The 277,023-nt window shown below is 53.4% G+C and overlaps 5 protein-coding genes, 17 non-coding genes and 1 pseudogene across 38 annotated transcripts; 11 read left to right on the top strand and 12 right to left on the bottom strand.

The window, feature by feature from the left end:
* The first annotated feature begins 3,564 nt into the window (after positions 1–3,564).
* On the top strand, positions 3,565–3,636 carry TRNAC-GCA. The gene has a single exon. It is a non-coding gene; the product is annotated as a tRNA-Cys (tRNA).
* Positions 3,637–4,438: 802 nt separating this feature from the next.
* TRNAC-GCA lies at positions 4,439–4,510 on the bottom strand. Its single transcript has one exon. It is a non-coding gene; the product is annotated as a tRNA-Cys (tRNA).
* A 4,849-nt stretch (positions 4,511–9,359) lies between these two features.
* On the top strand, positions 9,360–9,537 carry LOC116569779 (annotated as a pseudogene).
* A 4,183-nt stretch (positions 9,538–13,720) lies between these two features.
* On the bottom strand, positions 13,721–13,792 carry TRNAC-GCA. The gene has a single exon. It is a non-coding gene; the product is annotated as a tRNA-Cys (tRNA).
* A 1,595-nt stretch (positions 13,793–15,387) lies between these two features.
* On the bottom strand, positions 15,388–15,459 carry TRNAC-GCA. Its single transcript has one exon. It is a non-coding gene; the product is annotated as a tRNA-Cys (tRNA).
* Positions 15,460–26,641: 11,182 nt separating this feature from the next.
* Positions 26,642–26,713, bottom strand: TRNAC-GCA. Its single transcript has one exon. It is a non-coding gene; the product is annotated as a tRNA-Cys (tRNA).
* Positions 26,714–39,603: 12,890 nt separating this feature from the next.
* On the bottom strand, positions 39,604–68,636 carry ZNF777 (zinc finger protein 777). Of its 4 annotated transcripts, XM_032305067.1 has the most exons (7): positions 68,001–68,181; positions 67,541–67,642; positions 62,786–63,637; positions 61,693–61,819; positions 59,476–59,589; positions 44,514–44,765; positions 39,604–41,165 (listed from the first exon to the last, which is right to left on the bottom strand). In XM_032305067.1, exons 1-7 carry the CDS (start codon positions 68,160–68,162, stop codon positions 40,009–40,011), a joined length of 2,766 nt encoding a protein of 921 aa, XP_032160958.1. In that variant the 5' UTR covers positions 68,163–68,181; the 3' UTR covers positions 39,604–40,008. The 4 variants fall into 4 exon arrangements, with proteins under 4 accessions (XP_032160958.1, XP_032160960.1, XP_032160959.1 ...); XM_032305069.1 differs by lacking the exons at positions 67,541–67,642; positions 68,001–68,181 and adding an exon at positions 68,326–68,636; XM_032305068.1 differs by lacking the exon at positions 68,001–68,181 and having other exon boundaries at positions 67,541–67,711.
* Positions 68,637–78,812: 10,176 nt separating this feature from the next.
* On the bottom strand, positions 78,813–100,191 carry ZNF746 (zinc finger protein 746). 4 transcript variants are annotated; one of them, XM_032304996.1, is made up of 8 exons: positions 99,852–100,191; positions 96,601–96,900; positions 96,387–96,513; positions 95,244–95,357; positions 83,276–83,467; positions 82,655–82,780; positions 80,483–81,583; positions 78,813–80,435 (listed from the first exon to the last, which is right to left on the bottom strand). In XM_032304996.1, exons 1-7 carry the CDS (start codon positions 99,873–99,875, stop codon positions 80,508–80,510), a joined length of 1,959 nt encoding a protein of 652 aa, XP_032160887.1. In that variant the 5' UTR covers positions 99,876–100,191; the 3' UTR covers positions 78,813–80,435; positions 80,483–80,507. The 4 variants fall into 4 exon arrangements, with proteins under 4 accessions (XP_032160887.1, XP_032160888.1, XP_032160889.1 ...); XM_032304997.1 differs by having other exon boundaries at positions 80,483–81,580; XM_032304998.1 differs by having other exon boundaries at positions 96,387–96,468.
* A 17,202-nt stretch (positions 100,192–117,393) lies between these two features.
* Positions 117,394–117,465, top strand: TRNAC-GCA. Its single transcript has one exon. It is a non-coding gene; the product is annotated as a tRNA-Cys (tRNA).
* Positions 117,466–121,583: 4,118 nt separating this feature from the next.
* On the top strand, positions 121,584–121,655 carry TRNAC-GCA. Its single transcript has one exon. It is a non-coding gene; the product is annotated as a tRNA-Cys (tRNA).
* Positions 121,656–122,569: 914 nt separating this feature from the next.
* Positions 122,570–122,641, top strand: TRNAC-GCA. The gene has a single exon. It is a non-coding gene; the product is annotated as a tRNA-Cys (tRNA).
* A 1,310-nt stretch (positions 122,642–123,951) lies between these two features.
* Positions 123,952–124,023, top strand: TRNAC-GCA. The gene has a single exon. It is a non-coding gene; the product is annotated as a tRNA-Cys (tRNA).
* Positions 124,024–130,859: 6,836 nt separating this feature from the next.
* Positions 130,860–130,931, top strand: TRNAC-GCA. Its single transcript has one exon. It is a non-coding gene; the product is annotated as a tRNA-Cys (tRNA).
* A 2,873-nt stretch (positions 130,932–133,804) lies between these two features.
* TRNAC-GCA lies at positions 133,805–133,876 on the bottom strand. Its single transcript has one exon. It is a non-coding gene; the product is annotated as a tRNA-Cys (tRNA).
* Positions 133,877–136,527: 2,651 nt separating this feature from the next.
* TRNAC-GCA lies at positions 136,528–136,599 on the top strand. The gene has a single exon. It is a non-coding gene; the product is annotated as a tRNA-Cys (tRNA).
* Positions 136,600–139,443: 2,844 nt separating this feature from the next.
* On the bottom strand, positions 139,444–139,515 carry TRNAC-GCA. The gene has a single exon. It is a non-coding gene; the product is annotated as a tRNA-Cys (tRNA).
* Positions 139,516–143,292: 3,777 nt separating this feature from the next.
* On the bottom strand, positions 143,293–143,364 carry TRNAY-GUA. The gene has a single exon. It is a non-coding gene; the product is annotated as a tRNA-Tyr (tRNA).
* Positions 143,365–146,813: 3,449 nt separating this feature from the next.
* TRNAC-GCA lies at positions 146,814–146,885 on the bottom strand. The gene has a single exon. It is a non-coding gene; the product is annotated as a tRNA-Cys (tRNA).
* Positions 146,886–150,613: 3,728 nt separating this feature from the next.
* On the bottom strand, positions 150,614–150,685 carry TRNAC-GCA. The gene has a single exon. It is a non-coding gene; the product is annotated as a tRNA-Cys (tRNA).
* Positions 150,686–151,494: 809 nt separating this feature from the next.
* On the top strand, positions 151,495–151,566 carry TRNAC-GCA. The gene has a single exon. It is a non-coding gene; the product is annotated as a tRNA-Cys (tRNA).
* Positions 151,567–156,825: 5,259 nt separating this feature from the next.
* KRBA1 (KRAB-A domain containing 1) lies at positions 156,826–180,370 on the top strand. Of its 5 annotated transcripts, none has more exons than XM_032305244.1 (17): positions 156,826–157,104; positions 162,823–162,949; positions 163,350–163,469; positions 164,151–164,297; positions 164,931–165,089; positions 165,971–166,021; positions 166,319–166,501; positions 167,478–167,633; positions 168,162–168,380; positions 168,851–169,024; positions 169,402–169,575; positions 171,398–171,550; positions 172,207–172,389; positions 173,095–173,271; positions 174,628–174,729; positions 175,223–175,384; positions 176,910–180,370. In XM_032305244.1, the coding sequence occupies exons 1-17, from the start codon at positions 157,093–157,095 to the stop codon at positions 177,833–177,835; spliced, it is 3,225 nt and encodes a 1,074-aa protein (XP_032161135.1). In that variant the 5' UTR covers positions 156,826–157,092; the 3' UTR covers positions 177,836–180,370. The 5 variants fall into 5 exon arrangements, with proteins under 5 accessions (XP_032161135.1, XP_032161133.1, XP_032161134.1 ...); XM_032305242.1 differs by having other exon boundaries at positions 162,841–162,949; positions 165,971–166,102; positions 176,910–180,369; XM_032305243.1 differs by having other exon boundaries at positions 163,350–163,429; positions 164,150–164,297; positions 165,971–166,102; positions 176,910–180,369.
* Positions 180,371–199,296: 18,926 nt separating this feature from the next.
* Positions 199,297–207,055, bottom strand: ZNF467 (zinc finger protein 467). Of its 6 annotated transcripts, none has more exons than XM_032304622.1 (5): positions 206,954–207,055; positions 204,786–204,861; positions 204,146–204,262; positions 203,226–203,339; positions 199,297–201,181 (listed from the first exon to the last, which is right to left on the bottom strand). In XM_032304622.1, exons 2-5 carry the CDS (start codon positions 204,817–204,819, stop codon positions 199,683–199,685), a joined length of 1,764 nt encoding a protein of 587 aa, XP_032160513.1. In that variant the 5' UTR covers positions 204,820–204,861; positions 206,954–207,055; the 3' UTR covers positions 199,297–199,682. The 6 variants fall into 6 exon arrangements, with proteins under 6 accessions (XP_032160513.1, XP_032160509.1, XP_032160510.1 ...); XM_032304618.1 differs by lacking the exon at positions 206,954–207,055 and adding an exon at positions 206,867–206,953; XM_032304619.1 differs by lacking the exon at positions 206,954–207,055 and adding an exon at positions 206,359–206,581.
* Positions 207,056–207,238: 183 nt separating this feature from the next.
* LOC116568875 (SCO-spondin-like) lies at positions 207,239–261,585 on the top strand. Of its 2 annotated transcripts, XM_032304617.1 has the most exons (103): positions 207,239–207,313; positions 210,261–210,347; positions 210,569–210,727; positions 211,346–211,428; positions 211,541–211,720; positions 211,979–212,223; positions 212,313–212,412; positions 213,557–213,715; positions 213,806–213,885; positions 214,373–214,510; positions 214,717–214,888; positions 215,118–215,358; positions 215,666–215,810; positions 216,488–216,602; positions 216,687–216,862; positions 216,946–217,173; positions 217,380–217,545; positions 217,736–217,970; positions 218,728–218,917; positions 219,061–219,155; positions 219,327–219,583; positions 219,922–220,056; positions 220,606–220,802; positions 220,922–221,049; positions 221,137–221,246; positions 221,569–221,718; positions 222,070–222,163; positions 222,257–222,426; positions 222,624–222,857; positions 223,070–223,291; positions 223,676–223,912; positions 224,651–224,742; positions 224,832–225,063; positions 225,174–225,326; positions 225,425–225,565; positions 225,655–225,837; positions 225,945–226,095; positions 226,690–226,843; positions 226,970–227,024; positions 228,112–228,216; positions 228,529–228,714; positions 228,809–228,906; positions 229,504–229,657; positions 229,732–229,879; positions 230,362–230,449; positions 231,203–231,260; positions 232,271–232,387; positions 233,577–233,759; positions 233,841–234,005; positions 234,734–234,913; positions 235,033–235,155; positions 235,296–235,425; positions 235,508–235,633; positions 235,779–235,870; positions 236,841–237,014; positions 237,349–237,513; positions 238,294–238,546; positions 239,549–239,595; positions 239,746–239,916; positions 240,210–240,341; positions 240,584–240,729; positions 241,966–242,060; positions 242,660–242,712; positions 242,881–243,087; positions 243,213–243,383; positions 243,486–243,565; positions 244,534–244,703; positions 245,233–245,279; positions 245,393–245,584; positions 245,675–245,845; positions 246,105–246,305; positions 246,646–246,742; positions 246,852–247,051; positions 247,408–247,574; positions 248,861–249,021; positions 249,205–249,428; positions 249,554–249,595; positions 249,765–249,920; positions 250,405–250,614; positions 250,779–250,946; positions 251,968–252,099; positions 252,186–252,432; positions 252,703–252,855; positions 252,937–252,983; positions 253,172–253,516; positions 253,874–254,047; positions 254,639–254,769; positions 254,998–255,122; positions 255,323–255,369; positions 255,639–255,917; positions 256,058–256,216; positions 256,393–256,509; positions 256,988–257,126; positions 257,269–257,471; positions 257,607–257,734; positions 257,836–257,978; positions 258,090–258,136; positions 258,910–259,127; positions 259,425–259,520; positions 259,651–259,711; positions 260,005–260,135; positions 260,686–260,836; positions 261,422–261,585. In XM_032304617.1, the coding sequence occupies exons 1-103, from the start codon at positions 207,288–207,290 to the stop codon at positions 261,442–261,444; spliced, it is 15,264 nt and encodes a 5,087-aa protein (XP_032160508.1). In that variant the 5' UTR covers positions 207,239–207,287; the 3' UTR covers positions 261,445–261,585. The 2 variants fall into 2 exon arrangements, 1 of the variants encoding a protein (XP_032160508.1); XR_004276772.1 differs by lacking the exons at positions 257,269–257,471; positions 257,607–257,734; positions 257,836–257,978; ... (5 more) ...; positions 260,686–260,836; positions 261,422–261,585 and having other exon boundaries at positions 243,465–243,565; positions 256,386–256,509; positions 256,988–257,076.
* The last annotated feature ends 15,438 nt before the right edge of the window (positions 261,586–277,023 follow it).

Raw genomic sequence — 277,023 nt, 5'->3', positions numbered from 1 at the left:
CGTCTGACCCTGAGCTTGTCCCAGCTGCGTCCCCTCCTCGGGCTCCGCTCCTGCTTCTGGTCTCCTGCGGTTTCTACCCCAAGTGCAGGGACTTCCTCTGTGAACGTCCTGAACTTTCAATTTGTATAAAAACAGAATCTGGGAAGCACAATAAAACAAAGTGCAATAAAATGAGATGTGCCTATACAGAAAATAAAAATTATGATGAATATAGGCTTTCGCAGAGTCTGGAGCTTCTAGCGGTCTTGGTCCCCACTGCCCTCGCCCTCTGGGACCCCGTGAGAACAGCCAAGGAAGCCAAGCACGGCGGCAGAGCATGGCGTCTGTGTCGGGCAGGACGGCGAGAGGAGGCAGGAAAGAGCCGAACAGTCGAACAGTCGGGGGCAAGGGAATGAAAAGGATGTGGTGGTGGGGAGGGGTAGAGATTACCAGGAGGATGGGGAACTTCAGAGTTCAAACTTCTGGAGTGGGGCAGTTGCTAGTGACAACCAGGTCCCAGCCGTGTCCTCTGGCCAAAGAGGAGCCAAGTCAAAGCGCTGAGGGACCAGGGTTGGGAGAGGCTGATGGATGCAGAGATCACTAGGCACAACCAGAGCGTGGAGGAAGCATCCTGGAGGCCGCTGCTGCAGCCCGAGGCTAGGAGGCAGGTTCACAAGAGCAGAGCTCCCTGTTTAGAGAGGAGGAGCGGTGAACAGACAGCGGGATGGCAGGAAGGGAAACCCCAGGTGGGGCTCATGTCCTGTGCAGATTGACAAGGAGCTTGACAGGCCGCTTGGAGCACTCCCAAGAGGCTCCGGGAGATGGGGGGCTGGGGGCCCGGTCACAGAACCACCTCTGACTCCATGTGCTTGGAGGAATCCGTGATGCATTCTTCAGTTTCGCCGATGGATGAGAGGACGAGTGGTCCAGGAGCAGCGAACATCCCTGCTAGATGTGAAAGCAAATGACGTCTGCTGGTGCTGCTGGGAGAGAGCGGGGGTGGGGGTGGGGCCGCCCATGGGGGGCTGGGGGGCTGCAGAGCTTTGAGAAGGGAGCGGCTGGTGGGACAGGGATGAAACACACTGTGTCCGAGCCGGAATCACCCACCCCTCGGCCTCTAGTCTTTTAAAATCCTGCCAGAGCTCCAGGCAACCTCGGGCCTGCTTTGTGTGTTCACAGACCAGGTTTCATTTTGTAGAATTTTCTGTAAGTGGAATCAGAGCATATGGACTGCACCCCTCCTTTCTTTGCTTGTTCGGTTTGGGTCTGGCTTCTTTGACTAGAGATAATTATTTGAGATCTATCCCTGCGTTTCCATGTATTAACAGTCCCTTCGTTTTTATCCATGAGAATTATCCTGCCGTGGGCCTTCTCACCTGTTGGTAAAAGTTTGAGTTGTTATCAGCTTTTGGCTTTTTTTTTTTTAAAGATTATTTATTTATTTGACAGACAGAAATCACAAGTAGGCAGAGAGGCAGGCAGAGAGGCAGGCAGAGAGAGGAGGAAGCAGGTTCCCTGCTGAGCAGAGAGCCTGATGCGGGACTCGATACCATGACCCTGAGATCATGACCTGAGCCGAAGGCAGAGGCTTATCCCACTGAGCCACCCAGGCACTCCTAGCTTTTGGATTTTGAAATAAAGTTGCTGCAGACACTTGTGCACCCATGCCTGTGTGCTCAGGGAAATCCTTGGGAGTGTAGTATCTGGGTCCTACGCAAGGGGTGCGCCTCACCCTTTAAGGACCTGCTGAACCGTTCTCCGGGTGGCCACACCGTTTCACGCCGGCCTCGCAGTGAATGCATGTTCCAGCTGCCCCCCATCCTCGCCAACACTGGTCCCGGGCAGTCTTTCTGATTTGCATTCTAGCACAAGGTGATCTCTCATCGTGGTTTTAATGTTTATTTCCCTCATCACTACTGATGTGGAGGTTATTTTTATGGGCTTATTGACATCATATGTTTTCTTTTCTTTATTTTTTTATTAAAGATTTTATTTATTTATTTGACAGACAGAGATCACAAGTAGGCAGAGAGGCAGGCAGAGAGAGAGAGAGGAGGAAGCAGGCTCCCCGCGGAGCAGAGAGCCCGATGCGGGGCTCGATCCCAGGACCCCGAGATCATGACCTGAGCCGAAGGCAGCGGCTTAACCCACTGAGCCACCCAGGCGCCCCATGATTGAGTTTTGAAGGCTCTTTCTGTCTGTGGGTGCCAGTCCTGTATCAGATACGCGGCTTGCAAATACTTCCTCTCCGTCACTTGCCTTTTCATTGTCTTAACCGTGTCTTTCAAAGAGCACAAGTTTTTAATTTAATTAAAATTAACTCAAAGGGCACAGGTTCTTAATTAAAGTCCGGTTTATCAAGTGAGCTTTTGGTGTCACATTTAAGAAATGTTTGCCTCCCCCAAGTCCCGCCACCGGCTCGCCGTCTCAGAAAGGAACCGATTTTCTTTGATGGCTGACAGTATGACGTGTCAGTAAAAACTTGATGAAATTTTCTATGTAAAAGCCCCAATATTTCTGGTTTTCAGTACGACAGTGTCGAAGTTGCCCGCTCTTACCCCACCACGACGCAGCAGGAGCAGTGCCTTTGGACATCGTGTGTAACAAGCGGGTCAGAGAGCCTCGCATCCTGTCCTCTGTGCCTGCTGCTGCTATGACCCAGAACTCACTTCATCACGGTGACAACAGCACAGCCCTGTGCTGCCTACAGCCCATATTTCTTGCTTTCCTGAGAAATTTAACGTTTTGGCTATTTTCACTTATGGTTTCCTTCTTAGTGACCGCAGGTCGCGAGAACGGTGTCGGAGAACTGTCCCTTCCCGGCGCCAGGGCCCAGCAGCTCTGCCTGTCCTACAGTCTTGCCTCTGGATCTCCCCTTCGTGGCCATCTCCCAAGGGGCCAAGCCCAAGGAGATGCTTCTCTCCCCTGCCGACCCCAGGGCACACACCCTTGGTGGCTTCAGCTCCTCGGGCCTGTTTGCTCAAACAAGTCTCACCAGAGCTGCCTGCCTCTGCGTGGCATCCTGGAAGCCACCGTTCTCCGTGTCCCGGGACCGCAAGCAAGCTGTCCCAGGGTCCCGCCCCTCCTCAATCGGACTTCTCCTGGAGCAGGAATCTGGAACTGGCCCACCTGATTCCCGCCCAGTACTTAGCAGTTTCAGTGGCCGAGCCTAGGGTGGGCAGGGACAAAGGGGGTCCTCTGTGCCTCGGGGTGTGGTGTCAGGACCGGGTTCTCGTCCCAGAGCTGCTCCTGCATCCGTGCGGAGCAGTGCAGGGAGTGAGGAGAGGACCAAGGGTCTGCCCGGATGGGCCAGCCCGTGACTGCCCAGCACAGCCAACACGGGGGGCGGGGGGGCCGAGGTAAGTGAGCCAGAGAGGGAGGAAGAGGAAATGGGAGGAGAAGGAAGGACGAGCCTGGCACGGAGAAGCTGGTTAGTAGGCGTTTTATGTGGACGGATGCGTGAGTGATGGCAGGGAGAGCCGGGCTGTCACAGGGCGGGCGCCTGCCTCCAGGAACTTCGTAGCAGCCCAGGAACAAGGCAACTGCACAGTTCAAGAGGTGCAATTAAGGTTCAAAGGCAGGCCTGGGGGTATAGCTCAGGGGTAGAGCATTTGACTGCAGATCAAGAGGTCCCTGGTTCAAATCCGGGTGCCCCCTTGCCAAAGTCCCTTTTGGCTGTGAAGTGGTCACACGAGATCATCTCTAGGATTGGACAGCAGGGAGGGTGGTTGTGAGGGTTCCTTGAGGTCACAGCTAGTCACGCCGTGTCACAGGCTTTCCCAGGAGCAATGTCTGGGAGCACCCTCATTGCATTAGCAGGAACCCAGACTTCTGAGATGTTTCCCGGCGTGACGAGCACTCCTTCCCTTCTGATATTAGTCTCACTGATCTCGAGACACACTTTAAAAAAAAAAGATCTTATTTATTTATTTGACAGAGATCACAAGTAGGCAGAGGCAGGCAGAGAGAGAAAGGAAGGGAAGCAGGCTCCCCACTGAGCAGAGCCCCGATTTGGGGCTCATTCCCAGGACCCTCAGATCATGACCTGAGACCAAGGCAGAGGCTTAACCCACTGAGCCACCCAGGTGCCCCAGGTATGCTCTCTAACTCTTACAGTCACTTCTGGGAAGTAGGAAGGTACATATCCACACTTCACAACCACACTTCACAAGTGGCTTTCACTGAGACACCGAGAGAAAGGCAGTCTCCGCACACACCGTGAAAGGCCAGAGTCTCCAGGTAGGTAGGAGCGGACCGAGCCAACTTCATCAGCCCCTTCACTGAAATGTGACCCCAGAGGCTATTGTCTGGATGCTGCTCAAGGAAAGATTCTTGGAGCCGATCCTGGTGCAGAGCCTAAATTTTTATCCCAAGACAAAGAGCATTAATTTGATGGTTATACCTTGGGGGCAAGAGGCAGAAATGCCAGCACCTGCTTCAATCATTTAGAAAGTAAGAAAGGGGGCACCTGGATTTGAACCAGGGACCTCTTGATCTGCAGTCAAATGCTCTACCCCTGAGCTATACCCCCACCTGTTGATGGCATCTCAGTATCACCTTCTCACCCATGCACCGCACTCAGGATCTCTGTGTCCATATTTGGCTGGTTTTTTCTGCATGTCCCAGGAGGTGGCAAGTCTGCTCCACTGTTGTCCACTTTCCTCTCTTCCCCTCTCAGCCTTAACTCGTTCTCCTCCCTCCTGCTCTCTTCCTCAGGCTGTAGCAATGCCATCAACCTTTACTCTTACACTGAAGATCATTCAAGCCTATAGTAGTCTTTCTCCCTAGGCTGGCACATAGTTATCGGAAAAATATAAATCGGAAAAAATAAAATAAAACAAATCGCTTTCTGGGTCCTAAGGGAACCTCACGCTCAGTGCAGGGACAGCCTCCTCCATTCTCCAAGCCTCGGGAGGGAGTTTCATTCCCTCATTCACTCAGCAAACACTCTTGGAGCCCGACTGGTGCCAGGCTCCGTCATCCATGTTGAAGACACAGACTACTAAAGCATTATCCCTTTTCCTCAAAGAGTCTTAGTCCAAGCAGGAGACAAACCCACGAACCGAAGTATTTCCACAGAGTGCCGAAAGTCCAAGCAGAGAGCTGTGAGGGCAGGGAGTGAGAGGCTCGGCAGCTTGGAAGTCGGGGGTGGGGGGCCTTTCTGGAGGAGACGGACAAGGACGACCCTGCTAAATTGAAGGAGCTGGGAAGGCCAAGGAGGACTAAGACCATGGGAGGAATAAAAACAAACAAACAAAAAAATGTTTTTAAAAAGTGCATCTTGAGGGGTGCCTGGGTGGCTCAGTGGGTTAAAGCTTCTGCCTTCAGCTCAGGTCATGATCCCAGGGTCCTGGGATCGAGCCCCGAATCGGGCTCTCTGCTTGGTGGGAGCCTGCTTCCTCCTCTCTCTCTGCCTGCCTCTCTGCCTACTTGTGATCTCTCTCTGTCAAATAAATAAATAAAACCTTAAAAAAAAAAAAAAAAGAGTTAGCATATCAAAAACAGAGCCCCTGTCTTCTCCCTGGGAATCTGTCAGAGGGCAGACTTAGACCGCTTGATTTTCTGTTCTCCTTCTTTTCTCTCTTACCACTCTTTCGTCCTTCCTTTCTTTCTTTTTTAAAAAATATTTTATTTATTTATTTGACAGAGAGAGAGAGAGAGAGAGATCGCAAGTAGTCAGAGAGTCAGGCAGAGAGAGAGGGGGAAGCAGGCTCCCTGCTGATCAGAGAGCCCAATGCGGGGCTTGATCCCAGGACCCTGAGCTCATGATCTGAGCCGAAGGCAGTGGCTTAATCCACTGAGCCACCCAGGTGCCCCCCACTCTTTTTTTTTTTAAACCTGCATCCATATTTCCTTGGTGAGAATGCCAAGGAGTAGGCCCTAATTTATATAATAATTATTAAAAATGTAGTCAAAATATTTAAAACACATATAATGGTATCAAGAATCCTGCAGAGGAATTTCCATGTTCCTTGATGAAGAGGCAATTTGAACTAATCTTTCCTAGGACGACAAATAAAAAAGCTGGGAAGGTATTACAAACAACTCAACAAAATCCTCAAAGAGCTGACTAGCTAAATATGAAGTACAAGACGGAGATCAGAACAAATGGGAAACAGAAGGATAAAGCTCCGCAGGAGAGGCTGCTTTCACCCTGGTCCTGGTTTTCTGTCCAAGAGAGGCTAAGTGAATTTATAGAAGTCTCTCAGGGCCAGGAGGATAGAAGTCAGAGTTCTGGGCCCACCAAGAATAGGGACACGGGTAAACCATCTCTGGCTTTGGGCTGGGACCCTAAGGAGGAAAGGCAAACTGAACCAAAACAGTCCTTGCAAGAATTTGTCGCTGGTCTTTGTGACATCGGGATGACCCAGAAACTCAAGCCTTGAAATTATATTAAGGTATCCTGACTACTAGAGCCCCACAGATCTCTGGAAAAAACAAATGAAGGATACTATCATCTCCACCTGGCTTCAAATTAGTCCTACAAATACATTTTCGAATACAGTGTTCAGTATGTAGTCAAGAATAGCTACGTACACAAGGAGGCAAAAATCATCAATGAAAATCAATAGAAACAACAGACCACAGAACTAAACACAAGGAAGGGACTTTTTAATATTAGAACAGCCAGAAACACCCTGTAAAAAAAAAAAAAGTGCTTGCTCCTTTCAAGAAGATAAGAGACAAGCTTGAAAATTTCAGTAGGAAGCTGGAAAACATAAGAAGTAACTAAGAAGATATGAGACCAACATAAAAAATGTGTATCTAAAAATCAATAACTAAAATTAAAAGTTCAATGAGCTGTCCATGTTACAGTCAGTGAATGGTTTCAGCCAAAGAGAAAACTGGTGAATTAGAACATTGGGATGAAACATATCCATTATAAAGCATGCAAGGAAAAATATGGCAAACACAGAATAGAGAGTAACAAATTTAGAGGCTACAACGAGGAGGTCTAATGTACATTTAAATGGACTCCTGGAAGAGAAAATGAGAGAATGAAGTAGAGACAATATTTGAGGACACAAAGGCTAAGCCTATTTTGCAACTTAGGAAAGACATCAATGCTGACATTCAAGAACCCCAGTGAATCTCAAACATAGGAAACAAAATTAAATCCATACCCAGAGTTACTGTAACAAAATTGCAGGAAATCAGACAAGAAACTCAAAAGCATAGTAAAAAGGAAACACATTATTTTCAATGAGTTCCAATGAGATTGACAACTGAGTACTCTAGAGTGACAATGAAAACCAGAAGGCAGTGGAATTACATCTACTGAAATACTGTTAACATAAAATTCTGTACTCAGGTAAAAAATCCTTCAGGAGTGAAGGTAAAATAAAGACAATTTCGGACTAATAAAAACTGAAATAACTCATCCATCACATGCAGGCACGGAAAGAAATTCTAAAAGGTATATTCTAAGCAGCAGGGAAATGATTTGTATGGAAGGACAGATGTGGTAAGGAAGACAGAGGCAAAGAAATAGTAAATATATGAATAAATCTAAGTGAACATTGACTGTAAAAAAGTAACAATAATGAGGTTAACACAACTTATGGGATAATGTAGAAGATAAAAAGTGCATATAAGTTGGGAGGAAAGTAAGTTCAGTTAAAAGTATTCTAAGATACTGGGGCGCCTGGGTGGCTCAGTCAGTTAAGCGGCTGCCTTCAGCTCAGGTCATGATCGCAAGGTCCTGAGACCCAGCCCCATGTCGGGCTCCTTGCCCAGTGGGGAATCTGTGTCTCCCTCTGCCTGCCCCACTCCCCCTGCTTGTGCTTGCTCTCCACCCCTCACCCACCACTGTGTCAAATAAAATCTTTTAAAAAAATTGTAAACAACAACAACAACAAATTTTTTAAGTTTTCTAAAATGCTCGTATTACCTGTGCAGAGGGTAAAGCCATTGGTTAGACACAGACTCTGAGAAGTAACTATGCACATGGAATTTCTAGCATAATCACTAAAAAAAGAAGAAATAGCATTGATATTTTTCAAACCAGGAGGGGAAAATAATAACGTTAGAAAAATCTCAAACAAAAAAAGTGAAGAAAGAGAGAAAAACATAAAGTATAAGCACTATAAGCAGCACAAGCACTGTAAATTGAAAGCATAAAATGAGGTGGACTTGAACGCAAATACATCAGCAGTTACATCAGAAGTCCATAAAGCAAGTGTCCCAGGTTGAAAGACAGAGAGTATCATACTGGGGTTAAAACAACCCGCCAACTGTATTCTATTTACAAAAGACATCTAAAATTTGGGATACAGAAAGATTGAAAAGTAAAAGGATGAAAAAATATCTGACTGACAGAACACTAACAAAAAGAAAGCAGGTATATCTTACTATCAGACAAAATAGTCTTTTTTTTTTTAATTAATTAATTAATTAAATTGACAGGGAGAGACACAGCAGAGGGAACACCGGCAGAGGGAGTGAGAGAGGGAGAAGCAGGCTTCCTGCCGAGCAGAGAGCCCGATGTGGGAATCGATCCCAGGACCCTGGGATCATGCCCTGAGCTGAAGGCAGGCACTTTAACGACTGAGCCACCTAGGTGCCCCCAGACAAAATATTCTTTAAATAATAAAATATTACTAGAGATAAAAGATAAATTATTATTATTATTTTTTTAAAGATTTTATTTATTTGTCAGAGACAGAGGGAGAGAGAGCGAGCGAGCACAGGCAGACAGAGAGGCAGGCAGAGGCAGAGGGAGAAGCAGGCTCTCTGCCAAGCAAGGAGCCTGATGTGGGACTCGATCCCAGGACCCAGGGATCATGACCTGAGCCGAAGGCAGCTGCTTAACCAACTGAGCCACCCAGGCATCCCAAAAGATAAATTATTAATAACCAAAGGTTGAATTTAACAGGAAGATGTAAGAATTTCTGATTTTTATGCTTCTAGTAATAAAGCTTCAAAATATGTAAGGCAAAAACTTGACAGAATAACCAAGAGAGGGTGCCTGGGTAGCTTAGTGGGTTAAGCCTCTGTCTTCGACTCAGGTCATGCTCTCAGGGTCCTGAGATCGAGCCCCACATCTGGCTTCTACTCAGCTGGGAGCCTGCTTCCCCTCCTCTCTCTGCCTACTTGTGATCTCTCTGTCAAATAAATAAATAAATAAAATCTTAAAAAAAAGAAAAGAATAGCCAAGAGAAATAAACATGTCTAGAATTAGAGTGGAAAAATTTTACATACCTTTCTCATTAATTAACAGAAAAGTGTCATGAATAATTTACAATATTTAGTTTCTTTCCCCCCTTGCTTTATTGAGGTGTCATTGACAAATAGAATTGTCATATAAACTGTACAGTGTAATGATATGATTTAATATACATTGTGAAATGATTACCAAAATCAAGTCAATTAACACACCCACACTTAGCAGGCAGGGGACAGACCATGATCATGAAGGTGCTTTTTCCGGGGTGAGGCTCATTCACTGCGCTCTGAATGTGCTGGCCCCATAATTTCCCCAAATGTGGGAGAAACTCAGCTGCATAATTTATGGTAGTGAGGGACTGAAAAAAAAAAAAGTTATTGAACACACCCATCACCCCACATAATTACCTGTGTGAATGCGTGTGTGTGTGTGAAAGTTTAAGATCTCCCCTCTTAGCAACTTCCAAGTTTACAATACAGTATTATTAACTGTAATGTAATGCCCGTTCTGTACATGAGCTCTCTAGAACTTATTCACCTTATAACTGAGTTTCTACCCTTTGATCACCCCCCCCCCCATTTCTTCTATCCCTCACGCCTGGGCAATCACCAATCTACTCTCTGTTTCTGGGTTTGACTTTTTAAAAAATTCCACATATAAGTGATACCATACAGTATTTACATTTTTTGCGGGGTTCTGGCTTATTTTGCTTAACACCATGCCCTCCGGTTTTATCCATGTAGTTACTGATGGCAGGATTTCTTTCTTTCTAATGGCTGGATAATATTCCACTGTGTGTGTGTGTGTGTGTGTGTGTGTGTGTGTGTGTTTATGTGTAACATCTTCTTTATCCATTCATCCGTTGATGGACACTGAATCAGCATTTAGAGAAATACTTGTGGCTTTGAGCACTATGCTGGAAAAGAATAGAAATAAACTAAGAATCCATCTCAAGAAGTTAGAAAAACTGCATAAAAGAACATATGAGAGAAGAAAGGAAAGGAAAGAGCAGAAATTAATGAAATAGAAAACAAACACAAGTGCGCCTGGGCGGCTCAGCTGGTTAAGCGACTGCGTTTTGCTCAGGTCATGATCCCAGAGTCCCGGGATCGAGTCCCACATCAGGCTCCCAGCTCCACGGGGAGTCTGCTTCTCCCTCTGACCTTCTCAGCTCTCACTCTGTCTCTCATGCTCTCTTTCAAATGAATCAATAAAACCTTAAGAAAGTAATTAGAAAGAAGACAAATAATGACAAAAAAAAAGAGCACAAAATAGACAGGATTAACAAAGCCAAAAGTTGGTTTTTGAAAAGAAAAGATAGATTAACCTCTGGTGAAATTGCTAAGAAAAATAAGCAGAAACAAATAAACCTGTATCAGAAATTAAAAAGAAAAACTGCAAATTCTTTAGACTTTAATGAATACTTGACATTATGAAAATATACAAAAAATATACAAAAATATACAAAAAATTTTAAAATCTAACATGAAGAAGGAACTTACTATGTGGCAGGCATGATTTTATGTACTTTAAACATATTAGTTTATTCAATTTTCATAACATCTCCACAAATGAGGACTAACACTGTGCTCATTTCTATCATCATGCCCATTTTATTTATGGCAAAACTGAGGCTAAGGGAGTTAATAAATTTCACCAAGTCCGCTCAGAACCTAGAATTTGAACCCATGTATTATGTCTTAGGAGTCCAAAGCCTTTGCTACTATGCTATGCTGAAATTGAGCAAGAACTTAAAAAAATACAACTTAAAGCTGACACAAGAAAAAAATAGAAAAGCTGAATCGTCCTCTAAGTTTTAAGTAGTTGTTTTAGTCAAATTGTCATTTGAAACTTTTTCACAAAAGAATTCAGACAAGACGGTTTTACTGGTGAGTTTTGTCTCATACTTAAATAAGCAATAACTATTTTTACATAAAAATCTAAGAATAGAAAAGATATGTACATTCTATAACTCCTTTTGTGAGACTAGCACAATCTTTTTTTTTAGATTTTATTTATTTATTTGACGGAGAGAGATCACAAGTAGGCAGAGAGAGGCGGGGAAGCAGGCTCCCAGCTGAGTAGAAGCCAGATGTGGGGCTCGATCTCAGGACCCTGAGAGCATGACCTGAGTCGAAGACAGAGGCTTAACCCACTGAGCCACCCAGGCGCCCCAAGACTAGCACAATCTTGATACCAAAACCCAACATGGACAGAATAAGGAATGCATAGGCTAATCTCACTCATAAACATAGGTACAGAAATTAAATTATTATCTAACAGAATTCACAAATATATATATATATATATATATATAGAGAGAGAGAGAGAGTAGGACTTCATGACTAAATTGGATTTATATCTGAAATGCAAAGTATGTTTGATTTTACAAAAACCAATGAGTGTGGGGTGCCTGGGTGGCTCAGTCATTGAGCATCTGCTTTCAGCTTGGGTCATGATCCCGCAGTCCTGGGATCGAGCCCCACATTGGGTCCCTGATTGACAGGAGGCCTGCCTTTAGCACCACTATTTGCTAAAATGCTCCCTCTTCCTCTCCCCTGGCATGTGTTCCCTTTCTTGTGGTCTCTCTCTCTCTCTCTCTGTGTCAAATAAATAAAAAATTTTTTTTTAAAAAAGCAATGAGTGCAATTCACCATGTAAATAGACTAATAGAGGGAAATCATATGATTATCCTTTTTAAATTTTTTATAAAGTAAATACTTTTTTAAAGATTTTATTTATTTATTTGACAGAGAGAGATAATTGCCCCAATTATCCTTTTTTAAAAAAAGATTTTATTTATTTGACAGACAGAGATCACAAGTGGGCTGAGAAGCAGGCAGAGGGAGAGGGAGAAGCAGGCTCCCCACTGAGCAGAGAACCTGATGTGGGGCTCGATCCCAGTACACTGGGATCATGACCTGAGCTGAAGGCAGGGACTTAACCCACTGAGCCACCCAGGCACCCCTCATATGATTATCTTAACAGATGCAAAAGGGGGTTTTGATAAAATCTCTCATCAATCCATGGCAATTATTTTTGCAAACTAGAAATTGAAGAAAAATTCTTTAATTTGATAAAGACTGCTTAGAAAAAGTATAGTTCATGAGATGTACTTAACGGCAAAATGTTGAGAGCTTTCATTTGAAATCAGAATGAGTCAAGATATCTACTGTCAATGCCCTTATTGAACATTACACTGGAGGTTCTAGTCAGTACAACAAGGTAAGGAAAAAGTCTGTAAGGACTGGAACATCGGAAACAAAACTTGCAAACTACTTAGCTGATATGAGCATATACATTGAAAATCAAAACGAATCAGCAAAGAAATTATTAGAGTTAATGAGTGTTTAGCAAGACTGTCAGCATATACCCTGCCTTCTTTTATCCCATTTTGTCTGGCAAAATCACAACTTTTGAAATGATACACTAGAAATTTCTGCTTTCAAATCTTAAAATTCTAATGGTAATCAATATTTTTATCTTCCTCACAAATTACATGAGGATTTTAACTCTTATCACTCTGCTCCTTAGATGTTATTGTTAACCAGCATTTTTATTTTAGTTATATCTTTTTTAAAAACTTTATAAATTAGACATTAATATTGTGTTACATGGTAAATGATTATTTAGATTTATTTATATATCTTATAATTTCTTTGTTCAACATTCCTTTTTGTGTCTCAAACCTCCCATTCTGGGATCACTTTTCTTTTCTCTAAAGTATATATTTAGGGTTAAGCCTCTGCCTTCGGCTCAGGTCATGATCTCAGGGTCCTGGGATCGAGCCCTGCATTGGACTCTCTGCTCAGCAGAGAGCCTGCTCCTCCTGCCCCAGCTCGCCTTTCTGCCTACTTGTGATCTCTGTCTGTCAAATAAATAAATAAAATTTTTAAAAATAAATAAATAAATAAATAAAGTATATATTTAAAATTTGCTTTAGTGAGAGTCTGTTAGCAGGAAACCCATTCAGCTTTTGTCTGTTCTTGAAGAATAGTTTGGCTGGGAATAGAATTCAGAGCCGACTGTGATTTCCTCGCAACATATAGAATGTGTTATAGCACTACTTTCTGGCTTCCTTTGCAAAGGCTGATAAGACATACAGCAGTTGAAATACTGTCCTTTTTTTTGGTAAAGAATTTATTTACTTATTTGAGAGAGAGAGCACGAAAAGGGGAGGGTCAGAGTGAAAAGCAGATTCCACGCTGAGCAGAGAGCCTGATGCAGGACTCGATCCCAGGACTCCAGGATCATAAACCGAGCCAAAGGCAGTCACCAACCAACTGAGCCACCCAGGTGCCTGAAACACAGTCCTTTTATAGATGATCTTGGATTTCCTTCTGGCTACCTTCAAGGACAGAGTCCTCACCCTCAGCCAGGGGACCAAGTACACGCTGGCGTGTGCAGGACCAAGTGAGGGGAGGTCAGTGAGGGGACAAACACGTCACCAGAGCAGAGCTGCCTGCTTGGGTGTGATCTCTGCTTCTTCACTCTTTGCAGGAAAGCTCAGAAACCAGATTCAGCAAGAGGAGAGGAAACTGCAACTTCTTTAGCACCACTATTTGCTAAAATACTAGGGGGCACCCAGATTTGAACTGGGGACCTCTTGATCTGCAGTCAAATGCTCTACCCCTGAGCTATACCCCCTGCTCTACCAGGAGATCCAGTTAATATCCTTTCCCTGTACAGCCACGCCCAGAACTCCAGCCCTAGATGCCCCTGCAGCTCGGTCGGCTGAGTTGCAGGACCTGCTTTACTGCCAACTCCTGTCCCTGCTTAGAAGCAGCAGCAGCAGGTTGCTTTCTCCCCCAGCTCTGCAGCTTCTCCATCTGCAGATCCTCGGCGAGCAGCAACTTGGGAAGCCTTCCCCGACGGCTGGAAGGATCTACCGTAACATCTGTTTTGTGGTTCCTGTGCTGCGCACCTGAAAACAGAGACTCAGAATGCCCAGTGGTTGGCTAAGCCTGCACCACTTAAAAGGTAGAAGACACACGGGCTGGCGCTGGGTCAGAGCTCCCCGCACGATGCTACTCCTTCGGATGCAGGCAGAGCCCTGTCTCATGGCCTCAGATCTCCATGTGGTCAGCCCTTACGCTGCTGGCTGAGACAAGCCACCTGAGGAAATGACTGTCCCTAGGCTCCAAGTCCCCCTTTCTGTGCTCGGCCCTGCCGTGCTGGGACTCTGTAAACCACCCTTATCCTTTGCCGGGTGGCTTCCTGGGTGGTCCCCAGCAGGGCTTTCGGAGGGACGCAGGTGGGTCGGAGCCAGCCGGAGCCCCTGTTGTGCCTGCTGTGGCTCCTGCCGGCGTCACCTAGCAGCGACAGTCCGTCCCAGGAGCAACGTGACTGCCGCCTGCAGTCTGGTGCCCACAGGACCCACCTCGCCAAAACTCTTGGGGGACACTAGTGCCTCCTTAGGGATCTGAGGCCGGGATCCACAGAGAAACTCCCCAAGCCCGTGAGATTTCCCAAGTTCTCCTCCTCTGTTTCCTGGGCCCCAGAGCAGGAGACGTTCCTTCCAGGCACTAACTCCGTGACACTCAGTCTGTCCTTGTCATCCTTCGTTCTCTAGTGCCGGTTGTTAGGGGTTGGATCTCCAAAGAGATCTCCTGATATCTTTCCCTCGGTACCACAGGATGCGACCTTACTTGGACGGGGTCATGGGAGAGACAGTTGGCTCTGACGAGGTCACGGTGGAGAGGGGCTGGGCACAGTAGGACCGGGTCCTCGTAGGAAGAGGAGAGACACAGAGGGTGACAGCCACCAGGGGCAGATGGAATGGCCACCGGACACGAGAAGCTGGAGAGATGCAGGGAGGACCCTCTGCCCGCACCCTGACTTCCCACCCTGGGCCCCCGAGCAGCGGGCCGGGAAATTTCTGTTGTTTTAAGCAGCCAGTTTTGTTACAGCGTCTTTAGGAAACTGATACACTCGTTAACAATTATTTATATTAAATTCTCCGTCAAAATGACAAAGGTAACTTTTGCCTCCAGACTAGACCCTGGATGATACTGAAATTGGGACCACGGCGGCTCTGGGGAAGCAGACTCTTGACGAGGACATTCAGGATGGATTTGGTCTTGACCTTAGTCTTCAGTGTGGTGCTGAGTCTCTGGAATGACCTTAGGGGTGCTGGGCCACAGACTCAACCCAGCCTCATCCTGTTTGGGGAACTAGGGGATGGTGTCATTACCACTCAATTTTGTCATTTCAGGTGAAGGAGGAAAAAATCAGGCTCTCAAAGGGGGCACCTGGACTTGAACCAGGGACCTCTTGATCTGCAGTCAAATGCTCTACCACTGAGCTATACCCCCTTCTGTCAGAAGTGGTGTGTAATTAATAAACTCAGACTTCCACACACAAGCTGCTCATTCAGGCTCCATACAGAACTGCTGGGTCTGGGCAACTCTACCCACACCCTGTCGTGCCATAACTACACTCCTTTTCCAAGATCCCTGAACTTTCCATCTGAGACCACGAAGTCTGTACCTGGCTTGCTTTCCAAAGACAGAAAGTGAACCTCAGGGGTAAGGCGCCGCTCACTGAACAATGTCTAGAATGTTCATTGCCAGCTTTTCAATGTTTTCCTATGCACATTTACATTTTGATAGAAGAGAATTGATTGGGGGGCTGCGTCAGCCTGGTGTCAGGATGGTGCCTTGAGTGTTGGGGATAGATGTGGAGCGTGTGCTGGTTTCGGGTGGAAACAAACTGGCCCCGGGTGATGGGGGTGGGGTGGGGGGTGGGGGTGTCTCCTCAGCACGCAGGGTCTGCAGCTTGGCTCTGGCTGTTGTTCTAGAAGGCCAGTCTGGAGACGCCTTCCCCCCTCCTCTTCCCTGGTGAGACAGATATTTGCAATACATGTCTGAGGCTCCATCTGGCTTCCGTTGCTGGACCCGAGGGCCCTAACGGCCACAGTGGGCTACACCCTGACGGGCCTTATGCTCCACGCTGCTGACAGACGCATCTCCGAGCGGGCATGAAGTCCAGCAAAGCTTTTCCAACTTTCTGCAGTGAAGGACCAGCTTTATCTTTATTTTCCTGAAACCTCTCATGGCTCCATAGCGGCACATCAGACCTGCGGACTTTGAGACCCCCACCCTCCAGCACCTGAGCTGGCTGGTATCAGATTGTAGAATTTCTAAGCATTGCCAGAAAGCTCCTGGATGACACTTCGAATGGCCCCAGACTCCTGCTCGCTTCGGCAAAGCAGGTGCTGAAGGGCCCCGGGCTCGAGGACATGCTGACCATGAACTCCACTTGAGCGAGGGATGACTTTACTACTCTGTTAAGAGAGCCATGCAAGCCCTCTGTAGAACCCCCTTTTCCAGCCAGCAGGCAGACCATGCCCTACCGGGGTTCTACCCATAAAGACCTGTCGTATGGGTGCCTGCTCTGTTTCGGAGCTCATGGACTGTTTCACTCTGTTGATAAATGGGCATGTTTCTACTCCTGTTTGGTTACCAGGAAGCTCAGAGATGGGATTTATATTCAGGAAAAGTAGCTTCTCCTCACCTGGGCTCTCGGGCATAATTACTCACCTCCTCTCCTAAACATTCAGTCCTTGCCTTTTCTACCCCCTGCAATTTTAAAAATAGTCGTAAAAGACACATGACATAAAATGCGCTGCCTTCACCATGTTTAGCGTACCGTTCAGGGGCATTAAGTACACTCACGTGGTCGTGCAAACCATCCCCACCGTCCGCCTCCTGACCTTTTCATCTTCCCGAACTGGAACCCTGTCCCCGTCCATCAGTAACTGCCCATCCCCCAGCCCCCAGCCCCTGACACCCCCCCTTCTGCTTCCTGTCGCCATGATTTTGACGACCTCGTATAAGTCAGTCCTGTGTATACTTGTTAGATCGGTTGGACTTTTATGTATCTTTTATTGCAGTTATGTATCTTTTATTGCAAGCTGCCTCAGATTCCATTTTTTTTTTTTTTGAAGCAAGCTTGGTATAAACAAATAAAATCAGGACGGTAATAATTAGGCACAAGGGAAACATTGAGCAAGCCTAGGGCAGATTTTCTCTACCCCTTCAGGAAATGAGCGTGACTGAGGAGATAAACATGACACACTTGAGTCTTTACTACTTGTCGGAAAGATAGATGCAGGGGGCCTAGGGGTGGCAAGGAGCTGTGCTTCCGCTGCAGTGAAAGGCCCACCACCTCGAAATAGCCAGATTTGAACCGGGGACCTACTGGTCTGCAGTCAAATGCTCTACTCCTGGGCTACACCTCCAGCTCACTCTGTCCTTCTACTAAGAAACATCCCTAATTCCAGTCTTTCCCAGCTGTGCTCCCACGGTGGGTCTCCCGGGGAGCTGCAGGAGCGCCTTCTCTGGGCACCCGCCTCCCCACCTGTCAGAAGCTGCTCTCTCTCTCTCCCGTCTGCGCACCTGTGTCCGTGTGAACGCCCCTCTTCCCAGGTGATGACGCCGGTAGTGATGACCGGGTACCAACGGGATCCCTCTACCTCTAAGATGCTTTATTTCTTTTTCTGCATGCGCCACTGTTTTGCTTTCCTTTCCCAGGGACTAAGACCTGGGACTAATCAGAGGCTCTCAGGGCTGGGCGTACCCCCAGGGGAGGCACCGGGGTGGCCGGGGAGAAAGCTGTAGCCCCAGATTCTGCAGGGATGAGAGTGAGCGAAGACCAGCCCAGGTGTCGGCTGGCGGGGAGGACCTGGCGGCTGGGCACCGGGTACTGGATCTCAAAGAGCCCCTGCTTCATGGTGATCCATTTCCAATATTGAGCCTATGTTGTGTGTCTGTCTGCCTCTTTCTTGGTTCTGCTGTCCTGCACTACCGGACAGAATTTTCTGCTCTTGTACTGAGAGGACCCTGAAGTGAGGCCTTCCCCTGTAGAGGAGCTTGGTTCCTTGCTCGAGGGTCTCCTAGCAGCTGCTCCCTGTGCTAGAACCTTCCAACAAACTCTCGGGCCCGGCTGTGGGACGATGGAGGCTAGTCAAGGCTAGTCGTACTTCCCTACTCTGGGCATATGCAAATGAGGAGCTGTACGCGGCAGTCTGCCTTTCTTAAAAAAAAAAAAAAAGGGTCGAGAGTGTTGCAAAGTGGATGATTTTTTCCAGGACTATGAGCAGCACTTTGTTGAACACAAGCACACGTGTGGCCCGTTTCTCATGATTTCCCAGGATCGAGTCCTCCCCAGCAGCTGCTCCCCCCGTCACGTCCCTCCCCTGCGCCCCTCCCCCCCCCAGTCCCCCCCACCCCCTGCCAGGTCTGCACACTGACCGTGGCCCTCAGCATGGTGCAGCAATCGGCTTTGGAGCAGCTCTGCTAATCCTGAATCAGTACAACCTCGGCGTGGTCGTCCAGGTATGAAGCTGGGCTCCCAGACCCCCCAGCAGACCCCCAACTTCGCAGGCGCCACCTGATCAGACCCGACTCTCAACACCTCCCTAGTCGGCCTCACAGTACAGAGCCATAGGAAGCCAAGACGCCCTCCAGGTTCCCCGGGAAACCAAGTTAGCTGTCAGAAGGCTGCTCAGAGAGGCTGCCATCAGAGCAAATGGAATGGAATGTTCCTGAAGGTTTTCTCCTCAGGCCACAGAACATTTTAGTGAATTATTCCCATCCCAAAGTACTGTCCCTTCTCTAGAGGCCGGAATACTCACACCCACCAAAGTGGGCATCTCAGTGTGTCCTCGGCCGCCCCTACTATGTGGCGAGGTCCTGTCACCCCATCTCTTGTACGCACATACCCCTTCCCCGTCTCGTGTCTCCACTCTCTGACCTGCTAAGTGTGTATTAATCTTGGTCCCCAGAGGGAGGGCTAGAGGATATGTCACCTCATTTCTCTACAAAAAAGCTTGATTCCTCCTTTGTGTCCCAAACCTGCTGAAGGACAGAAATCGAATGACTCGACTCTGGGGTCCCGCACAACTTCCCCGGTGCTGTGCCTAAGTTCTGAGGGGGTTTTCAGAGTACCCCCACCTTTGGGGCAGGTGGGCGTCTGGTCTGACACCTGGTCTTGACCCCATTGTGAGCACCGGCACTTTCTGACCCCACGCTGGTCTCGTCTGCGTCTTCTGCTTGGCCCCCTGGTACTGGCCACCTTGCCCACGCGGCCCTTCCACGCTGGGACGGAGTTGGTTGCAGGCGCCCGTCTGTTGGCTCTGAACCCCCAGCGCCCGGATGGCAGGAATGGGAAAGCTGAGCACGAGCAGTTTGCATCTCCAGGCCTATCCCTTCCCTCTGGTATGAAGGACACAAGCTCTCCCTGCCTAGCTGGGGCGCAGGTGCACGGGGTAGGGGGTGGAGTAGGAGGAGCCAGAGGGGCGGGAGATGTTGGAGACCATCTCCATCGTGACCGGCCGCACCTGAGCTGTAGGAAGATTCAGCCGCTGTCTCCCCTAATGAGCCCGGGACCCTCCGTCCTTACGACACAGCTCCTGCAGGGGCCTTCCTGTGACTCAGCGTTGAATATTTTCTGTGAATTGTCACTTTGTGTCTTCACATCCACCCTGAGCTGGGCACATTATTACCCCCAAGTTGCAGATGAAGAAACTAAGGCTTAGAGAAATTCAGGAGTTCAACCAGTCTAACTCTGGGACTAAAGCTTGGGGACCACGTTGCAGGATGTTTTTCAACGCACGAGTGATTCAGGTCCCTGTCTGCAGAGACGAAACCTCGGCCAGTTCCTTACTGGGTGATTTTTTTTTCTGAAATATTAGGGAGATAACGGCGTATCACCTGTTACTGTAGGCTGCTTAGGCTGTGATGCAGTTAATGAGGTCAGAGCTGTCACTTCTGCTGATGGCCAGTCACATCCGTTGCGTGCTGATTCTGGTTTCACATTCACAGGGAATTATCTCCACGTTTTAGGGGTATCACCAGCTCACGTATAAACCAAAGTGGGTAGGTCCTAGGAGCTGGAGGGAAGCACTCCGTACCCCTCCACCCCCGCCCCCCCAATCTCTGGGCAAGGTGAGTCATTTCACCGATGCCTGCGGCCGGAGCCCGGTTGGCTGGAGGAGCACCGAGCAGCCAGCACTCAGCACCTCTCCCATCCAGTGTGACCTTGCCCTGCGTTGCTAATGATACCCCTGATGCCGCTAATGAGCCCGAAACCATAGTGACTGGTTCTGTGAGCCTGCTTCTTTGTTTCTCCTTGCTTTTCAGAGTCGTTCCCTTTGAGAAGTCAACCTATCTCCATGGTGCTAAGAGGAATAAAGAAAGTGGTTCTCCTCACACACCAATGCGCGGCGGCTGGATTCATGTAAGATACAAACCCTCATCAGAACCCGAAAACGAAAATCACCTTTTTTTTTTTTTTAATCGGGGAGCGTAATTTCCTTCTGTTATATTTAAACAGACTTATCGATGGGAAAGGGATTTTTAATTTTTTATTATGGAAAATCTCAAATATACACAAGAGTAGTGGTGTCCATCACGTGGTATACGGATCTGGGTTCTCCACAGACCCAGGGACGCAGAAGCAGTGGGGGAGGGGGAGTGGAGGGAGAGAGAGAGAGGGGTTTATGGTAAGAAGTTGGCTCCGGTGACTGTGGAGGCTGAGATGTCCCATGTTCGCACATCTGCCTACAGACCCAGGAAGGCTGGTGATGTGTTTCTAGCCCGAGCCTGCTGGTCTGAGGACCCGCGAGTCGCTGATCTAAGTTGTAGCCTAGGGCAGGAGAAGCCACTGTCCCAGCTCAAACAGGGAGACAACTACCTGCCCAGTCTCTGCCCTTTTCTTCCATTCAGGCCCTCAGCAGCTTGGATGATGCCTGGTGGCCCCGGGGAGGGCAACTGCCTTCACTTAGGTTTTACTGATCCAAATGCTAATCTCATCTGGAAATGCCCCACAGGCAAACCCCAAAATAATGTTTATCCAAATATCTGTGTACCCCGTGACCCAGTCAGGTTGACATGTAAAAGTAACCATCATACTCAGCTTTAACAATTTTCCACACGGTCAAGCTGGTTACAGAAGGAGCCTTGATCAGAGTTCAGCCTTCTGGTGAGATGACGTCTCTGGGAGAACGGTGTCGGGACGCTCATGTCTGCGGCTCTTCCTGTTGGTGGGCTGGGATTAAATGGTGTGTGGACGTGTCATTAACCTGGTCAATTTCCCCAACAAACCTTTATCTCATGGCTTTCGTGGCCTTGGTGATACTTGCTTACATCTCTATGTCGTTAGGAGCTGCAAATGATTTTATTACAGTCCTCTCCCTCATTAGCTCAAATTCTTTTATAAGGAAAGATATCCTTTACCAGCAGCTTGGTTCTGCTGGTATAGAACAAATGCTTGATTCTTTCCTTTTATTTGTGAACTTCCAGAATAATGAATCGATGCCTTAGCAACCTCCAGATTTGACCAGTGAGAGCTTTAAGTGTGTATATATATACACACGCTAATGAATTAATGGATTTTTAAATGCATGTTTTGTGTATTTCTTTTTATTTAAGATTTTATTTATTTATTTGACAGACAGATCACAAGCAGGCAGAGAGAGAGAGGGAGAAGCAGGCTTCCTGATGAGCAGAGGAGCCTGATGCAGGACTCAATCCCAGGACCCTGAGATCATGACCTGAGCCGAAGGCAGAGGCTTTAACCCACTGAGCCATCCAGGCGCCCCTCTTTTATGTGTTTCAATCACTCACACTAATTTTTCTTTTTGATTTTCACATAATCCCACCTTTGGCCACTGGGCACTTGTTTAATTTGGCTCCTATGTCCATTTAACATGCTTCTTCCTACTAGTCTTTGAGAATTTCTGTGTGGGTGAGTGTGAGGGTGTGTGTTTTCACAAGCGAAAAGAGACTGCCAGGCTGGGTGGGCTGCCTGGAACGGGGCATGAGCCCCATCACTCAGACGGGCTTGTCGTCCGCAAGGTGGAGGAAGGTGGCCTCACGGAGGGTGTCGACTGCAGCCCCTGGGGCAAGGTGGGAAGGACATCCGGTTACGGAGGAGACTGACTCCCAAGAGAACACAGAGTCTTGGGAGAGAACTCCAGCAGAATTGGGGAGCGCCGGGCCTCAGGCCTTGTCCAGTGGGGGGGCACCCTCACAGAAGCTGCTTGCCCGAAAGGAAGAGGCCAGAGCAGACCTGGCTGAGGAGTGGGCCTCGGTGCAGATCATCCACACTGTTTTTTTTTTTTTTTTTAACTTATTTATCTGATGAGAGATCAAAAATAGGCAGAGAGGCAGAGAGAGGGGGGCGCAGGGAAGCAAGCTCCCTGCCGATCAGAGAGCCCGATGCAGAGCTCGATCCCAGGACCCTGAGATCATGACCTGAGCCCTAGGCAGAGGCTTTAACCCACTGAGCCACCCAGATGCCCCCTACACACTGGGCATTCTTGCAAAACTCAGTGGAAAGGGTGAGGACGTTCAAACAGACCCGGGCTGGATTCCCCACCAGTTTTGGTGGGTGAGACCTTAAATAATTTATTTTAAAATCATATATTTTATTTTGAAAAGATAAATACTAGACCCATAGAATGCATATGATATAATGCTCAAAAGGCTCCAAATGCTGTTGAAAGCAACTGTCAGGAGGTGAAGAGAGAAATAAACCGTGGCGGGTCCGGACAAGGGCACAGTGTTCCGCGCGGAAGGAAAGGAGCTCACGAGCGGGTGGCCGTGGAGGTTGCTTCAGGGCCCGGTACTGAAGGTCGCAGCCAATCTGGAAAGGCTGCGCCCTGTGTGGCTTCCCGAGAAAGGCAAAACTGTGGAGACGGTCAAAAGTCCTGTGGTCGCCAGGGGTTTTGGGGGTGAGGAGACATTAACAGGCTGAGCACCGAGAGTTTGGGGAGGAGGATGGGGTGGAACGCAGGGGCTTGTGGGAAATTCCTAGACCTTCCTCTCAATTTTGAAGTGAACCTAAAGGTTAAAAAATATATATATATAAAAAATATAAAATATAGAAATATTATATATAATATATAAAAGACATATAATTATATATTTATATATACAATATATTTAAAAATATATATTTTAACAGATTTTATTTATTTGTTAGAGAGAGAGTGAGCACTATTGGAGTGAGGAGCAGAGGGGGAAGCAGGCCCTCTGCGGAGCCAGGAGCTGGATGCTTGGCTGGATCCCAGGACCCTGCGATCATGACCCGAGCTGAAGGCAGACACTTAACCAAGTGAGCCACCCAGGTGCCCCTAAAAAAATAAAATGTTAAGAATAAATACATAGATTTAAAGAATAAAATGTGAAAAGGTTACGCAGTCAAAATTCTCCCAAGCCTCCCTCTTCTTTTTTTTTAATAGTCAAAAGAACTTTTTTTATTTCCCAGTGCATGTAAAAGTTATGTTACGCTGTAATGCAGCCTACTAAATGTGCAATAGTATTGTCTAAAAAAATATATACATACCTGAATTTAAAAACACCTATTGCTAACCATCACCCGAGTTTTCAGTGAGTTGTAATCTTTCTGCTGGTGGAGGTTCTTGCCTCAGTGTCAGTGGCTGCTGACCAAACAGAATGGTGGCTGCTAAAAGGGCGACTGTGGCAGTTTCTTAAAAGAAGACAACAGTGAAGTTTGCTGCATCAACTGAGTCTTCATTTCACAAACAATTTTGCTGTAGCAGGGGATGCTGTTTGATTGCATTTTACACACTGGAGAACTTCCTTCACAATTAGAATCAATCCTCTCAAACCTAACCCCCGAGTCATCAGCTGTGTTTACTCGCTCTGTTGTCATCTCAACAGGCTTCACAGTATCTTCACCAGGAGTAGATCCCATCTCAAGAAACCTTTCTTTGCTCATCCGTGAGAAATAACGCCTCATCCACTGAAAGTTTTATCATGAGTTTGTAGCAACTCAAATCCCGTCTTTTTTTAAATTTTATTTTATTTTTTCAGCATTCCAAGATTCATTGTTTATGCACCACACCCAGTGCTCCATGCAATCCGTGCCCTCCACAATACTCACCACCAGGCTCACCTTACCCCCCTCCGAGCCCCCTCCTCTCCAAAACCCTCAGTTTGTTTCTCAGAGTCCGCAGTCTCTCATGGTTCATCTCCCCCTCCAATTTCCCCCAACTCCCTTCTCCTCTCCATCTCCCCATGTCCTCCGTGTTATTCCTTATGCTCCCCAAGTAACTGAAACCATACGATAATTGACTGTCTCTGCTTGACTTATTTCACTCAGCACAATCTCCTCCAGTCCCGTCCATGTTGCTACAAAAGTTGGGTATTCATCCTTTCTGATGGAGGCATAATATTCCATTGCATATACGGACCACATCTTCTTTACCTATTTGTCTGTTGAAGGGCATCTTGGCTCTTTCCACAGTATAAGCCTCCGTCTTCTTGTGCTTGGAGGAAAGCCAGATTAACAGCTTCTTTTACGACCTTCCACAGTCCGTGCATGGGAGAAATTTCCACTAAGCTCTCTCGGACTTTATTAATAAACACAAATGTTAGCAGAGAGTACACACTGTACTGCACTTGCTTTTTCACATAATTTAATATAAATAATGACATTATTTGCCTGCAAACCTTTCTCTCAATAAGAGGAGAACTCAGCCCTAGTTCTTTGAGAAAGGCAACCCCAGCATCAGAGGCTCAGAGTCCTTGCACGCCAGGCTGTGAGCAAGACAGCAGCAGACTGGGAGAGCTTTGCAGTAATCACAAGGGACTTCTGGACTCGAACCAGGGACTTTACAATCTGCAGATCAGTGTTCTGCCCCTGAGCTATGCTCCCTGCTTGAGCAGACAGACCTGCTTGGGACTTCTCACTTTGGTAGCTACACCCAAGACACCTGGGAGAACTAGACTTCATGTTTACTGAACACTTCTAATGGGCTAGAGAAACTGATCTTAGAGAGGCATCTATATATATGTGTGTGTGTATTTCTATATGACTTAAAAAGCATTTCGGTGGTACCACCACTATCACCATCTTTATTGAGCATGACAGCGATACCCGGGATTAAAGCAGCTCGTCCCAGTTTATAGCGTAAGTGACAGAATGAGACTTAGCCACCACTTTCCTCACATGTCATACTCATCTGAAGAGCTTTGTCTTACAGGACTTTTTGGGGATATATTTGTCTTATAAATATTGCGTGGAAGAAATGTCCTTTGAGTGAAAGCAAAAAGACAATGCCTATGAAAATCTTGTGGCCAAAATACTTATTATATATTGCAGTACCAAAAAAGTCAGCATTAAGAGTTCTCTTTAAGTAGTAAATTTGGCTCAGAACTAGCAGTCACCTCAGCACCTGTATCAGAGCATTTTCATGAAATATCCTATGTTCTACGGAGCAAATCGAAGGTGGCTCTCTAGGGACCTGGAAATCCATGGGTTTCCTACATCTTCCCAAGAGCCACCTTCCTCCCACGGTCTCTTTTCTGTAACTGGGGGAGCAGCCCAGCACACTGCGGGGAGCAAGGGGAGCCCCCCCGACCAGCACAGCCACACCCACCTTTCCCCTGCAAACTGCCAGAAGCCTAAGAGGCTCCCCCCGCTCAGGAGTGCGCACCATCTACAGGTGGCTGGTCCAGAGGGACAGGGGCTTTAGGAGGAACGTGCATATCGGATTTCAGAGTCCAAACATCCCACAAAACATAAGCTATCTCATTTATAAATGTTAATATTGATTAGATGTTGAAATGATAATGTCTCAGATCTATTTCATCAAAATACAGAAATCCGTTTCACCCATTTCTTTTTTACTTTATATTTTTAAGAGTGTCCCACCTTTGGGGCACCAGGGTGACTCTGTCGGGTGAGCGGCTGCCTTCAGCTCAGGTCATGATCCCATGGACTCAGGTCAAGTCCCATTTCGGGCTCCTTGGTCAGCGGGAGCCTGCTTCTGCCTCTCCCTCTGCCCCTGCTCATGTGTGTGTGCTGTCTCTCTCCCCTCTGTCAAATAAATAAATAAAATCTTAAAAAAAAAAAAGTCCCACCTTTGCTGATATATAATTGACACTTAACATTGTATTAGTTTAATGTAATGATCTAATACCTCAGTATCTGTGTATACTGTGAAATGAGCACCACAAGAAGTCTAGTGAACATCCGTCACCTCATAGAGTTAGACGTTTGTCCCCTGGTGACGAGAACTTTTAAGAGGCTCTGGTAGAGGCCGCCGGGGTGCTGAGCTGGTGGCGCACTGGGCCGTGTCTTGGGTGGTGAAGCTCCAGGGCCGAGTCCGCTGGGGATTCCCTCTCTCCCTCTACCTCTTCCCCTGCTTTCTCTCTAAATAAATAAAATCTTTATAAAAACTCTACTTTCTTAGCAACTTCCAAACACACAACCCAGTATTGTTAGAGGTCGCCAGCACGCTGTACCTTACCTCCCAGGACTTAACTGTAATTAACTGAGAATTTGTACCTTTTGATACTCTTCACCCACCCCTTTTTTTTTTTATTTTTTTAAACTTTATTTAAAGCGCCTACTGGCAAATATAAACTTAGGTAAGTAGCTTGCGCACTACGTCTGGGCTAGCAAGGCTGACCTCACCTGTGACTCCTGAGCTGCCAGAAAGGGGGATAAAACAGTACACACAGGGGGCACCTGGATTTGAACCAGGGACCTCTTGATCTGCAGTCAAATGCTCTACCCCTGAGCTATACCCCCAGGTACACATGCTCTGTCTCATACACACTCTTCTACCCCACCCAGCTGCAACAGGTCTTGCCAGCATCTGTGACTTCTGTGGCCTCCCCGGCCTCCAGTTTCCTCCCGAACTGGCCTTTCTGCTCTGAACGCCAGCTCGCTCTCTTCCCCAGGTTGGGTGGATGAATGGGTCAGGCACCCACAGCCGGAGGCAGCAGAAAATCGGGGACCTTCTCCTTATCTAGACTCAGAGTCCCAGGCCTCCAGAGACCCTCTCCATGCGCAGCACGGGGGCTGAGAGCAGGGGCCACCTGGTTTTTTCCTGTCCAACATCTTCTCGCGTCTGCCCCCGGCAGCCCTTTCTCTCCTTGGCCCTCCTTCTGTGTGTCTCCCCCCGTTCCCTGGTGTCACCAGGGCCCTTTGCTCCGCTCTGCTCCCCTCTCCAAGCCGCCGAGACCTCATGGGCGCATTCCTAAATCAAGTATCGTCTTCCCCAAACTAACTCCAGGCCTGCGCTGTGAATGGGAGACCAGGCCCAGTAAATAAAACAGAATAGGTGAGCCAAGTTGCCAGAACTGAAAAGAACACGAGCAAAACTGGAGGGCTTGTCTTGGCAAATAAGAGGCCGTCTACTAGAGCAGGCGACTGGAAACAGCCTAAGGCCAGACGGCACACCTGAGTCCCAGACCTGGGAATGGTCATGGCAGAATCACAGCGTAATAAAATAATCACAAAGGTTGATCTTGCCATCATTATGTTCGCAACAATCCCGGACCACAGGGGCTGTGATTATTACCTCCATTTCACAGATGAGGAAACTGAGGTCCCCGGATCTTACATAAGTAATCCGACGTGCAATAATTAGCAAGTGGGGTTGCAAATCCAAGCCGTCTCGATCATCTACACGCCTCACCCCCGGGCTGTAGACAGAGCCACCGTGGTCCGAAATGCACACGGAAAGGAAAGGCTGTTTATGTAAATGACGTTGGGAGAATTCAGTTGGTCATTTGGGAAAAATTATTAAAGTAGCCACTAGGGGTGCCTGGGTGGCTCAGTTGTTAAGCGTCTGCCTTCAGCTCAGGTCACCATCCCAGGATCTTGGGATCCAGCCCTGCATCTGGCTGCCTGCTCAGGGGGGAGCCTGCTTCTCTCTTTCCCCCTGCTTGTGTTCTCTCTCTGGTCAAATAAATAAATAAAGTCTTTAAAAAAAAAATAAAGTAGCACCTAAGCTTCTCTTTGTGTACCCAAATGAAGTCCAAGTGAATTAAAGCATGATGTATAAATAAAAGTAAAAATGAGTCTCTAACTGATTTAGGAACAGCAAAGAAAGCATTCCAGTAGAAGAAATCCCAACAGAAAATAGCAATAGATTTGGCTAATAAGCATTACAAGTCTAGTTAGGTAGACAAAACCAAAAGGTTAATAGCAACTTGGAAAATACCCTCATCATTTATGATAGGCAAAATATTACGGACTAATACCTTTCATTACTGAAGAGCCCACCTATGATGACAAAGGCCATGGAGGATGTGTTCAATCTCAGTAAATCAGAATCAATCTTAGTAAAACCAATGAAATCCAAATTAGGAGACTGATACGCTACCTACTGCACTGAGGCACCTAAGAAATCCAAATTAAAACATTATAATATTTTATGTTTATCAAATAAGAAAAAAAAATTTCTACAATAAAATGTATTATTTTCAGAATCAGAAAAACCAATAAATATTACAAATTTAGGAATATTCCCTTCTAGGGGCACCCAGTCGCTCAATGGGTTAAGTGTCCAACTCCTGGTTTTGGCTCAGGTCATGATCTCAGGGTCCTGGGATGGAGCCCCATGTTGGGCTCTGTGCTGGGCGAGGAGTTGGCTTAGGGTTCTCTCTTTCCCTCAGGGCCCCAACCCTGCCCCGTCTCCACTCACACATGCTCTCTCTCTCAAAACAAAACACTATTCCCTTCTACTAATTGCAAGAAATACCATTTCCTATTGACATAATAAGTAATTGCTTTAAGATCAAAAGAATCAATGGAATACTAATTTGGGAAATATACATTATAATTTACATATAACTCATTTAAGCTTTTGTAGGAATAGTTTCTTCCACCCTGAAGATGAGGACACAGGCTCCGAAAGTCTCCAAGAGACTCAGTTTCAAGACCTCCCAGGTCCAGGTGTGTGGCTGCTTCCACGATATCACCTCCATCTGCTGGCCGTGGGGGTGGGTCCCGGGAGGAGCAGGAGGGTGGAATCCCCGGGGGAAGTCCTACCACCCCCAGCCGCCATCTTGGTCCCCCCCAGGTGAGGACGTGTGTCAACCTAAGACATTGATGGTGGCTCGGATATGTTGAGTGTTCAGCACGTTGGAGGCCCTAGTCGTGCCTCTTCCCATTTAATCCTCCCAAGGACCCTTGGAGGCGGTACAATGATTATCTCTTGGGAAGTAGCTAAGAGGACGCCCATTTTGTAGATGAAGAAACAGAAACCAGAGGGTTTTAAATAATTTTCAGTCATGTGACAAAACCCACTCTGTCCCAGGTTCCGGCCTAGCACTGAGCAAGGGCCCAGCAGTGAACACTGCCCTCGAGGAACTTGTGTTCTGAGGGGTGTGGGGCGACAAGACAGGAACACCAAGGAAGCAGATCATTGCAGAGAAGGAAAGCACCATAGGAACACGGAGCAGGGTGATGGGACGGTGGGTGACGGGGGCGAAATGGGGTACTCAGGGAAGTGACAATTCGAGCGCAAGTCTGGATGATGAGCCAGTGGGTCAGATGCGGATGCAGAGCCTTCCCGGCTGGGGGCTCCGCTCTGCAGGGGCTCCGACAGGGACAAGCCTGGCAGGACGGAGGAGTGTGACCTGCACCAGTGTGGCCACAGCAAAGGGACGGAGCAGGACAGGGGTCCACGTGGAGGGCAGCGAGGTGGGGCAGGGTCAGCCAGTGGGTTTTATCTCCTGTGCCACGGAGGGAAGTGCGGAGCCCAGGCTGCATGGAGATTGTCTCGCCTGTGTCCCCGGGTCACCACTTCTGAGACCCTCCTCATGGGCTCTCTGCAGTGGACTCAACCCAGGGCCTGACGTGTCAGTCTGTAAATCCCTTTGGCCATGAATTTAGGTTTGTTATTGTTCATTCGGTCGACCTGGCGCCCGTCCACATGGAGGTGAACTTTCTAGTGGAGGAGGCACACCTGTCCCTCAGGAGACACACTGTCACTCAGGTCCTCCTTTAGCGGGGACTGTGATAATTGCCATGACCCCGGACATGGGGCAGGGTGACCCTAGACTGTGGGGCTCCGGAGGGCTTCTCTGAGGCGGTGTCATCTCCATCACACCTTGCAGGAGAAAGGGAAGTTGGGTGGAGACGAGTGGTCCAGGAGGGCCAGGCAGCTCCGGTGGAAGCCTGAGCTGAAGAGCAGAGAGAAGGGCAGGATGCCCGAGTCAAGGAGGCAGCCCCTTGGGGGTTGAATGGGGTCCCCCCCAAATTCATGTGCTTCCAGGAACCTCAGAATGTGGCATTATTTGGAAATGGGGTCATTGAAGATATAGTTAGTTAAATTAACATGGGGTCATACTGGATTAGGGTGGGTCCTTAATCTAATCCGGCTGTTATCCTTATAAAAGGAGAGACACCCAGATAGGGACACATACATGCAAGGAAGATGCCATGTGATCACAGAGGCAGGCGCTGTACTTCAGCCTTCCTAAGGCAAGGGACACCAGGATTGCTGGCAACAGCCAGGAGCTAGAAGCGAGGGACAGATTTCCCCTCAACTTCTGTGGCGGAAAGCCACCCAGTCTGTGGTCCTTTGTTATGGTAACTCTGGGAAAGTGATCCACAGCCCACGATAGGGCTGCAGACCTAGGTAGGGCCTGGTGGGCCCCGTTGGGATTCTGGATTTTGCCCTCAGAGCAATGGGGAGCCCCGCTGAGGGTGACAAGCTAAAGAAGATCACGGTCAAATCCGCATTTTCACAGGATCCGTCCACGTGCTCCGTGTCTCCAAGCATTCAGATCCACGGAGAGCCGAGGGTCGGGCCCCACAAGGACCCAGCCCAGGCTCCAAAGCCTCGCCGGGCCACACGGAACCCCACACGCTGTTCCTCAAACGCCCGGCGACTGTGCACCCCGCTGCCCTCCCCCGCAGACGCCGCCTTGCCCGGCTCCCAGCCCGCGGGGACCCGACCTGCGGCCGCAGACAAGCAGCAGCTGGCGGGCGCTCTGGGCAAAGGCCTGGCGGTGTGCATCAGAAGCCTGGGGTGGGGGGCAGTCCATACCCTTTGACAGGGCAATGCCACCTCTCGGCGACAGCGAGACCAGTACTGCACTTGGGTGCAGGCGCGAGCAAGCCCAGCCCGTCGTCCGGGCGCTCGTCCCGGTCCACCTCCGCGGGGCACCGAGACGTCCGCCTCCTGCTCCGGCCAGCCGAGCCCGCGGGCAGCGGGCCGAAGGAAGTGCGGCCCGCGGCGCCCCGCGACCCCCTTCCCGCTCTCCCCCTCCGGCGGCTGCGGGAGTCCGGGGCGGTCTCTGCGCCCCCCACCCCCACCGCCTTTGTGTTCGCGCCCGGATCTGCACAAAGAACGGGCCCCGCGAAGCTCGGGGGACGGGGCCGGGCCGGCGGGGCGCGCGAGGAGCCACGGACGCCGGAAACGGTGGCCCCAGGCGGCGCAGGCGGCGGCCCCGGGGCGCCCCGGAGGGAGAGACCCCCGGCTTCTTGGGACGGCCCCCTGGTGGGCGCGAGGCCGCCGCCCGCGCCACCACCGAGAGGCCCGCGTTCCTAGAGCGGCCGCGGGCGGCCAGGTGCGCGCGGCGGCCTCCGGGCTCCGGGCTCCGGCCGGCAGGGGGCAGCACGGCCGCGGCCGCCCCACGTGGCGGGGGCGCGGGCAGCGAGGCCGAGGGCCCGGGGCCACCTCCTGCGGCGGGGCGGGAGGCCGCTCGCACCGAGGAATTTAAAATATTCAAGCCATTAAAGATTAAATGTGCAAAACGCATATATACGTGTATTTAAAATAGACCTATAGAAATAGCGTTCTAAAATTAAAAACTGTGGCTCTCCTGCCCCCCCCCCCCCCCCCGTGATCTCGCAGCACGGCTGGCCGCGCGGGTCCGCGTTACCCGGGGGCGCGCTCGGGGCCCGGCGGGCGGGGCGTGGAGGGCTCGGGCGGGAAGGGCCGGCGCGGCGGCCTGGGCGCGGGGACTGGGAGCGCGCGGGCGCGGCGCGGCGGGGCCCGGGGTAGGGGTGGGGGCCGCGCGGCGGGAGGTCGCGGGCCGGGCCGCCCGGGCAGTGCGGGGGCTGAGCGTGCGACGGCCGGGAGCGGGACGGCCTCGGCGGCGCCGCGGGCCGGTGCGAACAGACGGACGAGGGCGACGGCTCGCAGCTCGGGGAGGCCGCGGAGGGGAGGGAGGGCTCCCCGGCGGCCAGGGAGATGCCACCGGCTCCTTCTGCCCGCGGCCCGGCTCTGCTGCCTGCGGGCCCTTGCGTCACCCTCCTCCCGAGCCGGGGCAGCCCGGAGGCGTCCTGTCGTCGCCCTGGGCAGCCCGCGACTGCCGTAGGAGGATCTGGCAGTGACCCGGGGGCTCTACCTGATACTGGGGCTGAAATATCGGAGGGAATGATGAAGCACGTATCTCGGAAAGGCTTTGGCTTGGCTTGAATGATGAAAATGGTCCGCATCCCCACGGGGCAGAGACGCGCCGTTACCTGGGTTCCGTCCCGCGCACTCACCCGCGGCTCCTTCACCCCCTCGCTTAACGTGCACGGAGCCCCTCGCTTGGGTCAGCCTGGGGCGCTCGGGGGAGCCCAGGGGAGCCCGCAGGAGCCGGGTGACCCTCCAGGCTGCCCTCAGGCATGCTGTGTGGCCAAGGGTCCCGCAGGCGCCGCTTGGACCTGAATCTCCTCTCGCCTTCCCCGTGTAGGCGACTGCTGTAAAAATAACGTTGGGGATCCTTGCAGCTTCTGACAGGGCTTTTCTGGCCATCTGTGCTATTTCCCCCGCCTTCCAGGGATTCTTGGAGAGTGTCACCTCGCTGGATTTCACGGCGACTCGCCACTGTCTGATGAGAACATCTGCCCAGTGATGGAGAGGTTGCCCAGAGTAGAAATGCACATACCCCCCCAAAGAAGAAAGAAACTTAAGAACCCCCCCCAGTCCTATCAGGGAACGAAGTAAGCCTGCGATGTGGCTGGCGCTGGGTGCAAGCAACACACAGGATTGTGTGGATTGAACTGGGAGAAGCTGGAGTAAGGGACGGGGGTGGTCAGAGACCCCCCAGGGCAGCCCCGGGGTCGGAGAGGGCGGAGCAGGTGAGCGTAGTCCCTCCCCCGAGGTGGCGGTGCTCCAAGGTGGCACCGACCCCGTCACTTCACTTGTTCACGTTGCGAAGACGGGGGTGTTTAAACGGGATTCTAGGGCTAAAAACAAAAGCCTGAAAACACGGCCAGATGAAGCGCGGAGCCTTTGGCTGATGACTGTAAATTTAATGAAAATGTCGTGTCCTTAAGCTGAGATTCTAAAATATTGTAGATTTCGTTCCTACCGATTTCATTTCTTCCAAGGAATCGGCTTCATTTCACAGGTGTGGAGGTGGTTAAACGTCCTCATACTGGTGGTAAATAAAATTATTTCTTCTGTTACATTTTCGGAGGAGAATTGATACCTTCTCTTGAAGAAATAAAGGGCTCATTCAATAAAAAGATAAACTTTTATTGTTTGGGACTCAGAAATTCCTCTCATAGAAAGCAAATAACAATGCTATTTTCTTTTGGGAGAGAAGGGTTTTTAAATTAAATTCTGAAATTCTATTATGCGATTATTACATACTAATGTGAGTTCGTCTTTTTGGTAAATGAACACCCCAGCACGTTTGTACGCAGTTTCTGCTCATTCCAAGACTTGAAGGAGCTGGCATAGATTTGGGCAAGAAAAATGTGTCTTTCTTCTCAGTATGTCTACTGTTTAAATTAAATATACTGGAGATTGGTGTAATTTGGTCTGGATATTGACTTGGTTTTTTGGCATGTTCTGAAATGTTTGAAGTTTTCATTTTTTTTTCCCCCAAACCTATTTCAAAATGTATTACAAACCTTCGGCTAGTAAATCATCAATGAAGTCAAGAGAAGTGAAGGAATACACTGCATTAAATGGGAAGGGATAATCGTTATTTTGGTTGGATATATGTTATTAAATTGTTCAAAGCGGTAACTATACAAACCAATGTACTGCTTTTACTTTTGGACAAAATTAATGTGACTTTTAGGGATGACCATTAATCTAAGCAGGATAATATACACAAAATCATTTCCTCCTAGATTTTAGAATTTGTATAAGTAATTTGCCTGCAGAAAATCTGACTGTGGAACCATGTGGCTCTTGGGTCATATCTTCAGGGGGAGAATGATAAAAGTCATGTTTCATAACCTGCTTAATTTTCTGCTGAATTTACCTTAAATCCAATCAATTTCAATTTTTTGAGGGCACAGCCTTGGTATTTGTGTACCCTGTAAACAAAGAACTGATTGAATATAGTTCTTTTTTTAATCACATTTCAAAAAAGGATTTTTATTTATTCATTTGTCAGAGAGAGAAAACAAGCACAGGTAGGGGGAGCGGCAGGCAGAGGGAGCAGGCTCCCCACTAAGCAAGGAGCCTGATGTAGGACTTGATCCCAGGATCCTGGGGTCATGACCTGAGCTGAATGCAGACACTTAATCTACTGAGCCACCCAGGCACCCCTGATTAAATATAGTTCTTAAAAATGTTGTACACTTAGACGATACTGAATCTCAAAGGAAATGGCTATCCTGATATTCATTATTTAAATAAAAATTACTAATGAGCATAGACATTTTCATTGGTATATTTTGCCATTAAAATTCAACTTTCCATGACTCTAGCTGATAGTCAGGAGTGGTGCTCCTGTCTTAAACTCGAGTTATTTTGAGAACCTGGGTATTATTTTACAAAGAGAAAGGGAGTTTCGTTCGAAGGGATGGTGAGAACCAAGAGGTGGTGTAGGCCTGGAAGGCAAGAGTGTGATTTTATTAGCAGGTGCGTTTTCTTTGTAATAATCGTCACCCAGCTCCTTCTCTGTTAAGCAAATGGCTTGTTAGGTCCCCACTTCTGAAACAAACAGAAGGGGAGCCCTGACTCTAACACGTAGCTCTCTTCCCAAATGCCTGAAGCAGGAGGGAGGCTCGTGTTTAAAAACAGGGGCCGGGGCATCAGGGTGGCTCAGTCGGTTATGCAGCAAACTCCTGATTTTGGCTCAGGTCACAACTCAGGGTCACAGGATCAGGCCCCGCATCAGTCTCTGAGGATCTCTCTCTCTTCCCCTTTCCCTCTGCCCCTCCCCTGGCTCTCCTTCTCTCAAGTTAATAAACAAATCTGTAAAAGATAAAAACAGGGACTAGCTGGGCGGCGCCCCCATGGGAGCCCCGAGCAACCTCTCTGCATGACCCCGACCAGCCCGCAGGTGAGCCGGGCCTGCCCAGGGTGGCTGCCTGCCGAACTTCCCAAGTGTCCACGGGACAGTCGGAGCTGCGAATCAGAGAGAAATAGTACTCTTTGCCATTTTCATTGAGGATCCACGTGGATGAAAATGGGGGACAGTATATAACAGCCCCTAATAACATCACCCACTTTGGTCCCACACACTGAGGTTTCAATTCTGGCCATGTGATCTTGGGCTCGTGGCTGAACCTCTCTGAACGTCATCTGGAAAAGTGGGACCGAATACCGATTTCACAGGTCGTCACAGGATGAGATGAAATGAAAGCATTGACTTGGCATAGTGCCTGGAACATGGCAAGACCCCGTGAATCGTGGTTATTGTTACTGTCCCTAATGAACTCCAGGCTGGGGCTCATTGCTGACCGGAAGTTCTCGTGTAAGGCCACCGTTAGTGCTAGATTTAATGTTTCTCTTTCTTTCCTTTTCCTTTTCCTTCCTTCTCTCCCTTTCTTAAAAAAAGAAAAAAAGAAAATCCTTTTTGCCTGGAGTGACCTCTTGCAGGAAGTAAAATTAAAAGCATCAGATTCTATTATATTTGAACTAACAGTACTCACGTCAAGGAACCCAGCTAGAAGTGGTAAAGGCAGAATGGATTTTTTAAAAAAATTGAAACCTAGACGTTCCCACCATGCCTGGGAAGCAGCAAGAGGCTTCAGTAGCCACACGGCTTTCCAGAGCTGGAGGAGAGGCCTTGGCCTGACTCACCGTTGCCCTGGCAACTGTAGGGCCTGGAGGCCTCCGTCCCTGATCCCTTAATCCGAGGAGCCTCCATGACTGTGCCTCGGGAAAGGTCTCCCACAGACACCTGGCTGGTGTCTAAAGCTACCCTGACAGACAGGAGGGACAGAGCAGAGATGGAGGTGGGGTTCTTGCTGGTTAAACAGCTGCCTCAATGTGCCTGTGATGGTCCGAGCTTTCCAGACCCCCACAGGCTTGGTGGAGAGGACTAGGCCGCAGTCTTCAGCGCTGTCAAGGGGGTAGATGGCTTCCTCTTCCCTCCCTGTTTGGCCTTGGAGCCCAGGACTCCGCTTTGCCCTTACTGGTGTCTCCTCAGCACTGGGAGCTGTAGGACAACGAGCATTCCCCGGGGCCCTGGACGCAGCCCGAGCTCCCTCCGCTGCCCCTCTGGCCCCCTCCACCCAACACACACCTGAGGGAGGAGGCAGCGCAGACGGTAATTTCTCCAGCTGCAATGCCACAGACTTGACCCCGAGGCCTTTTTTGCCTCTAAAATTCTTTTTTAGTCTCTTGCTCTGATTGTAATGTTGGCAAATATATGGCTCAGAGCCTGTCCGGCTCAGTAGATCTACCGTTTCCTCAAAGTTTTTGTCCTGAGGATAGAATGAAACAATCTGAAAGAAGGGCTGGCTGTCCTTTTCCAACGACTGTTCAGATCCCAGGGAAAGAACATGGCGGTCAGGCTCATGGGTTTTGGGGGTGGAAAGGCTGGAGTTCGAATCCTGACTGTACCGTTTGGTTGCTGTGCAACTTTGGGTCTACTTAACCTCTTGGAGCCTCAAGCTCTTCACCTATAAAATGCGTGTGATGTAAAGTCTTCAAAAGAAGCACTTGTTTCATGGCAATTACTGTTTCTGGTGCACAACTCCGTGGGGCCAATGGCGACTGACAAGACAGGAGTTTGAAAGTCTGACTTTCTAGTTCAATGAAGGGCCCCCTAAGAAAACCCTGGGAAAGGGTGCCCGATCGCCAGAAAGGTGGGGTGCTGCCCACTGCAGGCTCTGGCTTGTGGCTGAGAGATGAGTTTAACTCCCTGTCTGCTCTGGCTTCGACACCAAGATGGAGTTGTCCGTGTGCTTTGAACGTCCTCGCTTAGAAATACCTTTCTGCTTCTGCCTGTGGGGGACATTTCCTTTTCAGAGACTCATTCTTTCAGGTTCCAGCACTAGCCCACTACCTACCTGAACTTCTGTGTTTACTAAACCAAGCTGTCTTTAACCATGAGCTAATAATGAAATTAGCAAACTTTAATCGAGAACTTACTATACACCAAGGTCTTTGTTATTTATCTATTCTGCACGTTACTGACGCCTCAGAACAATGGAAGGATTATTATCCCCACTGAAATGACGAGGTGGACGTTCTGTTAATTAACTGGTTCAAGGCCATACAATGGTCAAGTGTAAACACACATCTGTCGGAGTCCGGAGTTGCTCTACGCTCTAGTGACTGTCCTCTGATAGCTGTTGGCCTCTGGCGCCGCAGAGATTATGGTGGATGGGAAGTGAGAATCACGGTTGGGCCAGGGAGTTGGGACAGAGGACACCTTGGAGTTCAGGGCCCCTCGGGGGCAGAGGCATGAAGAGGGGGTTAGAGCCAAGGGAGAGAAGGTGGAATCACAGAGAACCCCGTGCAGCCACAGTTCTGCACAAGACAGTACCAGTCTCTGACTGTATTTAACCCTTTACAACCAGATTTCCTAGGAAAAGAAAGGCTCACCATTCCTACGTGAGCCACGATGGCCCGAGGATGTCCTGGTAAACATGTATAACAAAGTCACTGTGACCTCCCCGGACCGCTGTGGTCTCCTTCTCGTCTAAACATCTCCAGTACCCTCTGGTCCTCAAATTCCTGGACTAGCAGAGGTTTGGGCAGCAGTGGCCATCCACCAAGTATCTCCAAATACCTCTGCTGACATCTCTTCCGGGCTTTCACGCGCCGGTGTGGCCAAGGACCATTTCCTCCGTCATCCCTGCCACCTCCCGCCACCGGTTCCACGGTCTGTGGCCTGCCCATTGCACCGGCTCACCCAGACGGCAGACCACAGCCGGTTTCCGGCCCGTCGGCCTCAGTCTCCTGGCCCCAACTGCCTCACGGCTCTTCCCTACTCCACGGTGGTTTCCCGCACACGCTCAAACCAAACTCTATAGTCGCGGGAGATCCCAGATCCAAGACCCTCTGTGCACGCCGAGTCGGCCTCAAGCCAACCTCCTTGACCTTGGTTTTCTACATAAACCCTTTCTCCAGTTCTGCGGGTGTCATTAGGTACTGCTTCTTCACACAGGAGCCCACGGAGCCCACTTTCCACACGCCCCCCCTTTAAGAATCCCTGCACGGACAAGGCCTGGCCCATCTTCCCCATCTTTGGAATCCTCCCCAGCCCACAGGATCCACTCTGACACCCCACTCCCCCGAGAAGGGGTTCTGACGTCTCCAGGCTCTTCCTCTGGTGGTGGGCAGAGCACCCGTCCCGCTCTTGGCACCTCTGGTTTATTGCACACGGTGCCACCCTGGCCCTGGGCCAGGTTCTGCAGCCCGGGACCCAGACCAGCCTTGCCAGCGCTTCGTCCCGGCCCTGGCCCGCCCCTCCTCCCGCTGCTTGCTCTGCCTACCAGCCTTGCAGACAATTTTCAGGGAACAGCGAAGTCCCATCCTTTCAAATGTGACACCTTGAGCATCACGTCACCTCTCTGTGAGTCTCTATGAAGGAGGTGGTTGGTGACCTCTTGGTCTCTTCCGAGTCAAAAATATGGCACCTTCGCTCGTGAATTCTTTTCTGAACTCCGTAATTACGCTGTCCACTCCTCTCCGCCCTCTGACTCCTGACTTAATCTTCCTCCCTCCGGTGTCCCTGTCTCTCCAGCTCTTCTCCCTGTTTTCGGCCCAAGTCTGGCCTCCCCAGGCCCTCCGTGGGCCTCCAGGATTTGTCCCTCCCGATGGCCCGAATTCTCTCTAGGTCACAGCGGAGCCCAGAAGCAGGGTGAGGGTGAGTCCCTCTGCGGCCAGTGTCACGTGCCCTCGGTTTCTCTTTCTAGGCCTCACTGGAGGGCCACTGGACACGAACCAGTCCCTAGACCCAGGGTGCATCTGCGCATTTGACAACTCCAAAGAGGGTAGCTTTGGTACAACATACACATAAAAAAAGGTCCCACTGGAGCCTTTTGTGGTTTTCCCAACGACTGGCACCAGGGCCGCCGCACCCCTCCCCCACCCCTGCTTGTGCCCCCCTGCACAACGGGCCATGCCACTGCGCCCTGAGCTGCATTCGGAGCCGTCAGGGGAGTTGGCCTGGCCCCGGGGGAGGCACGTGGCTTTTGCAGTTGAACCGTGTAACTGTCTCCCCAGCGCATTCCAAACCTCCCCGACCATCGACCATCATCAACTGCGCACCCTGCTCCCCCTTAACCCCCGCCCCCCCAGTCCCTGCGGGAGCCAGCAGGGACAGTCCTTCCGTACACCCATTCACTACCTCAAGCTCGGCAGCCCCGTCTCCTTCTTGACTTTATAATCTGTGGGATCTGCGCCCGCACCGCCGCCCAACACGGGGAAGAGCAAAGAGGGGCTCAAGGGAGCCTGGCAAGCGACACTAGGCAAAGGTCCCTCGGCCACCTTCTTAAGCCCTCCCCTTCAAAACCAAACAAAAACGGCAAACAAGAAACGCTCGTCTTTTAAAAATTACTCTATTATTATCAAATAGAACCACAGTATCCAAAAGGTAATTATAAAGTTCTAGTCCCCAACTAAGTGGCCCTGCACCGCCCCTCCGAGTGGCCGGCGGCCAAATCACTCCCCCCGTGCTGATTGGTTTCATCCATTTTATTGTCAAGGAAATTAACAGCCCGAAGGGGTTCCCCAGGTCCGCGCACTCCCCCCACCCGGGTAAACACGGCAGCAAGCGACCTGGTCTCACTACCCCGGTGTCCTTGGGAGGAGGGACGGAAGGAGGGGAGGGGGGCTCACAGCAAAGGGGCTGGGGGCGCCCCGGCCCCGCCCGCCCGGCTGGGGCCTCGCGGCGGCCGGCAGGTGTCCAGGGCGGGCCGGACGGCGGCGGCGGGGGCGGCGGGCGCGCTCACTCGCCCGTGTGGGTCCGCAGGTGGTACTTGAGCGACTGCTTGTAGCGGAAGCACTTGGCGCAGTGCGTGCAGGGGTAGGGCCGCTCGCCCGTGTGCGCGCGCTGGTGCTCCAGCAGGTGGTGCTTCTGCGTGAAGCGCTTGCCGCACTCTGCGCAGTGGTAGGGCCGCTCGCCCGTGTGGATGCGCCGGTGCTCGAGCAGGTGGTGCTTGCGGATGAAGCTCTTGCCGCACTCGGGGCAGGCGTGCGGGCGCTCGCGCGAGTGCACGCGGCAGTGGTTGGTGAGCTTGGACTTCTCGCTGAAGCTCTTCTCGCACTCGGGGCACTTGAAGGGCCGCTCGCCCGTGTGAGTCCGCTGGTGGCGCAGCAGGTGCGACGGGCGGCTGAAGCTCTTGCCGCACAGGCTGCAGATGAAGGAGACCTCGTGCTTGCCCGCGTGCACGCGCTGGTGGATCACCAGGCTGATGTGCAGGCGGAAGCTCTTCTTGCACTCGGGGCACGTGTAGGGCCGCTCGCCCGTGTGCGTGATCTGGTGCTTGGTCAGGCTCGACTTGTGGCTGAAGCTGCTGTCGCACTCGGGGCACTTGTAGGGCTTGGGGCCGCCGCCGCCGCTGCCCGAGCTGGGCGACTTGGGGCGCGGCTTGAGCGCGTGCTTGGGGGCGAAGCCGGGCGCGCGCTCGGGGGACGCGTAGCCGCCGCGGACACGGTGGATGCGCTGGTGCAGCGTGAGCTGCTGCTTGTGGCGGAAGCTGATCTCGCACTCGGCGCACTCGTACGGCCCCTCCTTGATGTGGTTGCGCTGGTGGATGATGAGGTTGATCTTGAGGCGGAAGCTCTTGCCGCACTCCATGCACGTGAAGGGCCGCTCGCCGCGCCGGTTCCGCTGCTGCTGGCTCGACGGGCCGCGGCTGTCGCCCAGGTGCCTCTCCCCGTGCGCCGGCGGCGCTAGCCTCTTCCCCGCCGGCTTGCCCAGCTGCAGCGGCGGGGGGCTCTCCTCGCCCTCGGGGGACAGCTCCCCGGGCAGGGGCGTCTGGTACATGGCGGCCTCGTAGCGCCCGGACAGCGGCCCCAGGGCCTGCAGGTGCTGCGGCAGCTCGTCCTCCTCCTCCTCTTCCTCCTCCTCCTCCTGCTCCTCGGTTTTGATCACGATCCCCTCTGCTCCAGGGACAGGGAGAGAGAAGGACACACGTCAGTGGCGGCCCGGGGGCCTGCACCCGGGACCGAGGCAGTTGCGGTGGCCTCGCCTTGGCACCCTCGCACATTCCCGGCCCCTTGTGGGAAAACCCTCCCCTCCGCTCCCCGCTGCCTGCGGTCCCCACTTCCCCGGTGCTGGACGTGTTACCGCGCGGGCCTCGGGCTCGGTTCAGGAAGGAACCCTCTTGGGGAACCCTGTGCAGCTCAGAAGGGGCAGGCGGCCCTGCCTGTCCTCACGTTCCGGAGCGGGTGGCGGGTGAGCAGCTGCCCACAGGGCCCCCCCCCCAGGGGGGGCACTCGGGCCCAGGGTGCCTACCAGTTACCACCTGACACGGACCCTCCCTTTTCCACTGGAGCTACTGGAGGGCTGACTCCTCAGGCTCTAAGGCCTCCTCTACCCCAAATCCGGCAGCCTCACGGGTCTGTGGCTTTCCAGAAGGCCCCTGCGGGTTTCTCCCCAGGTGTCTGTACTCCCCTCCTCCAGCGGTCTCCCCCTCCTCTCCCTGCCTCCAAATCACACAGGCCACATACCACCCAGCTCCAGTTCCGGCTCTGCCCTTAAATCTCCCGTGACCGTCCCAAAGTGCAGCCCTCAGCCACTCCCGGGCCATCAGCACTCACTGGGGTGTGTGCCCAGGGCTTAGGGCCTTGGCCTCACCTGCAGCACGACACCCACACAGGTGGTCACCTGCTGTGACCCTACCAAGTCTGAGGCTAGGGCCAAGGTTTCTCCTGCCTTTCCCCAGCCTCCGGTGTGTGGTCCCTCCCAACCAGGAAGGGTTCCCTTAACACAACCGTAGGATGTCCTCTCCTCCCCGGCTCTCCGTCCTCTGGGCTGGCCCTTCAGGGCCCAAGATGTTAGCTGTTCTACATGGTGTTCTAGAGTGTTCCCCGAGAACGTTAGCCCTAGAGAAAAGAAGTGCCCTCTGACTTCTGTTTGCATTTTCTTAAATGCCTTGTACTTCTGCACTCCCTAAACAGGGCTACTTCAAGAGCTCTGTTTTTAGCTACTGTGTGACAGGAGAAAGGCACTCCCTTCTCGGAGCCCCTGTCAGATGGAAGCTGCTGTTACAGTCTGCTTTTGCAGAATTCTTAACAGCAAAGGAACGAGAACTTTTCCAGGTCTCGCCTGAGAGCTTGTTGTTTTATTCACAATCTCTTATGGGATAAGCCAAGCAAGGATTAGCCCCATTTCACAGACATGGAGCCTCCAAGCCCAGAGATACCTAGTGATCGTTCCAAATGAAGTAAGTAAAGCCAGACCTCTGCAGAGCTTCTAATTTAGGGACCATCTAGTCTGTCCCCTCAATTGCCAGGGAAACAAACTGGTGGTGTGTGTGAGCTGGCCCAGGTCTTACAAAGTAGCCGGTAGTGACCACTGGGCCTTGGGACTTCCTCTTGCTCCTCGGAACCCAAGAAACAGTAGGGTCACAGTTAGGACATAGATGTGCCAGTCCCAGCTCAGGCCTCTCGTCACGGCCAGCATTGCCTGGGCCCTGTTAGGATTCTCAGCAACGGACGCAATCCAGGATGCAAAATCCCACCAAGTACCGTGCGAACTTTCCTGAGGTCCCAACGGAATGAAGGCCCAGAGGGCAGGCTGACATTTCTACTTGAGGCCCCGCCGCAGCTCAGCCTCACGATGAGCCCTGCACTTTCCCGTTTTACAGAGACAGCCTGTGGATTAAAATGCTTTTGGGGGTATCATGAGGTTATTCAGAAGCAAGGGGTTAGATCCACATCTTTGACCAAGCAAGACGTCTGCGATATCTTATGAAGTGCAGAAAGGCCACTGCAAAGGGATTCTCTACAGGCAAAATGAAAAAATGTAAAAAGTCATCAGCACTGGGGCACCTGGATGGCTCAGTCGCTTAAGCGTCTGCCTTTGGCTCAGGTCATGATCCCAGGATCCTGGGATTGAGCCCTGCATCAGGCTCCCTGCTCAGCAGGAGGACTGCTTCTCCCTCTCCCATTTCCCCCTGCTTGTGTTCCTCTGTGTTAAATAAAGTCTCAAAAACAAACAAACAAAAAAACCCCAACAACCAATAATCAGCACCATACTTTTAGAAACCTATTAAATACAATGGGTGTGGATACATTTCTATGATCAATAGTATAGTATCAAAACTGCTATGATAATTAATGGCTCTTTGGCACGTAAAGAAAACATCTAAAAAAAAGCTCCAAAACCTAAGTGAAGTATGTTCCTTAAAAATTTGGTAGAATTCACTTAATTCCTATCTTACACATTATTTTCAGAATATAGAAAAAAAGAAAAAAAGCTTCCCAGTTCACCTTCATATAAGTTGAGTATAATCTTATTTCCAAAACTAGATGGGGGTGAGTCAAGAAAGTGTCAGGCTGATTTCATGTATGACTATACCTGAAAGCCCCTGAATGAACGGCAGCTCACTGAATTTCATGCTGTATATGAAAAGTACGCTGTGATGACCAGATCGGGCTTTTCTCAGGACGGAAAGGACTGTTCAGCGTCAATCAGCCACAAAAGATGTCCTGAGGTTAGGCCGCTGAGGGCCTACTTCCTCACTGTTCTTGAACACACACGGGGCCGAAAGTGTGCAGGAGGGTGACCCAGAGATTTTATAATTAAACACGAGTGATGGCCAGATCGTACCAGGAAGAGACCATACAGTCTGTTATTTTAAAACACATTCCTGACTAGGGCTGAGCTCTCTGGGTTACTGGGACTTCTAATGTGACCTAAGAACTATCAAGAACATAGCAGAGGGGCGCCTGGGTGGATCAGTGGGTTAAGCCTCTGCCTTCAGCTCAGGTCATGATCTCAGGGTCCTAGGATCAAGCCCCGAATCAGGCTCTCTGCTCAGCGGGGAGCCTGCTTCCCCCTGCCCCACCCCCGTGCCTGCCTCTCTGCCTACTTGTGATCTCTCTCTCTCAAATAAATAAATAAAAATCTTAAAAAAAAAAAAATGAACATAGCAAAAATGGAAGTTCTAGCCTCACCATGACGGCATGACCTTGGGCAATTTGTCTGATCTTCTCTGCCTATAGAAGGGGGGAGCTGGAGAGGTGATCTCGGAGACCCCTTTGGGTCTGCATCTGACTTCGTCTTCGGCTGTAATACCTTCTTCCAAGCCCAGAGACAGACTCTTATAAATCTGGAGGCAGGAAACCCACCCCCAAGGCCGTGCCCGGGGCTGTCATACCTGTCTATCCGTCAAGGTCAAATGACCCTGTCTGAAGGGAAGCCCAGCTTTCCCACAAGGCAGGGCCTGTCTGCAGGCCTCATGGTAGCAGCTCCCCCCACAGCCTGCACCCCCGCCAACTGACCTGCGCAGTTTCTCTGCTGCACCAGCATCTGTTTGAGCTCGCTGAACTCACTGGAGCCTTCCGTGGACTCCTCCAGCGCGTTCTCCTGTTCCTGCGTGTCCAGGTCCGGCTGCTCTCCGCACGGGTCACCCAGCTCCGAGTCCTGGAAGCCGTGCTCTTCCACCTGCCCCATCAGGGGCTCCGGCGTCTCCAGACTCTCGGAGCCCTCGTCGTTGGTCTGCACCTCGATCTTGATCACGATCCCGTCGTGTGCTGCAGAGGCAGGGGGGTGGGGGAGGGGAGAGGACAGAAAAACCCAGAACACGTTCATTGCACGAGGTTTCTGCAGCCTAGGATTTACATCTCAAAAATTCTCATTTTAGAGACCAGGAGGAACTGTAATGCGGGGTCAAGAGCAGACACAGGTTTCTTGAACATCAGTACAAACTGGAGTAAAGTGAAAATAGATGTGGAGTTTGTATTCCATGACCCCTACAACTTTAACAACAGTATTATCAGGGTTTTTTTTTTTTGTTTTTTTGAACAAACGGGATCTTAATTCCGTTTCCTGGGTCAGGCCAGTCAAAGTCAGCAGTTTTCCCCCCTCACGGTCAAGGTGAATAATGAAAAGGCTAGTCACCTCCTCACCCCGCCCACCTTCCTAGCCCAGGCCCCTGGGGTCCCATTCAGACGGGCCGGACACCCCCGAGCCCCTTCCCGGCTCACAGTTACAAGCACGCACACACACACGCACTTGGAGCTCTCAGCTTTGTTTTAAAACAGCCTCTGATTACACACGTTGCCCTGACTTTTTTTTTTTTTTTTAAATTGCCCAGAGGTCTGCAGGTAACTTCTCATGTCAACACACACGGGGAACATTTGACATAAATGGGACTTCGCATGTAATCTTTGAGCGCGGCATGTTTTCTCTTTTGCTTGGCCCTCCTCTTCCCCTCCCTTCCCGTTTCACAGCTGCGACCTGCCCAGGCCAGCCCTGCCAGCAACCTAGCATTTTCCTCTGCACTTTTCTAGGGATTTATGGCAAACATTTATGTCTATCTGTTTTTCTCTTCTGGCCATTATTAGTTTAAAAAAAATGGGCATCTACACAGTTCTCTCCCTCCACTTCCTCACTTAGCTGTCTTGTAGAAATCGCTGCAAAGCAATTCTGGAGCCCACCGCCTTCCTCCCCAGTGCTGTCCGCAGCCCGCGGTGAGGCCGGCAGCGTGTCCCGCCGTCCGCTCCGGAGGAACCGGCGCTGTTTTGTTCCGGCCCTTCGCATGCTGAACTATCCCGCGATCACAGGTGGATTTACATGTCTCACTATGAAACAGGGGTTTAGATTTCCATGCGAGTCCCGGGAGTGGGGCCGTAGAGTCAAAGGTGTGGTTATTTTTAATCTGACAGATGTCACGAACCGCTCTCGAACAAGGCTGCGACAATACATGTTTCCACCAGCCCCGCGGGAGCCCAGCCTCCTCCCCGCCTCCCCGCGGGAGACAGACGCCACTGCTCTTTCATATTTTCCTCATTCAGACGGGTGTACGTTGGTAATTTTCTGATACTTTAATCCCACTTTCCTGACGAGGGTCATCGAATATTGTTTCTTTTCCTTGTTGGCCTTTTCAAGACGATTCCGTATCAACTGTGTTCTGTTCTCGTCAACTGGTGAGAGTTCTTTGGTTCCTGTGCTAAAGATAACCCGTTTTCTCTTATCAGCATTTCAAACAGTCCCCAAATCTAGCATCTGTCTGTTGACTCTGAGCCATCTCTTATCAGACTACTTTCTTCAAGTCTTCCCGTGGTCACACATGTCTGTCTGTCTTTTATGGCTTCTGGGTTTTCTTCGTTAAGAGGGTCTCCTCTGCTCCTGGAAGGTTCACAGGGTCTCCTGGAGTGTGTCTCAAGCTTTTTATTGCTTTATTATATACATTAAGGCTTTTGCTCCATCTGAAATTTATTTTTATTTTGTGTGGAGTGTGAGGTAGGGGTTAAGCTTTACTTTCTTCCCCGTGGAGAGAGCTGTGCCAGCAGAAACTCCCTCACAGCTTGAAAATCACTTTTTTGTTTTGTTTTGTTTTTAAAGATTTTATTTATTTATTTGACAGAGAGAGATCACAAGTAGGCAGAGAGGCAGGCAGAGAGAGAGGAGGAAGCAGGCTCCCTGCTGAGCAGAGAGCCTGATGTGAGGCTCGATCCCAGGACCCTGAGATCACGACCCGAGACCAAGGCAGAGGCCCAACCCACTGAGCCACCCAGGTGCCCTGAAAAATCACTTTGTTAATGAAGGAAATTATAAACGTGTAGCCCATCAGCAGACGCATTTATTCCTTCACTGAATTCACTGAAGCACCGGTTACTTACTGAGCACCAACTATGTGCGACGGGGTATTTGAATGACGTGGAAGACACCGGTGAACATAAGAGAGCTCCCCACCCTCATACACCTTACCCAAGGCAATAAACCGAATTAACACGTTGTATGGGGGTGTCCGAAGGTGGTAAGTGCTGTGGAAAGAGGAAAGACACCAGGAACCTCGGAAACTAACCCAACCGTCCGTGCCCACGGAAAGCCTGCCCGCTCTCAACCACGCGCACTCGTGATCCCCAAGCTAGAAGCCGGGAAACCAGACCCACCCAGCAGGCGGGCAGCTGATGCCACAGCACCCGAACTGGGCCTCCTTGGTGCCCAGCAATCCTTTCACTCTCCTCGGACCTGCCACCCAATCTCCTGCCGGCCACGGGGAGCAGAATATAAAGCAGCTGGACGGTCCCGTCGCCTCGGCCACAGCCTTAAACCCGGACCCTGCCTGCCTTCCCCTACAACCAAGTTTCCAAAACCTCTTCCTCCTATTCTCGGTCTCACAAAAAGATGAGGTCACCCTCCCTCACATCCTTGTTCACTCCTGCTCCAGCTCCGAGTCACCCTGCTGACTCCCCTTTTCTCTCCCACCTGGGGAGGCACCATGGTGACAGTGACGGGGACGGGGACGCCTCTGCTCACTGCCTTAGCCCGCCCCGTTCCTGGGGCCATGGCGCTCCCCCTGCAGTGCCCGCTTCTCGCTCTGCAATCCCTACAGCCCTACAGCCACCAGCACAACCGGGACCCCAGCATCATAAAAATGCCTTCCCTGGCTTCACGAACTCCTGAAGACATTTTGCTTGCCTCCCCCCTCTAAAGCGGTTTTCAAACACGAAGCACCCCTTCGCACTTTTTTGAATAAACATATAAAACGCTTCAGTAACTGCAAAAGATGTCATTTCTGGTGTACTGTAAATATTGAGGGTTTGAAATAAACTCTTCCATCACTCTTGAATGTCACCAGTGGGATCTGAGAACAGCGGCAATTTTCGACCCTCTATTATTCACTTAAAACCGACACGAACAAGTTCTTCTTTGATAGTTGAAATTTTTCTATCATTCCTTTTCACCTTGAACTTCTATTTCCATTCCCACTTTGCCCACAGAATTTTATCCCAATAGAACATCTTTTTATGCTGAGAAGCCTTTTACTGGTCTCCTGGTCTACCACTCTGCTGCAAAAATGTGTATGTAAATTGAAAGATTAATTTTGCTTTCATTTCTAATAGCCATGGGGCTCTAAGTATTGACTGTTTTCCTGTCTTAAGTTATCCTTCGTTATTAGTAGTATATAATGATACACAGATACTCAAGATAGAAAACTAAAAACTTGTTGGAAACAGCTCTTATGAGGATGGAGAGGAATTTTTTGTCCCCTAATTAGTTTGCTTATCTGAGAATGAATATTCTTATCACATGATTGAGACAAGAGTTCAGAATCCAATCTGTTCCTATTTTTCATTTTCATGAACACAAGCATTGGCAAAGCTCATTTACATAGACATATAGATGGGCTGGCAGGGGCTCTGTTGTGGAATCGTCACTTGATTCTCTGAATTTGCTCTGAATTATAATGCTATGAAAGCACATGGTTAACACAGCATCAAAAATTGTTTCTAATGACCTATTAGCTGACAACTTAATTAGGTTCTCTTTCAATTTTGTTAAAAGCGAAGTATTGCAAGGGATCTAACTTGCAAAAGAATTCGCCATCCAGAGGCGCCGGGGTGGCTCAGTGGGTTAAACATCTGCCTTCGGCTCAGGTCATGATTTCAGGGTCTTGGGATCAAGCCCCACATCGGGCTCTCTGCTCAGCGGGGAGCCTGCTTCCCACCGCCCCCTTGCTGCCTACTTGTGATCTCTCTCTGTCAAATAAATAAAATCTTGAAAAAAAAGAACTTGCCATCCAGGCCCCAGGGCGCTACGTTTGTGGTCACGTGCCCCTACGGTCTGGACTGTCTCCGTAACCCAGAGGGCTTTTTATACATCGGAGAACTACTCCCTCGTAAGATGGGGACCGGGGAGGGGTGCGGCTGATGAGGACGGGCTGCATGTGTTGTGTGCCCTCACTGATGAGTTTTATGAATGAGAACAGATCAACTAAGGACTTACTGAACCCTCAAAGCCATCTATGTCATGTCTCTCTTGGGAAGTCTCCGTGCGCCTCTAGGGGCATTGGTACTGCAGCTCCAGCCCGCTGCCTTCCAGGACCTGCCCCGACTTCAAGACCTTATCTGGCCAAACCTCTTACGATGCTCTCAGCTGCACGAACGGTGCCCCTCTCCATGGTGTTTACTTTTCCCTGCCCTTGCAAGGTACTGCATTTACTCATCTGCAAGCCTCTCCTCCATTTGTTAGACAGCAGGGAAGCCAGTGGTCTCCCACCAAAAAGGTTTCCCCACCCCACACAACTTTTGAAAGAGTACTGACACCCTGACTGCACTTCTAAGCAGCGATGTGTTCTCCCATTAAGAAAAAAATTAAAGGGCGCCTGGGTGGCTCAGTGGGTTAAGCCGCTGCCTTCGGCTCAGGTCATGATCTCAGGGTCCTGGGATCGAGTCCTGCATCGGGCTCTCTGCTCAGCAGGGAGCCTGCTTCCTCCTCTCTCTCTCTCTGCCTGCCTCTCTGCCTACTTGTGATCTCTGTCAAATAAATAAATAAAATCTTAAAAAAAAAAAATTAAAGACACATATATTGCAGGACTACAGTTTATGATCAAAGGTAGAACTTCAAGCCACTGGGGAAAAGTTTTCAATAAATGGGGTGGGAATGAACGGAGGGAGGGGCGACAACTGGCGTCACGTCAAAGTAAATTACTGATGAAACAAAAATTTAGACGCAAATAATAAACTCATCCTAGTGTCAGGAAAAAACCAGTTTCTCTCCTCTTTCTTTATGACCATGAACTGAGGAACGGGCTATTCCCAGCCCCCGGGACTCCAGATCCTCCTTCTGGAAGCTGTCTGCTTGGTCACAGCAGACGTCACATGTGCCCAACACATACCAACTCTCATTTTCAGGTGTACATTTTTTGGGGAAGAATTTCTGTAGCTTTGCCTTGACGTTGTCTGGTGATAAGGAACTGATCTAATTTGTGCTTGGTTTGTGATCTCTGTAACTACATTTATTCCTGAGAACTCTTGCAAGATGGGAAATAAAGAAAAAAATCAACCCTACGAATTATTTCCAAATGTATCATGTGTTTGTGAGCACTACATTTAATAGTTAATGAAGCTGATATAATGTTATATTTCCAGACACTTAGTGAAAATACTTGACTATTTGCCTTTTGGAATTTTCTTTTTGTTTTCTGGAGCAAGAAATATTTTATTTCAGATTTCAAATATTTTTAGACTTTTTAAAAAGCTCATAGGCCCAAGACCTGTAATCATGTTTACTGAATAAAAAGGGCTAAGTTAAGTATTTCTATACTTAATATGAAACCCAGACGCCATAAAGTTAGTTATGGGTAAATATGAATACATAGAAACTTAAAACTGATAAAATATGAACATACAAAAATTCAAAATATCCATTCCACACACACACACACACACACAAATACTAAATACAAAGGTAAACCATATATTCAAAACACAGGGGCACCTGAGTGGCTCAGTTGGTTAAGCGTCTGCCTTTTGCTCGGGTCATGATCCCAGGGTCCGAGGATCGAGCCAGCATCAGAGCAGGGAGCCTGCTTCTCCCTCTCCACCCTGTTCACGCGGTCTCTTTCTCAGATAAGCTAATAAATAACTGTATCTGCATGCATAGGATAACTTAACTTAAAAAAATTTTTTTAAGACATTTTATTTCTGCAAGAGAGCAAGCAAGTGCACACCCACTCGTGTCCCAGGACCTGAGATGAAGCCAGACGCTTAAGCAACTGAGCCACGCAGGTGCCCAATATCCTTAACTTTTAAAAAGCATTTACAGATCGATGATAAAATGATGAATAATCCAAAAGGACCATGAGCAGAAGATCATTCCTAAGAGAAGACATCCTTCTTATCAATAAAGGTATGAAAATAGGCGCAACATCATTACAGAAGTTGAGTGAAAGCATCAAAATACTATCTTTTCTACCCATCACCATGGCAAATAATAACAAGATAAATAAAACCCACTAGGGGCCCGGGTATGGGGAGAGAGGCAGTCTCACGTCTGTGTACAAACCAGAGGTGTAGTAATTAGCACAACTGCTTTGAGGGACATTTTTTTTTTTAAATATCTTTTTTTAAAGATTTTATTTATTTATTTGTCAGAGAGAGAGAGAGAGCACAAGCAGGCGAAGTGGTAGGGAGAGGCAGAGGGAGAAGCAGGCTCCCCGATGAGTAAGGAGCCCAATGTGGGACTCGATCCCAGGACACTGGGATCATGACCTAAGCATGAAGGCAGCGGCTTAACTCACTGAGCCACCCAGGCGCCCATGTTTTGAGGGACATTTTAAAATACATATCAAATTTTTAAATGGGTCTGTCCTTGGACCCAGAAAGTCTATTTGCTTTTTGTTTTGTTTTGTTTTGTTTTGTTTTGAAGATCTGATTTATTATTTGAGAAACAGAGAGAGCAGGGGGAGAGACAGATGGAGAGTCTCAAGCAAACTCCGCAGTGAGCAGGAGCCTGACTAGGGGCTCAAGTCCCAGGACTCTGGGATCATGACCTGAGCCAAAAGCAGATGCTTAACCAACAAGCCATGCAGGCGTCCCCACATACCTTTTTAAAAAACATTTAAAAAATCGGGGCACCGGGCTGGCTCAGTCCAAAGAGCGTGTGACTCTTGATCTCTGGGTCCTGAGTTCAAGCCCCAGGTTGGGTGCAGAGATTACTTAAATAAATGAACTTTAAAAAATAAAGAAAAAAAATTTTTTAAATGCATTAAGAAAGACTTTAAGGATATGCCAAAAACTTTAAAAATCTAACAAAGTGCAGCCATAAAGATGCTGGAAAGCCAATGTCAACCATCATTTCTCTGTTTTGAGCTGGTGAAGAAGGTTAATATGGCAACATGGTTTTTACTTTCCAGTAAGTCTCTGAAGTTTCATTAGCATAATTCAGAAGGAATCAATGCCGAGAGGGAAAGCGCCGCATTATTCTCTTCACTGAGTTCCTTCCAATTATGGGCTTGAGACTTTTGCTCTGTCCCTCCCCCTGCTCGTGATCTCTCTCTCTCTCTCTGAAATAAACAAATAAACTCTTTAAAAAGTTACACATGCACACACGCTGAGGATTAGTTTCTCAAAACTTGTTTTGATTTTTATTTTTAAAAAATTTTTTAAAATAAACATTTATTTTGAGATATTTTTAGATTTACAGAACTGTGACATTAGTACGGAGGAACTGCTTTTGTGACATCACTTTAAGCCTGCTGTGGTCTCCTTGGATTTATTTTATCATTTTCAGGTATAGGTCACAAAGCTAATCCTCCTCTTAGGGATAAATCTGAAAGCGAACCTTGACACAGAAACTTTACTCTGTCGTTAACATCCACGATACTGTTTTTACATGAAGTTTTTAAAAAATTCTTTAAGATTTTATTTATTTGAGAGAGAGAGAGAGAGCTCACAGAAGGAGAAGCAGACTCTCCACAGAGCAGGGAGCCCAACAGGGGGCTCTGGGATCATGACCTGAGCTGAAGGCAGATGCTTAACCGACTGAGCCACCCAGATGCCCCACATGAAGTTTTTTTAACGTTACCAAAGCTTTAACCATTTTCAACACTTGGTTTTAAAAAGTTCTCCTCCACGCCTAGCCGCACCTCCCCAGAGCAACACTTCCAATCCCTCCGGCTGACTCTTCTGTTATCCCCTTCATAACTCTAAGGAACACTCCTCTTGCTACTCCTTGAATTATCTTTCTTTCCTTTTTCAAAGATTTTATTTGTCAGAGTACGCGCGAGAGCAGACATGTGCGTGTGCACAGGCGGAGGAGCAGAGGGAGAAGCAGGCTCTCCGCTGAGCAGGGAGCCTGAAGTGGGGCTCGATCCCAGGACCTAGAATCATGACCTGAGCCCAAGGCAGATGCTTAACCCACTGAGCCACCCAGGTGCCCCCGGAAGCATCATACTTTTGTGTCGTGGATGTATTCGAGAAGTCCCTCGAATTTTCAGGGTAAACATCACCTGTCGGCTTCCAAGAGCTGGACAGGAGGCCCTCTCTCCCTGTCCAGGCGAATCTCTTCCAAATCCCCGAGCCTTCCATTTTAGTTTGCAAGTCTGCTTGGAGGAATTTCGGGCATTTACATTATTAGATCACATAAATGTTATAAAACATTGGACCATGGAGTATACCATAGCTATTTTCTATGTCTTTTGCTTTCCCTGGAGCTCACAATTCTTTCCTTGGCTCAGCTTACGAATTTCATTAAGTCAGCTTCAAACTCCCCCATCTCTTCTGCCTCTCCTCAAAGCATTCAGACATAATGGGTATTTCTCAGTTTCATCGACTTGGGAGAACAATTTTCTACAACCTCCTGATGTGCCCCAGTGTGGACTGGTTGCCTCCAGGTGCACAGCTGTCTTCTTGGGATCCCCCTGGGACCACCCCCCTCGCCTCACTTCTGCTAGAAACTCCCAACACCTCTTTCTTTGTGTAAGCCACTTGCCTCCCCCAGTTGGAGGAACGGTGCACAGGAGACGACCTTGAAAATGTCTTGATTTCATCTCTCACATTTAATTCGAATCATCTGGCCGATATAAAACTCTAGAATGGTTGGAAAATATTTTCCAATTTTGAAATTTTAGAGAATTTTAAAGGTATTGCTCTACTGTCCTTTCCCGATATCATTGAAAAGTCCAAAGCCATTTTAATTCTTGTTCCTTTGTATGAGCTTTTTTTTTTTTCCCTCTCTGAAGACTTGTGGGATCGTTTTGACCTCAGCTGCCCGGAAATTTCTTGCTGATGTATTGAAGGCTGAGTCTGTTTTCATCCACTGTTCTGGATATTTGCTGGGCTCTTTCAATCTAGAAAACCGTGTCTTTCAGTGCTGAGAATTTTCCTTGAATTACTGCATTGCTAATTCCTCCTTCCCTATTTTTGCTCTTTTTTCCCCTTTCCTTTCCTGTTCTTTTCTTTTCTCTTCTCCCTTCTTCCTTTTGTGGCTGTTGATATTCCTATTATCTGGATGTTGGACTTCCATCCTTTACTTTTTAAAATTCTGTCACTACTTTCTTTTTTGTCTTGTGCTCTATTTTCTGGGACATGTGCTCAACTTTATCTTCTAACACTGCTAGCTGGGAATTTTTAATCTGTAGTCTTTTTAAATTCCCAGAGTTCCTTTCTATTCTTTTTTTTATAAGCATCATACTTAAAAAATATTTTATTTATTTAACAGAGAGAGAGGGCAAAGCAGGGAACCAGGGGACAGAAGGAGAAGCAGGCTCCCCACTGAGCAGGGAGCCCGATGCAGGACTCAATCCCAGGACCCTGGGATCATGACCTGAGCCAAAAGCAGATGCTTAACCCACTGAGCCACCCAGGTGCCCCAATAAGCATTATACTGTCGTGTCATGGATGTATTCACTTCTTTTATCTCCTTATGGAATGTGAAATACATATGTTATATATATTACATAAACAAATATATATATATGTGTTTAAACCCAGTTTTAAAAATCTCTCTGCATAGTCTCTGTTTCCTTGAAATTTATTTTTTCTGCTTTCTTTTCCTTTGCTCTTTCTATATTAGAGGCTTTCCCCAAATGTCTGCGGTAATGGTTATCTACTTATATTTAAAAGTAGAACACTCAAAAGAGATTGAAAAGTTTGGTGCCTTTAAGTAGGGCTTACTGGTGATGGGCTTCCCACCGGGATGGCTTGGCTGAGTCATTTCCTGGGAAGATGCCATGGGCTGGTCCCCGAAGTCTCCAGGCAAAACGCATCCAGTATGCTGCCTGGGGGTTTCATCCTGGATGTCTGCTACAACTTGTGAGCCAGGTTGGGAGGAAGGCTAGAGATCTCAGTACCTGCATGTCACGCTTCACTGCCTACCTTGCAGCCAGCGTGGTGTCCTGCCCTCCAGGGGCCCGGTGTCGCCTTCAGACATGGTCTTGTTCACCTTCTCCAGAGAAGTAGGCGCAGCTGTCCAGCAGGGCTGGGAGAGGCAGACGCTGGCTGAGGGACCGAGGGAGGCCGTAGAGGGGAGGTGAAAGACGTCTGACCCATCTTCTGTTTTTAAGCCCACCTTTGCCCCATTTCCAGAGGTACCTACGGTCTCCGCTACTGCTCCTTCCCGAGTCTGGAGTAGGGAATGGGGGTGCAGTGCACACGGAGTTTCTCTTCTGCATTCCCCAATCCCAATTTTGGATGTAGCTTTCTAAATCAGTGATCACCCAGCCATCTGCTCGTAGGGCTTCCAGAATGTGCTTGCTGTTGTCTCCCTGCACACTCCTAAAAGCCCTTCGCTCTTGCTTTAGAAGGATTCTGAGAGGTAGGAGTAAACACATGTTCAACCTGCCATCTTTAACTTGAAGTCTTTCTTCATGTGTGTTTTTTTTTTTAAATTATTTTTACTGAATAAGTAATATATACTTACTCGAGAACATTCTACAAAGCATAAAGAAATACAATTTTGCTACATTTCCATTCAATTTTTTTCCCCCTATCTTTTGTTTACATCCCGGACTTCAAGTTACATTTCCATTTCTACATCAGTCACTTCCCCTATCGATGGGACCCTGGCCATCAGTGTCACGTGAGCAAAGCCCACCTGAAGCAAACAAGGTCGGCCCCCAGCTAAGGCCCCATATGTGCGCCCCCCCGCTCACGGCTACCCTTGAAACAGCGAGGATGCGTGCTGGCTCCCTCCCCTCCCCGGCCGCTCAGCCCGCTCTGAGAGGCTTCTGCCCCATCACACCACCAGGTCACTGTCGCTGACCACCTGCACGTCCCACGGATGAGTCAGTCTTTGCCTTACTAAGCCACACCGCGGAATTCAGCACGGCTGACCACACCCCCTCTTTCTGGAAACCCTCTTCTCTTGAAAGACCCCCCGACGCACTACCCTAACTTCGCGCGCTCTACCGCCTGAGCCAGCCAGGGCCCCTACTATCCTCCTGTCTTGCCACCTTTCTGACCAGTCCTTCCATTTCCTCCAGTTCCTCTACCTCCTCCTTCCTTCTCCAACTCCTTCAACAGCGGTTCTCGGCATTGGCTGTGTGTGAGAATCATCCTGGAACCGTTTTAAAGAACATTAACGCCTGGGCCCCTACCCAGACCAGTATATTCCAAATCTGCTCTAAAAGTCAGGGCTCCCAAGGGGATGGCCTGTGCTCTCTCCCGTCTCCCTTTCCAGACCGGGTCTATGCTACCAACGCCCAAATGTCTGTCTCTAGCTCAGATCTCGGCTTTTAACGCTTCCAGACTTTCTTCCCTCCAGTGAATTCTCCTCCAGGCACCTGGGACTCCTACTCGCCCTTTAGGTTCCCACTAGAAAGTCGTCCAGGCTGTGTGTCTCAAGGGCCCGGATGCTTGCCTTCACAGCACCGCTGCCCTCCTTAATGTGCGGTTGGCGGGGGATGGGGTTAGTTATTACTGTCGGTCTCCTGACGTCCTGCCTGGTCCAGAAAAACCCCTGAAGGGGTGCCTGGGTGGCTCTGTTGATAAGCATCTGCCTTCAGCTGAGGTCATGATCTCCGGGTCCTGGAATTGAGCCCCGAGTCGGGCTCCCAGCTCAGCGGAGAGTCTGCTTCTTCTTCTGCCACTCCCCCTGCTTGTGCTTGCTAATAAATGAAATCTTAAAAGCAAAAACAAGAACTAAAGAATGAACATGCAAATGAAACGTGGTATAAAAACTTCATTGATGATTTCAGTGGCCATATGAGAGTCTGCATAATGTAATATAGTATCTGCCCATCTTAATCCACAGCTTGGATTTTTTTTTTAAGATTTTGTTTATTTATTTGATAGAAAGAGACACAGCAAGAAAGGGAACTCCAGCAGGGGGTGTGGGAGAAGGAGAATCAGGCTTCCCACTGAGCAGGGAGCCCGAAGAGGGGCTCAATCCGAGGACCCTGGGATCATGACCCGAGCCAAAGGCAGCCGCTTAACAACTGAGCCACCCAGGCGCCCCCACGGTTTGGATTATTTTCCTAGTGCTAGAGACTCTCAGAAAGCAAAGGACATTCTTAGGTCAAGTATATGAACATTTTTAATATTTAAAACATATTTTAAGACTAAAAAAATATCAAATTGCTTTTCACAAAGACTGAGACCTTGGATTTCAGCCATGCCTTCTGGTTTGATTTTACTCTCCAGTAATTTGTTAGGTAAAAATGGAAGCTGGCTTCCCCAGACCTTCGTTACCCCCCTTCGAGGGCCATGAATGGGAGCCCCTGCTTGAGTGTTTTGAGAGTAGGGTCGATATCAGAAGCATTTTTGCCCTCAGGGATCCAAACCATAAAAAAATGGTTTATTGAATACATTCACTTAGCCAGTTCATAAAATTGTCATGTTCAGTGTACTTGGAACTCTGGAAAAATCTCAGGTTTCTAGGCTTCTCCCCACCAGTATCACACCAGAGCCAGTTCTGCAGCCCCCCTTCTAAGGGGTGAGATGTGGGAGCTCTGGTAACAGGCTCTGCTAAGGGCAGGATCACAGAACAATCCTGCTCTCCAGCAGCCAGGGCCCTGGTCACACACGGAGGTGTGAGCCCCCAGCTGGCCCTGTGTGGCGGGGGTTCCCATGCCCTCCCCTGTGCTCCCTCCCGTCTGGGCTCCAAGCGTCTGGGGATGGTCCGTGGAACAAATGGCACATTCCAGCCACACAAGGCAGCCTCTGTGATGCTCGGGCCGCGGACGCACGTGTACCACAACAAACCCAGCCTGGGGCCCAGTGGGCTGAGGTTTTTTGCTTTCGATTCTGGCCCTGCTCTGTGGGAGGCCCGTCTGTGACGAGGCTGTGAACAAGCAGACAGGGGCAGGGGACAGAGGCTGTCGTCCCAGCGCGTGTGAGAGAATGCGCGCGGAGCAGTACCTAGACCACAGAACCCTACCGGGACATCAGATTTTAGGGGATCTACCCTGACCCACTTGCCCAGATTCTCATTCTCTGCCTCCCAGGCCTGGTTCTTACTTCTTCTGCTTTGAATTTCTCTCTTTTTGCCACGTGATCCTTGTTTTTGTCTGTGGCCACTCAAACTTGTGGACACAGACTTATTTTTTTCTAAACAAAAGGACCTTCTGCCACATGCCATACTTTGTTCCCAAGTCCCCAGTCTCACCTGCTTTTATTTTTTTAAAAGATTATTTATTTATTTATTTATCTGACAGAGAGATCACAAGTAGGCATAGAGACAGGCAGAGAGAGAGGAAGGGAAGCAGGTTCCCCACCAAGCAGAGAGCCTGATGCAAGGCTCGATCCCAGGACCCTGAGATCATGACCTGAGCCGAAGGCAGAGGCTTAACCCACTGAGCCACCCAGGCGCCCCTCACCTGCTTTTAAATCATGATTTTTGTCTGCCAGAATGAACCGAGTCTGGCCTCTACTCTCAACTTAAATCTCTCACAAATCTCCAGGAAGGAGGGGTACTGGATTGCTCTGAGGGATGCCGGCACTTATTTTTCCAGAGGCTTCTGTCTCTTCTGTCACAGACAGCTCTCAGTCACCAGAGCTGACTTCACTCTAGATGTTGCTGGACCTCCTGCGAGGATCCAGCTGACAGGTCCCAGAACCAACGACATGATTTCGTAACTAGACCTGGCCTCTGGCTCTGGTGAGTTCTCCGGCTGGATTATCCTTTTTCCAAAGACAGGATCACCCATGATGTCTGGCTGTGAAGGACAAGGATCGGCTTCCACTGCAGACCTTCAAGGTAGATGATTCAAGTCCAAAGGCAATTCCAAAGCAGAGCTCCACAAACAGACCACGCTCCGCAAGAGCTCCAGCAGGGCAGGCACGTGGGCCACGGACACAGGGGCTGGCGAGGGCTGACGCCTACGCAGAATGACCGCGCCTGGGGTTTACTGGGCTGCCAGTACAGCCCAGTCACCCCATCAGGCCCTAGAGACTAGGACCCGTCCTATTTTACGGATGGGGAAAATAAGCTTCCCCAAAAGGCCAAGTTATCGTAATCAGACCGCCAGTGAGCATAGAAGCCGGGATTCAAAAACGCAGGTATCTGACGCCAGGGTCCACACTTGAGACACACGCCTTTCCGCGGCCTCTGTCACACCAGCCCATCCACACACCGTTCTGCACATCGCACAACGTCTCCCGTCCAGTCTGTCTGTCCCTATCCCTCCACTGACCGGCTGCAGGATGGGGGTGAGCAGCCTTCTCTGGAATGCTCCACAAGGCACCATCTCTAGCACCCTGACAAGTGACCGCTTTTCTTTCAGTTCTGGTTTTGTTTCCTGCCAAGAGGGGGGGTGACACCTGGTCATGTCAGAAACTCCCCAAGATGATGAACCCAACGGTGTCCTAATTTCCCAGCCACTTGGGCCACTGGTGGGGGGCAGGGGGGTCAAGGAGGCGTCAGGCAGGTCTCGCACCTGCAGGCCCCCTTCCTGCACACATCTGCTAACACAGCCCTCCGGGGTCTGCTGCGGGTGGCGACACCCCACGCCGGGCCTCCTGAGGGCTGGAAGACCTGGAAGGCAGAGCTCTGGGCCACCCAAGAGCCACTCACCAGCACTGGGATCTGCGGGCGTCTCGCCTTCCTCGGAGTCCTCCTGCTCCTGCACGGTCGGCCTCTCCCCACGCTCCATCTGCGACATGAGGTCTGGTTTGGAAATTGCATAGTCTGGGCAGAAGGAAGGAAAGAAGACATGCTATGTGGTGAGGTTGTAAAGGTGTCACCTGTGTGAGTGGGACACGAGGAGGAGCCCTGCAGTGGCAATGCTGGAAAAGAGATGCTCCCGGTTCCCAGCCCTCCTCCTGAAGGCCCCCGCGGTGTGTAGGCCTGTGCGTGCATGTGGGAGGGGCCTGCACGCGTGCGGGGTGGGGGGCAGCAGCCACATGCACACCAGCAGGAAGTGACCCTGTCGCTGGTGGCCGGGGCGGCGACATGTCATGCCTTTTCATGACAAAGGCACACAAGAGAGTTGAAATTTTATAGGGTAAAAAAACGAATCCTGACAAAAATCCAGAAGCTAAAACTCTAAGCACGGATAGTGTCCCTCACATTTAAAAAAGTTTAAAGCTCTCTGGAAATGAAGTTACTGGATGAAGACGCGCGGAGGAGACGCGTGAAGGAGATGCATACGCACGTGCACCCACACATGGCTTCTTTGTAAATGGTTAACATCCGTTATTCTATCTAAAGAGCCACCACGATTCGTACAAGATAAAAAAGCAACTGTAAAGAGGTAATTCATAGAAGAAATGCAAATGGCCAGTAAAGACAGGAAAAGATGCACTAGCTCACTACTCATCAAAAAAAAAAAAACAAACCTCATATGAAAATAATGAGGTGTCATTCTTCACTCATCAGAAAGGACAACTATTTAAAACAAGGCCATCAGTTCGAGCCCCGGCATGCAGAGACAGCACTGCCACGCTCAGGGGCGTGAAGGTCACAGCCTTCGGGAGAAGTAGCCACAATACTGTGAGCGGGCCTCCTCTTCGCCCAGGAGACGCCCTCCTCAGAAGCTGTCCTCCTGCGGTACCCAGACAGGAGCACACGGACACATGGGGACGCGGAGTCCGGACTCGGCAGCAGGCAGGAGATGCGATCAGCCTACTCCCTGTCCACAGAGAGAAGGTCAGACACCCAGCGGCTCCCTGGAGGGCCACACATCCTTCTGAATAGGACTACCTGTGCAACTGTGGAAAGCGGCCTAGGGCCCATCCTTCGATAGAGTAAGTCACCGGTCCCCATCCGTGCGGGCCACAGGCGGCCTGTGCCCAAGCTTGTGTTTGCACGTGCATAACTGAGGATGGGAAACAACACAGGCCGAAGGGATTGTGCTGGTTACCTCTGGGGGGGCACGGGGGTTGCTCTTTATTCTATAAATCTAAATGGTTAAATTTTCAACAATTTCAATAAACTGAAATTTCAATTATGCATATATTTTAAAAAGAAAAGAAAAAACGAGTCAAATAGAAGAAAGTTCTCTTAATGGGGAGGTATGTGGATATTCAATGCAAGAATCCAAGTTTCTAAGCATAGACTTGCACATGTAAATGTTTTCCTTTTATTGCGTGCCCAAAGAGTTCCCCACACCAGCCAGAAGGATACGTATAAAAATGAAGTATATTCTCCCAGGTTTTCCGCCTGAAATACTCTTATTAATGGAAACAACAAAAATGCACAGACTTCTGGGGAAGAGAGTCCTTGGTGAGACTGTGACTTGCTGGTGGAACCCAGCATGAGCATTGACCCCCCGGGGTCACAGCCTCCTCTCTGCACAGAGGAGATAAGAACCCGGGGGACACAGGCTCTCCATCAGTGACAGTGTTCAGTCACCTGAATGGGCGAAGGGGAGCGAGGGCTCATGCCTGTCCCAGTGCCCTCTCGGGAGAAGTGGGGATTAAGTAACTTGATTCTCATAAAGCCCTTCACACTCTGCTTTGTAACAATTTCCTGGACAGACTCATTAAACATATACGTACAGAGCCAGGAGGAAATAATGTAGAGGTGGGACCCTGCCGTCTGTCTCCTTCCCACCCGTGCCGTGGCTTCTCGGTGGAGTGGTGCTCTGTCTACACTCTCTCCTCATCTCTGCTACCCCGGTGCCTGGGGCTGTTTGTGCTAACTCGTCGTGAACCAGTTAGAAAAACTGAAATTCGGTTTTTCTTGTTTCTGAGTATTGGGAGGACTGGCACTCAGAACTCCCCACGTCTCCAAATGAACCTCAGGCTCGTGTCCAGGAAGCCCCCCAGCGTGGGTGAACCTTGTCCTTACCCATAGAAACCAGAGACTCGTAGTTGCCCCGCATCACGTTCTTGTAGAGCTCCTTCTGCCACTCGGACAGGTTCCCCCACTCCTGCTCGGAGAAGTGGACGGCGACATCATCGAAGGTGACAGGAACCTGGAACCACACAAACTCAGCTTGGACCACCTGGACAGCAGTCATGGGCCCTCAGCCGCCAAATCCCAAGGTAACGAATGGCTCTCAGCCCCAGGCCCTGGCTCAACATCCTTCTCCCGGGACTGCAGTGGGAAAGGCCCAACGGCCCAGCGGTGGGTCTTCAGCACAGGCCTCTCTAGAAATCTGGCCTGACTTCAGCCACTGTCCTGGCCCCACAGAGTAAGGGTCTTGTTTTGTCTGGTCTGTTTTTCTGTCTAATGGGATAATCCTTGCGGCTACAAAGCATGGTCTGCAGACCAGCAGCATTGACACCGGGGAATGTGCTAGAAATGCAGACCCCCAGGCCCCAATCTAGACCCACTAATCAGATTCTGCATTTAGTAAGATCGCCACACTAACATTTGAGAAGGGCTGGCATAGAGAATGCAGTCCCACTTCCGTCCCTACATAAGGCGGTGTACAGGGACAACACACGAAGAACAGAAAGCAAGCCAGTCCACATTCCAGTTCAGGATCTTCTGGGAAAATAATACTGAAACCTAACTATTCTCTAGTTTTTTAGGATATCTCTTGAAATCACATTTTTACGGGCATTAACATAATTTCTAAGTCAACTGATAAAAACGTGGAGCAGGACAGAGCCCCAGAACCTTCCACCAAGGTCTCCATCCACCTCTGACAGTGAACTTCCAACGTTCACACCAAGTCCCACTCACTGTGACCTGAACGCCCTTCGGAACTGACCATCCCTGATCACTAGGAGGTCCTCTGACCTGTTTACCCAGGGCTTAACCAACAGGACAAACGTGATGTTGGCGTGTCTTGTGCTTGGTGAAGTCATGCTAGCAACTAGGTATCATTATATCTGTCTCCTTAACCACCTCTTTTTCCTTCTTTTATATGAAATTCCTAAAACACATGCAATTCGGATCCCTCCTTGGGAGGCCCCAGTTGGGATGGCTTTACCTTGGGGACCTCTCCATTGCTGCCCGGGGGCAGCCTCAGGATCCAGAAATTTCGGTTTTTCAGCAGGTTCTCCATGTTCTCCAGCCGCCTCTGCAGCAGCCCGTACTCCTGCAGCAGGGTCCCCAGCACAACCCACTTGCTCTCCAGGTGGTTCGCAAACTCCACGGCCGTCTTCTCACAGTCCGCCAGCTTCTTCTCGGCCGTCCCCGTCCGCCCCTCCAGGGTCAGGAGCCGCATGGCCTGAGCCTCCAGTTTCCTCTCCACCGCTTGGACGGCAGCCCACACGGCCAAGCGGGTGATCTCCGCCGTAGGGAGCGGTGTGTCCTTCTGGGCTGCAGAAGAGATCTGGAAGGGAGTATCTTTTTGGGAAACGGGGCTCTGAAGCAGGGGGTCCATGTCAGTCTCCGGCACTGTGGGGGAAAGGGACAGGGGGTCTTTCTCGGGAACTTCAGGCGAGTGGAGTGGGGCTTCTTGGTGGGGGGTGGAGTGGGACAGAAGTGATATTTCTTGTTCAGCAGCAGCTGGGGGTGGATACTGGGTCTCTTCTTGGGAAGTCAGGGGACCCTGGAGATGAGTCTCTTGCTCAGAAGCGGCCGGATACAGGAGTGAGGGTCCCTTCTGGAGAACATGCGGCATTCGGCCAGAGGTCTCTAGCTTGGGAGTCTGGGGCAGGGAGCCTTGTCGGGGAATGGGGGGAGACGAAGAAGGAATCTCTTTGGGGGGAAGAACGCGGGACTGAAACAGAGTTTCTCGGGGGATTCCGGCGGGGGCCTGACGTGGGGTTTCTTCTTGCAGAACACTGGGGAATGACAGAGGTGACGAGCGTTGGGTCTCCATGTCCAGCTGCTGGACCTGTGTTCAAGGAGAGAAAGGACAGGATTGAAGGCCACAGAATCCAGATGGCAAAGTAAATGCCAAAGATCGGCACCCACCGAAAAGGGTCATGGGTTTCCTGGTAAGAAGATACATTGCGCGGACACGAGTCTCTTCTTGAGAGCCTAGAGCTGATTTAGGTATCAATTATGAAACTATTATTAACAACAAAGAAAAGGTGGCCACCGTCTGTGTTAGAGCTGTCTCTTTCTTCACAACACACATCTCACGGGGACCACCCAGGACTAGAAGTGGACCAGAGGACCAGATACAGGCCTCTGCTCTCGGTCCTGTCCCCGCCGACTACTGCCGGCTCACGCGGCCTCTCGGTTCTCCCTGTCCTTGCCCGTAGCACAAGGACAGTATCTGACACACCTGCCACCTCACGGAGTTTGAGCACGGAGCAGCAAAGAAAATAAGACTTTGTAAACCACAAGAGCAGAACTGTCAGGGCCGGGCACCGTTATGACCCCCAGACTCCCAGCAAGGTGGGAGGAGACCCCAGCGGGGCTACTAAAGGACGTCCCTCGACGAGGAACTTGACATGTGGCCCCACTGCTCCTGCTTGTGTCAGGAGGCAGTCCCTGTGCCCTCTGTCTTAAGGGAAAACTTAGGGGATACCTTAAGTTTCCCCGACTCTGATCAAAGCTGAACTGTGGACTTATTAATACAATTTCACCAACCACGTCTACGGAGAGAGGCCGAATGGGCTTCTGGGTACCCCAGGCTGACAGAGAGAAGAGACACCCTGCCCGAGCCAGGCCAGGGGACAGCAGTTTAGCCCCTTGTACGCGGGAGCCAAAGCGCCCAGGGCCGATGGTCCCTACTGCAGGAGGCGTGCTCTGGTGGTCTGAGTTCCTCCCTGTGGTCTGTGAGGTGGGGAAGGAGAAGCAGAGGCCTGGAGAGGCTGGAAATGGAGCGGAAGTCAGCCATTCTGTGACCCTCGTCAAGACTGGTGGGGCGACTAGAACGGACATAAAGACTGACTCCTTTGGGGATTTTCATTATTCACTCTCTCCCTGATCCCCACCTTAGCCACATTCGTGTTGGGAGAATTCTTGTGTCACCAGGAAGGTGAAGCCAAGATCTTCTGAGTGGCCAGCTCTGGGTTTACTGAGCCCATCAACAGCGCTATCGGAACCGAACCGAAGTTCTTCTATAACATGTTTGTCCATTTGCTCGTATCTTCCTTCAGCCAATCTGCTGAAGGACCCATTGCTGGGCCACGTACAAGTGATCTTTAATGTAACTGGAAGCCCCGTTCTCTTCGTTTGAAAGGGAGCATATCCAGTCTGACCCAGAGTATGTGCTCAATGAATGTCTGCTGACTGAATGAACAATATAAATGATTGGGTCACGTGAAAAAACAATGTTAGGGGACAGCATGACATTGCTTCGGTCATCTGTCAGAGCCGTCTCAACTAATTTGTGTCTCCTCCCACTTTCCTTCCTTCATTTGCTCATTCATTCACTTACGAGGCCTTCACCGAGACTGCACCACACGTTAAGCCAAGAATTGGAAACCGAAGGCCTGTGCAGGCGGAATGTTCTCAAGGTAGTATGATCCAATAGTTCTGCAGCTAACCAGATGTGAGAGCTTATTAGTCAGATAACAGCTAACAGTTAGTCAGCACTTACTGTGCGCCCTGAACTGTGTTAAGCATTTCAAAGGGCTATCTCTCACGTCATCCTCAGGAAGCCCTATGAAACTGGGACTCTGAGAACTGTTACCCACACTTAGCACAGGGAGGCGTGGAAGTTTGGAGAGGCCAACCCGCTCGCCCAAGGTCACACCGCAGGCTGGCCACAAGACACCGTAGGTTGCCTCTGGGTCTCAGCTGTCAACCCAGGTAGCAGGTCAGGTTAAGTGTTCTGAATCCTTTCTGCCTCTATAATTCAGAGAAGCCTGGAGAGTAAACACAGACCCGTGGGAGGGTCTATGGTTGGCAAGGCCTTACCCATAAAGACATTTCATAGACCCCTTTGAAAACTAATGAAAGTTGTGGATTCTCTCCCTCAAAAAACTAACAAAACAAAACAAAACAAAACCACAGGCGGGCACACACACACACAATTCTGCAAACACTTTCAAGGGGTTCACAGACCCCAAAACCTGGAGATTCATCAAGTTACGTCTCAACTTGTCACAGGTAAGGGCAGACAGGACAGCCCTCTGGGACAGGAGCCTCAGATGCCAGGGGAAAATGACCAGCATAACGGAACACAATAGGCACATTATGGTCCTGTCCTTCGAGGGGGGATTAGGGTATTTGCCTACAACTAATGGGAAGGAAAAATCCCCAGAGGCCAAGTTAGTCTCCCTGAGTAATACACGGGTTTAACTAAAACAATGAAAAAACTAATTATATATAAAAAAGCTCCAGTATAGTACCTAAAGCCTAAAGCCAGCAGAGTAAGATACGGTTACCAACTAGTCTAATCAGAGCTCAAGGGAAAATACCATTTCTTTGCTGTTACTAGACTGGCTCTCTCCAATTCCAGATTTGGAGGACTGTAGAGGGTTGAGGGGGGCACAGGAACATACCTGTCCTCTACCCCTAAATTAAAGCCCCTTGCTATAATGTCCTCCGTGTCAGTAAACCTGTGGCTCAATTTTACCCTAAGCATAGAGGGATGGAGCTATAAATATAGTATCTAAGATTAATAAGCTTGCATTCTCAAACTGTTGTGGGCAGGGGGAGAATTCTAGACTATAGATCATAGGATTTAACCCACCCTCCCTATCTCGTGCATCCCAAGTGGATGGGGTCCCCAGGACTCATGCATATTAGCAGAAAAAAATACATCACCATTCATACCGATTTATAAAAAAGCCATGCCATTTTCTTGAATGACCCAGTGTGGTTAACTCAGAATTATATACCATTCAAGGGCCCTAGAGACCAAAGCCCAGAGGTAGGCATTTTTAAATCTCCATTTTGCTGTATTTTTCCAATAGATGATTACTATTTTTATTGAACCAGGAGGCTCTTTAGAAAGCATGTATCCCGACCCCCTCCACACAACAGTAAACTGAGGCTCACAGGCGCTGACTCCCAGCAGCCATCCTGCTCTCCAGCACGGCCACCGCATCTCAAAGAGCAGGTCTGCGGGGAGATTTCAGGGCTGGTTTTTCAGAATGGCCCACTAAGCAGGACCACCGGCCACGAAACCCTTAGGAGCTCGCTCCCCAGACCCCATCCGTCTGGACACCCAAAATCTGGCGGGGGGGGGGGCTCCAGACGCAGAAGCTGGAGGCCCAGGCGCCGAGCCCGAGGGTCACCTGCTCCCCACGACGCAACCGCTCGGCCGGGCGCTGCCGAGCCTCTCACCACGCCGTCACCTCCCCCCGACGGGCCGCGTCCACCGCGCGCCGGGCCAGGCCCCTAACCCAGGCGAGGCCGCCACCAGAGCCGCCCCTCCCCGTCCAGGCCCGCGGCCCGAGAAGGCTGGCATTTCTGGGGACGCGGGCACCGGGCCACGGAGGATTCGCTACGTGACCTTGGGGCAGGCCGGGCAGGTCGCCGCCAGGAGTCTGTGCCTCAGTGTCTCCGCTCTGCGAAATGGGGAGAGCCGCGTCAGCGCCGCGCTCCGGCCGCGGGAGGCTCGGCGGGGGCGAGCTCTGCGGAAAACGTGCGGCGGCAACCCCGACGGACGCAGCGCCGGCTCCGCAGGGAGCGAGGCGCGCCGCCCCGGGCGCCCACCTCCGGGCCCGCGAGCGTGCCAGGCCCCGGCGTCCCCGCAGCCTCGCCCGGACGGCGGCCGGATCCTCGGCCCCGCTCCCATCCCGCAGCCCGCCCCCCCCCGCCGCCCCCGTTAAGGGGCGCGCGAGCCCGCCGGGCCCCCCCCAACCCCCCACGTCGCGGCGTTTCTGTCCCTTACCGAGACCCCAGGCCGGGCCGCCGAGCCCGGGACGCGCAGGCCGTCCCCCGGGCCCCGAGTCCGCGCGTCCGTGCGCGCGCGGGCCGCCCTCACCGGAGCCGGGGCCGCCTCGGCCATGGCCGTGCGCTGTCCGGCCCGGCCCGGAGTCGCCGCCGCCGCCGCCGCCGCCGCGCGGCCCCGCGCAGGCCGGCCCCCCGGCCTCTCCGCAGGCGGCGCCCGCCCGGCCCTGCCTTCCCCCGCCCGGGCTCGCGCGGCCGTCGGGCCCGGCCTGCTCAGGGCGGGCGGGGACGGAGCGGCCGAGCCGGGCGGCGGCGTCGGAGCGGGGCGCGCGGCGGTGCGGGCGGCCGGGCGGGCTGCGCCCCGGCCGCGAGCTGGGCCCCGGCCCTCAGCACCGGCCCCCGGCCCGCGCGCGGCCCCTCTGCGGCCGCGGCTGCGACCCCGGCTCCGGCCCCGGCCCCGGCTGCGAGCTGCGCTGCCGTCCCGGCGCCTCTTCAGCAGGGGAGCTGCACAGCAGCTGCCATGTTGATACAAACTGCATCCTGGGAGGCATGTCCCTCTCAGGCCGTTTAAAGAGAAACACTCCGAGGCTCGTCGGAGGCTGCAGGAACCCAGACAGCTCCATCTACAGCCGGTAGGAGCGAACAGTGTCGAGCGAGCAGCCGGGCGGCGACGGACACGCCCTGAGCCCCGGGCCAGCCCGTCGTGGAGCCCGGGCCGAACCGCGCGGCCTGCCCCCCCCCCCAGCCGCCCCCAGCCGCCCCCCCCCCCCCAGCCCGGCCTCTCACCTGGGGTCCTCGCCTCCCCGGGCAGCCTCGGGCGAGACCCGGAGGCGGGAGAGCCGAGCACACACCGCCGCGCGCGGCCGAGGCGACGTGCTGGGGTCTGGAGGCGGCTTGATTGGCTCCGACAGCCTTCCTCCCGCCGGATCCCCCTGCTCCTCTCAAACCCAGAACCCGGGTCGTTCCCTTTCAAAACCTGCGCTCACAAAGGGATCTAAGAAACCCGTCACACCAAAGCGAGCCCGGGTTCATGTGACCAGCTCTGTGCAGTCCGGGTTCCAGGGAAGCGGACTGTGGTTCCAAGGGTAACAAGGGGGTTGGGTGCTTTTGTGAAATGCCCGAGTGTTGTTTTCGACAGGAGAGGACACAATTCCGAGAATCATAGAGTGCTGGGGCTGGAAGGGGCCGGACCCGGCATTTGGGAGGAAACTGAGGCCGAGTGGGAAGGGACATGTTTACCCCAAGTTGCCTTCCAGCCCCTTGCAGGAATGCTCTTTATAACCTTGAGAGATATCCCAAAAGAAAGGGTAGAGAGCTTGGAGTTGGCGGCTCCCTTTCCTGGACAGGTTCACGCACACCCATATTTATGGAACATCTAGCAGGAGGCAAAAACTAGAAATGAAATGGGGGTGGGGGGCGAGGAAGAGAGAAAGTACAGGCAGGCCTCCTGGATACACGAGAGAAAACCCAACTGGAACTAACTTGAGTGGGGGAGGGGGAGAAAAGTAGAATATTTTTGTTCACCTAATGGGACCCCAGGGAGGCCAGGGGTGGAGCTGCCTTAGAAGGCGGCAGGAGCAGGGCTCAGTCCGCAGGCGGTGTAGATAGATGTCTCTTTAAAAGTGGAAAGTTACGGATACAGATAAGGGCAGGGCCTGTCCATTTCCTTCCCTTCCCAGAGGTTGGAGATCCCACCTATGTCTTGGTGCATCAGTAAACAGGGCATACCACTGGTTTGGGTATTTTAAATGTTTATGTGAATGATGTAATTCATTCCATATCAGGTTGCAGTTTGTTTTTTTTTTTAAAGCATCATTGTTTTTGAGATACAGTCCTGTTTAAACAAGAATATCTGGTTCATTCATTTTAACCACCGTATAGTATTTCATTGAATAAATAAAGTCCAGTTAACTTCCCCCTCCGCCGGGGATGAAAACAAACCTGCTGGCAGCAACATGTGTGTTCATGTCTCATTGCCTATGTTTGAGCTTCTCTGGGAACGACCCCCAGACACAGAAGAGGGGGTGACAGGAGCGCCTGCCTCTTCCCTAAATTCAACAAATTGCTCATCAGTGAGATGGTGCCCAGTGATACTCCCACCAGCGGGGCATGGGGTCCTGTTTCCACAGCCTTGCCAACACTTACTGATAATGGACTTTGAACCCTGCCAACACGATGAGTTTGAATTGAAATGATAGTTATTTTACTTTAAATTGATATTTCTTTTTTTTTTTTTTTAAGATTATATTCATTTATGTGACAGAGAGATATCACAAGTACGCAGACAGGCAGGCGGGGCGGGGGGGGAGCAGGCTCCCCGCCAAGGCCCGATGCAGGGCTCGATCCCAGGACCCTGGGATCATGACCCGAGATGAAGGCAGAGGCCTAACCCACAGAGCCACCCAGGCGCCCCTATATTGATATTTCTATGTCCCTGATTATTAAGAGAATGGAACATCTTTTCACATTTCCTAGACACTTGGTCTCTTCAAATTTTCTCTCCATTTCCTTTGCCAGTGTTTCTGTTGTGAAGTCTTTTCTTATTGTTGTTGCTGTTTTTTTAAGATTTTATTTATTTGACAGACAGAGATCACAAGTGGGGGGGGGGGGAAGAGCTGGCTCCCCGCTGAGCAGAGAGCCCGATGCAGGGCTCGATCTCAGGACCCTGGGATCATGACCTGAGCTGAAGGCAGAGGCTTTAACCCACTGAGCCATCCAGGTGCCCCTCTTATTGGTTTATAGGTGCTTTTAAAAGAACGTATTAGGGATATGAACCCTGTCACCAGACTCAACATGCTTACTGATAGGATTGCATTTCCATCGACTGTCTTACTAGTTGTTTACTTTGTTTTCCAGGTCTTCGGTAATTTCTTTCTCTTTCTTTTGTTCCTTCTTTCTTTGCCTACATTTGGATGGAGTATTTCTTTTTTTAGTAAGTCTGTTTTCACTGTACAGTTATTATTAGTTATGCCTCATTTTTAATGGTTGCCCTAAGTTTTAACACATACAGCTTTAATTTTTAACAGCCTACCTCCCGTGAGTTTTACCCCCTCACCAAGCTGCGTTAATCTGTGCGTTAATCTTAAAGCAGGTTACCCACCATCCTTGTGTTATTGGTAGCATACATTTTATGTTTCCAAATGTTACCAGCAGGAAGGGAGTCCTCTAACTTTGTTCTTGTTTTTCAAAATTGTTTTGGATCATTTGGGATGCCTTGAACTTCCCTTTGAATTTTAGGGTCAGCTTGTCCATTTCTGCAACTAAGCCAGCTAGAATTTTGATGGGGCCCGGAAATCAACTAATCAGCTCCTGTCCCACGGAGAAACACCTAGATGAATGAACGTATGATCATTCTTTTTCAGACAAATGTAAGATGAGACATTCAGTACTAATTTTGGATTTCTTGTTACCAAATAAAATGAAAGACTTCAATCACCCAAGAGTTAATTAACTGCTTGAATTTATTTTTCTTTGTCTTCTAGCATATGTGAAAAGTGGAAAAATAAAAATATGCCTTCCTTTTGACATGTTTAACACGAAGTTACTTTTATAACTGCATATCCTCTCAGTGTATTCCCTCCTCAAGATTACTAGTTGTATATTTGATGATATTAAATAAATATCCTGTAATCAGCTGAACTTTTTTGCTATAAACTTTTTACAGTAGGAATTGTTCCAAAAACCAGACATGTATTTTTTTTAAAAGATTTAATTTACTTATTTGACAGAGAGCCAGAGAGCACAAATGGGGGGAGAATGACCCAGAGAGAGGGAGAAGCAGGCTCCCCGATAAGCAGAGAGCCCAGTGTGGGGTTCGATGCGGGGCTCGATCCCAGGATCATGACATGAGCCAAAGGCAGGTGCTTAACCCTCTGAGCCACCCAGGCTCTCCCGAAAACCAAACATGGAAAGCAGTGATAAGATGAAAGCTTGCAGCTCTCTTGCTTACATGTTTGTAGAGCATGCAATTTTTTAAAAAGATTTATTTATTTATTTGAGAGAGCATGAGAGAGAGAGAGAGCAGGCACTTGCACACACACAGTTGAGGGGGCGGAGAGAAAATCTGAAGCCGACTCTGTGCTCAGCGTGGAGTCCTATGCAGGGCTGGATCTCACAGCCGGGAAATCGTGAGCCGAAACCAAGAGTGCGCCACTTAACTGACTGGGTCACCCAGGAGTTCCAGAGCATGCGACTCTTGACCTTGGGGTTGTAAGCTCGAACCCATGTTCAGTGTAGAGATTACTTAAAAATAAAACCTTTTTAAAAAACCGAATGGGAGCAAAAGGTGGTTTTTTCCCCTTAAAGCATTCTTCTCTTTTACACACACTTTGTGTATTTTATTATTTCTAATTTATTACGCTGTGATTATGAGAAGGGGTCTGAATAGAATTGGTTATTTAGAATTTGTTGTGATTTGCTTTGCAGCCAGTTTTTGTAAACATTTCATATATACTTGTACATAGAATCTCTAATTGTTTGGATAAAATTAGATAGGTTTTTCAAATAGTCTAGATTCTTACTAATTTTTGTTTGTTTTATCAAATAGAGGTATATAGAAATGTCCCATTGTGATTTTTTTCCAGAATTTTCATCATAATTCTGTCATTTTTTGCTTTATATGTCCTGAGTCCATGCTGTTAGGTACATTGTAGCTTAGTTTTTTTTAATAATACAGTGATCCTTTTTATCCTAGTAATGCCTCTTGCGTTAAAGTCTGCTTTGTCTAAAGGTATTTACTAGTCCGTTTCCTTTAGATGAGTGTTTGCTACGAGAGCTTTTCTCCCCCAACTCTTTACTTTGCACCGTGTTGTACTTTCAAGTCTTACTCTTGTCTCTTGAAGACAGCATGTGACAAGACAGCAAGTGCCATTTTGTCCTCGTCTGGGGATCGAGGCGAACGCCCCCACAGTTCACTTTCTTGTGGCCAGAAGGAGCTGGGACAGTCACTCTCCCGCGGAGCTTTCCCAGGAAGCACCCCTTGGAGCTGATACCCCCTCTCCATGCACGGGCACACACACAGAGGACTAGAGAGAAGGCCGTTGTTGGCCATCCTGCCCTTCCTGAGCAGTCAGTGTCCTCTGTGGAGCCCAGGACTTCGCTCGTTGCTCTTTCTAGGCTCCCTCTTCCTTCATAGGGAAGAAGAGGAGCCCTTGCTCTGTGTCCCCCAAAGTCCCTGAAGTCTGCGAGTACACTGGCACATGGACGCAGATGGCTTTTTATTTTAGAAGATTTTATTTATTAAAAAAAATAATAAAAAATAAAAGATTTTATTTATTTATTTGACAGAGATCACAAGCAGGCAGAGAGGCAGGCAGAGAGAGAGGAGAAAGCAGGCCCCCCGCTGAGCAGAGAGCCCGATGCGGGACTCAATCCCAGGACCCTGGGATCACGACCTGAGCCGAAGGCAGAGGCTTTAACCGACTGAGCCACCCAGGTGCCCGGCAGACGGCTTTTTAAAAGTTTTATTTTTTTAAGATTTTATTTGACAGAGAGAGAGAGAGAGAGAACAAGTGCGCACAAACAGGGGGAGAGGCAGGCAAAGGGAGAAGCAGGCTCCCCACAGAGCAGAGAGCTCGATGTGGGACTCGATCCCAGGACCCTAGGATCATGACCTGAGCCGAAGGTAGACGCTTTACCAACTGAGACACCCAGGCGCCCCACAGATGGCTTTTAATGTAGAGATTATTGAAGGCTTAAAGACATCACAGGGAAAAGGAGGGGCTAGTCCCACCCTGCTCCAGTTCCCCTGGAACCCCAGTGGAGCAATGTACGACCCAAGCCACTTCCTTGCCCTCTTGTAGAGGAAGCACAGCAGGTGGGGGGCGGGGGACCCTTGGGGTGCCCACATGCCACAGACCATATCATGGGGGGCCATTTCTGGGAAGAGTCAGGGGCAGACATTTCTTGATATCCCTCTGGAATTGCTTCTCCATGTCACAGGAACTGGGGGTAAAGCTGAGTACTACCCCATCCCCCCTCCTGGACACCACTGGACCAGCTGAGCCCCACAGTCCCAGGCGGAACCAAACTGAAGTTTCTATGGCAACACATACGAGCATGTCCTCCCTCATGTCCTTCTGGTACTCTCCATGCATTGGCCATAAGTGAGGCTTTGTGAAGACCCAAGTTGGAATCCAGGTGAAGTGTGGGAAGACCGGAGAGAGAAAGGAGGAAGGATTTGAGGACTAGACCTCGTGCTCTCTGCACCCCAAGCTGCTGGGGCCCCAGACAGATGGAGCCCGACGGGTGGAGGGGACACGCGTTCTGCCTGAGACTGCCACTGACGTTCAAACAGGGTTCAGACTGAGGCTGGAATGAGACTTTTCTGGTGAGGGCAAGTTATGAAACATGTTGGACTTTTGACAACATGTCATCATGGTACCAAACAGCCACCGAGAGGAGGGCTGACATAGTGCAATCATGGGGCAGTCGTTGGAGAATAGAAGATCTATGCCCCAACGAATATTTCTCACTACAGCTGCAACGCATAGAGATGGATCTTTGTTCAGCTTTACAATCTGATAATGTGTGTTTCGACTGATGAACTTATTTTTCTATTCATAGTGAATAGAGAGACCTATTTGGGTTTTCTCTGTCACCTTATTTTGTGATCTTTACTGTAACATTGCTCCCTTCCCCTGTCTGTTAGATGAATCAAGTTTTCCTAATTCACCGTCCCTCCCCCTGCTAGGAGCCACTCTACTCCTATTCTTTCAGGGGCTATTAGGAACATTTAAGTAGGTCTGATTGACTCACAAATATGTATGATTGCCCTTTTCTGGAAATCACAAGGACCACAGGATGCTTTCACTGGCCGCCTGCTCTGTGTTGCACGCGGTCTGGTGTTGTAGATACTTTGTTTTGTATCTCCCAAATTTATCTTTATTATTGTTTTATGAAGTCCACGTATGTTAATATACACCCATATTTACTATGTTTCCCCTCTCATGATTCTCCTTATGATTGTTCCTCCTCTGTACTGGGTTTAAGTTTCTTCTTCCCAAAGACAGTCCTCAGCCGTTTACCATTATCTGTGACTGCTTCCTTCTCAGTTTTTATCTTCTAACAAACGTCTTTATTTGGCGTTGGTCTTGCAGGATAATTGAGCAGGGTACAAAATCTAGGTTGACGGTTTTCCCCTCGCCACTTTGCAGGTGTTAGCTCATTGTCTTCTGACCTCTGTTATTGTCCTAGAAAATTCTATAGTCTTCTTTGACTCCTTTTCCTTTCATGTCAATCTGTCTTTTTCTCTGGCAGCTTTTAGGATTTTCCTTTTGTTTTTTGTGGTTCTAGTTTCACCACGATTTTTTTATTTTTAATTTATTTTAAATTTTTTTAATTTTTTAAAGATTTTATTTATTTATTTGACAGACAGAGATCACAAGTAGGCAGAGAGGCAGGCAAGGAGATGGGGGGAAGCAGGCTCCCTGCTGAGCAGAGAGCTTGATGTGGGGCTCGATCCCAGGACCCTAGGATCACGATCAGAGCAGAAGGCAGATGCTTTAACCCACTGAGTCACCCAGGTGCCCTTCACCACGATTTTTTTTAATGTGTGGCTTTGCCTTTGGGCCTCTTGAATTTGAGGATTTATGTCTTCCAAGTCTTGGAGATTGCCAGCCATTCTTTTAAAAATGTATTTCCTCCTAATTTCTTAATTACTTCTTTCTAGATGAGAAAATCTGTTTAGATAAGTGTATGGAAGGTGTTTTTGTCTATGCTCTTAAACATGTCATATATCTCCATTCATGATTTTCTCTTTCATTCTGGGTACTTTTCTCATCTGTAGCTCATTTCACTAATTCTTTTAGGCTGTGTCTTGGTCAACTGTTATAACCAGTCCGCTGCGTTTTAAAAATTTCAGTGACTTTTATTTCCAGAAATTTTTTTGTTTTTTCAAATGTTACTTTCTTTTTAATAGTATCTTGCTTTTTCTTAAGGGTTGATTTGTTTCTATTTACCAGGTTTTTCCCATGCTTCTTCTACTTTCTGCTCTCTGTTAGTTTTTGGTGCATTATAAAACTATCCATGTTACATTAGATCTTGAATAATCTGTACATGAATTCAGGTTCTTAGATTTTGATCCCGGTGTTTGTTGTCTTACTAATGGTGGACTGTGTCCTTGTGGGTTTTGTAATTTGTGATTGTGAGCTTATAGTGAGCCAGACTCGTGGTCTGGACTGTGGGATAGTTCCTCCTGTTTTGGCATTTCCTCAGCCAGAAACCACAAGCACTCTCATTGGCCCTTATCCAGGTATAATGTCAATTGGCCAGCCCTGTGGGTAATGTAAATTTGGATCCCAGCCTCCATGATGTACAAGCTGTGGTTTTAGATTCTTAATGATGATGCTGCCCTGCCCACTGCCATCACCCAGAGCCCAGCCTGAGGCATAAGCTTTTTGTCATTTGTGACGGCCATGGTGTTCTGCCACACAGATCTTTCAGAATTTACCATCCAGCTACAAGGAATGCAGTTAGACCACAGCTCCGGTCATTAATGCCTTCAGGAAATGCCTTGGCTTTCAAGCTAAGTCCATGCTGTCCTTGGGCAGCGCCAACCAGTGTGGGAGCAGGTAGAGTGCAAGGGTCTGGGTGTTTCTGCTCAACACAGGACTCCCCTAACAGGAATTATTTGCTCTAGAATCCTTTGGTTGGCTCAAACTCTGTCAGAACCACAGTGTGTTCTGTTCCTGCTGCCCAAACCTGCTTGTACTCCTCTTCCCTTCCATGGATGTTAGGTCTGTGTCCTGGTCTGAGACTTTGTCTACGAAATCCTGCTTCCTTCTGCCTTTACCATTTATAGCGTCATTGTGCAGTAAACGTCCTGCACTTCAGTATGTGTGTGACTGAAGCGAGCACAGCGTCCTGTTGTCTGAAACTATGTTTCAGCATCTGCTTTCTGAGGACCACCCAGCGCATCGTCTTTTGGAGTTGGGTGTATTTTTTCTGAACCATGTATTTTCTGAAGTCGAGGTCTTTAGAGGACGTTCTCTGGATGAAGTGTCAGCTCAAACTCTGATCTTCACGGTACCAAGGCCTCTATAACCTTCTCTTCACCCCACCCTGTTAGACGCAGCCACTGTTCGCCTGCTTACGACCTGGATGTAGTTTTGTCTTCATTTCTGGTACACTAGGATTTCCCTTTATTCCTTTCTGAGCTCCGTATTTAAAATTATGTTTATTATATCCCATCTGGAATTTGCAGATGTTTCTATCAGGTTCTACAACCCACAATATTTGCATTTATTCTTTTTTGCCCTATTTTTAAAGACAGATTATTTAAGTGTATATGTTTAATGCCTAAGTGGCGCTTCTAATGTGTTTAAGTAATCATGTATAATTTGCACAAGACTTGGGGTTAAAAGGAGCTTGACAATCACATCAAATCAGGAACTTTGTTTCTAGCTGTCAGGGAATAAAGCCTGCCTTAGGATTTGTGTAAGTGTTCTGCCTCATCTTTATACATACACCTTCATACACATTTCCAGGAAAACATTATGTGTAGTAAGCAGAACACGACCCCCCAAAGAGTCCACATCCTGATCCCTAGAACCTGTGAGTATGGTGCCTTACATGGGGTGTCTGGGTGGCTCAGCCGGTTAAGCATCTGTCTATGTCTCAGGTCATGATCCTAGGGTCCTGGATTGAGCCCCGTGTCCAGCTCTCCGCTCGGTGGGGAGTCTGCTTCTCCCTCTGTCCCTCCACCCCTGCCTGTACTTTCTCTCTCTCTCTCTCATTCTCTGTCTGAAGTAAAATAATAAAAAAAAAATGATAGTGCCTCCCATGGCAAAAGGGACTTTGCAGGTGTGATTAATTTAGGATCTCTAAATGAAGTGATTATTCTGGATTATCCTGGTGGGCCCAGAGTCCGTTGCAAGATGCCGAGAGCGAGGCAGGAGAGTCCAGGTCAGAAAATGATGTGATGATAGAAGCAGAGCTTGGAGTGACTGCCTCAGGAGATGAGGGCCACGAACCAAGCGTGGCCTCTACAAGTGGGAGAAGGCGAGGCCGTGGATTCTTCACTGGACCCAGGAGGAACGCAGCCCTGTTGACACCTTGATTTTAGCCCCCTAAGGCTCAGTTTGGACTTCTGACCTCCAGAAGTATGAAACAGATCTCTCCTGACTTAAGCCACAAAGTTTGTGGTCCTTTTCCCTAGCAGCAAGAGGACACTAAGACCAGAAGAGACCGCAGTGCTCTGGCCTAAGCGGGGGGGGCCCCTAGCCCAAGGTGCTGACCTGGTCTCCTTAACTGTTCACCGAGTGTCCCTTCGGGGTGTTGATACTGAACTCAACCCTCTGCCCCCAAGAAACCCCGTCCTCCCCAAATTCCCTGTTTTGAGAGTGCACCCGAGCCAGAGCCTTGGGAGTCGTCTACTGAGTGGAACACTACATGGTTGAGGGCTTTGGCGTGAGGCATGGGATTCCCACAGCACCCAGGGCGTGTGGCGGGAGGGCGTGTGTGAACGGCCAAGCACGGTGGTGGGCTGGAGGCTTGGTGAGGGGGGCAGGCACCAGAAGTGTTCCTTGTTCTTTTCCCAGGACTGGAGACATGTCCTGCGGGGGGCGGGGGGGGGGCGACAAGAAGCGTGTGGGCGACATCGGGGCTGTGGGTCCCAGGAGGGATGCCATCACCACAATGGGCGTGGGTGAGACCCACTTCCACTCTCTCTCCATGTCCTACTCCCATGCCCTTGGGGCAATTTTACGCAGATTTTATTTTACATTTTCATTTTCTTAAAAAGACAAAGATCAAAATGTGACAACGACCGACCACACGAGAGAAAACATGAACAATCATTAACTCTGGTTGATGGGAACGTGGGTGTGAGCCTGGCTCAGACGCCACTGGCCGACTTCAGTCCCGGACCAGGAATACAATGACCCCAGGCATCGCTGGTCCTTTCTTTGCTCCTGGCCAGCCAAGACAAGACTCGAGGAGAGAACATCCAGCATCTGGTATTCTCTGACGTACTGCTTTTCTCTCCCAGACCTATTTTCTTCATGTACATGGTACCGAATTACATAAAGCCAAATTACAGACATTATTATATTCTGAAGCACAGTGACTGGCTGTGCTACGGTTTTCCCCTCCACAGAGTCAAACTTCTCCGGATTCTTCTACTCCTAGCTCTCAGGGACGGTGGCCTCCCTGACCTGAGGTGACCTGTGCAGGGGCGGGGCGTGAGAGAGCTGGCCACCCAGCTCGCCGGCGAGAAGGGTCTGGAGGCATCAGGGCTGAAGACATGGGTCTAAAAATGCAACCAACCAAAGCGCCTTGGTGCTGGTTAGGTTTTATTTTAACAGGATGTTTCCTCTTCATTTGTTTTTCAAAATATCAGTTATATCAATATTAGAAGTGTAAACAGGTACAAAATATACAGTACATAGAAACAATTTTCTTAACTAGTCTATTGCCTAATAAAAGTACGCACGAGGGAGCTGACGGAACGGAAGCCATGGTTTCTCGCTCCTCAGGGGAGACAAGTCACCCATTTGGGGCGAGGGAACCGGCGGCTGCTCCAACAAAACGGGAATGGATACTTGTGTGGTGGGGACGGCACTGTGGTAGAATCAAGAAACCTGGGCTGTTTCTAGTTCGACCTCGAAGATGTCAGATGGGGAGTGAGCAAGCCCTTGGCCCTTGCCCAGCCTCTCGGACCTGCCACCGAGCACACTCACCAAAGAGGCCAGCGCTCAGCGACGTCTTGACGCCCGCCGACTCTGCTCTGGCAGATGTGGCACAAATCTTAAGAGGGCAAAGACGAAACCCTTCCCTCCCCCAGACTGATGCTCCGGGAAGATGAGCCGCGTCTAGTCCGTAGTCCTCCTCGCCCATGGGCACAGCGCCGCGCACTTGACTGAGCTGGGCGGGGTGTGTCCCCCTCGAGGAATTTACTTCCTCGTCTCTAACAGGAAAGAACACTTGTCCTGCGTGCTTCACAAGGTCACAGTCATCAAATGAGATGCGAAGTGAAAGCATTTTGACAATGAAACACTACACAGAGAGAAAAGGAAAGAGAAGCATTTCTCTGGAGTGGAAAGCAGCCCCGCTCAGGGGCGGGCAGGCCAGCTTTGTTCCTGGCTCTACTGGTAGGTGACGGTGACGGCCAAGGCTTCCACTTGCCGGCCTCAGCTGCCTCGTCTCTGCAGCCCTCACACTGGGTTTTCAAGTGACTCTCCGTTAGAAGGCTCTGAGTCACCTAACAGGGTCACACCACCCAGATCCCTTTCCATAGGGGTGGCAGATGGCCCGTAATAGGCCAGCACTTTGGGGGGCCTTTTCAGATTGAGGAGAGCTGGGAAATAGGACTGGCTGCTGCTGGGCAAGTCCTTCTCCCAGCTGACAGCAGGTGGAGAGCAGGTCTCCACACTGCAGAGCAGGTGCTGATGGGACGAGTTGCAGCCCCAGCGGCCTGGAGTACAGCTTGGGGGGGGGCCAGAGGTGTCTCACCTCCACCGAGCTCTGTGCAACCATCAGCCCATCCCTAGGAGTCAGTGGTGCGAGGGAAGGACCCTCCTCACCTGTGTCCCCAGTCGGCCAACTCAGGGCACACTCACTGTCAGACTTGGTAAGGACACAGGCCACACAAACACGCGCTCCGGAAACCAAAAGCATACTCTAAACTGGTGCTACGACTATTTTCCAGCTTTTTTCGTCAAGAATTTAAAAAAAAAAAAAAAAAAAGTTTTCATAATTAAATTACTTAAAATTCTATGCTGCTCAGTTTCACAATCAGAGAATTCTACTTTGTTTAGAGGTGGAGGCCGGATCGTTTTCTTTTTCCAGTGATCAGTTCAGCAACGTGGAAATCTGCTTCCCCCAGACCCTGTTCCCACCTCAGCCTTCCCCACCACCCCGCAGTCTGCAACAGGGGCGTCCGAGACACGCGCGGCCTGCTGGGGGGTGGGGGGAGGCGAGGAGGGGGGGGCCCGGGCGCCCCCGCCGGCCTGGGGGGGGGGGTGTGTGCCTCACAGGTCCGCGCCGTCGCTGGGTCCCAGGACGCTCAGGCCACAAGTCCAGTCGGTCACAAGGTCTGTGGAGGCCAAGGGTCCTTTAGAAGCCGGGCTCTTGAAGGGGTCCGGGGGCCCGGCCGGGAGCGGCGGGAGGGGCGGGCCGCGCGCCGGGGCCTTGGCCCCCGCCGCGTGGTTGCGCTGGTGCTTGCGCAGGTGGTCCTTGCGGATGAAGCTCTTGCCGCACACGGTGCAGGTGAAGGGCCGCACGCCCGTGTGCGTCCGGTAGTGGTCGATGAGCTTGGAGCGCTCGGTGAAGCGCTTCTCGCACTCGGTGCAGGGGAAGGGCCGCTCGCCCGTGTGCAGCATGCGGTGGCGGATGAGGTGCGCGGGCCGCGTGAAGCAGCGGCCGCACTCCCCGCACCGCAGCGCGCTGCCGTCCCGCGCCCCGCCGCCCGCCGCCGCCGCTGCCGCCGCCGCCCCCGGCGCCCCCTCGGGCAGCCCGCAGCCGCGCTGGTGCGCGCTCAGGCTGACCTGCAGCTGGAAGCTCTTCCCGCACGTGGCGCACGTGAAGGGCCGCCCGCCAGGGGGCGCCGCCGGGTGCTTCTTCAGGCCCGGCTTGTGGCCGAAGCCTTTGGTCCGGCCGGGGTATTTACACGGCTCTCCGAAGGGCCTCGGGGCCTGGCCGGGGTCCAGCACGGCCTCCCCGTTGTCGGGGGAGCTGTAGGGCACCCCCTCGGGCCCAGTCCTCGGATTCAGGCCCACGGGCGGTTTGCACCGGAAATTCCAGCCCCACCGGACCCCCCCAAAGAGCCAGTCCCCGGGGGGCGCCTCCTCCTGGGCCACCGCGGGGCTGAGCTCGCCCATGTCCCGCTCGGGCCGGGCGGGCTCTCTCAGGCCCAGCCCGGGGTCCTGGCTGGGGAAGGAGCTGCCCTGGCTTTCCCAGGCTCCTTCCTGGACGGGGCTAGGGAAAAACCTCGTGGCTTGGCCTGGTCCGAACAGGGTCCCGTGAGCCTCTAGGTCAGTGGGGTGCACGGGTGTGGCCACCACCTCCTCCTCCTGGACTTCTGTCTTGATCACAATTTTTACATCTGCTGAGAAAGAGAGAAAGACCCCGTCTCGTTCTGTCCCCACACCTGCTTAGAGAAGGAAGCCCGGGCACTCTCACGGGGCCAGTCCGCAGCTACTCAAGCCCTACTCCTCTGAGCCCCTCCCGGTGGGCCTGGGGCTGCCCCAGTCGGCGGGGAAGGACCTGCACAGGCAAAGCCAGAAGCACAGCAGCTCACCACGCCCCAGGTTCACTTTGGCTATTAAGGCTCATCATGCTTTTCTCCTGGGGCTGCCCAGGGGCGGCCAAGTAACCAAGACACAGAAGCCCCGTGGTGGGCTCAGGGGGATGTGTGATTGTACTGTGCCCCCCCCACCAGCTGCGGGCTTCAGGCAGCTCTCCCACCTGTGAGGAACCCATTTCACAGGTTTGTCTGAGCATTAAACCAGGTGACCTGTCTGAAAGCACTCAGCATGCTAATTGGAAGGCAGCAAGCATTCAGTGAACGTGGCCAGCTTGCTCATGGAAAAAGTGCCAGTGAAATAGTACCAATGTGTTTGAGTTTATATAAATGTACTTGAATCTCACATCCTGAAGTTTTAGATCATGCACCTAGGCTTCTAGCACATTCTGGGGGTGGGGCTAAAATATGATGGAAATGTTTAAGTAACAGACAACCGGCTGTCAAAACAGAAGTAAATAGAAAGCCAATACATAAATTTGGCTGTTGTTCCTCTCGATTCTGGCCTTCAGACACCTGTCTTTCGCCGTGCTGGTACCTAAGAAGCGGTTCTGGTTTGCTTTTGGTTTTGCGATGCCGGCGAGGAGCCAGGATTGCTGAGCCTGAGCAGAAGGTACGTCCTCTTAAGGGATCAGCTTCCCAGGGCTGACTGGTTAAGACCACATGAAAAAGGGACAACTGGAAACATTCTCGAGAAAGGCTGTCCAAGCTTAAGAATTTAGAAGGTGATCAAGGACAGACTGACAGAGTCCCAACATCACAGACACCTAACAGCCTGTTGGCCAAAAGGTCAGGGCAGTTCACCAGTAACAGTGAGGGCCCCAGGCAGCCTCCCAGGAAGACCCGGCCCTTTCCCGTCCTCTCTCTGCCCCGTACCTTCTGTGGAGGCCGCTGTGTTGAGCTTCAGTGTCCCGTCTGAACATGCCGAAGAGGGATGGTGGGGAGGGAGATCCGCCTGCCAGGAAGTGGGTGGGATAGTGGTTGAAAAGTTGGAGTGGACGCCTGCAATGAAGAGAGATCAGAGCCTGTGGGTTAGGGGAAGGAAGGGGGGATCCCCTGTGAAAGGAAGGGCAGGCTGGACCCTCGGATCCCAGCGGGGCCTTTGCTGCGGAAGCATAACGGCCCTGCCCTCTCCCGCACCCAGTTATCTTTGGCCCCTTCTCTGAGGCCCCAGGAAGCTCAGATGTTATTTATTTCATACACGCCTCTCGAATGTGAGGCATCTGGTGATGTGAAAGCCCACGGGTGGAGGCAAGAGCAGGAGTGCGGCTGGAGAAGGTCAGGCCGAGAGATACCAAGATAGGGGCATCATCAAAGCCACGGTGGGGCCTGCAGAACATCATCTGGTACAGCCCTCTGCCTCCAGGTGGGAAAACTTCCCCGTGAGTCAGGCCGGATGTGCGAGAGCCCGCAGTGCTTCCAGAAGCTCCTTCCCCACACCCTGCCCTTTGTTGTGGCATCTCGTTCCTGGTGTCTGCTCTGGGTGCGGCCACTCACCAGAGGCAGCATCTGTCGAGACGTCTCCTGCTCCCGAGTCCAGCTGGCTGAGGCCCCATGGCTCCTCCCCGATATCCGGCTGTCCGGCTGCCCACGCCTCTACCCCCAGCGCCTGCTGCTCCTGGAGCTGGAGCTCGCCCTCCTGCTTGATCTGCATTAAGAGGTCAGGGGCAGGAACTGGGGGCCCCGAGCCTAAAAAAGGGAAAGGGTGTGAACATACAGCATCAGGGCCCCTCGGGCATGGGGTGGACACACATCCAGCCACAGACGTGGACACAGGGGCTTACAGGGGTCAAGCAGCAAGAGAACCCAGTCGGAATGGAAGGCCAGAACAGCAGGGACCTAGGGCCTTCTGGGCGAAGCTTGAGGTCATGTGGTACTGAGCACAGGGTAGGGCGGGAAAGCATTCTCAGGGCTGGACCTCTGGACCATCCATGCAGAAGACTGGGCTGCTCTTGGCAACTCCTGCCCTCGCTTTTAACACAGAAATGCTACGTACTCACCCCAAATATACCCCCTTCATCTCCCCCCACCTGTATATAAGTGAGCAGAAAAGAAAGATCCCAGATATAAGAATCAAAGAGCAAGTGCAAAGTCAATCCAGAGTTCAAATAGAAGCCAAGCGACCCAGCGAGTTACTGAAACAGGACGCGGGCCTTAGGGGCTGAGCTTTGATGCCCAAGCAAGGCTCGGAGCCCCGCTGAGTTGCCTGCCTGAGCCCAGGAGCCTCGGTCCTAGTGAGCTGAGGACTAGAAAAACTCCAGCCACCCGAGGGCGCTACCAGGAAGCTGCCACCTGTCTAGGGCCATGGGTGGGCCAGCCGCCCTGAGAAAGCGAACTTCCCCGTGTCCACACTGAATCCATACCCCCCATATGGTGTAGAGAACTGACGCCAGAAAATGCACGGAAACACTGGCTGACCGCCCCAGCAACCCGGGAGGCCACCCCCCAGCGCAGGCAAATGCAAACCTACCCTCCAGGGACACCCCCGCAACTCAGGTCCCCATGAAAAAAACTAAATTTACAACCAGAAGAGGAGCCAAATGACATGAGAGTCATGGCCGAACTGACTCCCAAGAACTACAGGAAAAAGGACACGCGGAAGCCTCCCAGCCTGGGAGCTGATGCACCAAAGTCTGTGCCCAAGGCTGTCCCTGCCGGGTCACACCACAGAGTGGCTGAAAGCCTCCAGGCCGAGGCCGTGGTGGCCCCAAGGACCAGCAGAGGCAGACAGTGTCTCAGGAGGAAAGCATTTTCCACCACTTGCAGGCGCTGCAGGGCTCACAACTACAGATCACCAGCTCAACAAGAAAAGCGGCCACCTCTGGGGGTTGGAGAGGTCCTACGCCGCAGGACCTGGCCCGCAGAGACGTGGGATACTGGAATTATCACACACAGACTATAAAGTTTAATATATTTGGAAAAATAAAAATGGGGGAGAGTCTGATAGATAAGAGACTACCCAAACTGACCAATCAGAGTTTGAAAAAAGAAGAAACTCGAGTTTTGGAATTGTAAAATAAAATCACTGGAATTTAAAAATCCAATCTATAGGGGAAACGAGAAAGAAAACAACCAAGCCAAGGATGGTGAGCTAATTAGAAGACACATAAGAAATGATGGACAGAGCCGAATACGAAGACACGTGCGCTGTTACGAAGGGTAGTATGAAAACATTCCAAATACACAAGTAGGGAGAAGGCGGGTAAGGTGATATTCAGAGAGAGAATACTGCAAAATTTCCCAATCAGTGTAAGGAGGTTGGACCGGCACAGTCCATTAGAGAAACCGTGCAGGCCACACCGCTCATTCTAGGTTTTCTAGTAGTTATGTTAAAATAAATAAATAAAAACAGGTAAAATTAATGTTAAATAATATATTTTACTTAACCCGATATGTCCAAAATGTTCCCCATTTGTATATTTTGTCTTTACAGCACTTGAAAAAAAGGTTTTATCTATTTATCTGGGAGAGAGAGAACAGGAAATGGGGGTGCAGGGAGAAGCAGAGTCCCTGCTGAGCGGACATTTCCCCCACTGAGCCACCCAGGCACCCCTTTTACAGTAGCTTTTTTTTTTTTTTTAAGATTTTATTTTTTTTGACAGGCAAAGATTACAAGTAGCCAGAAAGGCAGGCAGAGAGTGAGGAGGAAGCAGGCTCCCTGCTGAGCAGAGAACCCAGTGCGAGGCTCGATCCCAGGACCCTGGGATCATGACCTGAGCCAAAGGCAGTGGCTTTAACCCACTGAGCCAGCCAGGCGCCCCAAAGATTTTATTTATTAGAGAGAGAATGAGAGAGAAAGAGCATGAGAGCAGGGAGGGTCAGAGGGAGAAGCAGACTCCCCACCAAGCAGGGAGCCCAATGTGGGACTCGATCCTGGGACTCCAGGATCATGACCTGAGTGGAAGGCAGCTGCTTAACCGAGCCAGTCAGGCGCGCCCCTTTGCAGCACTTTTTAAGTGACCAAAAGCCACATGTGGCTAGTGGCCACCGTTCTGGACATTTAAAAGGTAAAGATGACCACACTAAAAACTGGCAAGAAAACTAGCTGCATGCTGTTTGCAAAAGACGCACCTAAAACAGAAGTATGCAAGAGCAGAGTAAAAAAATAAAAGCCAGAATAAAGACCTCTTTAAAAAAGATGTAGTCAGGGGCATCTGGGTGGCTCAGTGGGTTAAAGCTTCTGCCTTCAGCTCAGGTCATGATCCCAGGGTCCTGGGATTGAGCCCCGCATCCGGATCTCTGCTCAGCAGGGAGCCTGCTTCCCTTCCTCTCTCTCTGCCTGCCTCTCTGCCTATTTTGATCTGTCAAATAAATAAAATCTTAAAAAATAAATAAAAATAAAAAAGATGTAGTTAAACCGTATCAGAGGAAATTGATTTTGAAAAGAGAAGTATCACAGAAATACAAAAAGGGTCACTGTGCAATATTACACTGACCAGAAAGAGAAAAGAATTCTAAACGTTTTATCTAATAATTCGGCTTCAAAATAATAAAGCAAAACTCCAGGAGAAATAAACAGCTCCCAACTTCTCAGCGGCTGGTTTCAGCACACCTGTTTCTGTAACTGATAAATTAGCTGACTCTGGGTTATAGGAAATTCGAGTGACACTATTAGTGAACCTGATCACACAGATGTAGCAGAATCTAAAGACAAGGAACACACACGTTTTTCAAGCCACACAGAAGTCAGGAAAAATGAACGTTCGAGAGCATAAAATGAACTTCGGTAAATTTTAAAAGATTTATACTTTATGCACTTATTTTCTAACTACAATATTAAGTCAGAAATCAAGAACAAATATCCCAAACTCCTCATTGGTACTAAAACTTAAAAATATGTATGTTTTCTAAATAATCCAAGGCTCTAAGGACAAATGATAATGAAAATGAGAACATATGTGGACCCCAATGCTAATAAAGATAATATTTATCAAAAGATGTGGGCTGCATCTACAATGGTACTTTGAGGGTATTTTATGACCTTGTATGTTTATATTATGAAAGAGAAAACAGGTAGAAAATTAAGGGTCAAGTAATCAATGCCACTCTACTGACTTTAGGATGAGAAGTCCCCCCACTGGACCACAGTGAAGGAGCTTATCCCCAGCAAAACAACAGAGAGGGCCTGGCCCCTGGGGGGAGCCAATTGCCCACGGGGAGGAGGGTGGGTGAGGACTGTGCTTGTCCACCTCTGCTCCCGCAGTCTCTAATGATGAGCTACGTTAGTGGTGGGCCTCCTGGACAGATGCCCAAGGGTGGGGGCGGGGTGTCACAGAACTGAGCCCGTTGTGCATGAGAACAAGGCCCGGGGAAAAAGGATTCCCTGCCTCCCAGCTCCCTGCAGACATCAGCAACAAACAAAAACCATGTTAAAAAAAAGGCACCACTGGGGTGCCTGGGTGCCTCAGTCAGTTAAGCTTCCAATTCTTGACAGGCAGATGAGATCAAGCCCTGTGTCAGGCTCTGTGCTGGGTACAGAGCCTACTTAAGATTCTCTCTCTCCCTTTGCTCCTTCCCTCCCAGCTCTCAAACTCTCTCTGAAAACAAACCAAACCAAACCGAACCAAAAACCAAACCAAAACAAAAAAACACCACTGACAACAGCAATTTTTAAAAAATACCAAAAAAAAAAAAAAATCTAAAAAAATAAAAACTAGAAATGATACAAGGAACCTAGGAATACATCTAACAACAAAAAGCCGTACAAGATCTTCTTCGGAGAAAGTTCTACAACTTCATGGAGGCACATGAGACAGATATACTAAATGGAGGGGGCTTAGGACATTCCCCCCAAAACGTGCCTCAATACAGCAAAGGGGTCCTTTCTCTCCAATGTGATTACTAGTAGAGTAAATGCAAGCCTGAGCACTGTGCCATCTAGATGTCTCACAGAACTTGTTACAGGGTCATTAGGAAGGTGACCCCCGAAGAGCAAAGGAAAAGAAGACCCAAAGTGCTACTGAGAAAGAACCAGGGTCCCAGCTCCCCCTGCCACTAAGAGTTTGAATGTGAAAGGCAGACCTTTGAGAGCTGAATGTGAGATAGTGGATTACTGCCTTGAGGTAGGGGAAGTTTCTTTCTTTTTTTTTTTTTTTAGGATTTTATTTATTTATTTGACAGACAGATCACAAGCAGGCAGAGAGAGAGGGAGAAGCAGGCTCCCCGCCAAGCAGAGAGCCCGATGCAGGGCTCTATGCTAGGACCCTGGGATCATGACCTGAGCCAAAGGCAGAGGCTTTAACCCAGCCACTCAGGCACCCTTAGGTGAAATTTCTTAATTGTTTACGACATGAAAATGACAAACCATAAAGGTAAAATCCAAGTATATTAAAATCAAAAGCCTCTGTTTTTTAAATATACCATAAAGGGGGAAGATACTGGCAATACACACACCTGAGAAAGAGATTAATATTCAGAACAAGATAGGAGCTCCAACTAGTCAATAAGTAGAGGGAAAACAAAAGAAAAACAGACAAAAGGGATACACAGGTTATTCCAGAGAAGAGAGACAAGGGCCTATACACAGAGGATATAACGTTCAATCTCATTAATTGGGAAAATGCACATTTTAAAATAGGAATTTTAAAATGGTGTGCTCCCACCAGATGGGCAGAAATGAGGATGGGAGGCGTTTCCAGGGCTGGCGAGGATGAGGGCCGGTGGGTGGCCGGGCGCCCCGTGGGCAGGTGCCGGCGGGCAGGCCGCCTTACAGAGCGCTCAGACGTGACCTGGAGAAGCTGAACACGCGTCTTTCCTATGAGCCGGCAGTTTCCACTCCCAAGCCTACACCTAGAGAAACTTCTACACATGCTTCACAATTTTCACAACAGCATCGTTCCTAAAAGGAAACACGTTAGAAACAGCACGAATGCCCACCGACAGAAGGATGCATGCCCCATGTCGCCATCGTAAAGCAGAAAACCAGAGAGCGGTGACAAGGAACGAGGGCAGCTGTGCTGTGTCAACACAGAGCGACTCCCAGAAACAAGGGCCCGTGAGAGAAGCAGTGTTATTTAGGAATATCTACATACATATGTAAGGAATAAAAATGTAAAGAAAAGCAAGGGACTGATCACACCTCCTTCTGAATTTTCTGGTTGTCTGAAAAGGGAGGGGGGGAATGGGCTCAGAGACGGACCACGGGGCCATGGAAGGTTCTGGCTGTGATCGATTTCTGATGCTGGGGTTTTGAGAATGTGGGTGTTAACTTTTATTCTTTAAGGGTTACATGGATTCTGTTCTGTACGTATATTTTTTTTTTTAAGATTTTTGTTTATTTGTCAGAGAGAGGGAGTGTAAGTAGGGGGAGCAGCAGGCAGAGGGAGAAGCAGGCTCCCTGCTAAGCCGGGAGCCTGATGCGGACCTCAAGCCCAGGGACCTTAGGATCATAACCTGAGCCAATGGCAAGACACTTTACTGACTGAGCCACCCAGGTGTCCCATGTCTATAAACTTTTAATAAGAATATCATTAAAAGTCTATGGCAGGGACACCTGGGTCGTTCAGTGGGGTAAGCCTCTGTCTTTGGCTCTGGTGATGATCTCAGGATCTGGGATTGAGCCCCGCATCGGGCTCTCTGCTTAGCGGGGAGCCTGCTCCCACCACCCCCCACACCCCGCCTACTTGTGATCTCTGTATCTCTGTCAAATAAATAAATAAAATCTAAAAAGTCTATGGCAAAAACCATCCTTACCGCCCAGACCTTTGAAGCACCTCACAGAGAAGGACGCTGGGACCAAGTGACAATATCCTGGACAAATTGCCAAAGAAGAAGAATAAAGTCATAACAATTTTAAACGAAGAGATAACTTTGGTGTTATTTGAGGAAGGTACAACTGTCTACAGAACAAAATCCATGAGAATCTCAAGTGACAGGTCCATTACTAGAAATAATAAGGAGGTTGAGCAAAAGGAGTCTTTTACTAAAGGAAGTTAACAGCAGAGCTATAGACTGGTAATAACTATTTAAGATACAGTGAATGTGAAAATGCCATCCACAATAGAAACCACGATTGGAGAAAACTGTGAAGCCGCTTCAGGCCACTCAGCCTTCACTCAGTGAGTCTGCCCATGGGGAGAGGGGCTCATATGCTCACGTTGTGAGGAAGTGAATTCTCCAGAAATGAAATGACAAAGTCAATGCAGTTCCCATCAAAATTCCAGCAGGATTTTCTGAGAACTTGACATCATGATTCTGAGACTCATCGAGAACAGAGGTCTAAGAATAGTCAAGGAAAGTTTCGAAGGGCAAGTAGGGAAGGCTTAGGCTTCTAGATAAGAGCGCTTCTTATGAAGCTAAAACAGGGAGTGTTGGCACAGAGACAAAGACCAAAAAAAACCAAATAAAGAGCCCAGAAACCAAGTGCGTGCACGGGAACCTGGTTCATGACCAAACTGGCGTTACTATAAATCACTGGCGAAAAGACAAAATATTCAGCAGATTTTGTTGGGAAATCAGATGTCCTTGTGGGGAAAAAAATTTAAATTCTCCCTCATAACCTACACAATTATTAACTCTTTTTTTAAAAAAAAATATTTTATTTATTTATTTGACAGAGAGAGACAGCAACGAGAGGGACACAAGCAGAGGGAGTGGGAGAGGGAGAAGCAGGCTTCCTGCTGAGCAGGGAGCCCGATGTGGGGCTCGATCCCAGGAACCTGAGCTCATGACCTGAGCCGAAGGCAGATGCCTGACTACTGAGCCACCCAGGAACCCCACAAATACTAATTTTTGATAGACTAAAGACTTCAATGTGCAAAGCAAAACTTAAAAGTTTCGTAAGAAAATGGAGAAGAGTGTCCTTCTGACCCGCGGTGCGGTAGGGAAAGGCTTGTCCTAAAGATAGAAAAAGCAGATCATAAAGGAAAAACACTGGTAAGTCTGATTGTACCCAAAATGACAACTTCTAGACAGGCATGACAAAGTTAAAAGACCTGCCACAGGCTGAGAGAAGATATTTGTGATGCAAATAACAGACAAAGTGTTTGGATCCAGAACCTACAGACAGAAGTCTGAATCAGTAAGAGAGTGAAAACAACAGTAGAAAAAACAGAAAAGACAATTCATTGAAGAACCAGATACATGTGAAAAAGGGGTGCTTCGCTTCACTGAGAGTCCAGGGGAAGGCAAATTAAAACATGATGCCATTCCAACCTCCATCAGATCGGCCAGGAGCTACTGCTGAAGAGGCCAAGATGTTAGACAACGGGCACCTCCTGACTGCTGACGGGAGCAGGACCAGCTGCGTAACCATGGCAATGGTGGAGGTGCAGACAAGCATGCCTGGCGGTGCAGGGGGGTCCCTCGGCCTGTTCCCTGGAGAGGCCGCAGCACACGGGGGAACACAGACAGACAGGGGTGACTGCCCAGTGCGGCACCACTCGTGAGAGTGAAAAACCAGAAACAGCTGAAGTGCAATCAACAGACCAGTGAGAACAAGCTGGAACATAGTTGCTTTGAGGATACTAAGCATCTGTTCAAATGAATGAACTTGATCTATCTGCATCAACAGAGACAGATCTGAAAATCCATGTACCGAGTGGTCAATAATACTGACATTGGATACCATTTCTCAAAACACACAAAACCGTATTATATATTGCTTATGGCTACAGGTGGACCTAACAGTTTTTTTTTAAGATTTTATTTATTTACTTGACAGAGAGAGATCACACGTAGACAGAGAGGCAGGCAGAGAGAGAGAGAGGGAAGCAGGCTCCCTGCTGAGCAGAGAGCCCGATGCGGGCCTCAATCCCAGGACCCTGAGATCATGACCTGAGCCGAAGGCAGCGGCTTCACCCACTGAGCCACCCAGGCGCCCTGGACCTAACAGTTTTAAATGAAAGTTTTAAAAGGCTGATGGAGAAGGTAAACATCCACTTCAGGACTACGAGTTACCCTGGGGAGGAGTGAGATTAGGAATCTAACAAGGAATTCACCACACATATTTTACACAAAAATATTTTAAATTACGTAACTACATACATTTGACAAATATCTGTTGAATTTCTACTCAGCGCTAGGCAGTTCGAGGTGCCTGGAATGATCACATGAACAAAAGACATAAAAGTGCTTGTCCTCTTGAAATTTACACCCTCCTGGGGAGAGCCTGCTGGCCATACTCATCTGCAAATGTGAAATCTATCATCTCTTCTCTCTGAAATATACATGCTTGTCTGTATCCCTACTGATTCTGTAAATGTGAAATATATGTCACAATCTAGAAATACACACAATAGATGATGCTCTCTGCTGTGGAACCAACCAAAGCAGGGAAAGGAGACTGGAAATTCTGGGTGGGAACAGGGGGACACAATTTTAAATAAGGTGATGGTTTAAATGTTAAATAAGAGCTCTGAAGGAGGTAATGGATGGAGCCGGGGTCGGCGGGGGACCTGAAGGGCGTTACTGGCAGAGGGCACTGCAGGTGCAAAGGCTCGGGGACTAGAGCAGCCTGGAGCACTGGGGGAAGCAGCAGGAGGACCGTAACGGCTGGAACAGGGGGAGCGAGACGCAAACGGAAGCATGAGCCAGAGTCCTCTGAGTCAGTGGGAAGCCAGTAAGGGGTTTTGAAGGAAGGGCGTAGGGCTTTCTCTGAGCGATTAGAGCAGGAGGAGGGGAGGGTGATCGGGAGGTGACCACAGGAGAACGATGGGCTTGGGTGGCAGGGTAGAGAGACGGGGTAGGACAGCAATTCTCGGAGTGCTCGCTACTAGATCTCCGATGACTGCATGTGTGAGAAAGGGTCGAGGGCTGACCCCTGGGTCTCGCCTGCAGCTGGAGGGTGGGCAGTGGTCTACTACTGGAGGGTGGGCAGGGGAGACCTGGGGGTGGGGGACGAGGGGAGGAGGAGCTCCGCTGGTCGAGTGCTTGGCGTAAGACGTCTATCCCACCTGGGTCGGGGACAGACCAGGCAGCCAGGTGTGATTTCAGGGAGAAGCCCAGCAGGGGACACACTGCAGAAGCTGTTGGCATGCAGAGCCTACCACACAGAGAGAATGGAGGGCACCCCGACGCTTAGAGACCAGAAAGAGCATTGGGAAATAGCAAAGGGAAGGTGGTAAGTAAGCCAGGAGGACACCAGGAGGGGGAGGCATCCTGTCAAAGCGGCGAATCTGGGAACAGAGCCATCACCGGTGGCAAATGATGTCGCCAATGGTTAAGACCAGACCTTTAATGCTATATGGGCCCCTGTGGCCCGACAGAGGTGCTGATGGAAGGACCTCTGGGAGTGGAAGGGGAGAAAGCAGGCAACTGAAGGAGGGCACTCCTGGGGCGCGGGGCACGGGGGGGGCAGAGAAGGGGCGGCTGCTACAGGGGTGTGCCGCCACGAGGGGTCGGTGTTCAAATCGAGCAAAGCGATGGCAGGGGCAGATGAATGGGAAGGATGGGGGGTGTGGGTCCTTGCTAAGGTGGCCTGGACCGGATCTAGTGCCCAGTGGAGGGCGCCTTCGGCAGGAGGTCTGACCGTGGTGGCAAACACGCAGAATAGTGCGCGGGTGCAACCGACAAGCTGGTGGGGTGGGGGGGGGGCTGTGAATATCGTTTCTTTCTTTCTTTCTTTCTTTTTCCAATTAAACAGTATTTGTTCAACATGAAAACCTTTCTAAGCTCATGGGCCACAGTTTGCCAACCTCTGCGCAGGCTGACTGGACCAAGGAGACACACCCTGGGACTGCAGGTAAGAAAAAGCGAGCTGTGGGGAGGTCTCTTCAGCATGGGCAGCTGCGTGGGAGCAGGTGCAGGACAGGGAGATTGGACTTCACCAGCATTATGGTCCTGCTGGATACTGGGGTCAGGGCACTGGGCAGCTGAACTCAAAGTGAGGGGAGGTGAGGGTGCATCACTCTCAGCAAAAGGGGAATGACCTGGGTGGGGGCGTGGGAGAGGGAGTGGAGGCTGGGGTGTTCCCAGTGCACAGAGCAACCTTCTGTGCCCTTGCCAGCCACAGTGGTAAGAGCAGGGATGCGGTCTGCAGGAGGCGGCAGGAAGACAAGAAGCATCTGAATGAAAGGTGGGGGTTTCCACGAGAAGGGGAAGACCAGCAGAAGCCATATGCAGGAGCAGGGACACTGCTGGCTTCTAGGCCGGGGCTAGGAGGGACGTGGGAAAGGGGTGCTCTGCAGACGATGCCAGGCCCTGGAAAGAACCAGGACTCGTGGACAAGGATGGGGTGGGGACGCTCCAGGAAGAGCCTGCACATTTGAGGTCTTGCTGGGGACTGAGCTCCCCAAAGCACGGAGGGAGAATTTAGGAACCGAAAAGCAGCAGAGAGGAGGTCTGCTGCCGGGATGCACGAGCCTGGGGGGCGGGGGGGGGGGGGTTGAGGAGTGAGCTGGGGTCCGACTTCTCCCGCAGAGGTTAGGGCAGGGGTAACGGGGCTCTTGCTGTGGGGCTTGAGGCAGAAAGTTGGAGTCTGTGTCGGAGGGGAGGGTGTGTGGGGGGTCTCGCCAGTAGCCACCGTATTTCTGGGCCCTCTCCACCCTCTCGATGGCAGCGTGCGAACCGGAGAGGCCTCCCCGGAGATGGTGTGGGTCGAGTGACCAAGCCCACCGTGGGCCTCACCTCCCAGGCCCGGAGGCCGGGCTCGGCGTCAGTGCCCTCTTCTCCATTCAGACTCTGCAGCGCTCTGCTGAGTAGCCTTCCGTCCTCCACTTCCAGCTCTGTCCCTGGCACCTAGCAGAGTCTCAAAGGACGTCCGTGGAGGCGAGCGCCCCTGGTAAGCGCGCTCCGGAGTGTGGACCGCCTGGCCAGCTCTGCGCATGCGCTGCTCGGCAGCGGGACCCTGACTTGCGGTCCCCTGCGAACCCGGGAGACGCGTGTCATTAATCACAAATGAAACACAGCGAGGCTCTTTAGCAACACAGGTGTTCGGACGCCAGGGGAACCCAAGGCAGGTGGGACAGACACCGCGGTTTTGTGCGGAAAGCAGGCTCGGGCCTGCAGGGGTGGGCGTGGGGTGGGGTCTCCTCCTGGCTTCTCTCACGCATCCTTCTGTCCCTCCCTTGGATTTCAGAGGTGCTGGCTAGCTCCAGAAAAATCCGAAGCAGTAATACAAGGTATCCAGATTCATCTTAAATGAGTCTGTCGCCCTAATCGTGTTCAAACATGTGGCCAGCCAATGGGACTGGCTCCAGGTCAGGGGCGATGCCGGCTCTTCATAGAACTGGAAGGAATTACATTTTGTCTCCGACCCACTCCTACCTGCCCTGTGAGTGTCCTGCCCCCTCCTTCCTGTGTACTGGCTCTATCTCTTTTCTAAAAGACTAAGTTTGTCACTTGCTTCCATGCTGGGAAGTATTCCTAGAGTGTTAGGGGCACAGGCTACAGGTCATAACTCAACTATTAAAAAACTTAGATTTAAAACTTTCAAGTCTGAGGTTTCTCCTCAGCTCTTCCTGGAAGAGTCATGCCCTCCCTGACCCCCTACTTTCCTGGTGTCCCTGGCCATCTCTCAGCCCCTCACCTGGACTCGGGTCCACAGGAACATCTGGAACCTTGGGGCCAGGGCGACGCCAGCTGCACGGCTCCTTCCCCGGTTCAGTCTGGGAGAGGACCTCAGGCTTGGAGATGGCGTAGTCTGAGGAGGGACATAACGGTTAGCTTTCGCCCTGTGGTTTCCATTCAGAGCTGGTGACAGGCAGCCTGGGAATCCACGGGTGGCCCAGAATCGAAACTTCTAGATTAGTACAGAGCACTGGTTCTCAACCATGGGCAATTTTGTCTCCTGGGAGACATTCCGCAGTCTGGAGACATTTTTGATGGTCATGACTGGGGGTTGGGGGTGAGGTGCTCCTGGCATTGGTGCGTCTAGGCCAGGATGTTGTGGAACATCCCACACGGCACAGAATAGCCCCACGACAACCAATCATCTGGCCCCAAAGTCCGTGCCCAGGTGAAGACACTCTGGTAGGGTCTCCCCGTTAAGAAGTGATATGTTTCTTTAAACTGAAATCTACCATCACGCCTGCCCCTGTTCCCACCATCACTGAGCAGGCACTTACTGCCTCCAGATCTGGGGTCACACAGAAAACCATCCCAAGAGGAAAGCAGCTCAGGGAGGAACAACCTCCTGGGGCCACTGCACACAGACAGTGACAACGGCCCCAGGGGTCTGAGGGAGCAGAGCCTTGAGGCATGAAGAGAGCGCTGGCACGGGAAGCATGGTCTGCCCGTCTTCTCCACTAACCACTAACTCACCAGAAAGGCCACATACTCCTGTAAGAGAAGGCTAAAGGAAATGTGGGCCTGAGAGCAGCCCCAGGCTTCAGAGCAGGCCCACTGATGAGGAGAGCAGCCCCATCCTGGACCTGAGAGCAGCCCGAGGCTTTAGACTCTGTCGTGGCCGGACGGAGATGTCCATGCTCCATGCCTGGTTAGAGAAACGCCACCACCCCTCTTCTGTGTGGCCACCCACGAATGTCACCAGGTAGAGGGAGTTTTCAACTCAGTCACCTGGTGCTCACTTTAGTAGGAGGAGAAGAAAACTCCTTGCATGGTCAGAGTTTTCTAGTGATTTACACATTGTTGCGACGAAAACCAACCAGCATGGAGAGGTAGGTCTGGGGACTCCCAAGTCACATGTAACAGAATGAGTGTCATGCCTTACCCAGGGACACCAGCGTCTCGTAGTTGCCCCGCATCACGTGCTTGTAGAGCTCCTTCTGCCACTCGTCCAGCTTGCCCCACTCCTGCTCAGAGAAATACACGGCCACGTCATCAAAGGTCACGGGCACCTGGAACCACAAGGGTCACGCATGCTCACCCACACACTTCCAGGCACGGTCCCTCGGGCTGGCCCACCCCAGGGGCCCGAGGGATACCTTGGGGGCCTCCCCCTTGCTGCCGGGGGGCAGGCGCAGGATCCAGAAATTTCGGTTCCTCAGCAGGTTCTCCATGTTCTCCAGCCGCCTCTGCAGCAGCCCGTACTCCTGCAGCAGGGTCCCCAGCACGGCCCACTTGCCCTCCAGCTGGTTCCCGAACTCCACGGCTGTCTTCTCGCAGTCCGCCAGCTTCTTCTCGGCCATCCCCGTCCGACCTTCTAGAGAAAGCAAGCGGGCAGCCTGCGATTCGATCTTCCTCTCCATGGCCTGAATTGTGGCCGCCATCGTCCATGGAGAAATCTTTCAGAAACAAAGAGAAGTGCACCCTCATTCATTCCATCCACTGCCTTCCTTCAGCCCCTCTCCCCTGGGTGCTGGGGAGCTGGGCGGCTGGGGGGTGGGCACAGAACTCGGATTAAAAGTGGGAATGCCCTGGGCCACAAGCCCGATCTCAGCCTAGGATGGGCTTCTCAGGGTAACTCAGATTCGGCCATCATCTGGGCAGGGTGCCTTCTTGCCAGGGGGGCTGAGCTCGCCCGGACTGGGGACCTCTTGCATCTCCCCGAGCTGACTCCCTGAACCCAGCTTTTGCAGCAGAGTGCGTGGCCCGTGGAAGGTGCTCTGTGCACTTCTGCTAAATAAACAGCGCCTTTGCACTGCTGGGGCGTTTCAGGGGCTAAATAGTAAACTGCAGATTCACCAGCGCCCAGCCTGCACCTCCCATCATAATGGCGCAGGACCGTGTACGGAACGATGACCTCGCAAAAACCAAAAACCAAAACAAAACAGCTGGTTCACTGAACCGGCACAAACATGAGCATTGCTCAACTGTTTTTTGTTTGTTTGTTTTGAAGCATCTCTTAAAAGCGTCTCTTTTAATAAACATAAAAATCAAAGAGCTAATCCTTCTCCCCCAGTGCCATCTGATTTTGCCCCCTCCTGTTACTTTTCTTAAACTAACAATCACCGTTACTGCAAATCTCCGCCAGCCAAGAGTTTAGACTTTTTGACCCACGTGGCAGGCATGAGTCAAGGGGACAAAATCAACACGGGTCCGCTGGGCCCTCTGAGACTCTGTTTCTCTCGATGTGCTCACCACTCCCAAGGGGAAAACTAGTCTGACATCTGTAGCTCCTCGGGGAGCAGGGACACACCTTACAGACTGGGTGAGGAAGGTAAAACATATGCCAGAAGGTTAGACTTTAATGCATAGGACTTCCTTGTTGCTGGAAACTTCACATGTAGCCTGAGTGACCTGAGAGGTGGCAGTTGGGAGACCACGAGGAAAGGGCACATTTTCCCTTGAGGAGGGGCCAAACCGGCCGACCCACCCACATGTGAAGGTGGGCCCTCTGGATCAGAGAGGAGGTCCAGATATCTGCACTTTCTTCTGGCTGTGCCTGAGGACGCATGTCTCCTTAGAACATTCTGGAAACTATTCCCAACAATAGTAAAACGAAGAAGTGACTAGTAGGGCGCCGTGTGGGCTCATCTGGAGAAAGGCTCGGAGAACCACAGCATGGGTGGAAAAGAAAAGAGTAAGCGGAGAGTGTGAGCAGTGGCCCTAAACACCGTCGAGCCTGGTCAGAGCTTCGGCGGTTGTTGGGAGCGAGACTGCACGAGGTGACCTCTGACCTGAGGAAGGAAGGGGTTTCGCTGGGGAGGAGCTGGTGGGCAGAGGGCTGTGGTGGGTGGGACTCTTACTCTCAGGAGGCAGGTGTTTCTGCCCCCAGGCTGCAGGGACTGCGCTGGACTGGCTCCCTGGGCCACCCTCCATGGCAGCCGCTACCCTTCCCTTGCCCACTTGTCCTTTCTGATCACTCCCTGCCACCTGACTCCAGCCTCCAAGAGCCTGCTCCAGAAGTCACCCAGCTCCCCAGCTACTGAAATCCTATTCAGCCTCCGAGTGCCCTTGCCTGCCACAGGACGGCAACCTTTGTGTTGCAGGAAAAAGACACCTCCATAAACCCCTTTATAAGACGTCAGGCACACACAGTGTGCTTACCACTAAAATGGGCGCAGGGAGCCCTAGGGCCTCTGCACTATTTAGTGCGAGGTGGTGACCGTTTCTGCGCAGGCCCAGCTCCATACTAAATGGTGGGTGGGTAATATGGGGCTGCCCTCGGACTCCCGCCAGGGAAGCAGAAATCCTATGCTTGTGAGGAGCCCATGGTAGGAGAACTCAAAATCAATCCATCCAGGACCGCCCCCGCCCCCCCCAAGACGAAGTCCAGGCATTAAAAGCCCTTCCAAGTCTCCCTGCAGCCTTCTCTCCCACTGCCTCCTCACCAAAACCATCTTCCAAGGAGCAGGGACTGGATTCCGGTCCTTGAACCCGCTGGGCACTGCCTTCTCTCTGAGCGCAAGCTGTCCTCCCTACCTGGAAAGCTGCACCGGTCCACTCGGCCTGATGAAATCCTAGCCTTCCTTAAAAGCCCAGCTCAAATCACAGCAGCACAGGCCGCGAAGGGGTGCCAGCGCCTCCGGCTCCTTCCCCTGCCCTCCCGCGGCACCTTTCTGCCTCATGCCAGAACCACTCACTCAGTGTGTGCACCATGCTCACCAGTGTACCTGTCTGCTTCCCCCAACACACAATGTGTCCCTGAATACAGACCAGCTGTGCCTTTTCACACACTTTCTAGCTGGGCGATCCTAGGCAAGTTAACTTCTCCAGGCCTCGGGTTTTTCCTTTGTATGACGGAACGAGCACCTACCCCACAGGTTTGTTGTGAGGACAAAATAATGCCTAACAGGGCTGGTGCCTGCCCGCTTCTACGAGAGGGAGCAGCTGTCTTCCGCCCCGACCTCGATCGGGCCGGGCACTCGGCGTGTGCGGAATCGAAGCCGCTTCGGACACCTCCCAGGTGCCACCAGGCCGCTTGGGGGAGCTGGGGGGTAGGGAACGCTGAGGCAGAGCGGTGGGCAGAGAAAGGAGACGCGGGGTGGGAGGCGCGGAGAGGAAGGGGCCAGCGGATGGGGCGGGGGCAGGAAAGCCGCGGAGGGCTGCAGGAACTCGGCGTGGGGGCGGCCTCCGCTGCGGGGTCGGCCGGGTCCGCCCTGCTCCGGCTCGGCCGCGAATGGGGGGCCCGGCCGGCGGGCGCCGTAGGCCCCGGCGGACCCCGCGCTCCGCCCGCCGGAGCCCAGGCCCGGCGGCCCGGCCCGGCCCACGGAGCCCCTCCCCAGGGCCTGCGGCGCCGAGTGCGGGGCCCGGGCCCCGAGTCCGCGCGTCCGTGCGCGCGGGCCGCCCTTACCGGAGCCGCGGCCGCCTCGGCCATGGCCGTGGCGCTGTCCGGCCCGGCCCGGAGGAAGTCGCCGCCGCCGCCGCCGCCGCTGCCGCCGCCGCCGCCGCCGCCGCCGCCGCCGCGCGGCTCCACGCAGGCCGACCCCCGGCCTCTCCGCAGGCGGCGCCCGCCCGGCCCTGCCTTCCCCGCCCGCGTCGCCGCGCTCCTCGCTGGCCGGCCCGCGCCGCTCCGCCCGCAGACGCGCCGCCGCCGTCAGCGCCCGGCCGGTCCACACTGCATCCTGGGAGCCGGCGCAGGCCCGTGAGGCTTCCTGGAGGCAGCGCGGCCGCACAGCCCCACCTGCAGCCGGGAGAGGCGAACGGCAGGCGCGGCGCCCGCCCCGCCCCGCCCCGCCCCGCCCCGCTGCCAGCCGACCCACCCACCCGCCGGTCCACCGGCCCGCGGATCCGTGGATCTCCCGGCCAGGCCACCCACCGGCCTCCCGAATCCGCGACCGCCCGACCCCGGACCCACAGACTCCCCCCGCCCCGACCTCCCGACCCTCGAGCGCCGAACTCCCGACCTCCCGACCTCTGACCCCACCCCGACCCCCCGACTCCCTGACTCCCCGACTCCCCGACTCCACCAGTCCACGAGCCCGCCGACCCCTCCGACACCCTGACTCACTGACCCACAGGTCCACCGGCCTCCCTACCCGCCGACCCACTTGGATCCACAGGTCCACCGACCCACAGGCCAGCCGCCCACCAGCCTCCCGACCCCCTGAACCACCACCTATGCTGTTCGGCCCACAGGTTCCTGGACCCCCGGACCCCCCGCCCTCCCCCGCAACGCTGCCCCACCCACTGGCCCCTGCACCCCCCAGACCCACGCGCCTACAGATCCCCCCCCCCCCCGACCCCTCCGCCCGGACCCACCGACCCACCGGCCTCCGGCCCGGCGTGCGCGGATGCACAGCCTGGACACCACGCCGACCTGCCTCCTGCCCGCCTCCCGCTCCGGATCCTACGCACCCCCGAGGGACTCGCTTACTAAAAGGAAACTCCCGGCTCCAGGGACCAGCCTCGCCGGGCCGGGTGACCGCGGCGACAGCCCCAGAAGACCCTTGCCTTCCCCCACAGGGCATCCGCCACGTCGTCTCCGAGGCTTTAGGTCTTTGCCAGGCAATTTGGGCTTTTCATGTATTTATTTGTTTATTGGGACTGCTGTAACTCAACGTCTGTCTTGGTGTGAAAGACAATAAATTCTTCCAACGACAGGAAAGTAGTTCGGTAAATCCCGGTGGACTGCCACTTCGAACTTTCCGTAATGTGTTTCTTATTTATAACAAATATTTCTAAGTGGAATGAACACAATACCATATTTATAATTGTTTTGGTGAAGAACTTGCTGTGGGAAGGCGTTCGTGGTATTTTAAGAGGAGAAGTCTGTCCAGAATGATCTCAGTTTTGTGTAAAAGAAAAAACACCAGCGCGTTTGGAAGCCTACAGAGCAACACAAGTTAGCTTCCTTTTTCTTGCGCAGTGAGACCACGGGCCGTTGTTTATACGTCTTCTAGCATTTTTTTTTTCAATTCCCGTTTTTATTTTGTAGCAATAAGAATAGAATTTTTAACCAACTGAGAAGAATAGAATTTTTTAAACAAAAAGGAGGCAAAAATTAAATAAATAATTGGAAAAACTCCTTAAGAGGCAAACCCAGGCTAGCGGGATGGAAGGAGCCTTTGAATGGGGCCCCCATGTGGTCACAAAGACGCATTTCAAACTTGCTGAGTTGCCTCTAAGAGGGAGTCTTTCCTAAAAAGCAACCTGTGCCCCACATGGTCCAGACCTCTCTACTGGGGTCTAGCTTTGAGGTCTAGCAGGTGGGGGTCTTCTCATGCTCTTTGCTTTGTCTCCATGAGCCTGGCCGGAAGCTGCGCAATGGGGATCACCCAGGACGCATTTTTCTCTATGTGGAAAAGTAGAATCTCCCCAGGGTTAGGGGGAGAGTCACTCCAGATTCTGCTCCCCGAGCCTGATTTTCTTTTTCTTACTGATGCTAACTAAGCCCGGCTGTTTTCAGATGCCCCCAGCTCTTGAAGGTTGCCCCTCAAATGTAGGGATGGGGTGGGCGAAGGATAGGGGATTGCCACATTGGAGCGCATGGCTGCCTTTTGCCTTTTGGAACAAGTCCCTGAAAGGCTATGGCAGACGCACTCACTGTGGGAGAGTGTTCCTGAACTGCCCATGGTCCTTTTCCGATTTGTGTTTCTTCTTATAGCTTTGTTTCCACAGGATTCCTTCCCCTCCCAAATCACACATTTCCTCTGCCAGGGTGGACCCACGTTTTATGGGCTTGAAATGGTTATATCTTATACGATTTAGAGAATATTATTAAGAAAAAAACTTCACAAAATTGCAAATGTTAAAGTAGATGCAGAGCTGGTGCCAGGCAGGTGATCTGAATCTTAAGATTTATTAGCTTCACGGTAAGGTCCTTGATTAAAAAACTAAACGAAACAAAAACAGCCATGGGAACATACCCAAGCCTGTCTAAGTTGGGACGTGTGCCCTGGGGTTATTGCGGGAGGAAGTGGGAGTCAAGAGAAATAATGAAAGTTCTGCCATTAGCTGGCGCAGATCTCCAGGCAAGACAGCCGGCCTCGCATATGTACAGTGAGAAGATTGGACGGGGCTCTTCTGTGACTTTCCTGGGCCTGGCCTTCCTACCACCACCAATTTGCTTTGACCCAAGTGAAGACCACTGTGTCCGTTTCCCACTGTGGGCTCCATGCTGGACCCTGCATGATAGCTTGTTCATAGTCAAGATACCACACGTTGGTTCCTGGATTACTTTGGAGAAGGGGGTTTCCTCCTTTTCGAGGAAGCAGAGGTGTTACCTGCACGGTGATAGGGCCCCTTAGGGTCCTGGGCTTCCCTGATGCAATGTGTCACCGCCTCAACGTGGGGGTGTGAGCAGCGTGGGGCGGGGCACAGCCCGTGCCTCGGGAATGAATTCTTCCCAGGACGGAGGAGCTGATCGTGTGGGTTCCCACCTCCAACAAAGGGTGCCCCTTCCCAGCAGAGTTGAAAGCCACACCCATCTGAACCGGCCTGCGGTTGGACCCATTCAGCTTTGTACTTTCCAAGGCTGGCAAACTGCCTAGGACACAACAGGGAAGAAAGTGTGGGTGTGCACGTGTGTGTGTTATGTGTGTATAGTTTCCTCTGTGTTTTCCAAACAGGGCAGACCTTTTAAAGTAGATGAAAATTCGAACCGGATCTTGAAGGATGGGCAGAACTTTCATAAGCCGAGAGCATTTCAGACCCGAGGGCGGTAGTAGAAATGTTAGCTGGGGGAGCCACAGAGAAAAAAAATGGGGGCCGGAAGGTACAAAGCATGTTTAGAAGGAACACGGTCATGGTCCCGGTTGGCTAGGACTTTAAACCACAAGGGAGAAGAGGCTGGGCCATATTGTGATAAGCTTCTACAAACTTCGTTCAGGCCAAGGAGCTGGATTCAGTTGGGGCTGAGCATGAATGAGCCATCTGTGAGGCGGACGGGGACACTGACCTGCGGCGGTGACGGTGCGGGGAGGGTTGAGGGGGGTGAGATTAGCGGGGAGGATCCTGCAGAGTCCTGAAGGGAGAGAACGTCTGGCTAAATGCAGCGGGAGCCGGAACAGGAAGGAAGGAACAATCGAGAAAGAGAGAGAGAGAGAGAGAGAGAGAACGAGCTGTAAATGATACGCAGTAATTAAGTGGAGACGCTGTGAGCAAGGATTGCAGCCAGCGCTGAGCGGCTGTGCGTGTGTGTGCGTGTGTGTGTGTGTGTGTGTGTGTGTGTGTGAATGGGGGGGCATGCTTGCAGTAGAAACAGAGTGAGTGCGAACAGGAGCTAGTTTTCAGGAACGTGACTTTAAAATTCCACTTTTGAAATGTGCCATTTCTGGGTAGAAACTGCCCATCCTAGTGGAGTCTCAGACCAGCTCTGTGTGTGGGAAAGCTGGTGAAGGGGACGGATTTCTGGATCCCTCCCAGATGTACAGAAGCAAAATCCCCAGGGGGATAGGTCCTGAGTGTTGTGGGGGAATCTTTTTAAGAAAGAAAATCTATTTTAACAGGCTTCTAGCAGGGGGTGGGTGCAGGGGCCGGGCTGGGGCTCTGATGCCCGGCCGCGGGAAAGAATGAGCGGCCCAACCTGCCACCTAAGACAAGAATCCCTTGCGAAGCCTCCCTTGCTGGCTCTCTCCGGCCTCTGTTTAAAGAAAGAGTAAAGATAACCTCTCCCCCCGTTCGATTAAGTTTTATTTAATTAATTTATTTATTTGAGAGAGACAGAGAGAGAGCACGAGCAAGCATGAGTGGGGGGGGGAAGGGCAGAGGGAGAGGGAGAGTCTGAGAATCTCAAACAGACTCGGCACCAGCCATGGCCATGGAGCCCGACACAGGGCTTGATCTCATGACCCTGAGATCTGGACCTGAGCCAAAACCAAGAGTCAGCCACTCAGCTGACTGAGCCAACCAGGCACTCCATTTTTTAAAAACTTTATTTACTTACTTATGTATTTTGCCTCTCTGCCCCTTAGAGTCATACACAAGACCTTCCGTCCCTCTGCCTCCATTTCCAACTTGATGGAGCGGTCTGTCTGGACATGCGTTGAAGCCGGCCTGAGGATTTCCATGCCTGTGCCTTTCCTCATATTCTTTCCTCTCCCTTTTATCCACACGGAGCGCCCCCAGTCTGTCCCAGACCAGCTCATGCCCCAAGTCTCCTACAAAGCCTTTCCATTCCCATCAAATCTGCCGTGAACTCTGCCTTGGTCAAGCTCACAGCTTCATATTGGTACCATTCATTTGGGACTTCACGAAAAATGATAACGCAAGGTCACCGTGTCCTGACTTGCCTCAGATTATAGGCTCCTTGACAGCGCGGGCTGTTTTTTCTTTTTTGTCTCCTCTGCCGTGCTTGCTAGGGTAGGTTAACAGAGCACGTTGTAATCCCATGGTATTAATCTTGAATTTTTTCTGTGGTGTGATGAGTGAGGGTCTCATGAACGCATCACACACTGCTGGTCCATTCCCATGGCTGCTCCTGTCAACTCTCCCCTTCTAGAAAAATCCAAGGTGGGTGGTCATGGATCGTCTGCAGCTCATTCAGCAGGAGGGGGTGGGGAACAGGGGAGCACGAGATCCTCCGTCATCCCAGGGGACTGGAGAGACCTGAAGCTTGTGGTTCAGACTGCCCAGATGTAGGGGCTGCTGAATCAGGAGGCCCTGCTGTACTGCCTATGCTGGGACAGGTACAGCTGTGTGCAGGGACCTCCATTTTTCCAGCTGCTCTCTTGGGACTAAGCACACAGCCCCAAGGTTCAGTGTTAGACCTTTCCGAAAGGTTGTGGTAGTCATTACTGCTGGTCCCCAGATATTTCTGGCTGGCTCCCCCAAGGGACATGGCTGGATCGTGTTTCCTGGCCTCTTCTGGTTGGGTCTGGTCAATGAGTTGTGGTTTCTGCACTGAGCACTTCCTGGTAAGTTGGAGCCTTCCAGAGATTTCTTTCCCTCCATGATGGTGCTCAGCAATATTTGAGAAGGGGGCTGTTCTCTCAGCTTGCATCCTGGAGGGAGGAGACACTGGATAGGACCCTCAGCCAACCCAGCAACAGGAACATAAACAAACAAACAAACAAACAAACAAAACCCCTTTGCTGTAATAAGTCCCACAGTTTGGGGGTCGATAGCTACTGCAGCTTAACCTCGCCCATCCTGACTGATACTAGGACCTGGTGGAGGTTGGCCAGGCACGAGGGCAGGTGTCCTCGGTTGCAGGTGGTGTCTGCTCAAGGCTGACTTCTCACCCCTGCAGGGAAAAGAAGGGACTCCTGGGCTCCTACAGAAAATGCTGCCCTGTGGGTCCGAGCAGCAAAGTGCTGGAGGATTCACAGTTGCCTCTGGACTTCCTCCGAGGTGCCGTGCCAGGGCCTCTCCTAACACCAGGACAATCCATGACAACCTTGGAGTTCCTTTATAACACTCCGATGCTTGTTTGAATTTTAAAAGATTGTTTGGACTTATTGACTACTGGAAAAAAAAATATGATGATTCAAAGCTTCAAGGCCTTTCTCTTGTTCCCACCCCCTCGTCACTTGGGGCCCCCAGTAGTGGTGGTGGGGAGGGCCATGCTTCGGAGAGAGCTAGCTCTGGGGTCTCAAGTGCTGCTGAGTTTCCGTTCTTTTTTTCTTTAGATTTGCTTATATATTTGAGAGAGAGTGAGCGAGGGAGAGAGAGCAGGGGCAGAGGAGAGAATGTCCAAGCAGACTCCTGCTGCGTGTGGAGCCCGACACGGGGCTCGGTCTCACGAGCCATGAGATCGGGACCTGAGCCGAATCCAAGAGCTGGATGCCTAACCGACTGAGCCACCCAGCCGTCCCTGGTTTCCATTCTCAGCCAACCTGGAGGTCAGCCCCTGAGGTGGCTTAAGAGAGCTGGGGTAAGGGACACCTGGGAGGCTCAGTTGGTTAGGCGTCTGCTTAACGATCCCGGGATCGAGTCCCACATTGGGGTCCCTGCTCAGTGGGGAGCCTGTTTCTCCTTCTGCAGGCTGCTCCCCATGCTTATGCTTTCTCTCTAATAACTAAATAAGATCTTAAAAAGAGAGAGAGAGAGAGAGAGAGCGAGCAAGATGGGTTAAGGTGGGTATGTAGCAAATGTGTAGAGGAAGTTTCAGGGCCCTGACATCCGTGATTGCCCTTCATACTTTCTAGAACCTTTTGTAGCCTCAGTTATTCTAATACACTGATGTCAGAACTTGTCTACGCTGCGGGTGCCAGTGACTGATGACAGCCGAGAGAGTGACCCCTCATCCCAGGGCCCCTGCACCTTCCACGGGGACAGAGCTCTCAGCCTCAGGAATGAAGGCTTGAGCCCTAGAGCATTCCAGGCTTCCTCAATAGAGGGAAAGGCTCTGGATCTGGGTTCTCTGGGGCAGAAGTGAGGTCACTCGGAGCTGGTAAAAATGAGGAGCATAGCAAAAGAAGGTAGGTGGGCCTTCCTTTAAGCAAACTCCACATGTGGAAAAATCCAGACTTATATGAAACAAGCATCAGAGTTTGTTTTTAAGTTTATTTTAAACAGTCAGTAACTGAAGTTATTGAATAGTTCCCCACAGCTTTTGAAAATAGGAGAATTAGATTTCTCACCGTGTACATTAAAGAACACTTACTGTGCAGAACATGGCCCACCCCGGGAAAGACATTATTAATTACAATAGAATCAAGCTTATTACTAGATTCTGACTCATTTTTACGAGAGATTTTGAAGTTTTATAAGGCTAACCCTTGAGTCATTCATTCTGGGTGACCTCGTAATGAATACAATACTGCCTTAGGGTTTGGGGGGGTGGGTGGCAACCTGTCACTTCAAAGACTAGTCACCTCAAATTAGGAGTATTTTATAGGGACACCGAGTTATTTCTAGCTTGGCTAGGGACAAAAGCCACTCAGTAGAAACAAGTCAACAAGTCCATACTGAGTTACTAGCAGATTCTCAGCCCGGTACTGGGCAGGAGGAGTATATAATCAAGGTGACCATATTTTCTAAACAAAACCCCCAGGGTTTTAGTATCACAGAGGATTTTTATGTCACTTATTGGCGCTAAGAGATAGTCTGGGAGGTATAATTTGGACCTCAGCTCTAGAAAATCTGGGAACAATTTAATAGGTTCCTGTGGTAAAAGGGTATATCTGAAAATATAACTGTCCAAGGGGGACACCCGGGTGGCTAAGTCAGTGAAGCCTCTGCCTTTGGCTCAGGTCATGATCCCTGGGTCCTGGGATCGAGCTCCGCATCAAGCTCCGTGGTCCACGGCGAGCCTGCTTCTTCCTCTCCCTCTGCCAGCTGCTCCCCTGCTTTTGCTCTCTCTCTCTCTCTCTCTCTCTCTCTCTCGCAAGTAAATACATAAAGTCTTTTTTAAAAAACCTCAAAAACTGTCCAAGGAAAACCAGCACACAAGTTTATTTGTTCAACAAAAACCACTTGGGGTTCAGCACAATGATGACAGGTGCATCACTACCTAAAAGGAGGGCCCTGTTCGGTGCGGGACGGATGTGGACACGAGCAATGAGAAGAGGATAAATCCGGAAACAAACCCGGGAGAGGGAAGGGGGGCTACGTCTTGCCTGGAGGGTTGGGGTGGGCAGAGAAGGCTTCTCGAAGCCACTGCCTGAACCCAACAGTGAAGGGCCAGCAGGAGTTTGCAAAGCAGACGAGGCTGGGGAAAGAACATTCCAGACAGGAATCAGAATGTCTGAAGCACGAAGGGGCAGAAAATTAAACAACACACTTCTAAATAATTCATGGAAATTGGAAAATACTTCGAAATGAATGATAATTAAATAGAATGTATACAAAGTTTGCATTTTCCAGCTCAAATCACATTTAGATAGAAATTTAAATCCTTAAATGCACATATTAGAAAAAGAAGAAAGGCGGCACCTGGGTGGCTCAGTGGTTTAAAGCCTCTGCCTTCAGCTCAGGTCATGATCTCAGGGTCCTGGGATCGAGCCCCACATTGGGCTCTCTGCTTGGCAGGGAGCCTGCTTCCTCCTCTCTGTCTCTGCCTGCCTCTCTGCCTGTCAAAAAAAAATCTTTAATAAAAAAGAAAAAGAGGGCACCCGGGTGGCTCAGTAGGTTGGGCCTCTGCCTTCTGCTTGGGTCATGATCCCAGGGTCCCGGGATCGAGCCGCACATCGGGCTCTCAGCTCGGCGGCGAGCCTGCTCCCCCCCTCCCTGCCTGCCTCTCTGCCTACTTGTGATCTCTCTCTGTAAAATAAGTAAATAAAAATCTTTACAAAAAAGAAAGAAATAGAAGAAAGGCTGAGAAATCAGTAATCTAAATGACCATTTCAAGAAATTAGAAAAAGAACAGCAAATTAACCCCCCCAAATGCAGAAAGAATGAAATCATAAAGATAAGAACAGAAAACAAGTGTTCCTGGCAAAGCCAAAGTTGGTCATTGAATAAGCCAAAAAAATCGATAAGCCATTAGCAAGAGTGATCAAGAAAAAAAGAGAGAAGGTACATATGGATAATATGAAGGCTGACAAGTGAGGGGTCCTTGGCAGGCTCAGTCGGTAGACCTCAGGGGCGGGCTCAAGCTGCACATGGGGTGTGGAGCCTGCTTAAAAAAAGCGGGGGAGGGGATGACAAATGAGCGAATACTTTAGGTCCCGGAGACACCAAAGCCGTATAAGAAGAATATTACGAACAACTCGATGCCAAGACATCTGAAACATTAGATGGAATTTTCAAGGAATTGTTGAATTCCCTGAAAAACATAATTTATTAAAACTGACCAGGAAGAAATAGAAACTTGAAAATTTTCATATCTATTAAATAGACTCCTGAACTAGAAATGTTCCCAGAAGGAAAACTTGAGGCTCAGATGGCTTCACTGGAGAATTCTTCCAAATATAAGGAAGAACTAATAGCAAACACATATACGGTCTTCCAGAGAGTTAGAAAAATGGGGAATACTCCCTAACATATTTTATGAGGCCGATGTAATGCTGACATTTAAACCCGACAAGGTCAGAATGGACTAGTAGAGGCCAATCTTTCTTATGACCTAGATGCAGCTGAGAATATCTAAATGAATAAAACATCGTGACCAATCAGATTTAGTCCAGGAACAAATCAAGGTTGATTTACCATTGATCAATAGAATTCATCACATTAATAGAATAAGGGAGGAGAATCACACAATCATTTTCATAGACGCAGAAACAGCATTTGAAAAACTCAACGTCTCTTCATGATGTAGAAACACTTAGCATACTACTCATGGGCAGTGTAGTTTCTTACAGCTGCTGTAACAAAGAGCCTCAGACTTGGGGGCTTAAAACAACCCACATTTATTATTTTATACTTCTGTAGGCTGGAAGTCCAAAATCAGTTTCACTGTGCTGACCTGAAGGTATCCCCAGGCCCCAGAGAAAGAATCCATCCCTCGCCCCTTCTGGCGTCTGGTGGCTGCCCAGCATTCCTCGGTTTGTGGCTGCCTCCCTCCAGTCTTGGCCTCCAGGTCATATTTTCTTCTCCTATTTTGTCCGTGTCACGTCTTCTTCTGCCTCCCTCCTATAGAACACTTGTGATTGCATTCAGGGCCACTCAGATTATCTAGCATAATCTCCCATTCCAAGACCTTAACTTAATCACCTCTGCCAAGACATTTTTTTTCCCCATATAACATAACATTTATAGGTTTCGAGGATTAGGACTTGTGATCTTTGGGGGCCTTTACTCAGCCCTCCGTGGAAGGTAATGTTATTAACCTGATAAAGGGGGTTAGAAGATTTTCATAGTAAGCATCACATTTAATGAGATACTGCAAGGTTTTCCTTTGAGACTGGGAAAGAGGAAAGGACCTCCACGGTCACCACTTTTATTCGACTATGTTTCCAAGGTCCTGGCTAGTACAGTAAGGAGAAAGAAAAAAAGAAAAAGCACAGATAATAAGAAAGGAAAAAATAAGATTGCCATTAATTACAGTTGATAGTATTGTGTGTGCGGAAAATTCAAAAGAATATACAGATGAGGATGCCTGGGTGGCTCAGTTGGTTACACGTCTGCCTTCGGCTTGGGTCATGATCTTAGGGATCAAGCCCCATGTTGGGCTCCTTGCTCAGCGGGGACCCTGCTTCTCCCCGCTCCTGCTGCTCCCTCTGCTTGTGCTAGCTTTTTCTCTCTCTCTGACAAATAAATAAATAAAATCTTAAAAAAAGAATATATAGAAGAACCACTGGAATTAAGTGAATTTTCCAGATCACTGGATACAAGATGACAAGACAAAAATCAATTCTATTTCCATATGACAGAAATTTAAAAGGTAGAAAAACCACGAACAGTGCTATTCCAATATCATACAAAAAACCAACTACTGAGGAATAAAAATAAAGATGTATAATCTCTACAGAAACCTATAAACCACCACTGAGAAAAACTAAAGACCTAAAAAGTAGCGGGATATACTAAGTTAGTAGAATGAAAGCCTGAGAAAAGCAACAAAAACAGTTCTCCGCCCATCTTTACAGATTTGAATAATCTCAACCAAAATCACATAATTTTTTTGTGGATATTGACACATTGATTCCAAAATTTTTATGGTCGTGCAGAAGGCCAGGAAGAGTAATGCACTCGTGAAGAACAGAGCTGGGTGAACTGTACCACTAGAGTTGGCATATACAGTAATCAGATGGCGTGGTAATGATGGGCGAGAAATTATGTGGATCTATGGGGCAAAAGAGAAAGTCCAGAAAATATGTGGGGACCTGATTTATGACAAACTTGGTGCACAGAGTAGTGAGGGAAAGACTGGCTTTTCCGACGTGCGCGGCTGGGTTAGTTGGATAAACCATGTAGAAGAAGGTCTACACTCTCATCCTGTACATGAAAATCAATTCGTGGTAGACCGTAGCTCTGAATGTAAATAAATAAATAAATAAAATAATATGTTTCTGGAAGAAACCTGAAAAGCATATCTTTGTGATCCGATGAAAATGTAATGATTTACTCACGAGAATGCAGAAAGCATGAAACATCAAGGGGGCTACTGATAAATCAGACCATCGCAGTTAAGAATTCAGTTCATCAAAAGACAGCTTTAAGAAAGCTGAAGGTCAAAGAGAAGATATTTGCGATGCATATAATTAACAAAGGACTTGTATCCAAATATAAAAGTAATGCCTACGAATCAGTGAGAATAAAGACTGACAACCCTACAGAAAAATGGGAGTGGAGCAGGCATTTCACAAAAGACACTGTCCAAATGGCCAATAAATTGGTAGATACAACCATCCAGGAAAGTTGTATGTCATTAACTACTGAAACAGAACGGTTGCATAGCTGTGATCCAGTAATTGTGCTCCTAACAGAAGTGCACATACGAGTTCATCAAAGACAGGCACAAGAGTTTTCTTAGCTGCCTTTTCGTAATAGCAACAACTGGCTGGCAACAACTTAAATCTTCTTTAACAGGAACTTAGATAAATAATGAATATTCATCTAGCAGAATACTATACAGGTATAGAAGGCAACAAACCTTTCTTACACATGCTGGTGTGGAAGGATATCACAAACAATAAAGGGAGGCAGATACATAAAATCCAAAACTAGGACACAGACAGGGCCAGAAGTTAGAAGAGCGGTTGCTTTGGCGAGAGGCTGTTAACAACTGGGAGGAGGTACAGGTGTGGGTTTTGGGTTACCGGTAATGATGTTTCTTCTTTTTGTTTATAAAGGAACTAACTTTTTATTTCAAAAAGTCTCAAATCTATAGGAAAGTTATAAAAAATTGGTACAATGAAAATTTTAATACCTACCGGGGTCACCAGTTGCTAACATTTTGCCACATTTGCTCTATGTGTGTGTGTGTGTGTGTATGTGTGTATGGGTTTTTTTTCCTGACTCCTTGGAGAACTAGACTAGAGTCTAAGAACAAAGGCGTTCTACCTAATCACAACACACATGGGAGGCTTGTCAGTCTTGAGATCCAGGATTTATTACGCAATCCATAGTCTATATTTCTCAATTCTCCCGATGACGTCGTCGTTAGCTGCCTTTTCTTTCCAGCATAGGCTGCCGTCAAGGCTCGAGCACTCTATGTGATGGTCCGCGAGTTTAGAGTGCTTCGATCCGATCTGGTCTTCGGTTTTCTTTTGTGAAATTGACAGCTTTGAAGAGTCCCCCTCGGGCAATTGGCAGAATGGTCCCTGCGATCATCTTTCACAAGATAGCATGGCTGGATCTCGCCAAGAGTATGTAAAGTCCACGAAGAGGCCCCAAGGATGTGTTAACAGTTAGGATAGTGGTTTACTTTTGGAGAGAAGGATTTGTCTGATCGTTTCCTCATTATTTGAAGTTCAATATTTTGGCAAAATGACTACATAGGTGATACTATGTCCTTCTCACGTTTTATGTTACATTTATGTTTATGTGTTATATGTGTGTGTGTGTGTGTGTGTGTACATATATATATTTATCTTATGTCCATGCATTGCAGCAAAAGGCAATGATGCCACTTGGCTCCGCTACTGATGAAGCTCAATTTGATGATTCTGTTAAAATGATGGTTGACGGATTTTTCTGTACCCTGTTTCCCAACCATCCTCACCTTGCAAAGTTAGCATCCTTTAATCATTCTTACCAAGATCGGTTATTACACTGATGGTCATAAAATGGTGATTTGATATTTCTATCAGTCCTTTTACATCGATTAGTTGACGTTTTGGGAAAGAACAGCTTTCCTTTCTCCACCTACAATTTTTTAAAAACCCTATTCACGGATTCTTTGATGAGCTATCACAATTCCTATCTTTGTTCGGATGCTCAAATTGTTCCAAATTGAGCTAGCACGAGGCCTTTTCATGTGAGCCCTGCATTCTGTTGACTTGTACTGACTAGTTGGGACCTTCTCAAATTTTGTGGCATGAGATGTTGCATTGTTCACTTGTTGGGTTTCCTGCCTGGAAACCATCCATTTCTCCAAGAGTTCCTGGTTCCTTTTAATGGTATTTAGTAACCACAATACGAGCATTAGGAGTGCTCATTGACACCATGTCATTTCCAGCCATTTTTGGCGGGGGGTGTCAGGAAATGCTTGTGTGCACACGTGGGCACATCCGTGTGTATCACACTGTTGTTGACAATTCCAGTCCCTCTCTAGGGGGAATTCCAGTTCCTCGCCTTCCTCCACTCCACATTAATATCTCCTGCCCCCCACAATTAGAGCCCTGGTTCCCCCGAATATCAATATAGTTACTCGTTTGCTCAAAAATAGATTTTGGAAGTTATAAAGCAACTTGCCAAGTGAAGTTCAATGTCTTGTTGTAGTTCAAAATCTATCTATCTATCTATCTATATAGCAGTGAGAATTTTTTTTTTGTGGTCCTGTTATCAATATGACATACCACTAGGCTTTTGGGTTTTGTTTCTGTTTGTTTTTAGGTTTATTCCCTTCTACTTATTGTGGGTTTTTTTTGTTTGTTTTTGAAATGTAAAACATTAAAATGACTCACAAGTCAAGGCATTATGACCATGTCCACTCGGGGAAGAGCCAGGGAAATGAAAGCATATATCCAAAGATTTGCCCATGAATGTTTATAAGAAGCTTTATTTATGAGAGCCAGACACTGGAAGTAACATAAAAGACCAGAATAGGTGAGTGGTGAGTGTTAAAAGAGCCCTACCATAGAACAGTACCCAGCAAGGGAAAGAAATGAACTATTGACACACATGACAACAGGGACAAATCCCAAAGCATTTCTGCTGAGTGAAAGAAGCTAGACAAAAAAGTACATAAAGTGTAATTCCACTTTTATCCTAGAAAATGCAAAATAAGCTAGCGCAACAGAAGGCAATTGGAGAGTGCTTTGTTTTGCTTGTTCCTGCCAGCGTAACCCTAGGGATGATCCTTTCCACACGGACAATATGGGTTCTGGTTGCTGGCTTTCTTTGGGCGCTCCTGAACCAGGCTGATAGGTAGTGCTCCCCCGGGAGATGCCCCGGGAGCCCTGAGACCCCAGCACCCCATCCTGAGACACCAACACCCCTTACGGGCCAGTCTGGGCCTCCCCCCGCCCCCCCCCGCGCGCCGGCGCGCGCCCCCCCCCCCCCCCCCCCCCCCCCCCCCCCCCCCCCCGCCTCCAGCCTTCTCCATCCGGATAACTGCAAGCTCCTCCCTGTTTCCCTCCCAGCTCCTGGGGGTAGAAGCCTGCCTTGCCCTGCTCTTCTCTATCCTTGACCGTCCTAAGAAGGACTGAACCAATTCCCCCCATCACGTTCTCTCCGTTGAAATGCCCAGTGTAATTTCTGATTTCTGACTGTACCTTCCCCCAGCAAATCTCTCCTGATGTGTGACTCGCCTTTTCACTTTTTTTCTGGAAGCTTTTAGTACAGAGAAGGTAGTTCATTTTAATGAACTAGAATGCATCATGGATCCTTTATTCATGGGTTCTAGGCGTGTGTCTTAAGGAAGACATCCTTCTATGCCAAGTTCCTTCAGGGTGTTTCTCTTATATTTTCTTCTAAAAGTTTAAAAGCTGTGTCTTTTATATCCAAGTCTTCCATCCACTTGGGGATTATTTTGTGCACGGGTATCCCGCTGTCCCGGCGCCCATGTTGGGAAGCACATCCTTTCCCGCTCTCAGCCTGCCATGCCACCTTCCCCATAGAGCAAGTTCCTCTCTATGGATGGCTTCATTTCTGGAATCTTCAACCTCCTTTATTGGTCTTGTGTGTCTGTCCTCGTGTCAGTACTACACACTGCCTTGCAGCTCTAGGATAAGTTTTCATATCTAATAGGGCTAGTTTTCATGTCTAGCTCATTTTCTTTAGGAAAAACCCTATCTGTCCCCAGCCCTTTCTCTTCCTGCATAATTTTTAGCACTAGAATGTCAAACACTATGGTAATCCTGATTGGGATTTTGATTGATATGGCATTAAATCTACAGATGAATTTGGGGAGCATTAACATCTTTACCAAATTATTATTTTGTCCTATCCAAAAACATAGCATATTTCTTTGTTCACTTAGGTCTCCTTTAATGTCTTTCAAGGAAACTTAAAAATGGTCTAAACGAAGGTTTTGGGGGCACCTGGGTGGCTCCGTCAGTTGGGCATCTGCCTTCGACTCAGGTCATGGTCTCAGGGTCCTGGTCTGCTTCCTTCTGCACCTCCCCTCTGCCTGTGCGTTCATGTCCGCGCGCGCGCGCTCTCTCTCTATCTCAAATGAATAAATAAAATCTTAAAAAAAAAAAAAGGATTTGTACAGCTTAAATTTGTTCCTAGGGATCCTGTATTTTTCTTACAGTTTTAAATGACATCTTTTCAAATATTTTATTTCTAATTCTTCATTACTGGTGTACAGAAGTAGATTTGATTTTAATACCTTTATGTTTTACCCTGAAGATTACTAAACTTGATAATTCAAATAATTTGTGGTTATTTTCTAGTGGGAAAATCATAGTATCCATGAATAATGGCTGTTTTATTTCTTCCATTCCATTCCCCGCCCCTTCTTTTGCCCTAACACACGGTCTCTGGTTTTAGGTACAATCCTTTCCTTGCTTCTAGCTCTTGAGAGAAGGCTTCCAACATTGCCCCACGGAGTATCATGACTCGTGGAGGGGGTCTTTGTTGTTGTATTGTTGTTGGCGCCCTCCTAATGGATTTTGTGAGTCTCTCTCTCTCTCTCTCTCTTTTTTTAACAAGAGGAATTTAGTTTGGGGATTTCTCTGATTCCTTCCCTGCCTTTTCCCTTCTCAGTAAGAGGAGAAAGTTGCTAAGAGAGCCGGAAGACCAGCAAGGGAGAGCTGCTGGTAAGGGCGTGGTGTGGCCAGGAACCAGCTCATCTCTGGCTAGAATGAGGGGCGCCCCAACTTGGGGGAAGGGGGTGCCAAAGTTTAAAGGGACAGACACCAAAACACCAGCGGTGTTGCTTTGGCTGGTGGCGTCTCAGATAATCTGTATTTACTCCATACTTAAATGCCTTTGTGAAGTTTGCTATCTGTACGTCCATCCAACAAATTTATCATCTGCTAATTTTGATGCTTAATGTCATGGTGGGCGCTGTAGAAAATGGGGAGGTGCTGCTTTTCATTTTTTCAACAGGAGGGTTTATTACCTATGGAATAAATGTAAGGACTAGACTCGATTGGAAGAATGACGGGGAGATACTCCTCTTCCCCGGGGCTTTCCTTTGCAAGTCTCTGTGCCCTGCAGAGTGCTGGTTTCCCCGACACACACAAACCAGGCACTCTCATGGCCTCTTGTGGCCCTCTGGGCGGGTGTCTTTTCTCTATGCTTTTGAAGTCAATGGTCTTTTGATCTTGGTGGTGTGTTGGCCAGGAGCCAGCCAGGTTCATTCGCTGGGGCTGCAGTGCTGGGCCTCAGGGCAAGGGTCCGTCCAGCAGAGGCATCTCGGGCCCTGGTTCTCGCGCACAGTCCCTGCTGCTCCTCTCCAGCTGCGCTGACCTTCTGGTGGGAGGCTCCTTGGGACAGTTGGGACAGCTTCCTGGGTCCTAGAATGGGGGGTTGAGACCTCTCTGGCTAAATAATTCCAGTAATTTGTCTGGGTTCAGTCAGGACCCTGCCAAAGGTCAGGAGGTGGTGGTGGCGAGAACACAGAGCAGGGGGAGATGAGCAGAGAAGCCCGGGACCCATCCAGCGGTGTGGGGGATGAGGGTGGGGGGGAGGGTGCAGAAGGCAGGCTGCAAGGAGCCGGAGCTTGCTGCCGACCACCAGGAAGGCAGAAGGGGTCCAGCTCTTAGCAGTGAGTTTCCAAGCAGCGCCTTCAAAGTGGGGCTAAGAAAAACCAGGCTGCAAGATTGTGAGCCAAGAAGTTTCTGGGAGTTAGAGTTAGGTGGGGGGGATCTCTGTGGGGGGGCGGAACAGGACCAAAAGGCACTCATTTCTTAAAGGGAAACTTTCTAGAATTCAATAGAAATTTCAGTGCATAGGGGAGCTAGATGTTGCAGTGCAGGTGAAAAGGAATTTATTAGACACCTAGCAAAGCAGGGGGTATAGCTCAGGGGCAGAGCATTTGACTGCAGATCAAGAGGTCCCCGGTTCAAATCCGGGTGCCCCCTGACTCAAGTTTACTTTTAGTAGCTACACCAAATGGTACCTTCAGCCTGGCCCTTGATGTTTGGCAGACTGGGACAAAGGAAAGTCCCAGAACCAGGAATGTGGTACAAGCCATGATCATGTTGTGCTGTAGAGATGATATAAAGACTCAAGGTGTCTGAGCAGGAGAATTACCAGGGAACATGGGGAAACACATTCAGTTCCCAGGCCCCCAGTCCGGAGAGTCTGGTTTACTGGCCTGAGCTGGGGCCCGAGGAGCTTGACTTCTCAATGACACCCTCCTCCTTCCTTTTCGTCCACCCACATCACAGAAACACTAGATAATTCTTCTGGGCTGCACCACTTAGCAACTGCTGTTCTGGAGCATTCTAAATGCCTTTCTAGGGTAACATCGGGGCATGTAGATGTCTTGGTCCTACACTGGGGGGAGGGGAAGCTGCAGGGCTGCCGGGTGGAAGGAGGTTGGGGCCAGGGGGAGGAGGAGACGGGCAGCGATGGGTCCGGTCTGCGGTGGAGCTGGTCTCATGGGCTGACCGAACACAAGCAGAGGTGTTGATGGGGCGACACAGGTGCTTAGGAGCCAGCTAGAACTGGGGCACAAGAGGAGACAGGGGGTCTATCTACAGATCAAGTGGTCTCTCATTCAATCCACATGACTCCTACCCTATTCAGGTTTTTACTTCCGAAGAACTGCCTTTCCGCCACTGGGTCCTGCGAACTTGAGTTTTCCTGCAAGGAGAGAAGGGAGCTCGGATGGTGCAGATCTTGGCCAGAGAGCCTCGCCAGGTTCTTGTGGCTGCAGGTGAACTTCTCCGGGACTGACCGAGACCCCCTGTTGACACTTGCCCTTAGAGCCTTGCAGATGTCACCACACATCTGCATACCTGCACACCATACCTCCGTGGCAGGGAGAATGGAGCTTCGACTCCTTCTGTACGCACTCCATCCCTGCTGAGCACAGGACTGTGCCCGCAGCAGACCCCTAGGGCTCCGGTCGCTCTGCCCTGGATGCTCTGCACGGAAGTACGTGCACAGAGCAAGGGACCTTAAGGAAAGGCAGCGAGGGGGCCCTTCGGGGAGCATGCTGACTGCCAGGAGCTGGCTTCTGCCTTCAAAGGGCTGCAAGCCACCTGGCTCATGAGGCCCTGTGCCACCCTGGGGCTACTTCTCTGCCCCCTGCATCCATACAGGGACCCCGGGAATGCACTGTGGGATATCTGCTTTCCACGCGCCTGTCTCTGCTGCTGAGATGGAAAGCCCCGACCAGGGTGAGTGCGCCGCAGCATGTTTTCTCAGGAAGATGAACAAGATGACCCGGTTAGGGAGCTCTTTAATGCTGGCTGGTGGAATTTCGGAGGCAGACTGGAAAGGCAGTGGTTTCAGTTCTGTTCCAATTAATGCTCAGTTATGTTCTGTGCCGGCATCTAGATGGTGGACCAGTTGTCCCTCGAGGGCGTTCACATTTCAGGTCAATATTCCCACGTCATGATCACATGGCGGGGTATTTCTCGCCCAGTCATTCCTGCAAGCTGTATCAGACTTCAAGGTGTCAATTTACTGCTCTGTTTCATTCCACTTGAAATTCTCATCCAGGACATCAGGAAACCTCTCACTCTATTTGACCTCACTCTAATTGACCTCTCCAGACTCAAAGGCAACAGCTAAAAGCAAAAATCTAAAGTCAGTCCTGCATAATCCCTGGCAGGTCCCCCCCCCCAAAAAAAGGGAATGATAATAGTCCGTCATAATATCATTGTAGCTACAATCTGCTTAGTCACATAAAATATTACCCTAAGAGACAAATACCGTTATGTGGTAAGGGGTAAGGCGGTTTCTTTGCATGTTTTGAAGACTGTAGAAGGAAGCTGGTGCCTCCTCCAGGAAGCCTTCTTGGTTCTTACAGAGATGCAGGAAGGGGTAATCAGGGCGTGAGAAAGAGCTTACACAATGGTGGGACATAAAGTGCCCCCAGGGGTGTCCTAAGTGCCTGGGGACAAAGAGAAGGAAGGGTGGGCTGGAGCTCCAAGGGAAACAGGGACCAAAGGTTGAAGGGCTTTATATTCAAGGCTCAGAATTTTGTTTTAGTCTACTGAAACCCTCCATCCTTTCTCAGCCCTCCAGACTTTTCTTTCCCGCCTCTGCTCTTTGCAACCATTTTTACTTCTCACTGAGGTCAGGTCACTCTGCTCTGGTGGGAGAGACACTGCATTGCCCCTCAGACCACTCTGCCCTTTCTCCTCCAGAGGAGAACCTGGTGGTACTATTTAATCAACATTATTTCCTGAAGGCCCAAGGCATAAACGTGTCTTTTTAAGATAAGCCAGGAGTCTCTGGGAAGCTACATTTGTTGGATGAGGGCCCATGAGTCGGGCCAGGAGGGAAAGGAGGGAGTTTGCCACAAGGAACTCATCTTTCTGAGGCCAGAGTAGACCTTGTCAAGGTTCCAAACTCTGTGGTTTTTATTTGTAAACTTTACAGATTCATGACGCAGGAGATGCAAAGTAGTGAGATGTTCAGAACCGTCTGTGTGCATGTTAAGTCAGACTACATGAGGGGCACTCGGAATTGAAGCAGACCTCTTGGTCCGCACTCTTACCCTAGAAGCCGAGACCCAGGGTCTTGTTGTTCTGTTGCTTTTCCTTTGTTCTCAGTGTGCCTTCCAGCTCACCGCAGGCCTGTTCCTTTGCTAGGCAGCCTGCTTACCTGCCCTCCCCTCCACACCCCCAATCCCCGACCTGTGTCCCCATCCTGGCCTTCAGCAGTCCCTCCTCATCCCTGACATCCCCATCAGCCAGGAGGGAGTGGGGGTGGAGAAGCTAGAGTTGCTTCCTTGGAGCTCATTTTGGCCCTTGGGATAGCTAGGGAGTGATTAAAGGTTGTGGAAAATCTTAGATATTCCAAGAAAACTAAGCAGTTGAAACATGAGGTTATCACTAACTCCAGGAAAAACAAAAAGTTTTACCAGAATTCTTAGTTCCACTTAGCACTATGAAAACTATTAACTAGTAACAGTGAAAATATTAAACATGGAAACATAGAAAATTATTTAACCAAAAGTTGAGATATAGTTATAACAGAAAATTGAGAAAGGAAAGAGACATATAAGTTATAATCTTCATCATAAAAGTAAGACAATTGATGCTGAAACTTGATTAAGTTAGATGTTGCATATTATGAGATATTTATATTATTTGAAATCATGGCAGCAAAGAGACTAAAAGAAACAGACAAAACAGTAAAGGGTGGTTGCCTCTGGGTGGCAGGAAGGAGATACAAAGGATTGAGTGTTTTGTGAAAAGCTTTAAAAACACTCTCTGACTTAAAAATAATTTCATAAGATACTTCAATAAGGGGTTCCTGGGTGGCTCAGTGGGTTAAGCCTCTGCCTTGGGCTCAGGTCATGGTCCCAGGGTCCTGGGATTGAGCCCAGCATTGGGCCCACTTCTCTGCCTGACTCTTTGCCTACTTGTGATCTCTGTCTGTCAAATAAATAAATAAACTCTTAAAAAAAGATACTTCAATAAAAGCACAAAATATAATATTAAAAACATCCATGTTCTGTGGGTGGAGGTGTAGCTCAGGATAGAGCTTTTCATTGTAGCTCAGGAGTTCTCTGGCTCTGTGTAGTCCTCATGTCTCCATGATTTTCTAGGACAACTCCTTGGTCCAGGTCAGGGACTGGAAATTTCACTAACCTCCCCAGCTACCACCCTCCAGGTTTGGTGAATAAGCACGCACACTGGAGAGACATTTTCAGATGTAAGTACTGCATGTGTCTCCAAGAGGATAGGCAGAATCTCTTCAAGTTGCTGTTTTGTGGTGTAGAATAAGAGAAACTCAGACAAGTGAATCTTAAAAACCCTTCCAGTAGTTAAAGTCAATGCTCCTTCTAGCTGCTGCTGTCATCACAGACTGAAGAATAGGGGGACATGCAGGCGTGTGGAGGGGAGAGGCTGGGGGCTCTGGGGACTGGGCAAGGACCTTTCTGGGGTGAGTTTGTGGAGGAAGAAATTGCTGGTTTGATCAACTCTCTGGAGACAAGTAGAAACTCCCCATGTGTTATAGTTCTGGGTGTGACTATGAAGGTGAAAGGTGCTTATTAGATACTCATACAGAGTAGGGGGGTATAGCTCAGGGGTAGAGCATTTGACTGCAGATCAAGAGGTCCCTGGTTCAAATCCAGGTGCCCCCTGCCCTATTGTTTTTCCTATTCACAGCTGTTGCCCATATTCCAATTTCCTTTCACCCATGCTAATTATGACCCTTCCTGAAATTGGAAGCCACAGGTCAGCCCTTGCACAAAGGCAGTCTAGGTGGATTGCCCCTTACATGTTTGCCTATACCAATGCTCTGGATATCTCTCTTGGTATCTAGCTTTTTCTCCTTTCTCTTTATATCTAATTTCTTCCACTCTATTGGGTCTTCAAAGAGAAGGCAGAGACACATGCTGGGAATTCTGCTGAGCTTTTCCAGGGCAGACCAGAGATCAGACAGTACTTCTCAGGATCAGACAGTAAATGGTAAACTTAAATCATCGCCCTCACCTCTCCTTCCCAGCAAAAAGAGTTTGGCACAGTGGAGTCATGGTGAGACCTACAGAGACAAATCATAGCATCCAGGTTCTCTCCATGTATGATAGACATTTCCCTCTGGGGGTCTGGTTTTTCCCACACCAGCGCCCACTTCAATCTTCTGGGTCTAAAGCCTGGCTTAGCTACTCAGACAAGGTTTGCTCCCAACTCTTGGAGCTCTGCAACACTGTCTGAATTAAGAGTCCATTTCTGTTTTCACTGAAGGGAGAAAACTAAAGAGTGGGGGCCCTGATGGGGTGGGTAGTTTTGGAGACAGCTGGCCAGGTCCTGGGCTAAATAAAAAAGGCAATGGGAAATGGATTGGAGGTTCTCCAGGCAGCCTCTCTCCTTTTTTCCTCACCAATGACGGACTGGGGACAGAGGCCTGGGAAGCCGCAGGGCTGAAGGAAGATGTCTTGCCATGAACCAGGTCTGGCAGTTTCCAGAAAGCCAGTCCTGGAAGGGGGCCATTTTCCAGAACTGAGTGTTATAAAACAGATGATGAAAGGTATTACTTATGAGGTTTCTATAGCCTGGGGGTATAGCTCAGGGGTAGAGCATTTGACTGCAGATCAAGAGGTCCCCGGTTCAAATCCGGGTGCCCCCTTATTTATGTGTAAATTTGGATAGTCCATCCTCCTGCTTCCCAGTTAAGAAGAAAGGCACCAGGAAGCTGTGCACGGATTATCCATCCATACTCACTGACCACCAGCGATTGGCCAGTGCCAAGCTCTTTGCCATGCTTCAGAGTTGCGAAGACAAGTTATTCCTTGCATACATCCAGCAGCAATAGGAAGACCCCAAAAGTTCCTGTGGGAAGTCTGATTTGATTCTAGGGGTCACTGCTGGGGTGAGGTAGGGAGTGTCACCCCAGGTAAGTGGCTCCCAGTGTCCCTTGTGCCTCAGGTTTTACATCTATTAAATGGGGGTAGTACCACCTCATAGGATGTGTGTGTGTGTGTGTGTGTGTGTGTGTGTGTGTGTGAAAGAGAGAGAGAGAGAGAGAGAAGTTAAAGCATTTAGAACACCACCTAGAACACAGATGTCAGTTGTTATTATTAGCTGCAAATCTGCCCTCAGGTAAATGGACAGATGGCGGCTGTGTGTCCTTTCATTATTGAACTATTTTGGAGAGTGTCTGCTAAAGACAAGGATTTTGGTCTTAGTGGATATTGCGTTATTCTTTCCAGTGGATGTGGAACTCTAGGACCAATGTCCTCTGGAGAAGTTCATAAAACCAGGCCATCAGGGATGAGGGGGTCCTTGTCTCTGTTCCCTGTGGCAGAGATGCTATGATTGGTCTAAGCTGATTCCCGACTAGAGACTTCTTTCCAGTCTCTAAAGAGTTGTTCCTATAAACCCAGTTTATGTAATAGAAACCCTGAATCTCTGTTGAGCTCATAGCATTTGGACCAACAGCCCATTTCTGTCTGTGGACTCCAGGGCCAGTGAAAGATAGAGACCATCCTCTACAGTTTCTTGTAAACATTAAGGGAATGGAAGTGTGTTGAATTGGCAGTGTGGTTACACCTGACCTTGTCTGCTCTCCTTGAATCAAAGTGGCCAGGGAGGCCTGGGTCTGTGGTTTTGATGGAGAAAGGGTAATCTGGTGCCTGCTGAAAACCAAGCAAGCAAGTCAGAACCTTTTCTTGGTAACAGGTTGGCCAGCTCTTGGGCTCAACTGAAAAGGCAATGGGTTGGGGGTTCTTCAGGTGGCTTCTCTCTTTTCCTTGCTAATGACCTCACCAGAGACTGAGGCCTGGGAAGCTACAGGGCTGAGAGAGGATGTCTTACTATGAACCAGGTGTGGCAACTTCTAGAAAGTCAGTTCTGGAAGGGGGCCATGATTTCATTTTGCAGAGCTGAGTGTTACCAAAGAGACAACAAAAGGTATTAATTACATAGAGTCTACAGCCTGGGGGTATAGCTCAGGGGTAGAGCATTTGACTGCAGATCAAGAGGTCCCTGGTTCAAATCCAGGTGCCCCCTTATTTATGTGCCAAGGGTTTGCATTGGAACTGGATTGCAATGGGCATGGCATCCTGCATTCTGGTCTGCAGGGTTCCTGCAGAGACTTATGTTCTTGTCACATAGGACTCTTAGGGACTGGTGTGTTTGGGGAGAGACTAGGTGAGGGAGGTCTTGGGTTGACACAGCTGTGGTTCAAGGCCATGCTCTCTCCTCTGAGCCTCACATATCCCCAGTCAACCTATACACACCTCCAGTGATCCTCGTTTTCTCTTTTTGCTGCTCTCTCTCCCATTGCCAAGGCCAAGGCCAAGGTAGACCTCAACTACTTCCTGCAGGCCTTCTGAGTCTATTAGCTTGTGGGAATAATTGTGGGCTGACATCTCAAACAGATCTCCTGCCCACCTCAGAGAGCCATGGAATTGGGAGAAAAGTCACCTGGTTGTTGAAGAGGCCCTGGGCTCCTGAGTCAGACAAGGACTCAGAGCTGGAAACTTGCCTGGGTGCAGAAGTTTCCTGATCTCCACAGCTCACCCACTTACTGAGGGAGAGGGATCTTGACATTGAAAAACAGTTCAATGAACAGAATGTAGAGTGAGTAGTGGGCATGAAGATGAGATCCAGAGACCTCTCAGTCTCCTGTCTTGTGTACTAGATCTAAGCTATTAGGTGTCCTGTCTCCCCACAGAGGAATGAGTATATGTTCCCAGCAAGTACCTTTCCTGTGTTGAAGCCACCTAGGTGGTTTTTCCATCCTGAGTAAGCAGGGCTGACCTGTAGGGAGCAGGCATGCTGCCCACTGAAAATGTGCCTGTCTTTCTGGTGCATATGCCCCCTTACCCCTGGGTTCCCCTGGGCCACCTGGGAGCCCTCTGGCAGAAGCTCTGCAGCCTCCCTTCCCCCAACCCTCTCTCTCCCTGGGGCAGGACAAAACCCCAGAGAGCAATCAGCCCTCTCAGTTAAATTCCTCAAATGTTTCTTATGCTGAGCAAGAGGCCAGGCCTGGGGGTCCAGAGATGAGAGAAATCTACTCAGATGTTTTCCTTCCTCACTCTTTTTAGAGGCTCTCCTTCTTGTGAGGAAGAGTGATTTGCAACATAAAATATATTAGCTAGAGAGGAGCCTGGCCACTCTGGGCTGACTCAGTGAGTGCTCTGCAGAGATGGTGGGGTCAGTTGGGTCTGGATGGTGAATGTCAGGCAGTGTGTGGGGAGCACATGCACAAAGAAACAAAGATGCCATGTGTTTGGAGCATTTTCTGGCTCTAGAAGGTATGCAAGGGCACCAGTTTGCAAGTACTTATGTGTGCAGAGTGGGTGCACACGTGTGTGTCTGTGCACATGGTGACTATGCAGGGGACAGGGTGGAGGGCACATGACTATGACCTAATGTCAGACACGGACATTCAGCAGAGGAGGGTCTGTTTGTAAGGGAGGTTTTGGAATTCAGACTTCGTTCTGTGGGTCATAAGGAGTCCTGCAGACTGCCAAGAAATAGCAAGGCCAGTCCCTTCATTTCAGGACATCACTTAAGAGCCATTACAGAGAGTGCTTACATGACTGAGTTTGCCAAAGGACCCTTCCTTAACTAGTATTATTTTTTGAGCACCTTACTATGTGCTAGTACCATGTCTAGCTGCTTACCTGAAGTTAACCATATTTGTTGCAAGAAACTCGTCCTTGTTTAAGATGAGGAAACTGAAGCTAACGGAGTTAAAAAAAAAAAAAAAAAAAGCCTGCCCAGTGACACAGATGGAATAAGGAAGTGGATGCAGAAAAGAAAAGGAATTCCAGAGAAGCTTTCAGGATAAAATATACAGGACCTGGTGACAGATGAGATGTACAGATGAGGAATCGTGTGAGAAAGTAGAGTTGGAGAATGAGGACTACTTTTGTCCAGAGAGAGAAGTAAAGAGGAGCTACAGGGAAGGTGGAAAACCTAATCTAATTTAGGCTGGAGATAGGAGCAGGTTTTTGGCCAGGGGAAGGAAAAAGATGGAGAAAGAATTGAGTCAGTTCAGTCATGGGGACCAGAGTGCGGATGGAGTGGTTTACTTGGAAGGGGGGATGGGCATGCTTTCCTTGAGACGAACAGGAAAGAAGAAAGGTGAAGACAGGGGCCTCTGAGATGTGGTGGGAAACCAAAGAGCTGCTGTCTTGCTGCTTCTGTCCTGTCTGTTAAGCAGGGGTAGCGTCTTGTGCTGGAATGAGGGGCAGAAGAGGGGGAGGGAAGCATGTCCCTGTAATTGAAACAAAGGAGTCAGGTATCTGCTGTGGGGTGGGGTGTAGCTTAATTGGAGCTATGATCGGATTCTGCATCTCTGTGAGTCCACCTTTTGTGGACAGTGAAAAAATTGCTGTTCCCTAGAGACACTTGTCTCCACCCAGGTCAGCACAGGAAAAGTGCTAGTGATTTTATTCTCTAGCTCCTTGTTTTTTATTCTAGGCAAAAGCCAATCCCAAGAGTCTAGGTCACTCTCAGTAGCAGATAAAGTTGCTGGTTCCCTTGCATACACTCTGGTTCCAGGGTCTGTCAGCCCCACACTCACCATCTTTTGTGTGATCCTATCATCAAGAGAAATCTGTTAGCTCCATGGACTCCTGCGGATTTTTACCAGTTCCATTCCACGGTGCAGGGATCTCATCTCTCAACTCCCGGGGTCTCTTCCTATAGTTGCCAAAAGGAGACAGGAAAAGAGAGCAAAAGAACCTAGAACTTGAAGGACAAAGAAGATAGACAACTTAAACCAAACTGTTATCCGTACTAACATTAAATGTAAATGTATAAAATACCACAGTAAAAAGACAAAGAATGTAACTGGATTTAAAAAAAAAGAACAAATAATGTAACTAGATTTTTAAAAAAAGAACAACTATAGGATGTTCACGCAAGATAGGTAGAAAACATAAGTATATAAATATATTAAAAATAAAAGGACAGAAAGAGATGTAATTATGATAAATATATATCAGGTAGCTATATTAATACCAGACAAATAATTTTTGAGGCAAAAATCATTACAAGAGATAAGGATGATCATTTTGCATTGATAAAAAGTTTAATTCACCAACTAGGTACCACAATTCTAAATCTGATGCACCTAAAAAAAAAGTCTCAAAACATATGAAGCAGAAATTAACAGATTAAAAAGGAGAGATGAACAACTTTCCAATTGTGTGAGAGATCTTTAAGACCCTCTTTTGTGAACTGAAAGGACTTGCAGAGATAATATCAGAAAGATATAAAAGATTTGAACAACATGATTAATAAACAGGATTAACACATAAAGAACCTCACACTCAGCAATTAGAGAACATGCATTTTTTTTCCCCAGTCACTCATGGACATTTCACACAAACTGACCATATTCTGAGTGTAAAGCAAGTCTTAACTAACTCTAAAGTATTTCAATCACAACAAATGTGTAGTCTGACCAAATTAAATTAAAATTCAAGTAACGATAAATAACGAGAAACCTAACAAATAACTAGAAAATCCCCATCTTCTTAGAAATTAAAAACTATACGTCTAAATAATCCAGGGGCCAAAAAGAGAAATTGCGACTGAGTTAGAACTACATGATGATGAATATACCAGATACTGAAACTTGTCAGCTGCAACCGTGACAGTGTGCAGAGAGCAATTTAAACCTTTCCTGCACCCACATCTTTGTGAAAAGAAGAAGGTGAAAATTAATTAACTCTGAATCTATCCCAAAAAAGATTAAAAAGGGCCATAAAGGGGTGTCTGAGTGGTTCATTTCGTTCAGCAACTGACTCCTGATTTTGGCTTAGGTCGTGATCTTGCAGTCATGAGATCCAGCCCCATGTCAGACTCACGTGCTGGGTAGGCATGGAGTCTGCTTGGGATTTTCTCTTTCTCTCCCTCTGCATCTGCCCCATCCTCTCTAAAAATAAAAAATTTAAAAATTAAGCAAAAATGGAAAGGGACAATAAAGCCAAAGGAAAAATAAAGAAAGTAATAAATATGAATTAATGAAAGCATAAATTGATTAAATAGAAAACAGATAAGTAAGAGATTGGGCCAATGAAGCAAAAGTTGTTCTTTGAAACAAATAATAAAAATGATAACCCAGACAAGACTGACAAAGGAAAAAAAGAAAATGCTAATAATCAATATGAGAGAGATTTGAAAGGATACATTATTACAATTTCTAAAGACATTAAGAGGATCATAGGATTATGTTATGAATGACTTTGTGCCAATAAGATATAATATTCAGGTGGCATGAAAAATTTTCTAGGACAATACAACTTACACCAATAGAATGAGTGAGTTTAGCTGGCCTGAGGTGGGTCAGTGGAAAGTTCCACAATTTTAGCTGATCGAGGTGCCAGTATATTGACTTCCTACCCAACAAATGGCAAAGCTCCTCACTCTCCTGTCCCCCAACAAGATCATTTCCTACACCAAAACTTCTGCTTTTCTGTGGTCCCTCCAAACTTCCTTGTAAATTCATGATATCCATATCTTCATATAGCCAATGAAGGGTTTGTATCCACAACATAAAGAAATTGGACAAAACAAGAAGAAGAATACAGACAACCCCACAGAAAAACGAACAAGAGATTTGAATAGGCCCACATGACCCATCAGGATATGAGAAGATGCTCAAATGTTCATTAGTCTTTGGGGAGATGTGGTGGAAATCACAAGGAGAGAGCACTAGATTCTCACCAGAATGGTTAAAATGGAGAAGACTGGTGGTACCGAGCATTGTGAGAATATGGAGCAGTAGTAAGTTTCCTATGTTGTCTATAAAAGTACAGTTTGATATAACCGCTTCAGAAAACTAGCATTGTCAGTTAGAGTTGAAACTGTGAATGCTCTCTTATTCAGCAAATCTATTCCAAACTATATACTTTAGAGTGCACGTACATAAAAGAAGGTTCATACCAGCATTTCTCTTAATAGCTCCCAACTGGAAACAGCTTGAATGCCCATCGGCAGTAGCACAGATAAATAAATCACGGTACAGTCATACACTGGAATGCCAAACAGGAATCAAAAAGAACACACGACTGTCACGGTGGCAAAACATGTGTGAGTCTTAGAAACCTAAGGTTGGGTGAGAGAAGCCAGACTCAAAAGAATAAATCCAAAATCAGGCAAAATTGATCGCTGGTGAAGGAATGGTGGTTATCTTTGGGGAGAGGAGGCAGTTGGGAGGGGTGCAAAGAAACCCTAAAAATGCTAGAAATTTTCTGTCTCGATTTGGGTGGTGGTTTTGGATGAGCGTGTATGTCAGCATTCATTGAGCTGTACGTTTAGAATTTGTGTGCTTTGCGTAAATCACACTTCAACAGGAAGTAAGTAAAAACAAGTTAATTGCATCTTTCATTTCGAGAATGTCTTGATTAGTTTTTCAAATATATGTGATCATTTCTGAGTCTTCTGCTCCTCAGTTTTGATCTCATTTCTCTCTTTTAAGATCCTCATTGATTTATTCAAATGTCAAAGGTGGAGTCTTTGCAGGTCCAAGTCCAGTGTTTCCTATTTCGTTGACTCTCACGGATATTAGGTAGTTTCCTTGTGCATTTTTAAATTTGCTCAGCAAACAGTGACATAGAGCTTCCCAAGTGCCAGTCCTGATTCAAGTGTTTAATGTGGACTAACTCATTTGATCTACCCACCCGTCCATCAAGTATATGCTATTATCATTTCACAGCTTATGCAGTGAGGCATAGAGAGGGGAAGTAACTGGCTAGAAGGCGCACAGCTGGGGCAAGACTTGGAGCAAGGCTCTCTGCCTTCAGAGCCGATGGCGTGGGCCTCTAGGCAACGCTGCTTCTCACACACTTGGGTTTGTTAAAACCAGGGATCTTGCTGGCACTCAGTCTCTGGCCTCTGGGGAGTTCTGCACTCTTGCAGGTTCATGAATCTTTCCATTTGACCTGGCAGTCAGCCCTTTTGGGCAGAAACAAGAAATCCTGGGGACTTTAGCATCAGGGTAGAAATCAGTGTAAAGATGAGAGTTTCTGCAGCCTCCTGGCCAGGACGGGGAAAGAGAAGCTTCCAGCGGACTTTTGAGGAGATTGTCAGACATCCAGGCTGGTGGGTAGGAGGAGGAAATGCCAGTAGTGGGGAGAGACAGTTTGCAGAAGAGAAAGTTTGACAGCTCCCATGACGTCAGTGGGGGCAGGGACTTGGGATGGCTGGTGATGCAAAGATGCAAATCAAAGTAAGTTTATCTCCTGGACAGGATCAGGCATGGCCCACAGATCAGAATGCTGCCAGGTCAAACGGGGTTCTTTTCTAGTAACATTTCTTGGTCCTTGAATTACATTAGCATAGGTCGGTTCGTGCTTTTGGGGATGCCTAACTCTTCTGCCGTCTACTTCTGACCACTTTTTGGAGTGGTTCATTCTCCATCTATACTAACTGAAGAAGGGGTTGCTGGGAGGATCACCTTGTGTCCTAGACCATGATTTGGTAGAGAGTACCCTGAACCAAATGTCAGCCCACGAGGGTGGTGAGGGTCAGACCTTCATGACATGGGTTTGGACAGACACTAAATCATGTTAAGTTTCTGGTTTTCAGGTTCTCACCAGGACAGGCATGGGGATCTGCCTCCCCATGCCATTCTAGCAGCCATCATTAAAGCTTCTCCAGGCTGCTGCCTGCCCCTAGGGGCTGTAGGCCAGGAGGACATAGGCTGGGGGCTTTGGGGGGAGGGAGCCCATTGCCTGATATGCAGCATGTTGGTGCATTTTCACCCAAACGGGCCAGGCAGTTCCTGAGAGAGGTACTTCAGAAGGCGTTACTCATCCCTGTACAGGTCGTCTGGGTGTGGCTACACAGATGAAGAATATTAATTCAGTCACCCCATAGCAGCAGGGGGTATAGCTCAGGGGTAGAGCATTTGACTGCAGATCAAGAGGTCCCCAGTTCAAATCTGGGTGCCCCCTATTTATTCCTAATTTAAATTGAAGCTGCATTTTTAAAAACTTCCTCTTCCTTATTAGGCGTCAATGTGAAGTTGTTTTCCCCTGAAACCATCCAGTGCTGGGCCTTAATACCATAGTTGCTCTGTCTGCCCAGCTCCTTGTGTTCTGGGTCTCCTCCGATTCATCCCTAAGTGGGCAGCATCAGTGATCTGATGTGAACAGTATCTTCCAGGGACAGTCCCCGTCTCTGCCTTTGTGTCCTCAGGGCTCCCCCTTCTCAATTCAGGCTTTCTGTGAATGGGGTGGATGGGGTCTTCTCTTTCCAAGCCAAAGGGCTGGGATCTGTGGCTCCCATGTTCACGTGCACGTTGAGGAACTACTGAAGACGTTCGTATGTCTTCTTCAAGCTTTACAAGTAAACTTCTGCATAAGGGACCACTGAATTATATCATCCATCTCCAAACTAGAGAGTGTATTGACTTTCTGTGGTTTGGAAAAGGAGCATCTGGGCATGTGGGTAGACAATCTCAGAGTTCATTCTGAGTTCTGAGATATGGCATGGGATTCACAAGTGATTTCTATGATGTCTTACACCAATCATCTTTTATGACCTTTCTCCCAACTCCCTAAAACACATTTCACCACCCTCTAGGCTTTGATCAATAGCAGAATTCTACACTTTCGATGGGCTAAAAACAGGTTTTCATAATAAATTATTTGACAGCAAGAAAGCTTCAATCCCTTTACACAGGACAGCGGGAAAAGGCAGCAGAGAAGCTACTGTGGTCGGACTTTGTCTAACTCGGTCAGCTGGCCCAGAGCTCTCTGTCTGACACCCCGGGTTGAAAATATTCTCTATCCTGAGTTCTGTTATCAGCATTACAGCATGAGGGCCTGAAAAAACAAAACTTCTTTTATCCTCAGGGATGTGTTTTAGAGTTTCCCTTTCATTGAAGCTTGATTCTTTTTTGTTAGAGAAAGACTCAAATTTCTGACTTATTTTTCCAGTTCCATAAACACTTAGAACTTTGGCCGAGAGCCGGGTGGCTTGTCCCTTTCCTGTCCCTGCCCTCCCACGACACCTTCTGATACTGAAAATGACGTCTGGTGGCAGCCTCTGTCCATTTCCTCCTCCTCCCCGTGGGGCCTTCCATAATTGTGTAGGAGCTGTTTCTGTTTCTTGCCCTTCCCAAGAGCTCCCTAGTGGCCCCCACCCCCTGATTTAGCCCTTTCCCTCTTATGGGAGAGAGCCTGTGTATATGAGACCATGTATATGATTTTTATCGCTAAGCTGGGGCTGGTCCCTTTTTCAGTTGTCTTGCTCTGACTGTGAATACGAAAACCTTTCTCTACCTTTGGAAATGTCATTCTTTGACTTTATTGTGAGTCTCTGTTGGCCTAGGAGGCGAGGTTTCTCCTCATTATTTTCAGACTCCTACACAGTCTGTATGCCTGTTGGGATACTTGGGTCATAGAGGCCTCTGGGGAGGCTGACAGGTCAGGGCGGAGAAGGCAAGTGTGGAAGAGGGCAGTGTGGCTGAGGGGCTGGGCTGTGCTGGGGTCCCCAGAGGTAGTGAGCTAGCCCTTTGCTCTCAGAACTACCAAGGACATTATGCATCCTAGCTGAGTGGACAGTGGAATCTTGCTATGTGAAACTACAGCAACAGTGCTGGAGGGGAGGGGGCAGAAATGACAAATTCCTGCAACCACCACAGGCAGAAGTGGAGAGGGAAGGACAGGCCAGGAGGGGCTTGGGGTTTGGGGCCAACAGGAGTCTAGGCTTCCCTAGAGGGAGATACAAAATGATCATCTTTATCTCTTGTAATGATTTTTGCCTTAAAAATTATTTGTCTGGTATTAATCTCTTTCTGTCCTTTTATTTTTAATATATTTATATACTTATGTTTTCTACCTATCTTGCGTGAACATCCTATAGTTGTTCTTTTTTTATTTAATCTAGTTACATTCGTTGTTCTTTTTTTTTTTTTAATCCAGTTACATTCTTTGTCTTTTTACTGTGGTATTTTATACATTTACATTTAATGTTAGTACGGATAACAGTTTGGTTTAAGTTGCCTATCTTCTTTGTCCTTCAAGTTCTAGGTTCTTTTGCTCTCTTTTCCTGTCTCCTTTTGGCAACTATAGGAAGAGACCCCGGGAGTTGAGAGATGAGATCCCTGCACCGTGGAATGGAACTGGTAAAAATCCGCAGGAGTCCATGGAGCTAACAGATTTCTCTTGATGATAGGATCACACAAAAGATGGTGAGTGTGGGGCTGACAGACCCTGGAACCAGAGTGTGTGCGAGGGAACCAGCAACATTATCTGCTACTGAGAGTGACCTAGACTCCTGGGATTGGCTTTTGCCTAGAATAAAAAACAAGGAGCTAGAGAATAAAATCATTAGCACTTTTCCTGTGCTGACCTGGGTGGAGACAAGTGTCTCTAGGGAACAGCAATTTTCTCACTGTCCACAAAAGGTGGACTCACGGAGATGCAGAATCCGATCATAGCTCCAATTAAGCTACACCCCACCCCACAGCAGATACCTGACTCCTTTGTTTCAATTACAAGGACATGCTTCCCTCCCCCTCTTCTGCCCCTCATTCCAGCACAAGACGCTACCTCTGCTTAACAGACAGGACAGAAGCAGCAAGACGGCAGATCCTTGGTTTCCTGCCATAGGACAGGGACACTGATAACTGGGACACTGATGATGCCCACTTAGGGATGAATCGGAGGAGACCCAGAACTCAAGGAGCTGGGCAGACAGAGCAACTATGGTATTAAGGCCCAGCACTGGATGGTTTCAGGGGAAAACAACTTCACATTGACGCCTAATAAGGAAGAGGAAGTTTTTAAAAATGCAGCTTCAATTTAAATTAAGAATAAATAGGGGGCACCCAGATTTGAACTGGGGACCTCTTGATCTGCAGTCAAATGCTCTACCCCTGAGCTATACCCCCTCCTGCTATGGGGTGACTTAATTAATATTCTTCATCTGTGTAGCCACACCCAGACGACCTGTACAGGGGTGAGTAACGCCTTCTGAAGTACCTCTCTCAGGAACTGCCTGGCCTGCCAACACGCTGCATACCAGGCAGCGGGCTCCCTCCGAGGGAGGAATCAGGATGTGTGCAGCTGCGGAAGGCAGGAAAGGAAAGAATATTTGTAGTGCTTTCTCTCAGTTATTTTTAGCCACTCAGTACCTGCAAGGCTGGAGTGTGTAGGCATGTGGGTTATTATTAGATGTGTAAATTGGAAGATGAAAGAATCCCCCCCCTCGTTGGCAGTAGTTGTTTGGTTTCTTTTCTCCCACAGGAGATGATATATATTTATATAACAGTTATGCTATATATAACACATACATAAATATAAAAATTTATATTTAAATATATATTTTTAGGGCTGCCTGGGTGGCGCCGTTGGTTGTGCGTCCGACTTGGTTCTGCCTCAGCTTGTGATCTCTGGGGAGGGGAATCAAGCCCTGCGTCAGGCCCCCTGCTCAGCACAGAGTCAGCTTGAGAGTCCCTCTCCCTCTCTCTCTGCCCCTCCCCACCTCTCTCTCAAAAAATTTTTTTATATATATAAAAATTTAATGTATATTTATATGTAAATACCTTTGTATGTGTGTATAATCTTTTTAAAAGAAGATTTTATTTATTTATTTATTTGAGAGAGAAACAGAGACAGAACATGAGCAGGAGGCAGGGGCAGAGGGAGAGGGACAAGCAGACCCCCCAGTGAGCAGGGGGCCCTACGAGGGGCTCCATCTCAGCACTCCGAGATCATGATCTGAACCAAAGGCAGGTGCTTAGCTGACTGGGCCACCCAGGCGCTCCTTAATATATAATAATATATTTCCATGGTATCTTTCTAAAGGTCCAAATGAGTTCACATCATACATATGCCAGGCAACTTGCCTTTGGCCCTTAGTGATATTGTTTAAGCGTCTTTCCAAGATCGTACTCTGGACCTCTGTCATCTGTTTCTGTTGTATCATACCCTATCCTGTGACTGCTTTGTGATCTACTCCCAGTCAGTGGAGAGTTAGGTGGTTTCTAGTTTATTGCTAAAGCACAAAAAGGCAAAAGTTGTAACGAGTCTCCACAGATGTGGATCTCTGTGCGCTCACCTGAGTATTTCTGATGGATAAATCCCCAGGAGTGGAACTTTCCTAGAGTATAATTTCTCCTCAGTATCTTTTCTTTTTTTAAAACAAAGGTCACAAGCTCAACATGGAAAACTTGAAAGATAAATAAAAGTGCAGAAAAAAAGCTGAGATCATCTACAATTTCTCTCAGACACACTGTTTTGTAACCTGCCTTTTCTTTTTTTTATCTTTATTTTTTTATAAACATATAATGTATTTTTATCCCCAGGGGTACAGGTCTGTGAATCGCCAGGTTTACACACTAAGCACTCACCATAGCACATACCTTCCCCAATGTCCATAACACCACCCCTCTCTCTCGAACCCCCCTCCCCCAGCAACCCTTAGTTTGTTTTGTGAGATTAAGAGTCACTTATGGTTTGTCTCCCTCCTGATCCCATCTTGTTTCATTTATTCTTCTCCTACCCCACTAACCCTTCACGTTGCATCTCCACTTCCTCATATCAGGGAGATCATGTGATAGTTGTCCTTCTCCGATTGACTTATTTCACTAAGCATGATACCCTCTAGTTCCATCCACGTCGTCACAAATGGGAAGATTTCATTTCTTTTGATGACTGCATAGTATTCCATTGTGTATATATACCACATCTTCTTTATCCACTCATCTGTTGACAGACATCTAGGTTCTTTCCATAGTTTGGCTATTGTAGACATTGCTGCTATAAACATTCTGGTGCACGTGCCCCTTCGGATCACTACTTTTGTATCTTTAGGGTAAATGCCCAGTAGTGCAATTGCTGGGTCATAGGTAGGTCTATTTTCAACTTTTTGAGGAACCTCCCTGCTGTTTTCCAGAGTGGTTGCACCAGCTTGCATTGTAACCTGCCTTTTCACATGACATATTAACACAGATGTTCTTTAAAAAAAAAAAAAAAAAGATTTTTTTTTTTATTTATTTGAGAGAGAGTGAGCACGAGCCAGGGTGGGCAGAGGAGGAGGGGCAGAGGGAGAGGCAGAATCCCCCCTGAGCAGAGAGTCCAATCCCAGGACTCCAGCACCCTGATCTGAGCTGAAGGCAGACGCCTAACGGATTGAGCTACCCAGGTGCCCCTTATGGGCGTTCTTCTGTGTCATTAAGTAACCTTTGGACATGGGCTCTGAACCTTTGAACCTTCCCTCAGCACAGGGAAGGTGCTGTCATCGGCCACAGTTATGTCACCGTCCCAGTGTCCCTGACATGCTCAAAAGCCCTTAGTGTTGAAGAGAGTGATCTGGATGGTTTTAAAGCTCTGCCCACCTGTAAAGGTCAACAAGGCGACTGGGGGCATCCTCAGACAGGTGCATATAGTAGAGAGGTGGGAAGAGGGAGGGCTGCGATCCCTGCACGAGGAAGACACGAGCTGAGAGAAGCAGAGCTGGGTGGGAAATGCCAACCAGCAAAACTGAACCGTGATGTAGCAACACAGGTAAAAGTGTGACTTAGACCATTCTATCAGTTGAGGGGGTATAGCTCAGGGGCAGAGCATTTGACTGCAGATCAAGAGGTCCCCGGTTCAAATCCGGGTGCCCCCTTTACAAACTTTTACTCCCAAATGGGCTCTTTTCTCTCTGCCCTTGGTGTAGAGTCATGGGCTTCAGTGAGGGAAAGAGAGCTAGAGCTGCATCCAAAAATCAGTAAGAACAGGGACAGCTAAGGATCATCTGTCCTTAAAAGCTCACCTCACACTGACGGGAAGACGTCTGGCCTCTGTCATTAATTCCAGAACTCCTTCAGACACTGATGTAGCCCCTCATGTCTAGCCAGCCTCTGAGACCTGCTCTGGGGCAGGTGGAAGACATTCCTGTCCACCATGTCCTTCTGCAACCCCTCCGCCTGTGCCAGCCATCCACGGCCAAGGACGTCAGTGTCAAGGCAGGGCTATGTCAGTGGAGGGCTCTGAGCTTCCCTAAGGCCAAAGGTCCCCTGCTGGACGGCCTGTCACAACCCCTGGCGTGTGAGATGGTAAGAGCCGTGGCATGCGCTTTCATGGAAATACAGCTTACAGGCTCCTGGTCAGGCTGCCTGGATCGGTGCCCCCTTGGGCATGGGGCCAAGGGACTCTATTTTTAACAAGCTCATGGGATGATCCCAGTGGAAAGTCAGAATTGGAAACCACCAATTTTCTTTGTTGCCCCATGTTACAGGCTTGAAAAGAGGCCATAATTAAGAGATGTGCCCAAGCACACACCTGATTAATCATAGGGTTGGGGCCAGATCCCACATGGCTGGTCTTGGGTTCTTTCCACTTCCCTAACCTGGAACAAGATGCGACGGGGCCCACTGCCTTCAGCTGCTTTCCCCTCCCCATAGCTGAGGCTGCCCTGGGCTGGAGGAGAGAGGCCTTTCCTAATAATGGCCCGAATCATGGCCACTGAATGTCCAGTAAACCAGACGAGCTCGCAGTGGCCCTCCCGGCCTGTAGTCAGGTCTTTCCCCCTGAGCCAGGGCTCCCTTCACATTGTGTCCTGGTTGACACCACTTCATGGTTGTGGCCTCCCCCAGGGAGGGGACCCTCCCCCCCCGCCCAGGACCCAGTAGTTTCTGTTTATTCCAGCAGGCCCCATGTCCTGGCTGACTCACCCTCTCCTGGCCATGAGCTCCTTCCCCTTTCCCACTGACCCCTCATATCAGTGCCCTGAAGCCGCCCTGTCCCGCCCAACCCCTCCCCTCCTTCTGTCTCTCGCTGGCACACTTTCGTGCTCCCCTCCTTCCCTCGTCACTCCACGTCTTCCTGGGCTCCCTTCTCCCCCAGCTTCCCCTGTTCGACCACCGGCTGAAGGGTGCTTCCTTTTCCCCTTCCTCATCCCAAGGCCAAATCCTGGGGCTGAGCCTGGGGGAGGCATTTGGCCAGGAAGACGGACGCCGCCCTCCCAGTGAGCAGCCCCATCTGCCTTGAAAGGCCTCATGTCTGGGCTCAGCACATCTGGAGGGGGCAGGGATGGGGTTTAAGGCTGCCTGTTTGGGGGTACCAAAGCCCCAAAGCCTTCTGAACTGGCATGGGGACTTCTACTTTGCTGGCTGAAGCCCCTGACTAGGACAGTCAGACCACACCCCCTCCCCCAAGCGGGGACCCCTCCCTGTCCCCTCCTGGAGCCACAGGCTTTGTGGGTTCCAAAGCACAAAGATTCTGATGGGCCGGAAAGCTCCCCACTGGGGGTTTTCCATTTCTAGAGCGAGTGGACAGCTACTGCATTCGGTGGGCAGGGGCGGGGAAGCGGACCCTCTGAGAGCAGTTCCCTCAGCCCGGATCTAAGAGGAAATCTGGAGGCATTGGTGGCATTTGGAGCTGGGATTGATTTCTCCATATCCTCTCATAAATGTCCTTCACAGTTTTAGGAGGACTATTCTTCCCTGATAAATGCCCCAGCGCTCACCCAAGAGACCACAGAGGCTACCAGTTTCAGGGAATTTAGCGCCGGCTGGATTCAAGTTTGCCTCTGGAGTTTGGCCCTGCCACGGGGTGCCTTAGGCAGATTTTCTCGGCTTCTGAGGGCTGGATATAGAAGCTGGACCTCTGAGCTGGTCATGCCTGGCGTGTTAGAATCAGCCACCGGGGTCTTCCTCTCCACGGCCATTTCAGCCGACAGCAGGCAATAAGCTGTTTGGCTGTTTTGCGTCTGTTAACCCTGGTCTGCCGCTTCCCAGCCAGGTTGGACCAAGCGGTCCTTTCCTGACTTCAGCACAGGAGGTCGGGTGGTTAACCCTTCATTCCCACACACTGCTTCTCTCTGAGGATCAGTTACTCAGAGGACCAGTTCCCGTAACCAGGCACGCACACAGGTGCAAGCCCAGAATGCACTTCTGTTTGATGGAAACAGACTAGATGGTCCCTGGCAGCCTGTCGGGAGCCCATGGCCCTGGAGGGAGGGTGGGAAGGTCAGGCTCCAAGGGACCCCAGGGACCCCCATCACAGCCGGAGCCACAACAGAGCACCATTTGGGGCAGGAAACCCTGTGGCCCCCAGGGGGTGCTTGAAGAACCACCAGCTCTGCCGAGGAGCCAGAGGTCTAGACCCTGGAATGAAGCTCACTCTGGAACTGCTGAGCCGGGCCTTCAGCCAGCAGTCGGGGGTGTGGGGTGGGGGAAGCAGTATTGGCACACCTGTTTGGTAGAGCAGGTCGCAGAGCTGGGCTTTCCACCAAGACCCACTATTTTGGGTTGGGGTTCCGGTGCTGGGCAGAGAATAGCAGAACACCCCATCTGCAGCCACCGAGGGGGCCCGGCCAGCACAGCATGGTGGGCTTCGGCGGTGGAGCCCACCTGAGTCTGTGAGAAACTCTGAAGGTGAAACTGAGGGGTCCTGGTTCATCTCTTCTCTCTGAGGTTTCATTACCAGGGAGACAACAGCTGTTGGAGGGGGTAAAAGCAAGTATAGTAGGGGGCACCTGGATTTGAACCAGGGACCTCTTGATCTGCAGTCAAATGCTCTACCCCTGAGCTATACCCCCACTTGCTCATAGGTGTCTAATAAGCACTCTAATCCTGCAGAGCCACACCCTGACCGTCACCTTGAGATGAGCTCTTGGTAGTGCTCTCCATCCTACACCCCCAGAAGCATGTCGTACCTGCTATGCCCATCCCTGCCTCTTACCTCTGCTTAGAGCCAGTGTTCTTCCTACGCTCAGCCCCTGGGGGTAGGCACTGGCCTTGAAAACATTGAAGATTGCCACTAGAACATTCTGGACTCATCTGGAAGAGCTGGACTCAGAAATGGCTGCTCAACAGACCTTCTGAGGTTAGGGTTGAGGAGGGCTGGGAAAAGTCAAAGTTCTTGGGCCCCAAGAACTTGGGCCCCTGGGAAGCCCTAAACCAGACTCTCTGGGAAGGGGACAAGGGACAACGGGAGTTTCTAACAAGCTCCTGATGATTTCGGAGCGATCAGTTTACTTTGTGCCCTGCATGGCATAGATCTGGAAAACAAAAATAAAGACAGTCACTAAAATCGTGCCCCCAAAACTTGGTTTAATGACGAGTTATGACTAGGATCCGTGTGTATGATTAAACGCCTCTTTGCGCTAAACTGGGCAGATGAACTATCCCCTTCACCTCTCTTCTTTTGTCCCTTTATTCTGTTTGTTATTCTTTCCCTGTGTCAGACAGACGGTGTGACCCGAAGAGAGGGTGGAAAGCCTGGAAAGGCAGTGAGGTGGGAACGAGAGACTCATGGTCATCGGAGCCAGACCCAGGACAGGGTGACTGCAGATGTGTGGTCAGAACAAGAGGAAGGGCCACCAGGTGATGCATAGACTTGAACCAGGGACTACTTGATATGCGGTCAGAGGCTCCTCCCTCGGAACTCGGCCCCCTTATCGGTCTGGGCATTGCTGATGGTCCCCGTGTCGCCTGTGAGGCATTGCGCACTATAACTCCTCACCTCTAGGGAACCAGGGAGAACTGGCTGACTAACCCGCACCCAGATGGACCTCTGTCTGACTCTGAACTTCCTCTGTCCTTCTCCAGAGACTTCTAGAAATCTTCCCTGCCCACAGCACGGCCACCTCCTCAGTCTCCTCAGGGGACACGAATCACCCTTTACACTGTAGCCACTAAGACAGGTATCCTAAAAGCCTTTTAAAAATCAGCATGAAAAAGTAATCAATTCCTTTTACTGTTAAACACATCATAGAAGAATAGTTTTATCTTTGTAAGAAAGTGATATGCAAATTATAAACACGTTATCTCTGAAATGACCCATTTGCTTTTCTCCACACAAGTTAGTTTTGCTTAAAAAAAAAAAAAAGGCAACAACCCCAATCATTTCTGTCCTTAAACAAGAGATGGTTTTATCCTGAAAAGAGTCTGATTCCAACAAGATTCGAAATGGGCCGGTGGAGACAGGTCCCAGCTGCCCCCCGAGCCCACCAGCTCCCTTCCGGATTGTGTTGAACCAAAGACCCTGTGTCCAGACTGGTGATCTCAGAGCACGGGGACATCCAGAGTCAGGATATCTGACGTCATTTTGGCGGCTCCAGTGGTCTTCTTATTTGAAACAGTTTATGCATTTCTGTAGAACTAGATGGATTTTTCTTACAAAGCTTCTGTACCTCATCCACCAGGCCAGTCCAAGGATGTCATCACGCCGCATTCCAATGGCTAGAAAGCGAGAAGAAGGTAAAGCCCGTTTTGTCAGCTGATCTTTGTCAGCAAACTGTCTTTTTTAATTTCAGAAAAGGGCTCATTGGAAACACATCACAGAATTGCTAGGAAGCAGAAGATAAGGCTCGGGAAGGGCTTGGCCACGTTGACTCATGGCAAGAGGCCAGAGTCGAATTCCATCCACATGACCCAGAATCAGCTGCTCTGGGCACTTTGTCTCCTGTCCATGGCTGGAATCCCGAGGAGAACATCTACACGAGATGCCTGCCTACCTCTAAGGTATAGAAGGGCGTAGACTTCCGTTCTACCAGCCTGTATCCACGGAAAACTGGGATGTTATTAGGAAGGGAGATGGGTTGGGAAGCCGGAAACAATTCCTACATGTCCTCAACACCAGTTTTTATGGAAACATTTGCACCAGCAATTATACAGGAATGACCAAGGAAATAGTTGTTGTCGCATCTGAACATGTGAGAGAAGGAGGCTTTAAGATAAGTTCAGGGTTTTCCTGTTCTCTGTCTTCTGCGGAGACGTCTGCCAAATATCCCCTTGACTAAGGAACAGGGCTGTTTCTCTTCCTACAAAGCTCAACTCATTATTGAATAAAAAGCAGAAAGGCTAGATCATCATATACATTCAAATGGGAGATCTCAAAGTGCGTGTGTGTGTGTGTGTGTCTATGTGTGTGTCCTCCAGTGGGAAATTTACTCCAAGAAGGGCTGGTACTTTTAGCCATTGCTAAAGCACGGACACTGACCAATCAGAGAAGACATCGGCCATAAACAGCCATTAAATGCCCACTGGAAGGATAAGCTGCCTCCAATCCATTAGTCAATTGAATCTGTGTGACTGATCAATCAGCTCATTGACCACTGAGAGCCCATGGGTTCTCGGATTTCCAGCCCAGATGAATCCCCTGGATTTCTACTTTCTTCTATCCCAAACACGGCAAGAAATCCTACATCCACCCCACTTTCTTTAAGGTCTTTTGCCTGCAACCGACTCCAAATGTTGTATCAGCCTAGGCACATTGTTGCAGAGACAGGAACTGGCTCTGCCTATGGGAAAAGGTGAGACCGTCCTTGTCTAGGTGGCAGGGAGCCCGCAGCACGGAAGGGAATGTTCGCGAGGCAGGGGCGATCTAAGGGGACTCCGCCTGCTGGGTTCTCGGCCAGCCATTAGGGAGCTGCTGGACGATGCCTGAGCTCTGCCAACCCTGGAATTTGTGTCACTCGGTCTGAGTGCAGTGTGAGTCAGGAGCACCTGTTTGGCCAGAAATACTATGGGGTGAAAAGGGAGAAAATAGCCACAAGCTATTCTGCAGCCACAAGCAGAGCCATTTCTTCCAGTAGGGCTCACACAATGGGGGAATCCTCAAAACATGGAAAGAAGGTTCAAAGTTTGCGAGGGAAAAAGAATTGGAATCAGGGACCTCTAGGTTGGCAATTAAGCACTTTTCTTGGTCTCATCTAATAAGCGTGTTTAAATTCTGAACTTTAATGCGGAGTCGAGTTATTAGTTATGGGCTGTCACCATGCTTCGCCGGACTGTGACCGTGCGGTCTGTCACCACGCTACCATAGCCACATTCTCTTACCTCTGCACCCTGGCTACTCTCTGGGCTTACAGCCCATCTCTTACAATTCCCTCAGTCCTGGGCAGAAGGCACTAACTTGAAAAATCATTGATGTTTACCACTAGAATGTTGTTTAAAATGACATAGTGTTGTAAGTTCCAAAATAATTTTCCAGCTACTTGGAATGCCTGGATGTTACCATCAAATTTAGCAGGGGGGGGAATCTGTGCCTCCTCAAAACAGAAGCTCCCGGGCATCTCTTTAGCCCTATAAATCCCAATTCCTACAGCTGATTTGTATTTTTACTAAGGTCCCTAAATAATTCCGGTGCAGACAGGCTGGGTAACTCCTGATCATAACGTAAATTTTAAGGAGTAAGAAACTTCTGACACACACATCATTAATGACAGTACCATGATATGTGCTGTGCCCCAGAAGTCACTTGTGGAAACTGACACAGACCCAGGGAGGTTGCTGATGTAGATGACTTTACAATGAGCAGGACCCTAAATGAGGTTACCTATTTGCACTTGGCAATAAGGTAAGACACCTATAGGGGGCACCTGGATTTGAACCAGGGACCTCTTGATCTACAGTCAAATGCTCTACCCCTGAGCTATACCCCCTTGCTGAAATCATGTTCCTCTTCAGCATAGTTCACCTGCACTGCCACACCCAAGCATTACATGGTGCACTGGACATTCTATTCTCTTTTGGTCCACCTGTGAAACTGGTAACCCCACCACAAACTGGCTGGAGAACACCCTCTGGCCAGGAGTTGGCCCTTCCATTCCCCAGAGACCTTCCCTTGTCTAACAGCACTCTTCTACTCTGTAGCCACAACCCGAACTCCTTGGGTAAACTGTAGTCTCCTGCCCTCCCCTCACTCAGTACGTGGGAGGGGGAAGGGAGAGGAAGTGTAAGAATCGTGCCTGGATTAGCTACGTCCACAATGATATTTCATAACAAATCATCCCCAAATTCAGATGCGTGCCACAATAAGCATTTGTTTTCATGTCCATAGGTCATCAAAATGCATGGCAATCAGTGCATCTAGTCTGGGCTTGACCTGGGGGCCCTGCTTCAAGCTGAGGGTCCATCTGGGCTTGGATCCTTGATGTGAATCGTGCTCAGGTTTGCTCCAAGTCTGTTTATTCCTGGATCCAAGTCGGAAGAGTGGCAGCTCGCAGGGAAACTTTTCTCCCCGGAATGGCGGAACTGCAAACAAATCCTGCCCAGCTACACAAGCAGGTTTCAAGCCCCGGCTTGTGATCCAGGTGCTAACATCCCATCAGTGAAAGCGAGTCTCAGCACCCAGCCTGACATCAAGGGCGAGGAAATCTGTTCCGCTTCTCTTGGGAGCATCTGAAAAGTCTTGCGGCAAAGGGCTCACCAGAATAAGTTCAGAACTGGGGCCAACATTTTAATCCACTGTGGTCTGCCCTCTTGGTCATAATTACTTAATCTCTCCTGCACGCATAACATACTCAGCTTTACCCCAAGACCCCCAAAGCCTCATTCAGTCAAAGTCCAGGATACTATGATCTGCACTAGATCTAGGGGAAGCTTCTCTTGATTCAGAGACCTATAAACTTAAAAAACGAATCACACACCCAAAACCCGATGATAGTACAGGAACAGACTTTAGGGCACTAAACCCTTTTACATTCAAAGACTGGTCATGATGGGAAACACATGGTCATAGAAACTGGTTCACAGAAATCGAAAAGCTAGACAAATGTGGCCATGTTCCTCTCTTACCTCTTGTTCCAGCCAGAGCCCCCTCCTGGATCCCAGTGTCAGTATTTGTCAGGCTTTTCACAATAATATTGTCTAACAAACCACCCCCAAACTCAGCATGATTAGGCTCTGATTCTGCTGTGTCAGGACAGCTGCCTGTCCATTGTTCTGCCTGAGTCTGAGGAGTCTTCCTTTTTCTTCAGCGTTCTCTGCAATTTTTGAAGGGATCATTGGAAAATTGTCCTTTTTGGTGGCCGAGCATTCTTCCGAACTTGCTTCCCCCTGTAGAATGCGGGAAGCCCAGGTCCTTTTACTTCCCAGTCTTCGTTTCTTTTCATCCAGGCTAGTAACGCTCTTGGCAGCACAGGTCTCTCAAGCATCCTGTGGGTTTTCTATTTATTTGACTCCCTGGGCCAAAAGCTACACGATCACAATTCTTTTCGACATTTGCTCTGCCTCCAGCTCAAGGATAAGTATTTGGGCATATTCTGAGTCTATGAGAGCATTAAGCTCGATTCGGTTTGAGGCTATATCTTACGGGAAAGCTCTGGAGTTAGTCTTTTTCCTAAAGTGATGTAATAACGGCCTCACCTTTCTTTTGGAGAGGATGGTTTCATTTTTCTGACCATGCAGTTCCGAGCTATCTAGATTGCCTCTAAATTCTGACGGCAAACCGAATTTAGAGGAATTCTGACGGAGGTTCTCTTCTGAACTCAAATCTTTCTCTGTGGGACCTTATCAAAAACAGCCTATAATCGCTCAGGTATTCAGTATTTTTCCTTGAAACATCCTATCCCACCCACTACAAGTTCAAGGGCACTTCCTGCCGCCCAGGCTGTCGCGCGCCTCTGATCGCCCTGTCGGTAATCGGTTCCCATTTCCCCCGCTGATTCTGACCGTTCCCTCGCACCTGTTGCTTCCCTGCGAAGGCACGCCCTGTACTTCAGGCCTTTTTATAGGAGGCGCCCCCTTCTGCATGTCAATTTTAGTATTTGCCAGTCGAATCCACAATAGTGTCGCAAAACAAGCCGCCCCAAACCGGTGACACACAACAATGGGTATTTACCGTCATGCCCGCGGGGCAGAATATTGAATGTGATTCAGTTGATCTAGGCTGGGCTGGGCTGGGTAGGTCCGCTTCAAGCTGCGGGTCCAGCCGGCCGCGGGTCCAGCCGGCCTCGGCTCCGCTAGATGAGCTGGGCTGGAGATGCGGCCGGGTGTGCTCATTGCTGGGGTCCAGGCGGAAGGGGCAGCGGCTCGCAGGAGGGACACATCTCATGGTACTAAGAGAAGCCCCAGAAGACAAACCTACCCTGGCAAGCTGATCTCAAGCCCCTCGCCTGCATACACCCGCTAACGTCCTGTTGCCCCAAACAAGTCACACGCACACAGCTACCGAGTTTTTTGACTCTCGGGTCCAAATTCAGGCCCCCATGCCCGCCCTGCGACAGCGGAGCGGTTTCTAGAAGCGCTTCTCCTGTAATGTGAGCAGCTGTCAGTAGAGGGCGCTGGAGGGATGTTGTGGGAGAAAAGGGGTTTGTCTCCCCAATTTCGGCTACCTGTTGTTGGTGGTGGTGGTGGTGGGTTTTTGTTTTTGTTTTTTCCATCCGCTTCCCCTTGGTCTCCGCTGCATGGTTGGTTGGTCAGAGGTGTGGGTGCGTGAGGACCCAGCCGGGCACCCAGAGAAAGAAATCCCACCACGGCGATCTGGCAGCCCTGGCTGGGCCGGCGACCCCCACCACCCCCAACCCCCGCGGGGCCCTCCCCACTCCGCCCACGCACCTGCGCGTGCCGGCCAGCCCCGCTCGCCTTGCCCCGCAGAGGTCTGGTCCCCGAGCCCTTCCGGCGCCTTTGCTGCGCACTCCAGACCTCTCGCCTCCAGGGGCCTCTCCTGTGCGCAAGAGGTTTGCTCGCTGCTTGTCCGGAGACCGTGAACAGGTCAGGTTGCTGCAACCACACCTTCCCCGGGGATCTACTCCCAGCTTTGGGGGGGGGGGTTCCCCCTTCCAAATGTGCCCTTTGGGTTCTTCTCCCTAGGATAACTTTGGAGTTTTCTTTGCACCTGTGTGGTTACTCTTTTCACAACACAATAATTCTTTATATTAAACTTCCCACTTAAGTTACTGTGTGAGTTTGTCTCCTGGTTGGTCCAGATTGATCCCTACGATGGAGCCCAGAGCAATGGGGTGCAGAGCGCCCTCACCTCTGGGAGTGAAACGGCAAAGTTACCACGGGAGGTGACCAATGGGTCATCCTGCCACTTCAATATACCAGGGGACAAAAGCCACCCGAGACAGTGGTACCTCCGTGTTCAGCAATAAAGCAAAGGCCCAGTAGGGGGCACCCGGATTTGAACCGGGGACCTCTTGATCTGCAGTCAAATGCTCTACCCCTGAGCTATACCCCCTTCTGGGAGGTTGGCTCCTCTTTACATGACTTCAGCTGTGACGCCGCACCCAAGCGTTCCAGAGCCCCGCGCGAGTTCTAGTCGTTGCTGGCCGGCCCAGCAGAAGCTCACCAGGGACCACCCTGTGGCCAGGAGGCCGCCTTCCAGTTCCCCAGAGACTCTCTCTTGTCCAATAGGCACTTTTCCTCTAGAGCCGCGTCTGAACTGCGGGAGGCACCAGGTTTGGGGGGGACCCCGCGCCCCATCATTCCTTCCCTCCTCCCTGAGCTCCATCGACCCTTGCCTGTGACCCCACCCGCACCCCTCCCTCGCTCCCAGCTCGCAGACCTTCACCAGTCCTTCCCACAAGGCATCAGGGCAGTAACCGAAGGGAGGTTACCTGACATCAGAGACTGCAGAGGTTCACTTGCCAAGACCACGAGGGACACTGGGCTATGCAGTGGGAGAGAGGGTAGAAAAGGGGAGATTCTTCCCTCATTTCTGTGAGGCTTACCTACAGCATTCCTTTGTTGCACAGGTAACCTGCTTCACTTCAAAAACGTCATGTAAACTCAAAATAAGTATTCCAGTGAGAACAAAGCAGCGCCCCATCCAGGAGGTTCCTAACATAACCAGCTGGCTTCCACATTGCTGGCTGCTTGCCCGGCCTCTAAAACACCATCTTTTTATTAGGGGATTTAATTGGAATGTTAGGCACCCTTCCCTGGCATGGCCAGGTTCGGGGGGGTGGGGTGCACACAATCCATTTGGTGGAGCTGGCTCCTAGCCTCCATGCCTGAAGTGTTGACCTTTGTTTCTGAGTCCATTGAATAAGTGCCGAGTGGGTACAACAATCCCACTCTTTTCTGATTAGTGTCCTATCTTTCACGCATGAGACAAGGATACTGTTCCTTTAACTGACATTATAAGTCAGTAACCTGCAGGATCAAACCCCACTTTTGGTTGGAGGCCTTTTCGGTTACTCAGGGGTAAGAGATAAGTCTCTCTGCACTTGGCACCAGCTGGAGTAGAAGGTTTACACGTTTGGGTTTCATTTTCTTTAAAGGTCCTGTGCCAACAGTATTAGCCACTCTACTGTATAGTGCTTCCTGGTGTTCTATGGTAATTTAGTATATTGGGGCCTGGCCCTCCCTGCGCACTTCATTCCAGGTGACCTAGACAATAGTCAACTTCCCTGCTTGGTCACTGTGTCAATAACTGCCAGGTTCCAATTCCTGAATAACGGGTCAGATGGTCACTGCTTTTAGCCCCAACCAGACCAGAAAACCAACATCATGTACCCCTCACTTCCTGCACCTGACTTCTAGTATCAGTTTTCACACTGCCAGCATTCTGTCTCCCAAACAGAAACTGATAATGGCTAATTGAAGCAAACTAGGAAATGACTGGCACAAAGACAAAAATCTCAGACCACCCAAGGAAACCTAACTATCTACATTCAGAAAATGGGCAGAGTTAAAGCATAGCCAGGGGGTCACGAGCCTTTGCCCCAAACAGCATCCTAGTTGGGGGGCTTGTGATGCCCCCACTGCATGCCGGCTGCAGCCATGAGCCCCACCACCGATGTCAGAGCTCCCCTGGAATAAATGCCAACTCTTCCTGCCTGTATGTCCCTCATTGTGTGGTCCAAGTCTCAGTCACATGCGTGTGAGTGGCTAAGCTTAGGGCATTGCTGGCGTTGGTGGGAGGGCAAAGTCTGATACTTTTGCCTTTGGTAGTGCAGAGAGGTCCTGGTTTCCACCAGTCAGGCACACCTGCGGATCCCCCCCAAATGGAAAGGAATTTCAAATGTTGAGGGTGTAAGAAAGATAGTTGCATTTGCCTCCCCAGGCCTCCTTCTCTTCCTCCTCCTCTTCTTCCTCCTCCTCCTCTTCCTCCTTCTCCAGTGTAGTTAACATCCAGCATTATATCAGTTTCAGATGTACAGTACAGTGATTCAACACTTTCCGATATTACTCAGTGCTCATCAAGATAATATACTCTTAATTTCTCTCTTCCCTTTGTAAGGACCTATTTAGAAACTGTCCCTGCTCCCCTTCCCCCAGGGGATTTACTTGGAGACAAGTCCCGGAAACCAGCTTCAGGTAACAAAGCCCAGATACAAAGGTGGGTCAGGCCAGGAGGAGACATCTATCAGTCGGGGGGTGGGGGGGAGATGCATACTGTCTCCCTGGTTACCCAGGAGTATGGGCCCCGCCCTTTGGGAGCCTTTTTGGCGCCAATCCCAATCAAGGTGTAATAGGCTGGTTCAGATGTCTACTAGGGTAAATTGTAACTCAATTGGTCACCTAGCATCACTGTGGAGTTTCCTGTGTGTGTTACAATCTCATCGGCCACCTGTGCGTGGCCAGGCCTGACCACATGGCCTTTGCCCTTAAAAGCTAGTCTGTGAAACAGAGAAGGGTCGCCCTCTCTTGTAAGAGGTGCGGCCCCAAACGTTCGGTTAGATTCTTGATGCTTGGCGCAAAATAAAGCTTTGCTTGACCTTCGCTTTGTATCAGTCTCACTCCTTTAGTCACGGACCTATTATTGGGGCATAACACCTTCCTGCAGGAAGAGACAGTTACCTGGAATGGCAACAAGTCTAAATAAATATGGCAGCAAGTCCATACCATGGAGTATTATTCAGCCATAAAAAGAAATGAGCTATCAAGCCACAAAAAGACATGGAGGAATCTTGAATGCCTGTAGCTAAGTGAAAGACGTAGATCCGGAAAGGCCTCACACAGTATGTTTTCAAATAGATGACATTCTGGAAAAGGCAAAACAGGCACAGTAAATCCTGGTCATCAGGGATTGTCAGCGAGGGAGAGGAATGACTAGGTATAGCAGGCCGGATTTTCACAACAGTGGGACTATCCCTATGATGCTAGTTATTGTGGATATGTGACACTATGCATTTGTCAAAACCCATAAAACTGTAGGAACCTTAATGTAAACTATAGGTGTCAGTTAATAATGTGTCAATTGATAGTCGCTCACTAGTATTTACAAATGTAGCACATTAGTGCAAGATCTTAACCACAGGGAAACGGGAGTGGGGAGAAAGTGAGGGGAGGGGGTATAAGAGAACTCTGCACTTCCTGCTCAGTTTTCCTGTCAACCTTTAACTGCTCTAAGAAATAAAGTCTACAATATACATATTTTTAATGACAGCAGGTGGAGGCTTCCTGGATTAGGGATCAGAGGCCACGTGATTGGTGTTCAAAGGACCCGCCTAGGAGCCTGGGCGCCTTTCCCCCAGCTGCCCTGTCCGGAACTCTAACACAGCAAGTCGTTGACGCCTTCTGTGGGCTTGCCTGAGACCGGTGGGGTCTGCTGCACCAGGACAGACCCCTTTCCTACCAAGCCTTCTTCTGCACCTGGCAGCTTCTCGGGCCCCTGCCCAGGGCACCTGCTTTGAACACCGAGCAAGATCAGGCCAAGCGCCATTTAGAATCACCCGCGTAGTCCTCCCCCAGATGCGCCTGTCAGATCCCCTAGTGCGCACCGGGGGGGAGGGGGTAGGAGGTCCGCGTTGGGGCTCCTGCATCCAGGTCCGCGGGGCTGAGGTCCAGGGGACATGCGCACGAGCAGCGCCGCCCCGCGGCTGAGCCCAGGAGATCTCGCATATTAGGAGAACTCACCAAACACACCTGCAGGTTGAAGGGTCATGACAAAACCTCCGATTCTGGAGGAGCTATCTTCCCAGCAAATTTTCCCATCTTCCACCGGGAAAGAAAACCAACAGGGGGCACCCGGATTTGAACCGGGGACCTCTTGATCTGCAGTCAAATGCTCTACCCCTGAGCTATACCCCCCAACACACTCTATGCTCTTAGCTAGCATCTTTTCACTGTGTTGCAATAGCCGGGTATCCTCCAGTACACTAACCGCCATTCATTCCCAGTGAGCCTGCAGAGCCGCCCCCCTCTGGCCATCAACCTCCCCTACAAACTCCTCTATAGACTATATTTCAGCTGGAATGTTTTTTTTTTTTTTCCTCTTCTATGCGAAACTAGTTACCAGACATCCATTTCGTCCTGTGGGTCTATACTGTCTTTATTGATTTATTATAATCAGGAAAACATTCTTATTTTTAAAAGTTGTATATTTAAATGAAAATACATACATAAATAAAATTAAATAGATCTAACAGGCAGCTCTATGTATTAGTCAGAACTCCTCCCCTCACACCCCCCTGGCCGCCAACATACACATATTTTAACTGATGGAAGATAGAAACAAGAGGAAGATAAAAGAGTCATTGGTTCAGTAACAGGGTTCTAAACCCAAAGTCAGGTAGAGTGGATTCAGGCTCTGATCTCACCAGTAAGGCTTTGTGTGGTGTAAGACTAGTAATCTTGAATGTCTGCAGATGCCCACTGTGAATGGCACAGATTAGTGACTCTGAAGGCCCTTCCAGCTTTAAATGCCGGTGTCAGTTCTCTTCCAGAAAAATCAGGGAGGCGAACCTGTTGTTTGCTCTGCATCAGAGAGAGAAAATGGTAGGGAGGGAGGCTTGGCAGCTTCCAGGAGGCCTAGCCAATGAACATTTGTCACAAATTTATAGGGGTGTTGGGTGTGGCTGCACAGGTTAAAGGTATTACTTACACCTACAGCTATACCAGGGGGTATAGCTCAGGGGTAGAGCATTTGACTGCAGATCAAGAGGTCCCTGGTTCAAATCCAGGTGCCCCCTGCTGTGGCTTACTTTTTTTGTTCACTGGAGCTGATATTAAAGATTTAGCTCCTTTCCCTAATACTGAGCTTCAGGATACTGAGACTTCCCAAATACGGAAAGTAAAAGAAAAAAAAAAAAAGTCAGGGTAACTTAAGCACCACAGCCCCAGAGTGACAGGTTCCCCCAACTCTGACTTCATATTTCACTCACCATGGGTATTGTTCTACATAGGCTTAGGCTTACTTTTTCTACACATTTTCATTGCTCCACATCAGTAGTATGCTGCTAAATATTTCTATATATTTATTTATTTTGCTGCTAAATATTTAACAACCAGTTCTTGGGGGAAGGGCATTGCTGGTTTTTAGTGTTTCACAGTTTTGAGGTGCAAATAATCTCACCGTCATCAATTTCAAGCTACAAACATAAGCTCGCCTAACATGGAGTGGGCGAGCCAACTCTAGCACACCACTGTCGCTAATCCATCTTCCCCAAAGAGGCATGGATGGGCTTTTTGACCCCTACTCCAGCCTCACAATGTTTTCTGACATCAGAGCAGTGGCTGACATCCATCCATTCAACCATGGAATCATCCATTCACTCAAGATGTATTTGATTCCCACTGGATGCCAGACACAGGAATCACAGAGCTGAGCAGGAACTGTCCATGGTGGGTAAAACAATCCAATGAAGAAATGGTCACATGAATGATAAGGACAGTTTGACAAAAGAGAGGGATATTCTAAAATAAAAGGATTTCTGTTATCAGAAATATGTTAGACTAGATCATCTAAAAACTCCTTCTACCTCAAAACACCCATAAGTGAAGCATAAAATATCATTTTATCAAATGGCATCAAATATCCAATCATGAGTATAGCTGAGCTCTCATGACAACAAAGGATTATCTTGGGGGCGGGGTAGAGGATGAACTAAAATTCTGACTCCAGGAATGCCTGTGGTTTGAGACCGATGAGGTGTTGAGTTTTAATAGCCATGTGGATCCAGGAGTTAGGTCTAGACCTGAAACGCCCCTCCCTCATGTAAAGTCAGACTCCCAGAGAGCCACACCATTAGTAAAAGGGTGGGTTGGTGAAACACTAGCACTAGGAGATAAGAGGTCTTTCTCTTTGGGTGGGTGGGACATCTCCCCTGAAAATTCATAACCACAGGTCTATCTATCTTCACATTTGTTAGAGTTTTGAATTTACACTACTTGGACAGTTCAGAAATTCCCCAAGCTAAAAGTTGACATAAAAAGTATGCGTAGGCTAACCGTGATTGTGGGGTGCCCAGAAGAAGCAGACACAAACTCTGAAGGGTACATCTGCAAGCCAGGCTCCACAGAATTCCCATGATGAAACCTGGCTTAAAATGGGTTCATAATTCAAAATAGTAAAATTAACAACCACAAGTGAAAACCATCAGACAAAATAAAGAATGTCAGATAGGAGAAATATATAAGTAATATGAAGTAAGTGTGGTCAGAATTATTAAAGAAATAAGAAATCAAATGTATGACAATATATGACTTTTTCAAAGAGGAAGCAGACTCATGGAAGATGAAAAACACAATAATTGACATTAATAGTATAATAGCGGATAGCGGATTAGACAGAAAGGTATTTGTGAATGAAATAGAATATAAATCTTAAAAAAACTACCAGGAATGAAGCACAAAGTTCTAAAAAAAATTACAAAACAAAAAAAAGAGTCACTAAGAGAGGTGCAGAATAGAATAGAGTTCTGATAAATGTCAAATATGAGTTCTACAAGGATAAAATATGATATAATAGCTGATAAATTTCCAGACTTGTACAAAGACCCCAGATTAGGAATGAGTTCCAAAAAAGAAAAATCCACACCTAGGCACATAGCAGTGCCTTCATAATACCACAAACAAAGGGATGATCTTAAAAGCAGTCAAACAGAAAAGACAAATCATATCCAAAGGAAGCCTAATTAGAATTACAGCAGACTTTTCAACAGAAGAAATGATTGGTAGAAGACAATGGAATAAAGTATTCTGAGTGAAAGTAACGTAAAGTTAGAATTCTCTACTCAGTTCAACTGTCATTCAGAAGTGACAGAAATATAACTGAAAGCTTCTACTTCTAAGATATCCTTGCTGAAAAAATTTTAAAACTTGTAATTCTGGAAGAACACTGAACCCAGAAGGAAGGAGAAAGAGACAAGAGAAGAAGTGGTGAACAAAAATACTAGTGAGTATATTGGTAAATATAAACAGCACTGTTTATTACATAAGACAGAAAGATGAGTTGAGGGGGGCTTATAAATAAGATTTAACCAAAGAGAACAATTATACAGAAATCAGGGCAATGATGTGATTGAATTAATGCATTCAAGTTCTTCTTTTGTGTGGAAGGAGGGTGGGAATACTAATTGTTAGACTATATCAAATCAGATATGTGTGGAAAATTTTAAAGAGTAACTTCTAAAAGTATAGAAAAGGAAGAATAAATAATTTTCAAATTAGCAGAAAGAAGTGAATCAAGGGGAATTCCTCAAAGGTGAATAAAGAAAAAGTAATTGATCCAATAGAAGAATAGAAAGAAAGGCATAGAAAAAAATCAAAATCAATAGAAAGCACAAAATAGATGGTAGAAATGAATACAAATATATTGCTAATCACAATAAATGCAAATGGACTATTTGCTAATTGAGATAAGAGATTCAACAACAAACTCTAGTTGTAGGCTCTTATAAAACCACACTCCTGAAACATAAATATTTGAAAAGTTTGAAAGTGAAAGGATGGGAAAAGATATACCAAATGAATACTAACTGAAGGAAAGTTAGTTTCGCTGTATTGGTATCAGATCAAATGAGTTATAGATTAGAAGTATTATTAGAGCAAAGAGTATAACATGATAATAAATAAATGTTAATAAATAATACATAAATATTAATAAATAAAATTAACATGATACTAAAATGCATTTTCCCAGGAGAATACAACTATATATTTGTACACAGAGTGTCAAAATATATAAAGCAAAAACTGTCAGAAATACAGGGAGAAATTGACAAACGGACAATAATAGATTTTAATACATCTTTCTTAGTAACTGATACATCAAAAGGTAAAAAGGGGTAAGATGGAGAGGAAACAATAACACAATCAATAATCTTGATTTAATAGACCTAACTAGATCCCTACAGCCAACATTAGAATATATATGGTCTTTCAAAGCAAACATGGGAAAGTTTCATTTATTACATAGTTGATTACAAAGCAAGTCTCGGAAAATCCATAGCAAAAAGCAACATCATATATTCTCTTACTATGAAGTGAAACTCAGCAACAAAAAGAACTTTAAGAAGGAGCCATACATTTTGAAGCTAGAAAGTACTTTCAAATAACCTCATGGATATAAAAAGAAATCATGAAAACTAGAAAATATTTTTAAATTGCAGCCACTTTCACATGGAGGAGTGGATAGCACCATTTATCTTTAAGAGGACGCTAGCCAGTTTGCTTGGGAAAACTAAGCTGGCTGATTCATCCAAAGCCAACTCACCGAATATCCCGGCGGCCAAAAGCCAAATATGATGAAAATTAAGCCAGTGGATATCGATTTGCGGCAAACCCATCTGAATTATTGAGAATTTAAAAAAAAAAATCTGTTCTATATACCCTCCGCCTTTTTTTTTCCTGTCCAGAACTGCCAAATAAACACTTTAAATGGAATTTAAGACAGTTCTCCACAATCATCTTGCAATGCAGATATAGAGGTGGGGGTGGGGGGCAGGAATGGGGTCAGAGGTACAAATAAAACTTTAGGGTAGAGGGGTAGGAAGGTTTCTCAATCACTGGGAGAGCTGGTCATTCAGCAAATCGGCTGTTGGTGAATTAATCTTAGCCACTGCTGGCCTAGAGTCTACAAACAGGGTCTCAGGCTGGTCAGGTAAGGGGAGGTTGAGTCAAAGGCTGGGTCAAGACTCTGTATACCTCCAATAAAGGTGTGTCTTGGGTGGAGATATTACTTTTTCTAAATGAAGGGATTTTAAAGCCTAGAAATCCTGAGACCAGGGATGGGTGTGGGGAGGCACTGGGAGCAGGAAACGCTGGCTGGCGGGAGCCGCAGCAGGAATGTGGGTCGCACAGCATAGGGAAGGGGCTGACCACAAGGCTCTATGGCCTTTAGGGACCCTGAGATGAGGTGCTGGGCTTGAAGCGTTCCTTTTTCCTGCCCTGAATCGCCCGTGGTGTCATTATTTCTTCCTCCAGCCGGCTACACAGAGGCCCTGCCCTCCTGTGCCCGCGATTCTTTGTGTGAAGGAGGGAGCTTGGCGGGCGCATGAAGCTGGGCAGTGACTGAGAGTGTCTCCCCCCACACCCTTCCTGGAAGCCAGGCCAAGGATGTCAGCACTGTACCCCAGCGTTCTGGGAGGTGACCAGCAAGGCCAGCGGACACCCCCGGAAGGCCAGAGCTGCTTCAGGGACCCACACTGGGACTGCTGGGCAAAAAATTCTCTTTCCCCAAATATTCCAGAGACCCTACGAGGGAGGGAAGCGGGGGTAGCGGGCTCCCCGGGCGCCGGGCCTCTCCGCTTCGCCGGACCCCTGCTTCCACCTCGCAGAGCCCGTTCAGCTCCACACGCCCACCGCCCCTGAGCTGGGAGCCGCCCCCACCCCCAGCCCGCTGCGTCCGGACCCGGACCATGGTGGGGGCCACGCCTGGTTCACTCATCACACATTTATTTGAGGGCCTCCTATGTTCCAGGAGCTTCTGGGGTCACCTAAATCGACCCACTAGACCAGCGCTTGGTCCCACGAGATGTCTTGACCCGGACCGATGCTCTGGTGAGCGAGAGAGCGCGCCGGCAGATCTGGGGACGCGCGGGGCTGTGGCAGCCACTCGGACCCACCCGCGAGCGCGGCCCGCGCAGTCTGCCCTGCAGCCCCCTCCCCATCTCGGCGGCCGTTCCGCACCCCACCCCCCTCCACACACCTCCCGGCGGCCACGGAAATGGTCGGTATACGGGACGTGACCTCTGGGAGAGGCGGGTCCCGGTTCATCCGAGCATCTCCACCTGGCACAGAGGATGCGCTCAGTAAATGCGGGATGATGGGTGGATGATGACGGATGGATGCGTACCTCCGCGGAACACATCCGCGAGCTGGCCACCAGGCGGGACCCCGCGCGGAGTCCCTCCCGGAAGCTTCCCGGGGTCCTGAGCGAAGCAGGTGGGGAAGGGGCTTCGAGGAGGCGGCCCTGGCTCCGCCCCCCGGCCCGCGCCGCGGCGCCCACTGGGACATGTAGTTCGCGCCTGCGCCCAGCGGGCCGCCGAGGCCGGGGGTCTCCGGGCGGAAGCCGGACCACCCTTCTCGGAGCGGGGGGCGCCGGGAGCGGCGGCGTGCTCAACCTCGCCTTTCCCCCACTGCCCGCAACCCCAGCCCCGCTCTCTCGCGCGCCGATCTCGGTCGCCGCTGTCGCCGAGGGTCGCGGCACAGTCTGCGGCCGGGGAGCGGGCGCCTCGGGCCGCGCCGGAAGCTGAGAGCGGAGGCTGAGCCCCGGAATGGCGCGCCAGGTGAGGCGAACGGGGAGGACAGACGGACCGACGGACGCCTCTGCGGGTCAGCTAGGCGTGGCATGGGGCGGTCTCGTGGTAGGGGGGCAAAGACCCGGGGGTCCAGCAACTTTGGTATCGGGCTGTGCTCGCCCCGGCGGGCCTGGTGCGCAGGATTTCGTGCGGAGAAGTCGAGGTCCTCCGACGACCCCCGGTCTCCTCCCCAGCCCTCGCCCCCCGACCCCCGTCCCCTGTACGTGGAGCCTGTCCCCACCTTCCGGAACTCGTTCCTTTAGGTTACGCATCGACCTTCCCGTCCTGGTTCCTTTTAATTATTAGTTAACCAGGGAGTCGTGGGGATGAAGGCCTCAGGGGAATCTGATGCTTTTATTCTTGGTAGGATCCTGGACCCTTGGGGGAGGGGGCATGAAACAAGGTCCCAGGTGTTACCCATCTGATAGGGTGCGTAGGTTCTAGAGCTGGAGGAAGAGCCCCATCTGTCGTAGTCTGGGCAGTCCTGGCAAGTGTGTGCGGGGCTGGGAAGTTGCCAGGAAAAATATTGTGATACCAGTGGAGAGTTGCTGCCCTTCCTTGCCTGGAGCCAGTTCTGTAATTTTGGTGGCCATGAACTTGAGCCAACCTCAGCCAGTTGTAGCCTTCATGGTTTGGAGGTGGGTGGGTATTGGGATAGCGCTGGGCTGTTCTGTGGCCAGATCTAGCCTCCCAGAATCAGAATCTCCAGTCATTCATGGCCCACAAGCTCTTGGGAGAAGCCAGGAAAAGTGGATGTTGTGGGAACGGGGGCAGCCTTCCTTGCCGCCCTGGCTGTGCGTGAAGCAGCGCACGGACACCCTTGCTCAGGTGTGTCTGCTGGTCCTGTGCTAGGCTCTCCTCAGGCTGCAGTTTCCTCTTCTACAAAAATGAGGGATTTGGACCAGCAGTCTTTCAGGTCTGATGTTCCAAGAAGGATGCTTCTACATACAGTGTAGCTTCACGGAGAAGGCGGCTTGGAGTAGCTTGGGGGGTCCGTAGATAACAGATGGACAGTTACCGGGAACGCCTGTCTCTCTGTCTGTTGTGACTCCCCAGAAGCCCAGGGATGTGCGAGTGTCATAGCCCAATAAGTGGGAGCCGCAGGGTGCAGGGTCCAAACGGAAATCCAAGCCTGAGGCATGCTGGGAGACTGGGTCCAGGCTGGGAAGAACTGTGGAGTATGGACGGGTCCTGTGCGCACGGAAGCTGGGGTGTCCATGCTGGGCTAGTGACAGGGTAGAGGGAGTGTGTTACGAGGAAGAGCACGGCCGCAGCGGGCTAGGAGGCCGCGCAGGTACAGCAGTCCTGGGGCAATCCAGAAAGCTTTTCTGCCGTTGGTTGAGGGAGCGAGGCCTGGGAGCCACGGAGGAGGTGAAGAAAGGCCTGAGGGGACAGTCTGTCCAGACTGCAGGCCAACGGTGTGTGTCCCTCCCCCGGGGCAAGCACTGGTGCCTTACTTGTTTGCACACTCACGCGTGCTCACTCCCTCACACACGCATGCCTCACTTTCCCTCCGCTTTTTCTGGGCAGAGAGAAGCCATTGACGGAACTCCTCCTGCCACAGTCAGGTCCCGTTTCCATCTTATGCGAACTTTGTCTTGAAGAATGTGTCTTGAGGCTGAGATGGTGACAGACCTGGAAGCCGTCTCTTCTGGTGTCTGAAGAGTTGGGTCTGTTGAGGCAGGAGATAGAGGCCCTCAGAGTCAGGAGTGGTGTGTGAGGAAGAGCCCAGTCTGTGGGGCTGTGGGGGGCTCTGACCTGCCCGGGGCCGTCAGGCAGACAGACTCGGCTGCTCTAACACCAGTCAGAGCGCTTCTGGCTTCCCAGCACTTGTTTCCTACGTTAGTTCATTCACTCTTCACAACATCCCTGCACTGGAGGCCTTGATGATCCTGATTTTCTAAATGAGTTCACCGAGGCCCACGTGGCTTAAGTAGTTTGGCAAGGTCCCATAGATGGTATGAAGCGAAGCAGGGATTGGAATTCTGGCAGCCTGGCTCCTGAGGTCCAGCCCTATGTCCCATGTGGGGGGAGAGAGAGAGAGAGAGAATGCAGGGGGGCGGGGCCGAGGGAAAGGCAGACTCCCTACTGAGCAAAGATGCCCACCTTCCCTGTGACATGGAAGTCACAGGGCTTCATCCCAGGACCCTGGGGATCATGACCTGAGCCGAAGGCAGACGCTTCACTGACTGAGCCACGCAAGCGCCCCTGTGTCCAGGACTTCTTAAATGCCAGATTGGGCCCCTGATATCCCAGCTGCTGGGAATGTGATGAGCCCGCCGTTACTGAAGGCATTTAAAGAGAAACTGAAGAGACCTCTCATTGTGGGTGGAAATCGGCATTAAATGATCCCTGCTCCTTAAAGGTCTAGGCAGTCGTCTGATTTCTGGTTCGCAAATGCAGGACGTTTGCGAGCTGGCTCCTGGGAAGAAGGAGGGCTGAGCCTGTGTTCGGGGGGTCCGCTCCCCAGTGTGCTTTCCATTTCCAGCAGGGCTGGGCAGGACTCCAGCCTGGGACTGGGCTGCAGTGCTCCCCTGCCCCGTGGCTCTAAGCTGAGAATGTGTCAGAATCACGGGTGGCTGGAAAACTGTTGATTTCTGGGCTTACTCCTGATTTAGTAAATCAAAGACGAGGCAGGGAAATCCGCCCTAATTAAAAGGAACCTGAAAGAAATCGTTTGACCCTAAAAGTGCTTTTATTTTTCAGTCATTATGTTGTAAAAAGCTTCTGATGGGAGAAGCTGAAAAGAGTACTTTTCACTCCGCTGACACATCTCAGGATAAACCAGCACCCCTACCCGCCCGCCCCCCCAGAACTGTCTCACGGCTCCGCTGGGTCCTTCTCCCACATTCCCTGCCCCAGCCAGAGCAATACCATTTGGATGTGCTGTTCAGCAGCGTCTACAGGAACATTTCTTTGTTCAGGTTCTAGCACTTCAGACTTCTCTGGGGAATAATAGTTTTAAAAAATGAGATGTTTGCTGCATGTTTTCTTAAGGTTTACCAAGATCACTGGTTTTATAGTCACAATTAAGCCCAGCAGAAAAAGCTCCCGCTCTCAGCTCCGGAGGTCCCAGTCCGAGAGTCGGCGCCGCAGGGTCTACCAGCTCAGTTTGCTGCTTCCCCCCTTGGTGCTGTGGAACCCTCACCCACACTGGGGGTGACAGTGTGGCCAGCCGCCTGCAGAGATCCGCTTTGTTAATTGTTGAGAGCTCCGAAATGCCCCAAAACAAAGGATCCCACTTCTGACGTCTGGGCCCTTGAGCGTAGAGCCTGCAGGGGACATGGCTCACTTAGCATCCAGCAGAGTGTTCAGGGGAGAGGGGCTGGGGAGAGGCAGACGGAGCCGAGGTAGGCTGAGCGTCTCACGTCTCACGTAGCTGTCGCCATCAGGTGGGAAATGCCCAGGCCGGCTGCCGTCCATGTGACCTGTGTTCCATGGAGAGGGCCCAGGGAGAGGATCAGCGGGGAGACCCTCCTGCTGGCTATGTTTTATGTGTCCAGAATCCAGTAAGAAATGGGGTTGACTCTTTGAGCGATGTTTCTGAGGGTGTCTGAGCATGTTCCTGAAAGGGAGCAACTGTCCTTGGGCCAGAGGGGTGGAGGTGTTGTGTGGAGGGTCTGCCGGCTGTCCGAGAGAGCGTGAGAACCTCTGGACCAGGGGCAGGGAGGCTGTGGGGAGGCTCCTCCAGCCAGGTGCGGGTCTCCACTGGTTCAGCAGCAGAGTGGGGGGAGGGGCTGTGACACCATACGGTGCCCGCGGTCAGAGGGTGACTGGCAGAGGAGGGGGCAGGTGCCGGCGGTGACAGTGCCAAGAGTCAGCAGCAGTGATGGTTTTTAAAATCACTGACCTGAGTTGATGCAACAAGGTAGTGGATTAACGTCTCTGCTTTATTAGGAGTGTTTTCATTTTATGCAGTCATTTTTCTTACACCAGAAGGATGCTTCCCTTAGTTTACATTCTGCTGCTTAATTTGCACGAAGTTAATTTTTGCTGTAATTTGAAATACGTGCCTTTCAGATGCTGGTAATCTTGTAGAGTCTGATGGCCATTTTAAAGCCCACTTAGTGATGATTTTTAAAGAAATTAGGACACGACATTTTTTGTATCTTACAAAGCAGGGGATGTGTCCAAGGATGATTCCAGGTCTCTTCTGAGCCCTGCGGGGTAGGCCACACCGTGCCCGACTGCACGGCCACTGGGGTGCAGAGTGGACAGGTCCAGGAGGGGGCTGGGATGGGGGAGTGGGGACGGGGGCAAGGAGGCCTGGATGGTGGCCTGGAAAGGCTCCCATGCACTGCACGGGCTTGGGGGTCAATGCCACGGGTCACAGCCATGGGGATCACTGTGGCCGGCCAGGGCCATGAAGGTCAAGTGAGGCCGGGACAGTGAGCGCAGGCTCAGCGCAGCACAGGCCTGGAGTCTGGCAGAGCAGCTGGGCCAGAGGTCTACGGAAGCACCGTGACTGTGGGGTTTGGGGTCTGAAGATCAAGGGCTGCCAGTGAGGACAGGTGCGCCAGCTGCTGTTCCCCATTCCCGGTCGCACGGTCCTCCGCCCTGGTGCTGAAGGGTCTGCCTCCTCTAGACGGGCCAGGCTGTTTGGCGCGCTCTGCTCACTGTCTTCCTTGGGGCGGGGCTGCGAGGAGCCTCAGGAACATCTCGCTTGCTTGATTCTTGACTGTTGGTATGGAGAGTTTTGTTCTTTGTCCTACTTATTACCCGTTTTGTTTGTGATCTTGTTTTAATGTGGTCGTGACCAAACCTCAGGTCCTTGCTCATTCGAGGTGAAGTTTGCTTGTTAACTCTAGTGACTCTCTCCCGTGGTGAATTCAGGGCTGGCTGGGCTTCCCAGCCTGGAGTGGCCTTTTCTTGGGCCCAGACTGGGGGCCATGGACTGTACAGGCTTCTGTGGGGCGCTGCGACTGGGGTACTGCGACACAGTACCACCAGCTGGCAGGTTTCACCAGCAAGTGGCTTCTCTCTCTGTGCTGGAGGCGCAGGACCCACAACCAGGGCAGTGGGGGCTGTGCCCCCTCTGAAAGCTCCAGGGACCAGATCTCCTTGCCTTCAGCCTCTGGTGGTCCCTAGTGTTCTTTGGGGTGTGGCTGTGTCATTTCATTCTCTGCCTCCATTGTCACCGGGCCTTCTCCCTGTGTGACTGTCTCTCCTTTTCTTTTCTTTTCTTTTCTTTTTTTTTTTTAAGATTTTATTTATTTATCTGACAGAGAGATCACCAGTAGGCAGCGAGGCAGGCAGAGAGGGGGAAGCAGGCTCCCCGATAAGCAGAGAGCCCAACATGGGGTTCGATGCGGGGCTCAATCCCAGGACCCCAAGCCAAAGGCAATGGCTTAACCCATTGAGCCACCCAGGCGCCCCTGTCTCTCCTCTTCTTATGAGGACACCAGTCATACCAGGTTAAGGGCCTGCCTGACCTACTCCATGACGTCACCCTGACTACATCTGCAAGGACTCTGTTTCCACCGAGGGCCACGTTCATGGGGGATGAGGGTAGGGACTTGAGCATTTGTTTTTGTGGACACAGTCCAACCCCATCCCTGTCTCGTGAGCAGATCCTTCACCTGCCCTCGCACGTCAGGTGCCCGCCACACCCTCACTGCGCCCCACTCCCTCGTGTACCCATGGAGACATGGCGAGGGGGGTGACCCTGGGAGGGAACCACCAACTCCCCGGAGACTGTGCCCACAGGTGTCCGTGGCCTTCCAGGACCTGGCCGTGAGGTTCTCTGAAGAAGAGTGGCAGCTGCTGGGGGAGGGGCAGAGGGCCCTCTACCGGGACGTGATGCGGGAGAACTACGAGACGCTGCGCTCCCTGGGTAAGGAGCCCGTTCCGGCGCCTGGGAAAAGTGAAGGGAGGCAGGATCCAGGACCAGGCAGGTCCCCAGTCACCTTGAGCCCGCCAGGCCCGAGTCTTATCTACAAAATGAGCACTATGAGAGGTGGTGTTCTGAGAGCTTTAGGCCGAGCCGAGGGCCTTCTGGTTGTTTTAGGCCGTTGTTGTTTCCGTAGTCTGCACCAGGGTTCTGGTAAGACTCAGTCCGGGCGCCCCAGAATGGCCAGAACGCTGAGCAGCCTGGGCTCTGAGCATCTGGTGGCACCATGCTTTCAGGGGTCTGGGTGATGGCGCGAACACACGTGTGAACAGGTGCGTGCGTGCGGCAGGTGGAGGCCGGCTTCCTTTCTCAGGAGGCCGCCCCTCCCTCTTTGCTTTTCCAGGGACAGATGGGCTGCTCCCCCTCTCGGCCTTCCTGTCGCCTGCGGAGCCCGGAGGAGCCGTGGCAGGCAGGCGCTACGCTGCTGAGGGGCAGGAGACTCCCAGGGGAGGAGGCCCCCTGGGTGAGTAAACTTGGTAGTTGAGGGTCAGGCGCTGCTGGGTGTCCTGGGCCCCGGCGGACTCACTCTAGCTCCTTCCACTGGGCAGTGCTTGGCCCCTGGCTCTACTCCTCAGGGAGCACTGTGACCTCAGCCCTTGAAACGCTCTATACCCAGACCTCTCTGTGACCTTTCCCCCTTTGCCCTCAGGGCTGTGAACTTGGCATACTGTTGCCCGTTGTATGCCACGCTAGGAAGAAACTTGGTGTCACCGTGGAGAGCACCCTCTACTCAAGCCCCCTTTCTGCTACTGACGTGGAGAGCCAGCCCATGGCTCCCGAGGGTGCTGCCGTGGGGCTGACCGCTGGGGGCCTTGGATGGTGGAGGTGGCCCACGGGACTAGCTGGATGGAGCCGGGAGGGTAGGGGTGCCAGGAAGGGCAGAGGACCCGGCCGGTGGGAGGGGGAAGGGAGGCAGCCCTGGTGGCCTTCCCCTCAGAGAGGTACCGAGAAATGAGGGACACTACCTAGAGTCCCCAGCCCCCAGTCCCGGCTGGATCCCTTTCACTTTCGGGACATCAGTGTCTCCTCGGCTGCTACCCACGCGGTAGGAGGGAGACGCGGAACGCTGGTTGGCCGTCGTGCGCAAAAGCGTGAGTGCTGAGCTGACTGAGGGTGTGGGGGTTCACAGTGGCGTCTCTGGCAGGAGGAGCACCCCCGCACAGCCTGCACCTCACTGCCCTGGTGCAGCTGGTCAGGGAGATTCCAGAGTTCCTGTTCGGGGAGGTCAGCCCGGAGACCGAGAGCGGGAGTGGGGCTGTCAGCCTGGACGGGGAGCAGGGGAACCCTGAGGGTAAGTCGGACAACGTCAAGTTCAAGCTGGGTGCCGTGGGCCTGCCTGTGCCCTGCCAAACCCTAGGTGGGGTCGTCTGGGTCACAAATGTCCTGGGAGCACGTCTGCCCCCGAGAAGGCATGGGTAGATTGTGAGACCGTGGCTCCTGGCCTTTCTCATGCTGGCTTCTACGCGTCCCATGGTGCCCTGTGTGGCAGGGGAGGCCAGTCTCTATTCTGGAGATGAGGAGGAAGAAGCAGTGCCCAGTCTGCATGGCCACTGGGGCTCAGTCCCCCAGCCTGTGCTCTGCCCACATCCCCAGTCTCTTGGTCCTTCTTCCTGCTCTGCTCCCCGGCTGCTTTCAGCTCAGACCGCACTTCCTTGAGAAGTCTGTCCCCACCAGCCCTGGCCTTTGAGCCTGCCCAGTGGATGGCAAATGACACAGAAAGTGGGGATGGGGGGATCCTGTCAGCACAAGACTGGGGCTGTGAATCTATGTTTCAGAGCCCGGAATGACCATGCAGGGGATATACTGGCATCTGGGTCATTGTCAGTGGCACAGGACAAGGAGGGGCCTGGAAGGGCAACGTTGGGGGCACTTTCCCTGCTGCTGGGCTTAAGTCTAGTTTTGTGTGTTCTCTCCTCCTCCCCAGTAGCAGCTGGGACCGTGGAGACTTGCCCTTTCCGAGGCCTTCTCAGCTGCCTTCCAGACACGTCCACTGGCTGGCCCCGCATGGCCACCACGTCTAGCAGCGGCTCGTCGTCCAGCAGCCCGCCTGGAGCCGGGGGCCAGGGGAGCCCCCTCCCCTTCAGTGAGTACGACCTAGCAAGGACAGGGCTCTGACCCTGGAGGAAGGGGGACTGGACTCTGTGCCGTTCTCCTTATCTTTAGGACTCAGTTTCCCTTATTGCTCAAGCGGGCTGCCTCCCCAGAGAGCAGGACAAGGGCCCCTGTCTGTAGAGCAGAGAGGAAGTGTGATTCTCAGTCCCCGAGCCGCTCTCGCCCAGCCCTGCTTGCAGAGTCCTGCATGGTCACGGACAGTGAGCGGAAGGCGGTTTCCAACACGCGGGCCTGTCAGCGAGGGACACCCCTGTGCGCACCTGACCTGAGTCTCAGACCTTCTCACCAAGGCAGCCCTAAGAGCAGAGGCCGGCAACTAGAATTTCTCTGGGGTCTCATTGTATTTCTAGAAATTCTTGCAAATTTTACCTTTGTTGGAATGTCTTTTATTTAAAATGTCTTAGAGGAATATGGACTAAAATTGGCTCTCCTGAAAACAGACCCTAATCAGCCTGTGATTTTAAGTGCCATCTGGCGGATTGGTTCTGGGTGTCCCCACGCTCAGGTTTGAGAAGCGTGAGTACAGGACCAGGCCCTGCATGTCAAGGCTGCCCGACTCATTTCTTGAGCCAAAGTCAGAGGCTGGATTTGGGGGGTTCTGGGTTACTCAGCACAAGCAGCCTTGGTGTTTACAGTGACACTAGAAGGAAACAGGGAAAGGAGCCCCAAGCCGGACTCCTAGGACAAGCTTGCAGGAGCTGACTCAGCCACAAGTCCAAGTTTCCAGGACTTGGCCACCCCCCAGGGATGTGTGGGGGACTGAGAGGCCTGTCCTCTATGGGGAGCAATCTGGGGCAGTTCCTCAGGGCCAGGAGCCAGGGCTAGAAAGACTTTCTGTCTCTCCTGTAACAGAAACTGCTGACAAACCAAGATCTACAGAGAAGGACGGCCCAGAAGCCCCAGGTGGGGAGCCCAGCCCTCCTACCTGTAGCCCCAGCAGGAAGAAGGGCCATGGAAGACAGGAGAAAGGGACCTTGGGGACAGGTGAGAGGCTGAGAGTGGGGTGTGCCCTGGAGCGGAGCAGGGGAGGGAAACAGAGGCACGCGCGTTCACACAGGCCTGTGGGCGGCTCTCTCATCTCGGCCTCCTGACAGCCTGACGTGGCAGGTGTCCTTGTCCACACAAGTGGGAATCTCGGACCTTCTGGGATTCCCATCGCTGCCATCATCAGGGCAGCCCTGATCTTAGCTGGTCTTGTAGGTGCCGTGGAAATCTCCCCCGGGAACAGCCCCTTGCAAGGCCTCATCAACTGCCTGAAGGAGATCCTCGTGCCTGGGTCCCAGCACCCTGAGGTGTCCCAAGGCTTGCTGCCTCCTGTCGCTGGCCAGGGCGCCTCTCAGCGAACCAGAGCAGAGCTGGGGCCTGAGAGCCTGCCCTGGGAAGGTGAGTCCCCTGGGAACCTGTCTCCTCAGGCCAAGGTCTGAAGCTCCAGAAAAGCTCAGGTTGCCTTTCTGTGGCCGTTTCTCTGTAAATACCATGTCTTCCCAAAGGAGCGGCTGCTCCCCGGTCATCGGTGGCCTGTTTCTGGAGGCAGGCGGCTTTCTTAGGAGAATGACATTTGGTCAGCTGGTAGAAGGAAACTCGGAAACAGATGTGGCCCTGGATCCTCCTGTCTTTCACTCCTCTTACTGTGGGACCCCTGAGGAGGAGCTACTGAGTGTCCCTTTGCTTTGAGTCCAAGTGGCTGCTTAGGGGGGCGCGGGAGGTAGTATCGGGCAGCGTGGCGGGGGCAGGAGCTGTGAAGACTGTGAGAGGCTCCTTTGAGCCTTGGTTTCCCCATCTGTGAAAGGGGCTCACTGATCCCACCTTCAGGTACAGTGAAGCTCAGATACAGGAAGGTACTTGTGGGCGTGTGTGTGTGCATGTGAAAAGCTCGGTCCTCCTCAGACAGACGCTCCGCTCAGCGCCCGGGGAACCATAGGCAGGAAGGGACCTGTCCGCTGGCTTCCTTCCCTGTGTCGTGCCCCATCTTGATGCTGGCTTCTCATCTTCCCTCCTTCCTGCCCTCTGCTTCAGGGAGGTGTGAAGACAGGACTTTTTTTTTTTTAAGATGTATTTATTTATTTTAAGAGGCAAGGGGGAGAGGGAGAGAGTGGGGGTGGGGAAGGGGCAGAGGAAGAGGGACAGTCTTCAGTAGGCTCTGCGCCGAGCACAGATCCTGGGGCTCCATCCCGTGATGACTGCGCCCCCCATGAACCCCCAAGACAGGCATTTTTAAAGCAAGCACCAAGAAGACAGTGGCCTGTGCAGGTCTAAATGAACCGTGAGAAGACCCACATTCCCAGATTTCTGGACTGTCTACTTTTTGTCGTTTGTCGTGACTGGGCTCAGGGTGACAATACGTTCCTCTTTCCTGTAGTGAAGACAGAGGCCGCTTCCGGGGCTTGTCCCCTGCAGGGTCTGCTGAACTGTCTGAAGGAGATTCCGGAGGCCCGGCACAGGCGTGCCATCCCCTTGGGAGTGGGGGACCCGCCACTGCAGGAGGACCCAGGGGCTTGCCCAAGGAATTCTGGAGGTAAAGGCCACTGGCTGGTCCGGGAGGGCCCCAGGACGATAATCTGTTTGCTTTTCCAGCTCCAAGCGGGCCCCCACATCAGGCCCTCGAGGCCTTCCCTCTGCGTGTAGGTCACAGTTGCCGTGTGTCAGGGGCCGCCCCTGTAAAGGCAGCTCGGCATGTAGGAGGTGCTTCATCAATCCGTGTCGCTATCCAGCTTGACTGTTGGAGTAGCGCTGCAAGTTCCAGAAGGGAGGAATGGAGCATAGGGAGGAGGAGGCCGAGAACAGAAGCTAGAGCTCTGGCCCAGCAGACAGAGAATTGGGTGTTCTCATCATGGTCACGTGGGCTGGGTCGTGTTTGCATACACTGTGGCGCTGATGTGGCATTCCTCAGTAGAAACGTCTGGAGGTGCCCCACAGGGGCCTGGGGCAAGATGGGGGTGTGAGCTGCTCCATGTGCTGGTGTTCGAGCCATGACCGCCTTGGAGCCAGGGGCCTTGAGAGCCCCGTCCTGACCCTGTATCGGCCTCACGGGGGCTTCCCACAGGGCCCAGACCCCTCCAGACCCCTCCTCCCGGCCCCGGTCCGGGAGCTGGCAGCGCGCTGTCCACGGTGAAGCTGGAGGACGGCTGGTCCCGGAGCCCCCCGGTGCCTGCGTCCTGTCAGCTCAGCAAGTGGACCCGCAGCCCCTCTGCCACCAGCAGCCAGGGGGGCGATGGAGAAACCAGAGAGGTCCAAGTGCCCAGCTGGGGTCCCCTAGCTCAAGGTAAGGCCGGGGGCATCTCTGAAGTCCTCTGGGTGGGATTCTCTGCCCCACCAGCAAGGTTCTGCCAGCCCGAAGGGGAGGGAGCAAGTCCAGCCTGCAGGGGGAGGACCTGGCGGGCCTTCTTAGGGGTGACTCCCTTCTCTTCACCCGCATCCTCTCTAATCTGGGCCCCTGCCTGGAAGCTGTCCATTGTGGGGACTTCCATTTACAGAACTTCCCTGCCCGTCAGGAAGCTGGCCGCTGCGTACATGTGGGTATCTCCATGCCACCCTGGGCTGGGGTGCAGACTTGTCCTTGCCCTGTAGGAACAGGGAGTGATCCAGAGTCCCCCACAGGGTGTTCTGCCTGGCAGGTCTCCACACCCGTGTGGGCCTTGTCGGCCCTGCAGAAGGCAGGTTGGGGCAGCCAGCCTGGGGCTGGGCCGGGGGCACGTGCCCGAGATGGTGATAGGACCATCTCCCCTGTCCCAGCCGGCAGTGCCTCGAGCTCACCCCTGGAAGCCCTGGAGGCCTGTCTGAAGGGCATTCCCCTGAGTGGGTCGTTGCCTCCCCAGCCGCCGGCCGCCTCTGGATTCCGGAGCCCTCAGCCAGGAGACCCCGGGTCTCAGAGGCCCGAGCTACAGCCCTGCAGATCCCACAGTGAAGGTAGACGGGCCCCTGGGCCCAGGGGTGCTGAGGACATCGTTAGGTCCCCTGTTCCTCCTCCTGGGCCTCTGCAGCTGCAGGCCCTTCTGTTGCCCCCTTACTGGTGCGTCCCCCTGAGCAGTTCCCGAATGTGGTGGGAGCCCAGCTCTTCTGCTCCCTGGCCCCTCGGAGGGCTCTAACTCACCTTCCAGCCCCACGAGACCTGCAGTTGGGTTCGCGTGGGTTTTTCAACCAGTGCTTGAGCCCCTAACCTAAGGGGAGACCCTTGGGGGAGATCCTTTGGGGTAGGTGTCCTGGGTGCCTACCCCTAACCCAGGGCCCAGGGGACCTCTTGGCCAGTGGCTTTCTCGTGATGTCAGCTGTGCTGTTTCCTGCAGAGGCGGCTGGGGGTCCTCTTCTGGCCCTGAGTCTGCCGGCCTATGTGAGAGGCAGCCCTGCCCTCCCGTCAGGTCCCCACAGCACCCCTCCCAGCTTCTCCTCATCCAGCAGCACCGATGGGGACCTGGACTTCCAGAGCCCTGGGGGCAGCCAGGGACGTCCACGGGGAAAAGGTGAGCTGGGAAGCCTGAGGCTGGGAGTCGGTCCTGGGGAAGGATGAGAGGCCTCCGTGCCCACCGTCATGTCTGAGCCAAGTGGGGCAGACTGCCGTGCCCGGCGTCTGGAGCAGAGCGGGGGTGCCGGGGCAGGAGCGGACACGGGACTTGTCACAGGCTGGCAGTGGCACTTAGCTCCGAAGGGGCAGGACTACATCTAAGACCCCTTACAAAATAGAAAGAGGTCCCCTCTAGTGTCAACTTTTTCCTTATCCCAGTCATAAAGAAATGCCTGTAATAATAGACTGACCTCTGATCTAGGAAAAAATATTCCGAGGTTCATGTAAAAGCACTTTAAGGAGTGTCAGTGGTGACCTGCGGCTCGTCAAGTGCCGCCCGCCTGCCCCGTTCTCGGTGGGGCAGGGGCGGCCACGGTGAGCTGTCACACGTCTTTGGAATCCCGTAGGACTCTATAATGTCCCCTCTTGACCTTTGTCCCCACTTGAGTCATTCAAGCGCTCTTGGTCTGCCTTGTCCACAGACACTGGGTCCCCCCGTTGCTCACCTCCGTATCCTGCCACATCTGTTGTTGGCAGAAGGCCTAGAGCTGCCCCAGGACTCTGCCGCGGGCTCACCGGGGCCTCCTGTGCCTGTGGCGGCCTGGATTCCTGCGCCCGCCGAGGCCAGCCCCTTACTGTGGGGGCTCTTTCCCCCCAAATGCAGCCAGTTTTTCTTTTTAAGGTTTAGTTTTTAATAGGTAATCAGTGCCTCGTTCAAAAGCTATAAAAGTTTTCGGAGGAGAGATGATGCTGTCCTCCGTCCTGAGTCACCACCGCCGGCCACACGTTCTCTCAGCTTCCAGGGGTGTTCTCCGTGCGGCCCAGCTGGCGGTGGAACGCTAACCGCAGGCCTCCCACCTGCTTTCTGTTTGCCATCTCCCTGTGGCACCTTCCTGAATTTTGCCTGCGAGTTTCTCGGACACTCGCCGCAGCCCGTTCCCACTGACCGCCGCTCGGCACCGCCCGTGGGGGTTCGCGCGTTGCTTGCTTGTGCGGCCTCTGTCGGTGCACTTCGCTTTCTAAGGAACCCAAACCACAGGAGGGTTCATGCTGCCTTTTAGAAGCTTCCAGCCCAGCTCCGTGTGTGGCTCTAGAACCCAGGGAGACTGCCTCTGGGGCTCCTGTGGTTAAGCTTCGCTGTTGCGGCCCCGCGGCAGCCCGGAGCGCCGGTTCTCCTTCTTCCTGCCCCGCCGGCCCCGCCGCAGCGCGCGCCTTCGGGAAAGAGTGTGGCCCCGATGTCGGCTCACCCGGGAAGGGCCTTTCCGTGTTTTTTGGATTTTTGGTTCATCTACTTCCTGCTGCTTCTATAGCTTTGTCACTAGAACTGCAGTATTTTTGATGTATTTGTGTTTTTGCTTTTTTTTCCCCTCAAGTTGTGACCGTGCTAGTGTTGGCCTTCTCAGCCTGCTACGTCATATCTGGAGGTGACAGCCCCCGAGCGTTTCCCTCTGGCTGGTGCAGGGAGCCTCAGGGCTGTCTGTGGGCAAGGCAGCAGGGTGGCCTCCCTCCCAGGGATGGGTCGCCCTTGTCACAGCCCACTGACCAGGTTCTGTGTACACGGCTCGGACAGGCTGGCCTCTTCCAGGGCTGGCCCAGGCAGGCCTGCCCAGAGCCAGGACTGACATGTGCTGGCCTCCAGGTGCCTGCCATGCCAGGCCCAGTGCTCTGAGCCTCCTCCCGTGGCCCCAGCTGCCCTGGACAGAGGGGTGGAGGCAAGGCTCCCGGGCTTCGCAGAGACGGAGCTCTGACCCTCCAGGGTTGCAAATGTGGGCTTTTCACAGGAAGCCCAGTGGGAAGCTCCCCGCTCCAGGGCCTGGAGAACTGTCTCAGAGAGATACCTCTGCTCAGGCCGCAGTCAGCCTCGTCCTGGTCCTCGGCAGGGGACAGGGCGCCCCAGAGAGGGGAGCCCAAGAACTGGACGGCAGACAAGGAAGGTAAAGCATGACTGCCCTGGCGTGGGTGTCGAGGAGCGGGGAAGGGTGACCGTCACACGGCCAGCCCCGGCCCTGCCCCCCCACGCAACTGGCCAGACTCCAGTCAGCCCTGAGAGGAGAAGATGCCCTGGAAACGGCCTAGGCAGAGGCTGTGTGAGGCCAGGAAGCCGGACAGTGCTGCCAGCCTCTCCATAGTGGGTGCGGTTTGGGCAGGGTACCCAGGGCTGCATCAGGGCCGGGGCTGGGGCCAGGGCTGGGGCCAGGGCTGGAGCTGGGGCTAGGGCCAGGGCCGGGACTGGGACCTGCCAAGGAGATGGATTGCAAGTCCCACCTCCTGCTGCTCTGAGTCCAGGCCCGAGCCCGGGCCTTGGCAGCAGAGCATCTCTCGATCCTGGCTGTGTTGGGCCCGCATGCCTTGGTGTCCAGCACATTCACTGAGCTGTGGGGCCCCCAGGAGTCCAGGTATGGGGTCTGGGGATAAAGAGGTCCTGGAAGATTTGGGTGGCTCCTGGGAACATCTGTAGGCCCGGCATGTGTCCCACAGCTGGTGCTCATGTGGCCCAAGAAGCCAGCAGTGGCAGAAGCTACACTCTTGTCTGGTGACTTCCTTGTCTCAGTGCTCCATGGGGCTGACGGGCCTCTTCCCGTTTAAACAGGACTGAGAGGCGAGGCCAGGGAGCCAGTTCATCTGGGACAGAGTCAGGGGGAAGCAGCCACCAGCAGCTTCCGGCTGGCCAGCCCCCAGGCGCTTACCTCCAGCGGTGTCTCTGTCTGCTACCAGCGAGGGCTCAAAGACCACGGGGCTGCCAGGCCGGGGCCGTGGAGGTGGCTCCAAGACGGTGAGCTGCCAACCCCCCTGGTGTTTCCCGGCACGTCTTCCCTTCCAGTAGAATCCTCCCTTCTTCTCTGCTCCTTCTGTCCCCGCCCAGGGCCCGGGCTGCGTGCTGCAGCGCGTGCGTTTCCCACACCGCTGCTGCCGCGCTCCGACGCGTGCCTGAAGAAACCCATAAGCCGGCCCGCTGGACAGAGGGGGATGGTTTCCAGCGGCCGTGGGGTTTCTCCGGGAGATGACTGGTGGCTTCCCTTATTGTAGCTGTTGCCTGTGGTCCCGGGTGGGCGGGGGACCCCTGCTATTTCCACTGCTCGTTTGTCCTGACAGCGCTGCTCCTTCCCGGCCCTGCCTGAGTGGCTGGCAGGGTCTGGCTTATTTGGATAAATGTGATATTTCTAAATATTCCCAGCAGAGGAGCGCTGGCTCTGGGGGGCTTCCTGTGGACCGGCCTGTGTCTCCGCTCTTGGACCACTGGTGCTGAGTGAAGCAAGTGGGGGGGCAGCCCGGCTCTCATACCCAGGGCCTGTCTGCAGCCAGACCGCTGGGGCTGGTGCCAGGGACTTGGGACTTCAGGAAAGCTGCGCGCTGCCTTCGCTCCCCCATACCTTCCATGGCCAGAGCGGGAGCTCTACAGGGTCTCCCAGAGCTAGAGGGGCCTCCTGCCTGTCATCCAGCCGATGGACCGAATGTTCTTCTGTTGCCGTTTGCCCAGGTGCCACCCCGAAGCCCTCCCCGCTCCGCTGTCTGGAGAACTCTCTGAAGGGGATCTTGCCAGGGAGGCCCTTGCGCTTCGCCTGCTTGGCGGGTCCCAGCCCCAGCCCCGGCTCCAGCTCGAGCTCCAGCTTCAGCAGCTCAGAAGGAGACGAGCTCTGGCAGCTGCTCCCACAGGGTGAGCCGTCCCCACCCCTGTGTTGCTAGAGAGGGACCGCCCAGCTGCAAGGCTCCTGGCCCCCTGTCCCTGGGCCCAGGCGGCGCCCCCACTGGCCGTGGCCCCGGTGAAGGCCCAGGGAGAGCAGAGCTCGGGGACCCCTGCCGGCTCCGTGCCGGTGAGCCCCGGGGCTCTTGCGAGGGGGCCTGGATTCTCTCCTGGCCTGACTCTTGCTGGAACTCTCGGCTTTGGCCACGCTTGAGTTCCTGCAAGCTGAGCCTCCTCTAACAGGGAGGGTGGGGCGGGGCATAGGGCCCCGCGATGGTTGAGCAATTGTGTTGAGTGAGGAAGCCGGCGATGAACCTAATACGAATACATTGTCGCTATATCATGTGCGCGCCATATGCGCTGATACCGTCTGTCAAGCGTGTCCACGTCCCTGTCCGAGGGGATGCTCTCAGCGAGGGAAGCCCGAGGCGCTCTCCCAGCCCATGTGACGTGTGGGGAGCCCTGTGGACATTTACCCCCGACCCCGGGCTAGTCCTGTGGTTCTTATTATCATAGGACGTGTGTTGGCAAAAGCTGTCAGGGGACTTGGAGGAACTGGATTTATAACCCTCAGCCCCTGCGGGGCATGTGGTGCCGGGTCAGGAGGCACCCGGGACTCTGCCTTTCTTGGTCCCCAGGGCGGGGTGTCTGAGTTTGGCACCCTTTACTGGGGAATTTAAAGCATCCGAGCAGGAGTTAGGGCACACAGAGAGAGAAGCAGGGTTTCAAGTGGCTGGTTCTCTAAACCTTGATGCTGGGCCTTCTGGCCCGGGGCATCCGTGGCTCGGGCGAGCCAGCCTGGCTCCTTGTCCGGTGGCTTTGCTTGTGGCTGTGCCGGGCCTCCAACAGTACGTTTAGCCGAGAAGGAGGTCTTCGGAGTGGACGGCACGGCAAGCAGAAGCTTTAAGTTAGGGTGTGTGTGTGTGTGTGTGTGTGTGTGTGTGTTGGTAGTAATATAAATTGTCCAGATTTTTTTTTAAGATTTTTTTTTTAAGATTTTACTTATTTATTTGACAGACAGAGATCACAAGTAGGCAGAGAGGCAGGCAGAGAGAGGGGAAAAAGCAGGCTCCCCGCTGAGCAGAGAGCCGGATGTGGGGCTCAATCCCAGGACCCTAGGATCATGACCCGAGCTGAAGGCAGAGGCTTAACCCACTGAGCTACCCAGGTGCCCCTAAATTGTCCAAATTTGGTGATAAACAAGAACTGTCCACAGTGAGATTCTCCCACGGGGGAGAACTTAGAGGTTGTCCTGTCAAGAAATGCTGCCTGCTCCCCCGCGCAGCCTCGCTCCTCAGTCCAGGTCTGACCTGGTGTTTCTCCCTGCAGGAAAAGCAGAAGAGAAGACGGGGGGCAGGTTCCAGTTGCCCTGGAGAGACGTGTCCTCGGAAACCCCGGGCCGGCCTGCCCCTCCGGGCAGTGCTGGAGGAGGTAGGGGTGCGGTGAACAGTTGGGAAGGGAGTTCTCCGCCAATGCAGGCCCGCGGCTCCACGCAGTCCTTGGCCCCAGCACGGACTGGACCACACCATGTTCCTCACGTGGGATACAGCAGAGTGGGCTGGGCACGGGCCAGTTCCCCATGGCCCGTGGGGCGCCCCCAGCGCATGCCTGGAGGAGCCTCACCAGGTTGGGGCCTGCAGATCACGGCCCTCTCCGTCTGGTCCCTCCGGCGTTCGGGGGAGAGCTAGAGGTGTCACTTCCTGGCTGCAGATGATTCCAGAACTAATCCAGTCCACCCACATCACACGTGCCCTAGCAAGCCATTCAGCTGGGGTCAGCCTCCCCGACAGGCCGAGCGCGGCCGTCCTGCACCCCCGTTTCACCAGTGTTTGAAAGTTGAAAGTTCCATGTTTTAGGCCGTGTTCAAGTATCCGCGTGTCAGAAGGGGTGTCCACACCCCAGGTGGTCTGTGCTCTTTCCACAGGGGCCGCTGGGAACCCCTGCCCTGCCGCTCAGCCCGAGAAAAGGCCTGGCCCGGGGCCCTGCCAGCCTCTTGGATCAGTCCCTGGGTCCCTGGCCTGGAAGCCCAGGGTCGGTGAAGAACCTGGGGCTCTGGGGCCTGGAAACGGGAGACCCAGTGTTGCAGGTGAACTGGTGCCTTCCCCGACCCCTTAGGTCGTCAGGGGCCCTGCGGGCACAGGGTAGGCAGGGGGTCAGCGTCTGCTGTGGTCTCCGCCTGCCCTGCCTGCTGCTTAGCTCCTTCCCGCGGGGCAGGCGGTCCAGAAGCGGGGGGCGGCTTGTGCCCGGCGGCCTCACAGCTCGTTCGGGTCAGAGGCACGAGGGCTCTCACCTCGAGGCCCGGGTGGTTATTTCGTTCACTGTTTTCTCACAGAAAGAGCTGGCTTTTTCCTGAACGTACTTTCTAGAGACAGACCTACTGGTAGATCATACCCAGAATCAGAGTCTGGGGTTTGACGAGACCGTGCAGAGGGATGAGGAAAAGGGCCCTGTAGTGTTGAATGACCTGGCCGAGGGCATCTGGGGAGACGGGGTCGGTGTCACACCTGGCCCCGGGAAGCCCTTCCTGTACCTGGCAGGGGCATGTGGAGGGCACGTGGGGCTCAGTCTCCTGGCTCACCGGCGGACCTGTGCCGGGACCCTCCCCCCAGTAGCTGGGGTTGGGGGGGCTTCGACGCCAGCTCCCCACTTCTGCGACTCTGGAGGCGCAGCCGTTTTACTGAGGGTGCCGAGCCAGCCCCAGGTTGCCGGCCCCGCTGCCTCTCCCTTCCGGGGGAAGCGTGCCTGCCACGCCGCCGGCATCCTAGCCCTTAGCCCTTTGCGTGGGATCTTTCCCGAAGAAGCTGACCAGGCAGCACTCCAGCCCACAGGGTCAGAGTTAGGTTCTCCACAAGTGAGGGCCTTCTCCCCTTCCTTCGCTGGAGCCCGGGTGCTGAAGAGGGGACAGAGCTGGGCTGGGGTGCGGCGAAGTGGGGGAAGGCAGGTGGCCCCACCGGTCTGGGTTGGTCCGTGCGCTTTCCTGTGAGGTTTGCCTGGGGCGGAGACCCGTCCCAAAGGGCCTTAGGGGAAAGGATTAGGTGATTTTTGTAAAAATAATTTAAGGTCTAAAATCCTATGCGTCTGACCTCAGAATAGGGCGGGTAGAGGTCAGGACGGATGTGCTGGTGAGTGCAGCGCTGGGCACTGATGCTGCCTCTGGTCACCCCACGGGAAGCCACGCTGCCCCAGGCTGCTCTGGCCCTCCTGGGCCCCTTTCCCAGATACTGTCCATGGTCTTGGCCTCTTGCTGTCCGCTGAGCTTTCTCCAGACCCTGCCCTCTGACGTGTAGGGCAGGGTTTGGTGGTCTGAGATGCCCTTTGCCCTGAAAGGTGGTCCTTTTCCTAGATGGTGGGAAGGCCACTCGCTGCTCCGGGAAAGCTCAAGACCCAGTCCGGGGTTTATCCTGTCCACGAATGTGGGGAGTAGCTGGGAGGCGTGCCGCCGCCTTTGATGCCCGGGGCACTGGCATCCGTGTCCTCAAGCCGAAGCCACTTATGTCCCATCTAAAGCCAGGCCTGAGTGGCTGGGGAGGATGCTGAAGGGGCCCTGTCGGGGGAGAGAAAGGTTCTGACAGCCCGTGAACTCTGACCCCATGTCCCTGCTTTGGTTTCAGCAGGGACCCACGGGAAGCCACTTCCCAGAGGCCTGCCAGAGCCGCCCGCTGCGGCTGCTGTCCGGCCGGCTTTGCTGCAGGCGCCCCCACCGCCATGCCCCTGCGGAAGCTGTCTGCAGCCCGAGCTCCGCAGCCTGGGCGCCGCCCTCTCCGAGAAGCTGGATCGACTCGCTGCGGCCCTGGCAGGCCTGTCTCAGGAAGTAGCCACCATGAGGACCCAGGTGGATCGGCTGGGGAGGCGCCCTCGGGGCCTTGGACCCAAGTGCCAGGCATCCTGGCCGTGGGCCCCCTCCCGGGGCTCTCGCTGGGCTCATGGCCCTGCGCACAGACACCTGCCCTACTGGAGACAGAAGGGCCCCACCAGGCCGAAACCAAAGATCCTGCGTGCTCAGGCGGAGGGCAGCAGGGCTGGTGACACCTCAGGCCTTTCCTGCCGAAGGTTCCGCCCAGTATCCCAGCTGCCTCCGGACACCCCCACGGCAGAACCTTCTGGACCCAGTTCCAGCCCTTCCCAGCAGCCGCCCTCCTCAGCATGCAGCTGCCGCGCCGTGGTGCCTCTGCATGCCTCCCTTGGACACTCTGGGGGTCCCCGGAGTCCCCCCACCCCTACAGTGCCTACTGCCGCCTTGCCCCCACAGATGGCGTCTGCAAGCAGAGTCGAGGCAGAGCCACTGTTCGCAGCTGTGGTGCCACCGGGGGCTCAGAGCCGGCCCAAGGATTCAAACAGCCTGATGGCGGGGGTCCAGAGAGCCCTTGAGGAGCAGCTGTGGGGTGGGGATCACAGGGTCCTGAGGTGGGGTGCCCCTAACCACCTTCTTCATCAGCTCAGTCCCGCTGAAGCTATCCAGAGCCTGGCCACTTCTCCTAGGGGCTGTCCCACGCCCTCACCCGGCTCCGGCCGAACCTTCCCTGCTTCCGGGCCGTGAAGGTGCTAGGAGTTCTGCCATTGGCCTGAGCACCCCTGACTTTGTACCGCTGTTTGCTCAGGGAGGCCACTGTTCGGGGCGCAGTTCTCAGCCACGCCTGTGGCCTTCTTGGGTCAGGTTCATTCAGATGTCGCGTCCCTGTCTTGTCCCTCCCACTGGGATGGCCCTAGCCGGCCGGGGTCTGGTGGACCCACAGGCACATGCACACCACGCTTGCCTGGCCACTGTGTCGGCCACAGAGGGACCAGGACCGCCCCATTTCCTAGCATCCGCCCTCCCTGATCTCAGCCTGGAGGAGGGCTTGGCCCTTGCTTTCCTGGTAAATCGGGGGCCTGGGTTTCATTTGGAGAGAACTCTGCCCCGTGGCCGGAGCTGGATTTGCCTGTGCGGAGTCAGTCTAGTGTGAGAGGAGTGAGGTGTGGAGGTCCTGGGCTCCTAGGAAGGCGCTGCCTGTGGTTCTCTTCCCAGGATGAGTACCTGGTCGGCTCCGCTGCCTGCCTCTCCACACCCTCGGGAGAATTCAGCCAACTCCCAGAAGGCTGGGGAGATCATCTGCCGAATGGGATTTCCTGATGAGTCCTTGGAAGAGCCCCGAACATTATACCGCGAGCCCAGACCACAGCCCAGTCAGTGTGAACAGCAGACCCTCACTCTCAGCCTGGAGGCAAGAGTCCAGGGTCAGGGGGGTGGCCAGGCCTCTTCCTACTGATGCAGTGAGAGAGACTGTGCCCCGGGGCTCCCTCCTGGCTTCTCACTGGTCATCTTCATGTCCACATGGCTTCTCTGTGTCTGCATGCGTCCAGATTCCCACTTTGTGTAGGACAGCAGCCATGTCGGACCCCAGTGCCCTCACTGTGACTCGATCGCCTCTTTAAAACTCTGTCCCCAAATAAGGTCACATTCTTAGGTACTGAAGTTAGGACTTCAACATGAATTTGGGGAACACAATTCAAACTGTAACATGTGTAAGGGGCTGTTAGCTTTGTTGACTTCGTCTTGGGAGACGAGGGCTTGACTAAGGGGTCTCCAGACCAGAAGGGCCTGCTGTGCACCCCTGCCCCTTGCAGGTGGCCCTCAGCGGTATACCGGGAGTGCTGTCTGTGGCTTACCTGCCTCGAGTCTGTCCCCAGGGTCAGATCTCTTCCCCCAACCTTGTGTTCCCACTTCGTCCTTATTGGATGTGAGGAATCTTCGGGAACTGTCTGTGCGCACATTTCCTAGGAGGAGCTGCCCGGCAGGCTCTGCTGTCAGGGAACACGGGTGCCTGAGCTGAGACCCAGGCCAGCTCGGGGCCCAAAAGGGGCTGTCGCCTTGTGGCTGCCGTGCCTGCTCAGGGCCGAGGGACACGCGGCTGGCTACTGAGGCGGGAGGGAGGGGAGGGGAGGGGCTGGACTGACGGCGCGTCACCGAGCGGGTGACTGCAGTGTGTTCAGGACTGAGTAAGTCCCAGGAGGACTGTCTCAGAGGCTCATGTCCAGGAGATCACGTCACTGGATAGGCCGACTTCCCAGGTAGCCATACTTGATAAGAGTAAGGAACAGAAGACTTCTAGACATTCTACTCAGAGACCTCAGGAAGATGAGTCTGTTCCTCTCTTCAGGCTTCTGTGAGCGAGGCTGGGCACATTTCGGAGCCCCTGAAAGGGACAGACAGGGCTGGGGGGAGGGGGTGGAGAGTGTGGTCAGGATGATGAGGGTTCTGGGCGCCCCAGCTCAGCCCTCCCTTGGTCCTGCCCGCTGGCCTCCTGTCCCTTCTCTCCTCCTCAGCAGCGGTCACAGAGGTCAGCACCTACCTTGGGCATTTTAGGGTTTTGTTTGATGGCCTTCCTAAGTATCAGCACCCCGCAGCCCCTGCAGCAGGTGTGAAGGAACAGGTGAGCTCAGAGGGCATAGGTGACCTTGAAGTAGCACAGCTTGTCCTTGGCGGAGCCCGCAGGAGCTCCGCACCCCTGCTGGTGCTTGGCAACGGGGCACGTGCCCTCCGCTGCCCGGGAACCCTCCTTCCAGCCATCTCTGCTGCAGACAGGATGCTGGGGGCCAGCCCAGGCTCAGGGGTCTACATCCAACTCGACCATATAGGAAGCTCAAGTCTTTTTTTTTTTTAAGAATGTGGGAAACAAGTAATAAAATGAATGGTAAGAAGCTTCCTGCTCTGCGTGTTTGCATCACAGGCCTACTGCCACACGAGCACAAAACCCTTTCATGGTTGGTAGCTGGAAAATGTAGACGGTAATTTGGTGGAAAATCTGTGCCGTTTAGTCCATGTGCATCTCCTTCACCTGCTTCGCGAGGAAATGTGGTCATTGGTGAGAGGAACAGAGCGAATTCCAGGGGCCCAGGGAGCAGGCTTGCAGGGAGAGAAAAGGTCTAGCTCTGCGTGTGCCCATTGTGGGCATTAGGCTGATGGCCCTGGGCTCACCTCCATACAAACCTCCTCCACCCCAGGCTTGCTTCAGGGAGTTTGCCTTCTGCTGCCTGCCAGCGGGATGCCTAAAGCAGGAAAGTGAGAAGGGGCTTAACCTGCCAGAGTCTGAGCAGGCTCCCCACAGCCTCCAGGCTGGCGGCGGGGTCTAGTGGGAGGGGGGCTGCTGTGGGGTGTGTGGGTATGTGGACTACTGTTGGCTGCTCGATGTGTCCCCTTATGTCACCACTCCCTCCTGGAGGAGCTTGGCACACTGGCAGGCCAGGCTTCACCTTTTTTTGTTGTTGTTTTTTAGATTTTATTTATTTATTTGACATAGATCACAAGTAAGCAGAGCAGCAGGCAGAGAGAGAGGAGGAAGCAGGCTCCCCACTGAGCAGAGAGTGGGATGTGGGACTCCATCCCAGGACCCGGAGATCATGACCTGAGCCAAAGGCAGAGGCTTTATCACACTGAGCCACCCAAGAGCCCCTTCACTCCACCTTTTTGTGTGTTTCTGTTTCAGATGTGGCTTCTGTAAAGAGCCCACAGTGTGATTTTATTTTTTAATCCAGCTGGTCAAATTTTGTTCTTTTTTTAGGGCTCCTACTCCATTTGTGTGTAATTATGATAGATTTAGATTTTAATATACAGTCTTATTTTGTGCTTACGTTTGTCTCACTTGTTCTGGGTTTTTCTCCTCCTGCCTTTTTATTTTATTATTTTTTAAAGATTTTATGTTTTGTTTTTGTTTTTTTGAGAGAGTGAGCAAGGGAGGAGCAGAGGGAAGACGAGCAGATGCCCTCCCAAGTGCAGAGCCCGATGCGGGGCTCGATCCCATGACCCCCAGCTCATGACCGGAGCCAGCATCGAACCAGATGCTTAACTGATGGAGCCGTTCCTCCTGCCTTCTTTTTAATTAGCAGTATTGTGGATATTGTCTGTATTTAATAATTTCGTCTTCCTTCTATTAGCCTCAACATTTAAAGAACTAGGAGGAAAAACATCCAAAATTACAGTCACATTTGGAAATTTTTAGCATGTCTTTTCGGAAATTGGTAGAACAAAGCAGGAAAGATACAGATCTGAACAAGCCAACTAGTAAACTTGGCTTGATGGATGAATGTATGGAACACTGAGCCGTAGGACCACAGGAGGCCATCCTGATCCTGTGTGTTTCCAGCTCCTGCGGCCACCTTGCTGGGGGGGTGGTACGGGGCAGCTCCCCCAGTGAGTCCCCAGAGGGCACGGAACCGAGTCCTAGGCAGTGGGCTGGCATTCTGAGCTTTCCGTAAGTGGCCACGGCCGGCAGGACACTTGCCACCCTGCGATCGCCCACGGACTTCTGTTCCAGCTGGGCTGGGCTTCTGGCCGCTCCCTGGGCAGGCTGAGCCCGCGAGGGGCCTTGGTGCTCCCTGTCAGAGTACCCTTCCTCGATGGTCTTGCTTTGACTAAGTTCACTTTACTAGCAAAGTCCAAAGTGGGTGCCTCCACTGAGACGCCTGCCCTCTGAAGGGATAAGTCACAACAGGAATGGCTGGCACTCAGTAAGCACTCCCTGCGTCCAGGAATGGTGCCAAGGGCTTGCAAGGTATGAAATCCTCAGAGCAATCTTTTTTTTTTTTTTTTAAGATTTTATTTATTTATTTGACAGAGAGAAATCACAAGTAGACAGAGAGGCAGGCAGAGAGGGGCGGTGGGAGGAGTAGGCTCCCTGCCAAGCAGAGAACCCAATGCGGGGCTGGATTCCAGGACCCTGGGATCATGACCTGAGCTGAAGGCAGAAGCTTAATCCACTGAGCCATCCAGGCGCCCCTAAATCCTCAGAGCAGTCTTAAAAAGTAAAGCTTGTTATCCCCATCTTATGGGTTCAAGCACTGAGCTTCGGGGGTACGGAGTTCAATAGTTTGTCCTAAATCACAAATCTCAGGGAGCCAGCACAGACGGGGCCTGTCATCGACTGCTGCTCTCTGCTGCCCCCTGGCGTTGATGTATTCTCGGTGTTTCCCCGGGACCCCGTGGGCTCCCATTCGGTAGGATTCTCTCACCAAACCATGTTCCAGGCAACTGAGGCCCCATCACTTATGTAGACGCCTTTCTACTGTTTGATGTTTGCCTTGCGGTGAACAGCTTTGTGCTCGTGCCTTTTCCCCCCTGTTTTCAAATCTCCAGAAAACAGGACCCCTGAATGTGCATCTTAGGAATCTGGACAGGGAAAGTCTGCTGTTTCTAAACATGTCATTTCTTTGGCATTAACAGTAGCTAGCTGTATCAGTTTTACAAATGTGTATCACGGAGTGGAACTGATATTTCTCCCTTTAATTTAAACCCTGCAGAAAATGTGAAAGACTAGTCCAGTGGACGTCTGTATACCCTTCACCCGGAATTTACTAGATGGTAGTATTTAGCCACAGCTGCATTTTCTGTCTCTCTCAGCCTCTAGCTCTCCCTTTCTCTTTCTGTATATATGTAGATATTTTTTTTCTTTTTTGCTGAATCATTCGTAGGTATATTTCAGACATCGGGGCATTCCCACAAAATATTCCATCATAAATATCTTTAGAGGGACAGTGTCGTACATAGTCATACTACTGCTGACACCCCGCAAGAAACTGTGTATCGATATAATATCATCGCTGCCCGGGGCACCTCGGTTAAGCATCCAGCCCGATTTCGGCTCAGGTCCTGATCTTAGGGTGGTGAGATCAAGCCCCACGTCCGTGCTCAGATGTTCTCTCTCCTTCCCCCTCTGCTTCCTCCATGTACAGTCTCTCTCTAAAATAAATAGTTAAATCTTTTCAAAAAAGATCACTGCACAATGCATAGTCTATATTTAGATTTCTTAATTGAAATTGAAATTCTTCAGCATCAATTCTTCGATTGTCCCCAGAATGATTTTACAGGGCTTTTTTGGTCCATAATTCAACTAAGAATCATGCATTGCATTTGATTGCCATGTCTCTTTTGTCTCTTTGAATCCAGAATTGTTCCTTACTCTATTTTCTTCCATGACATTAACATTTTTAAAAAGATTTTGTTTACTTATTTGATAGAGAGACCTTAAGCAAGGGGGGAGCGGCAGAGGGAGAGGGAGAAGCAGGCATCGGGAGCCCGATGTGGAGCTTGATCCCAGGACCCCGGGATCCTGACCCAAGCTGAAGGCAGATGCTCAACTGACTGAACCACCCGGCACCCCAACGCTGACATTTCTTAATAGGTCAGAGAATTAGCCTTGCACAACGTCCCATTACCCGGATTTGCCTGTTTCCTCATTATTGGATTCAGGTTCAACATTTTGAGTGAGTCTATGACAGAGGTGAGATTGAGTGCTTCTCCCCCCCCTTTTTTTTTTAAGGTTTTATTTATTTATTTGACAGAGATCACAAGTAGGCAGAGAGGCAGGCAGAGAGAGAGGGGGAAGCAGCCTCTCTGCTGAGCAGAGAGCCTGATGTGGGGCTTGATCCCAGGACCCTGGGATCATGACCTGAGCTGAGGGCAGAGCCTTAACCCACTGAGCCACCCAGGTGCCCCCTCTGAGCCCTTTCTATTCAAGTCGGGGAATCTAGTGTTTATTCAGAGTAGTCTGCGAGGGAGGACACCATAGGGCAGGTGAGGAACCAGGTTTAAAGAGAGAAGTTGGGGGCGCCTGGGGGGCTCAGTCAGTCGAGCATCTGACTCTTGGTGGCATCTTGGGTCGTGATCTCAGGGTCATGAGATGTGGCCCTGCAATAGGTTCAGAGGGGAGTCTGCTGGGGGTTCTCTCTCTCTGCCCCTCCCCCAAGAAATAAATAAAAAATAAAGCCTAAAAAGGTCTGTTTGGTCTGAACCATGTCCCCCCCACCGCATCCCCCCCCCCACCAATTCACATGTTGAAGGAAGCCCTAGAGCCCAGTGTGACTGGATTTGGAATAAGTAATGAGGGTCACAGGAGGTCATGATCATGGGCCTGGTCCGACAGGATTCGTGCCCTTATTTAAAAAAAGAGGCCCCAGAGAACTTGCTCCCTCTGTGAGAGGGAGCGAGGCCTCACAGGAACCCGGCCAGCCTAAGCCTTGATCTTGGACTCCCAGACTGTGAGAAGGAAATGCCTGTCCGAGCACCCAGTCGGCGGCGCTCTGTCTGGCAGCCCGGGCTGACGAAGAGGAGGCCGGCCCTGCTTACCCCGGCCCCCGACTCTCATGCCCACCGTGCAACTGCAAAAGGGATGTTTTAGACAATTTTAAAAAATATTTTATTTATTTTTGAGAGAGAGAGAGGGAGAAGCAGACCCCCGGCTGAGCGGGACTCAATCCCAGGACCCTGAGATCATGACCCGAGCTGAAGGCAGAGGCTCACCCAACTGAGTCACCCAGGCGCCCTGTTTTAGACAAATTACCAGGACTCTGCAGTGGAAGATGGGACTCCGTGTTGCACAGCATCTCAGAGAGCATTTGTCTGCAGTTCTCAAGCCTGACTGCGCCTGGGGATAAGGGAGGCAGCTCTGGTGCAGTGCGTCCCTGGCCCACCCGCCCTCTTGATGGACGTCAGCAGTTCTGGGACAGGCCTCAGGAGTGGGTGCCTTCTCCACACCCTCCTCACCCGCAGGTCCTCTTGCTGGGAGCTGAATCCTCAGCTTTCTGGGGCTCCTGGGGAGAGAAGGCCGGTCTCTGAGCTAGCCGACCCACAGCCCTCCAAATGCTATTGCCTATGACATACACAGTTTAAAAAAGGTCTGAGGCTCCCGGGTGGTTAAGTGTCTGACAGCTGATCTTGGCTCAGGTCTTGATCTCAGGGTTGTGAGTTCAAGACCTGTGTCGGGCATGGAACCTGCTTTAAAAAAACAAAAAACAAAAACAGTAGGTTTGCTGTGGGAATTAGACTTTATGCCATCGCTACTATGTGAGAGAGAGATGCAGCCTCATCAGAGAGAAACGTCCATGGTGCCGAAGTACTTCCACTTCACGTGAACTTGAACTTCGGGCTGTGCCACCTGCCTTCACGTGGCCCCTGCGTGATCCACATCCCACCTGCGCCTATCGTTCATGGACCACTTTTCTCCTCAAATCCGCCCACTCCTCTTTCGTGCTCTTTCCTGATTCTCTCATTACCACGGCCCTTCACTTTGGGCCTCTCCACCTCTGCAGTGACCCCTGTTTATAGAGCCATCCCAGGAAGGGGAAGAGAATATTCTAGAACACTCATGTAGGAGGCTTTTCCCCCTGTGAGTTAGCATTTAGACAGATGACAAAAAGCCCATGTCCAGAATACCAAGCAAACCAGCCAGTGAGGACCCGTCCCCTCCCCAGTCCTAGGCTAGCTGGGGCCATGCCCTTCTGCACTTACCAACTCTCTCTCTCTCTTTCCCAGGTGCCATGGTCATACTGCATCTTCTTTTCCCAGACCCCAACCCGTATAAAACCCAGACCCCTAGCCCCAGAGGGTCTCCATTTTAGATTAAGAAATTATGAGTTTAGAACTTCAGCATTTATCTCAGAACCACTAAACTGACCACGGAGGACAGACTCGCAGGTTCCCCCATGATCCCACCTCTTGGTGTTTAGTCCTTGGTATGATCCCTTCCTCTGAATGTGGGCGGGAACCTGTAACTTGGCCTTTGACCATTGGAATATGACGCAGGTGACGGATGTCATTGCCATGGTCATGTGAGGTTTTACAAGACTCTGTCTTATCAGTGGACACTATCTTGGCTGGTGTGATGACGTAAGCACCATGTTGAGAAGGCCACAAGAACATAGCCACCTTCAGAAGAACTGCAGGCGACCTCGGGTCTGGGGGGGCTTCCGACCGACACCCAGCACAAGCCACAGCCCCCAGTCCAGCAGCTGCAAGAAACGCATCTGCCAGGCTGTGGGAGTCCGGACCAGATCCCTCCCAGCTGAGCCTCAGCTGAGAAAGCAGCTGGGCTGACACCCTGATCGGACCCTGGGGACCCTGAGCAGAGGACCCGGCTGGGCTGTGCCTGGTTTCTGACCCACAGACACCGTCAGATAATGTGTGTTTTCTCCAGCCACTGACCACGCGGGTATCGGTCGTGCAGCAACAGATCAGAAATATACACAGGCCCACACCACCTTCTTTCCATTCACAAACCTTCATTCCAACAATTTAAAAACTGTCATTACAAAAGATCTGGGAAAGGCAAGAGTATGAAGAAGACATACAAATAGCCCACAATATCTCACGCTTCGTCAGTGCTGACCATGTGGCAGGCACCGAGGACCCCAATTAAGACTGTGTGATCGCGTCCCCCATGACAGCTGATCAGAGTGGGGGAGTGGGGGTAAACGTGACCTTCCAGTTCTAGGAATTTGGAACTGAGGTGGTCATTTGACTGACCACCCTGGTAACAGGTGAATGTGGAAGCCGTGGGAGGCCACGTTCCCCATGCCACGGGAGTAAAGAGGCAGGAAAGCTGGTCTGTGGAGAAGAGGAAATGAACAGATGCAGAGAGACAGGGACAAGAGAGCCACCTGTCCGGTGTGTCACCCCAGCAGAAAGCAGCCGTCCTGAGGGTACACTGCCCTCGCTGGGGAACAGCTCAGACCGATGGTATCTCTGCGGGGAGCCAGTGACTCGGAGGAGCTCAGTGAGCACCTGTGAGAGGAAAAGTCAGGATTGCAGCAGCCTCCTGCCCCTCAGAGGACACTGTGCCATGACACCACCCCCAGCCTAAAGAGAACCTTCCTCCTCCATTCTACAGAGCCAGCCCCCAGTGGGGCCAACTGAGGCTTGGAGAGTGAGGAGGAGGGAAGGTCGAGGTGGCGAGAACTTGAGACCTGGGGAAGCCTCGCATGGAAGGAAATGAATGAAAGTGTGTATCGCAGGTTATGTAAGTCACCGGTGAAAGGAAGACCAACCTGCCGCTTGGACAAATTGCAAGGCAGGAACAGCTGAAGACCAGACCAGAGAGGAGAAGATATCGAAAGTCCAGGTGGACCACAAGCCTGGACCTGTGTGGATGGCCAGTGAGGACCTGGTGCCACAGGGGGACCGTGCATCCGGCGGTACAAAGATGCTATAGCGGCGAGGCCCATTGTTCTGGAAGAAAGGATCCCCACAGCTCAGCCTACTCGGAGAGAGTCAGCCTCACCCTCCACAACCACACCATTCCTGGGAGGAAGCCACGGCACCGTGGTGGTCTCCGAGGGCCCCCTGAGTGCCCTCCGTGGAAACCTTGGGCGCAGCAATCCCAGCGAGAGAAAGGGGGCTCTGAGCTAGGCAGGAACTGCCTCACTGGGCTGGAGGCAAGCCCAGGGTCTGGCTTCTGGAGAGCCCGAAGTAGAATCCAATTTGCCTGCTCTTAATGATGTTACATAATGACGTTACGTAAGCCCATGCCATAAATCCGTGTCCTGGTGTCGACCAAGAATGTCCCTGAGGCTGACCTAAGCCCGGCCTTCCGCTCTGGCCTCTGTCGGGAAGTTGGGTAAATTGGTTTCCTGAAAGCTTTCCCTGACAGCAGCCCCTCTTCTGGAAGAGCCCAGGTGCGCCCTTCTCCCCAGTTGCTGCTTCTCGACTCCAAAGCCACTGCGCGCACCAGCCTTTCCCCAGACCAAAGCTCTCAGGAGAAGATATGACGTCACCTGTTCATGACAGAGGGGTCCCCTTTGCGAAGTATAAGACTTGTCTCTGGTTAAAGAAATTCCAAGGATCTGTAGGGAGTGGAGAGTCGTTTCTCTCACCCCAGGCAGGGGGTTGTCTCCCTTCCGGGCCCTCGGAATTTCTTTCCTCCCGGACAGCATGTGCCGCACTGTGACCACAGGCCAGGTTCTGCCTCAACACCAAGGAAGGATCTTCTTCTTATTATTATTGCTATTAAAGATTTTATTTATTTGACAGAAAAGGGTGAGCACAAGTAGGGGGAACAGCAGGCAGAGAGAGAGGGAGAAGCAGACTCCCTGCTGAGCCTGGAGCCTGATGCGGGGCTTGAACCCAGGACTCTGGGTTCATGACCTGAGCCGAAGGCAGATGCTTCAACAACTGAGCCACCCAGGCACCACCACCCCCCCAACACACACAAGGAGGGTTCTGGTGTAATGAGGGGCAGAAAGAATTTCCACTGTTGGAACCCAGCCTGTCCTCTGACCTCACTGCCCCACCCTGTCCTGCCCGGCTTCAGTCTGCCTGTACTGTCCCCCAGGATGCTGGCTGGGAGCGCCCCCACCCCAGTTCCACCATCTGTCCAAACCATCCCCGCAGCCCCTCTTCAAACTTGCTCACCCCTCAAGGGAAGCCTCACCCCTGTGTGACTCCTCCATGCTTTATCTCTTCACAAATAAGCCCTAGCGTGGGCAGGTTCTCGCGTGTGTGCGTACACACACACACACACACACACACACACACACACATGAGTGGTTTACAGAAACACAAGACAAGACACTAGACAACACTGGGGGTGCCTGGGTGGCTCAGTGGGTTAAAACCTCTGCCTTCGGCTCAGGTCGTGATCCCAGGGTCCTTGGATCGAGCCCCACAATGCTGGTTTCTGTTGACCACTTTATTCCCAGGGCCCCCCAGCATATATTATGTGCTCAGTGCATGTGTGCAGAATCAAACGGTGAATGAATGGAAGAGAATGTAAAAAGCATCAGTAGCTTTTTAAAAATCATGTCCTTGGGGAGATTGGGTGGCTCAGTGGGTTAGGCCTCTACCTTCAACTCAGGTCATGATCTCAGAGTCCTAGGATCAAGCCCCGCATCGGGCTCTCTGCCTACTTGTGATCTCTGTCAAATAAATAAATAAAAATCTTAAAAAAAAAAAAAAAGCCAGTCATGTTTGATGGAAGATTGTTCTCTGTTACTCCTATAGTCACCTAAAAGTCAGTTGTGCCTTTTTGTTTATGGCCGTCAAAGGTATTTCACTGTTAGAGAAGTAAAAAATATATAAATTTAAAAGCCACTTGTAAAAATAAAAGAACACAAAGCAAAATTTTTATATTTTGGCTTTTTTGAATGCCGTGATGCATCTCCGAAAACCTCCAGCCCATTGACGTGCAAGTGCAAGAGCTTGGAGGAGTGTGAGCTGCGGAGGGCCCAGGTCTGCCACGGCCCACATCGGATCAGAACTGTGCTGCCGGCAGCCCTACTCTGCCAGACTGAGCTGGCCCCGTCCCCAACCCGATCACGTCCCTGCCCAATACCAGGACCCCAAATTTCCGTCTCTCCTCCTCTAGTTGTGGCTCGGTACTCTGGTGAAGCTCTGTATTCTGGGTTGAACCCTGTCCCCTAAAGAGACAGCCTAATCCTCCATCCCTATGAAGGTGACCTCATTTGCAAACAGGGTCTTTGCAGATGTCATCAAGTTAAAATGAGGCCCTTAGGCTAATCCAGGGTGACTGGATCTTTCTAAGAAGAGACAGAGAGACAGACACACACACAGAGGAGACCACGTCAGAGATGAGGGTGAGGCGTCTGCAAGCTGTCAACTTCAGAAGCTACACAACAAAGAGTATCTCCAGCGGGAAATGAATTTATTTGGGAATAACACAGGAATTGAGACTTGGAACACACGAAGGATGGGGAACCACAGGCAAGTCTAGAGAGCAAAGGTGGACACTGACTTTTAGAGAGGAAAGGGGAATTTGGGCGGGCGTGCTGTGAACAAGAGTTCATTGGAGGAAAATAGGAGCGCAGAGTGCTTGGCAGCCTCTCATTGGCTGCAGGCGATTGAAGCCTTGGCCTCTCATTGGCTGAAGGTGAGGGCAGCTTGCGGTTGCTAGGCAGAGAGGAAATCTTCCTTCTTCCTGCTGTGCTATGTGAGCTAAGGCGGGCGGTGGTGCATGAGAGCCCTGAGAGGCCTCCCTTCAGGGCTTTCGGACTCCATTTTGAATACGGCTGCTTTCATGCATTTTCACAAAGGCAAGGAACAGGCAGTGAAGACTGCCGGTAACCCCAGAAGCTGGGAGAGAGGCCCGGGACGCCTCCTGCCTGAGAATCTTCGAAGGGGCAGCTCGCTGACTTCGGACTGCTGTCCTTAGGAACTGGGAGAGAACACGTTTCTCAGTTTCCCAGTTTGTGGGACTTTGGGACAGCAGCCCTGGGAAGTAATCTAGCACCTGTGGTCCAGAAGGCGCCCTGTAGCAGACTCTGGTGTGTGTGTCTGTCTGTCTGTGCAGGGGAAGCAGGCAGATCCCCCGAGCTAGGCAGGCAACTTGCACACAGTTCTCAATCCTGGGGCCTGGAGCTGGGCCCGACCTGGGCAGCTTCACTAAGTTGGTGATGCACAGGCTCTTGTCCTAGGTCTACCCACCTGCCCCGTGAACGCGCCCTTCCTTCCTTGTGCTCCTCACAGCCTCTCTCCACCCTCTCCCGTCCCCTCCGAGAGTCACTTGCTGGACGCCAGCCCCTCTTCCCACTGCCTCTGCTCAGGATGTTACAATATGTGTTTACTGTGGGGACTAAGCTTCCTCCTGTGACAGTTCCTCGCTGCTAAAGATCACAGGGGACGGCCGCCCTTCCACACAGACGGCCTTCTCACCACTCAGTGTGACTCCCCAGCTCACAGTCGCGCCCGGAAGGAGAACAGTTTGCAACAGATGCTCAAGCCCGCTTTCAGCAGCTTTTTCTCAGGTCTGGGCCACCCGGAAATGAGGCTTCCAGCCTTGGGCCCCTGGGGCAGGAGCCTTTTTCTCTCTCCCAGGAGACAGACAGGCACTAATGCAGTGGGGCAATGTGGCCACAAGACTGAGAGCCTAGTCCAAGGGACATGGTCACAGCGAGTTACCTCACCTCCTCAGAGAGGCCCTCCTGACCCTCTAGGTCTAAGTCATTGTTTCGTTCATTCCAGGACCGTTCACATGACTTCCCTTATACCTGGACCCACTGGGTCCACCCACTTGAGCTCCTTAAATACCAGGAATGTGAGCACCCTCTCTGCAAGGAAATAGCAGAATCTGGTGTACGGAAGTACAGGCTCTAGGAAAATGCAAAACAAAACCACAATGAGAGGTCAATTTACACTCATTAGAATGGTTGCCATTAAAGACTGGAAAATAACCCCTGGGGCTAATAATACATTATATGTTTATAAAAAAAATAAAATAATAAAAATAAAAAGTAAAAGACTGGAAAACAGCAAGTGTTGGCGAAGATGTGAAGAAACGGGAACCCTTGTGCGCTGTTGATGGGAACGCAAAATGGCACAGCTGTTGTGGGAAGCAAAGGGGTCGTTCCTCAAAAAGTTAAAAATAGGGGCACCTGGGTGGCTCAGTGGGTTAAGCCTCTGTCTTCGGCTCAGGTCGTGATCTCGGGGTCCTGGGATCAAGCCCGCATCGGGCTCTTGGCTCGGCGGGGAGTCTGCTTCCCCCTCTCTCTCTCTGCCTGCCTCTCTGCCTACTTGTGATCTCTCTGTCAGACAAATAAATAAAATCTTAAAAAAAAATTAAAAATAGAACTGCCCTGTGGTTTAGCAATTCCACTCTGGGGTGTGTATACCCAAAAGAAATGCAAACAAGGACACGAAGAGATATTTGCACTTCCGTGTTCCTAGCGGTATTAGTCACAATAGACAAAAGGGAGAAGCAACCCAAGCATCCTTTGATGGACGACTTGATAAACAGAATGTGATGTATACCTACACTGGAATATTATTCAGCCCCACAGAAGGAAGGAAACGCTGCCACATGAGACAACATGAAAGAACCTCAAGAACATTATGCTGAGTGAGCTAAGCCAGTCATAAAAAACTAATATTGTGAGATTCTACCGCTCTGAGGGACTTTGGTCAAACTGTAGAGACAGACAGTGGCGTGGTGGTTGTCGGGAGTAGGGGGTGGGGAGTGACTGGGGAGCTGTTGTTTTCAGAACTTCAGCTTTGCACCATGTGTCAGGCAGAGTTCTCCAGAGAAACCAAACTCACAGGATGTGCATAGAGAGAGAGAAAGATCTGTTACAAGGAGTTTGCTTACGGGATTATGGAGGTTGGCCATTCCGACCCTGCAGGGGAGGCCAGGAGGCTGGAGCCCCAAGGAAGCCCCAAGGAAGAGCCTGTACTGCAGATCGTGGCTGGAGGCCTGTTCCCCAGAGAAGGTCAGTCTTGCCTCTACGCATGTCTTCCACTGGTTGCGTGAAGTCCGCCCACATTCAAAAGGGCAAGCAGCTCTACTCAAAGTCCACCTATTTCAAGGTTAATCTCATCCCAAACCCCCCTCCAAGAAATATCCAGAACAATATGTGGCCTACTATATGGGCACCATGGCCCGGCCAAGGTGGTACATAAAATGAACCGTCACACAAGACGAGAGGAGTTCAGAAGGTAGATGGTCATGACAGTCGCTCAGTGGTGTGAGCGCGCTGAAGCCACCGAACTGCGCCCCTGAAAAGGGTTAAGATGTGCGTGTTCAGGAGCGCCTGAGTGGTCCAGCCAGTTATGCATCTGCCTTAGCTCAGGTCATGATCCCGGAGTCCTGGGATCAAGCCCCACATCAGGCTCCCTGCTCAAAGGGGAGTCTGTGTGTCTCTCTCTCTCCCCTTGCCATTCCCTCTGCTTGTGCTCTCTCTGTCAAATAAATAAATAAAATCTTAAAAAAAAAAAAAGATGGTGTGTGTTCAGGCTATGTGTGTTTCACCACAACTCAAAAAAAAAATTTTTTTTTTTTTTTTAAAGGACATTCTCTAGAACCAAAGCACTGGGTTTATCACATACTGCTATGCGATTGTGGGCAAGTGACTGACCCTCTCTGAAGCCCTTTTACCTCCTCAGAAAGACAAAGCCAAGGACAATGGTGCCCACTCATAGGGTGGTAGTGAGGAAAAGGGAGCTGCCCCTACAAAACCCTTAATCTGGGGAGTACTTAGCAGAAACTAAGTGTTCACAATATTTTAGGTTATGATTGTCATTCCCAGCATCTCATAGTGCCTGGCACATAACAGGTACTCCATTCATGTTTGTTGAGTGAATGAATGACCTCATTCAAATGACTTATTTGCTCTATGCCTCAGTTTCCTCATCTATAGGGTGGGGATAATAATGGTAGTTATTGTGAAGACTGGCTACATTTATACACGCACACACATACACACACACACACACACACACAACCCAGGTCAGGGCCGGCACATAGCAAGTATTAGGTGAATATTAGCTATGGTTATTGCTGGTGGCGGTAATGGTAAACCCTTCTCACATTACCTGCCCCATCCCTCAGTAGTTCTGGGGTACTCCCTTTGGAGTAGTGGACACAGGGCCGTGCGGTGTGGCCGCCTGCACTGTGAAGTGCGGTAGAAGAAAGGACTCCTGATTATTCGATGCCCCACCAGAAGAGGGACCAGAGAGGCAGGTTTGCTGGGCACTGACGCCAAGTGAGACAACCCCAAAATACCTGCCCTCTGGGGGCACCACAAGTGTCTGTGCAGCTCAGCACTTAGTTACCCACCATCTTGGATGGTTCTGGAGTCTCCCAGCTCCTCTCTGTCTGCTCTGGTCCTAATGTCCTTCCAGACTCACTCAGGAGCCTCCCACGTGCAAGTCAACCCTGATTGCTCTGGTCCGCGCCCTCCCCTTGTCTGGACCCTTCCCGTGCCCGTGGCCATAGCACACCGCGGGAGGGTTTGGGTGCTTCATGAAGCTAAAGCCTTCCCTCCCTAAGGCTCAGGTTTGTGAGTTGGCTTCTGTTGCTTCGGTGTCTCCTGGAACAGCCAGAATGCTGGGCCCCGGAGAAACTTATGGCTTGTCCTCCCTCTGGACTCCAAATGCCACAAGGGTGAGATCTTTCCTCGAATTCCCTCCCGTGTTTGCACGAGGCTGGGCAGACATTACAGCTTAACCAGTCTTAATGGGTGGAAAATGAAAATGCCAGAGTGTCCCAGCCTGTGGAGTTGACCAGGCTCGGGACGCCCGGAGTCCTTGACATCTATAGGGATGACCAGCCCTACCGATGGAGAGGGGGAAGAAACGGGAGGTCAGGCCTCAGGCTGCGTGGAAGTTTCTCTGTCTTACTAACATGGGCTAGGCAGACCCCACTGAAGCCTGGATGAAGACTCTCACGTTTACCCACTTCGTTTGTCCATTTCGTTGCTGCCAGACGCCCTCTTTGTCACTAACTTAATTTCCCAAGCACAGAGTCCCCTAGAAAGACAATAGGAAGAGTCTGAGCGTCTGAATCTGCTGTGCACCGGGCTGGTCCCTCACTGACCCTCTCCCCTCCTGCTCAATGCCAGAAGCAGCAACAGCACAGGAATGGAATGGGGGGGTGCGGGGCTGGGCGCCCCCACTCACTGGTGTTCATCCTAGAAGAAGCGGTGGCGCCGTCGGGGTGGTCCAGACGTCCCAGGCCGGTAAGAAGCACCATCTTCTGTTCACCACTGTGCTCTGATGCCAGAGGCCAGCGCCGTTCTCTGTCTTTCTCTGCCTGCCCCAGCAGAATGGCTCTGGGGTTGCCTTCTGCCTAAGATCTCCCAGTTAGGTCATTTGGAGGTTAGGAGATTGGGCTGGGAGCGAGGTGGGAGCCCAGGAAAAGACTAGAGGAGGAAGGGTTTGTCAGTCAGGACTCAGTCAGAGTCCCTTGCTCTTACGCGTACAGGTCACCTGAGTGGGGACGGCCACCAGAAAGCCTGGGAGATGATAGTGATGAAGTAGTGTCCCCAGCCCAATGTGAGATGAGTTCGGCGGGGCTACAGAGAGGCCTGAGGGCTCTGATAAAGTCTAGGCCACGAGGAAAGGCGAGGGGGACGCCTCGTGGGGACCAGGCCTCCACGGTGTTCGTCGTCTCTGTGAACTATCACAATTCATGGAAACTTGCTGGATATCCATGAATTCGGTGGGAAGTGAATTTGGATCGCATCTCCTTCACATGCAAGAACTCGGGTCTGCGGGATGGAAGAGAGTTTTCTAACATGTTGGTAGCTACAGGGACGTGGAGCTCATTCCCCCAGCTACCAGGACAGTGGGCAGGCTCTAGGGCAGCCCCCCCCAACCCCTGCTAACACCGCAGGCCTGCACTGGCCTCTCTACTCCAAGAGTAACCTTATTGACCTGTGCCATCATATAAAACACAATGCGACAGAGTTTCTGTTTGGGATGAAAAGGTTCTGGAAACATAGCAGTGATGTTTACATAACGTTGTGAATTAACTTAATGCCACCAAAGTGAGTACTTTAAAATAGCTTCCGTGGTCGATTTCACGTAATGTAGATTTCCCCACATTAAAAGAAAAGTTTGGGAATCGCAGTTTCCATGGCTGTGAGGAGAGAAGGGGGAGGGTCGCTGGGGCGAGAGAGCAGGATAAGGAGACCCCACGGGGGTTGGGGGCTTCGCGGATGGTGGGAGGGAGACGTGTGGGGAGAAGGCAGGGCTGGAGCCGTCTTCTTCCTCCCTCCTTGCCTGGGAGCCGGGCCCCGTCTCTGCTCAGCTCTGTGTTCAGGCCCCATCTTAGAGCCACAGAGCCATTCAGCACTTATGTGGCATTTCCTTGACATTGAACTCATGTCCAGCGTAAACTCCTGAGGGCCACGTGGTGCGGTTAAACGCCTCCATGTTGTTCCGTGGCTGGTACAGGCCAGGGGTGGGGCGCAAAGACTCGGTTCTCTACCTGGTGGCTGCTGCCAATCTTGGTTTGGAACACGATCAGGGAAAAATAAATAAATTTTAATGAGTTAATAAAACATTTCATCTTCTACAGAGAAATAGTGCACTTGTGCTTTACTTCGCGGAGCCCTGTCACGTGCTGCGATGTGTTTCTGAGGTAAAAAGTTTGCTGCTTTCCCAGGATGGTCATACCTGGGCTGGCTCCCTCCGGGGATGGCGTAGGGGGCATATATTGTCACTGAGACTGTCACTGTTCCACTCTGCACTCCTCCCTGGGAGCAGCCCTCAGGAGCTCGGTCTCTCCCTGCAGACTCATTTATGTTCTCAGCCTCGTCTCCTGTTTTGATGACCACCAGACTCGACACTAAATGCCTCGACTGTTTGCCACCAAACTCAAAGGATTCAAAGATACACCTTGCCAAGGAGATTCAAGAGCATGGGAAGTCCTATAAATGTCTGGGACGTGGAAGGTCTCCCCACATATGTTGCAGGGTCTAAAGCTTTTCTTTTTTTTCTTTTTTTTAAGCAGAGAGAGAGAGACAGAGAGCATGAGCAGAGGGGGAGAGGGAGGGGCAGAGGGAGCGGGAGTGAAAGAATCTTGTGTTTTTTTAAAAGGATTTATTTATTTACTTGAGAAAGAGAGAGAACATGCGGGCTTGCATGAGCAGGGGGAGGGGCAGAAGGAGAGGGAGAGGGAGAAACGCAAGCAGACCCCCTGCCGAGTGCAGAGGAGGGGTCTGACCAGAGATCATGACCAGAGCCAAAACGAAAGAGTCAGATGCTCAGCAGACTGAGGCACCCAGGCGCCCCGGGAGCGAAGGAATCTTAAGCAGCCTCCATGCCCAGCATGAAGCCCAACTGGGGCGGTGTGGGGGGGCTTGATCTCAGGACCCTGAGATCATGACCTGAGCTGGTATCAAGAGTCGGATACTTGAACTGACTGAGCCGCCCAGGCGCCCCTAAAAGTTGTTCTTACACAAGAATTCTAGAATGTTTAGAGAAATATAAACATTGGTATGACCATCCTAAACGTCGCTTGCATGTGTTTGATTTGCAAAGTCTGTGAGATGACTTTTGTTTCTCGGGAATCCCAGGTTCAGTGCCGGGGAGGCCTGGGAGGCAACTCGAGAGAGCACGGCCGATGGGCGGGCAGGGGAACCCAGCACACTGTGCCTCCTCTCCTACGTCTGAAGAGGCCAAATTTCGCTCAGCGCCAGTCGCTAGCTTTTTCCAGCTTCACCTAGGAGAAGCCGGAAATCCAGAGTTTCAAGTGAAATTTCCAAGTATTTCAAATGCTGCTGGGGCCAAACTCAGTGGCTCCTACTTACAGCCTCACGGCCACAGTCCCCTGGAATCCCCCACTCATTCTTGGCCACAGAAGCCAAACTCCCTGCATTCAGACCCACACGTCCTCCTTCCTCTGCGTCAAGGTCAAAGAGACCTCCTAAGCCACCTCAGCTGTCCACCGGCACCTTGGTCTAATTTTCTTCTCCCTTCTGGGGGACTGTGCCTTTGAGATTCATCGTTGCAACCTGAAATCTGTCCCCACGGCCCCGGAAGCAGGTCACGGCAAGGCTGCCAAGGATCTCCTTGCTGCAGAATCCAGAGGATTGGGAAGTTCTTCTTGTGTGGTCTCTGGACACCCTTCAGCGGCGGACTTCCTCCTCTGTCCGGAAACACAGCCTTTCCTCGGCCCCGCCCGGCACCTTGGGGCTTCCCTTTCCACTCTCTGGCACCACATGCCCCATCTTTCTGCGCTTCTCTGCACGCTGTCCCCTGAACGGGACCGTCCCGAGGGTTCTATCCAGGGCCCTCTTGGCTCACTCTACACGTGCTTCTCGCCGATTATCCACTGTCCCACTGCTTGACAAACATGTTGATGGGCCTCGGACCTCTCTCCAGCGCAGACCCCCTCCAGAGCTGTGCACCCACAGGGCCTGCTTCCTGCTGGTTCCAACCCCTCGGCAGATGCAAATCTGTGCCCCCAGGGCAAGACAGCTCCCACTCCTCTGTTCCCGAGGTCAGCAGAATGCTGCTGTCTGGTAGTCAGTCGTCAAGCAGAAACCAGGCTGACATCGCCACCCTCCCTCTCCGTCTCCGCATTGGGCCACTCATCCGGAGTCTGGCGTCTCTTAGCCAGTCGTCTTTCTTAAAATGCATCCGTGTCTACATCAGCCTAGTGCTGCCCTGCCCAAACCCTTCCATGGCTTCCTGCTGCCCCTGGATAAAGTCTGAGCTCCCTGATCTGTGCTGAAGGCTTTTCTAGTCGGCCCCTCCTAGTCTTCAGGCTCCTGGCCCTCTCATTCAGGACTCCCTCCTGAGCCTCTCTGTGCTGGACTTTGACCCCTGCGTGTACCATCTTTCCCACCCACCACCCCTTCACCTGGCCCCTTGTGTTCATTCTCCAGGCTTCACAGTAGAGATGTCTTCATGCTGGGGGCGCCTGGGTGGCTCAGTCGTGAAGTGTTTGCCTTCGACTCAGCTCATGATCCTAGCAGGAAGCCTGCTTCTCCCTTTCCCACTCCCCCTGCTTGTGTTCCCTCTCTCGCTGTGTCTTTTTCTATCAAATAAATAAATAAAATCTTTAGGAAAAAAAAAAAAAGAGAGAGAGAGAGATGTCTTCATGCTGCAAACCTCCCTTGACTTTCCCTAGATTTGGGATGCCCTCATCACATCCCTGCCCCCCAAAGCCTTCTGGGCTTGCCCGAGGATTTCTGATATTTCCTGCAAGTATGTCTATCTCGCTTACTATTCTTTCCCAGTGCCCCAGTGTAGTGCCTGGCAGGCAGGAGGCACCCCAATATCTGTTGGCGAGGGTTATTTTTGGTGATGGTAATGCTAGAGGTGGAAATGGCCTCGGCCCTTATCAACCAACAATCTATGGTCATTAGAAAGCAGAGTTGCAAGAAAATGGATTCTCTGCTCCATGTCCCGTGAGAGGCCCAGGAGTGGTCAGACTGGGGCCTTCTCCGAGTCCAGCATGTTCTCCATCATTCTCCCCTCCATCTCACTGCCAGCCAGCCAGCTAGCCAGCCGGCTGGGCACACGCGGCTACGGAGCCGGCTCAATCAAGCATCTCCCTTAAAGACCGAACTTAGGGGAGATGGTGCTGGGAAAGCAACATTCATCTGCTGCTCATGTCCTTCAGGCTGCCAGGCAGGGTGGCGGGTGGGGCTGCTGTTCTGAGATGCCCTGGGGACAGTTTCAGAGCCCACGCCATCTCCATGACAATGGCCACAGGGCACCCTGCCCCTCTCTGCGTTCCCTGCCGGGATAGCCTCGGCACCTGCCATGAGACACGCATGTTCGTGTTTCTTCCATCAAGCGTCTGAGCTAAAAGCAGGGAGCAGGATAGTGGCTCCGCGGTGAGCTCTATTTTATTTTCATTTCCCAGAGCCCATGAGCAGCGCCTGGCTAAATTTAGCCCACCCCAGGGGTAGGAAGGGAGGGTCCTCTGGGGGAGGACGGAGTGGGGCAGTGGATGAGAAGAGTCAGGGATTCCCCGCCTCCCGCGGTGCTCATTTAACAGCCCCAGAACCTTCAGACTTTGATTTTAATGACACTTGAAGTACACACATTCTCATTCTTTTCACTCCCCCTGGAGAGGCTCCTGACCCAGCCGGTCCTCGGCAGGCTGGGGTCTAAGAAATCAAACGTCTGCTTTCTGATGGGGTCTCTTGGTGGGATTCTTTCCAGGACTCACGCCTGAACTGTTCCCAGCAAGGGCTCACTCTTAACATTGTCTTTGTTACAGAATGCCAAAGCTGGTCATCCTGCCCGGACTTCTTCCTCTCCGGCAAGATAAAGAGGGCAGAGAACAGCCATCGGGGCCCAGGCCGTCGTGCTTACCGCCCAGAAGATGTCGGGCATGGGTCTCTCCAACCAGAGAGCTCCTGGAGAGGAAGGCCCCTGGAAAGAACACGGCTCAGAAGAAGAGAGGGGGCGCCGCTGCCTCTGCGGCAGTGGGCCAGGCAGGGGCCGAGAGGTCGGCGTCGGCGGCCGCGTGGGCGGCCTCGCCGTGGATGCGCTGGTGCCGCACCAGGTGGGTTTTGCGGCTGAAGCTCTTGCCGCACTGCGGGCAGGAGAAGGGGCGGGAGCCAGTGTGGATGGCCTGGTGGCGCACCAGGTTGGTTTTGGAGCTGAAGCTGCGGGCGCAGACGGCGCAGGCGTGGGGCCGGCTGCCTGTGTGCACCGCCTGGTGGCGGCCCAGGTGCGACTTGCGGCTGAAGCGGCGGCCGCACTGCGCGCAGGCGAAAGGCCTGGCGCCGCTGTGGGCTCTGGAGTGCGCGACCAGATTGGGCCTCGAGCCGAAGCGGCGGCCGCACTGCGCGCAGGCGAAGGGCCGCTCGCCCGGGTGCACCCGCCGCTGCCGCGCCGGCTGCTGCCCGTGGGCCAAGCCGCGCCCGCAGTCCGCGCAGGAGGACCGCTCGCTGGCGGGAGCCCCCTGGGTCGCCGGCGTGTCACCGGGCGCGCAGGCCAAGGGCTCGGCGGCGGCGGCGTCCACGGTAGCGCCCAGCGCGCACTCGTCGCACCCAAAGGGGCGCCCCTCGCCGCGATGCAGGCGCTGGTGCGTGGCGAGGTTCTTCTTCCAGCCAAAGCTGAGGCCGCAGTCGGAGCAGGAGAAAGGCTTGGGTCCGGGAGGGGACGGGGTCGGGGATGGGGCCGGGGAACCCGGCGAGGCGGGCGCGTCGGGAGAGGAGGGGGCGCGGCCGGCCGCCTCGTGCACCCTTTGGTGCCGCACCAAGTGCTGCTTGTGCGTGAAGCTGCGGGAGCACCGGACGCACTGGTAGGGCCTCTCGCCCGTATGGATGCGCTGGTGGCGGATCAGGTGTGTCTTTTTGCGAAAGCGCTTCTCGCACTCGGTGCAGGGGAAGGGCCGCTCGCCCGTGTGCGTCTTCTGGTGCGAGCCCAGGTGGATCTTCTGGCTGAAGCGCTTGCCACACTCGGCGCACGGGTAGGGCCGCTCGCCCGTGTGCGTGCGCAGGTGGCGGGTCAGGTGCGCCTTCTTGCTGAAGCGCTTGTCGCACTCGGAGCAGGGGAAGGGCCGCTCGCCCAGGTGGCTGCGCAGGTGCAGCAGCATGTGTGCGCGCTGCGCGAAGCTGCGGCCGCAGTCCGGGCAGGCGCACGGGCCCTCGCCGCGGTGCAGCCTCTGGTGCAGCCGCAGAGTCAGCTGGTCCCGGAACCGCCGCTCGCACTCCCCGCAGCCGTAGGGCTTCTCCGAGGTCGGGGTCCACCCGGCCAGCGCGAGTCCTTCCAGGGCCCCTGGGGGCCCAGGCTCCAGCTTGTACGCAGCGGCCAGAGGCCCCAGGTCCGGCGCGGGAAAAGGGCCGGGGAGTAACGCTAGATGCTGCGGCCACTCGACCTCCTCTTCCGCCTCCTGATCCTCCTCCTCCACCTTCACCTTCCGTATCATCCACTCATCCCCTGCAGGGTCAAAACCAGACGAGCCAATGAAGCCCAATTTTTATTCCTGCCCATAGGAGCCTGGTTCTACTGGATGTTTCCAGAGAGTGTCCCCGCCCATCCTCCCCCTCCTCCTCGGCTCCTTGCAGCCCAGGAAGCTGGTGAGCGCCCTCAGCTCCTCCTGGGGGCTGTCTCCTAGGCTTCTGCAGGGCTGGGGAGCGTTTTCCCTGCCTGTAGTTTTGTGGCCCCTGAATATAAAGGTTGCTCCAAGTTCAGGCCTCAGGCTTCCCTCCAGGTTCACCTGCTCACAGTGGCTGCCCCAGATCTTCCAGCCCTTTCTGGAACTGCAGTCTCCCATCAGCTGAGCAGCTGGAACTCCCTTCTAGTTGCCTCTCCAAGGTTCCCCCTACTCCTAACTCCCTCCCTTCATTCTGGCCTCTGGAACCAGGCAGGAAATCCCAGTTTAGGAAGAAGAGGATGGCGTTTGCAGGAATTGGGGAACCAGTAAACAATGCCAATGTTCGGAGACACAGGGAGCACCCTCTGGGGGAGCAGGTTTGAGGTCGGTCCCACTGGAGCTTTGTCCCTCCTGAGCCCTGCAATGGTCCAGCCAAGACGAAATAGCTCAGGGCCCAGACTGGGAGTGTCCACTTGGGTTCTCCTCTGCCACTAGCCAGTAGTGTGACCTGTTAACTTACCTCTGTGAGCACTCCAAGCTCACTGCATTTGTTGGCTTAGGTGTAAGGGTTGTGTTAGTTCATGGTTCCTAATCTCCTGGCGACTTTTACCCAAATGCATCTCTGGGAGCAGGATGCCTGATCTGTTCCCTTTCTCTAAAGCTCCCAAAGTCATTCTTGTTTAAGAACCACTGAACCAGAGGATCTGAGTTCCTGTCCTAGGCATAAATGCTCCTCTGTAGCCAAGCTGGTCTGCTCAAACCCCGGCCACATGGCAAATTTTCTGTATTAAAGTCTCTTCTCAGCCTAGAATGTTTTTCCATCCTCTGCCCCACCATCAGCGCTCATGTCTACACCTCCCTCAAAATGCAGCAAGGGTCGCCAAAATCTTTGAAAAATCCAGTGCATGAGCATCTCTTATCTACCTACAACACTCACTGGGAACACGGTTATACTTCCTTGCAATGTGGCCTGATTGCTATTTGTTCTTTTAATTCCTTATTCTGGTTCATATTGTCATCTCAGCTAGATTTTAGCTTCTGAAAGGCAGACGTCTTGTGCTCCATTTCTGTATGTGTCTCATAAAAATGAGGACTGCCACCACTTATTGAGTGCCAACCGCCGATGACACACGGTCTATCCGCTGTCACAAAGCTTCACAGCAACCATGAAGTGCATCTTCTCCCTGCTTACAGGTGGGCAAACAAGCTCCTGCACGTGAGGGACTATCTTAGGTCACTTGGCTGGGACATGGGGAGGCAGGAGTCAAACAGGGTCTGTGTCCGCCAGGGGCAATCTCATTCCCTTCTACCTAACACAGCCTGGACTGAGCAGGTTCTAAATAAACCCCTGGAATAAAGGACATCAGTCAGGTAGAAGGTGCCAAGTGTGGTGGGAGCTGGAGGGAGTAAGGGCAGTGCGGTGAAGAGAGAAATCAACCGTTCCGTCCCCCTGGGCATGGGGGACATGAGTCCAGCACCACAGATTTGGGGCATCGGGGGACCATCGAGACCAGTGGAGATTTAGGGGGAAGGGAGCTTGTCTAGGGGGAAGGCAATGAAAAGGTAGGTCTTCATGGGAATGGCAATTCAAGTCATCAGCAAGTACACACGAAGACAAGGGGAGGCAGGAGAAGTTAAGACTTTGAGAGGATGTTGAGGTGAGGGTCAGTTTCTCTGGGTGACCCGCCTCTCTGAGTCCTGTCATCTGTGCTGTGGAGTTCCCTCTGGGGGCCGAGGCTTTACGGCAGAAAGGTGCCAGGGGGCAGATTCATCCTAGGTTGGAAGGGCCTGGAGTGGCTGCCTCATTCCAATAGCAGCTGGGAGTTGACAAGGCCCCGGTCCCCTCTGCCTGGGCCCCCGGTGGCCTGGAGAGATGGAAAGACTCACCTGGGCAGGAGCCCATGGGCTCGGCCTTCTGCGGCGCACATGCCTGGCCTCCTCTGCCGGGGCCTTGAGCTTCTTCAGTGTGGGCGTCTTCCTCTGGTCTGGGGGCCTCGTGCCCTGGAAGAGAACAGGCTACCTCAAGGACTCCAAAGACATCACAGAAGGACAGAGGTCCCCACTGGGGCCATCAAGCAGGGGCTTTTGCAACCCCAGTCCCAGTCCCCCTGGCAGGACTGTGTCCCACATCATAGCTGCAGAGACTGAATTCCTTGCTGCCCCGGGGGGGGGGGGGGGGGCAGCCTCAGGTGCCTTCAAACCCAGGCAGCTGCAAGCAAAGGCTGTGAAGGCTGCAAGAGCCACAGCTGTGAGGAGCTTCTGGAATATGTGTAGGAGGTGGTGGAAGCAGGGAAAGGTCCCTGCCCTGAGGCTTGCAGGAGACTTCTACAAGGGGGCTGCAGACCTCCCAGGTGCCAGATGGACCCTAGTTCCAGGCAAATCAGTGGGTAAGACCAGAATGTCAAGAAGCCAGACATGGGCCTGCTTTCCTTGTCTTCTCCCTCTGGGAGCTACTCGGCCACCTTCCTCACCTCTTCCGAATCTTGCTCAAATCTTACCTTCCCAATGGGGCCCGCTCTCACCCTCCTACTATTTAATCCTGCAGCCCGCCCCACCCCCACCTCAGGCCCTTCCCCATAGCACATATCCCCTGAGACAGTCTATAAGTACATTTTTATATTTGTTTGCTGACTTTCTGCCCTCCCTAAGATTAAGCTCCTGGAAGGCACGGATCTTCGTTTTTGGCCACTGAGGTATTCCAAATATGGAGAAGCCTACCGTGGCACTTAGTAGGTGCTCAACAAATACTTGAAGAAGGAAAGGTAGATGCCGCCCCGAGCCACTGCTCCTGGTCCCCACCTCCTTACCAGAGCATGTGCCCAGCACGCTGTCTTCCCTGGAAGGGGACATCCGCTCCTGGTTATTATGGGACCCTTCCCCAGGCTCACTTTGGGGGGCCATCTCCGGCTGTCCCACAGAGAATCCTGTTATAGGCAGAAGGATGGGGCCAAATAAAGCATCAGAGTATAGAACAGTGATCAAAGGAAGGGGCTCTTCCTCTTCACCGAAACAGCTAAGGGGCTTTTTCCAACTTGCTCAGGAAGGAAGGGTCTCTAAACAGCATGAGAGGGGAAAGCCAGGCTTCCCAGCAGCCTGGCCAGGTGTCCTTTGTGTCCTCAGTGCCCCTTTGCACTGAGTCAAGAGCAGGGGAAGGAAGAGAAAGTAGATGGAAATATCCGGGTTCTCCAGACAGGAGTCGGGGAGTCCGCAGGTGCGCAGGAGCACCTACAATCTGCATGCGCTCTCTGCGCAACGGCCTGGCCCGACTTGAAAATAGACCCCATGGAACTGAGGCTGCCCTACAGGCTCCCCGGGGTCTATGGGGTCTCAGGGCTGCCATCTCTTGAGAACAGCCGGGCTGTCCGAATGGTAGGGAAGCAGCAGGCCTAGGGTGCCCCTGGATCCGGCCTCCCACCCACCCACGTTCCCTGAGTGTGGCGGGCTCACCCAGGGAGCTGAGGGCCTCAAAAGTCTCTCTCATGGCAACCCAGGGTAGCTCCTCCCGGGAATCAGGCCACACACCCTGAGGAGAAAACACATCCTTGTTCACATTCTTCTCCGGACAGCTGCCACCTGGGCCTTGGCTCTGCCCAACTTCTCCCCATCAGCGATCCCCAGGAGCTCCAAAGATGACGTCCCCAGGGACAGGTAAGGGCATGAGGGAAGATGGGTTTCAGAAAGCAAAGGGATCTTTGCAGGGCAAGGCCAAGGCGTTGAAGCCACTTCTGCAGGCTCTGGTCAGTTCCAGAAATCAGCTGCAACCCTTCCCTCACCTGGCGGGTCTCTGAACCGGGCCCAGCCCACCAGTGCTCCCCACCCCCCAGTGCCCTTGCCTGGGGACGTCAGGAATCAATCGATTCTCCTTCTGGGGGCGGGGAGAGGGTGGAGAGTGGAAGACCCCGTGGGAGCCGGGAACTTCATCTCCTAGGCCCTCCAGCTGTCACTGCGGGAGCGGGCGAAATAGCAGCCAGCCGGGGGCGGAGGTGAGTGCACTACTGGGCAACTGGTGGGGGAGGCCCTCCAAGGAGGGTCTTTGCTGAAGCAGGAAATGACTCTAGCTTCCTCTCCCCAAAACCCTACCTCAAAACCATCGCCCCTCCCCCCTCAGGGCCTCCCCAGGCAGGGACACCCGGCCCTCGAGCCCCCTTCCCAGCTCCTCTTCCAGCGGGTTCCCTGCCCCTCCCCCACCAGACTCCCCTCCCCCCCCCATCTCTCTGGCAGCCTTCCCTCTGCCCCTCCCTTCTCCGGCTCCCTCTGCCTTCCGCCCTCTCTCCCTACCGAATCTGGCCGGCTCCCCAGCTCCGCCCCCTGCCCCGCCCCTCCGGCTCCGCCCCCAGCTCACAGCCGGGCCAGCCCCGCCCCGCCCCCTCGGGTTGGCCCTCCCCGGCCACCGCCCCCCTGTCCCTCTCCTCTGGGCACACTCGGCGACAGGGTTCCCCTCCTCCTCCCCCGGCTCCGGGCCGCCTTCCCCTTCCCTCCCGGTTCTCCCCCATCCTCCTCCCCGCTGCACACCCTCTCCCTTCCTTCCCCCTCCTCTTTTCCTTCCTCCCTAACGCCGCCCTCCTCCTCCCGCTTTTCTCCCTCACCCCGCATTCCCCTCCCCTCTCCCTCTCCTCCCCCACTCCGGTTTCCCTTCCTTCTCCTTTCCTCTCTTCACCTCAGTTCCCTCCCTCCTCCCCCCTCCCCAGTCCTCCTCCCCGCTCTCCCCACACCGTCCTCCTCCCTCCCTCCCCGCCTCCCTCCTGCAGCCCGCCTCCCCCTCCGCGGCCCCCGTCTCCCTTCCCCCTTTGCCTCCCCAGCAGGCTCTCGCTACCCGACCCTCCCGGTCCCCAGTCCCCAGCACCGCTCTTCCCCTCCCCCTTCCAGTCCGCTCCCGAGCTCTCTCCCTTGTCCCCAGGCTCCCCCAAGCCTGGGAGTCTGTGGCTTACGGCTGGCTCTGGACCTGCTCACGGAACCTGCTCCTCCCCACCCCTGCCTCCCAACACACCTCCGCTTCCCTCCCCTCTCTCTCAGTGGCTACCTTCCCCATTTCTGCTCCCCACGGACTTCTACCGCCCCCCAAGTTTTCCTCCCGACCAGACCTCTCCCCTCCCACGTCCCCGCCTCCCGCCCGTCCCCTGGAGCCTCTCCTCGCGGACCCGACTGCACAGCCCGGCCCCTCCCCGGCTCCCGGGCTCACCTGTCAGCGCCCTCCTCTCCCGCCCCTCCCCATAGGCCTGATCCCCTGGCCTCGTTGCCCCCTTCCCCTGCGGCCCCCTCCCACACTCCCTCGCCCCTTTCCGGAGACTCCTCACTCCCTCCCCTCGGGAGCCTCCCAACCCTCTCCCACCGGACTCCCACCCGGGCCCCCCGCCCCAGCCGCCGCCCCTCCCTCCAGATCCCCGGTCCTCCTCTCCTCGACTGCCGGGACCACCCCCACCAGGCCCTTTCCACCCAGCCCCTGCCCCTCCCCTGCCCTTTCTTCCCCCCCACCAACCCCACCCCACCCCCTCCAGCGCTCCCGGAGCCCCCACCCCCGGGGCTGTCACCTGCGCGGAGCGGGCAGTGACTGAGTGTCGGTGTAGACGGGGAAGCGGGCGGAGCCGCCTGCAGCTGGGCGCCTCCACCGCCCGTACCTGGCGGGCTGGCCGGTCGGGTCTCCCCGCTGCTGGCGGGACCCAGGCGCCCCGGCCTTCTGCCCCGGCGGGTTCTGCTCGCAATGGCGCCCGCTGCCTGTAGCTCGGGTGCCGACTGCCCGAAAGACTGACAGACTGACAGCCCCGAAACTTCGCGGGGAGGGGAGAGGAAAAGACGCGGAGGGAGCGGGAGCGGGGAAGCGGCGCCCGGCAGGGGGGAGGGGAGCGCGGAAGCGGGAGGGGAGCAGCCGGGCACCCCGTGGGGGAGGTAGGGGCAGGGGGGTGCCGGAGTGCGGTGGCCGGAAGGCGCACGGCGGGGACAGGCGTGCAGGTGATGGTGTGGAGGGACGGAGGCCCCGAGTAGGTGATGGAAAGTGGGAGCCTAGGAACGGGGGGGGGGGAGAGGGGGAAGGGAAGGGAAGGGAGGAGTGTGGGGGGAGGGGTGGAGGAGGGAGAGGAGGCAGGGAGGAAGGGCACGCGGGCTGCGCGGGAGGGTGCTCGCAGGCGCCGAGGGAGGAGCCAGAGGAAAGGTGGAGCGCGAGGGGAGGGGGTGATGAGTGGGGAGGGGAAGAGGAGGGGGCGTGCTCGGGGGAGGAGAGCCAGTCAGTGTCTGCGTCGCTGTCTTTGAATCGCGACCCCCCCACCAGTGTATCTGTGCCGCGCTTAGCGGTAGGATGGAGTCTCCCGACTGTCGGTCCGTGGGGCTGGTCTGGGGAACTCCGACCCCGCCCCTGCTCTCCACCCGGATTCCACCGGGATTCGCTCAGACCCACAACCCCCGACCCCGATGCCGGAGGACCCGATGCGACACCCGCGGCGGGAGTCGGGTCCCTTGGGGCAGCGAGGGGTGGCCGGCCGAAGGAGACAGAGCTGGGCTTCAATGCGGGCCGAGAACGGGCCCTTTGAAGCAGAAGTTGGGGTGGGGGTTGTTTGAGCCGGGTCCCCAGGGAGAAGGCAGGACTGGAGAGGAGGCCCGTGGGGAGGGGGTGAGGCTGGAGACCCGCTGGGCGGAGACTCTGAGGGCGGGGTCCTGAGGAGGGGGCTGCGGAGAGGGGGTGCTGGGCGGGGTGGGCCTGGTCCTCCTACTGGCCTGGGAACCTGTAGCTGTCAGGTGAGGAGGGATGCCCTCAGCCCTCAGATCCGGTTTCTGGGGGACTTGGTGTCCCCACCCGGGTTATGATGGTTTTCTTGGGTCTTGCCAGCTGGGCACCTGACTCCTTCAGAAAGCTCCCTGTGTCCCGTCCTTGTCCCGCTGAAATGTGGGCTGTCTATTCCAGGCCCCCCTCCCATCTCTGGCCTCCAGCTTCCTCCTTCCTGCCCCCTTTAGGGGAAAGGGACACGGTGACTTGGGTTTCTCCCCAGTGCAAGTGTTGTTACCTTATCACCTCTGGTTAGAATCTGGAGCTGAGACTGGGCCCTCCCTGGAGAAGCACCGCGCACAGCAGGGCACCATCAACTTTCCTCCTGTTTAGGAGAAGGGTGGGGAGCAGGTGGTGCCTGGAAAAGCACGGGGGACCTCAGAATCAGCTGGGAAAGGCTCTTCAACCTCCTGGATGGGCTCCTTCAGCTAGTCAGCGCCCAGTCGTCTCATGGCGGTGGGAGTAGAATGTGTCTCTGTGCTTTCCATGAGCACTTGGGGGTGTGAGCATGTGAAGCAACAGGGGGAGAGTGTGTAGGGTCTGCGTGTGAGAGATTAGGAACAGCAACGTGCCCATGGCCCAGCCCTGGCCTTTTCTGATGACCGGTCCTGAGAGCTCCCTGAGGGACTCACCGCACCCTCTCTGGGCCACAGGGCCAAGGGTGGGGGCCAGGAGAAATGCCTAGTGTGGCTCTGGTTCCCAGCAGCTTCCTTGCCCGAGGTGGGGTAACTATGTGCGATGGTCAGCGGGACAGCAGATTTAGGGGATGGAGGTTTGTGGAATCTGAGGGTCAGGCCACGTTCCAGCCCGGGTGTCCTGGGAGTTGGTAACCAGGATTTACCTGGGCCACCTGCTGCCCCTACCGGATACTCGGATGATCCCATCGGACTGCTTTGCCCCCAGGGTTGGGGGGGCTGCCTTTCCAGGCCCCTCTGTCTCCTATCCCCCCCATGCACACTCACAGTTTCCACTCTTGCCTCTCCTCCCTGAGGCTTGCTCTGTCCCCCTGCCCAGGCTTCCTGGTTCTGGACCCTAGGAGACTCTCTCAAAAGGAAACCAGGATGGACCCAGCCATCCACACATAATCAGCCCCAGTGAGAGGTCAGACCACAGAGGAAAGGGCACAGGCTCCCCCACTGTCTCCACACAGTTCAGCCAGCCTGGAAACTCAACTCCTTCTGCTCACTGGTCCTGGCTTCTCAAGTGCCTACAGGGAAAAGGGGCAGCAAAGGGAGCAGGGAGGGAGAATCATAGCCAGAATTTGGGGGCTAGAAGACCATATCAGTCATTTGGCACAATAACAGCCGTTTTGTGGGGTCAGAGTTCCTTTTGAGAACTTAATAACAGTTATAGAACTATCCTCGGGAAGATGGATACACACACAATTTCTTTCTTTCTTTTTAAGATTTATTTATTTGTGAGAGAGCTTGTGTGTGCAGGTGCAAGGTGGGAGGAGGGGCAGAGGGAGAGAGAATCTCAAGCAGACTCCATGATGAGTGCTGAGTGCAGGGCCCTAATCTAGGGCCTGATCCCATGACCCCGAGATCATGGCCTGAGCCCAAACCAAGAGTCTGACACTTAACCAGCTGAGTCGGCCAGGGACACCAACACACACACAATTTCAAAGGGGGGCCGCCAAGCCACCCCCCCAACACACAAGCATCCCTGGGAAGCCCCTAAATTTTTTACTGACAAGGAAATTGAGGCTCAGAAAGAAAAGGTGGCTTGTCCAGAGTCCGCCTGAATTTGTGGTACAGCCTAAGGCGGGTGGAATATCAGAGGCTCAGATATCGTCTGAGCTGGGTCCTGGGGCACATGCACTCCCCCAGTGAGCATTCAGACCCGTGCGTGCACACGCATGCACACGCTTACACACACACACACACACACACACATACACAAAAGGGGCAGGAAGGGGACTGCTGCCAGGGAGAGTGGTCCTTTGCGCGGATTGCACAATGTGAGGGCAGGTCCAATCTGGTTCCGAGCAGCTGGTGCCCCAGGGCATGGGGCTGAGATAAAGCCTCCCCAGGCCCAGGGGCCTCGTTCTAGTTGTCTGGGCGGCCTTGGACACATTGACGCCTGATTGCTGGAGACCGCTGTGTGGGGCGGGGAAGGCCAGCACTGGCCTTTCTGCTCACCTGCCACTGTCTTCCCCCGGCCCCAAGGCTCTTAGCCCCGCAGAGGACCTGGGCGGGGAGCGCCATGCTTCTCCCTGCCCTCCTCTTTGGGACGGCCTGGGCACTGGCTAACGGGTAAGCAGCCCAGCCTGGGGTCCCGTTCACTAAGATCCTCTGCTCCGGCCTCACGAACAGGACCCTCTGCCGCAGCCGGTGCTTCTGGCTCCCACCAGCCTCCTCTTCAGTTCACTAACCTTTCCCTGGGAGGGGCTTCATTGGGAGTGGGCTCCCAGGACAGGGCTTCTTGGCAATAGAGGGGCTGGTGGCAGCAGCTGTCCTTCCCCATCTGCGGGCAGCCGGTGGTGTGAACATACAGAAACCTTCCTGGTGGAGGAGGAAGTGACCCCCCGCCAGGAGGACCGGGTACCTTGCACCAGCCTCTACCATTACCAGCGCCTGGGCTGGCAGCTGGACCTGTCCTGGAGTGGACGTGCCGGGCTCTGTCCCATCTACAAGTGAGTGAGGGTCGGAGCCTGGGTTAGCTGCTGAGCAGGAGAGAGCAATGGGGCCAACATTCTGGGCGGAAGGGGACCCGGGTGGTGTCCTGGAGAAGCAGGCATTTGGGCAATAGGTGTGGCTGGGCTCAAGAAGAGTCAGGAGTATGGGATTGAGACAGGCAGCGCAGGGAGAGGTAGGATGCCTGTTCCCTGTGCCCCCCCCTCCAGTCTGCCTTCCCAACATCATTCTCACTTTGCACAAGGGGTAATTAAGACCTAGAAGGGATGGGGTGCTTGGGTGGCTCAGTCAGGGAAGCATCTGCCTTGGGATCGAGCCCTGTTTGGCATCGGACTCCCTGCTCAGCTGGAAGTCTGCTTCTCCATCTCCCTTTCCCTCTCTCTCCCCTCCCCCTCCCCCCACTTGTACTCACTCTCTCTCGCTCAATCTCTCTGAAATAAAATCTTTACAAAATATATTTAAAAAAAAAGAAAAAAAGGCTTGGAAGGGAAATTACACGAGAAAGTCACTCAGAGAAGAAATGACCAGATTGACCGTCCCAGGCCATCCTCAGGGACAGGCATGGGGCTGGGCTGGATACTAACATCTTCTCCCTGCCCCCGGTTCGGTGGACCCAGACCCCCAGAAACCCGGCTCGCTGCAAGGAACCGGACAGTGAGGACTTGCTGCCCAGGCTGGGGGGGCACCCGCTGCACCCTGGGTAAGCACCTGCTATTAGCCCAGATCTGTGGCTTCGGGGAGGCTGTGGGGGAGGGAAGCTGGGTCCAGGCTGACTGTCTGGGTCGCCCCATTCTCTCCCTCCCCCACCACAGCCCTTGCGGAAGCCACCCCTGGGGGCCACTGCTTTGCCACGCGGCAATGCCAGCTGCAGGCTGGCTCAGCTAACGCTTCTGCGGGCAGCCTGGAGGAGTGCTGTGCTTGGCCTTGGGGACACAGCTGGCGGGATGGCAGCTCCCAGGCCTGCCTCAGCTGCTCGAGCCGACACCTCCCAGGTCGGTCTGCAACGGCGGCCCTCACTTTCTCCCCCTGACCAGGCACTGCCCCATAGAATTCTTGAGCTCTGGGCCTTTTTGCAGGGCCCAGACCCATCCCCTTGCGCTCTCGGATGAGTCGCCTCCCACCCCTCCCGCCTCCAGAGTGACCATTCCCTCTTCACCTCCCTCCTGCTCTGGGAAAGCCCCAAGTCCCCTGTTCTCCATCCTCCTGCCGTCACAGTCAGCCGCTCACCACAGCTTGTGTATCTCCTCCAGGCAGCGCTCCCTCTCCAGCCGTCCTGCTGCCCCTGGCGGGGGCCGTGGCCCAGTTCTGGAGCCAGCGCCAGCCGCCCTCGGCCACCTGCGCCACCTGGTCAGGCTTCCACTACCGCACCTTTGACGGACGCCACTACCACTTCCTGGGCCGCTGCACTTACCTGCTGGCGGGCGCTGCCGATGCCACCTGGGCGGTCCACCTCACACCCAGGGGGCATTGTCCCCAGCCTGGGCACTGTCAGCTGGTGAGGGAGGGGAGGACGCAGGAAGGGAGCTGGCCACAGGGAGGAGGTGAGCCACCGAACGCCTCTTCCACTCTGTGTCTCCTCCTAAGGCCCGAGTAATGATGGGACCTGAGGAGGTGCTGATCCAGGGCAGAAACGTCTCTGTGAACGGGAAGCTGGTACCTGACGGGGAGTCTCAGCTGCTCCACGGTACTGTAGGGAACAGCAGACTTCCCAGGGCCCCCAGTGTTCCTCGGGGACAGCCTGCCTATCTCCCGGGGCAGGGGACAGCAAAAGGGGCAGCTGAGTGGGAGACGGTGGGCCCGCCCCCACCGCGACTGGGAGGTTTTGGGACAGGAGGGAGGGAGGGAGTCTGCTGAGGACGCAGGTCATGGACCTAGTCTCCAAGGTGATTCCTGCAAGCCACACACCCCCCTTAGCCCGTCACAGCATGGCTTGGGGCAAGGCCCTCGGCTTAACCTGTCTGAGTGTCTGGATGCCTGGCATCTCCGTCTATGAAGCCTGGGATTCTCCATCCCAAGGTTGGGATTTTGAGCCCCACGTTGGGTGTGGAGATTATTTAAATAGAACATCGTTGGGGCACCTGGGTGGCTCAGTGGGTAAAGCCTCTGCCTTCGGCTCAGGTCAAGATCTCAGGGTTTTGGGATTGAGCCCCGCATCGGGCTCTCTACTCAGCAGGGAGCCTGTTTCCCGCCCCCTCTCTCTGCCAGCTTCTCTGCTTGTGATCTCTCTGTCAAAAAAAAAAAAAAGAACATCTTTAAGGGGCGCTTGGGTGGCTCAGTTGGTTAAGCCTCTGACTCTTGATTTCAGCTCAGGTCATGATCTCAGGGTCTTGAAATGGAGCCCCCGTAGCAGGCTCTAAGCTCAGCCGGGGGTCTGCTTGGGATTCCCTCCCTCCTCCTCTGCCCCGCCCCCTGCTTGCATGCATAATCTCTCTCAAATAAATAAATCCTTTGATAAAATCTTAAAAACAAACCTCTATCCCAGCCTGCCTCCCAGTGTGCTGTGAGGAAGGTCATTTGTGCTGTTGGGTGGCACCCTTGCCTACTAGACCTTTTCTCCTGGTCTTGGCTGGGGCTGTGTGTGTCATCAAGGGAGCTTTGAAGTTTACTTATCGCTTGCAGTCACTTGCTCAAGAGAGCATCTGTAGTGTTCATGAACTTCTCAAAGAGGGCTCTGATGGGAAAGCCAGTTGTTTCTCCTTTACAGAGTATGAAGTGCAGAATTCTGTAGAATTGTCAGATTCTCTCTCCTCTCCCTTACCTGGGCAGTCTGCGCCTGGGTGTGATGGTAGGAGGGGCACGGAGTGTGACTCCCGCCTTCCCCTGCCCAGGGCTGAGCCTGCAGTGGCAGGGGGACTGGCTGGTGTTGTCTGGGGGCCTGGGGGTCACCGTACGCCTGGACGGGTCCAGTTCCGTCTCTGTTTCTGTGGACTCCGAGCTCCAGGGACAAACTCAAGGTCTCTGTGGAGTCTACAATGGCCAGCCCGAGGGTAAGTGGGCGTGACTTGGTTGCTGGTGTAGGAGGGAGGGAAAGAGTGGAGAGCCCAGACCGGGCACCTCTCTGGCTTGCCCTCCCCCAGATGACTTCCTGGAGCCCGGAGGGAGACTGGCTGTGTTAGCTGCCACCTTTGGGAATTCCTGGAGGCTCCCTGATTCAGAGGTGAGTCAGGGAGCCTCAGGGAGCCCAGGCTCACTGCCTGGCTTCTGGTTGCCCCCCTGCCCATTCCTGGCTTCTCTGATACCTTCATGCCTCTGCTCTTTGTTTTCATCACTGGCCTTTTCCCTGGGACGGGGCCTGGCCTGCTCCAGATCCTTGGTGAGGGGGAGGCTCAGAGTCCCATAGGATTTAAGTGGTGAACCCACGAACCGGAGGACACACCCAGCAAACTGGTCACTGACCAGTTTTGGGTTAACTGGCTAGTTATGAAACCTCCTGCCTGTGGGTTGATGTGATACCCCCCCAGTTCCCCCAACCCCTACCAGAGCTGACAATCTAGTTGCCCCGTCCCCCAAATCCCAGGATGTCTGGGTTGGCAGCCATGACAATGGGGACTTTAGGCACCTACGAGGGTCGGGTCGTGGCTGCTTTCCTGGTGTCCTGGTTAATGTCTCTTATCCCCCATTGGCCTGAATTCCCGTGTCTCCAGCCTGGGTGTCTGGATTCAGCAGAGGCGGCCCAGGGCTGTGAGGGCCCCCTGAGCAGCTCGGGGGCAAGCATGCAGGCTGATGCCCAAGATGTGTGCTACCAGCTGCTGGACAGTCCCTTTAGGGAATGCCATGCCCAGGTACGGGTGGGGGTATCAACCGACGGAGGGGCGGGAAAGAGTGGGTTCTGGAGGGGTGCCGAACAGGGAATCGGGTCCTGTCACTGCTTTGTATGTATGATCTCAGAGGTCCCTTCTAGTGCTCACTGTGTTTGATTATAAGTCAGGGCATGACTGAAGCAAGAGCAGGGAGTGCTGGTGACTCAGGGGCTGTACTTTCTCTGAAGGTCCCCCCTGCTGAGTACCACCAGGCCTGCCTCTTTGCCTACTGTTCTGGGGCCCCAGCAGGCAGTGGGCGAGAGGCCCGTCGGGAAGCCGTGTGCAGCACCTTGGCCAACTATGCCCAGGAGTGTGCCAAGCAGCACATCCACGTGGGCTGGAGGAAGCCAGGCTTCTGCGGTAGGGCTGGTCCCTGGCACTCCTTGCAGAACCCCTGACCTCCCCACTCTGCAGAATCGGAACCAACCGATCGCAGCCCTGTGGCCCCTGCTTCCTGAGTGCTGGACCTCCTCCCAAGCACCCTCTTTGCGGGCTGCGGGCTAGGGGTGGAGGTCTGGCGGGGGTCTGGCGGGGGTCTGGCGGGAGGAGGGGGAACCTCGGACCTCACTGCCCACTCGTGTGCCCACAGAGCGTCTGTGCCCGGGGGGCCAGCTCTACTCAGATTGCGTCTCAGCCTGCCCACCCAGCTGCTCAGCAGTGGGGGACAGAGGGGAGGGGTCCTGCCGGGAAGCGTGCGTGAGCGGCTGCGAGTGCCCGCCCGGCCTCTTCTGGGACGGCGCCCTCTGTGTGCCTCCTGCCCGCTGCCCCTGCTACCACCGGCGCCGGCGCTACGCCCCCGGGGACACCGTGCGCCAGCTGTGCAACCCGTGGTGGGTCCCCGGGCCTCGCTGGGTCTTGGGCTGGGGTTGGAGGCCGCGTGGTCCCCTCGGAGCCCTCCCTTATGCTATCTCCTCAACCGCCTCCCCTTCCGGGGGGCCCCTCACATGGGACCTGTGACCTCTCCCGGCATAACTGATGGCCCTGCTTAAAGACCTAGCCAGTGATCTCCGCGGCTGACCTCCAGGCCTTGCAGGGTTGGAGAGGCGTGGCTGGGGGAGGGAGGGCCACGGGGTTGGTTGCTGGCCGGGGGTCGTGGGCGCTGCATCTGAGCGCGCTCCCTGCCCGGTGTGCCCGCAGCGTGTGCCAGGACGGCCGCTGGCTCTGCGCGCAGGCGCCGTGCCCAGCCGAGTGCGCGGTGGGCGGGGACGGGCATTACCTCACCTTCGATGGGCGGAGCTTCTCCTTCCGCGGCAGCCCGGGTTGCCACTCCAGCCTGGTGCAGGTGGGTAGGGGGTTAACGCCGGGAGGAGCCCTCGCTGGGGTGCTGTAGGGGAGAGGTGACTGTCGGGAAACCTCTAAATAAATCGATGAGAAACACACAGCCATTCCGGGAAAAGCTGAGAGAGGACCGACCCGGGAGGCGGGATGGCTTGCCGCAGACCCGTAAACCTCCCCTCAGGTTCCGCGACGGCTCCTACCCTAGCCCATGGGCACAAGGCAAAACCCATCCTCACAGTCCTTTCTCACAGATGGCACAGGCTGAGCTTATCACAGGCTATTTCCTGCAAAACAACCCGAGGAGAAATATGGGTTCTTCTTCCTCCCCAGCCCTCTTCCAGCCAAGTTAGGTGACTTACCAAGTTCAGGTTCATGGATACAAACAGATGTGTACTTTACTGCAGATCTAGCGCGTGCACACACAGAGACAGAGAGCAGAGCATCCATACCCACCGGGAGAGGGGAGGGGAAGGCATCTTGCACCAACACACACACACCTGCACATACTTGCACACACCTGTATGCACATGCATGTAGAGATACTCTAAAAGTGCCAGCGCTTGCCAGGGTTAAGCCCTACACCTGCCGTCATTGGGTAGAGCAGGAGAAGGTGCAGAACAGACACTGTTCTCTGGGTCTCAACCACCCCCACCCTACCACATTCCTCCGCATCTGCCCCAGGACCTGAAGGGACAGCCGCTGATTGTGCTGGAGCACGGGGCTTGTGACGCTGGGAGCTGCCTCCACGCCATCTCTGTGTCCCTGGGAGACACGCACATCCAGCTCAGAGACTCAGGTAGCTCTCTCCTGGGATGTGCTCACCCCCAGTCCTCCTCAGCCCCGCCCTGCAGGAGCAGCCCCTCACAGACCCCTGTTCCAGGAGCTGTACTCGTCGATGGGCAGGACGTGGGCTTGCCATGGAGCGGGCCCGAGGGCCTCAGTGTTTCCCACGCCTCCTCCTCCTTCCTACTGCTGCGCTGGCCTGGGGCGCAGGTCCTGTGGGGAGTGTCTGACCCTGCAGCCTACATCACTCTGGACCCCCGCCATGCCCGCCAGGTATGCTGCGGGGCCGGCGAGTGGCTGGACCAGGCCACAGTGGGCCAGGATGTGACTGTCCCATGCCCACTCCTCTGGCCCAGGTGCAGGGTCTGTGCGGCACCTTCACCTGGAACCAGCAGGATGACTTCCTGACACCTGCCGGCGATGTGGAGACCAGCACCGCAGCCTTTGCTAGCAAGTTCCAGGTGGCAGGGGAGGGAAGGTGCCCCTCAGAAGACAGCGCCCTACTTTTCCCCTGCAGCACCCACGCTCAGCGCCGCGTTTTTGCAGAGGCAGCGTGTGCCGTCTTGCATGGCCCAACCTTCCAGGTAGCCAGACTCGGGGGAGGGGACTGTTCGCGCATGTAAGATGGGGTCAGCACCTGCTCTGCCCTCCTCTTGGGCTCTGGGGAGGGCCCAACTCCCTGCCGTGGCAAGGGGTACCAAGCACAGAAAGTTGGCCAAGGGCGCCGGAGGGGACAGGGGAATCTGTGGAGGAGGAGCCAACCCAGTTTTTCCCTCCGCTCCCCCCTCAGGAATGCCAAGGGCTGGTCGACAGGGAGCCGTTCCACCTGCGCTGCTTGGCGGCCGTGTGTGGCTGTGCTCCTGGCAAGGACTGCCTGTGCCCTGTGCTTGCTGCCTTTGCTCGTCGCTGTGCCCGGGAGGGTGCGCTGTCTCTCTGGAGGTCCCAGACACTGTGCCGTGAGTCTGCTCAGCCAGCCAGCCCCTTCCAGGAATAGCCCAGAGAGATCCCAAGGAAGCCCTCTGACCTGAGCACATTGCTGGCTTTGCCGTCTCTCAGAGGCCTGCGGGGTGTGAATTCCAGAAGGGTGGGCAGAGCAGTGGCAGTCATGCCCCTGACCTGCCTGTGTCTCTGTGTCTCTGCATCCAGCTGTCCCGTGTCCCACCGGCCAGGAGTACCAGGAGTGTGCCCCAGTGTGTGGTCAAAACTGTGGGGAGCCAGAAGACTGTGAGGAGCTGGGGAGCTGTGTGTCTGGTTGTAACTGCCCCCCAGGACTGCTCCGGGACCCCGAGGGCGAGTGTGTGCCCCCAAGCTTGTGCTCCTGCCAGCTTGGAACTCAGCGCTATGCACCTGGCAGTGTCACCACAAAGGACTGTAACCACTGGTGAGGGCAGTGGCCTTGGGGGAGGCAGAGGGCTGGGGGGTAAAGAGATGGAGCTTACAGAAGGGGGGGCAGGCTTGTAGCACTGCGGGTTAGGGCCTGGCATGCATACGGGGGGCGACGGAGCACTCCTAGCTTCGCCCTGGTTGTGGAGCACTTCAGGCCCAGAAAGCACTCCAGTATGTTCTCTTATTTAATTCTGCTGAATTCTTACAATGACCTGATAAAGTAGGGAGGGGAAGAATCGTTCCCATTTTGCAGATGAGGAAACTGAGGCTTGCAAAGGCTACATGGCTTGCAGAATCACATAACGATGAAGGACTAGAACCCAGATCTCTAGATTCTGGTGTGGTGTGGTCCCCAGGCTCCTCCAAGGGTTAGGGAGAAGTAGAGGCCAGCTCTGGACCTGTGGACATAGAGCCTGTGGCCGGGGCTTTGTGGGTGAGGACGAGACTTCAGGGAATCCCTCTCCCACCCGGCGGGGGGTGGGGTTCTTCGAGAACCTCAGAGCCCAGAGAATGGCCCCACTGGTGACCCCACTGGAGCTGGGGTCACCATGACCATCCCAGGTATGGCTGGTGCTGGGAGCAGCCCTACTTCCTGTGCTTATAATTGGGCTGTGGCGGGTGAGATGCTCAGATCTCCCGAGTCAGCATTAGGGGCTCCGACCCCCTGGGTTCCTGAGACTCCCCCAGGTCAGACCAGAGGTGCCTGACCCCTGCCTTGGGCCTGCTTCTTACCTGGCTCCTGTCCTCCGCAGTGTCTGCCGAGAGAGGGGCCTCTGGAATTGCTCTGCTCAGCGTTGTGGCCCCCAGCGGACATTCTGCCCCGGTGACCTTGTCTATGTCCCTGGTGCCTGCCTTCTCACCTGTGACAGCCCTGGTACCAACCACTCCTGCCCCCCAGACAGCATGGGAAGCTGTGTCTGTCCCCCGGGCACTGTGCTGCTGGTAAGTCCGGGAGGGGGCTGCATGGGGCACCGCGGGGCCTGCTGTACCCCAGGGCACTGCCCCAACCCCCCTGGCTGTCTGAAACACTGGGTGGCAGGTCAGGCAGCCCTCCAAGGTGCCCTTTGTCCCCGACCTCTGCCCAGCACGAGCGCTGCGTGCCTCCTGAGCTCTGCCCCTGCCGTCATGGCGGGCAGTGGTATCCGCCCAACGCTACCATCCAGGAGGACTGCAACGTTTGGTATGCCTAGCCCCTTGAACTGGGATGAACTGGGGTATCCAGACTGGTCTGGGCAAGGGAAGCTCTCCAGGATTCCCCCCATGCTGAGGGTCGGCTGCTCAGAACCTGGACAGCTGCTTCCCCAGGGTTCATCCTCACGCCTCTGTCTCCCCACCCCACCACCACCCACAGCGTGTGTCAGGCTCGGCAGTGGCACTGCACAGGCCACCGGTGTGGTGGGTGGTGCCAGGCATCGGGCGCCCCCCACTACGTGACCTTTGATGGGCTGGCTTTCACCTTCCCTGGAGCCTGTGAATATCTGCTGGTGCGAGAAGCCAGCGGCCGCTTCACCATCTCCGCCCAGAACCTGCCCTGTGGGGCCAGCGGCCTCACCTGCACCAAGGCGCTGACCGTGCAGCTGCAGAGCACCGTCGTGCACATGCTCAGAGGTGGTGCGGCATGGAAGGGCGGCACTGCGGGGTGGGGGGGGCATGCCGGCTGGCATTACATTTCTGCACGGGGCGGGGGGCTGAGGCAAGGCCTGGGGTCCCCCACTGCTCACCATCAGTACAACGGGGCTGGTGTCTCTCCTCTCTCTCTTCTTGGGTAGGAATCTGAATTCTGGAAGGTTCCAAGAAGTTAAGGCCCAGGGAGGTCTAATGACTGACCCAAGGCCACATAGCTGAGGATGCGAAAGGAAGGCTGGAGGCAGGCTGGGGAGGGGCTCCTAGGGATCTGGGGGCCCTTGACTCCAAGGCAGAGCCCCGACACTTCTCTCTTTCCATAGGCCGGACAGTGACAGTGAATGGGGTGAGCATAACGCCCCCCAAAGTCTACACGGGCCCTGGGCTGAGCTTGCGTCGTGCTGGCCTCTTCCTGCTGCTCACGACCCGCCTGGGCCTCAGCCTGCTGTGGGATGGAGGTCAGACCCCCGCGCTTCACCCTCTGACCCGGGCCCGCCTTAGCACCATGAGGCCGACTCCCCCCACACTCTTCCCCTTCCGTAAGAGTGGCGGGAGTTCCCAAATTATGTTTTTAAAATTATGTTTCTCTTCAATGTAAAAGCAATACCTCCTCGCCAAGGAAACATTTAGAAAATACCCTGCTTGGGAAAGAAGAAATGAAAATAAATCTAACCTCCCACCACCCAAACCCAGGCAGTTGGCATTTTAGAAAAACAGTTACTGAGAAATGGAGGAAAGTTGAGGCAACCCCTGGCACGGGAGGCGGTTGCCTGGTCAGCACAGCAGGGCTGCCCTTGAGCCTCCAGCCACCAAGGCCTCTGGGGCTGGGGGGTGTCCCAGTCTGTCTTGGAGCCCGGTTCCCACCTGGAGCCCAGCCCACTGGGTCTGGTTAGGAGAGTAGGCTTCCCCTTCTGCCCTGGCCCCCCAGACGTACGCCCTCGGTCTCCTCCCGCCCCTGAGGAAGGCCCATGGGGTCATTTCTCCACCATGCTGCCCCCTCTGCCCAGGCACCCGGGTCCTGGTGCGGCTGTCCCCGCAGCTCCACGGCCGCGTGTCTGGGCTGTGTGGAGATTTTGATGGAGATGCCAGTAACGACCTGCGGAGCCGCCAGGGCGTCCTGGAACCCACTGCTGAGCTGGCCGCCCACTCCTGGCACCTGAGTCCACTCTGCCCTGAGCCAGGAGACCTGCCACACCCCTGCACCGTGAGCACGGGCAGGCAGCGGGAAGGGTATGGGTGGGTGGGGGGAGCTGCAGGCAACCTGGGGGGCCGGACTGGGTGCTGTGGGTGGGGTCTGGCTGGTCCACGGCACTGTGCCCGCAGGTGAACGCCCACCGGGCCAGCTGGGCCCGTGCCCGCTGCGCGGTGATGCTGCAGCCCCTCTTTGCCCGCTGCCATGCAGAGGTGCCCCCGCAGCAGCACTACGAGTGGTGTGTGTATGACACCTGCGGGTGAGAGGGGCGAGCCGGGGGATGAGGGGACAAGGGTAGGGAGGGGGGCGGGGAGGGGGTCCGGCAGCTGAACAATGCCTTTCACAGCTGCGATTCGGGGGGCGACTGTGAGTGTCTCTGCTCGGCCATTGCCACCTACGCAGACGAGTGTGCCCGGCATGGGCTCCCCGTGCGCTGGCGCAGCCAGGAGCTCTGCCGTGAGTGCGCCCTACCCTTGGTCCCCAATGCCCAACCCCACCATGCCCTCCGCGATGTTCCTCCTGGCCTGCAGGCAAGCCCTGTATGCTTTCAAGGGCAAATATGTGTGGTGCACACACTCTTCTAGATGAACCAAGCATGCTGAGCTTGCTTTCCTGTAGAACCTTCATGTTGTAAACAGCCTTGGAAGGGGCTCGGCAAGAGTCTACCCCATGCCCCCGGCCCCGCCCCGTGTGTATCAACTTGGGCTCACTCGCCTGCTGCTGTTGGATCCTGGTGCCCTCGAGCCACCGTGACCAAGCCGCTCTCCTCTCTCCCCAGCTCTGCAGTGTGAGCGAGGCCAGGTCTACGAGGCCTGTGGCCCCACGTGTCCGCCCACCTGCCATGACCATGGTCCCGAGCCCGGCTGGCACTGCCAGGCCTTCGCCTGTGTGGAGGGCTGCTTCTGCCCCGAGGGGACCCTGCTGCATGGTGGGTAGCATCAGAATCTGCAGGAGGGAGGCAGCGCTGGGACGGGGAGGAGAGCCACATGGCTGTGGTGACAGGGCTGGCACTAGGGGCTGCTGTGTCCCCTCTTTTTAACATATTTTATTTTTTTAAGACTTATTTATTTGACAAAGAAAGAGATCACAAGTAGGCAGAGAGGCAGGCAGAAAGAGAGGGGGTAAGCAGGCTCCCTGCTGAGCAGAGAGCCCGATGCGGGACTCGATCCCAGGACCCTGAGACCATGACTTGAGCTGAAGGCAGGGGCTTAACCCACTGAGCCACCAAGGCGCCCCTGCTGTGCCCCTTTTGCTCCAGTCCTGCCCTCTGTAATCCCAGGAGGAGTCTGCTTAGAGCCAGCTTCCTGCCCCTGTGAGTCTGGGGGCAGCTTCTTCCCGCCGGGGACTGTGCTGCAGAAGGACTGTGGGAACTGGTGAGTGGAGGGGGTGGGGGTTCTGGAGAGTCCCCTGACTCCAGGCTGGCAAAGCCCAGCACTGTGACTGATCCCAGCTCGCTGTGTGCTCAGCACATGCAAGGAAAGCCAGTGGCTCTGTGGGAGCGACAGTTCCGTCTGTGAGGAGCCAGAGCCCGGCTGTGTGGAGGGAGAGGCCCCATGCCGCGCGAGTGGGCACTGTGTGCCCCACAGGTGGCTTTGTGACAACCAGGATGACTGTGGCGATGGCTCAGACGAGGAGGGTGAGTGTCCTTGCCCATGTGGGGCAGTGGCTGATGGACAGGCCAGGCCTCGCATGTGTCACTAAAACGTGTCCTTAGCTGCTGCCCGTGTGAGCAGGTGGTGGGCAGGGCTGGTCTGGTCTTTCCGGGGTCGGCGGAGGAGTGTGGCTCCTCTAGGACCTTTGTCATCCTGACCCTGCCTGCTTGCCCCATGCCAGGCTGTGCCACGCCAGGCTGTGGGGAGGGCCAGATGTCTTGCCGCTCCGGCCACTGCCTGCCCCTGGCCCTGCGCTGTGATGGGCGGGACGACTGTGGAGACGGGACGGATGAGCAGAGCTGCCCTTGCCCCCGTGGCTCACTGGCTTGCACAGATGGGCGCTGCCTGCCCCTGGCCCTGCTCTGCGACGGGCATCCCGACTGTCCAGATGCTGCTGATGAGGAGGCCTGTCTGGGTGGGTGGTCTCGTTCAACACTCCAGTCCACCAGGCACTCCCTCCCACAAGGCCTGACTTGTGAGCCCCAAGCTTCCTGCCGTCCCTCCTTCCCCTGAAATTCAGGTTCCTGCTAAGAAGCTGGCACCTGGAGATGTGGGAATGGGGCACCCCAAACAGCAAGCTTAAGGGGCAGGGCCCTGGGACCAACTTCCTCTTTTCTCCGGCTGCAGGGCAGCTGAACTGCACTCCCGGGGAACTGTCCTGTGTTGATGGCTCGTGCGTGGGGGCCGTCCTGCTGTGTGACGGAATCTGGGACTGCCCAGATGGAGCGGACGAGGGACCTGGGCACTGCCCCTTGCCTTCGCTGCCCACGCCCCCAGCTGGCACTCTGCCTGGCCCTTCCACTGGCGTTGGGGGGATTGCCCCAACTCCCCCGGCCAGCGCCAGCCCTGGTGAGTGTCCTGGAGGGAAAGGGGGAGAGCTGGAGTCCTGGGGAAGAGGGTTGGGGGAGCATCACAGAGGGAGGTATTGGGGCAGGTGGTGGGGTGAGGAGCTGGCACAGACCAGCCTCCTGAAAGGGGTTTGAGAGGGCCTGGAAGAGTCCCGACCTTACTTCCTGACATCGGAGGTGCTCCCACTGATGTGAGGGGGGTGGGGTGGCCCATGGAATTCCTGGGCGAGGGGAGACCTTTTGGGAAACCAGTGGGGTGGGGTGTGAAATGTGGGACGCCTGGACTTGGGGAGAGGCTGGAAGTGCGGGAAGTCTGGGCACAAGAAAAGGGCCTGGCGGGCCGGAGCCCCTCACCCCGCCAGGTCTAGCGCAGGTGCCCCCGCAGCGCCACTCTGCGGCCCCCTCGAATTCCCGTGCGGCAGCGGCGAGTGTGCGCCCCGGGGCTGGCGCTGTGACGGCGAGGCGGACTGCGCGGACGGCAGCGACGAGCGGGGCTGCGGCTGGCCCTGCCCCCTGCACCAGGCGCCCTGCGCTCGCGGCCCGCACTGCGTGTCCCCCGCGCAGCTGTGCGACGGCGTGCCGCACTGCCCCGACGGCTCGGACGAGGACCGCGACGCCTGCGGTGAGAGCCCGGCTGGCGCCCAGCGGGCGGGGCCGTCTCTCCCCACCCGCACCCCCAGCCGCACCCCTGCGGCCCCAGGGACAGCCACTTAGGTCTGCGGCTTCAGAGCCTTTGATCTTTTTCATGAAATTCTCTTTGAACACTGTCGCCTCCCACCCAGGCCCAGCGGGGAGAGGGGGGGAGAAGGGTCTTTTGTCTTTGCCCACATTTGGGCAAGAAGGGATCAGAATGGGTCCTGGCTCCGCAGCCGGGAAGGGGGCCTGTTTGGAGGGCGACCCCTCCAGCCCCACCCCAGCGACCCAGGAGTTCCCTCTGTGCCCCTGCAGATCAGCCCTTTCTGCCCCCGGGAGGAGGGGACTGCTGTTCACAGGCTCCTCCTGGACACCCTCCCCCCACCCCCCCAAAGGTGTTTTTGAGTTAGTTTCAGGTGCAGTGTTGGCTCTGCCTTCTGCTTGCCCTCCCCTTCTGGGGGTATTTTGTCCCCTCTGCCAGCCCTTGTGCAGACAGAGGGTGGCAGGTATAGAGGCTCAGCGGGACACTCTCCACACCCCCCACTGCGGTTTGGCTGTGCCTGAACCCCTAGCAGCTCTGCGATGGGGTCTCTGACTGTTCCCGGGCTGAGCATGAGCTGGGCTGTGGTAGGGACACCGGGCCCCTGGTAGAGGCCATGGCTGGTTGGGGGAAGGGGTGGGCCGTCTGACTCCTGGCCTGATTTCTTTTCTCTTCCCTTCCCCACAGAGGGGATGACAGCCCTAGGAGGCCCCAACGGGACCAGGGCTCCCTGCCCGGAATTCTCCTGCCCTGATGGCCTCTGCATCAGTTTCCGGCTGGTGAGTGGGGGCGGGGAGTGGGTGGCATAGGAGGCAGAGCCATCGTGACACCCCGCTCAAAAGGAACCTTGCTCCTGTCCCTTCCCCAGGTGTGTGACGGGCAGCCTGACTGTGAATCGGTGGGGGAGCTCGGGCCTTCCCCAGAAGAGCAGGGCTGTGGGGCCTGGGGTCCCTGGAGCTCATGGGGGCCGTGCAGCCGGACATGTGGGCCGGGGGTGCAGGGCCGGAGCCGCCGCTGCTCCCCCCCTGGTCTCCCGGTGCTGCAGCACTGCCCAGGCCCGGAGCAGCAGACTCAGGCCTGCTTCACGGCTGCCTGCCCAGGTGAGGGGCCTGGGGTGCCTGGGAGGGCCAGCAAGAGCGAGGGAGAGGAAGACCCAGCCCGGCCTCCTGCCCCCCCAAACCCCAATCTGTCCTGCCCCTCCTGCTCGCAGTGGATGGCGAATGGACCCCCTGGTCTCCCTGGTCCCTGTGCACTGAGCCGTGCATGGGAACTGCGACCCGTCAGCGACAGTGCCACCCCCCCCAGAATGGAGGCCGGACCTGTGCCATGCTGCCTGGGGACCCTCCCACCACCCGCCAGAGCAGTGAGTGCAAGGAGGAGAGTGTGGAGGGCTTGCCCGTCGGGGGCTTGCGTCTGCAGGGGACTCACCTTGCTCAGACTCTGGTTCTGATTTTCTCTCAGGGCCCTGCCCTCAGGCCGGCTGTCCCAATGCCACCTGCTCCGGGCAGCTGGTGTTCTGGCCCTGTGCCCCCTGCCCTCTGACTTGTGATGAAATCTCTGGTCAGGTTGAGTGCGCGGCTACCCGGCCTTGCAGAAGCCCTGGTAAGGGGGACTCGGAGCCCAGGGGGCAGCAGGGGTGTCTGTGGAGGTGGAGCTGTCTGCAGGGAAGCCTCACCCCGCGCCTCCCCTAGGCTGCTGGTGCCCTGCCGGCCAGGTGCTGGACAGTGAGGGCCGGTGTGTGGGGCCCCAGCAGTGCCCCTGCCTGCAGGACGACACCTGGTACCGGCCGGGGCAGCGCATCAGGGCCAACTGCCAGCTCTGCACCTGCCAAGACGGACGGCCCCAGCGCTGTCGGCCTGACCCAGCCTGCTCCGGTGAGGCCCCACCCTTGGCTCTTCCCTGGGGGGCCCTCGTCCCCTCCCGGGCCACCCAGCTGGGCCCCCAGCCCTCCTCTGGCACCTGACTCTTGGTCCTCCCTCAGTGAACTGTGGCTGGTCCTCCTGGTCCCCCTGGGGAGAGTGCTTGGGCCCTTGTGGGACCCAGAACATTCAGTGGTCCTTCCGGAGCCCCAACAACCCCCGCCTCTCCGGCCAAGGTCGCCAGTGCCGGGGTATCCACCGCAAGGCCCGCAGGTACGGAAACCCACCCCGGGCACCTGCAGGGACCCTTACCCCTCACTTCCGACTCCCAGTTCGGGAGCTGCTGGGGAGCTCTCTCTCACTTGAGATGCTTCCATATGCAACATGGAGCCTGATGAGGAGCCCCCCAACTCTGAGCCCTATTAATCTCAACACCAGGACTCCCCGCGCAGTTTTGGGGAACCCCTGACCTTCTCCTGCATCAGTTTATGCCCTCCAAATCCGAAAGGGGGATGCGGGGAGCCTAGAAATCTAGGGGCAGGTATGGGTCCTCTGGTCAGCTCGGTGGGAGGGGTGGTGCAGGGGTGTAGCCATATCCGCCGGCCCAGCCCCCTCTGAAATGGCTCCACAGGCCAGGGTTTTGGCACAGTTTGCTCCCACGCCTCTCTCCGGGGCCAGCTGCAGTTTCTCATGGGCAGGGGAACATCTGGGTGACAGGGAGACTACGCATCCCAGTGGACCCAGGGCTTTCCCGGGCCTGTCACTGGAAGTCCCGAGTCCTGGGAAGCCACCCACTCCAGGTAAATCAGGACAGGCTGGTGGCCTGGGGGAGCCCACTGGGTGGGCAAGCAGCGGCCCTTCTTCCAGGTGCTGGACGGAGCCCTGCACGGGCTGTGAGCAGCAGGGCCGGGCCCACACAGTGGGGGAGCGCTGGCGAGAGGGCCCCTGCAGAGTGTGCCAGTGTCTGCACAACGGCACCGTGCGCTGCTCCCCCTACTGCCCGCTGGGCAGCTGCCCCCAGGTGAGGGGACCCAGGGGGCGGAAAAGGGCAGCATGCAGAGGCCAGGGCTGCGGGCAGCTGATAGATTGGGTCAGAGGTTGGCGGGTGGCCAGCTTGACCCATCCAGCCCGACTCTTGTGTCTGCAGGACTGGGTCCTGGTGGAGGGAGTAGGAGGCTCCTGTTGCCACTGCGCCCCGCCTGGTGAGTGGGTCTGGGGCATGGCAGACCTTCCGTGCTCTGAGGGTAGGACGATGGCAGGTGCTCAGCAGCAGCCCCAGAGTCAGGGGTCCATGGCTACCCCCGTGGCCTGGGTGGTGGGAGCCTGGGTCCTGGATGCTGGGGAAGGAAGGGGCAGTCTGGGTGGGAAGGGCTTGTCTCTGCCCTCCTAAGGTCAGGTCTCCATCTCTGCCTCCTCTGTCCTCGGGGGGCTTTGTGCCTCCTGCCTCGAGGGGTCTTTCTCTTCTCTGGTTCTGCTGGGCCAGGTCTGGTTCCTTCTCTTTCCCCTAAGAGCGAGTAAGACAAAGTTGAACTTTTTTTCAAGAGTATCTTTTCTTGGAAACTGATTTACAAATGAAACTGGAAGGGGCGCCTGGGTGGCTCAGTTGGCTGCACATCTGCCTCCGGCTCAGGTTATGATCCCAGGGTCCTGGCCCCACATCGGGCTCCCTGCCCAGTGGGGATCCTGCTTCTCCCTCTCCTCTCGGCTCCTGTTCTCTGTCGTTACCTCTATCTCTCTCAAAGAAATAAATAAAATCTTAAAATAAACAAACAAACAAGCAAATGGAACAGGAAAACACAAAGGCTTGAAAACTAATGCATTTATGGGTCCAGATTCCATGTATGTAAAGTGTACCTACAGGGAGCTGAGGCTAGAGGAGAGTCAGTATACACAGTTGTACAGGTTGTTCACTGCACAAGTTAGTTGGCAAGTGGGAGCTAGACTCCAACTCCTGCTTCCATCCAAAGATACCCATTTATAGTGCCCAGAAAGGTCCCCTATTAGCATTGGATTGGGAACTGCCCCTGCTTGGTCCTGGTCCTGAAATGGTTTTAGACTGGCGGTATTAGTCTACGTTCTCTAAATATTCGGTGGAAGTAGAAACCCCCAGCTCACTCCAAGGGAAGGAGGACAGGCCTTTCCCAGCTGGGAGGTTGTTCTGGGAGCTCTTGGGAAGTCTAGCAAGAGAAAGCGCTCCAAGAACTGGGGAGGGACTGGGTGCCGGGTCAGGGGCCGTTGTGAGCCTATTTGCAGGTCTCTCCCTCCTGAACCCTGAGTTTCCCTACATAGGTGAGAACCAGACAGTCCACCTCCTGGCCATTCCTGCCCCCTCTCCAGCACTCAGTGCCCAGATCGGACCCCCTCTGGTCACCTACGTTCTGCCTCCGCCTGGAGGTGAGGGCTACTTGCTGTCGTGGAGCAGAAAGTGGATATGACCCAGGGGTAGCCCAGCCGGGAGGGAGGCAGGATCACTGGGATTTATCCCCACCTGCCCTGGGAGGACGGTTATCCTAAGGATCTGGAAGTCATCCTAGCTCAAGCTGACTCTGCCCTTTCTGGACCTCCCTTCCATCCCGGGTCAAGGTCAACACGGGGCCCTTGGCCTCCCTCAGCTCCTCTTGGGACTTCCTGACTGTACGCCTGGCAGGGTCCGGCCACCCTCTGCCCTTTTCCAAGTCCATCCAGCCCCTCTCTCCTTGCACCCAGACCCCTGCTATTCTTTGCTGGGCCTGGCCCGACTTCCAGAGGGAAGCCTGAAGCTGGAGCCCCCCACCCAGGCTGTCCTCCTGGGGGCTCCCACCAAGAGGCCTGGCTCTCAGGGTCGGGGCACTCGGAGGCACACCCGTCCCCCCTTCCTGCAGCTCAACCTGCTTCGGCCTAGGAACCTCACTGGTCAGTGTGGTGGGGGCGGGGCTGGGGGAATGGGTGGTGCTGGTGGGCTGGGGGCGGGGCTGACTCTTCAGCTCTGTGCTGCCCCATCCCACAGGCATCATGGTGCAGGGGGCTGGGGCCTCCGCCTCCCTCCAATTTAGCAGCGACGGTCTACACTGGCACAACTATACTGACCTCGTGTCCCCAGCCAAGGTAGGGCTACCCGAGCCTCCTGGGCCAGGGACCCACCATGCCTCTTTGTGGGTCCCACTGTCCTTGTTCCCGAGGGCCTTCCAGTCTCCCCGAGGGGCATTCCTACCTTAGAGGCCTGTTGAACACCTGTCAGTAGAAGGGACTGTCAGGGTGGTGTCACAGCCATTGCTGTGGCTGAGCTGCAGGGCAGCTGTGCAGAGCTCTGTGGGGGGAGGGGAGTAGGGTGACATCAAGTTCACTGAAGATCTCAAGGACCATGTCAGGAACTGCTGGGACACAGCCCTGACCTTCGGAGGTCTGTATCCTCCCTGGGGAGACAAGCCTCACCGGAGCAGGAGGAACGAGTGTATAACCACATATTTACTCTGAATTCTCTGTGTCTCTGGGGACACATGAATGGACACAGCCTGGTCGCCACCCTCAGGGCACCTGGGCCAGAACCCGCAGTCTTGAAGGAGCCTGATGATGCCAGGAGAGCATGAGCTCTTTGTGCCCGGAAGTTTGGGGGGCTTGAACTGTGTGTGGCCTCTCAGTGGGGTCAGGGCAGTGGCCCAGAGAGAAGGCCAGCTCAGGCCTGGTGCACACCCATCCCTACAGCTTTTTGCTACGAACTCGGATGACGGGGCCCCTACAGTGCGGACTTTCGGCCGGATGGTGCAGGCACAGCATGTCCGGGTGTGGCCCCACATCAGCCATCGTGACGCCAACCACAACATCTCCCCACGGGTGGAGCTGCTGGGCTGTGCGCCAGGTACCGGTGGGCTGGGGGTGGGCAGGTGCAGGGGGCGGGGCAGACGGGAGCCCTCAGCCATGCCCTCCCACCAGTGTCCCCACTGGAGGCGCCCCCGTGCCCAGGAGGTGGGCGCCGCTGTGCGGGTGCTGAGTGTGCCCCGCGGGGGGAGCCGTGCAGCGGGGTGAAGGACTGTGAGGACGGCCCCGAGCGCTGCACGCCCCCGCCCACCGCCGCTGGCAGGTATGGGGGTGCCCTGCTGCCCAGCTTATCTGTGGAGGGGCTGGCCTGTGGGAGATGCCCTGCGCCGCCTTCAGCCCTGAGGTGCCCATGGCTTCACCACGGGATTCTCGGATGCTAGGCCCTTTCCCTAGAGTCTGGAGGTTAGCGGTTCTCAAAATGTGGCCCCGGCCCAGCCGTAGCAGCAGCAGCAGCGTCCCCCAGAAGTCATGAGCCGCGAAGGTTCTCAGGCCCCAGCTCAGGCCTACTGAAACAGACGCTCAAGCCTGTAACAGAAATCTGCTTTGCGAGCCTTCCAGGGGCGTGAATACGCCGAAGACCCGTGGGATGGCATCATCTTAGCGGGCAGTGCCCTGCTGGAGTGCCCCAGCCCTGCCCTGCTCTGGGCCTGCCCAGAGAGGACACTGAGCGCCCTGCCTGGTGGCGGGGTGGGGGGCTCTGAGTTGGAAGAGCCCCTGGAGTCCCTCAGTGATTTGTCTTCTCAGAGTCTGGTCCGCAGCCACGACCCCAGCCACGACCCCAGCCCCGACCGCTTCCACCCAGCCCGGACCGCTGCCCCCGCAGCCCACGGAGGTGAGTGGGGAGCAGCAGGCCCAGCAGTGCGGGACATGGGGAGCCCCGGCCCTGGAGCCTCAGCAGCCACGTTCGCTTGCCCCGCAGTCCTCCTACCTCTCTGCCCTGTGCTTCCCTGCGCATCCCTGGTCGGCTGGAGTCTGCCTCAGCCCGGGAGCCTTCTGGGGGCCAGCCCAGTACTGGATGGGGAGCTGGAGGCCGGAGCGACCGAGAAACACAGGGCAGAGGCCTGTGCTGGAGAATTGGGGTCTTCACCGCTGGCTAGTGAAGTTACGCCCGCCAGCCTGGCTCCAGGCCCTCAGGCGCTCACAGCTGGGAAGAGCCCCGATTGTCCCAGGGACCCCCGAGGATTCCTGGAAAAGACTTGAAAGATGAGGGAGCTCTGTAATGTGGGGCCCCCTGAAGAAGAGCCCCGTCAGGAACCCAGAGGGGAGAGTGATCGCGGCGCCGAGACCCCCATGCGTGGGTGCTAGGGGAAGACAGAAGTTTGGGGGGTGCACAGGAGCCGAAGCAGAATACTAGGCAGTGAGAAGAGCCCCTTAACTCCCAGTACCTGGGGTGTCCAGCCCAGAGGTGTGCAGGGCAGTGGGGCTCCTCTCCCTAACTCTGCCCTGCACTTTGGGGACAGGGGAGCGTCTAGGGGACCAAGGAGCACTCCAGTGGGAATAAGTGGGTGCTTAGTCACCTAGTCACCAGGCAGAACTGCCCTTGGGGCCCAGGCTGCATGGGTGACTGAGCTCTCTCCCTTTACAGGCTCTGGCAGAGGCTGAGCGCTGGCGTCCCTTGCGAGGGTCACCCACACCCCCCACAGGTAGGTGCACAAGTTCCAGGCCCCCTATCCCCAGGCCCCAGGGGCAGCGACTGTTACATCTCAGCAGTCAGTCTCCTGCTGACCCCTGACACTGCTCAGTGGAGCAGGGTTGCCAGGAGGAAGACCTGGTCACCACGGACACCTGGGCCAAATCCTGCCCTGCCCACTCTCCTGGATTCCAGGGTTGGACATTCCGGGCTGGCTCCCTGGGCCAAGCCTGGGCCCTTCAGCATGGCTGCTTTCCCCAGGCCCCTGGCTGGGACAGCTCTCCCTGGGGCAGTGGAATGCTGCCTGCGTGCCCTCCGCTCGCCCATGAATGCGGCCAGGCACCCCTTTCGGAAGGGCTTGCTGGCGGCAAATGACAGGGAGGAGGGGCTCACCAAGTCAGCGTGGTCCTAAACTGGGCGAGGAAGGAGCTCCCGGCTGGTCACATACAGGCCTTCCGGTGGCTGCCCGGTCTGTCACCTGCTCCTTAGCCCGAGGACAGGTGTCGCAGAGCGAGGCGGGGAAGGGGTGGGCCGTTCTTCTGTGAAACGCAGATGAAGCAACTTGTACCATCCCTTGCGTGCCTAACACGCAGACCGGGGCATGAATTCTAGTATGGTTCTAAATCTGCTTCTAGAAAAGCGGCTGTCGTTTAACATTCATCTTTTGTCAGCAAAGAAGTCTCAAACCCCTTTCCGTGTCGCTGCCAGGAAGTCGTCAGGTGCAGGGCCTTAAACAACGTACTGTCCCCTTGACTTGGAAGCAGCCCCGTGTGTCTCCTTGAGAGGCGGGGACACATCTCAGCTCCAACCTCAGCGCTTTTTTACTTTCGTGTAAACCCTCTCTCCTTGGACTACGGAGTCCTACTTCATCGGTGGTCCGAAGCCCCTCCGAAGGGGGGTGGGTCTGGTCTGTCCTCACCCTGCAGCACCCAGAGCCTGGATGCCCTTCCGAGAGCCTGGGTCTGCTTCATGTCACGGGAGGGGAGCTGGCGGGCCTCAACCCTCCCTCTCCTGCACCCGCAGGGAAGGGGCCAGTGACTTGGGCCCCAGACTCCGAGCCTCCTTACTTGAGTCCTGGGGAGCCTGTGCAGATGGTGACCACCACCCCCACATCCCAGATGATCCCGGTGGCCCCTGCTGGTAAGATTCTGTGGTCTTCTGCTTGCTCAGCCTGTGCATCCCACAACATTCCTGTTGGAGAAACAGAGGCTCCGGGGGGTTAGCCACTTGGCTCAAGGTGGCACAGCTTGAGGTCAGGGTTGTGGAAGGACTTGGACCCTACCTCCTGAAAGAGCTCACGACTTTTCCATGGTCCCGAGAGAGGGAGGAAGTGGGGGCACACCAGACGTGGGGAGGCGGGAGGATGCGGCGGGCAGGCGTCCCGTCAGCCAGCTGCGGCGGGGCCCACAGGCCGGAGCGTCGCCCCGGAGCCCTTCCCCCCTGCGCGGTGCAGCCCAGGCCAGGTGCCCTGTGAGGTGCTGGGCTGCGTGGAGCGGGGACAGCTGTGTGATGGCAGGGGGACTGTCTGGACGGCTCTGACGAGAGGCACTGTGGTAAGCAGGGGGTCCTAGGGCGTTTGAAGGGTTTGAAGGTTTGAAGGTTTGAAGTCCTGGGGGTGATAGTGGCCAGAGGGCTTTAGGCTTGGGGAATTCGCTGCCTCCTATTCCGACCTCATCTGGGAAGGAAATGTGAGAAGGCGGTGGGCAGCAGAGAGTGAAAAGAAACGGCCAGGAATGTGTGTGTTTGGGGGGACGGTCCAAAGGGGAAATGGGACAGTTTCCAGTCCTAGCCTGTTTCATAAACCGTGTCTGATCTTTGAGGGGATTCCTCTAACTATCCGTCCATCTACCCATCCACCATCCAAATACCACCCCCCCACTCACTTGCCCGTCCTCCGACCTTCCAACGTGTCGCTCATTCCCCTTCATTCATCATCCGTCCGTCCGTCCGTCCGTCCATCCATCCATCCAAAGAGGATCGCTGTGCTCAAAACCTAGTCTCGCAATCAGAGAAGGAGCACCCTTAGGAGCGCCCGTTGAAGAAGAGGGTCTCTGAGGGAAGGAGCTGTTCTTCTAGACACCCTCTCTCTGGACACTCAGAGCCCTTAGCAAGCAGTGGCTGTGTGAGGGCTTCTAGCAAGCACAGTCCCCCCCCCCCCCGCCCCCACCTGCCATTCTCACCCACACAGAGCAGAGAGAAGCCTGCATGGGGCACGGGAAGCTTCAGGAGGCACGACCTCAGCCAACAAGCTGCAGTGTTCTTGGCCTGAGGTTGAAGGGCTCAGTTTATCACCGGGTCAGGAATCACTCACGTGGCCCCCTTCCCCCAGCCTCGCAGGCAGCGAGCCCTGTGCCCTTCACGGTGCCCACCATGGCCCTGGCCGGGCTGCTGGCCTCGAGAGCCCCCTGCTCCCCAAGCCAGCTGAGCTGCGGTAGTGGGGAGTGCCTGCCGGCTGAGCGGCGCTGTGACCTGCGGCCAGACTGCCAGGACAGCTCGGACGAGGTCGGCTGTGGTACGTGCCTGGCTGGGGGACACCACTGAGGGCCCTGCCCCTGTGTGAGCCTCCTCTGAGTCCCCCCATTTCCCCCTACAGTGGACTGTGGGCTGGCGCCCTGGTCTGGCTGGAGCGGCTGCAGCCGCACCTGTGGGCCGGGCCTCGCCTTCCAGCGCCGGGAACTGCTGCGGTCTCCCCTGCCTGGGGGCAGCTGCCCGTCCGACAGGCTCCGCAGCCAGCCCTGCTTCGTGCAGGCCTGCCCAGGTAACCTTGGGGCCCAGGCCTCCTCAGGAACCACTGGGGGGCATGGGACACCTGTCTTGGTCTCCCCTCCAAGACCCACACAAGGGGGATGCCCTTGCCCTCCTGGGGACACCAGGTCCAGACTCCTCTCCGGGGCTCTAGGAGGACAGCCCCTTCTGATGTCCCAGCCTCATGCCTCCAGAAGGCCAGTCTGGAAGCCTGCCCCTGGCCCTGCCCTTTGCCCTTTTCCTGCTTGAATGGTTCTGGTCCTTAACCTTGAGTGTGGGAACTAGAGCCGCAGACCCCGTCCTGCTTCAGAGTGAGGGTGTTACTAGACTGTGCCCAGGACCTGGAGCCCTTCTGTTCTGTTGACCTGAGGGAGTAGCACCCACCTTACATCTGCAGAGAGGGGCTTCCTGCATGGGGGGGGGCGGCTTGTGAGCTGCCACTCCTGGACTCCTAAGCTGGTTTCTGTCTGCTACCACCGAGAGGGGCCCTGCTCCAGAAGTCCTACTGTCCCAGCTCTTTCCCTGCGACCAGATCCTTTGTCCTGGGAGGCAGCTAGAGCTCTTTGCTTCGGTCCGCCCACCTAGGGGAGGTTTCCCGGGACAGGAGAGGAAGCTGTGGCGTTGCCCAGGCCACCCAGCTGTGGCCGTTGTCCAGGCTCGTCTCTGCCGCTTGCTCTCTCCTGCCCCCTCTGTGTCTCCCTGGGCTGACCTGGTCCACGTCCGTTCTTTCTTCCTGCACAGTGGCTGGGGCGTGGGCTGACTGGGGGACCTGGGGGACCTGCAGTGTCTCCTGTGGGGGTGGCCATCGGAGTCGCCAGAGGAGTTGTGTGGACCCCCCGCCCAAGAATGGTGGTGCCCCCTGCCCTGGGGCCTCGCACGAGAGGGCACCCTGCGCCCTGCAGCCCTGCCCAGGGGATGCAGGTAAGGGAGCTGGGCCGGGCAGGGGCACGCGAGGGTGGCGTCCCAGGGGGGTGGGGCTGTTGGGAAGGTCACTGGGCCTCCTGTGAAATGCACCCCACCTAGCGTCCATCTCCCGCCAGGCTGCGGGCCGGGCCGAGTGCATGTTAGTGCTGAGCTGTGCCGGAAGGGGCTGGTGCCACCGTGTCCGCCCTCCTGCTGGGACCCGGAGGCCAACAGAAGTTGCAGTGGGCCCTGTCTGGAGGGTGAGGCACACCCAGCAAGCAGGAATGGGGCGGGCAGAGCCCTCAGGGGGAGCGTGGGGTGCTCGGAGGCCCTCCGTCTCCAGGCTCCCCTCCCCATTCCTCCCTTCTTGGGGCTGAGTGCCCTCCTGGCTACACCCCAGGATGCCGCTGCCCCCCTGGGCTGCTCCTCCATGATGCTCGCTGCCTGCCACTCTCCGAGTGCCCTTGCCTTGTGGGTGAAGAGCTGAAGAAGCCGGGGGCGCCCTTCGTCCTGGACAACTGCAGCCGCTGGTGAGGGTGTCTGCCGTGGTGGGGAGGACCTGGGTCAGGCCACCAGCCAGTCCGACCTCCTCTGCCTCCTCCTCCCCTGCAGCGTGTGTGAGAACGGGGCCCTGCTGTGTGAACCCGGGGGCTGCCCCGTGCCCTGCGGCTGGTCGGCCTGGTCCTCCTGGGGTCCCTGTGACCGCTCCTGTGGCTCTGGAGTGAGGGCCAGGTTCAGGTGCGCAGGTGGAGCTATTGTGGGGAGGGGTGGGAGAGTGGGGGAGGAGGAAGGGAAGGAGGCGGCAGAGGGAGCGCGGCGGTTGGAGGACAGGGGTGCGGGCAGGAGAGGAGAGGGGCTGTTCAGGGGATGCCTCTCCCCCCAGATCCCCTTCCAACCCTCCGGCTGCTTCCGGGGGTGCCCCGTGTGACGGCGACAGACAGGAGCTGCAGGCCTGCCACGTGGAGTGCAGGACAGGTACGGCCAGGAGCTGGGACAGGAGCCAGGATGCAGGAGCCTGCTTCCCCCTCCCCTCCAAAGGACCACGGGCTCTGCCCCCCCCACCCCCCGCCGGGCTTGCCTCCCTCCTCTCAATTGCTGCCCTAGGAACACAGCACGATCTCCGGGGCCACTGGTCACCTGCGTGGTGGTCAGTGTGGCCTTCTGGTCTCAGAGGCAGCTCTGGGAGGAGCCTCGGTGCCAGGGGCCTTGTCAGGGACCAGACAGAGGGGGGGACCCAGGCAGCATCCTCCTCCCACTCAGACAGCCCGGGTGCCATCAGCAGGCAGGTCTTGGGGGAGCAGGGTGTCTGAAAGCGGGTGAAGCTGCTCCTCTGGCCAAGCCTATGAGGCTGGGGCAGGGGCAGGGTGGCAATCAGAACACAGACACCAGACGAAGGAGCCCAGACTGTTTCCCGGGGTCCCCTCCAGCAGAGCAGGTGAGGCAGACACTGAAGAGCAGGCGGGGCCGGGGGAGGGTGAGAAGAGGAGTCGGGGCGTGGTCGGGGTCCGTGGGTCTGGGCCAGGCTCTTGCAGCAGGGGTGGGAAGAAGGGGCCAGCGGAGCATGTTGTCCGACTGACAGGTGTCTGCGGGGTCTTGGGCTCCCAGCGTTGAAGCTGAGAGAAGGACCGGTGTTCAGAAGACTCTGGAAGTCTTGATCTGGGGGAAGATGTGTGGGTGGGTAGGGGACATGAGGTGCAGCTGTGCCCACAGACGGAGGTGGCCTGGGCTGGAGCTTGACTAAGCAGGAGGTTGTGCTTTGTGAGTGAGACCTGGCCCCGGGCTGGGGTCCCAGAGGGGCCGAGACCGCGCCTGAGCCCGGAGAGTCACTCCCCGTCTCCACGAGTCCTTCCCTGGCCCCCACAGCTTCTCAGCCCCGACCCAGCCTCCCAAGCCTCCTAGCCCTGCCAGGGCCCCTGTGTGGAAGGCCTGCCCTTTCCCCCTCCAGAGCGGCTGGGCTGGAGCTCCTGGGCACCCTGGTCCTCCTGCTCCCAGAGCTGCCTCGCCGTGGGAGGAGGCCCTGCTTGGCGCAGTCGTTCCCGGTTCTGCCCCAGTTCCGGGAACACGTCCTGCCCAGGAGAGGCCACCCAGGAGGAGGCCTGCAGCCCCCCTGTGTGCCCAGGTATGTCCCCCGCTGTCCCGGGAGTGGCTGGGGCACCAGGATGGGATGAGGAGCAAAAGGGAAGAATGACCCTTGCACAGGTTCTAAACACCTGGGGCGTGGGGGGGCACAGGGACTAGAGCAGACCTGTTGTCCCGAAGCGTCTCCTCCGCCCCCGGCCTGTGACCGACGGGGTGGGCGTCGCCTGAAGGGGTGTTTGGGCCAGCCCAGGGTGGGGACGCAGCGGAAGCTGCAGTTAAGATCCTGCACACGGCACAGCCCAGCCGCCTGCACCCCACCCCCTGCCCACACCTTCGCCGGCACCCACCGTGATGCACTTGGCTCTTCTTGACAGTGCTAAGCGCCTGGGGTCCGTGGGCTCCGTGGTCCGCCTGCTCGGCCCCCTGTGACGGAGGCGTCCAGATACGTGGGCGCAGCTGCTCTGGTTCCACTCCCGGCGACCCCGAGTGCCAGGGACCTCACAGCCAGACCAGGGATTGCAACACGCAGCCCTGCGCAGGTGCCAGCCTCTACCCCCACCCCACCCCCGCCCTTCTCTACCAGTCATGCCCAGTCAAGCCCTGGGGGATGCAGACCTCTCTTTACCCGACCTTCCCACAACCCTGCCCTCCAGCTCCAAGGATAGGCCATACCCTGAGCTAACGGGCTGCCGAATTTCCTCGTCTTTCTCCTCTGGCTCCTGTACCCTGGGCACCAGGCATGGGCGGTGGCCCAGGGCTCAGGCTCTTTGCCCCTCCCCGCCCAAGGTCTCCTTCGAAGGCCTGCGGCTCAGAAACACAGAACCACTCACTGCAGGAATTGCGAGAAGCAGAGCTTGCCTGTCTTTAGAAGCCCCTGGCCCCGTCTCCCTCACCTTTCTCCATTGAGCCCCATCCTGGCCCAGGGACTGCTCTGCTTTCAAAGACATTTGTGTTGGGGGAGCCTGGGTGGCGTCGTGAGTTGAGCGTCCCACTCTGGGTTTCGGGCCCTGGGATCGAGCCCTGTGTCAGGCTCTTAGCTTAGCACGGAGTCTACGTAAGACTCTCTCTTCCTCCCTCTCTGTTCCCCACCCCCTGCAAATAAAAATAAATCTAACAAATAAAAAAAATAAAAGGATGTTTGTGTCAGAGTTAGGCAAAGCTGTGAATCTTTCCTGGTGCAGGAGTGAGCCTGCACAGGCGGGAGGTGGGAGGGGCTTCCTCTGGCTTCTTGGTCCCCTGCCTGCAGCTTCCTCTTGCCCCTCCCTCTCCTGACCCTTTCCTCCCGCCCATGCTGAGACTCACTCTGTCTTCCCGTCCAGCTCAGTGCCCGGGGGACATGGTGTTCCGCTCCACAGAGCAGTGCCAGCGGGACGGGGGCCCCTGCCCTCAGCTGTGCCTGGCTCAGGACCCTGAGGTTGAGTGCACCAGCTTCTGCACCTCTGGCTGCACCTGCCCGCCTGGCCTTTTCCTGCACAACGCCAGCTGCTTGCCCCGCAGTCAGTGCCCCTGCCAGCTGCGTGGGCAGCTCTACGCCCCGGGAGCACAGGCTCGGCTGGATTCCTGCAACAACTGGTAGGCCACCAGCGTCCGGCGGGCATGGGGGACGGAGCTTGGTGGCCCAGGGCTGGACAGGCGTGGACACACACCCTGGGGGCCGGTTCACCTCCATGGTGCCAGGCCTGGGCCCCAGGAATACCAAAGCCTGCTCTCCAGGCTGGGCATCTGTAGGGAGACTGAGGCTCAGATCAGTGCGGAGATTTGTGAAGGAAGCAGGGGCTGGAGAGGGTCTTCTAGCCTGCCCTTCCAGTCACCTGGGCTTCCCTTTCCTGGATGTTCTTCTCTACCTGGGATCCCCTTGATTTCTGCTCAAAAACCTTGAAGCTGACACTGGGCTCTTCCAGCAGGGGGCGCCCTCCCCCTTCCTCCCCACATTCTTGTTTCTTTTTTTCTTTTTCTTTTTTTTTTTTTAAAAACTTTCCATTCATTTTCTCCATTCTTCATGTTCCTCTTCCCAATCCCGTGCCCCCCCCCCCACTCTCCCCTACACGCTTCCTCTCCTCTGCCCCTTTTCTCTTCTTCTTTTTCTTTCTTAGATTCTTTTTCTGGAATTTCCATGTATTTGAGCGGTGGGCTTCAAACCACTGGAGAGAAGTAAAAGGGAAGGAAAATGCACAGTTCTTCCCAAGAGGCTCAGGCTAGGGTCTTCTCTTTCTAAATCGCTCCTACCTGGCCCTAAGGAGCTGTTCAAAGTCCTTTCCAAACTGTAGTAACTAGCAACAGAAGGAAATACGTAAAGGTGAGTCTTTGATCAGAGTGAGTGAGGAAGCACAGTGCCCGGCAGCGGGGAGCCCGTGGAGGGTGGGACTGGGTGGGAGGGACCAGAGGAAAAGCCTCGGTCACCTCCTGAAGTTCGAGGGGGACACGGACCAACTTGCTTTACTTTCTAGATCGTCCCTCAGGTTTCTCTTCTGTGCGGTGGGCATGGTGCTGCTGGCCGTGTCCCCTTGGGGACAGGTGCACAGAGCCCCACGGGGCAGGGCCTGACTGTGGCCCCGACGGGTTCTCTCTCTGCAGCACCTGTGTCTCTGGTGAGATGGCGTGCACCTCAGAGCCCTGCCCAGGTACCCCCGACGCCCAGGAATGTACAGTGGGTCCTCAGGGGTGTAGAGGATGCCGGCTGTAAAGGACGGTGCTCTGGGGAAGCTGGGGCCCGGGCACAGCTTGGCCTGGCTCCACAGCCCCTGTGCCCCTCCCCACCCCCACCGCGGCAGTGGCCTGTGGCTGGAGCCCCTGGACCCCGTGGAGTGTTTGCAGCCGCAGCTGTGACGTGGGCCTTCGGCGGCGCTTCCGGGCAGGCACTGCGCCCCCCGCTGCCTTCGGGGGTGCTGCGTGCCAGGGCCCTAACATGGAGGCCGAATTCTGCAGCCTGCGGCCGTGTCGGGGTGAGAGCTGGGACCAAGGCCCCCAGAATCCTCTGGACAGGAGCCAGTAACACCCCCAGTCACTTCCCCTAGACCCCAAGAGAGGTGCAAGGATTTACCCTTAAAGACGCCAGGAAGGTCCCCAGAGAGCCCCAAGAGTCATTCCCCGCTCTGGGCTGAGAGGGAGTGAGGCCTCCCGCGGTGGGCCATGATGCCGCGGGTGTGAGAAGAGGCGGCCCTAGGGTGTCTGGGTGGAGGCGGGGGTGTGGTGGGCATGGGAGGTAGGGCTCGCAGTGACCTGACTGCCACCCCAGGTCCCAGTGGGGAGTGGGGCCCCTGGTCCCCGTGCTCTGTGCCCTGTGGCGGCGGCTACCGGAACCGCACCCGGGGCGGTGGCCTGAATGGCCGTGTGGACTTCTCTGCCTGTGGGCTGCAACCCTGTGCTGGTGAGGACCGTGCCCGCCTGCCACACTGTTCCCCGACCCTCCATAATCATCCCGCCCAACCCAGAGTCCTGTCAACCCCTCCCTGTCACCCCAGAGACCCCTCTCTCAGAGCTCCTTATGGGTTCCTGCGACCCCCTCCCCCGCCACTCCGGCCACACTTAGAACCAATGCCTCTCCTGGGTGGGAAGCCCGGGGCAGAGTTGACTGTGCCTGAGCTGGGCTGTCAATTCCTGTGTCCCCAGGGCCCGTGCCTGGCATGTGTCCCAGGGGCAAGCGGTGGCTGGACTGTGCCCAGGGCCCTGCCTCCTGTGCGGAGCTCAGCGCCCCTCAAGGGACAAACCAGACCTGCCTTCCTGGCTGTTATTGCCCATCTGGGACTCTCCTGCTGGTGAGTGTCTTCCCTGACCTGACCACAGGACCTGGGCAGGGGCAGAACCAAGGTCATGGGGCTTCAGAGTCAAGGGAAAAGCACTGAATTCAAGGGTCACGGCTCCACTCTGCCAGCAGCCAGCAGGTGACCCTGTGTGAGTCACATTCATGCTTCCATGAGCCTCTCTTTTCCTATTTGTGATATGATGATAGGTCGAGAAGATCTTTACAGTTCGTGCCTACCTGAGCGCTCTGTTCTCTTACGTTATTGGCTTTTTATCGAGCGCCTGGCCTGCTTAGTCTTAGGGGGGCTACACCGTGGGGAGGAAATAGACTCTGCCCTCCAGGAGCCTCTAGTCTGGGGAAACCAGACCAGAGCACCTAGAATGAAGATGGTACCATCCCCACACAGGAACTGAGCTTTGCATAGTGTGGAGCTCGGGAGGCAGCCTGGCAGGGGCTGGGTCAGTGGCAGCGGGCTTCCTGGAGGAGGTGTTCCTGACTGGACTGTTGGAGATTGCAGGGTGTGGAGAGCTAGAGGTGGCTCTACTGTTGGAAGGCAGTGGGAACCAGGCTGGAAGTGAGGCAGGGGCCATGGAATCTGGACAGAAGCTAGCCGGGGCTGTGGGCAAGGGGCCGGACTCCAGTGGGGTCTGAGTTCAGATCAGACTGTTCTACTAGGAGCTCTGTGACCTCGGGCTGTGTAGTCTTGTGCCTCTGTCTCTTCATCTGTCAAATTGAGATGATAATGGGCCTCACCATTGGGGTACGTAAAAGGCTGTGGTACCTCCCAGGACCTGGCACCCACCTCAGTACGTTTGACTTTGAATCATGTGCTACTGGGTGGCAGTTTCTTAAACTTTAAGACAGTAGCAACTTTTGTCCAAATTCCATGTCTGTGTAACTTCATCAGTTTCTCTTTTCTTGATGAAATGTGCAATTGTTTTTTAAACACTGTTGTCCTACACATCGCAAGGTGCGTGTTCTGTTAGCTGGTTCCAGGAGCGTTTGACAGTTCAGTCCCCGTCCTGCAGTCGGAGATGGCCTTTCGCTCCAGAGACTGGGGGTCCACGCCCCTCGCCACAGTTCCCATAACCGCTGGTGGCGGTGGGAGCAGGAGGGCTGATTGTGGAAGGAGTGTGGGTAGTGTTGGAGGGTGGGAGCCTGGGAAGGGGTGCTGGGTTCTGACTGTGGGGAGGAGGCCGGACCAGACCCACCTGGAATCCGGAAGATGATGGAAGGTTTTTGGTTCCAGAACAATGTGTGCGTGCCCTCCCAGGACTGCCCCTGTGCCCATGGGGGGCGCCTTTATCCCCCAGGCAGTGTGGTGCTTCGTCTCTGCGAGAACTGGTGAGGACCCCCCCAGCGCCCGGGGATGCCGGCCTCCAGTGGGGCTGTCCCCTGCCCCCCAGGCAGAGCTGTCCCGTTCCCGGAGACCCTTGCCCATGCCCTTCCTGCCCATCCTTTCTCCTCCCACCTGTCTTGGTCCACTGTGCGCCGCAGACCCGGGGTGGGACCCCTCACACTCCAGGGGACCAGAAATCCCAGATCAAGGAGTCAGCAGCGTGGGTCCTGCTGCGGGCTGTGGGGCAGAATCTGCTCCAGGCCCTGCTGTTCTGTGGCTGCTGGTGATCCTTGGCTCTTGCTTGGCCTGGGCCACACCCCTGCATGCCGCCTTCCCGGGGCCACCTCCTCCTCGTGGCCCCCTCCTCACCTCGGTCCCTCTATGCACATCTGCGCTGAGTCCAGATGTCCCCTTTGTAGGACACAAGTCATGTTGGACCAGGGCCACCCTAGTGCTCTCCCTGTAACTTGAGCACCTCTGTGAAGACCTTTTCACCAAATAAGGTCACATTCTGAATCCTGGGTGTTGGGGCGTCAACGAAGGAATTTGCGGGAACACGCGTCCGCCTGTGACAGCGCTGTGACCTTTTGCTGTTTTCTTCCAGCTCCTGTGTTTCTGGGCTTATCACCCACTGCACCTCCCGGCCCTGTGAGGAGGGTGAGAAGGACCCCCACGCCTGATGGTGCCCCCCTGCCAGCTTCCTATCAGGGGAGGAAAGCTTGGTTGGAGTGGGGGGGGAGGGAGGAGAGACGCTCTGCATAGGCCGGTGCCTCCAGCCTACGCTCACTCCGTCCCCGCTCTGCCTTTCCCTCCTGTGCACCCCAGGTCAGCCCACGTGGTCACCCTGGACCCCATGGAGCGAGTGCTCAGCCTCCTGTGGCCCTGCCCGACGCCACCGGCACCGCTTCTGCTCCGGGCCTCCCACCATGGACCCGTCCGCCCTGGCCCTGCCATCCCCACCAACCTGGCCTACCCCTCTTTGCCCAGGACCCGATGCTGAGGAAGAACCTTGCCTCCTGCCAGGGTGTGACCGTGAGTCCCCTGGTGCCCAGGATGGTGCCCTCCGCGCTCTGGGGATACCCGCTGTCTTGTACCGACTGGCCCCCCGCCGACCGACACCCCCACCCCAAGAACCGCTTCCTTTGTTGTCTTCCCAGGAGCTGGGGGCTGGGGGCCCTGGGGGCCCTGGTCCAGCTGTAGCCGGAGCTGTGGGGGAGGCCTGCGGAGCCGGCTGCGAGCCTGTGATCAGCCTCCACCCCAGGGCCTGGGGGATTACTGCGAGGGGCCTCGGGCCCAAGGAGAGGCCTGCCAGGCTCTGCCGTGCCCAGGTACTGGCCAGGATCGGGGGACAAGGGGCAAGGAGCACTCTGGAGAGATGGGCCGGAGTGGACCACCCACACAGCTCTCAGCCCCTCCTGTCCCTTCCCCAGTGACCAACTGCACCGCCATTCAGGGGGCGGAGTACAGCCCTTGTGGCCCTGCCTGTCCTCGCTCCTGTGACGACCTCTTGGTGAGTCCAGCTCCCTCGGAACGAACCTCCACCTGACCTCCGGCCCCGAGGGTTCCTTTTGCAGGAGGGCAGGTTACAGCTTTGGGTCATGACCCCTTTGGGCCTGGGGCCGCCTCACACTGGTGGAGAGGAGTGGAATCTGTGCCCACCGGGCTGGCTCCTGTTTGTTCCAGAGGCTGTCTGAGTCTCATCCAGCAACCTTGCATTCACTATGTCAGGCCTTCCTGAATTTAAAAATTTATTACAAAAAGAACATAAACACCTATGAAGGAATCGTCCCACTAGATCATCCTAAACACCACGAGCATTTCAGTGTGTGGACCCTGAGTGTGAGAGTACGTGTGCACGCGTGTATGCATTGGTGTGCTGGTTGGGGCGACGTCCCTCAACGCCTGGCCAGCACCATGGAGAGGGACAGAGGCACGCAGGTGCACAGGGTCCGATGGCACCAGGGAGCCTGCAGTGTGGAGAGGAACAGACCCGAATCAGGGATGCCCGAGGGATGGTGCCATGAGGCCCTGCGCGGGCGTCTAAGAGCGGTCAGGGAGGGACCCCAGCTCCTTCCCAGGTGACCCCGTGCCCTCAGCCAGCTTTCTGTGGTGCTGTCCTACGTTCTGGGGAGGTCTGGGAGATGCCTTGGTTCTCAGGTACTGGCCAGGTCCCCCATGGAATCCTCCACAGGGTTCACATTTGGAGGACACCCTCCCCCCAGCCACCAGGGCCTTCCTGAAGGCTCTCGTCCCCCACTTCTGCGCTGGGGTGGGGAGGAGGGAGAAACTGTGCTTGAACGCAGTGCCTGTGAGCCAGAGCTCGACAGCTTCCCCGCCTGCCCCACTCTGCCTCCTTCATCTCGTGCCTCCTTCCCTTCATCTTTCCCCTGTGGCTCTGCGCCCACTCCGCAGAGCACCCCTCCTAGCCCCCTCGGCCCTGTCTCCTGCTGACCCGTGCCTTCCCTTGTGGCCCCCCAGCACTGTGTGTGGCACTGCCAGCCCGGCTGCTACTGCCCACCGGGCCAGGTGCTGAGTGCCGACGGGGCCCTCTGCGTGCCGCCCAGCCACTGCGGCTGCCTGGACCTGCTGAGCGGGGAGCGGCACCGGCCGGGGGCTCGGCTTCCCGGGCCCGACAGCTGCAACTACTGGTGAGGCGGACTCGTGGGCAGCTGCAGGGGCCTGGGAGGAGGGCGGGCTGCACCTGAGCTCTCCTGGGTCTCAGCTGCTGCAGGTTAGACTCCCATGATCCCCGAGGAGATGCAGGCAGGCACCGATGAGTGGGGAAACCGAGGCGGCCAGATTGCTGTGTCTGCCCTCTGGGAGACATGGCAAGATGCATGTGTGCTCAGAGGGGACGGAAGGGTGGCAGGCACGGTGTTCCTCCTCACTGTCTGGCCCCTGTCAGCAGCAGATGACCTCTGGTCATTCCCCAGTAGGACACACCGGCCAGTGACCAGCAGAGAGCCCACGGGACAGCTGAGGGGTCCCTGAATAGGACAGACAGTAGGGTCTAGAAGCTCTGGAGAGTGGCTGGGGGGGGGGCATCTGAGACCCTGAAGGGAAAGGGGAGCATGAGGGGAAGGGGAAGGGAAGAGGCAGCTTAGGAGGGGTGCGCTTGGAGGGCAGGGGCAGGGCTGAGCTGCTGCTCTCCTTCCCGTGCCTGTGTGCCCTGCCCAGCACCTGCTCAGAGGGGAGGCTGAACTGCACAGACCTGCCTTGCCCAGGTACGTATGTCCCAGCTCGGAGGGAGGCGAGGAAAAGTGGCCAGGGCCACTGAGAGGGCTGGAATTGGGGAAGGCATGCCTGTGCCCCAGGGCCCTTCCATCGTCCCCTGCAGTGCCGGGTGGCTGGTGTTCGTGGTCGGAGTGGACGGCGTGCTCCCAGCCCTGCAGGGGTCAGATGAGGACCCGCTCCAGGGCTTGCGCCTGCCCCGCTCCTCAGCACGGGGGCACCCCATGCCCTGGTGAAGCAGGGGGGGCAGGGGCCCAGCATCAGAAGGAGAGCTGCCCCACCTCCCCTGACTGCCCAGGTGAGATGCCCCCACTAGTCTGCTCAAACCTCAGTGGGCTGGGCGCCTCCTAGTCCTCCTGGCACAGCTGGTTCTGTCTTCCTGGCACAGCGGATGGAGTCTGGAGCCCATGGGGACCGTGGTCTCCCTGTGACCCGTGCGTGGGGCAGTCCCAGCGAAGTCGGGAGTGTATCTGGCCCCCCACCCCTGAGGGAGGCAGGCCCTGCCCTGGGGGCTACAGGCAGAGTCGCCCCTGCCAGGATAATTCCACACAATGCCCAGGTGAGGGCTTCTGTGGAGGTCTGGGAGGGTCCCTTAGAAGGCTAGGGAGACACTGCCTCTGACCGTTGACCCCAGTATACACCTGCACGTCCTTTCCTTCTTGGGGTGGCCCTCAGATCACTCACCCTGTACTCCTGGGGCCAGGTGGAAGGCCAGAGCAGGTGGGGGGTGTGGCCAGAGGGCTGGCCACCTGCGTGCGGGGCTCCTTCCGGCTGGGCCTCGCTCAGCGTTCACTGTCTTTGCTTCCTTCCTGCCACAGACTGTGGGGGTGGCCAGAGTCTTCTCCCATGCGGGTGGCCCTGTCCCCGCACCTGCCAGGACCTGTCTCCTGGGAGCATGTGCCAGCCAGGTCCGGCGGGCTGTCGGCCCAGCTGCGGGTGCCCCCCCGGCCAGCTGTCGCAGGATGGCCTTTGTGTGCCTTCCGCCCGCTGCCGCTGCCACTACCAGCCTGGAGCCATGGGTCAGTGCTTCCCCTTGTCCTCTCCCAGGGCCCCCCCCCCCACTCCCGAGGCACTGCAGTGCCTGCCTGCCTGCCTGGCCTCTGCCCATGGGGCCCAGCCTGGAGCGGCAGGATGGGGACGGGCCGCCTGTCCCCTGCGATGCTCCGGGCGTTCATCTCCCGGACCTCCAACGGCGTCCCGGGCCTGCCCCAGGTTCGGGCTTCCATCTCCCAGGCCCAGGAGCACCAGGGGCTGAAGAATGATAGGGAGGGAGGTAGAAGGCAGTGGGCTAGGTGGAGGGACTCAGGGTGGGGGGCACCCTGAGCTATCTGGAGTCCCACCCCCCACTCATGCCTTCAGGGATCCCTGAGAACCAGAGCCGGTCAGCAGGGCCTGGGCCCAGCTCCTGGGAGAGGCTGGAACCCGGAGAGGTGGTGACTGGGCCCTGTGACAACTGGTGAGCCCAGGGAAGCAGGGTGGGGCGTAGGCTGCCGAGCTGGGCAGTAGGGCCCTAGCGGGGAGGTGGCCGGGGTCCTGTCTTCTGAAGTCCCCCTCCCTGTCCCCAGCACCTGTATGGAGGGCACCCTGCAGTGCCGGGAGGTGCCTGGCTGCCCTGGTCCTGGGATGTGGGGTTCCTGGGGGCCCTGGGAAGACTGCAGTGTCTCCTGCGGAGGGGGGGAGCAACTCCGCTCCCGGAGATGTGCCCGGCCCCCCTGCCCTGGGCCTGCCCGCCAGAGCCGCACCTGCCACACCCAGGTCTGCCGAGGTGAGCCCCAAACCGGTTCTGCTCTTGACGCTCTGACTTAACTTGGATTCCCATGTTGGTCTTTGACACGGATTCAGGGGTGTCTTTGACCTCTTCATCCCATCCCTGTGGGCTGCCCTCTCCCTGGGGCAAGTGCAGGAGGAAGTAGCCAGATTCAGGGAGGGGAACCTGTAGGAGGGTGTGACACTGGTCCTGAGGGGCACACCCCAGGGAGGCTATCGTGGGCACAACTGGGGAGCCACGGGAGGGTGGGTGCTGGGGTGAGGAAGCAGGTCATGGGGACATGGAGGGGTATAGAAGTAACCGCTCTGGGCAGCGCGGGCCAGAGCTGGGCCCTGACCCAAGTGTTGCCCCAGAGGCAGGCTGCCCGGCCGGACGTCTGTACCGGGAGTGCCCGCCCGGCGAGGGGTGCCCCTTCTCCTGTGCCCACGTCACTCAGCAGGTTGGCTGCTTCTCTGCTGGCTGCGAGGAGGGCTGCCACTGCCCCATGGGCACCTTCCAGCACCGCTTGTCCTGTGTCCAGGTCAGAACCCGCGCAGCGCGGAGCCCAAGGCCCCCCTCCCTCCCCTCCCCTCCACTGCCTTTCCTCCCTCTCACCTGCAGCCGCTCACCCCTGCAGAACCTGTCCTCTGGACAGCACCCCTCTCCCTCACGTGACCCCAGGCGAGTGTTTGGCCTGCGAGGCTCTCTGTAGCCTCAGCTGCCTGGTGGGTCAGGCAGTGGACAGCTGGGGTGACACCGCCGTAGGATGTCGCTGGCTTCCGGAACGGGGCCTGGTCTGGGCTCCTGCTCTTCCGCAGTGGCTCTCCCTGGCGCCCGGCTCCCGCATGGCGTCCAGCATGGAGCCGCCCGTGACTGGCGTGTGGCCGGGTGCTCCCCCTGCTCCCCAGGCCAGTTTCCTGCCACGCCCCATGTGTCCCGCGCCATCGAGGCCGCAGCCAGGAATTGTGGGTCTTGACTGCCCCCTGCGCCACCCCACTGGGGAAGCGTACCCTCAGCTGGACTCTGCCTGGCCCCAGATTCCTGGTCTCCTGCCACGGGGTCCAGACAGCAGGCGGGTGCCCGCTGCGCTCTGCTGAGCTCTCCAGGGGCGTGGGGATTTCGTTCCCAGTCTTTTTTTTTTTTTTTTTTAAGATTTTATTTATTTGACAGAGAGAGATCACAAGTAGGCAGAGAGGCAGGCAGAGAGAGAGAGGAGAGGAAGCAGGCTCCCCGCAGAGCAGAAAGCCCGACGTGGGGCTCGATCCCAGGACGCTGGGATCACGACCTGAGCCAAAGGCAGAGGCTTTAACCCACTGAGCCACCCAGGCGCCCGTCGTTCCCGGTCTTTAATCCTAATCCTGAAGCCAGTGTCCAGTGGCTGCCCCCACCCAGAGTTCCAGAATGCCATGCCCGGAAAGGTCTGAGCAGCCACCTGCTTGACATAGAGCTGATGCTGCCGCGAGAGCCACAGGGAAGGAAAGGGACCCAGTTACCGTAAAGCTGGGAACCAGGTGTCTGATTCCTGGCTGAGGCTCTTTCCACTTCCCTGACCCCTCCAAGTCCCACCCCGTAAGGGCCTCTGCTGACCCTGCTTGGGTCCTAGCTAAGTGCTGTTTGCAGGAAAGCCGCTGGCTGTCTCGGGCCAAGCTTACGGCGACGAGTCTCTCACGTTCATGCCCCCAACTCAGAGAGCCCCACTTGCTCTTCCGGGGACCCCCCAGCCTCCCATGCACCTCCTCCCCACCTCCCTTCGCAGCAGTGCCCAGGTGCAGGGAGCCACCCTGGGCCTGTGCAATGGCCACTTCCCCTCTGCTCCCACCCTGACAGGAGTGCCCCTGCGTGCTCACCGCGGCGCTGCTACAGGAGCTGGGAACGGCTGGTGCTGACCCTGCGGCTCGGCCCCCCATTCTGGGAGAGGGCGGTCAGACCCTTGGGCCTGGGGATGAGTTGGGCTCAGGCCAGAGCCTTCGTATGGGCTGCAGGAACTGGTAAGGGGGTGGTGAGAGTGGGGGACATTTGGAGCCCAGGGAGGGGGAGGCACTGGCTGCCCTGCCCCTGCCCAGCCAGACCGACCATGGCTGTCTCTTCACTCTTCGGGGTGGAGACCCTTGCCCACCCCGCTCTCCCAGGGTCTGTCCTGCCCGGCCCCTCACCCCCATGTCTTTCCGCAGCTCCTGTGTGCATGGGAGGCTGTCTTGCTCCATGGCGGACTGCTCCAAGGCTAGTGATCACTTTGGTCCTTGGGGGCCATGGGGCCCATGCTCCCGCTCTTGTGGTGGGCTGGGCACCCGAACCCGCAGCCGCCAGTGTGCGCAGCCCTCCCCCGCTCCAGGCAGCCAGGGCTGCGGAGGGCCCCTCCAGGACCTCAAGTACTGCCCCAGCCCGGACTGCCCAGGTGAGGGAAGCAGGAAGGGCTAGTCTGGCTGTGCTCGGGGCCTGGACGGTTCATGGGAGACCCAGCGGAGGGAAGGACTGAATCAGGTAGTGGTGGGTTTAGAACTCGGCTTTTCTTTGGCACAGGGGCTGGAGGGTCCACAGTGGAGCCAGTGACAAGTCTTCCAGGTAGCCCAGACTCCATGGGTCCCAGCCCCAGGCTGCCCGTACCGCTCACACACGGCCGCCTTTTGGGAAAACAAGCCCAGAGCCCCCTCCCTCCCCAGCCCTGCTTTCTGGGAGGCCAGGAGCCCAGGGCTGACTCAACAGGAGATGCCTCTCCCTCCTCTCCCTGTAGGCGGCTGGGGCCCGTGGTCCCCGTGGTCCCCTTGCTCTCACACCTGCACAGACCCCACCCACCCTGCTTGGCGCAGCCGCACTCGCCTCTGCCTGGCAAACTGCACCAGCGGGGACCCTTCCCAGGAGCGCCCTTGCAACCTGCCCTCCTGCACAGGTGTGCCTTCCAGCCTTGAGCTCTGACCCTGACCCATGTCGGATCCCCCGCCGTGCCCTCTAAGCCCAGCATCCTCCCTCTGGCAGCTCATTCTGACCCCCAAGCCATGTCCAACCTTCCAACCCCAACATCTCATAGCCTTGGAGCAAATACCGATTTCTCAGCCTGAGGTCGAGTCAGGAGTCCATGTGTGACTCTGGACCCGGGGTGCTCTGAACCAGCCCATGCAGCTGATGGGGAGCCCTGCCCACACGGGCCAGTCCTCCCCCGCCCCCCAGCATCCTGGTGAGTCTGGGACCGAGGCCCCCTGAATCCTAGTTGCCAAACCCCCACAGCAGCCAGTATCAGATCCGAAACAGGACCCCGAAGGTCTGGAGGAGGGCCCGGTGGCCTGGGTGATGCGGGGGTCTGCACTCGGGCTGAGGCGGGGGAGTCAAGGCTGGCTCCAGCTCTTCCTTCCGTCCTGTCCTGTCCCCGCCCGCAGAGCTGCCCCCATGCTCCAGCCCTGGCTGTGTGGCTGGAAACTGTTCCTGGACCGCCTGGGCCCCATGGGAACCTTGCTCCCGAAGCTGCGGGGTGGGCCAGCAGCGCCGCCTGCGGGCCTACCGTCCCCCGGGGCCCGGCGGGCACTGGTGCCCCGACATCCTCACTGCTTACCAGGAACGCCGCTTCTGCAACCTGCGGGCTTGCCCGGGTGAGGAGGGCTGCTGGGGACCAGTGTGTGCCCTTCCCGGGCCCCTCCCTGTGGCGCTTCTGTCTTAGCGCAGGACCCTGTCCTGGTCTTCTGGTACATGGTGGTGGTGGGGGCACCTGTGCCTGAGCCAGATCTCTCATGTGGCCTTTCTCTCTGCCATGCAGTGCCTGGAGGCTGGTCACGCTGGAGTCCCTGGTCCTGGTGTGACCGGAGCTGTGGAGGGGGCCGATCCCTGAGGAGCCGCAGCTGCTCCAGCCCCCCACCCAAGAATGGGGGTGCCCCCTGTGTTGGAGAGAGGCACCACGCTCGGCTCTGCAATCCCTTGCCCTGTGGTACGGCTGTGGGGACATGGCATCCCTGGTGGCCTTTGCGCTCTGCACAGCTCTTCCCATCCCAACCCTAATTCAACTCCCACCACACCTCGTGATGGAGACACTCAGTGACCAGCTGAGGGTCACTCAGGGCCCCGCAGGGGTAGATGGCAGGAGGCGGCGCTAGGAGGGAGCTCGCTGTGGCGGAGGCAGAGCTGCTAGGATCCATGCCCCTGCCTGCCTCCGCCCTGCACTAGAACTCGTTCTCCCAGTTTTGCCCACCCTCCAGCTCCCGAAGGATCGCCCAGCCCCACACCCAGCCCCAGCCGGTGGAGATTTCCAGAGGATTTGAGGGTTATAGTGAGGAACGCGCCTGCTCCTGGCGTGTGGGCGGAGCCAGACATGCCCCGCCCAGCTTCAGTTCCTTATTGGTCTTTCTTTCTTTCTTTGCTTCTTTTTTTTTAAGAGAGATTTTTTTTTTAAGATTTTATTTATTTATTTGACAGACAGAGATCACAAGTAGGCAGAGAGGCAGGCAGAGAGAGAGGAAGGGAAGCAGGCTCCCTGCTGAGCAGAGAGCCCGAGGTGGGGCTCGATTCCAGGACCTTGAGATCATGACCTGAGCCGAAGGCAGAGGCTTTAACCCACTGAGCCACCCAGGCGCCCCCTTATTGGTCTTTCTGAGCTCCCCGACCCCATGGACCTTGGTTACTCTAAGACCTTCCGCTCTCCTGTCCCCTCCAGCCGGACATGTAGGTGAACATGTTCTTAGATGCACAAATTCAGTCCAGCTCAGACACTTACTGGGTTCTAGGCTGGGTGCTAGGACCCCCAGGTAGGTAGAAGGACTCCCTGTCTTGCAGAACATCCCAATCCCAGGGGTCTCCCCAAGGCCCCATGTTTCCATGGTCACCAACATGGGGAGAAGGATGAGAGTATAGCTTCGTGGAGGTTAAGAGTGGTTCCCCGGCAGGCAGGCGGAGGGCTTCTGAGCCCCGGCGCAAATGAGCCCTTTTGACTCTGGTCCTTCCCCTCTGCTTAGAGGAGGGCTGCCCAGCAGGCATGAAGATGGTCAGCTGTGCCAACCGCTGCCCCCGCCGCTGCTCAGATCTCCAGGAGGGGCTCGCGTGTCAAGACGGCCAGGCCTGCCAGCCGGGCTGCCGCTGCTCTGACGGTAGGGGGGGGCGGCCCCACGGTGCGGTAGGAAGGCAGGTGGGACCCGGGTGCCGGCACAGCTCTGGAGGGCTGCCTCCCCCACAGGCTTCCTGGAGCAGGACGGTGGCTGTGTGCCGATTGGGCACTGTGAGTGCACAGATGCCCAGGGCCAGAGCTGGGCCCCGGGCAGCCGGCACCAGGAGGCCTGCGGCACCTGCACCTGCCACGCGGGGCGGCTCTCCTGCACGGCTCAGCCCTGCCCGCCACCTGCGCACTGCTCCTGGAGCCGCTGGTCAGCCTGGAGTCCCTGCAGCCGCTCGTGCGGGCCTGAGGGGCAGCAGAGCCGCTTCCGGTATGGGGCTGGGCTAGGCTAGTGTCACCTCCCCCAGCCCCAGTCTCCCATGGCCTGGACTCAGTCTCCCTCTCTGATACAGAGCTCCTGGATCCCGCCCCCCACCCCGGTGGCACATCCTCTGTGCCCTGGCCCCAGATTTTGTCCCTGGTTATCCTTGCTTTCTTTAGCCACCCCAGGTTTGTGTGTCACGTGTGTCACCAGGAGACGGAGGAGTAGTGAAGGCCCCGGGGGCCACCTCTCAGCTTCTCTGCCCTGGGCCCCACCCAGGTCCTCCACATCGGGCTCATGGGCCCCGGAGTGTCGGGAGGAGCAGTCCCAGAGCCAGCCCTGCCCTCAGCCCCCGTGCCCGCCCCTGTGCCGGCACGGTGCCCGCCTCCACACCCTGGGGGACAGCTGGCTGCAGGGCGAATGCCGACAGTGGTAAGCCTGGGGCGGGAGCGGGGGGGGTCTGTCAGGTCCTGCTGGGGGACAGCAGACCTGAGTCCAGCTCCCTCCCCTCAGCTCCTGCACCCCGGAGGGCATCATATGTGAAGACGTGGAGTGTGCAGGTTTGGGGTTTCATCCCAGTCCCCCCTCCCCCAGCCTCAGGCAGCCATTTGCTTGCTCCCTGTCACATTTCCCTCCCAGGAGGGAAGGAAGGGAGGTGCTGCCACTCCCTCTGCCATGAAGGGCCCAACCGTCCCTCGGGACCTCTGCTCCTTCCGGCTTCTCTAACCTCACCTGTGCCCTCCCACAGTACCCGGGGCCTGGACGCTCTGGTCCCCCTGGTCTGAATGTCCTGTCTCCTGTGGAGGTGGAAACCAGGTTCGTACCCGGGTCTGCACGGGCTCGACCCCCAGCCACAGGGGGACCCCCTGCGTGGGCCCTGACACCCAGATGCAGCGCTGTGGTTGGCAGCCTTGCCTGGGGCTGCTGGAGGCTTGCTCCTGGGGCCCGTGGGGGCCCTGTTCCCGCAGCTGCGGCCCAGGCCTGGCCTCCCGCTCTGGGTCCTGCCCCTGCCCGCTGGCCGAAGCTGACCACACTTGCAATGGCACATTCCTGCACCTGGACACCCAGGCCTGCTACCCGGGGCCCTGCCTGGGTGAGTGTGCACTGGGCAGCAAAAGCCCCCTGCCCTGATTTCCTGCCTCGGGAAAATTCAGGGAGTAACGTGGCTCCCCAAAGCCCAGATCCCCCCCCCCCAAACACGGAGCTATCTCCCCAGTGCTTTGTCTGGCTCTTTCCTCTTCTCACCATCTCTCCCTCTGAGCTCACTGGGATGTGCCCCTGGGTGACAGGGCACACAGCGGACTAGGACTTGTCTGAATTCCTGGCTCCCTTTTGCCCTTTTCCTGTGCAGGGTGTTGGCTGGGACGGGGATGAGAGTGGAGGGGAGGGGAGGGGAGGGAGGGGAGAGGCTGGAGGAGCCTGGCCAGCTCCCCCCCACCTTGGTCCCTAGAGGAATGCGTCTGGAGCAGCTGGAGCAGCTGGACGCGGTGCTCTTGCCAGGTGCTGGTCCAGCAGCGCTACCGGCACCAGGGCCCGGCGCCTGGAGCGGGCTGGGCCGGGGAGGGCTCTGCCTGCACACAACTGGACGGCCACTTTCGGCCCTGCCCCACTGCCAACTGCTCAGGTGAGGCTCCCCGGGAGCGAGAAGCCAGACAGCTGAGCCCTGGCAGGGCCTCCTGGCTCCTCTCCATGCCCCCAGGCCCGCAGAGCAGGTGTCCTTGCTCGCCCAGACCCCTGCCCTCCGCAGCCCGGTTACTCGTCCGCCTCACCCTCCGCTCCTCTCGCGTCCCGCTGCTCCTCTCCCCGCCTGGCTCTGCTGTGATTTCCCCCACTTGGGAGCTACAGGCTTTGTCCCCTTGGACCTGCACCCGGGGCACAGACCTGCCCACGTCCTGTGGTAGCCACCGTCCTGCCTCCCATCCGCCCACCCTGCGAGCGTCCGGCCGGCCCCTTGCTCCCGAAGGCCCCATCCTCCACGCAGCCACCTGGCTCTCAGAGCCCCAACCGTCATGACCCTCCCTAGAGGCCACCCTGGGGGCCGAGTGGGCGCTTGATGGGGTGACACCAGACAGTCCTTAGGGCAGTACGGGGGCAGGCTTGCACTCCTACAGGGAGACCCCCAGAGGCCCCCGAGGGGATCGTGTACTCTGTGCTCTGGGCTTGGGCGGTGGATGGCGTCTCCAGACGGCCCCCCATCAGCTCTGTTCCCCGACAGGAGACAGCTGCACCCCTCCCTTTGAGTTCCAGGCCTGTGGCTCCCCCTGCACCGGGCTCTGCACCACACATCTGAGCCATCGGCTCTGCCAGGACCTACCGCCCTGCCAGCCTGGCTGCTACTGCCCTGAGGTGAGGGGTGGAGCTGGGGGGCGCCCCAGGAGAAGGGGGAGCCTGCCGCACTCGTCCCCTTGGCACGATGCCTCTGAGGAGTCCCTCCCTTCTGCCTCGTAGCCACTTGCCCACCCATTTGCCGGCAGATCATGGCGTGCACCAGCCGTGAGCAGACACGGTATGGCGCTAGGGGAGGTAGAGATGGCTGCCATGCAGCCCCATCGCCGTGTCCCCTTCTGCTGTCAGGGGCTGCTGGAGCAGGACGGGGGCTGCATTCCCCCAGAGCAGTGTAGCTGCCTGTATCTCGCAGGGGAAGGAGCCAGGCTGACCCTGGCCCCTGGGGACCGCCTGCGCCTGGGCTGCAAGGAGTGGTGAGCTAGGGGGCAGGGAGGCGGCTTCAGAGGGCTGGGGTCAGGGAATGGAGGCGAGCAGGAGGCCCCACAGGGAAATCCCCCAGGGCCCAGGTCCAACCCTAATCTCATCGGGCTCGGGTCACCTCCCACCAGCCCCCCACCCCCTGCTCTGGGCTGAGTCTTGCATCGCCAGACTGACCTGAGCTCCCCTCCCGCAGTGAGTGCCAGCGCGGGGAGCTGCAGTGCACCAGCCAGGGCTGTCACGGTAACGCTCGCTGCACTTGGGAGACCAGCTGTCCCCAGTTGCTGGGACTGGCAGGGGGTTCCCGAGTCTGGAAATCTAAGTACTAGGACCCGGACAGTCCCAGGCAAACCAGGACTGTGGGCCCCCCACCCTAGCTCTGCAACCTGCTACAGCCTTTCCCATTTCCAGCCCTCCCTGTTCATAACTCGGGCTCCTCCCTTCCCATCCACTGGGGTCTGTGGTCTGGGGTCGGGACCCTGGGAACCGTGCCCACTCGCTGCCCTTCCTAGGTCTTCTGCCTCTGAGTGGGTGGTCCGAGTGGTCACCCTGTGGGCCCTGCCTGCCTGCTGGCCTGCTGGCCCCTGCCTCCAGGACTGCCCTAGAGGAGCGCTGGTCTCAGCACCCAGCTGGCCCCTCCCCGACCTTGGCCCCCTGGCTGGCTTCGGAGCAGCACCGCCATCGCCTGTGTCTGGACCCTGAGACAGGGAGGCCATGGGCTGGGGACCCAGAGCTCTGCACCGCACCACTCAGCCAGCAACGCCTCTGCCCGGACCCTAGGGCCTGCCATGGTAATGAGGAGCAGCAAAGACCAACAGGGCAAGAGGGAGCCTGAAATGAGAGTAGGGCTGGGCCATGCTGTTTATTGGGCTGGAAGCAAGAGGCAGAGGGCAGGTGGGCCATGGTTCTGACTTCCATTTTATCTCCCCAGACTTATGCCAGTGGAGTCCTTGGGGGCCCTGGAGCGCCTGCCAGGTGCCCTGCAGTGGGGGATTCCGACTGCGCTGGAGAGAGGCAGGGGGCCCCCCTGGAGGGGGCTGCCGGGGGCCATGGGCTCAGACTGAGAGCTGCAATGTGGGGCCCTGCCCAGGTAACCCCCGTGACGGCATTTGGGGGAGGGGCTGGGGGCTGTGCGGTACAAGATAGCTCTGGCGGGGGCCGGGGTAGTGCTGCCTCTGCTCCTGGAGGCATGTGGGGGAGGGCAAGGGGCTGTCCTGGGGCCCGAGCATTGGCCCCCAACACAGACATTTACCTTCCGGCCCTCAGGGGAGAGCTGCGAAGCCCGGGACACCGTGCCCACCCTTGACTGTGCCAACCGGTGTCCCAGAAGCTGTGCTGACCTCTGGGACCGCGTGCAGTGTCTGCAGGGACCGTGCCGCCCAGGTGGCCAGGCTGTGCTAGCAACCCATCCTGGGGCCCCTAGGGCCCCTGACCAGGGCAGCCCGCTTTGCTGCCTTCCTGCGGCCAGAGAGCAGGAGACCTGTGGGCGGGTGTGCTCATATACCGGATCGTGGGTTATAGGGCAGGAAAGTGGATCCTTGGGTTGCTTTCAGCAAGTGAGTCAGGCTCTCGCATGGAGCGAGCCTCAGCCAAGCCGGGCTGTGTCCGTGAGGACACTCTCAGACAGCCTCAGGGCTTCCTGGGGTAGCGCCCACACAGGGCGGGCTAGAGCAACCCCTTCCTGTGCTCCCGCAGTGGAAACAGTGTGGAGAACAGGTCAAGTGGGGACTGGGGTGTGGGGGAGGGTGCTCCATCATCAGTCTGACTCTTTGGACTCCCAACTGGCTGCCGGAGGGAACCAGGGATCCTTCGTGTGCCTGCTGGAGCCGGATTGTGCTTGTCTTCCCCACCCCCACCCCAGGCTGCCGCTGCCCTCCTGGCCAGCTGATCCAGGATGGGCTCTGTGTGCCCATCTCCTCCTGCCGCTGTGGCCTTCCCAGCCCCAATGCCTCATGGGTGGTGGCCCCCGGCGAGGTGGCACAGCTGGGTTGCAATAACTGGTATGGTTGCCTGCTGGTGGCTGGGGTGGGGGGGTGCTAGGGAGCTGCGGGTGGGAGGCTTGGGGCAGGTCAGGGTTATGGGCATTCCTGGGAAACAAAGACTCTGTTTTCCTTGACTCATGCCCTTGACTCCTGTCCACAGCACCTGTCTCAATGGGTCCCTGATGTGCCCACACCGCGAGTGCCCAGTCCTTGGGCCATGGTCATCCTGGAGCAGCTGCTCTGCTCCCTGCGGTGGGGGCACCATGGAGCGGCATAGGAGCTGCGAGGAGGGACCTGCGGGGGAGCCATGCGAGGCCCAGGACACAGAGCAAAGGCGGGGATGTAACCCGCAGCCCTGCCCTGGTGAGCGCCTGGATGGTGGGTACCTGCCCTTCCCTCTGGGGTGGCTGAGCTAGGCCCCCTGGTCCCGTCTGGGGGCCAGTGGTGAGGCAGTCCCTTCCCCAGGACTCCATCCCCTGTCTGTGCTCCCCACCCCAGACTGCCCACCTGGCCAGGTGCTCAGAGCCTGTGCCACCACGTGCCCGCGCCTCTGCTCACATCTGCAACCTGGTGCCCCCTGTGCGCAGGAACCCTGCCAGCTAGGCTGCGGCTGCCCTGGACAGCAGGTACGTCTGGGTGCCATGTCCCCAGTCCTGTCGTGTGGAGCCAGCAGGTGGGGGAGGAGGAGAAGTGGGTCTGAGTCTAACTGCAGCCTGCGCTGCCCCAGCTGTTGCACAACGGCACATGTGTACCGCCCGCTGCGTGCCCCTGCACCCAGATGTCTCTGCCATGGGGCCTGACCTTACCCCTTGAGGAGCAGGCCCGGGAGCTTCCCCCAGGGACTGTGCTGGCCTGGAACTGCACCCGCTGGTGAGGGCAAGGGGGGACGAGGGTGGGGAGGGGTGGAGGGCAGGGCTGCTGAGAACGGGGGTGGGAAGCAGGACCTGGGAGGTATCCAAACCCAAGCTTCCGTCTTCCCAGTATCTGCCGAGATGGAGCCTTCAACTGCTCTCCAGCTGACTGTCACGGTGAGATGTGGCTGTCCAGGCCCCTGCCGTCCTTCCAAAGCCAGGGGTGGGTGGTTGCCCTGCTGAGGGCAGAGGCAATGCTGTCTCTTTCAAGAAGCCCCTTCCCTGTTCTGTCCACGTGGTGTGGGCGGCATTCCTGTGCGAGCACAGAGCAGGGCTGTGAGCAATGCAGGAGGCGAAGGCTTCCTTTCCTGCAGAGGTAGCAAAGGTTGAGACGGTGAGCTAAAATAGGACTCTTGCCTGGCAGTCCCCATTGCGCCAGTCCCCTTGGGGTCTGCCCTGTGCTGTTTTGCCCCCATCTGGTCACAGTCAACAGGCTTTGCTAAGGGCTCATCTGAGCCCAGCCTTGTCCCAGTGCGCTCTGTGTGGTTTCAGAGACACACAGGAAAGGTGAGCCTTGAGCACTCAAGCCTGGCTGCTGAGGGCAGACTCACCCACCAGAACAGAGACAGGAGACTGTTTCTGGCCCACTGACAAGCAGGCTGCACCCACAGGATGGGGACTCGGTGCCCAAAGAAGAGAGGTCAAGGTGGGCAGGACTAGTCAGGGATGGCTTCCTGGAGAAGGCAGCATGCGGGTTCGGCCCTGCTGGTATTTGAAAAGGCAGATAAGGGCAGTGTGTGGAGGCCTGGAAGTGCAGAAGCTGCTGGAGCCGAGTGGGCAGCACTAGAGGAGGGAGGAGGGACTCTAGGGGTGCCTGGTGTGTGGGGGGGAATCAAGCCTGGACCCAGGGCTGACCTGAGTGGTGGGGTGGGTGGGGTCTTCCCTGGCAGAGTGCCCTTCTGGAGAAATGTGGCAGCAGGTGCCTCCTGGGGAGCTGGGGCCATGTGAACAGACGTGCCAGGAGCCCAACGCCACAGAGACTTGGGGCACCTGCCGCATGGGGCAGGCCCCGGGGTGCGTGTGCCGGCACGGGCACTTGCGTAGCCACGCGGGCCACTGCGTGCCCCCGGACCGCTGCGAGTGCTGGCGCCATGGGCATCCCCACCCGGTGAGACACCACAGCCCCCTTGTGCCATCCAGCCCTCCCCCACCCAGGCCTCCCTCCTGTCCGAGGGCTCCTCCCCCTACATCAGATCCTGCAGCAGCCAGCTGCTGGGCCATTGGCCACGGACCATCCCGCTGGGGCAGTCTCTGGGCTCCATCGGCCCACCTCCCTCCTGAAACTCCTGTTGCTGACTCCCGTCTCTGGCAGCTGGCTTCAGGGAGGGGGGAGTAGTGTAGAAAAGTCTCACCAGCAGAGAGATGGAGCTGAAGATGGAGAGGAGGCTCTCCCCTGTCTCCGCAGCCTGGATCCGAATGGCAGGAAGCCTGTGAGAGCTGCCGCTGCCTCCACGGGAGGAGTGTCTGCACCCAGCACTGCCCCCCCCTCACCTGTGCCCAGGTACCCACCAGCAGCCCGCTGCCTTCGCAGAGCGGCTCCCTGGGTTCCTTCCTGGGTCGCTCCCCAGAGGCGGGTCTTAGGGGGTCCTGGGGCCATCTCCTGAGGAGGCTGGGGACCACTCCTTCTGCAGGGTGAGGTGACCGTGCAGGAACCAGGGAGCTGCTGTCCCACTTGCCGCCAAGAGACTCTGGGTATGTGGGGGACCTGGGGTACTTCCCGCGGTGCCTCTCCCTGCTCTGGGCCCTTCTCCCAAACTTACCCCATGCCCACCCTAGGAGGACCGCCTTCCTCAGTGCTGCCTGCCACGGGGATCTGCGGAGCGGAGACCCCCAGGGCTGCCTCATGGTCCCTGGCCACCCTTGCCCCAACAGCCACAGATAGCCCTCAGGTCCACATGCTCTGTCCCCTCCACACAGAGTCCCCTCTGTTGGCCTTCACTCTGTGCCCTGCCCCCACCTCCTGCACTCCCTCCCTGCCCCCACAGAGGAGCAATCAGCCTCCTGCAGGCATCTCACCGAGCTGCGCAACCTCACCAAGGGCCCCTGCCACCTGGACCAGGTAGAAGTGAGCTACTGCAGTGGGCACTGCCCATCCAGCACCAACGTCATGCCTGAGGTGCGCCCCTGAGGGCCTCCCACGGTGGGCCTTGGCCTGGGCAAATCCGGGGGACAGCAGGGACCCGGTCAATCTCAAGAGGATGCGGTCAGAGCCAGGGCTGAGTTCACCACCATGGTGGCCTCCACCTGCTGCTTGGCCCTGTGACCCTCCCCTGGGGTTGGGCTCCCCCCCCTCCACTGCAGGGCTCCACCCCTGCCAGGGGCCTCTTCTCCTGCTGTGGGCCCACCAGGACACGAACAGGAAAGGCATACATTAGGGGCTAAGTTAGGCTCTGAAATCACAGCCCAGCCAGACCGGGGACCTACAGCCTCGTCCCAGGCATTCCTGGCAAGGCGTTATGAGCACGTCCCAGAAGACGGACAGAGCTTTGCCCTGCACTTGCTCTCCTCGGACCCAAAAGGCCCACCCCTGCACCTCCCCGACTTGGCTGCCCTGCTGGGCGCGGAGTGCTGGGATCCGCCCGCTGGGAAAGGCCGCAAGAGGGAAGGCAGGTGTTTTGGGCAAACGAGTTTGGCCCCGACCTAGCTCAGCCACGCCCCCCCCGCAGGAGCCGTACCTGCTGAGCCAGTGCGGATGCTGCAGCTACAGCCTGGACCCCGAGAGCCCCGTGCGGGTCCTGACCCTGCGCTGTCCCGGCGGCCGCACGGAGCCCGTGGTGCTGCCCGCCATCCGCAGCTGCCAGTGCAGCGCCTGCCTCGGTGGGTCTGGGCGGGACCCGGCTGGGGCGGGGGCGGGGGCTGGGGTGCTCCTGGGGGCGGGGCCGGGGCGGGGCTTCCGAATGGCGACCCGTTTCCCAGCTTGCAGGCCCCCGCGGGATTCCTCCTTCTTGACCCCTTCTGACGCGCTTCCTTCCCCTTCTCGGCTCTCTCGCTGGGTTCTTCTGCAATCGTACGCACGCTTGGGGGTTTGGAGTCCGTCAGGGCGGCCTCTTAGCAGCCCGTCTCTTCCTTCCTTGCCGAGCGTCGGTGACCTTGGTCTCACCGCCTGGCTGACATCGTGCACAGGCTTGTTGGGAGGGTTTGGTGAGAGCGCAGGTGTGAGAGGTGCCTGGTTCTCGTTAGGTGCCCGAGGCCGCACTGGGCCCGGTGCGAGAAACAGGTGCAGGGCCAGTGATACGGCCGCGGGGGAGGGCAGAGCAAGAGCTGGCCTTTCCCCGGCCTTCGTCCCTGCGGGTCTTCCTCTCCGGCCAGTTTGCGCCCCTGCCCTCCCTCTTGCCGCATCCCTTCAGGGCCTCCTAACCACTGTCTCATTGCTAGTGCCTGTCCCCCTCATCTGTCCTCCAGGAGGGGATTTCTCAAAGCACTGAGGATTCCGCTGTTCAAGGCCGCCTCCACCCTTCATGCCATCACAGGGCTCAGAGGCACTGAACCCCTCCTCCTCTTGTACCGACCCTCCCACTCCTTGCCCTGGTACCAGCATTTTCCAAAGAAAGTGACATTGGCAGCAAGTCTGTGTGTAGAGTCTGCTTCTGGGGACCGGGGGGAGGGGGTAGGGAGGGCGGGGTAGGGGATAGGGGGGCAGGGTGCGTCTGAGCCCTGTTCTCCACCAGCCTGAGGACTGTCTCCAGGAGGCTTGTTAGTCTGCCCTGCTGGTGAACTTGGGTGAGTCACTTCCCATGCATATGCCTCTGTTCGCACATCAGCAGGTTGCACACAAAGTCTGAAGTTCTCTGGTGCATGGCTTCATCGGACCAGTTCTGCCCCACTCTCTCCTGCGTCCAACTGCCATTCCCCCCATCCAGAGAGGACTTCAGCTCGTGGGGCCATAGTTTTTGTTGCAGACACTGTGTCCGTGTGGATGATGCATTCAGCTCTCACCCCCTTACGTCCAGTGACCTTTCCCTTCACTCCACAACTCTGCCCTTTTCAAACGCTTCCACGTATTTACTTACGGATCGGGATTTCTGTCCTTCCAGCCTGTTTGCTCGGGCACCCCACACTGTCCTTTATTCCAAATTCACTGAGCCCACCAGGGCCTCACTTTTGAGTAGCTCCCTCCTGTCTCCCCTTAGGAGTCATGGTCTGCGTGGTGATTCTCAGCATCCACTGCTCATTGGAACCACCAGAGTGGCTTTTGAAACCCTGCCAAGGCCCAGACCCCATCCTGAACCCATTAAATCAGATTCTTTGGAAACCTCGTGGGTAATTCCACATGCCCCTAACTGGAACTGAGAACCACTTTTCTATCATTACGAATCACTCCAGGGAAAGTCCCATGAAATCCCTGTTTTCTAACCCCATTCATACTCCCCTGGCAACATTCCAACCCAGGTATCTGCCCAAGTTTCTGCTTCTAGACAGAATTTTGCAGATAGACTGTTCTTACCTTGTATTTGTGATCACAAACCTCAAACAGGCCTTTAATTCAACTTGACCATCATACCTCTTCTGTTTCCCCATAAACTCTGCTTCCTGTTCTCTGCAATGACAATGCATGCCTTCTCTTTCCCACCTCCCCTCCGTTTTCATGAGATGACCTTGTCCCACAGAGATGTCATCAGGTGGGAAAATCTATAGCAAATCTACGAACCAAACCGACAACCATTCTGTCTTCTCTTTCTTCCCTTGTGATGTCATCTAGAAGTATCCCTACTCCTGGAAAGGCCCTTGGTACTGTGGTCCTGGATCCTCTTGGTCTTGGGTCCTTGCATTGCCAGCCCCACCCCCCCAACCACTGGGCTTAACCATCAGTTCCCTTCCCATCAACAGCAGAAAGAAGCTCTCATGTCTCACATCTTAGTCTCCTCTTTCGACCCATTTCCCTCCAGACTGCCCCATCTTTCTGTACCTTTCATGCAGAAACTCATTTTCCAGCCCAAGCTGTCTCAACCACCTCACCTCCAATGTTTAAATCCCAAAGCAAGAATTTATTATAAGGAGACAGGGATAACTCAGGGCAGAAACGCAGCTCTCCAAGGTATGTACACAGATGGATAGCTACGGCTGCACTGGGAGCTAGAGATCTCACCTTTCTAGAAAAGGTATTCTCCTTGACCCCTGCCGAGTTTAGCACTATTCAACCCTGGCTGGAAAAGCAGAATTCCATAGTGTAATGGAAAATGGTTACTCAGACCTGCTCAGGGTTGGTAATCCAAATATGCAATGATCAGTGGGGCAATAAAGTATTAATAAAAAATTAAAATATAAACTATATTTGCTTGATTTTTTATTTAAAACTGAGCTGTGACTTAAAACACACACATGTAAAAATTACACAAAACATTTTTATATTTAATTTAACCAACACTGTTATAATAATCACTTCCTTACTTTCTGTTACTTTCTCTCTGCGTATATATAAAGGGAGGGCCAACAGGGGGTTTTCTGGAGTGCTAGGAATTTTCTGTATCTGATCTCAGTGGTGACTACCTGTTACCCATGTAAAAACACATCAAGTTAAACACTTAAGGTTTCTGCACTTTATTATTTGTACTATGATTATTATATATATTACACCCATATTGTTTAGAAACTAAACAATATGTTGTTATAATCATGTCATGTAATTGTATGTCTGTAACCAGGGCACAGGGGTGCAAGAGGCATCTCGCTCTGGGGGTCCCCAACAGACCAGGTTAGCCACTCACCGCAGACAAAATCCAAAAACAAAGAGATGAGCAGAAGTGAAAAGAGAAAGCAATTTATTTCAGTGAGGCCAACACTGGGAAGACAGCAGACTAATGGCTCAAAGACTGTCTCCAAAATGCTGGAAACACTTCTAAGTTTATAGAAAGCGAAAGTGGGACAAACGTTGGTGGGTACAAGCAAGTGGGATGGAAAGGTCTGGTCGATCGGCGTGTTGAGGTCAGTCATGTGGGGTCTTGCTGGCTCAGGGTAGTCATTACTGGTCGAGGGAATAATTGTGGTTCCCATCACAGAATTCTTTGCCTGAGTTAAGACATGGGCTGGAAAGAACTGAATCGGTTAGAAAGGACAGACTGAAGTCAAAATGGCGACAGGTGAAGTCTTCTTTCATGTCTTTAAAGGAAGATGAGAGAAGAAAGGAAAGCAAGTGTATTTTTGTAGTTTGGTCTTCTTTCTTCCCTCCTTAAATTCACCCTCTGCTCTGCAGTAGGACTGATCCAACTAAAGTGCAAATTTGCCCACATTATTCACGGCCTAAAGCTCATTTCAGATTGAGGGAGCATACACTGCCTTCCACATCCAGCCCCCAAGTATGTCTCCAGTGACATTTTCATAATTTCCTGTCTTACACCATCCCTGCACACGCCATTTGCTTGGCTGTCTGGCTTTGCTTATGCTATTTCTTATGGCCAGTGGACCTCTTTGCAACATCTTTCTCCCCATTCTGTCTTAGTTAGCTCGGCTACCATAACAAAATACCACAGACCAGGTGATTTAAATAACAGACATTTATTTTCTCACTGTTCTGGACAATGGGAGTTCAAGACCAAGATGCCAGCATGGCTGAGTTCTGGTCAGGACTCTATCCTGCCATACGGACAGGGATCGGAGTCGTCTCACTATTTCCTCGTACGGCAGAGCGACAGCAAGCCCTCTGGTTTTCTCTTCTCACAAGGACACTAATCCCATCTCCATCCTCAGGATCTCATCTAAACCTAATTACCTCCCAAAGGCCCTCCATCTAAATACCTTCACATAGGGGCTACATACAAATATGGGGGTCCACAATTCCACCCATAGCGCTTCACCCTCGCTAACGCCTACCCCTTAATTCATTTCAGGAGCCACTTCCTCAGGAGATGCTTGACTAACTATCCCGTATACTCCCACCACCACAGCGCTCGTGTCTTTATTTTAGTTGTGTGTTTCTGGTCTGTTTCCCCAACAGATTATAAGCTCCTCGAAGGCAAAGTTTTGTTTCATTCAGCTTTGCATTCCCAAACCTTGCACAGTGCCTGGCATGTGATAGGCAAGCAATGATGTTTTTTGAATGAATATTTAAGGAAAAAAAAATAAAGCATCTCACTCCTATGTTAAATAAAATCTGAAACCTTCAAGGCTGACACTGGCCCTAAAAGTGCGAGGAAACAGACGCAAGGACAGGCACTGTCATTGCCCAGGGAGGACGGTGTGCCCTCCGGGCCGGGTCTGGGAGGGCGTGGCGCGGGAGCTACCTGAGAACTGCGCTCGAGCCAGGTGGGAAGGGCAGCGAGCGAGCTGCTCGGCGTCCAATCAGGGCCTCGCGTTTCGGGAGCCAATAGCGGTTTGAGAGCCGCTTAACCAGGCCGGACTACGCTTCCCGTGATGCCCCGCCGCCTGGGCCCGGCGGCTGCCGTAAAGCGGTTCGCTCCGTACGGCGCTAGTCCCCGCCGCTCGCCTCCCTGGGCACCGGGAGCTTTATCGCTTTCCCGACGTGGGAGATCCCTTGCCCGGCCGTGCGCGCTCTCCGTCCGGGGGCCCCGGTCCCCAAGGTGGTCGCGACGGCGGCATTCACAGGCCTGGCCGCGGGGGGAGGGGGCGGACTGGAGGCAGTGGCGGGGTCAGCACCGGCCAGCGCAAGCGGGGCCCTGGAGCCCAGGGAGTCGGGGAAGGGAGGCCTGGAAGGGCCCTGGGGCCGCCCTCTCCCCTCCGGTAGATCTCTGACCTGGGCTCCCGCGAGACGGGCGGTGCGGGCGGAGTCCCCCGCAGATGAGCCAGCCCTGCAGGGAAGCACTCGCCCGCTCGCCCGCCGCCTCTTCCTCCGCACTCGGACGGCCTTTTCCCCACGGGTGCCGCACGGAGGACCGACCGCGCTGGCTCCGAGCCCCGAGCGGCCTCCTTGCCCCCCTCCCTCTCCCGCTGGCCGAGCTGCCCTCTGCCCAGGGGCCGCTCGGTTGATGCTGGGGTGGGTGACCCGCGCAGTGTAAAGGTGCTTCCTGTTTTCCCACTCCTCCGTCGGGACTTTGGAAGAGGCCCTGCGTGTTTTAAGGCTGGTTAAGACGTAGTGGAAGCCAAGGGGCAGGGATTAGCCCTGACTGCATGGATCCCCCTAACCAGGAAATGCCCAAGAAGAAAAAGAGAAGGCATCTGGCATATTTCCGGCCCACTTAAAGTTGCTAGCCTACCTCCTCCTTGTAGCATCGCCCGGAAGCATCTTCCATAAACGTCCTTCAGGCTTGAGGCAGGAGGCTGTGAGTTGGAACAAAAGGTGGGAGAAAGTGCTTGACGGTAGAGTTAAGTGGGTTTGTCAGGACTGCTAGAGCTCAGAGGCAGTGTCAAAAGACCCCTTGGTTGTAGGCATTTGACTGGGAGACAGTGGCAGCCTTTGGGACTAAGATCTTTCTGGATGTCGTTTGCTGCCTGTTGCCAGTTCTTGAGGATTGCTTCTTTGGCAGGGAGGGAATTCCTTCTACATTATTTTCAAGTGTGTATTGAGTCTCTCTTTTAAAAAGAAAAAAAAAAAAAAGGTTGATAAATACGTGATCAGTGGTTTACCGTGAGGAAGGTGGCAGGATACAAGATGAACATGAAGTGACCACATTTCCCAAGGAGTTCTCCCCCAGATTTGACTTCAGGAACTAGGACAAGCCTGGAAGGATCGTCCCATAGACAAAAGAGAGAAAGGATAATAAGGTTATTTTCACGCTGTAGCTTCTCCTGAAAAGGCTGGGAGGCACTGAGTTAACAAAAGAAGTTACTCTTTGCTTAAGCCTCTCTTCCAGACTCCCTCCCCTCACAAGCTGCAGTGATGCATTTAACAGTTGAAACAACCGAAGTAAACAGTCTAAGACAAATAAAGCTCAATGGAAACTAAGTAAAGAAAGATCGAAGGTGAACTCTGTGCCAGCCTCCTGTTAAGCACTATAGGAGATATCAAAGAAGTAATGGAAATGGCTCTTACTCTCAGGTAATATCCCCTGATGAGTTCCAGTTAATCCTAGTTTGGGGAGCAAAATGTAATTTCAATTGGCATTGAAGATTGGAATTAGTAACTTGAGGTTGATGTCAAGCTGTTCCATTTAGTTGTAGGCTTTCTTAGCTTTTGTTACCACATTTTATTTTATTTTTTGTTTTTGAGAGAGAGCAAGCGGGAAAGGGGCAAAGGCAGAGGGAGAGAGAGAATCTTAAACAGGCTTCATGGGCAGAGCCTGATGCAGGGCTCGACCTCAGGACCCTGAGATCCTGACCTGAGCTGAAATCAAGAGTCAGTCGCTTCACTGACTGAGCCACCCAGGCTCCCCTAGGCTTTCTTGGCTTTTAATGGGAGAAGAGAGAAATGCAAACATTTGGAAGGTAGGGGAGAGATTTCATGTCCTGTTTAGGCCCAACTGCTAATTGAAAACACTGGGGACTGGAACTTTTCACTCTTGATTCTAATCTTGATTGCAAGGTGTCTCAAAAAATGCTCACCCTTTCCAAGTGCATCAGTTTTCTAACCTGGGAAATTAGAAGGTTATCCAAAGATGAAATAAAGTGATTGAAAAACAAAGTGGCAGGTTAGATATCTTGCAAATGAGTGGCAACAACTAGGTTGGATGGAATGTCTTATTCTAAGACATTCTTATTCTAAGAATAAGACTTATTCTAAGTCCCATTGTGAGGATATATGTCCATGTTTGGCTCAGCCTGGAATACTGGGGCTCCCCTGGAGGTAGTAGCTTGGTCTATTATTAGTATCTTCCTTTGTTGCTGTTTTGTGATATTAACTAAAAGCAGTCTTGACCTAGGACTGGGTGTGGAGTATATTGCTTGCCATTGGCAGAATAGTGGTTAGAAGTCCAAAGATTTGCCCCCATTACGCTATCCCATCATCCTGCTTTATTTTCTTGCCAGCCCTTACTACTATATAAAATTCTCACATTTATGTATTCACATTATGCTGACTTTACTGTTTGCTGTATCCCCAGCTGGGGCAGTGGAGCTGCATCTGGCATTTCATAAGTTCTCGGTATTTTTGGAATGAATGACTCAAAATAGCATCATTCCAGGAGCCCTTCTGCTTACAGGGTCTGATGCTCTGAAGAACACCACAGTCTGACACCTCCTGTACCCTCTGGGAGACATTTGATTTTGGGGCTGCCAAATGGGAGTATTTATTGTGTATATATTTACTACCTCAGCATTTCTGGTTCCTACTCCCTCTGTCTTTTCCATCGAAGTGCTCATTCGGATCTCATTTTTCTCTGGACCCAGTTCTATCATTGCACTGTGTCACTGATGCCTGTCACCTCATGTCATTGATGCCTGTCACTTCCTGCTAGATTTTAATCTCCTTTAAAATAGTGGTTTTGTTTTCCATGTCTTAGGATCACTGTGCACCAAGCACATACAAAACAAACAATAAATGTATATTGAATGAAATAATTAAGTGCCTGTGAAAAACTTACTGCATAATGTGTGTGTGTGTGTGTGTGTGTGTGTGTGTGTGTGTGTGTGTGTGTTGGGGGAGTGGGTGATGGTGAGGAATTTTATAAAATAAGCCAATCAGCATAGGCTTCCTGAGTACCTCCAGCTCCATGAGGGATGCAAAGTCTTCCTTGCTCAGCGGAAGGAGAAATGCTAAGAGTAGGTGGTTAGGAAAGTCCTCCCGAAAGAGACAGAATGTGAATAGGAACCTGATGGGCGGGTAGACTAAGTAGGTAGGAGGAAATAGGCAGAGTCAGGAATCTAAAGGTTGGGCTTGTAGAGGGAAGAAAGGTGCAAGATATGTTCAGTGATTGCAGTTACACTGATCTGTCTGCAGTGGAGATTCCAGGTCTGGCTGAAGTTAGGAAGGTGAGTTAGGCTCAGATGGAGGGAACCTGGTGCTGGGCTAAGCCGGAGTTCTGCCCTATAGACAGTGGGAACCACTAAAATAGAACAGTCAGGGACACTCTTTGCTTTATATGTAAGATAAGAAATTGCTCTTATTCAAGATTTGTGTTTCCTTTATATTGAGGTCACTGGGAATCAGAAGGCTCTTGCCACAATATTGGTTAAAAGAGAAATCCCGGAGTTAGGGCAGTCACTCTTGTTGGGAAGACACTTCTTTATTGTCTAAGCATTCAGTCCTACCCGTACTCTTTGTCCTTGTGGAAGCTACAGCTAAAGTGATGGGTCCCTTGGCTTTCATGATAAGCCCACCTGTTACCTCAGGAAGAGAGGGGGAGGGGTGAGCAGGAATAGGGAGCCTGCTTGTGCTTGGTCACAAGTTTAACCTGTCCCAGTTGGAGCAGCTTGCTTGCTAGTCCTGGGGTACAGTAATCATCCCAGTATCTGCCTTCAGCATAATTTCAAATGTTCTCTCCCCACCTTCCCCATGCTGGCTCTCCTTAGCACATTTCGTATGTCTACCCCTTTCCTGTCTGACTGCCTTGTTTAGTGGAGCCCATCTTCCAGCAGAATTTTGGAAATATAATCATATTTTGCCTTGGAAGACTCTCTGAGAGCAAATAGTTATTTAAAACACATACATCTGGGGGCACCTGAGTGGCTCAGTGGGTTAAGCCTCTGCCTTCAGCTCAGGTCATGATCTCAGGGTCTTGGGATTGAGCCCCGCATCGGGCTCTCTGCTCATCGGGGAGCCTGCTTCCCCCTCTCTCTCTGCCTGCCTTTCTGCCTACTTGTGATCTCTCTCTGTCAAATAAATAAATAAAATCTTTTTTTAAAAACCATATACATTTGGCAGGACAGTTCTATTCTTTTTTTTTTTAAGATTTTTATTTATTTATTTGACAGAGATCACAAGTAGGCAGAGAGACAGGCAGAGAGAGGAGGAAGCAGGCTCCCTGCTGAGCACCCGGGGCCGTGGGGATCATGACCTGAGCTGAAGGCAGAGCTCTAAACCACTGAGCCAGCCAGGCGCCCCAGGACAGTTCTATTCTTTAAAAATGTTATTATTGGGATGTAGTTGCCACACAATATTGTATTTGTGGCAGGTGTACAACGCAGTGATTGGAAAATTCTCTACATTGAATAATGTATGTGCTCATTGCAAATGTCACCATCTCCCACCACACAACATCATTAAATATTTTTGCCCGTATTCGCCATTCGTATTGTTCATCCCCACGTCTTATTTGTTGTATTACTGGAAGTTTGTATACTTAATCACTCTCACTTATTTCTCCCACCACCATCTCTCCGTCCCTCCATCCCTCTGGCAACCATCAGTTTGTTCTCTGTGTTTCAGTTTTTTAATTTGTATTGTTTCTTAGATTCCACGTATAAGCCAAGTCATATTCTCTGTCTTTTTTCACTTAGCATAATACCCTCTGGGTCCATCCGTGTTGTCACAAATGACAAGGTCTTATTCTTTTTCATGCCTGAGAAATGTGTGTGTGTGTGTGTGTGTGTGTGTGTGTGTGTAATTTTTTGTTTGTTTGCTTATGGTTTCCTTCACCGCTTTAATTTTGGTATGGTCCCAATAGTTATTTTTGCTTTTAATTCCCTTTCCTGAGGAGATGTCTGTAAATATGTTGCTAAGGTTGATGCCCAATTACTGCCTATGCTTCGTCTTACGAGTTTTATATGATTGCAGTTCTCACATTGAGGTCTTTCATCCATTTTGAAGTTTTTTGTGTATGATGTAAGACAGTGGCCCAATATCAATCTTTTGCGTGTAGTTTTCCAGTTTTCCCAGCACCATTTATTCAAAAGTCTGTCTTTTACCCCCTGCATATACTTGCCTTCTTTGTCGTAAGTTAATTGACCATATATGAGAAGATTCATTGCTGGGCTGTCTATCCTGTTCTATTGATCTATGTGTCTGTTTTTGTGCCAGTAGCATACTGTTTAGATTACTGTAGTTCTGTAGTATATCTTGAAATCTGGGATTGTGTTACCTCTAACTTTAGTCTTTTTTCTCAAGATTGCTTTGGCTATTCCAGGTCTTTGTGGTTCCATACAAATTTTAGCATTATTTGTTTTAGTTCTGTGAAAAGTGCTGTTGGTTTTTTCATATGGATTACACTGAATCTGTAGATTGCTTTGGGTAATATGGACATTTTAATGATATTCTTTCAATCCATGAGCATGGTATGTCTTTCCATTTGTGTGTGTGTGTGTTCTTCATTTCTTTCATCAATGTCATATAGTTTTCTATTCCTATGTATTTTATTCTTTTTGTTTTGATTTTAAATGGAGTTTTTATAATTTCTCTTTCTGCTACTTTGTTAGTGTAGAGAAATGCAACAGATTTCTGTATATTAATTTTGTATCCTGCAACTTCACAGAATTCATTTATTAGTTCTAATAGCTTTTTGGAGGAGTCTTTAGGGTTTTCTGTGTGTAGTATCACATCATCTGCAAATATTGACAGCTTTATTTCTTCCTTGCCAATTTGGGTGCCTTTTATTTCTTATCTTGTCTGATTGCTGCAGCTAGGACTTCCACTGCTACGGTGAAAAACAGTGGTGAATGTGGAGATCCTTGTCTTGTTTTTGATCTTAGAGGAAAAGCTTTCAGTTTTTCATCACTGAGTGTGATGTCAACTGGCTTTTTCATATATGGCCTTTGTTATGTTGAGGTGTGTTTCCTTAAACCTACTTTGTTGAGAGTTTTTATCATGAATGTATGTTTATCCTGTCAAATGCTTTTAATACATCTATTCAGGGGATATGACTTTTATCCTTCCTTTTGTTAATGTGATGTATCACATTGATTGATTTGTGAATATTTAACCATCCTTGTATTTCTGGAGTAAATCCCACTTGATTGTGCTGAATGATGCTTTTAATGTATTGTTGAATTCGGTTTGCTAATACTGGTGATTTTTGCCTGTGTTGATCAGGGATATTGGCCTGTAGTTCTCTTTGTTTGTGGTGTCTTTGATTTTGATTATGCTGGTTTCACAGAATGAATTGAGAAGTTTTCCTCCCTTTTCTATTTTTTTTTTTTAGAATTTTGAGAAGAATAGGTATTAAATCTTCTTTAGGTGATTGGTAGAATTCACCTGTGAAGCCATTCTGGTCCTAGATTTTTGTTTTGGGGGAGTTTTTTGATTACCAAACAAATTTCATTGCTAGTACTGAGTCTGTTCAGATTTTCTAGTTCTTCCTGATTCAGTTTTGGAAGATTGCATGTTTCTAGGAATTTATCCATTTCTTCTAGGTTGTTCAATTGTTGACATTTAATTTTTCATAAAATGAATAAATAAGAGAAAATATTCCCTTATAATCCTTTCTATTTCTGTGGTATCCATTGTTGCTTCTCTTCTTTCACTTCTGATTTTATTTATTTGAGTCCTCTCTATTTTTTTCTTGAGTTTGGCTGAAGGTTTATCAGTTTTGTTTATCTTTTCAAAGAATCAACTCTTGGTTTCATTGATTCTTCCTTTTTTTTTTTTTGCCTCTTTCATTTATTTCCACTCTGGTCTTAATAATTTTGTTTCTTTGGGCCTTATTTGTTCTTCTTTTTCTAATTCCTTTAGGTGTAACGTTAGATTGTTTGAGATTTTTCTTGTTTCTTTAGGTAGCCCTGTATTGCTATAAATTTCCTCCTTAGACTAATTTTGCTATGTCCCCAAAATTTTGGATCATTGTGTTTCCAAACCACTTTTGTTTTTACTGTTCATTCAGACACATTCATAGACAGAAGATGGGAAGGTTATACACCAAATGTCAATAGTAATTCTTTTTTTTTTAGTAAGGGGATTGTGGGTGATCTTAAAACATTTTTTTCTGCTCACTGTCTAAGTTTTCTGCAGTGAACATGTATTGACTTATAAGAAAAGTACTCCTCATTTTTGTAAGCATGCAACACAACAGTGAGCGGTAGGAATTATCTATATTGTTTTTCTCAAGAAGCTTCTATTGTTAAATTTAAAATAGATATTTCATGTGCTTGAAATCTGACTGTAAAGTTACAGGGCAGTTTTAGAACAAATATGCTAGAACTTGTCATAGATGGAAATGCATGTGTCCCTTTCACAGTTGTCACTCTGGAAAGACTTCTGTTTACCCCAAAATACTGTTACCCAAGATGTTGTTTTGCTTTGGCAAAATTTATTTTTTGTTAGTAATTTTATGTATTACACTAGGTGATAAATATTTGTGGTATGAAATTAAAAGGATAAACAAGCAATGTGCTCTATTTCCTTTTCTGGTTCTTTCTTTTATAATGGTTTGTTGCATGGCTGCAGTGGCTTACCTCTCTGAGGCTATGATGATAGTTTTATTTTTGTAAAGTTTTCTTCTCCAAGCCTATTGCTCATTTCCTCAGTTCCTACCAGCCTCCTACCCCTGCAACTATCTGTTTTTGGTCTCTTTAGCCCTGTGAGATCCTTTCCTTTGCATGTCGGGTAGTCCTGCTGTTAGCTAACACTAATAGTCGGATTCCCAAATTCTAACCAAAGCTCTGAGTGCATAGAAGGGGGCTTGTCAGTGCAGAGCTGTGCAGGGGAATCTGGACAGGCATTTGCTGGAGAATAGCATCCCCTCACCCCCTTCTCGTTGTCTGAGCCTTACTTACTGCCTTTACTCCTAGACTGGAGGTTCTTGGTGCTGTAGATTCTGAGCCTTTTTTGTGTTTTCTGGTATAAATTGGGGGGTTTCTCAATTAGTATTCTGCTGGGTGAGGATTTGATTTTCTTGGATCTGCTCAGTTATTACTTTTTCAGTTTCCAAAATTGTATTTTGTCCCCTTATTTTCTTTCCCATCCTATTGGGGGTTTTGCTTTGGATTGTTTTGGTGGGAAGGGTGTCCTTTAAATTCACAAGGAGGATGTAAAATTCAGTGTAATTATTTGATCTGCCATCTTACTCTAGTACTTCCCAAAATATTTTCTGACCCCCATACTCTTTTTTTGGCAGAACGGAACCACTTTACAAGCCCCATGGGATATAGTTATCCACTCTAACCCTTTCCCTGTCTTAATCACTGATTTTATTGAGAGACAGCTCTGAATGGCTTTCAGCTCTTTCTAGGAATCAGATACATCCTCCTTACCAGGTTCAAGATTTTGCACAAAAATGTGCCATAAGTTGTTGCTGAGGCCCTGGCTGAGAACTGCTGGGTACTGGGGCGGGCAAAGAGCATGTAGGGAAAAGATAATGGAACTCCGGAGTTGGCTCTCTTAATGACTCCTGTTTCAGTGTGTAGCCCTTCCTAGAAGAGAGTCTCATTCCTGCTGTGATTTGGACCCAGGAGGTGAAAGTAGTGGGGTTAGGTCTTACATGGAGATGGACAATGCCCCTCTCCCGATCTGATAGGTTTCCAGAGTACAGGTGCCCTCAGGTGGCCATGAACTCAGGTGTGAAAGGCTAATTTAAGAAGGAAGTTGGTGCTTAGTTGGTGTCATTTTCCCCTCCAGGCTCCTGTGACATTTGATGACATCACTGTATACTTGCTTCAGGAGGAGTGGATGCTGCTGAGTCAGCAACAGAAGGATATCTGTGGTTCGGAAAAGCTGGTGGCTCCACTAGGTATGGGCTTCTGTTCCCTTCCCTACCACCTGAGTCTAGATCAGCATTCCAGACTGTATCCAACTATGATACACTTGAGAATTTTCTGGACTCCTACCATTTTTTTCAGATCTGTTTACATTATTCATCTGCTCAGTCCCATATGTAACTTAACTGCGTGCGGGGTCATGTCCCACCCTTTCTCTTCTCCCCTTCGATTGGGCAAGAGAAGTGGGGGAAGTCAGGCCTGTCCAGGCTGGACCTCAGCATATCACAGCGTGCAGGTGGGGAGCCCCACCTGTGGTCCGTGCAGCCACAGGGTGGATTTTGTGTCAGGCACCCATAGGGCCCTGGAGGTCGTGAGTGGTGGTCGAAAGAGCATCATCTGGCCTGTGGGAATCTGCTCTCAGTCCCAGCCTCCACCACGTGACACTGGTGTGCCTTCCACCAAACCCTTTCACTTTTCTTTTTTTTTTTAAGATTTTATTTATTTATTTAGAGAGAGCGCAGAAGGAGAGGGAGAGAGAGAACCTCCAGCCGATTCTGTGCTGAACACAGAGTCTGATGCCAGGCTTGATCTCACAACCCCGAGATCATGACCTGAGCTGAAACAGAGTCAGATGCTTAACCAACTGAACCACCCGGGCGCCCCAACCCTCTCACGTTATAAGCCTTGGTTTCCTTCAGAGAACTGTCATAGAGGCTCACTGAGATGAAAACAACTTCAAACTTTGTGCCCATATAGAGATTTTTCATCTTTTCTGTTTTCTGAATGTCGTTTCTCTGTGGATAGACTTTCAGTACCATGGACAGAGGCGATCGTTGTTCAGCCTGTGGGTACAACATATGTACTGTCTTCTCAATTCACCTGGATGGCCACCTGCCGTACCTGTCCAAGGCTAGTGGGAGCAACAGTCTCAGCTCTCTGTGAGTCGAGGGATTGCAACTGGCTTGGGTCTTCTCCCATGCCTGCCAACACCAGTTTGGAAACTTCTGATTCTTTTAAACCAGAAGTTGCAGAGTAGCAGCTCATGGGCCTTTTTTGGCTTTTATCACTTTGTTGGTTTCTTTACAATATTTAAAAATTTGGGGGGGGGATGGGGCACCTGGGCGGCTCAGTCGGTTAAGTGTCTGCCTTTGTCTCAGGTCATGATCCCAGGGTCCTGGGACAGAGCCCTGCATCAGGCTCTCTGCTCAGCGGGGAGCCTGCTTTTCCCTGTGCCTCTACTTCTCTTTCTCTGTCTCTCATGAATAAATAAATAAAATCTTAAAAAAAATTTTTAAGTCTATTTAAATAATCTCTACACCTAACGTGGGACTTGAACTCACAACCCCTAGGTCAAAAGCCACACTCTCTACCAACTAAGCCAGCCAGGAGCCTGGTCTCTATAATATTTAATAAGTTGTGAATATTTCACCAGTGGGAGCTTTCACATGGAATTATGATTTCTGGTTTTTCTTGAAAAGTGGGACAGTCTGGCAGTGCTGACACTATGTTGCCCATGGTGGCCTCCCCCTGGTGAGGGAGCAGCAGCCGCCCCCTAACACAGGTCACCGCAGCCTCCTCATCTGGCCTGGTTTCATCAGCTATGTTATCAGTCTGACCCCTCTCAGCATTTCGGTTTATGAGCCTCAGTGAAAATCAGTATGAAATCAGTAGTTTTCATACCTTTTCATCCTCAAAAGGGGCACAGGTCCTTGCTTGTGCTCTCCATTGCATTCAGACCCCCATGCTTTTAGGGCCCTCATGGGTATTCGAGTTTCTGTGTGAGTTTCCAAACCACTATGCTAAGGCATCGAGATTCCCATCCATGTCCCTGACCAATTATCTCACAGTGTGGAGAGGATGTCCCAGGTGGACCTTTCCTTCATATTGAGATGACGTGGATCCAAGACTTCATAAGGGGCTTCTCTGTTCCCGACTCAGGACCAACTGTTGCCAACCCAGAGCTGTTCTATAAGTTTGAGCAAAGGTCAGAGCCATGGCCAGGCAGTGTAAGGGACCAGAGGAGTGTCCCGAGCCAGCACCCAGGTGAGTGTGGATCCGCATGGGAGGAGGGCTGCTAGCTGGGGAGGAGCAGAAAGATGGGCACCAGGACCCCTGTCTTGGCTCACACTTGGCTTCTCCCTGTTCTCTGCCAACTTATACATGAATGCTGTCCTTCCCCAGCAATGCTACCCCCTTATTGGAAATATGCATACCACCCCCAATATCATTCTCCGAATTCTCCATCTCAATTCATTTTATTCCTCCTGAGAGTATATGTTGATTTATAACTCTCTATGCTAGTTCCACGAAGGCATGACTTTGTCCTGTTGACCCCTGTAGTCCCAGTGCTGAGACCAATGCCTGTCACAGAGCAGTTACACAATAAATAACCACTGGATGAATGAACAGATGTCTGCCAAGTTTTAGGGATTTACCTTGGCTTTTCTCTGAGAAGCCTGTCCTGTTGACGGACAGGCCAGATGACATCTGGTCACTGGATGGGATGGTTGGGTGCAGCAGCCCCCACTACAGGAGAGAAGGGAGGCCAACAAGCTCTTAGAGGAGCTGGCTCACAGGCACCTGCTTTCCCCTGGGATCTGTCTCAGGGGATC

Source organism: Mustela erminea, chromosome 11, assembly GCF_009829155.1.
Source record: "Mustela erminea isolate mMusErm1 chromosome 11, mMusErm1.Pri, whole genome shotgun sequence".
Classification (NCBI taxonomy): domain Eukaryota; kingdom Metazoa; phylum Chordata; class Mammalia; order Carnivora; family Mustelidae; genus Mustela; species Mustela erminea.
Note: the sequence above shows the minus strand (reverse complement) of the source record. Positions and strands in the feature narration are given on the sequence as shown.

Bases quoted from the DNA above. Each gene is read 5' to 3' on its own strand.
- ZNF777 (XM_032305066.1), bottom strand. From the start codon at position 67,444: ATGGGAGCGGGGCCGAGGATCCGGCCGCCGTCCGGGCGAGGCTGCGGG. The intron at 61,820-62,785 runs GTAAAGCCATCC...GTGTGGTTCCAG, and splicing joins GCAATGGAGAGGTCCCCAAG to GTTCCTGTCACCTTCGATGA. The intron at 59,590-61,692 runs GTAAGGACAAGG...CCTTCTGCCCAG, and splicing joins CGAGTCTCTGGTTTCTATGG to ACTATGCAATTTCCAAACCA.
- ZNF746 (XM_032304996.1), bottom strand. From the start codon at position 99,875: ATGGCCGAGGCGGCCGCGGCTCCG. The intron at 96,901-99,851 runs GTAAGGGCGGCC...TGTTTCTGAAAG, and splicing joins CCGAGGCGGCCGCGGCTCCG to ATTTCTCCATGGACGATGGC. The intron at 81,584-82,654 runs GTACGGGGCAGA...TCTCTTTCTCAG, and splicing joins CACAGCGGCCTCCACAGAAG to CAGATGTAAAAATTGTGATC.
- KRBA1 (XM_032305240.1), top strand. The intron at 162,950-163,349 runs GTAAGGAGCCCG...TTGCTTTTCCAG, and splicing joins CGAGACGCTGCGCTCCCTGG to GGACAGATGGGCTGCTCCCC. The intron at 172,390-173,094 runs GTGAGCTGCCAA...CCGTTTGCCCAG, and splicing joins GTGGAGGTGGCTCCAAGACG to GTGCCACCCCGAAGCCCTCC.
- ZNF467 (XM_032304619.1), bottom strand. The intron at 204,263-204,785 runs GTGAGCCCGCCA...TGCCTATAACAG, and splicing joins TGAGGCCCTCAGCTCCCTGG to GATTCTCTGTGGGACAGCCG. The intron at 201,182-203,225 runs GTGAGTCTTTCC...TTGACCCTGCAG, and splicing joins GCCCATGGGCTCCTGCCCAG to GGGATGAGTGGATGATACGG.
- LOC116568875 (XM_032304617.1), top strand. From the start codon at position 207,288: ATGGTGTGGAGGGACGGAGGCCCCGA. The intron at 222,427-222,623 runs GTGAGTGTCCTT...GCCCCATGCCAG, and splicing joins CGATGGCTCAGACGAGGAGG to GCTGTGCCACGCCAGGCTGT. The intron at 235,634-235,778 runs GTGCGCAGGTGG...CTCTCCCCCCAG, and splicing joins GGAGTGAGGGCCAGGTTCAG to ATCCCCTTCCAACCCTCCGG.